Source organism: Puntigrus tetrazona, chromosome 15 (assembly GCF_018831695.1).
Source record: "Puntigrus tetrazona isolate hp1 chromosome 15, ASM1883169v1, whole genome shotgun sequence".
Taxonomy (NCBI): domain Eukaryota; kingdom Metazoa; phylum Chordata; class Actinopteri; order Cypriniformes; family Cyprinidae; genus Puntigrus; species Puntigrus tetrazona.
In genome coordinates, this window is record NC_056713.1 from 13,294,107 (window position 1) to 13,517,531 (window position 223,425).

The following is a 223,425-nucleotide window of genomic DNA, read 5'->3' on the forward strand; positions in this document are numbered from 1 at the left end:
TTAGCGCTTACTTCATTTAATGTCACTTCAAAAATAAACATCTTTCTGTTGGTCAACAAAGTGAATCCATGTGACCATAATGAATCCTCGAGTGGAAAATGTTTGCCCTCACACCGATTTCCAGTATATAAATCTAGTCTGAATCATTTGTTCTTGAAAGAAGACTACAGTGTAATGGTCCACATGAATTGCAATTATAATGAAATGAGATGATTTTTCAGAAATCTCTATGTAATATCTACATTTTAAAGATAAGCAAATGTGTTTAGTTTTTTTTTTCAGCTGATGAATGATTAAAAAAAGTCAGTAAATCAGAATCCACACAACTTTAAAGAAATGCTGCACGTTTAGAATAAATACATTGTGTTCACTTACATTTACATTTAGTCATTTAGCAGACGCTTTTATCCAAAGCGACGTACAAATGAGGTATCTGAAGTTCTTGGTGTGACAAGACTTTATTCAGGTTTGGAATATCTGTGAATAAATAATTACAGCATTTGCTGTTGAAGATGAAATATTGCTTTAAATGCACCATGAAATCTGAAACTACAGCTCACAGTTTCCCAGCAGTAGAAAATGTCTTTTCCTTGCGACATTTACTGACAAATTAGGTAATTATGAGAGTCGTATTTTATTATAGTCATATTCCAGAGACGTGTTGGAAAGTATTTATTGTGCTTTTTCACAAAATAGACTGACACCAGAATAAACATTTCTGTAATAACAGCAGAAGGTGTTCTTTTTCAGTATTTTCAGTTTTTTATTCCATATTTCCAAAAAAAGTAATATATTTCATTAATAACTTTCAAACTTGAATTACTTGCGTGGAAATACTCCAGTAACTTTATTCTGTGTGACTACATGTGCTTAGAACGTAATCATTTGTGCAATGCATATCTGATTCTAATGAAATTATTGCAAATGAAGGCCAATCAAAAGCCTTTGTCTTACCCATGAAAGTGTTTTTCTAATTCATGAAACCTGCATGAGAAAGTTATTTGCAGTGTGCTTTAAATCTATGCAAAGACAGCAGAGTTTTTCCAGTCTGAGTACACTAGGAAACCAGTGAAAGTGCTGTCTGTCTTGGAGCTGGAGTAAAAGCCAGTGTACTCTCCGAGGGCCATCTGCACCCACACCTGATCTCCTGGAATCAGGTGCACTAGTGTTCCTCCAGACAGCGAAGCTGGTTTGGACCAGTTCCCGAAGATCTGAAAGTAAGAGGCCACGGTGTGTCCGTTCTTCATAAGGTCAAACTGCAAGCTGGAGCGGTACACTGTGGCATGAACAGCGAAGTAGTAGACGCCCGGCACTCTGCATGTGAATCGTCCTGTCTCATGATTGTAATCTCCCTGCTCGTTCAGAATGATTTTGTCAAAACGCACCGCATCTCCTACAGCCAATGGGCTTGTGCGGGATTCAGACAGTTTGGCGCTAAAAGCTGATTTGGGGGCCACTGCACACTCGCCCGGGCTTCCTCTCTCTCCCTTTTCTCCTGGATCTCCTCGGTCTCCCGTTAGGCCTCTCAAGCCCGGCTGACCTGCGATAAGCATCATGGGATTTTCATGTTTCACTATATTGACATTCGGTAGAGGCATTTTTGTAGACAAAAACCTGAAACAAGCACTTTAATACTTCCACTTCAGTAAGTCAGTAAGTTTTTTTATTGGGTTTTTGGTTGAAGGCCTGAAATAAGATTAATTTTTGCGGTTGTTGTTGTAAGCTTAATGGTGGTGATGTTGAAGTCTTGCTAACATGATGCAGTTTCTTTACAGCAATGGAATTTAGGCATTAAAGTGCCTCTATTATGGATTTTGACACAAAATACAGCTCTAAGTGAATGAAAACATCCTGAAAGTGCACCCTGTTTAAAGTTATTGTCTCTCAAAAGAAAGAGCCGACTCTGAATCCCAAGCCGTTTCATGTTGACATCAACATGAAATTTCAGCATATTGCCAGTCCACTTGTTGGTCCGAATGAAAATGCATATTCATTCTTTACCACTAGGTGCTGCTTGGGAGCATGATGGCATGATGAAATCTAATATTATAAAACAATGAAAGTGTTTTTTGACCTTGCATGCATGTCAGCCTGTTGTTGGGGACTTCAATCTTTCATTGGAGCTAATTTTCAGCAATAATACAAATAACACAGAGGGAACCAGGGTGATGTTAATTTCCCAAACCTGCAATCCCTGCAGAACTCGATGGTAGAAGAATGTGAGAAAAACGTTGAGGATGTTATTTTTGTACCTGGTTCTCCTCTGTCTCCTCTATCCCCTTTCTCTCCAGGTTGAGCGTCACGACCGTCTCGTCCATCCCTGCCGGGCTGACCGGGGCTGCCATGCAACCCAGCGGATCCTGGGATGCCTGGGCTTCCTGTGCACAGACTGGGGATCTTGTTGTCTTCGAGCGAGTTAGAACATTGTACTGCAATAACAAGCAGCAATGAAAGAGGCCATGTCTGCAGAGATGTCATTGCTCAGTCTGTGGAGAAAAATGGAAGTGAAAAACAAGTCTTATAAGCTGGTATCTTGTTTCAAGATGATTTCAGCTTTACTGAGACTGAAAATGAAATATGGTATAAAGTCTAAGCATAATGTGAAAAGCAGCAAAGCACAACTTGTATGATCTCACCTCTCAGTCAATAGGGTGAGTAGGCCAAGGGAAATTTGACAGTACATAGTAATTACTAAAGCACAAGCTCTGTGGTGTAAGTGTAAATGCAGATGAAGAAGATATAGAAATATTGCTAGAAATGCATGTCTTATAGTCTGCAGCCCAGTCAAGCCTTTAAAAAGCTTTCAAAGAATACAGAAGCACCATAAAAGTACCAAAATGACTTGGAATATGGAAAAATATTGGAATGTGTGGAATATTGGAATATGAAAAAAGTAATATGGATGACTGTTACGGTGATTTTATTTATTTCAGAGCCTGATAAATTTTTATAAAAGAAAGTTTGAAATTGCATGAGGTTGAGTAAATGATGACAGATTTATTTTTGGGTGAACTATCCCTATTTTATCAGTTAATATGAAGTAAATTCTTCACTAATTGCAAACTTCACTAATTGTGCAACCAATAAATAAAAATAATTGTTAAATAATCATCATAAGAACTGTTCATAAGTTATTCATACTGGTGTGCATGCTGGGAGCAATACTTTCCTATATGAGATTGTTGAGGGATATTATTGCTTAAATATTGTTGTACTAATATGCACTCTCTGTAGATTTATACAGTAATTAACATTTCCTAAAAAAGCTCAGTATGATGGATATCATCTGCAGTTTGAGGGGTTAAAAAACTAAATGTTTATAGTAAGTTGGAGAATAATGAAAATGCTAATTACTATAATACATTTTAGTGTCTGCCATCTGTTATTGATGAGGTGTTGAAGGCAGTCAATAATCCTCAAACACACACAATCTCTACAAAAGGATGTATTCCTGGGCTTGTCAGCTCTCGTAATCCTGCCTGGAACGAAGCATTTCCAAGATTTTATGCCTTGCTGTAAATCAGCAGGTTCTCAAGTCTGCTGTCTGTCAAACAGCTGTTTCTTATAAGTTAAAGAGAAACGGCTGATGATTCACCTTGAGAAATACAACCAGACCACCAAGAATTTTTCAAAACAATTCTGCAGAATCAGTTAAACCACTGGCATCTTCAGTTTAATAGACACATCTGTTTAAGGACATCTGGCCAGTTATCTCTCAGGACCTTGTTTATGTATTTTGGTTCTAAATGCTGAGAGCAGCTCAAACTGTGAGCCATGTTAGGACATAAGAGGAATGACTGCCAAAGAGCGCAGAACAAATACCGTCATTCCAGTGTAACACAAGTCTGATTTCCAAACAAAGCACATTACTCACTCGTATGCTTCACGTTGTTTATTATCGAAGCACTGTGTTATTGTGTGCAAGGCTGCCATAATATTTATTATTGCAACAAGTGTTAAGATTGGGGTTCACAGAATCATTTATATTATACTAAAAATTAGACTTTGGGAAGGATCAGCTTTCCCCTTCAGTGCTTATCTTAAAACTCCAATGCATTATAAATGGGTAAATTAGTACACTCAGAAAAAAAGGTACAAAAGGTATATACTTTGTACCTAATTTACCCCTAAATGGTGCATACCAGTACGTTAAAAGTATGCACAAATGGTATTGGGTATTATAAGAAGGTTTTTGAATATTTGCCTTCAGAAATGTGATTTGCAGTAAACAGTATCTTTACTCGAAGTAAATGACCGAACTGAGATTCGGAGGGAGCAGTAACGATAAACAATCTTGACAACAACAAAAGTTATGTAAGAGACTTGATAATGGTTCCATTTTTAGAGACTCGGCAAGAGTTATTTAACAGTAAAGAACATTACTGGTGGTCAAAGTGGAATAAAAGAGTTAAAGACACTGTCTAAATGGCAGACCGTCTACACAAAAATGTTAAGAATTTGCTTATAAAACAAATGAAACGTTTCCATAATACTGAAAGCAGTCAGACCCCTCATGGATAAACACATTTTAGCAATGGAAAAAAAAATTAACTCACCATTTACGTTTTTGAAACTCCACTGGATTGACAGGATTTAGCAGACAAAAGAGAAACGAGCAGTGAAACTCCTCTTTTCTTTGCAGTCCAAGGCGTCTGGGAAAAAATGAGCACTCCTAGTCTTCAGAGGAAATGGGAAGCTATTGGAAGCCAATTAGAAATAGGGAGGGTGGGAGATGGGGAGGGAGAAAGAGGGATCATCCAAAGGACGGCGACTAAGTGTTTGTAGCTTGTCCAACTTTACCAGCGTAAACATTATCTGATACAGTAGAGCCCTAGAGAAGGGGTCTTGGGCGCCAGTGAACAGTCTGGCAAGACCCGCGTGTATTTAATTAGAGTGGGGTTTACAAAGGAAAGATGCCAGTTCATTGTAGCATGCGAATTTGAGAGAAATAAACCATTCGGGGATTACAGCCCTGCGGTCAAGTAAGAGACTGAACTATTCTTGCTTTTAAATTACAAAGCATACTTTTTAAACAGTGTCGATGATCATGTGACCCGACCGTTTATGTAAACAAATCTTCTGGATTCATCGTCGCCACATCAAGAGAAAAAAAAGTCCCCATTGCATTTGGTAAATGATGTGGTTATTTTTGAGTTTAAAGGAGCAGTGAAAATCTGCAGGCATGAATGAAAGATGGTGGGATGTGCTGATGTGGTGGCAGTTCACAGACACATGGTTCTAGTTATTTAGAGGACAAAGCTTCCTCATTAGGGGTATCCAGGCCTGCCTAGAACACTTATTCAGCATTTTAAATCTAATGGCTCATAAACTACTTCAGGGAAACTGCTAGTGGCTTCTTGTTGTCTGTAGGGCTTTATGAGTCCAGGTATTTCAAATTATAAACAGCCGGTTGAAACTAAATACCCCTTTCTTGATCTCTTGGTGTGAATGTTTTCAATAAAAAGTATTTTTACATTGTAATGCTAGATTAGTTTATGTCTTGCATTATGAATACTTTTTACTGTCACTATTAAAGCTAAGGACTTTTTTGTTTTTGTACCTTTTAAAAAATATATACCTTTTTGCATGTAAAATTAAGGCAAGCGGTTAACTGTCGATTTATTTTCCAAGGCCTGTATTATATTATAAACGGTTGGCTAAATTTGTTACACAAACAGTTTAAAGCAGACTGAAATAAGGAATAAACCGTTGAAAATAAACTCTTTCCAGCAAAGTGACCTTTATGTGTTTATGCAGAGCTGTAGGTGCTACACAAAACCAGAAACAGCACATTACTTTTCGTGGTGTTGTCGATTCTTTGTTGTGTGAGAAGAATCTTTAGTTCCTTCTTGTTGGTTAACATGACTGGTTTGGTCAAACTCCTGAACACCAATTCATTCATTCATAACTTTTTTACTGCACGAAAGGTTCTTATAGTTGAGAAAAGTTCATTAAAGGGGTCATTAGACGGCCATTTTCCACAAGTTGATATGATTCTTTAGGGTCTTAATGAAGTGCCCATAACATTTCTCAATGATAATGTAAAAATCTGCCGTTTTCATCAAGCCGTTCAAGACTTATGTTTCTTTAATTGCTAATGAGCCCTGCTGACCCCACCCCTCTCATCCATGGAGTGACACGTAGATTGTAAACGAAACTGGCTAACTAGCACACTATTGAGAGAAGGAGGGAAAAAAAAAAAAAAAAAAAAAAAAACATACTCACTACTTCTGTAGATAAAGCTGGATCGCAAATGATCCGTGTGAACAAATTAATGTACGGGTCTAAGGTACGACTTGTCAATCAACTATGGTGAGAGCAAACTGAACTTGAGGTCCAAAGCCAGATTCACGCTAAGAACAACAAGATACCAAGTTTGAGTAAACAAGACATGTTTATTATTTAAACTATCACTTAAATAAAAAAGTGCATAGAAAATAAACATGATTAGAAATTTTCCTTTTTACAGTTGTTATGTACAATTTTTTTCCTCATACATTCATCCTTAAGTAGTTTGTGGTTGAATATTTTAGATGAACAGATTTTCCTTCATTTTTCTGTAAAATGGTAAAACACTGATGGGGCAACTTGGAGAAAAAAAAAGAAAAAAAGAAAAAGAAATAAAAACCTCAAAATTGTCAGTATTAACATCAACATGATCTCTCGAAGCTACAGGGGGAAAGGAAGTGTTGGTAAAACAAAGGAAAACTTGCGTCCTCCAAGAGTAAGGAGTTAAAAATCTCTCCCTCTCAAGATCTCCGACTCCCTAAAGTACCTCCGATGGTCCGCAACTTATTTCTGTACAAAGTGAACCACGTTAAAATTTCAAAAACAGGGAGCGTAGTCACCTGCTCTCAGAAGGAGCTTTACCTCAGTGTACATCTAGAGATGTTTGCAGAAATAAATAAATAGAATGGTTACCATTACTCATTACAGAACATCACATAAGAAAAAGTACAACTTAAGATCCAATAGGAGAGAGAGGTATAGGTGACATGGCTGGGTTTAGGCAAGGACATTTTTTCCTGATGTCCACAAACTGTTAAAAATGTACAGAGTAAAATAAAGCCGACTACACCATCAAAAGCAAACAAATTATCAATGCTCAAAAAGTTTACAACCACATTTTACATGAACTCGTTTCATTATATAAATACCGCTCCTTTCAGAATAAAAAAAAAAGAAAAAAAAAGAAGGTTAAAACAAAATGAAAAGAAAAAAAAACAAAAAAACAACTGCAATGCTCCATTGAGAGAGCATACACAGGCACAGGAAAACTGGTACTTGATCTTGATATTAAAAATGATGCACATTAGTTACTCTAAAGTTTATCTGTAACACAAAACCATTATAGATTATACACTGAACATTGCAATTAACCATTATGAAGCTGCTGTTTGCTACTGTAACTAAGTTTGTCTGTCCATTCCGTATATTGTGTAGATATTGAAGTACAAGTTACTATTCATACACGTTTCGTTTAAATATATCCATGTATATTGTGTATACATATATACTGTTGATTATAATTACAGGAGAAGGTGTGGTACCACTTGGGTGGTGTGGAAGAGTAAAGTCCAGGAAAACGACAGACCATGTCTGCTTCTGAAACACTGACCGAGCGCTGTTACACCAGTTTATGGAGCATCTGACATTGTATTGATGTCTGTGCAGGAGTCTATTACAAAGCCCTTAGGATTAGTAACTGCATTACAAAAAAAATATATTAATAAAATAAAAATCTTATTTCGTTAGACTGAGCAATAGTTTCTGTAGAACCCTGCTGTATAATCCTCCTATTTTATGCAATAAAAAGCTGTCCTGTATCTTCCCAGCCTTTCATGTTGGAAAAAAGAAAATTAATAATAATAATAATAATAATAATAATAAAAAGAAAAACCTCTAAAATACATTCAACAACGGCCTAGCTGCAGAGTTCAGCACGTCCTGTTCCACAGGGGTGCCGGGGCGAGAGGAAAGTTGGGCGAGACCCCCCAAGAATCCCTGAAAAGGATGGCTAAACCGCAAAATCTGATCAGTATAAACACGTATACAAATGAGGCAGCAGCCAACAAATGTTTAATGTGAGGAAACGTACAGAACTCTGATCTTCAGTGCCATAGTCAAAAGTGAAATGCTGGGAAAAGTCAAAATTATTGCAGCCTAGGTACAGTGAGAGCTGGAGGGGGTCTGCAGTGGCCATGGAAAACAAAAAACAAAGAGAACAATTATTTTAGAGTTAAACTGACGAGGCAATGAGATACAGAGGAACTGGCCTTGAAAGTGGCTCGCTAAGGAAGCCACGGTTGCACAAAGCAGCTTCGTCTAGAGGTATGTACAGATCCCGAGCCATTCTCGTGCTACAGCATCCCTTTACAAATCATAAAATAAAACCAGAGTCAAATTTCAAGTGGAATCTGTTTGTGCCCTAGTTAAAACAGCTTTGAACGTTTCTCCATATAGTCTGGAGCTCCTCAGCTGACCGTCAGAACAAGTTCTAACGCCTAACATCCAAAAACGAAAACAACAGCCAGAGAAATTTACAGAGAAGGCACCAAACTTCTGATCTGAAAGACGGAAGAACCATGGAAGAACAATCCACAGAACATCCACAAAAATAATAAAGCCACATCTGTCTTAGCCTTGTTCAAACAGGGGGTCAAAAACTTGAGCTCTGAAAAGGGCCCAGATGGAAACAGGTGTGGGGAGTGTAGACATTTACAAGAAAACCAAGAGATGATACGAGCAAATAATGTGCATTGACTGAATGGCTGGCTGGAGCGTCCATGCAGTGCCAAGGCAACATGTGTTGAAGAAGACTGGGAAGAAGACTGATCTTCAGTGCACAAGACCGTGAGGAAACAAGAGCCCTCCACCCTCTCCTCCTCCATATATATTTATAGTGCTTTACAAGTAGTTTTACACGGGATAGCCTCTGTGGCGATTCCTTGCATTACACCAATCTCTAAGAAAATATTTTGATATAACAAAATATATGGAATAAACTTTGGGACTTGTCAGTTGCTAGAATGCTAGAGAAGGATTTCATGAATCTTTTACTCCAAGTTTAGAAAACGCAAAGAGGGACTTTTAAGGGAAGGTGGGCTGTTCTTGCATGTGATTTTAAGGCTGGCACTAAAAAACGAGAGTCGCATCAATCCGATCAACACTTTTAAAAAAAGCTCACTAAACCTACACACCCTCTTTGAAATGATATTTGAAATGTCCATGCATGACCTGGTTCGACAATGAGAGCCTCTGGTGGACCACACCAACGGAAACGGTAACTGCTTCAGTCTTTGGAATAGAAAGAAACATTTGGGCTACAAAACCTAAAAAAAAAAAAAAAAACACTTGACAGTGCTATAAAAATGTCTGAAAGCATTAGTGTTTTATATCTATTCTTTCCTACAAAAATGTTGATAAAATAAATACAATGTATTAAAAATATAAATACCATTGTTAAGTGCTATTCACCAATGAGTGCTTTTTTTAGTCATTTGTATAGAAAAATATACATATTATTTACATTATTCAACAAATGATATTTCTGTCAGTGACATGAGACAACAAAAATAGTTTTAAATTGCCTCAAAAATGTAATATTTTATACACAAATACAGGCCTAGGGAGTAAAAAAACCCTAAAAGTGAGACAATAAATAAACTGGTAATAGCATTTGGACTCGAAATCCTGTGAGATTTTGTAACATGCAATTAAGCTACTTTCTCTCTGAATTACTATAAAAATGGACACTAAATAAAAGCATGTTACCCCCCCCCAGACCTCAGAAATGGCTCTGGTCCATTGGTCAGTCCACCAGGATCTCAACCTGCCAGCCACACATCTCAAACTTTTCGTTGCCTACTCTTCATAACACATTTCTGTCTACCATTGACAAAAAAAACAAAACACTTTTACCATTTTTTCTTCAAACAACCTATTCCTGGGACCACTGCTCCCCCTAGTGTTTCCCCTCATCATCTCTCCTATGAGATATTTACAGTGTCCTCCATACAGAGAATCAGGCCCAGCTTGGCAAGGACGACCATGGATGCTCTGAAGGCTTCGATGTACATTCAAAAAGGGAGAGATGTCTAAACATGTCAGGCTAAAAAAAGGATTACGTATCGTCAAATCTAAAAACATTAAATCTTTCCCTTCCGAAATTGCACTTTGGTGTAGAATGGAACGATGTGGCAATTTTTTAGTAATTTGTCACACTCAGTAAATAAGGGCAGGCCAGACTCGACTTATTACAAATTTAAAACTTTTCACATTATCCTTTAAAAACAAAAACAAAAAAAAACAAAAAAAAAAAGTTAAATAAAAGATCACATACAGAAGTTAAGAATGAGGGGCACTAATCTCTTAAATTGGGCATTAATAAAGGGGACACAAGGGCAATCTTCTCCATTTGCGACTCCGCTCAATTGTCTTTTCTAAAAACCAAACAACTTAAGAGGCACAATACCATTAGCCTTCTGATAACCTGAGCCTGCTTCAGTAAAAAAAAAAACAAAACACACATTTAAGATGTCTCTTCCCTGGCAAGAATACACTCTTGATAGCATTCACAGATAGTATTAGCTTGTGAGTTTGCTTTCAGTTGAGGAACTTGCGACACTTCTTTGCCCCGCAGTTGCAAGGCAGCTTATTGCCTGGTTCTTCAATGGGGAACTTGTAATCATACGTGAGCTCCTCGCCTTTATAGATTCTGCGTGTGGCGAAAATGACAATGTGCTTCTGACCGTCAACACTGACCACGCGGGAGTAGCAGTTGGGCTCACATGAGTGGTTAATAAATCGAGCTGCATTGCCATGCATAGTGGCATCCACCACCTCATAGTCATCGATGCGAAACATGTAGCAGCCAATGCCCTAAGCAAAAGCAAAAAAAGACAAATGAGGAATAGTGTTGTTGGTATTTTCAATTAATTGCACTGTTATACTAAGCATTAGATTTCTACCTTGCTGTCATAGTATTTCTCCCGCTTGTCAGTGAGGACAGAGCGAATGACATTGCCAGAATACTCAATCACCATCTCTCCGGCGTCAATGTTTTTCCTGCAGAACAGACCTCTGCCGTGTATGGCTGATCTGTAAGCGATATACAGGATGCAAATGATGGTATGCAACAAAGATGCATGCTTTTCATTTCTCAATATAACCATTTTTGATTTGAATAGAAAGTGTTTATACCTGTAGACTCCCACAGCTTCCCTGGATGCTTTCTTTAGGTGCCTGAACCTCATAGGCAGTGGTAAGTCCATGCTGGTGGCCCGTCTGTGAAAAAAAAACAAAACAATAAACAACTGGTGTTGTGAAGTTTTAATCCACATATATGAAAAAGGTCAGAACAGGATAAATAAGGTTACTCACCGAGGAGACTTCTGCAGCATCTCCTCCTCATCTTCCTCCCGGGGGTTATATATAGGAGGCTGGCGATGTTTGGAGGCTAGGAAATTAAACATGTCCAAAACTGATCGCCTAAAATGTAATCAAGTCAATTAGAGTGGTCGCAATTATAACTTTGCATTTTCTATTCTAGGAGGACATTTTCAGGTATTGCTAAATTGAACACCGACCAGTCTGGCCACGACACACACCTGTGGTACACCTCAGCACGAGCAGATCCATGAGGGTTGACAGGAGGATCTTTTGACTCCTCAGGTTTGTGGAAGCGGAATCTGTAGTTTCGGCAATGCCTGGCTCCATATAGCTGCTCAAGTAGAAACACTACAGCATCGTGAACCACACCCAGCATCTTCAACCCATTTACTCCTGAAAGAGAAAGATGATGTGAAATGAAAGATGATGTGAAATACAAGATGTGCTCGCTAAACTCATAAAACAAATATGTGCAAGGATTAAAATAAACACTCTAATATGTATATACCATCAAATGAAAGTGCCTTGAGTCTAGCATTGGACCGGGCTTCTTGCACTTTATCTGTCAGGGACTTCCAGGCCTCTGAAAAGAAACGGGAAACAGGAAATTAATTTCACAGAAGACTGACTGTAATTACCAAACAAAAGAACATCATACTCCTTAGTAGGTCTGCAACTCTGCATTATACTTTATTATCTAGATCTCACTTACCCTCAATACTTTCACAGCGAATCTGAAATCCGTCATCACTGCAGATTTCAAATATGAGCCCTTTCTTGGGCTTGCAGTCCAAAGAGGAGTCTCTGCCACTGTCCCTCTGATCAGGCATTTCCACTGAAAATGCATTAGATCCTTTCCCATCACCCTTACTAGGCAATCCTGCAAAACAAAAGTGACCAAAAAAAATTTACATTAACAATGCAACATTCAATAGAGATGGACAGTCAGGCCTAGCATTTAACCCACCTGCAGTCTTTGGCTTCTCATCATAAGTGTCCATGGTTTTACGTTTAAGAGAAGAATCCGCTGTCTTAGTGGCAGAGTCTCTGTAAAGGGGAAAAAAAGGTTTTTATAGGTCATATGCAACCAAGTAAATTGAAAATATTGTGATAGATCTTTATAATTTTTCACCTTGATTTTGAACCAGTTTCATTTGACTGCCCTGTATCCATTGGCTCAGGTGATGAAAGTTCCCGGTCCCTACAATACATTTTTTTTAGTATGCTTAAACATTTTTATTTAAAAAAAAAAAAGCTTTATAAATGTCAGGCTCTTACCCTGGTAAATATGACAACTGAATTGCAGATGCGTCAACAGTTGGTGTGTCTGAATGGATTCCTTTGTGTTTCTTTCCACTGCTCTTTTCTGCGCTTGGTCGAGGTCTTTTGGCCTTTTGCTTTCCCTTCCCAACGGCTGTGGATGCTGCTCCAACAGGTAACTTTGAGGACTGTTGCTGATGTGGTGGTCGAGAAATGGGAGAAGTTCGTGAACTCTGAGTGAGGACACCAACAACATGACTTTTGTTTAAGTCTTGAGAGATGGGATTAGGGGCAAGAGCTAATTGACCAGCTGAATTGACATTTGGGTCAAGGGTTTTATCTGCCAGGACTCGACTAACTGGGTGCTGAAGATGAACGCTGCCTTCTTTCTCCACCTGCTGGTTGACAGACATGCTTATGCTTTGGTTTGGGGGAAACACACAGATGCTACTGGCAATAGATGTCTGGGCAGGATTAAGATGAGACATCATAGGGGTTCCTGAATGTAGAACCATCTGTTGCTCTGAAAGGCCCAGGTTGTGAGGGTTGGTTTTGATAAGAAGGTTACTTATAGACCCTGTGATCTCAGTTGAACTTATGAGGCCTGGGGCGCTCAGCGATACAGAGCCCGCTCCCAAAAAGTTTCCAGGTGCAGAAGGAGGCACCGACACCACATTCAAAACGGACTGACTTGGGTTGAGCCCAGACACAGTGCATGGGAGCAGGTGAGTCGAGGAATCATGTCCCAACATGCCAGGCTGTGTTGTGGTTGAAATGGGCATGGGCTGTGGAAGAAGAGAAGGCTCCAAGTACATCACCCCTTGCTTTGGCCTTTTTATAATATTAGGAATCTTTCGATGAGGCGTTGTAGTTATAGTGCCCAATTCCATCAGGCCTGTCTGAGCAGGAATTCCTGCAGCAATTTGTGAAGGTGACAATTTTATAAGGGTCATATTGGGCCCAACATCAGAAGGAGCAAGTGTGGGTTGGGTCTTTGGACGAGCCTGTTTTTTGCTCTTATTGCTCTGAAGACGAGATATGAGGCGTTTCTTGCCATGTCCCGAAGGGAGCATAGTTGGAGCTGGAGTGATGGATGAAGGACTAGATACCATTGCAACACCAGAGGCATGATCATGCCTATTTCCTGCCTCTGTAACACCAATCTGAGGATCATGTGAGGTGACACCTATGAGAAGGCCTGATGTGGTGCTAGGAATGACTGGCTGGAAACCTGTCTGAGTGGTGCCTGTAAACGCATGGATTTGTGGATGATGTGATACAGGCACTAAACCTTTGCCGCCTGCAGGAAAAATGGACTGAGAGGTGGATATGCTACCACTGAGGCCTGTCAAGACAGGGGCACTAGTGTTCATGACACTTGTTGCACTAACAGATGGTGCAATCTGGATCTTCTGGGTTACACCATTGGGAAGGGTTTGTAACACATAAAGTGGCTGCAGATGCTGATTTAGGACTATCAATTTCTCTGGCCCAGGCTTCAACTGAGAAGCGGTAGCTTGAACAGCAGCGCTTGCAATTGGAGCAGGGCCTGAGCTAACAGTGGCAGCAGGGATGAACTTCTGACTCTGGAGAGGTAAAGTGGGTGAGCTGGGAAGACCTGGCGTGCTGCTATTCCTTGTCAGATCTTGGTTCCCCGTCTCTCCCACTGGTGCTACTCCAGGACTCGTGATATGGTCACCATCAATGCGTGCAGGAATAAAGTGTTCTGGAGTCATGTGACCTTCTGTAACCTGGGAATCTGCACATCTGTCCTGTGGGCTTTTGCTGGATACTGTGGACCCTGATCTTGGTTTCTTCCCACTTTTCTCAACTCCTGATTCTTCTGTGGAAAGAGCTAACATGGTGCGGTCAGAGGTTTCAGAGATCAGTGAGCCATGATTTTGATTGTTTACAGTGGGACTTCGAGTTGTCAGAACAGAGAGGTCAGATGGCAGCTCTAGGGGAAGACCATACGACTCTTCAACAGCAATGGTGGTGTTCACTCCACTCTCACCAGGTTCAGCACTGGCCAGTGGCTGAGTGAAATCTTCAAAAAGCATGTCCTTTCTTTGGTTAACATCCACCCCATAACTCTCATCCAAAGAGAATGGTTCAGCAGAAGGAGCTTCAGTCTGCTGTCCTAGAGCCTGCATTGAAGGGGTATTTAGGACAAACTCCATAATATCAGAGGGTAGGATGTTACCACAGTCATCACTGTTGTTGTTATCAGAGTCAGACTTGAGAAGATCTGTGGTGAGCGACAGCTGAGTTTCAAGGGGGTCTTGTCCTTGCGTTTTCACACTCCCTAATGGAAGACAGTTATCCTTCTGATTTTTACGACTGTTTCCACTTGGTGTATTTTCTGTCTCCTTCCCTGAGTCAATGCTTATTTTCTCTGTCCTGCTTTCTCTACCTTTTCTTTTTGTTGAACTTTTGTGTGTTGATGAAGTAGTAGCAGTGGTTGTGCTGCTGGTGCTTATACTAACATCACTCTCAGAGCCGTCATCCACGCCATCCAGCTGGCCAATTTGTTGCAGCTCCAAATTCTTGGTTGCTGTTGACACTTCATCACTGTCATCATCCTGCTCCTTTGCCTGGTCCCTCAAGAACCTGTGGATCTGTGACCCTCTTCCCAAACACTGATCAATACCCGCAATAGGTGGAAGACCAGAATTTGGATTTATTATGGTGCGTGTAAAGTTGTAATAATACGTGTCTTTGTTTGAACCAATTCCTCCATCTTCATCCTCTCCACTGTCTGCTGAAGATGATGTGCTCATATCATCTGCGCCATCAACCTGCCCTTCAGCTGAACGCTTGCTGCTCCCAGTGCGCTTTTTCATGGAGATTTCACCAGTTCTGCGGAAGGGTATGTCTTCCTCCCCATATGACCGCACACCATAGAATGGAGTTAGACCAAAGAACATGTTTGATCTAGCACGTGCACTCCGCCTTGGGTATCTGCGCTTTGCTGAACCGGCTGAACCATCACTATCATCCTCATGGTGCTTATCAACGCTGCCTTCATCCTCTAAATTATGGTCCTCACCATCTTCGGCAGATTGGTGGTCCATGAGGTGCTCCTCAGAATCATCTGGGTGAATGTGGCTGTCTGATTCTGAACTTTCAGAACTTGCAGATGGGGAGAAAACCATTGCTCGAGAGGACCTTCTTTGGGGGCCCTGACCGCTAGGGGTGACAGAACTGTATGTGTTTGTGTTAGGGGGCATGCTGACAGCTTTAGTTCCATTAGGATCCATTTTCTGAGACATTAGAGGCAGCCTCTCATGTTTTTTCACTACTGGAGTAACTTCCTTGCTTGATTTAGGGTGTACCTGTGGTGGTCTAACACTTCTTTCAGACCCTGCTTTCGGCCGAATAGAATCAATGGCTGAACTATGCTTTTTCTCAAAGCTAAATCTCTCTTTGGACTTTAATGGTTTCTCCATTTCATTCTGATCAAATTTATTAACTTCCACTGTGCTAGACCCTGTGTTGCTGCAGAGTGCTGTGGCTTTATTGCTACTGTTGTGAGGAGGTGGACCCTGACCTTGTGTTTTGACATTACTGCTTTTAGAGTTGCTGTTAAGAACCAGGTTTTGGTTTTGAGCAGTCTCTTTTCGTTCTTTTGAAACATCCCTGCTCACATTCATTTTGACTTTGGAGTGTTTTTCTTTGGTGCTAGAGGTTCCATGACTAGCAGTGACAGCAGCACTTGCCTGGAAGCCACGCTTTATGTCCTCCTCTCCCACCTTGGCACCAGATGACCAGAGAGGCTTCATTGCTGCTGCTGCAGCTGGACCAGATGCGAAGTCGTGAGACTTCCTACTTTTGCTATAAACCGGTTGTGGAGACCCACTCTTTCCTGTGTCTTTTGATACAGGCACTGATGTCGCATTTCCTTCCTTGACTGGATTAGCTTTGTCCTTAGGAAGCGTGGCAAGTGGATGACTGGACATAAAAGTGGCTCCAGCTGGCAGGTCAGTATCTTTTGTGGCTTGCTTCCCTTTCTCGGTTTTTAAACTGCCAATTCCTCTCTGATGTCCTGTTAATACTGCAGTTCCAAGAGGTGGTGACACCTGACTTATGCTAACTGGTTGCGAAGACTTCAAACTCTCACCATCTGCCTGCTTTTTGGTCGCTTCTATTCTTTCAGTGAAACCAAAACTGAGTCGACGCTGTGCCCCAGCGTTCACTGAATTTGCCTCTCGATTGTGAGATCTCTCTCCAGATGGTGCTCTTCCTTTGTCTGCGTCCCTGGTTAAAGTTTCCTTTGTGGTTAAGGACAGGGATGGGGCAGATGAATTGCCTGTCTGAATGGATATTGTGCTTCCCTGTTGAGGAGAGGAAACCTTTTGCCTTGGTTGTTGAGCAGAGATGGAAGAAGTGCTGTGTCGACGAGATCCAATGCTTTGTAGAGTGGACCTCAGCAGTGGGTCGCCCACAGTCACAATTTCATGAGCTGAACTACTAAAACCATCTAATGGGGAAATAAACACATTGTATAATGTTAATAAAATTTTTCAAATATACTCAAAATAAAATATAAATTTAAACATATACAACTTTACCTGGGGAGGGAAGTGGCCTGGTCAAGGGAGACCGTTGACATGGAGGGTAGCTTGGGTGTCTGTTCCTAAAATAAACTCTTGGTTTTGGTGTGGAAGGCACATTTGATGGTTTTGTAGAATCTGCAGGTTCAATCAACGCAGCATCCACCTCAGCTGAAATGTTTAATAACGGATCATTCTTAAACTTCCAATAAAACTTTGGAATGCCAAAGACAAAAACAAATGTAAAATTTATTTACCTGAAACAGATGAAGGACTATGAGCAATTGTGTGGTTTTCTTCTTGAGCTGCTGTGTTATTGATAGTTTCAGTCACAGAGGGGCGGCACACTAAAATTCTACATTTATAGACACAGCGCTTGCGGGCATCTAGAGTGCTCCAGTAGACCCTTGAGCATCTGTGTAAATACATCAAGTGGTTATTCCATTTCACATCTTGCTATGTTTATTGAAATACAACACTATGATTTAAGACTTACTGGTATCCCACAGGAAACAGCTTCCTTTCACAATCTGACAGTTCAGTTAGCATACCAAGACAGTCGATGGTCATAGACCCTGTACAAAAAAAAAAGAAGAAGAAGAAAAAAAAAAGTGTCATTTAATTTTGATGTACTGTACTTTATTTCACATGAACTGCAAACACCTCGCAAAGACATACAGACCTATCATCATGTGGATGTTATCTGGTTCAAGCCCATTAACAAACTTTCTTCTCAGACTTATTCCTTCAAAGTCCACAAGGATCCTTCGAGTAACTTCAAAGCCTGAATCTGGCACCACCTTTAAAAAAGGTAAATTATTTACAATAAATCCAAAACTTTATAACAAATCATTAGTGCATTAGTTGCTTGCATGTACTGTTCATTACCTCGCCCTTTATGAGATCTCTGTGATGCTGACAGTAAACCTTCTTGTCCTCTAAAAAGGCACACTGCTGCTGACGTGCACACATGAAATGGTAGTTGTTGGTACAGGAGGTCAGACAACAACTCACCGTGGCTCCAGGTTTGTGACAATTTTCACAATGCTGAGAAAACAAAGCATAATGCAGTCTATTTTCAGATGGGGGAAAGATTTGTTGCTTAAAGTTCCTTTTTTTGTTAATAAAAATAAATTATACAAATGCATATTCTGGCACTGTAATTTAATGAACAAATACAGCACACGACTTAGATGACATACCAGCTGTTTGCCTCTCCTGACTGCCATGTGGACATTTTTGAGTGCACCATCAACATCTTCAAACACCTCGGCTGACCAAAGTGCACAGTTCACATGGGTCCACTCATTCTGGCCAATATAAAGCAGTCTCCCACAATCCTAGAATACAAGTTACCAGACAATGCCTTACAAAATGAACATGACTGAAATATAAATTCACATCAGTACATGCTAATGCATTCTTTTTTTTGATTACTCACATTTTTGTTCTTATCACCATAATTCAGACAAAGTGCACATTGTCTGTTGTCATCTACACCAGGTGGAGGAGGAATGTCAGGACTGTCTTCAGGGCTGTGGTCTGAACATAAAACAAATATTCCTATGTAATTTACATGCACTTTAACTTTCTCTTCTAAATCTTTTTCAGTTTAGATGACATAATTATTTAACACAAATGTAATATGCGAGTACCATGATGGGATTTCTATTGCTTTAAAATTGACTTTCTCACCACGAATAAGTATGGGTGGAGGAGGTGGTGGTGGTGTAGGGGCAGTCGGGGAGTCAGGTTCTCCAGGTGCTTTAGGATGGGGAGCCGGGATGATCTTTTTCATTAGCACAGGCTTCTCAGCCCTGGCTATCTCTTGCCTCTCCTGCCACTGGGCGTAGTTGTGATCCAAAGAAGGGGGCAAAACTGCATTTGGGAGCAGTCCACTACTGCAAAGATATAACACTGCCTTGTTAGCCACCTCTGTTATATATTAACATAAAAAAAAAATTATAAAACAAAACAAACAAAAAAAAATGCTACAGCATTTATAAAAAGAACTATGTTTTTATTCTCTTTTGTAACATTTAGTAAAATGTCTTTACCAACTTGTGTACCAACAGAAAGTCATATTTTGACATAATATACCTAATACATGAATATAAAACATTTTTTCTGCAATGCTGATTTATGTCAGTAAATTAATTTCAGACATTTTTGAAGATCAAGGTGAGGGAGTGATTATGGTGAAACATTGAATCATTTGGTATCTCTGAAAAGCCCTGAATGCCCTCTTTACAGGACATCCAGACTTTAAAAAATTGTGGCATGTTGAGTCTCACAGAAATTCACTAAAATACAATGTCCACATATGTGGAGGCCTGGTTGTAGGAGGTTAAAAAGACAGTATACAATGTCAGGCGTGCATGCACACACAGAAAAACTTGCTTCACTGCTGTTAATAATTCATGGTAACAAATGAAGTATACAAACAAGCCAACCACACGACTTGTCAAAGCAACCATGTGAAATGTGACACTGCCTGTCGACCTCAAACAATGGAACTAGACCATACAGGCTGCATTCCCTATGGAAAGGTGATATTTCTGCTCTAGGAGAGCAAAGAATAGACAGACACTCAGTGTTAAGTTTGCTCTCGATGCTCATATACTAGTTTAACTGGCATCATCATTCACTATCAAACTATACATAGCTACTTAAATTTAGTTCTGAAAATTGTTTCAGATAAAAGTATTGAAATATAAACAACTTAAATCATTTGACAGACATGGAAAAGACTCACTTAGGAGAGACTTTGCGCGTCTCCCAGAATTTGGACTCCTTCACCTTGTACCATGGAAAAGTCCGCTCCATTTGCTGTAACAAATAACAGTGACAGTGCAATTTTCAGTAATGATGTAGGACTGCTAGACATTCTATTGTAAGAATTGTGTGTCCACGAGCATTTTCTCACCCGAATAAAAAAGGACTTGAGCATGCTGTTGGCCTTCCTGCTCTCTAGCTGACCTCCATCTGAATTGAAGGCTGTCTGGATGATTTTCACAATGTCATCGCTGAATTCCAGCTGAAAGAGAGAAGCAGAAAATGACACCTGGCTCTCACATCCATGTGACCGGCATCTGACCCCTGCTGCATTAGAGGCTCAAAAAGGCAGCAGAGATTCTTTCAAAGAAGAATAGAAGCAGTTTTTTTTTGTTTAAACTCATTAAAAGGAGATTCTCAAAAACTCTTACCATAGACTTATAGCGTCCAGAATCCATTTTCTTCTCCACAGACTCCAAATCGAGCGGTGAATCATTTGGTGGAGAGACCTCCGTTAGCACAGGGGGGTCAGGGCCCTCTGGGGAACGGCGTGAAGGAAGGCTTTCTTCTGTCTCTGGGTTCAGCTCAGGTGGCTTCGTAACCGCCTGAGAAAAAGAAGATTGATCAATAGGTTATGTAGTGAAAATAAAGCCACTGTGGAACTTCTAGGACTGCAGACGGCTACTCACCTGTCTGTAGCGAAGCAGGTGAGTGGATGTGCGAGAGTTGAGCAGAGCAGTGAGAACTTGCCGCATGGACTTCTGAATTTCTTTCTCTAAGACAGTGCGCCACTCAGCAGAATGGGGCTCAGTGCAGTTTGCGCAGGTGTAGGCCACAGTCTCAGGCAGGTTGGACAAGAGCTCATACATATCATCTAAAGAAAAAAAAGAATACAAAAAGCAAAGATTATATTTGCATTGTAGCATTAAAGAAACATGCACACTGTATAATGCTTTCTTCACATCTTAACTAAAGACTACCATACCAAAGTCTATGCTTGGTAAGACTTTAAATGTTTAAAAGTCTCAAGACTGCATTTATTTGATCAGGTAAAATTTGTACAGTAAAAACAGGACTAAATGTTGAGAAGCCATTGTTCCAGTCTTTAAAATTCATGCTAATATTGTGCTTTGAATAAATTTAAGCAAAGCTTCTATACATTTAAACCAACCAAATATTAGTTATTCTCTCAGATGTATTTTTAGTTTGATCTCATGGTGCCCTGTAATGTCACATGACAGATAACAGACATGGGGAAAAAAACTGATAACTCACCTGTTAAACTTTCACATTTGGCATGGACCCAGCGATCACACTTTCTACACTTCATCCTTTTGCTATCACAGTCATCGTCATCATAGCACTTACTACAGAGTGGGCAGACGTTGCCTGGGAAGGAGGGAAAAAACAAAACAAAACATGAATTACACAGTTTAAAGGCATAAAATAAACATCCAAAATGAATTGCACTGACCTTTAGCTAAGAGTTTGGCACAGTCATGACACAAAGAGAAATCATGTGACCACTGAGCATCCCAGGCCTTCCCTGGTTTGGTGGCTCCACAGCTCTTACAGCGCACACACTTGGTGCAAATCTGCAGAAGGAAAAATAATCATGGGAGAATGCAGCAAAAATACCACAGATGTTACAGACATCTAAGATTGAGAGTGTACCCAGACTCTTTTCTTCTTGGTGGGTCTGGTAGGGTGGTTGGGTCCCAGGCACTCAGGGTGATAGCTATTTCGGCACTTGTCACACTCCAGTAGTTGCTAGATTGAGGGGGGAGGGGAAAAAAAAAAAAAAAGCACAATTTTTAATTTTGATTCTATCTGGGTATTGAGCGCTTGTCATTTCTGAAGGTTTTGGGGGTGGGCTATGGCTTTTAAAAAGAAATAAGCCCATACTGGGAAGTTGCTTAGTCAGTTATTAAGTGTACCAAAAGGAAATGATAATTCCAGAGAGCTGACAAGTATTTGCCTTTCATAAAGGAGGCATTTTTCACTAGCACATACCAAATGAGGACATTCATCATTTGTGATCCAAACTGACTCATGCTTTGAATATTAAACTTTTCCATTTATCTTTAACCATAACATCAGAATGCTTCCCATCCTTTTAGATCTGACGGTCATATGACTTAGTATTGTGTGAAATAAATAAGCCTTTTAGGAATAAATACATGAATCTGTCTCATAATACTGGACCCCTTTAAATTTGAAGGTTTCAAAACTTTCCTTCCTCTGTTCCAACACTCTGTTCTGTTATTGTTGGAAGCACTTCACTATTCCTATGATCGGAGACTCTGAAATACTAAATCAAAGTGTCCTCATTTGTCTTTAATTCTTTAGGAGAAACCCTTAGAACATGAAAAATACCTGCCATTGAGTTACTTGCATAGTTTTTCTTCCGATGATTTTTTGTAATGCATGTCTGCATACAATTTGTGAATATGAAGCATCTCTGATCTGTCTTGTGACACAAATGCAACTGAGTAGAAAGTCTTACTTTGGTTTTCTGATACTGCCGGCCACAGACGTGGCAAAAGCGGCATCGACGACAACACCAGTTCTCCCACTGTTCCTCATGGGGGCGTTCTGTTTCCCCCAAGCAGAAAAGGTGGAAGGGTTCACAGCAAACCTGGCAGAAAACAAACTGAAGACGACAAGCCATAAGAACAAATCCCATCATTTTTGTGTATCAGGACTTATTAACAAAATATAGCCCACCTCTACATTACCGCTGCTGGCACAGAGAAAGCACACCACCTGCGGGGTGATTGGCACAGAGGTGAGAATGCTGAGTCCACCCATGTCCCACACATTCTCAATGTCATAGTCCTCCTTAAAATCTACTCTGATTCGATGCACTCCATCGCAGGGCGCTTTCTGCTTGGCGGTGCCCTCAGTCGAAGGAGTGCTCTGGGAGTTTAAAGTACTGCTGTCAGGCTTGGGTATCATTTTCTCCTGTTTAATAAAACAAAAAATTTACATTACATCACTGCATATGGCAGGTGCTTTTACAAATTGATTTATAGTCTATTCAAGGTACATTTTATCAGCATGTACATCCCCTGGGAATTGAATCTGTGACCATCGCTTATGCTATGAGTCAGGAATATCAGCATCATAAAGAATATCAACCACTATCCAGAGAAAGAGAAGACAAACCTTTTTATTTTTATTTCAAAAAATGCTTATGGCATAAAATAGTACAAAAGTGCCTGGAACATCTGCTTACCTTTTCTTTTGGTTTATGCTTGAGTGGTTGAACACATCGAGTGGTCTGTTTCTTTAGCTTTGTGTCGGATGCTAAAAGATGACATGAACATAAAACAGAAACATTAAAGCTGCATTTGGTAAGGAGTGCCCAGTCCTAGACTGACAGGTGGCTTTGTACGAGCAGGATTGGCCAGTTCATATCCACATGCCCTTACCTGTGTCTGTGGCGGAATTGGGCTGACTTTGTTGCTGAGATTTCTTCTTGGGCTCAGTGGGTTGGGATTTCACAAGACCTTCCTTTTTTGCTGGCAATTGGCTTTGCTGCTGCAAGGACTGCTGGGACTGTGCTGGTGGGGAAGATGGGGCAGTGTGTACAGGGGTGGGTGAAGAATTGGGCTGCTGCTTGCGATCCTTTCTTAAGGTTGAGCTCAAAGGGGTTTGGGAATGTTTCGGGTCATCAGACGGACTAGAGAGTGGAGGATCCTTTGGGGGGGAAGCTGGTGAGGATGGTGCTGAAGGTTGTGCCTGCTTCTGTTTGTCCTCTCCCTGCGTAGGTGGTGGAGTTTCACCTTTCTTACGGGGAGGGTCATCTTTTGGAGGAGGGGCTGGTTTGGGGCTTGCTTCAGAACACTGAGATTTGTGATGTGAATCCTTTTTTTCAGACAATTTATTCCTCCTCCTGTCCTTTTTACCTGTTGTTGATGCAAACAGGCAATTAATTGAAACATTAGATCATCATTGGCTCATAAAAAGGGTGTTCCCAGAAAACTGACCTTTTGCCTGCTTCTGAAGAAATTTCGAAGGCATCCACTGCAAATTCTGACACTTCCGTACTCTGGTGATGCAAGAACAAAGTTTTAAGGGCAATTACACTTTTAAAGTTCTGAACGCCACGATTAACAGATTTCACACTTACTTGCAACACTGCTTTTTAATATTGCGTCCCCCAAATTTGGGCTTATCCAGGCAGTTAGTGCAGACCCCACAGTCATTTGGGACTTGGCAGCCTGGACACTGCCCGCAGCGTCTAGAGCGCCGGCCCTTTCTGGGTGGGGCCTCATGGACCGTTTTCTGCCTTGTTACTGGCTTTATAGGAGGTGTGGGTGGCTCCGCCTCCTCAGATCCCGCCACTGATGATTTGTCTATTCAAGCATCATTAAAGAAAGTATTAAAAACAAAATGACACTTTTCCAATTAACAAATTCTAAGATGTTCTCTCACCATCATTTCCCATGGAAGACAAGATCTTTTCTCTCTCCTCCCATGGCAAGGCACTAAGGGTAGGCATATCATCTGGGAACACAGCACGGTTGCGACCCAGAGCTACAGCTGCACGGCGACACACATGCTTAATGCGTGGACCACGGACTGACGTTTCAGAAGAGTCACTCTCTTGACCCTGCACAAAACAAACAAACTGTGCATTTGGGAAAAACAACCTGAGAACATCTTCCAAACCAAAAAAAAGATAGCAAAAGACAGAACATACCGGTAATTTAGGTTGATCACCAGGTTGTACCTCTCTCTTTTCTATCTCAATCAGCTGAGCCTTAGCTTCTTTCAGCAGTTTTGCGACACGCCTGTCTGTGACTGGCTGTTTCTCGGCATGATCTAACACGGAGTCCAGTGATGTGGTGGCAGGGGGCTTTCCCATCTGCCCTGCTTGGGTAGCAGCACTCAATTTCTCCTTGTCCTTCTCCCTCTCTACACCCTCCGCTTCAATACTCTTCTCTGAAGGTCTGCCTTTTTTGGCCAGACGACCCTTGGACGACAAGGCCCCAACAGGTTGAACTGCTGCGGAGTCACTTGGGGAGGCCTCTGCACCAGAGTCAACTGTGACTGACTTCTTGCGACCAGGTGTCCTTTTTTGGGTAACAGATTCTTCAATGTCCCTGGCCTCCATTGGAAAGAGGGTGGATGTAGAATTAGGGGAAGCCTCTGATGGAAGGCTCTTCCCTCTTTTATCCCAGTCTTTCCTTCCATCTCGTTTGTTTTCTTTTTCACGCTCTCTATTCTTCTCTGTGTCCCTGTCTTTCTCCTTTGTACCCGTGTCTCTAGCAGCAGAGCCACCCCGTTCCCTTCCTGCTTTACCAGTTCCCGCACCTGATCCTTGATTACTGGGGGTAAAACGTGGGAAGAGCTGTGAAGATGAAGTAGAACTCGAACTTACACTGAGACCCCCTGCTGCTCGCCGCCCATCAGAAACTCCGTGAGTCGTAAGACCAATGGAGCCTGAGGGGAAGCCACTGAAAGAAGCTTGGGATAAGGCACTGGCAGCAAGTGGACTGACTGCAACTCCAGGCAATGGACTGGAATTCCCAGTCACGCTTATGGGAACAGAACTGCTAATCATGGATTGTTCAGAAGCCTTCCCTGTTTGAACTCCTGACTGACTGCTCCTGGTAGTCATACAGTGACTAGGTGACCTAGGTTGCCCACGTGAGAACCTGGACCCCTTTCTCTTTTTGTTTGATGTTGGTGAGACCTGAAGGGGAGACAGAGAGCCTGGGCTGCTCCCTGACGAGGATGGGAGGGTGACCGACTCAAAGATGCGGGAATGAGCAGGACTTGGAGTGAAGAAGGGGGGGCGTAGTAGGGGGCTACGCTTTTGGAGTGGCGTTTCAAACCGTGACGAGGTGTGCTGGTGGTGATTGTGGTGAGGATGATGATGATGCAGGGGGGAGAAAAGTCTGGAACCTGTCCCAGCTGCACCACCAGGCACTGGGAATCCTCCTGGTGCGACGCCACCTCCACCAGGTCCTGGTGGCATGAGGCCCACATCCTCAGCAGTCAGTGGAGGCGGACGAAAGTTGTCAAAAGTGGGCTTGCGAATAAGGCCCTCCTTTGCATACTTTGCAGAGGAGAAGTACTTATTTTCAGCACATGATAAAGACTTCCAGCGGAAAGTGGGCTCACGTAGTATGGACCGACGCTTGTCGTGAGAGCTAGAGAGTATTGGAGGGGTGGGCAGAAAAGGGGCAATGGAATGTGACATCATCCATGGAGAGTGGGAGTGATGTTCTGGTGCATTAGATGAAGCTCCCTGGGGAGGCTGAGGAGGGCTGAGAAGAGGAGGAGGTGGTGGGGAAGAGGATGACGATGCCGTGGAAGAGGCTTGTTGAGATCCAGCTTGTGAAACCCCTGTGGCTGGGCTGATGATGGCCTGTTTCCTTCCACCAATCAGACTGCCCCTACCACGTGTCACTAAAGCACCCCGCCTATGACTATGACTTCTGCGACCCCGACTGCTGCGCTCCATCAACACTATATGATCTGGCTCCGGCTCGGATGGTGGCGATGGTGGGTGCGAGGCATGGTGCATGCTGGCCTCTGTCTCTCCCTGAGAGGCAGGGGAATGATCTGCCTCTTCTGAGAGGGCCTGGGTGCCCTCAGAAGCCTGGGAATCACAGGAAGAGTCATCAAGACTAGGGCTGCTGGAACGAGATGATTCGCCAGAAGAGAGCTGAGAGGAATGCTGAGAAACTGCACTGGAGCCACAAGATGCCGCACTGCTACTGAATCTCCCGTTGCTAGTGCTATTATTGCAGCTGCTGTTAAGGAGACTGGCTGCAATGTTGTTGGCGCTGCCAGTCGGGACAGGAGGTGGGGGAGGAGGGAGAGAGTCCACAGCAGGCCCTGCCCCGGCTGTGGCAGTGGTTCCACTTGTGACTGGGGCTGTGGAAACGAGAGCTGGGGCAGGTGTTATTGGTTGAGGTGCTGGAGCAGAAGCTGCAGAGTCCAGTCGAGCAATTTTCATGTGTGGTGGTGGAGTGCTGAAACTGCCCTCATCCTCAATAAACCGCTTTGGGGTCTTGATGATGCGCAACGACACTGTGCTCACAACAGGCATGATAAATTGCCTTATGTTTGTTAGTTGCGTTCGCCTCCTGTGCTTCCCACCCTCAAGACCTGCAGTTCCTTGGGTGCCGATAGCTTCTTTTTCCAATAGCTTCTTTTTCTGGGCCCCCTTTTTTGCCCGCTGCAGCAGCTGCTTTGCAATAGTGGCATCAGTGCGTTTGGAGGGAGGGACGACCCGCACTGGTTTGATATGGCGAGGGCTCTGGCGTAACCCTAACGGCCTTCCGTGTTTAGTCGGAGTCATTGGGTTGACTGTTTGGGAATCATGGGGATCTGGGCTAGTGCATTCATCAGCAGGATGAGAAGCCCTGAGCTTGAGATCATGCGGAGTTCGGGCACGAACCCTGAAGGCCTTATGTTTGGCAGTCCCAGGTGCCATGGTGGACATTTCCTGGGCCGAGGCGGCATTAGCAGCCTGAGCAGCAGCAGCTTCAGCTTTAAGGCGCTCGGCAGAAGGTGGCCTGCCCCGCCCCCGGCTTCGTACACCAGGAACTGGGACACTCTTCCTCACAATGGCCTTCAACTTAGACTTCAGTGGGCTCAGTTTGACATCCCGCAATCTTTTCAGTTTGGTCACCTTGGACTCCCGGCTGATTTTGTGAAGCTTAGCCTCAGATCCCTGATGGTGCCCAGAACCAAGCAGAGTTTGCCTTTTCTCCGTGTCTTCGTCCTCCACACCGTCCTTGTGGTGTGTGGGACTGGAGCTGCACTCCTGTTCTGCATCCCCATCCTCTTCAGGGAGTGCAGGGCCACTTTGTTGCCAGCTCCTCTGGCTGGCAGAAGCAGGTGGGCGGCCTCTTCTTTTTTGTTCTCCAGTGCCAGGTGGCCTCCCTGGTGGTCGTTTTACTTTCTCTGTAGGAGCTGTAGCAAGAGGCAAAGGGGCTGTCTCAATATCAGTGCCAACTCTCTGCACAGCTAGAGCCCTAGGAGGACGTCCTCTGGGTTTCTTTTCTGGTGAGATGGAACCTGACAGAAAAAGAAAGCACTACATTAATAATCTGTACATTTCTTCATGTTTTAAAATGCATTATAATTAGACTTATAGGTTATATTTTAAAAGATCAGATGTTAAAATTATTTTACAATACATGTGGAGACAGACAGAATTAGAGATGTAAAAGACACTTTACCTATTGACGTCCTTCCTGGGCTATGTATTCTTCTGTTGTCGCTGACTGTGCTAAAGCCTCCAAATTCCTCCTAAAAATGAAAACAGAGACGGATTCAATTAACTCAGTAGTTCAGTGTGATTTAGTTTTAGTTTTAAATGAGCATCCACAAAATCCAAAAGGCTATTGTCAAAAGAGCCATTTAGTTCTGCTACACTCCATCGCATGACTAAGAAAATGTTGACCACTCAGCGTTGGTCACTCAATGCAATGTTAGCAATTCTCATCCTGAAACCACCAAACAGTTGATGACAGCTCTGCACTCAAGTGTTGAGGTAAAAAAGAACATTAGCTGTCTACCCATACATAGTTCATTTATGGATGAAAACACATTTGACAAATCCAAGGCAATATGTTCCTAGCTTGTTATTTGAATTATTTTAATATCTAATTGTCATACCCTCTGGTTCAGGTAGCACATTTCATTCATTTAATCAACATTTGTTCAAAATAACATCCAGTGTGCCCTTTTTTTTTTTTTAAATAAATGAATGCAATAATGCATTATATGACCCTTTCATCATCAAAACAGGCTCAGTAACCCTAATGAATTAAAAACAGCATGGAACTACAGCAGGCAACTGCAGAAAACCTGAACTCAAACAGTTCATTACGTGTGAGTGTACCCTTAATGTCCAATAATCAGCCTGGCAGCTACTTGCCCAAAACAGACTCGCTCAAAAGTAGGCAAAACAAATTGCGATGCTCTACCTACAACTTGAGAAAGTAACAATCTCATCTATGATGGCACCTCCTACTGAGATGACCAGTTCCGTCAATTTCACTCAGGTATCCTTAGCAGATGCTGTCGCTAGGCTGCATGACATCAGCGCTGATCTCACTGTCAGGACATCTGTTGCAATGGCCGTATCGCCTGACAACTGCTCCACCTCCGTCAATCAAACAGGCTAAGCTTTGCAGACGTCCTATGATAGGATTTTATAAAGCTCTAGGCTTTTATGATAGCCCTGTGCTTATCTCACACCTGACATGAGGGATACAGGGAGGAATGCTGATTACATGGCCCATTTGGGCTTTCGCCTTCCTGATCTAATTCTGTCACAACATTTTAGGTAAGCCATAATTCCAAATCCATTTTTGAGTCAACTTAAATGCTCCATATCCCTTTAAGTCAGCCACATTTCCCACATTTATCAGATTTTTCAACAGGCTTACAGTGCAGATGATTACTGTAATTACTGTCTGCTCTGCAGCTGGGTGCGCTGTTTTATGTTGTGATAAAAATGTCTCAGTCATTGAAGCGTCCTTGGTGTGAATTAAGTTGTACTCACAAGGACACACACAGAGAAAAAGCATCCTCTAATCGTGTGTGTGCGCGTGTGTAGAGGCCATTTCCACAGAACATTTAAAAAGGATTTTATGGACCTAACTGAAACTGGGAGTGCATCAAAAGGAATTCCCCGCAACTATGAGTTCTAAAGCGGAGATGTGCAAAATGGCGTTTTTATGATCAAATAATCAAGTATTCAATCTTGAGGGAGAGCTGTATTGGACAAAAAAGGGGAATTTAAATCAGATGCTTCATTTGCATTCAAAAACAGCTAGAAAGAGCAGAATAACATTGGAATAAGTATTATAAAATGTGTTAGAAATGTGCAAGTTTGGCCATTTTACCAGGCTGTTTAGTCACTATTGACTTCCATGGTATTTTTTTCTCCGACTATAAAAGTCAATGGTGACTCAAAACAGCCTGATTACAAAGTTTCTTCAAAATATATTCCTGTGTTCGGCAGAACGAAGAAATTCATACAGATTTGAGGGAGACTTGAGGGGGACTAAATAATGACAATTTTCATTTTTGGGTGAACTATTGCTTTAAATACAAAGCTCAGTCATGACAGAACGCTCATATAAAATATATGACTCCCAATATACATCTATACATATGCGTATGGCCGTAACATCTGAATAAGATGAATTTACGCACATAACAGAAAGAGAACACTACAGAAAACTAGATTAAACCACTAAACTTGAGAAAAGTGTGAGCAAGTGACAATAATATAGCCTACATTCATGCCAGTGTGCCCAACCGTTTGCTTAAAGTTTTATACACATTACTACTATTACAGTCTAAATGGGTCTTCATTAGATTGAACAAGTACTGACAACATTTCACTATGCACTAAACCTAGCTCTCAAAAGATGATTAATGTCTGCAAGTTCCTTAAACAGCCTATTGTGTTGATTTTCAAGCCTTAGGGGGCGTTTCATTTCATATTCTTTATTTATAGCAGCATGTGGGGCTGCAGCTAAATTCCCTTCGGTCCAGTTTGTAGAACAGATGCCGCCGGAGACTGCACACATACAAGTCCAATCTCTCTAACAAATCCCCATTCAGCTTTAATTTCAACATATGGCGACAAATTTCTTATGGGAAGCAGAACAAAATGAAATGAGAGTCTGTTATCAGATGATCAGTGTTAACAAATCATCTTAATTGAGTAATTTTTTTTTTTTTTTTTTTTTCATATCCAATCACTGATGGGCAAAAGACCAGTGACGGGGAGCTAATTCAGATAAGGCTGAAGAAACACATAAAAACAGCAAAGATAATGTTTACAGCACACAGTGAATTCGTTAGTCTAATTTTTGTCCTCCAGCTCTTTCGAACACAGGCTCTCGGAGCTACGATGACTTCATTGCAGCTCTACTGTTGTGCCGAAGGTGATAGAGTACTAGAGAGCTGCGAGCAGTGGAGCTCAAAGTCAGTGTGACACCATGAGTAGCTCTCAATGACAGCACGACTCTGCCTCAGGCACTCAGAAGCGCGCTCACGCACACACTCTGACACACACACACACACACACACCCTCCTCCACCTTGTGCGTGAGGCACACTGCAAGATGTAAACAACATCCCAAGACAAGAGGAAAGGGAGGAGGGATGGAGGGATGCAGGGAGGGAGAAACAGAGCATCATTCTGACCATTAAAGCGTGGACAGAGGATGAAGACGCCTTGAAAATGTTTAAATGAACCATTTTCATCATTATCATTATTAACCTTTAACCAGGCAAGTCATTTAAGAATGAATTCATATTCACAACAACAGCCTGTCAGGAGAATATCAGTCTCTTGGAGGACATAACATAATACACGCACTATTTCTCAAAACATAACACACACAAATAAAGATTAGTTAAAACATGAAAAGCTAATCTAAACAGCACACCCACGCACTACAAGTAGCCTGACTATCTGCTCCGGCAGAGCTGCTCAATCAACACCCACGACTGAGATGGAGGGGGGAGCGGCGATACTGGGCTCGAGAAAGTGACACTCAGCTCGGCCAAGGCGCCCGAGCACCTGCTGCCAGAGCAGGATGGGGGAGGAGAGATAGTGGTGGCGGAGGGGGTGACACAAAAACAATACTCTCTAATTACTTTATGTTTGTTACCACATCTTTATTCCCCAGACATTTTTATATGGGGGCAAGAAAGTATTTGGATACACAAGTTAAATTAAAGAAATAAAAAAAAGACACACAACGGTAATCATTAAAATTATTATACTTCTAAAAAGGCTTTGAAGAAGTAACTTTATTTTGAAAAACAAAGTTCTGTTTCCATAAACAAACAAATAAGAAAAAATAATAATAAAAGTGCAATATTTTATAAGCATTAGAAATAATGAATAATAAAATAACTGTTTTCTTTATTTTTGAACATTTGTTTAATTTAAAAAATGTAGAAAAAGCATGTTATATTAATTTTTGTTTATGGACAACACTAAGAAAAAAAAAAAGTATAATAACACTACTTCTACTACTACTACTACTACTTATAAAAATAATAATAATAATAATAATAATAAAACAAAGCATAACAACAGCACATAAACTGCTTATCTGGAAAAAAAATCTGAAGTAAAAGTCCAGCTGATTAAAAGTTGAGAAAAGTTATACAACCATATGTTAGCATATGCTCCTTGGTTTGACTTTTTAAAATATTAATAGGGCCATGCAAAAAGTTTTAAGAACAGGTGATTGGTACAAAAAAAGGCTGATCATCAATAAGCCAAACATGTGAACAGCCCCAATAGAAGGAAAGGATTGCAAATCAACATCCTCCTTTCTTAAAAAAAAAAAAAAAAAAAAAGCAGATAAAGTACTTGTTTGTGCCACCTCTCAGTTCCCGTAAATAAAAGGTAAGCAAACAAGACTATTTGTTTACATAAACTCATTACATCCTGTTCTGAGCAGATGGTCACAAACCCAGGAAAGTTGCTCAACATGGCATCTACAGATCGCTTAAGAACTGGGCATAAACTGGCAAGCACACTGCAACCTGGCAACTCTCCCTCCCCAGAGCGGGACATAATTGCACTACTGTGTGTGTGGCCAACTATACCAAACACACACTCACACCCCTATAATCACAGTAAGCCAACATATCCACATCAAGATATGTAACTGATTATCATCTCTAAGCCCGGGGATATGTGATAGTACGGCCTTTCATAAATTCACTGAATCACCATTTTCTAAACAATGTGAAGTTCTGACAACTGCTGAGGCATCAGATTCCCTCAAAAATGCCTGTATAAAAGATACAGATACAAAACGCAATGCATAAAACATTAAAATGGGGTCAGACTGATGACATTTTCAGTTTTTAACCAAAAAGGACAAGCCCATCGACTCAAAGCAAACCTGTCTGGTCATCTTACCGGAAAAAAAAGAGCACTTTGTGTGGTCAAACATGAGAAAACTTATCTTGTTTGAAACCTTCAGGGTAAAGAACACGAAACTAATGGGGAACCCCGGTAGTTTGATTTTCGCGTCTCTCGAAACACACTTACAACACAAAAGGCATCAGGAGAAATTTCCCTTCGTAAGATGCCGATCTAAAGCTCTGATGTTACTCACGCACCCACATTCAAAGCACCCAAAACTGAGAGTTTCTGAAACAACATGTTCCAACACCTCACACCCACGCTAATGAGGAGCCGCGGCTTTAAGATAAAAACAAAGATGCGCCTCCTGCGAGGTGTAATGAGGGACGTAAATTCGGGGAGAATTGCTCCATGCGCTCAATGGCTGCTACTGCCCCCCTCAGAGCAAAAAGCGGGGAGCAAAACCCCCTCTGCCCGCCTACAAAAGCGGAATAAAGCCATAGATGGGACGGCCTGTGTCTAATTCCCTCCCAACGCTGTCCCAGGGGGAGGAGGGCTTGCTCTTCACCCTTTGATATCCACGTCTGTGCTCTTTCAGCTGCCTGCACTTCGTAAAGGCTGGAATAAAAGCAGACACAAAGCTTCCTGCTATGATCCACACGCTGTCTAGGGGACAGGGCCCTCTCCAGATAAATAGGCCAAACACCTGCTGGACTTCTTCGCTCCGTATAGGCCACGCCATTCATTAGAAAGCAGCGGAGCAAAGCATTCATTTGCTGTATCCATTCAACTGCACTTTTGTATGAGGCCTTGATATTGATCCTCATTCTGCTTCTGTAAGCGGGGCTTTACTCTGGACATTAAAAGGCAAGCCAAATGGCGTCCCGCACAAAGAAACAGATGAATGGAGACTTAAACAGGACACCTCCTGAAAGTAACAGTTGTCTAGCAAGCAGCCGAAGGCTCGTATTTGCACTTTAGATTTAGACCAAAATATCTCAAAAGTGGTTCTGACCATCAAAAAAGCTCGCTTTCTGGAGCCACGAGAAATCACGCAGACGTATTACCTCTATGTAAACATTTTAAGCCGTCCAAATGGGTTAATGAAGTAGTCTAAGAGGCAGCCATCAGAAGTGAAATCCTATTGGGGCCCTGTGGGCCCGTGCTGTTGGATTTGGGTCTGATGGGAAGGAGGGGCGGCGTGCTTCTGTTTACTGAGCATGCTACTGGCCTCAGGCTGCTCTGTGAGCTCAGCGGGCTGCGATGAACCAGAACAATCCTACCCAGGCACAACATCCCCTCTGAATGAAACTACAATGCTGTGTCCGCAACTCGCATGAGCTGCGAGCTCCGCTGGGATTTCAGCCGTCTGTCTGGCTTGTACACTACTTATACGTTTCACAAATGTATTCATGTTTTAATTGAACGCTACTCAAAAAGGCTACGAGGGCGCATTAAAGCACACCCGACCGCTACAATGGCACAGCTTCGATTAACGTGTTTAAAATAATTTCTTGAAGTCAAAATGCATTGTAATTCGCAAACCTTTTCACTTCTACGCTGGGGCATATTTATGAATGAAACGGGATACTCAATGAGGGGAGGGGAAAAAAAAAGAAGAAAGAATGGCAAAACAATGCTTAAAGAGTTTGCATAATTAACATCATCCAATAGCCTCCATGGCCTAAGTGACATCACAAGAAAAGGAAAGTGGTTTTAGAGGTGGAGCGGATAACCACAACTCGATGAAAGCCTACATAAACAACCGTTATCAATAACACGACAAGAACAGTATTTATTTCTTTGCCTTCAAAACAACTGCTGACATCATGTACGCAAAACTAAAGCAACAAGACTCTTAATCTCATAAGACAGAGTAGTAAACAAAGGGAGTATACTGTATATACGTACGTACATGTGCAAAGACATAAATAAAAAAAACATCCAAAGACAAGACATGTCTAATAACCGCATCTCCACGCTCTCAAATCTGCGCCACGTTTTCAAACGCTAAATGGCCCGCAGGCGAAACACAAAATCAAGAACGCTTTATGCATGTTTCTGGTCCGCGCCCGCTCTCTTTTCGATCTCCCCGCGTTTCCGATGCGCAGCGCTCTACTACTGAGAAAGGAAGATGGTAGTTTGTCACAGTACACACCCCCACACATAACAACCTCCGTCAAACGCTGGCTTTTTTTTTTTATTGCAGCCACCTTTTGCACCGCTCGAAAAGCTGCATTTGGCGTCTTCGACCAAACATATGGTCCACGTAGGCTCGGCGAGGTTTTGCTGAGGAATCGCTCGCTTCCTGACAGAAATATGACATTTTTTTCCGAACGCATACTGCTACTACGCAATATCTGAGAGGGGGAAAAAAAACATGTCCACCTCCCATTTTCCCGTGCATCAAGGGGTGCTAACGGGCTAACGCGTTAGCCAGCCTCCTCTCGAGGGTGAAGGAGATCAAACGCGAGAGGTTTACAATTACACGCCGCGAACTTTCGCAACAGAACGAACCATTCGCAAATATATGCCCCGTTCTCCGCCACAAAAACGCGCCAGGCAGCCTATTTTAATAGCAGCGCTGTTTATGCTACTAGCATCATCCATTTCTCAACCCAAGCTAGAGGGCAACGTATAACTGGACAAAATAACATCAGAAGTGCACACACGCACGGCCGCAATAGTTTTAGGAGCAGAGCGTTACATCTCCTAAACCCAATCCACGCTTTTATGTGGGTCAGTGCTTTAAAATTAAGTTTAAAATCCAAACAGACTGCAGCTGGGAGAGATGCACTCTGTGTGCTATCGCTAAATGCTCAGACAACAACAACCAGCTGGCACCAGGTGTTCAGTCCTGCTAAAATCTGCTCGTTTAGGCTCACCGAAACACCCTAACCTGTTTATTTCTCCACGAAAGTGTAAAGTTCTGTTACACAGCACCGGGCTTTTCACCCAGGTTGTCTTTAGGTGAAAGAAACGCGGCGAGCTAACTTGGAAGTCCGATATAGAGTCATCAAAAGGTATAATGCAATCTCTTATGGGCGAACAACGCAATTTAAAACGACGAGAACAACGGATAGGCGCTGAATATCTCCGAACTTCATCCTTTCTCCATCTTTGACCTCCTTTGGACCTAATTTTCGACACGGGCTGTGCACCAAGCAGGACGTTTTCCGCGCTTTTTATCCGAAAAAGTGATTTCATAGTGTTTGGAGTCAAAAAGCGGCGTCGCACGAAACGCACGAGACCCCGAATCAAATTTAAACAAGTTCAACCCGAAAAGCAACCGTCAGTTATCTAGCTTCGCATCTCCATCCTGTCAAAAAATGGCACTAAACTCCTCAGGGTCCCGAAATATGATGCTAGTACGCCTCGACACAGACACGAAACCACAGAAGCACAGCAACATCAGTCATTAGTTAGGAATAGGTACTGTTTTGATGTGGGCTAGCTAGCAGTTTAGCCTGTCAGTAGTCCCATAGTGAGAAAAACAGCACATGGATGGAGGCATGTGTCTGCTGCGCAGCAAAATAACTAGAACACTCACTCACTTACTCTCCTCACTGAGCAACTTAGAGCTGCTACAACAGCCGCGGAGTTATTTGTAATTCCCGCATTGATCATGAATGAGGCTAACGCTTTAGCCAGGGTCCCGCTTACCTCCCCGCTGCTGGAGCCGCTCGACTCCCCCAAAACATCCCGAAATTTCTGCAGGTTGCTGCCGATGGCAGCGGACACTTGCAACGCAGCGTCGAAACCGGGCCCGAGCCCGTTCGCGTTCGGATTAGTCCCCGCGCTGTTTCGGAGGGAAGCATTGACTCGAACTCGGCCCGCTTTCCTCCCGGTGCCCGAGCTGCTGCTCCCTCCGGGCCGAGCAGGGAACCGCCACCGACAGCTGTGCGCCATTTTACACTCTGCCTGCCTGCCCTAGGATCAGGAGCTCAGTGTGGGCGTAGCCCCGAACGAGCGATCTCCGCACACGGCCGCTCTGGTCTAGCGGTCAGAATGGATTATCCATGTTTCGGGGTGGAGGTACCGAGGACCCCGACAAGATCCCAGCGCAGAGCAGGCTCAGTGATGTTTTTACGCAGGTTCGTCGGCGATACTCAAGGGAGGGAAAAAAAACTGTTCATCAGACACAGGAAGACTGCTTAGCGAGATTTATATTTAAGTCTATGAGAACTTAATCACACTGAATAGTTAAGTTTTTATATATATATATATATATATATATATATATATATATATATATATATATATATATATATATATATATATATTCAATTCAACCGTTTCGTTTTTTCTGTAATATATTTTTATTTAGTAGAAATGGCGTTTAATTACGTGTGTGATTTCTGCACTCCTACCGTGAATAAATGGAATAGTGACTGTTTTCGCACAGGTTTCTTTGAACACGCCCCCGCCATCTGCTATTTGTCAAGAAAACAGGTAGCCCCGCTTTGAGCTCACGCCATTGGTTGAAGCAATTAAGCAACGTATCAGAGGTTGCACTTTTTACTTGTTTCTGCATATTTATATGAAATACTACAAAGCATGAAATTAAAGTAGGTAGATTACAGGACTGTCTAATCCCATCATATCATTCGAATTTCATCACAATGAATTATTAATTTAACCTAAAATGCAATTTCACGTCCCATAGAAGTCATTCTTTTTGAAATACTAATCTTTTGTAAGTTAATTCTAATGCTGCTGCAATCAGATGCTCATTTGGAATAGGATCGTTTTAGTCACTTTTTTTGTTTTTTTTTGCAGTTTTATAGGTTTAATTATTGACTTATTTGGGGTGTTTTATGCTTTAACTTAAACTTTAAAATTTAGATAGGACAGTAGGCCAACAGGTGGTCAAGTGGGTGGGTTCGGAAAAGGTCCACTAGCATTGGAACTCGGGACACTTAAGATCAACAGCCCACTAGGCTCCACTATGTCCTTCTTTCAGACATCACAGATGCAGAGGAACAGAGGCAAACCCATTTCATCAGACCCAAACCATTCATTAGGAGATAGTTCTCAACACTGATTTGTTATTTACTTAATCAGTAATTGATTTTATATATATTTTTTAGCAACAGCAAAACTACTAATAATAATAATAATAATAATAATAATAATAATAATAATTAGACTGCAGCTCTAAGAAATAAATTGAAATGTCTTATTTCCAAGCTTGCATCTTTCAACACACCTCTAGATTATGCACAGTTAATGCTACACACAAAATTACAATAAATCCCTGAAAGCTTTTGACTCAGTATTTAAAAACACTTTTTAAATACTTAAAAACATTTACACATCACTTATTTTCATTTTAGAACTTTTAATTACAATACAATTATTTATCCAATATTGTGCAATAAATCCATTAGCACATTTTAATATACAATTTAAAAAAAAACCTTGCCAACAAAAATAAAATGAACATCAAGAAAGCATGCTGTTATTTGCGGCAGTTCGATTTTAGTTAGTTTGCAGAATCAATCATTTAAGACAATGTAGAAAGTCTGGTTGTTGTATTTTCAGAGACATGTTACATTTAATGACTAATGTCCATGATGATATTAACTCAGTCTTTATTTAACAAAAACAATTGCAATTGATTCAGTTGTGTTAAAAGACAAACAATCTGACAGAGAAATATCACAACAGGCTCCAAAGCATTCAGTTTGCTTTGAGAATTCATGGGATCAGGTTTATTGATTCGAGTGAGGTCTTGAAAATATAAGGGAATAAAGACTTAAAAGCAACTAACACTCACTGAAATAAAGAATTCAGCGAAAATCAAAATGCAGACATACCCTACAACACTTGACAGGTCAATGTAATGCAACTCACAACCGAAAGCAGTGATTGGACAGCGTCTTATCAATGTCATCTTTTAAGACAAATGCCAGTAGCAAGGTCCATCCACCCAGAGCATGCAGTTTCGCAACTGTTAACAAGAGACATGATGTCACTCTGCACGAGAGGAGGTCATAAGGCTGACTCAGAAGTCAAAGAAGTCATTACTCGGGACATATTGCACTGTTAAAAAGACACAATGGATTCTTGTAAAGTGTGCAGGGGCATTTCCAAACATTTCAACAAGAGCTCAATATTCTTAACGAGTCTCATAAAAGTGCATATTACAGCAAATGCTTCTTGAGCTTCAAGCATAAAATGTCTGTGATGAACAAAAGCATTCTGACAAATGCTGAAGCTACCGACCATTCCACGAAGAATCCAACACGGATGCCTTTAAAACCAGTAGGTACAATTATAAAAGCTGAAACTCTGTGGTATATAATGCTGATGATGTTAGCAAAATATTGTAAGATAAGAGTTTAAATCTCTTTTGCAGCCGACATTGGTTTGCTTTGATATTTTTCAATCAATACTGCCACACTTACCCTCCGTAATATCAAATGAGGCCACAACTCTTCCTCTGTAGTACTAAATGAGGTACACTGCTTATATTCTAACTTAAAAAGTTAACAAATAAGCAATGCATATAAAATATTGCATGCATATGAGTCAGAGGTAGGGCAAATGCATTGAACAAGTAAGCAAACCTCGTGTATGCTGTCATCTGTCTATAAGCCAGAGTTTCATTTCCCACAGTGAACACCTTTGCAAGGCAAAATGCAACAGAAAGTGTGAATCCGGTTTTGAGTTCTGTTTGCGGTGACCTCAGACCTCTGAGGAGTTTAAAAGAACAGATAGCCGAATATGCTACAGTGATATGGCATTTGGAGATTTGCATTTGACCTTTGAGGAGCACACTAACACCATGAATGCAGGCGTGCTCCTCCGAATGTGGTTAAATGTTCTTGTTTCAAAGCGGTATGAGAGAAGCCAGAAACATCTGAATGGCTTAGTCATACAGAGCATGCCTTGGTGCTGGGGGAAGGGAATGATGCAGTTTAGCCACTGGGTCCCATTTGCTGGTTGCTTTGCTTATGATCAGCAAGCCACTTCATGATCTGTTGCCTGAGCTCTTCATTGGGCCTGATCTGGTCCATGGTGAGTGGACTGCGGTTGAAAGGATCCGTCTGGTCACTAAAATAAAAAAGACAGTGTCATTACTGAAACTATTCAAATTTTTCTGTAAAGCTGAAATACAATAAAATGAAATATAAACATTACATAAAACAAGATCAATCCACAAAAAAAAAAAATTGGTTTGCTTTCGTAATCTTTAATCCAAATTTTAAAATGATGCTTCTGCCCTCTAAAACAAGGGGTCTTCTCTGGTGACATCAGTTTAACGGCTTGGGCATTTAACATCCTTAACTATGCCCCTTCAACTGTCGGTGGTAATTTATGGATGAAGCACCTACTTTACTACATCCATTCAAAACAAAGTAGAAAAAACAAGCCCTCTGTTTTTATCATTTAAATTTCTGTCTCTCTTTAAAGTATGTAACAATACGGAAGCAACAAACGCCACAAACGTCCGGTTCACAGACTTTAAGTACTAAAATTACTGGGGATGCACTGAAATGAAACCTCTGGGCTGAAACCGAAAATTCTGGATGCAATTGGCTGGAAACTGAAACTGAAATCGAAAATTATTAAATAATAAAAAATCTTGCCATTTTTTTTTCATAAAATAACACAATTTTAATGATACTGAATAAAAAAAAATAAATAAATAAAAACACAAGCTTTTAAAATAACCACACTTTTACTGAAAGTAACAAAACTGGACAGAATTTGGGCTATATTAATAACGACAACACTTTACAATAGGGTTCATTAGTTAACAATAGTTATCTACCATAGATAACATGAGCTAATAATGAACAATAGTTTATTCATTTATTTATTAATATTGGTTAACGTTAATTGCAACATTCACTAATGCAGTATTAAAATCAACAGTGCTTGTTAGTTAATGCACTCTGAATGAACATAAACTAACAACTGTATTATCATTAACTAACATTAAGACAGATTATTAAGTACTGTAATAAATGTATTGTTCGCCAAGTTTTTTTCATTTCTATGCAACGGAAAGAAACCGTCACGAGAGAGCAGCGTCCGTATGTTACAGCACAGTAGCGATATTGCAAACAGGAAGAATTATACTGCATAGAAAATTCCTGTCGGCGCGTATTTGAGCGGACTCTGCTTTTTGAGAATTGTTATTTGAGTGGACTTTGAGTAGGCAGTTTTTTAATGTGTACATCAACTAAATATAACTATTAAATTAACTGAAACAAAATGACAAAGCTAACTGAAATTTTCAGTTAAAATGTATTTATTTTTAAAATTTATTTTAGTTTTTTTATTGGGTTACATTTTAGCTTACAGTAATAATCCTGATACACATCTCACCTTAGTAAGTGTCGTGCTATTGTTGAGCGGTCCACTGTGACGTTTGAAGAAGGTAGCAGCACCGGATCAAGCATCAAGGTAGACATGATGGGATCCAGAAATTCATCTGGAGCATCAGAGTAGGTCTCTTCTTCTTGTTGATGCCTGTCTGCAAGTGACTGAAAGAGACACAGAACATCAACAAGGTTACCATAAACACCCATGACTTCCTGAGAAAGGTGTGTTTCTGAGACAGATATGCATAGTGATTAAATCAACCTTAATTTTATCCGCTAAAAGACTGAAAGATACAATCATGTCGCCAGGCTTGTTGATTTTCTTGAGTACGCGAACAGTTTGGCAGAACAGAGTGGGTGAATATGACCTTCCATCTTTTGGGACAGTGGCGCAGAAATTTTCTTCATCTCTGTGACCAAAATAGCATCCATAACAGTTAATATTATTCTTAAAATAAATAAATCAATAAAAAAATAAATAAAAATCAAAGAGCCTACCCCAGGTTTAGGTAAATAGTACAGATGTCTGACACTAGCTGCTGGGGTTTGAAGTCGAACTCACTGAAGTCTTTCACCTTTAGGGCACCCATCTTGGGGCCTACCAGGTGCTGTAAAAAGTAGTTGAGCATGGAGATGATCCTCTCAGCAAGAAAGGGATGAACAAAAAGACCTTTTATCTCTGGAGGGGAAAATGAAAAGTACATGAAAAGTCAGAGTTTTAGTGTCACTTTGTATTTCCTGGCGCACTCAAAGCCAAGTGCTTCACTCAGTAATCATTTAAAAACCTTCTGTTCAGGTCTGATTTGGTCAGATAGTTTATGACCACAAAAATAAATAGAAATCAGTGATGTGTTAATATTTTAGTGCAATTTGGTTTCTTTCGCATCTCTTACCAGATGTGAGGAAAGCCAAGGTGCCAATGGTCTCATTTGACATGATGTTGTGGAAGCGACCCAGCTGTCCAAACATCTGCAGACTAGATTCTTTCTCTCTGCGGGCGTCAGGGGCCAGACTGTCCCACTCCCCCCGATCCCTCTCCAGCTGGAGGATTTTGATCTTACTTAAGTACTGAAAGGAACAGATGCACGTGTGAGTGTCACATCTTTAATCAGTCAATTAAATATTCCTGATATCAACTACTTGGAGCTTAATATGTTAATGTAATTTAACAGCCAAGCTAAATTGAACAAACAAAATGTGTTTCCAGTATAAACAGTCGGGATTTGCATAAAACAAAAGCAATCTGCATAGGCAGACAAGAACCTGTATAGCCTCGTCAAGTAAGAAGATGGCATCGTTCATGAGGAGATTGAGAAATCTCAGGAAGAGTGGTGGATTCATGGCTTCAAGATTTTCAGATGCATAATCAGCAAGATGCTGTGAGGAAACAAATTTTTTGCGCGTGAAATAGCGAGCAAGGGATGAACAAAACGTTAAACTAACCTAAATATTATTTAGAATATTAAAACACCTGTCTGGTTCTTACCTTAATGCTCTCCCTGTAGCTCTCTTCTCCCCACATGTACTTCAGGATGGCATACATAGGTCGTCTGTAATTGAACTTTTGCTCAAACTGATGAGGATCACCTGAGAAACAAGCCATTGATAAAATTAATAATAGTATGTTACAAACAACAGACCAAACAAAATGACCAGAAACTGACCAGTGAACTCTATATCCACAAACACTGTAATGAGGGCTTCAGCAAGCTGGGGTGCATGCCGATATGTGCTGAACACTCTTTGGCGCTGGAACATGATAGGCTGGGCAGCGCCAGGTGACAGAGTCTCCATATGGGGCATCACAGCTTCAAGAACCTCTGCCAGTTTTGCCCGCAAATGAGGATTCTTCATTCTGTGAGTAAATAACCTTAAGTAAACAACAAGCCACATGGAATGCCAAAAAAAAAGTGCGAGAAACTCAGCATTACTCCGGCTCACACCTATCAACGTTGCCCATGAACACAGTGATGAAGGTCAGGACATGTTCTAAGCTTTCCGACGAGGACTCCAACACCTCGTCAGCAAAGCGACGGAGGAATATGAAGAAATCGCCCATGTTTTCAACAAAGAATTCTGTGAAAGAGTCAAGTTTTTGAAAAATTGCAGCCCACTTAGGTAATATAAATAAAACGGGTAATTGTGACTTTTTATCTCACAATCCAAACTTTTTGCTTGCAATTTTGTATCCCAAAATTTAGACTTAAAAAAAAAAAATCAAAATTTTTTTACCATTTTTGCCACAGAAAAAAAAAGTAAAAGCAATTGCAACCAATTTTTTTTTATCTCGCAATGCTGACCTTTTTTCCCTCTCAATTCCAAGGTATAAACTCTCAACTGCGGGTTAACAAGAAAAAAGTCAGAATTATGAGAAATAAGTCAGAACTGCTTTTTTGTTTTTTTATTTTTGACTTGGGGGTGGAAACGAGGTCGTTTACTGAAAAGGAACAAAAGAACTTAGGGGGATACCTGGCACAAAGCATAGCAGGCTGTTCTCTAGTACAGGTAAGGGAAAGGTGAGAGGGATGTGCTCGGGACCCTGGTTACCCAGGCTGAGCTGAACCAGCAGAGCAGCACAGGATGCTTGGAGGTTGAGGCAGTTTTGTAGCATGGTGGGCTGGGTGGTGGCAGCCTTGGTTGAGAGATAGACTGTCATGAGACGTTCAAACTGTTCCCGTAGCTCTGCTGCTGCTGGACCTCCACTGAGCTGCGTGTCCCGCCACGTCCCCTGCAGCCGGTGCAGAGACTGATTCATCTTCACCATCTGATCATGAAGTCTGACAAACAAATTCCATTAAAGCATATGTTTATTTTCTGCAAATCAGTGCTTTCCAAATAATGTAGCTGAATTCATCACTACACCCCCATAACTGCTCTTAAATGCATACATTAAAATAAAAAAGAAACTATCAAACAACAATAAAATATAATAATATATTTCTTCAATGTTAATTAATTAACTATTCTGACAAAGCCTTTAGAGAGTTTATTTTTGTATTTTTGTCATATATACTCACACACAAACACACACACACACACACACACACACACACACACACACACACACACACACACAAATACATGAGTGTCATGACCCTTCCGTAATGAAGTATTACCTATGGAAGCCCAGGTACAGGGTAAGCTGTGTAAGGATGAGGTTTTCTGTGAGAAGGCTGTATGATTGGGCAAATTCAACCGTTTGTTGAGGGGGTACAGGTATCAGACATGTCTCCTTGTCCAGACCTGTAAGGTATGTTTTAGAGTTTAGAATGTCATTTCTGAAGAGAAATGAAAGGTAGTATCTGGTAGGTGAAGCGTAGGCCAGTCACCTCTTGCGTGCACGTTTCTGTTACGCCGCTCTTCCTCGCTCAGCTCCTTAAGCAAGCAGTATGTGGGGTTAAAGGTCAGGAGTTTGGGCGAGTAGGGTCGAGAAAACGGTTGGCAAAGTTTAAGCAGTGCAGAGCCCAGATTTAAGAAGAATGCATCCGAAGCGTACATTTGGAAGAATATCTCGGGCATCTGGTTCGCCCAGATTTTTGCCCGCCCCATGTTGGCCTGCAGGCAGCCACCCAGCCATGAGAGCAGCAGGTGGCGAGTCTCGCTGGACTGCTGAAGCAGGTTTTTCAGGATCTGATACAGCTTATCATGAAACTGCCCCATAAACTAACACAGGGGAAGACAAAAAATGAAAGGGAATAAGTGGCTGGCTTCATTTCATCAAGCTTATAAACAATGCTTTTTTTTTTTTAATTTGTGCTCACCTGATGTATATTTGACTCTTGAACCTTCATTTCCTGTGGGCTGGAACGAGAAGGATTGAGGAAAAAGCCATGGTTCTCAACCACACCAGGAGTTTTCAACAGACAAGAAATATTCAGGATCGCTCCCAAAAGAGTTTTCTGATACTGAATCCCACTGTTAGGATCTTTGGGCTGAATATGCTCCATTAAAACCTAGGATCAGAATATTATCATCCAAAAAATGTTTGATGCATATGAAAGAAGCTGCAATGACGTTAAAAAGCACTGGATCCTAACCTTAGAAATATCCTTTTGCCGACTGAAGTACAGGAGAATTTCCAGGTAGGAATACAGCAGCAGCTGACAAAGGTCTAAGTCTTTGACCCGGCCTTGGAAAATATCAAACACTGGCACCATAACCTCCCCAAAGGTCCGCACTTCTTGGTCAGCCAACAGACTAGCGATAACCTCCTCCAAAAACTCCACAACTTCCTCAAACTCTGCAGAGATCACAACACAAACAAAGTCAAACACATGGAATTGTTTCAGGACCTTCAAACGGATCATATGACCACAAATGTGACACCTACGAGCTCCTCTCACAGCCTCCAGCAACAGGTCCAAAAGCTGTTCATAAACGTTCTGGCTGATGTAGATCTCCGGGGTCAGCAGAACAGTGCGGGCATTGGACACCGTCAGATTTTTGCAGTGCACTGCATACGATAACAGCTTCTCTGGGACTTTAGTGATCTGTGTTGATTTTAAGAACATTAACACATTGCTTTATGCATAAGCAATGCAAATAAGCCAATAAAGCAGCCACATTTCATTCTTTTGGCACAACCGAAGTACAGAGTATGAAAGGAAATACCTCCTCTTTAGCTCTACGGTAGCAAGCATAAAGGTACGGTATGGCACGTTTCTCTCCAGCATCACGATCTGCGGAGAGATTCACTACACTGCAGGAGGTCATGTAAATGAGATGGTTTCCCGGCTCCTGCAAAAGCAGCCTGCTGAACAAAGCCTGAAGGAGCAAATGAGGCATATTATTCTTATTCAAAGTTCACAATATACGTGTGTATACAACTTATGTATACAATCTGATATTATGTAAATCTAAATGACACATGTTGTACCTGTTCTATGGTGTCCATGTTAAGCCAGTCCTGGCCATCAAGATCAGCGGCCATTTCCTCAAGGTATACACAGCGTGGTGGGATGCCATTACCACCTCTTAGACTTGGGTCACCTGGAAAGATATTATTTTAATACAACATTAAATGGTTAGACTTTTGTATTCTTCAGAAGACAGAAAGTAAGGCTGAAACATAAGGCTGAGTAAATTACGACAGAACTTTCCCTTCATTATATTTGCTTTTTTCCCCAGGATTCTTTGATCAATATAAACCTATTGTAATGCAATGGAAATCTTTTGTAACTTTTGTAGTTTAGAACTTAGAGCTACAGAGGGCTCAGATATCACATTTTCAAGACCTTCCTTTTAGCACAACTGACGCAAACTAAGATAAAGATTTGAATGGCAAACAGACCAGTGAGATGGACAGCAGATTGGTGTGGAGGATAAAGATAAAGACACAAATGAGAAAAACTAAAATGACGTAATGGGCCAAACCGCAGTGGATGAGGTCATCTGCAGCACTGCCTGGAAATTGCATGTCATCATGATAGTATCACCTAATCTGAGATCATCGAGACATTGGTCATCTACAATCTAATATTAATTTTTTTCCACACTATAGGTACACTCGTCAACATGAAACGTTATCTCATAAATGTTCTCAGCTGGTGGGTTGTCATACTCAAAAATGTGCCATGTCTCTTCTGCTAGGATCACGGACATCAGGGGAAACAATGCTAAACGCAACTAAGAGAAGAACTTAAAGGGTAAATTTTCTGTTCATCAACTAGCTTTGTACTTTAACAAACTTTGGTATTATAAGTATATGAACAATGTATTGTTTTTCTGTGCTGTTTTCAATTATTTCTTAGCAAAAGACTTCAGCTTCAGCTTTCTGTGAAAACTTCAGACCATACTTTAGCTTCTTTTTTTTTTTTTTTTTATCCCCGCCCACAGACAGTCTAATTAAGCCCAGTGCAGTATGGGTGTTGACATTTTCCTACATCTTTTAAACATGTAGCACAAAAGAAGAAAACATGTTTATTTTGCATGGACAGCCAGCTTTTGTTAAAACCCCATCTTGCCAGCATTAAAAAAAAAAATAGATTTTTAAAAGGAAATGTTCTGTATCCAATCATATAAAACTAATACAAATATGAAAAGTTAGCTAAATTAGGTAGATGCAAAACAAAGACATACTATTTTAATAAAACCTCATATATGTTTTGGATTTCTTATAATTAACGCAAAATTTGTGTTTGTTGCATATGTTGATGTGACAGAACGACAAAGGCAGTGAAGTAATTTTACACAAGACTGCTATTTCAGTTTATTAGAATACATTATGAATTATGAAGGGTTATGAACTATTGAACTATTGGCTGCTGAAAATTCAGTTTTGCATATATTAAAATATATTCAAATGGAAGGTATTTGAACGAATATTTTAAATTGTATTACTATTTCACATTATTACAGTATTACGATCAAATAAGTGCAACTTAAGTGAGCATGAGACTTCTTTTAAAACATTTTAAAAAAAATATCACACTGACTTAGAAACGGAAGTGCAGCCTATATTTATGAATATAAAAGAAACTACACGTCATTCACAGTCAGTAAACAGACAGTTCTCATAACCAGTAGGTGTTAAACACTCACTGTTGTCCAGAGTGATGAGAAAGATCCTCTGGATCATGTGGTTGACGTTGAGCTGCTCGCAGAGCTCCTGTCGTGAGCGGAAAGATCGGCTGATCTCTGCCACTGAGTCATCATTATCATCGATGCTGTCAGACACAGAGTTGTCTGACTCAGACTGGCTCTCTCCTGAGTCTACAGCTGTTGGGAAATACAATTGCAAAGTTCCATTAAATTAATGTTTTCCTACAAGTTTTTCTACGAGTGCGCTGCTTATTACCAAATCTTACATTGATGCTCAGCTTGACGCCGTTGCTTTTGGCCGGATGCAAACTGTTTTGCGTCAGCAAGGGAGCTGAAGAGCGCTGCGAAGGGGTTTTGCGAGATGTTCTGATTGTTATTGCCCTGGTCTGTCATTTCCCTGGAGCACGTCCTCCATCAACAGGTGTTTTCACAGCCTGTAGGGAAAATATGTGTGAATTAGAACCAGCATCTAATCCAAGTCCCAAGACCAGCCGAGATCCATCTAGATAAATCATGAAGTCCATCTGAAAAAGCACTGTACATACAAGTGCAAGATGACTCACTGTAACGATTTATTTACTCTTCTGATGAGTCATTAATGAATATCAATTGATTATTCACCCGTGAGTCATATTCAAGCAACGGGAAAGCACAATACAGATCAATAGTGACCCCAAAATAACCACCAAGACTGCAAATTAATGTCAAGTATGCTAACTTGCTACACATACGTGTCCTATTAATCTCAGCAGTGAATTGGACTACAACAGACATACACCAATAGTTCTCAGAAGACGTGCAATGAATGTAAAACCGGAAAAACATGAGCTTTATAGCTGTCAAAGGCACTGACAGAGCTCCTTGCTAGCTGTCAGGTGTCTTAAGCTAGCTGAGTGACTAGCAACACGCTTAGTAACTGACAACGAGCTTGTAACGCTCAAAAACACAGCACCTCAAGGCAACGTAAAGTAAATAATACTTTAAACAGCAGGCGTATGATGAAATATATCAACGTAGATGCGTGCCATACCAGGTTCCGCGTTGAAATGTGGAAAATCCGATATGATCCAGATCCAGAGCCAGACGCTGCTCTGCCCGTGACGTCATCAGCAGCGGACGAGGCTGCTTGTCACAATGTTTCTTTTTTTTTTCCCTTTTCCGCAGGTCAAAGTCTTGTCTGGTCTCCAGGCTGTAAACTGTCCGGTGTAGCAGACGAGCAAACCGTGTCGTCGCGATGGCTCTGGAAGTTTTTCAGAAAGATGAGACTTTGCAAATGCGCAGGAAGCTGATTGGGTAAGTTGGATCGACTACTACGCGTCGCACTTTTATAAGGCCTGGAGTTGTTTTCGATTTGAGAAACGTACGTTATTAGACCGCTGTTTAATAATAAAAATACTCCTCCTGTTGTTTTTTTAGGCACTCCTGCAGACTCTTTTTCTCCCATGAACCCGTGAAAATAGTGAGAGCACGGGGTCAATATCTATATGATGAGAATGGCACGCAGTACTTAGATTGCATTAGTAATGTTCAACATGGTAAGGACATTTTGACATGCATGCTGCAGTATACAGAGACCTATATTTAACAGTTTTACATTATTATATAGAAGTGTCATTACATTCTGCATTTTACATGTTATATATATAGAAGAACATTTAGAAGAGAAGAACATATAAATGAATAATAAAAAAAAATATATAAATAAAAAAATAAATTTTATATATATATATATATATATATATATATATATATATATATAATATTAATTTATTTATATATATATATATTTTATTATTCATATTTATGTTCTTCTCTTCTAAAAGTCTCTTATGATAACTAAGGTTACAATTATTGAATCAGATATACTGTAAAACTACAGTATGAGGAAATATTATTACAATTTAAAATATATTTTTTATTTTAATCTTTTCAAATGTCATTTATTCCTGTGATGCAAAGCTGCAGGCATTAATCCAGTGTCACGTTATCCTATGGAAACCGTTCTATACGCTTATTTGGTGCTCAAGAAACATTTAAATGCATTGTAAATGTTGAAAGCAGGTGTTCTTTTTAACTTGATACATCTTGTCTTTTTTAGTGGGACACTGTCACCCCAGCATCACTCAGGCCGCTGCTGCTCAGATGGATCTTCTTAATACAAACACTAGATTCCTCCATGATAATATAGTTCTGTATGCAGATCGGCTGGCTGCCACTCTGCCAAAGAAACTTTGTGTCTTTTATTTTGTCAATTCAGGGTAAGTAATTCTGATTATACAATATTTTCATGAAGCGCGTTGTAAAATGACAATATACAGTATCTCACAGAAAAATGAGTACACCCCTCACATTTCAGCAACATTTTTAGTATATCTCCTCAAGGGATGATACTCCATAAATAAAACGTGTGTGTATATATAAATTATTGTCCAAACAACTGGCAACAAAAAGGAGCACACCCTAAATGAACATGTCAAAATTGTGTCCAAAATGGCAATATTTTGTAGGGGCACCATTGTTATTCCATTGCCTCAATTCTCCTGGGCATGGCATTCATCAGAGCTGCACAGGTTGTTGCTGGCATCCTCTTCCACTCCTCCATAATGACATCAGAGACCTGCTGGATGTTAGACACATGGTGCTTCTCCACCTTTCACTTAAGGATGCCCCACATGAGCATAATAGGATTCAGGTCTGGAGACATATTTGTCCACTTTATTACCCTTATTTTCATGCTTCATCATCACTGGGAAGTGTGTTTGGGTCGTTATTATGTTGGAAACCTGCCATTTGGCAAAGTTATCTTAAAGCTTATCTCAGTGTCACCAAACCACAGGACATAGTTCCAGTAATTCATGCTCTTGGACAGGTTGTCTTTATGTTGAGTTAATTTCAGAGTAAAGTAAATCTTTTCTTCCACGCTGACTACTCTAAAATATATCCAAGTTGTATAACTTGTATAGTATTGTCCCTTGAGAAGATATACTAAAATGGTTGCTGAAATGTCACTTTTGTGAGATACTGTATGCATACCACACATGATACATTTCACAATGAGTAATTCTTCTACAACGTCTTACTTGGATTTGTCTTCTTCCGAAGATCAGAGGCTAATGATCTTGCTTTGAGACTGGCGCGTCAGTATACCCAACATCAGGATGTCATTGTGTTAGATCAGTAAGGTTTACCTAATGTTTTGAATGTGAAATTGTGAACAGTTATGATTCCTGCATCAGTAGATAATAAAAAAATAGCTACATAAGACGTATTTTTGTGTGACTTATCTTTACTTGCCTCTCCAGTGCATATCATGGACATCTCACTTCACTCATCGACATCAGCCCGTACAAGTTTCGGAAACTAGAGGGCCAAAAAGACTGGGTGCATGTGGTGTGTACAGGACATAGAAACAACTTTTAAAACAATAAACTCTTTGCTACATATCATTCTTTTTCGCTTAAATGCAGGCACCTCTTCCCGATACTTACCACGGCATCTACCGAGAAGATCATCCTGACCCAGGACAGGCTTATGCAGACACTGTCAAAAGTCTTATTGAAGAGGCTCATAAGAAAGGCCGCAAGGTATGGTAGGAAAAACAAAGCTGTTTAAAGTCTTTACTAAAATATAATGTTCTTCTATTATAGTTCTCTCATCATTTCATTTCAGATCTGTATGACTTTCTTTCTTGTGCAAAACACAAAAGATGATATTTTAAATATGTCTCAATGTTTTTGTCCATGAGGTAAAAGTCAGTGGTGACCAATGTTGTTTTAAACCCCATTGATTGACAAAGTCATATGAGTTGGGTAAATAATGACAGAATTTCCATTTTTGGTTGAATGATTACTTTTTAATTTGTCCATAGATTTCATCTTTTTTTGCTGAGTCTTTACCCAGTGTTGGTGGCCAGATCATTTTCCCAACTGGTTATTGTAAAAGAGTAGCAGAGTAAGTCTCCTTGTCATTTTTTGAGCGTCTTTACTCTGTATTCTGGAATGAAGAGACGTGCAACAATTGCGTTTTCCCCCTCAGATACGTTCATCAAGCAGGAGGAGTTTATGTGGCAGATGAGATTCAGACAGGCTTCGGTCGTGTTGGGAGGCATTTCTGGGCTTTTCAGCTTCAAGGTGAAGACTTCTGCCCTGACATTGTGACTATGGGCAAACCAATAGGCAATGGTCATCCTATTGCGTGTGTGGCCACTACAGAGGAAATAGCTGCCGCTTTCACAGCCAATGGTGTAGAGTACTTCAACACAGTGAGAACCATATGCTTCTGTGATAATATATGTAGCTTTTACATCCTTTGAAGAGTTTAAAAGTAAACATTTAACCTTTTTGCCCCATGCAGTTTGGTGGTAACCCAGTATCCTGTGCTGTTGGTCTGGCAGTGTTGGATGTTATAGAGAAAGAAGACCTCAGAGGCAACGCTGTGCGTGTCGGAGGTCATCTCAAACAGCTGCTCCTTCAACTTCAGTCTAAACATCCACTCATCGGAGACGTGCGGTAAGTTTTGAAATCAATCATAAAGATTGTAAGAGATCTTGTAAAATATTACTGTAACATCATCTCGAAGATATCTTCTGTTGTTTTTTACAGTGGCGTTGGACTGTTTATAGGTATGGAGCTAGTAAAAGACAGAACGTCTAGAAAACCAGCGACAGAAGAAGCAGCACATGTTGTACGAAGGTAATTAATAATTTCTGTTCTTTCTCAACTACTATAATTGCCTGATAACCAACTGCTCATTTTAATTTGTTCAGGCTGAAAGAGGAGCATATAGTTATGAGCACTGATGGGCCGTGGGACAGTGTCATCAAATTCAAACCTCCGATGTGCTTTAGTATTGAGGATGCAGAGAGAGTCTCTACATGCATTGATCAAATTCTCGGAGGTTGGTAGCTATTCAACAGCTAATTGAGCATGTGGTAACTGATTCATCTGACTTGTGCAATTGTGTGTAAAATAATAATTATTAAGTGAGAAATTAACAGTTTATCTTCGATTTACAGAACTGGAGGATACCAATCAAAAGGAGAACTGCAGAAGTTGAGGTGTTAAAAACATGAAAATGTTCAATGCAGTGCATAGAGCAAACATGGAATTTGAACAAATAATCTTCATGTGATTTGCATTCTTGAATATTGAACCTGTTTATATTCAGAATTCAGTTAGAAATACTTACAGCAAAAAGGTGAATAAATTGTCTCTTGCTACACATCTTACAAATGATTTATCTTGAACATGAAATCACATCTCTACATACAGTTTTCCAGGATGTGGTGTAAACAGATTTTCAGATATTTGAGGTTTTAATATGCTTTCATACTTTACAAAAATATAAATCACTTCATACCTGACTGTAGACATCTCTATGATATCATAATCTTTATATTACATTTGTACTCAAATTGTTTAATACATTTTGTATTTGTATTTGTTTTGGTTGCATTAAATAATGACACTGATTGAATAATAAATGTGGTTACTGACAAAATGTTACCCTTTTGTCAATATTTTTGCAATATATACAAGAATCTTTATAAATGTTAATAAAGTAGTTGCTCGTTTTAAATGTTAAATTAAGAAATTAACAAAATGTTTTACCTGACTGTATATATTGATTTATACAAAATCATCCTGTGATGCCTCGGGGACCTGAAAGACAATATCTAAATTTTAAACAAAATCCTGAAATTTCCAAATGCATGTATGTGTGTGAGCAAGTCTCACTTTATTACTGCAAAGATCAAGTCCTGAACTTACAGGCTGTCTGGTATTTCTCCGTTTCTCATATCCGAGTCTCTCCATGACTAGAAGACTGAGAGGAGTTCCTCCCTCTTTTATCAACCTCACCACTTCATCAAAACACTCTTCCTCCACATTCTGTCCATTCACCTCTACAACAACATCTCCCTCAAACAGCCCCGCTCTCTCTCCTGCACTCCCCGTCATCACCTTTAATCAAGAAGGAGAATTACACAAGTAAGTTTTTCTTATATATATATATGTGTGTGTGTGTGTGTGTGTGCATGTAAATTACTTGTAGGATTAAAGGATTAAAGATAAATATATTAATATTCTTTTTTTGTTGTTATTTACCTACAACGCATAAACACTGAGATGCTATCAAAATATTATTTGGTTTGTTTGAGTATCCCAACCCAGCATCACTTAACTAATGGCATGAGTTTGGGGGCAGGACTATTATTTACCCCAACCAATAGCGGATGAGGGGCGTGTTCAATGAACCTGTGAAAAGAGTAATTTTATCTGAATAGATGACAATTTTGCAGGCTAAAATCCAGAAACAAGATAAAATTTTGGCACTTCTGCTTCCGTTTTTAAATGGTTTCATGTTGTTGGGTTTTTTTGTTAGTTTCTTTGTTGTTAAATAGCAAAAATAATATGTGGATTAAAGATTTTAAATTGGACTGTCACATTACTGAGACATCATAATGCAGAAGAGAAGAAGTCAACTACTTACTAGTCTATATTTACAGAATGTTTGTTTTTATAGTCAAACTCTCAAATTTTTTTTCACCTGACGTTTCAGGGAAAACGTATCTTAAAGAAGCACTGAAAGAGCTGTAATGTCATGACTGGCGTCATGTGTCCATGTTTGTTTATAACAAAAGTTAACAACAGAGCTTATCTTTTGTTATAAGGTAGAAGGAACTAGGACGATACTAACTTCTGGGGTGGCCTTCTAAAAATATATGATCTCTATTCCATTTAAATGTACATTTAAGGCATTCAACACATGATTTTAAAATATATATGCTTACAGTACCTGACCAATATACGCTCCAGGCTTATTCTGAACACAGCCTAGATTGAAGCCGTATCCCGCAGCCTCCTTGTGAAGCACACAAAGTCGAGACTGTGGTGGATTTTGATGTCCCTCTTGATGTGACGAAGGAGGATCAGGAAACTGTTCCCTTTTTGGAATATGGTCTTCATAGAACAGCAATGGAGAAATACCCAGCTGAAGTGGATCATATAACAGACTCTCAGTGGTAAATCCAAGAAAATACAACACGAATAGTGATTCCCTATGTTATGTAGGTCACAGCAACTCCACCCATTCCCTGGGGTCTATGTCTATTCCAAACAGTAGATTTGTTTCATTTTAAAAAAACACCTATTATAGTGTGTACTATACGAATTAGGATCTTGAGCCCTTGGTTAGCCCTTAAGGTCAAACGTCTTCAGTCAGTGGAGAAATATGTTGATTTAGCAGCTGTTGGCGAGCTGAATGTTATCGCTTCTCTTTTCTGTATGAGCATTTGCGTGTGAAAGAGTGTGTGTGTAAGCACCTGTGTGTAATAGTCTCTGCCAAGAATGGAGATGGTGGTTAGGGTGACCTGCTGGCCGCTTTGCCTTATTTTGCTGACGATGCCCTCATGCTCTGCATCCTCCACCTGCTCCCCGTTTACCGCTAACACAAGCTCTCCTTCCTCCATTCCTACAGTCTCAGCTGGGCTGCAGGGGTCGATCTCTCGTAACACATGAGCTGAACATATCACAAAGTGTGAAATAATGCCTACTGTGTTTTCTGATTGGTGGCACATCTAAAAGCATTTACCACGGACCCCCATAATCCCTTTGCGAAAGACACTTTCCTTAAGCAGCTATATATTTTGGGCTTTTATTTTTTCAGTTTATGTTTGCAATGAAGACCCATTTATAATTTAAATTGACATTTATACATTTTTATACAGTATATTAAAAAAAAGCAATAACATGTATTCTGCATACCATTTAAGTATGCTGGGTGTATAAATTTGAAGAGAAACATAACAGCTATCAAAAGAATCAATGGAATAGTAATCACATGATTAACAACCAGTCCTTGGAATGATATTTCACTATTATGGTATGTAAATGTTAATTAAAATATGGATTAAATACTGTATATGTGTTAATATTATTTCATTAGTAATCAAAATCAAAATGATTTAACATTTTTAGTTTAGTTTTAGTTCAGGTTTATTTTTAATTAATTTCCAATTTCCATTTAAGGTTGCAATTTATTTTTTTTTTCTGTTAAATGTCAAGACACCATCTCATCTAAACACAGTATTACATTTAATATTTTATTATATCAGCTTTATATATAAGCTTTCAGTAAGCAAAATCATAATAACAACAACAACAGTGATTTCTCACCAATACGTCCAGATCGTAACTTCTCTTGCCTTAGGAGGAACCCGTATCCTTGTGGTCCTTGAGTCAGGTGTAGTGTTTTTGGTCTGTGAGGTAGATTATGTGTTTTGGCAAAAGCAGGTATTATGGGTAACCCCATGCGATTATAACAAGCTTCACTCCTGCTGTCAATTACCAAGACAGTCACATGATCTTCACATTTCTTCACCTGATGAAACATAGTAAAATCTACATTCTAATGGCCCAAAAACAGAAAGCGTTGGTTGGAGATTACAATATAAGTGAGGTATCAGATACTATAGAAGTGCACTCACCATTTTTGACAGTGCTGCATAACTGAGTGTTGAAATCATAGCTCCATTGATCCAGATCAGCCTGTCTCCATTCTGGACTCCGGCTTTCTCAGCTGGACCATCAGTCACTGGGCTGAGACGATAACGGCCTCGCTCACCTAATCTCATACACAATATTGATTAAAATAAACCAGAAGGGTCCACAATAATCCACGTATGCATACACTATGATGAAACGTTCCCTGAAGTTGTGCATCAACTTCTTTTTTAAACATTCAAGGGGAGAAGTTTTTCATTGAGTGTACTTGGACATCATAAAATGGTGCATAAATAAATAACGTGTTCACTCTCAACCCATACTCAATAAAGTTTAAAGCCCTGAATATTATGCCTCCAGATGTGTGCATATCTTACTTTTGGCTTTATAGAAGTATCTGTTCATAAATATTTTTATGATACATCAGCATTTTTTCGTTCTGGTTTCTGCTTTTATTACAAAATTTACTGTTGAAAGCGAAACAGCCAGATGTGGACAGTAAAGCTGCTGCTTATACTTAATGCGTATATATACTATTTGCCCTGATATATGCCCTATATTGATATATGCCCTCTTCTGTGAACTTATTAAAGTAGATTAATAACTTAAAGTAGATATTTTTATTTAATAAATGTAAAAAAAATGCATCTTTCTTAGATTCAGACATATGTTCAGAAAGAAGCAGTAACCTTCAATAGGAATGATGTTGAGGCCCAAGCCTCTGCCAGGATCTTTAGTGATGTAACACAACCGTGGGCGAGAACAGCCCTCTATAGGACGGTAAGCGCTGGCGAGCGACATGAGGTCTCTTCCTTCTGAAACTGCAAACTCATAATCCTGAGCACTCAGAGCTAATAGATATAGCTTCAGCCCAGACGCCTGCACCTTCAGCACCACCTGAAAACAAGACACAGGTTATACACCTACAACACTAAATATGATTCACAGTAAGTATACCGGTAACGCAATGCATTAAATGACCATGAGCAATACATTTGTTACAATATTTATTTACCTTTGCTAATACAACCCGAATTACATAAATGTTTTTTAATTTAACAATATAGAACATGACAAATGTTTAAAAGGATAAATTTTACACTTTTATCCATTAAATGAGATCATTTCAAAGGTGATGACTGCCACAGGTCTCAATAAAAGTTGTCAAAGCGGGGGAAAAAAAGCCTGAAAAAGCAAGACATTTTGAAAAGATTCAGCTGGGTGAATATTTAGCAACTAGTTGTTAATTGACATCTGTAACTATAAAATCTGATTAGCTATATAAGGCAGAGTCTCTCAGAGTCTAGTGGAATACCTCAAAGCCAATCATCATGAGCTAAAAAATACGTCAAAGACGACCACAAACCTATGTAAGGCAAGAATAGAACCAAATTCTAACTCCAAAACTCGAGAAACTCATCATCTTAATGCCTCGATGGAAAAGAAAAGAAGATGCTACACCGTGGTAAACTTGCCCCAGTCCCAATTATTTTAAGACCTGAGCTCATTTTGCACATTAAACTGTACATTTAAAAACGCAAAAACATTTATCAGGTTTTTTTATTAAAATCTAGGTTTAATTTTAATAAAATATTGACTCCAATTTTTTTTATTTGATTAAAATGTAAAAATTGTCTTAAACTTTTCTAAATTCGGGATGTATCATTAAATGTATTAGTTAATGTTAGCTCAGTTCAATGAAATATCTACAGATATTGCTATTTAAGTATTAATAATTGCTAGTTCGTGTTAGTGCACGGTATGTGGTTAACGAATGTCTGTTGTACCCGTTTATGAATGTAATGACATTTTTTATACCAATCTCTGGGTTACTTGATTCCCATTGGTCAAGCGTATCACACATTAGCATCCCATAATGTTTGTAAGGTGGTCGTGTCAAATTAATTTGTAATTTTGTAGCCATGATATATTGGCAAAAAGCAGACATGTTTCAAAATAGCTTATTTTGTACGTCACATATGTTCTACAACATGATATAAAAGATAAAGTAAAGATGGTAAATATAAAAGATATGAGTTCATTTTTAAGTGAACTATCCCTTTAATGCTTTGCATCTTCTTGGCAATATCATTTATATTCCAGTGTCCATGTGTTTAAAGGTCTCATGTTTGCATAAGGAAGTGCTCTTACAGTCGAGTGCTCCTTGTCATCCACAAAGTCCTCATTGACCTCCAAAATGCGGTCCCCCTTCTTCAGCCCACCCCGCTCTGCACTGCTCCAAGGCTCCACCTGACGCACCACGTGTCCCCTGGAGCCACCGTCTTTACTCAGGTAGAAGCCGAAGCCCTGTCCCTCTTCCCGCTTCAGAACACAAATCCGCGGATGCACATCAGGCTCTGGTGACAAATCATTCAGCATCGTTTCAATCGTTGATGACGTATCAATCGCTGATTGGACGAAAACGATTACCTGTGTCGTCAGAGATCACTAAAGCAGGATTGTCAATCCCTTCTTTCGGGTTGAAGGTGAACTTCCTGTGTAAAAGAGTTTCACTTTGCCGTACGCATTTTGTATGTAAACAAACCAAAAATAAGATGATTCATTGACTACAAAGTAAAAAAGATTGCTTAATTGTGTGTGCGCACATGCAGGATAATCAGAGGTCAATAGGTCACATTTAAAGAGCACTCTGAAGACTTACTTCGGTAACTCTGGGGCATCCGTTGGCTCTGTGATAGTAAACAGTCAAAAAGTATTAAGAATGTGATTAATATCTAAGGCGATGCAACAACTTATAATCAGAGAAAATAGTCTTCGGTACTGCTTAATATTAGCCATTGTCTAGTAGCGTATGAACCAGCAACTTCATATTGTTTTTCAAAATTTCAGAAGACAAATTGTTTTCATTAAATAATTAAATGGCAGATGCTAAGCCTTAAACATGTATAAGCATGGCACATTATTTCAGTTTTGCTCATTTTTATAGATTTAAAACCACAAAATATACAGTTCTTGGCAGGGCTTTAAAAGTTGAAATGCACACTAATGAGATCGACTTTAAGGAAATGTGATTAGAAATCACAAAATGCTGACAAGACTTAAGATCAGAGTTCAAAAGGAAAATCCTCAGTGCTTATTTCTGTCTTTAAGGTTTTAAATCCTCAAGGAAAAAAATATTTGTAAAAAGGAGCAATAAAGAAAACACCTAATTTAGATAATTGTGTATCAATAAATAAATCTCAACTGCAGAAAATGATGAACTTACAAAATCGTTAAAAAATAATGTTCCATTTTGTTGGATTTTAGGAGTGAAATTCTGCTACTAATAATAAATATAACACTCATAACATATTAGATATACTACCATTCTACTACATTAACTTTTTATACAGTAAAGGTTTTTGTCCCCATCTATCCCCAAAAATAAACTTCTTGTAATAAACCCTTACAATGTCTTTCCTGATGTTTACGTTACAGTCTGCATAATCATTGCAGTTGAAAACAATCTAAATATAAATACATATACTGTAGTATTACCTGCGGTGAATCTCATGATACTGCTGGCCGAGCCCTGGGCTTTGTGAGGGGGCAAGGTACACATTTAAATGAAGCATTAAAATGCTTTAGTCAGTATAGCTCCTCCTTGTTCTACCACAATAGCACACAGGAGATTAATATTTAATCTTTGGTTTATGAGACAACACCTCAACCATAATCAGATCCGAAGGAGGTATCACATAACTGTAATTAAGATAAGAGACAGCAAACTCCACTAAAATAAGACTTTTCAGCCAGTAGAAACCAACATCTTATTTATTCATACAGTTTGACCTTTTACCAGTTTTGAACGTTTCAGCACTTTTCATTTTATTTTGTCGTTTAAATTTCAGACACAATTTGTTAGTTCAAATATTTTTTTCAATCAAATATTAAGGCAAAAGATACTGTAAGATTGCAAAAGCATTTAAAGTAGTGCTATCAAACGATTAAATCCAAAATAAAAGTTTTTGCCTACATAATATGCATGTGCAATGTGTATATTTTGTATGTATAGATTTAATAATATATTTATAAAAATATATACTGTATACTATACTTTATACTTTATTAGTACTCACACATATTATATAAACTAAAACTTATTTTGGATGCGACTAATCTTGTTTAATCGTTTGACAGCACTAATCTAAAGTCTTGTCTTGGGTACATTTTTCTAGGGCAGCATTTCACACTCCTATGTTGTTTAAAGAGTTTAACCATAAACAAAATGGCATGACACATTTATTTATGATAACAAAAACCCCTGAATTCTCCCTGAATACATATGCATAGCAAATGTTTTTTTTTAATGGCAAAAGTTGTCAAACAAACAAAACTAATCTGTCACAGTGTTTTCTCAAAATGACCTCATCAGTATACGTATATGCGAGTAGATGAAAATCCCTTTCAAATCTAATTGGGAAATATTAAGGCTTTCTGAAGTGAAATATGGCAACAAATTTCCCAAATCCCTTAAGCTTCTATGATAGTTTCCTTATTTTGTACCGGTCCCTGTTCCCGTATCGCTGCTCTTTTCCAGTAAGCGCAGCATTTGCCTCACAACGCTCTCCACTCGTCGAAAGTGCATCTTTTTCCAAAAACTCTGGTGCTGTTTGCGACCCCATTCCAGGTCTTTCAGGAAGACCAGCAGCTGCTCGCGTACACGGCCTCTGTCCCACGAAAGAGAATTTTTTCCAATAACGCTCAGAATAGGATGCCAGTCCTCCGAGATGTCTGAACCCTCCGTTACAGATGCCAAGACCTTCACCCGCCTGCCCTCCTTGACCCGAGGACCGCCACGCACGTACAGAGACTGCTTCCCCACATCGGTAAGCTGGTTCAGGTACAGACTGAGAGGAAGTAAGAGTATAAAATCATCAGATGGATTCAGAAGAAAGACACATATGGTAGAACTACGCTAAGGTGCTGTTGCACTCACTGTACTGTGTGGATGCTGGGATGTTCGCGACAGGCATCGACCAGCGTGAGAGCTGCACTGTCTCCGATGTTGTTGAAGGCCACATTCAGCTCCTGTAGCATTTCATGCTGGCCCAGTTTCTCGGCCAGCAGGTGTGCCGATTGGTCCCCGAGGCCCGTGTGCATCAGACTCAGCCGCTGTAGAGAGTGGTTACCAGACAGAGCTTCCAGTAGATGGCTGATGCCGGTGTCCATCAAGTAGTTGTCACACAACCTGTGATCAGAACAGCAGATAATTCACCCAAAATACACAAGAAAACTTTTTCCATTACAAAATATCATCACAGTGGTTCTTGAGACTTAGGATGAAATTGAAAAAGTAGTGTATGTACCTATTATTTCTTCTAGATTAAACTGTTAAGCAATGTAATAGTTATAAACGTCTTTAGTTTTAAAAAAGGCAAAAAAGAATTACGAAAAATTTTAATTTAATTTAATTAAAAATAAAACTGAAATACATATATTTAGCGGATTTTGAGAATCACTGAAGAGATGAAATGTCACTAACAAACACATTACATAGATTGTGTTTTTCAGCTCTTGTTACTAGCAAATAAACAGAAACATCTATTTGAATCTACCTCCTCAGCCATGAATATATCACAGTAATAATGTGCTACTGAAAGTAGGCTTACTGTATCGACTTAATAGTACAGTTGGGCTCTAGCAGGAGATCTCGCAGCAGAATGCAGGACTCAGGACCCAGGCTGTTAAACTGGAGACTGTAAACACACAGTGAGCAAAAACACACACACACACATGCATGCCATTAGTTTGTTGATTTCCCAGGCAGAAAATCAATAACTAATGAGGCAATTGTGCTTAGAAGTAATTATTACCAACTGCATTTTGCAAGCAAAGCAACCTGAAGGCAAGAACTGAATCAATAATAAAAGGTTGCAAGTTAAAGGTCCATGAAAACCACAATATCAAGGCAAACCAGCCCTCATTTGCCGTTACTTTCACTCAATAACATGCAACACATTAAAAAACTTTTGTCTTATTAAACATAAAACTTGAGGTCAGTGTATTAGAGGGCGCTAGCTTCAACTAGTTTCTTTCAAAGATCAGAATTAAAATATAAAAAAAGAATTGGCATCTATAAGTTTCACCTTTAAAAAAAAATACAGTAAAAGATTAATGTTAAAAAAGATTAAATTGTTGTCGTAACTGATACATTTTTTTCAGAATTCTTTAATGCAAAGAAAATTTGAATCTCAAACATAAAAACACACATGAAAGAATTTATGGATGAACTTTTGCAATATTTATCTCAAATAAATAAATAAATAAATAAATATTTGAGATAAATATTGCAAAAGTTCATCCATAAATTCTTCATTTTCTAAAGCAAATCCAGGTTAGTCTATAGCTTGGTTTAGGGCACTGTTCATCTGGTCATGTTAAGAGAATCAGCTAACACCAGAAAAACATGATTATTAAGAATTAGAAGTAAGTTCCCAGATGGAGAGCAAAAAGACAATTAACAAACCATCTAAAACTAATGGTTAAAAACAAACTGCTAGTTGATGAGCCCCAAACATGTATTAGTATCAAATTTAGCTATATCTAAAGATCTTAATAGGTCAGATGTTTAGTATGATTCAAAGATTTCCAGTTGCATAAAACTGCTTGACTCATTATGCAAAACATTGACTAGTTTTCTGTATAGTAAGTAAGTGCATGTCTCACTTGAGGTTGCTAGTGTGATGGAAGGCTGGCCAGAGCATCTGCAGTAACTCTGGAGTGATGTGGCAGGACGAGAGGTTGAGCTCGTTCAGGTGGAAGCTTGAGCTTGTGCAGCTCAGGACCATGCTCAGCACAAAGCACTTGTGTGGCGTCATGCGCACGGTCGACAGATTGATAGTCTTGATGGACTGAAGGACTTCAGCTGTGAGTCGAGGGTTCTGGAACTCATACAGCAGGACCAGAAGGTCCATGAGCTCCTCTGGAGGCTGCTTTTTCTGGCTCTCCTTGATCAGGTGTTTTCTCAGCGCACGGGTGATCTGAGAAACCGTGTGACTCTTGATGCTGCATCCCAGCTGGTCTAAGACCCGGCGGTTCCCGTAATGAAGAAGTCCACCCATGAAGATAGGGTAGAGTTCAAACGCTCTTGTGTAGGTTTCCTCCTGTGGCTGTGGACCATGCACTCCAAGAAGGCTTTGTTCCACCTGGTCCAAAACATCTTCATTGAAGCTGTCCTCCGAACGAAACATTTCCGCCGCCATGGTATTTGCGATCCGCCCTTTGCTGTGGCTGCTGACTCGCTCGAAGAGTTTCGGGAACAACTTAAGCAAGTTGAAAATGGCGAAGATTCGGAAAGGTATAATTTTGGAGAGGATGCTCAGGAGGCTTGTGATGTCTTCACTGGCTTGTCCCAAAGCCTCAGAAACCTCCTTAGTCAACTTCTCCAGGACGCTTTTGTTTTCGCCAAGAACAACATAAAGTGCGGCTAGATATTCCTGCATGGCGGGAACAGCAAACACATAGCGTCTCCCACCAGATTCGGGATCCGTACCACGATAATCTCGAGGAACCAGAAAGAAGTCAAGCACGTCTGTGCGAAACACTGCCAGTTGTTGGAGCTCTTCATCGGTTTTGGTCTTACCGCCAACCCACTGCTCCAGTTCTTCAGCGGAGAACGACGTCCGCTTGTTGGTGATGCCATCAAAAGCCAGTTTACCAACTGTACGGACCACATAGAGCATTAATGAGTTCTGTTGCTCTTGTGAAGAGATGTTTCCATCCACAGTTATCACTTCTCCTCCAAAGTTGAGCCTCATAAAGCTTGTGTAGATGCCAGTGAGGGTTCGAATTGGTGACTTTGTATCAGTAAAATGCAATAAATGAAGAGTGGCACATGTGAGCCAGCAGTAAGATGGTAGGAAGCAGGCGGTTGCTAACTGACTCTCCCGCTGTAGATTGAGGTAGAGCATCTCTATGAGCGTCTCGGCTGCCTTGTCCGGCTTGTCTTCATTCTGTTGCAAGAGCCTACTGGTGAAATAGGCTCTCTGGCGCTCAGGATCATTGAAGCCACAGATTTGTATATAACGATTTATGTATTTTTTAGGAACTCTGTCCACGGCAGATAGTCTGGTTGTAACCAAAATGCTGGCCTGTGAGAAAAGCAAAAGGTTGTAGCAGCTATGAATTAAAATAAACATAAATCTAAAAGGTGGGAGCCAAAGAAATGAAAATGGTTAGTTTTCAGAAAGGTAGTTTTAAAAACATTTGGTAGCTGAATCTAAAATATTATGTGTAACCAAGTATAAAGCAATTATTTATTATATTACTTAACATAATTTGCATAACAACAAAATAATTTTAAAGATGTGTGCACATCTTAATCTCTGAAGAGTTTGAAAATAGTTATATATCAAAAGCGCAATATCATTAATAAAATCATAATATGAAAAAAAACCTGCTTTGCCATAAAAGCCTATAAATTATAGAAGCCTCTTTTTTTAAATCTCACAATTCTGACTCTAATTCGAGTTATAAAGTCAGTAAAGAGAAGTCTTTTTTCCACTTAAAATTGGACTTTATAACTTGCAACTGCAACTTTTCACGCAATTGCAAATGTATAGCTTGTAAGTATGAGAACTCACTATTCTGAGAAAAAAAAGTCAGATTTGCAAATTAGTATCATGCAATTTTGAGGAAAAAAAAAAAGTTAGAACTGTGAGATAAAAAGTCGCAATAACCTTTTTTATTTTTACTTTCAGTGGCAAAAATTGACTTACTGACAAACACAATCTTTTATAGTTGCATGTAGCACCACATTACTTTGGTTTTTGAAAAAAAAAAAAAAAACTTCAACTTAAAAAAACGTAAAAAAATATATAATAAGATTTTATTTTCAAGAATTTTCATGAGCTTTTTCTTCATTATGATAAAAATTCTAAATAATTTAAATTCAGAAATGTAAAAAAGCTGCAAAAATATAAAGTGCATATAATATCACTACTACTATTAAAAATAATAAATGTATATTATCGTTATATTTTGTCAAATAAAAAATATTGTTACATAAATAATTATTGACATAAATGAATCTGTGCAGGTGTATTTAATTTACTGCATTTATGAGGTGTATTTTATTGTATATGAATTTTGAATATATCTGGACAAAAATGAGTGTCACGTCATTAACCAAGGTACTGCAATTTATGCCACAAAACCTCCACCGATTTCATCTGGAGCATGACATCATTCAATATGCCAGGTCACAGAGTGAAAAACCTCAAAGAGTAAACAGCTAAGCCTCATACCTCAGGAAGCAGGTATTTCCTCATTAGATTAACAACAACAGCTCCCGATGGGAGAGGCTCATTGGGATCACTGCATAACTCTGTGGAGCCGATACGAAAATCCAACTTCATCTTCTCCATTCCATTGAAGATGAAGAGGACATCCTTAGCCTTGTCATGATCTCCACTCAGATAAGATGTCTTGCGAAGGTGCATGTATTTCCTGCCCACGAGGTCTCGAAGGGATGTTGGTTTGGATAAATGGGAAAGATCCTCACAGGAGAAAGGCAACACAAGTTTGAACTGGGACAAAACGGATCCATCGCACCAATCCAGCACCAGTTTACGGACGACAGTACTTTTCCCTGTGCCGACAGCCCCATACAGCAAAACATTTAGCCCTCGTATCTTGTTTCTATTATTTTTAGCATCAAAGAGCTGCTCAACAGTGAGAGAGGGACATGTGGATATGCTTGTCTTTTGCTTGAAGGGACTAAGACCTCTGTCCTCATCCGGATGACGCTCTAGGATAAGCGGCTGCACATGCATAGTTTCGGGAGAAAAGTAGCCACCGAACTGCCTCTCTTCTTGAGGAAGGTGACTGAACCATAATGTCAGCTTCTGTCTGTGGATCTCAATGGGATCTGTGGGTTTATTATAATACAAACATGAAAGATATTGCTATTTTATGAGCTGAATGGCCACTTAATCTTCTAAATCACTAACACTGAGTAATATACCATTTAAATGTAAATTATTAATGAATAAACATACCTGTGACAGGTTCATGGGTACAAAAGAACCTAGGATTGAATCCAGAGATGGAATAACACATAGATGTTCTCAGTTCTCTCCATGTATTTCTGTAAGAGCTTGCTGACTGGCTGATGAGAGAAAACACAAGTAAAATCAAAACATATTCCATTAAAACACCAGACATGCTGGATTTAAGTATTATACTTACGCTGGAAATGAGAAGTAATGACGATTTATGCTACTACAGATGCCATCTGTTCGGAGGCTTAATGTAAAGCCTGCAATACACAATTATTTCTCTTTAATTATACAAGACAAAAAAATATTTTCGGCACGATTTTCAAAAGAAATTATTTAAAAAGGACTAGAATCAGAATCATTAAAAAGAATCAGTTTTAATAGTAATATTAAGCTACCCAACTGTCTTCAACCTTTCTAATAATTAATGTTTTTTAAGCACAAAATCAGCATTAAAATGATTTATTATTTATGATTGTGTAACGACTGCTGAAAGTTTGTCATCACATAAATAATTGACATTTTAAACTAAATTTACAAAAAAAATAATTTTAGATTATAATAATATTTTACAATAGTACTTTTCATACCGTATTTTTGAATAAATGTAGCCATAAGCAACTTTTTTTTTTTTTTTTTTTTTTTTTTTTTTTTTTATAAAACATTTTTACAACAAATAATTAGACGATACAAAACAAGACATCAAGAATAGAAAAGCAAATCAAACAGAAAAGAAAACATTGGAGGGGTTACATTGTTTCACATTTTGAACAATCAGTAATTGTTTATATTACAGTATTCGGTCCATTTAGCCATAAGCAACTTTTATCAAAAACATATTAAAAAATTGCAATTGTTCCAAACTTTTGAACAGTAGCAAGTATGTATATTATATTTTAAACCTAACATTTGAAAAATGGGTATTTTTAATGTTTTAAAAGCATCAAACACATACCTTTCTTAAGAGACCTGGTGTGAAGTTTGCAGCAAACGTCTCTTGGTGAACCTTGGTATCTCCATCTTAACACTTCTGTTCCCGATGGCCTCCCAAATCGCCACATTTTGACTTTAAAATAACCTCTAAAGGATGATATGTTTTGTCATAGTGACTTAAAAGGTTTAACAGGTCTAAAAAAAAAAAGAAAAAAGGGTAGAACAGGTAAACAGTCAGCCGTCTACGGTCAACACAGTAATGTAAAATCAAGCCAAACCTTGTACGGTCGCTCCTTTAGCTTTGTGTTTCAATGACACATGACACTTACATAGTTACTTGATACACGTATTTGCTTAACAACACACCCTAAGTGTTAATTTTGGTAATGTCCATTATCTAAACTGCATGATGCATCACTAAGCGTGACCAATGTAACATTTGAAATAACACCTCCTGACAGGTGATATATATATATAGAAACAATTCTTTACATTTATCTGGAATTCATCAGTTAAAAGTAATGAATGATCTGGAAGGTCAAGTCATTTGTCCTTGTTTGTGTGTCAAGTGATTTGTCCTTGTCAACAGAAAATGTTTTCCCCATGACAACTCTGCTGATGACTATGAGAAAGACGCTATGAAGGTGTAGCCTGTCACCACACCTGTACCGAACCAATACTGGAAGCTCATTTTCATCAAGTAATTTACAACATAATTCATCCATCAACCAGTTTTGGGCAGTAGCTGTCTAAAATATGACGTCAGTTGAATGTTATACATCATCTTTTTTTGTTTTTAAAGCAATTAAAATTATATGAATATAACTACATTTAGGTAATTTTAAGATTTATGGGGGCCCCTTTTAAAAATGAAAACTTAAATAAAAGTGACTGCCTATAAACACAATTGTAGCCTTTTGCATATTACAAAGTATTGTTTTTCCACGTACTGTATCCACTCACAACGTCAAACATTGAGTAGTATGGCTGCCACTCACTCAAAATAGTACAGTAAGTTTAAAACTCATTATAAAAATCTTGCTTTTATTAAATTGCTGTGTTTTATATCCGACTTGTATAGCTCTTATATCCTCGCAGTTTCTTTGTCTATTAAAAAAATCCACCTTCACGTGCAATGTTAAGGTCAAACTGTTTATCTGAAAATGTAAACAGCATCTGTCGTGGCACGTGCCTGTCATGCACGCTCAACCGTAAATTAAATATTTAATATAGACAGATTCTGTAATTCGACGCAAGCGCAGATATTATTTGGCGTCAGAAGGGTCTTGACGTACGTTTCATTTTAATATTTATAAACCACCGTTAGGTGACATGATGAATCAAAACAACAAAGCGACGGCTTCGTTTCTCCCCAGACGTAACGAGATGCTGGTAACTGTAGATCTTTACCTAATCTAGAGGCTCAGTGTACGGTCCTTCATTGATTTTCCCAAGTCCCCGCCAGCGTCCTGGCTCTCGGATCACCGCCGAGGAAAGCGTCCATTCCACGGCCGGACGATGAGAGCGCACCGCTCTGTCTTCCTGCTAAATCAGTCGTAGTACCGCCCACCACACAGATTTCAACTTTCACCTTTGCTCTTCATTTTTACGACGCTGTAGCAAATGTCTGAGGGCTAAATAAAAGCCACTAGATTGGTCGCGTATGCTGATTTAGCGTTATGTGTTTGCGAAGCGACTTTATGAAGTTATAACTATCCAACCAGCAGCTTTAAACCAACAAAGCACTAGCTTTCTAAAGGGTATGACGGTAAAGTCAGACTGGCACGATTTTATAGGCCCACTGGAGCATTAATTTATTTCACACAGTGTCTGATACAGACTGTTTCTCGTTGGAAAACCCTGATCAAATCAAATCCTACAGTTTTCAGTATCATTTCTACATGGTTCCTGAGGATGATGCAATGCTTCAACCGCTGTAAGCTCTTTTTTAGCTCCAATGGCTTCTGGGTAATTCTTAGAAAATAATTCTTAGAAAGACTCTTCCATGAAGCTTATGGGTGGGGCTGCTTTAATTTTTAATTTTTTTTTTTCTTTGCACATGCTATTCAGGTTTCGTTTAGTGAGTCATTATTCAAAGGCACTGTCACATGGCTTTGTTATTATTTATTGGGGTAAAATAAATTATAAGGCATTATAATTCCTCATGTTATGAATACAAGTATACTCCCAGTAAGGTTGTTTTGAATTTGCAACTGCACTTCTGATGGATTTCATATTTTTATTTCTAAACACATAGGTACATTTGGCAGTATGACATGTTCAGGCAATACATTGCTGATATACATAGTATGAAAGTTTGTTGGTCTAAAAAAGTATAACTTTGTTTTAATACACACATTTTAGCACCAAGTAAATACAAGTGAAAATACTAAATAATCATAAAAGAAAGAAAACTAATAAAATCTGCTATACAAAAAGACTGATACAATGGTTTAATAGAAACGCAGGCACTGTGTGAACCTTCACAGTCTTCTGGTTTGAATTAAAACTCCTTTCGGACTTGTGCAATGATATGTAAACATCCTTATCTTAGGCTAAACATGTTCACGTGTGCTTTATGAAACTGGAAATGCAAAAAAAAAAAAAAACCCTTCATTCTAATTAGCTCAGAGTAAAAAAAAACGAACGAATCAACGCTAGTGTAGGTTTAAAGCCAGAGTTAACTGAGTGTGAGAACTGCCATAACGAACAGAGAAAGATCAGTAAATTATCATTTGCATATTTAAATTTGGTATGACATCTTGAATTTGGATATAGCAGCCTTGCATAACACCATTTTTTCCAACACCAGGTACTGCGTCAATTTAACACTGAAAAACATTATAATATTTATAACATTTTTAAAAGCCAATTCTGTAGACAATGACATTTAATGACTTCATTCCAAATGAAATACAAAAACCAGAACACGAAAATGATCAACAAATAGATCTGACCTTCCTGAGCAGATAATGACACCTTTGGAAATTACAGTGTATACGTGTAGCCTGAAAACAGGCCACGAGAGCTGCAGACCATTCAAGGCTACGACTTGAATATTATCGTTCTGACTTTATTTTGTAACGAAGAACCAAGTAGGTGGCAAGTCGCAGGATGAGGAAGAAAATCCCCAATACGATGAAGTCCATGTAAAGCTTGGCATCTTCTACATCTAACAACTGCAGTACTTCTTCAGGTCTCTGGAACTTGCAAACCCTCCCTGGACATTCAAGCTCGGTTCGATTCATCCCATAAATGGACAAAATCACCCCCTCAAACCCATACCTGCCAGAAACACGATCAAACAAACGTGAAACGTGATATTTGCCAAGTAAAAGTAAATATTAAGATATAAATAGCATACCGAACATAAGACACATAGGAACTCCACTGTAGGTATTCTGGAATGGTGTCAAAGTTCACAAAGAACCCAGAGAATAGTAGCACCGGAATGGCTGTAACCGGACCGACAAAAGTGGCCACCTGTGAAGAAAGATGTCACGTTAGTGCTGTAAATGTTTTAGTCGCAGTCTGGAGCTCTTCTAATAGCTGTAACATGTACCTGAAGGGATGTGGAGGCAGCACCGACTAGAAGTCCAAGAGACTGGGCTACTAAAGCCGTACAGATCGACAAAGCCAAAAACAGCAAGTAGCGGCTTGCCTCTGGAGGCTGTTCAGTCATCCAGTACACAATACTGCAGTACATGATGGGACAAAGGACCTGAGGTGGACAAAGAATGGATATCAAATAGGAATGCACGATTTAGGGAAAATATCTCATTTGTGATTTGAGCTTTAAATTTCAAACTTCAAAGTTCAATATTGTTAATAATGTGCAGCACAGTATGAGTATCGTTACACTGCTGAAAAAAACTAAACAACAGTAACCATCACAGATATTCTTTTAAACAGTTTCCATTAAACTGTTACAAAATTGCTTTATTTTGGCTGATAAACTTCAAATTTTAGTTTCAAAGTGATCATTTGTCAGATTTATATAGATTTTATAGAAGTATTTAGGATTTTAAGAACAAGTGGAAAGTGTGCTGAATGTTTAATTTCATCCAAGTGAAATTAGCAAGCATTTAGACTTAATTTACATTTGTTTTAATCATAAGCCAGGGGAGAACCGACTAAGGTCATGCGGGTGCGTCAAGCGAGTATGAACGAGAAATCAGCCGCGTCAGTGCAGCAAGTGTGAACGGGATTCATGCAGCGTGGGGTAGACTGGAGCGAGTATGATTAATATTTAGAGACACAGGCTGTGTGTGCGCTCTTCTCAATTGGGAATAGCCAACATGCATTATAAACTTATTTCAAATGAATCTGTTGGGAAGATAAAATGTGTAAGATAACGTTCATGTACTTAAATGGTCTAAGACGGTATCTTTTATTCTCCAGTACTGAAAGCAGAACCGATAAGGGAGTTCTTGATATGCGTTGTGACTTAAGGTTCACGCATGTATTCTGGAACAGACTAATGCTGCGTCCAAATTGCAATTTCATCGCGTTTTCGATTAATCGTGCAGCCCTTATATCAAATACAGGGATTATAGAGGTCCTTGGTTTTCTTTGTCCTGGAGCCATCATATTAAGCCTTCAACATTGTCCAAATATGCTTAGCATGCATAATCATGCATAAAATGGAGTCAGTAAGGCTTAGGCAGGCAGGCACCCACCTGGAATGGAATGTCAGCCATTGTCTTAGCCAGATAGTACGCCTTCAAGCTGTACCAGTAGTTTAGATGTTCCCTGAGAAACACAGCCATCTCTAGGGGAACTGAAACAGGACAGAGAATCTATGACTCTAAAAACCACTTTCACTTCCTCTGAATGAAAGTAGGACACAGCTTTAGACCCACAACTGTGACATGGCTGCTTCTTTAATGCCTCTTCACTAACTTACAGGTAAGAACTGTAGGCATCAGTGCTCCAAACATGAGAAAGAGCATTGAGAAGAAGAGGAATCCAGTGTTGTTGAAGACTTTGCTGGCGTCATTGCCAATATTGAGGTACAGCAGGCCTATCAGTACTCCAATGGAGATGTGTGACATTAGCCGCAGATGTGTCAAAACCTAGAGCAAAACACAGGAAGCATTTTACACTATTCCGTAAATGTAGAAAAAAGTGGCTATAAATTAATTCGAAATTGAATGAAAATAAAAAAAATGGTCTGGATGGATGCCCCCAAATATGATGATCCCCTTCCTAAAATATAAATGAAACCATCTACTTTTATGCTTTAAGACTTATTTATACTGGGTGAGAAAAACAATGAAGACACTATGTGAGAAAAATCATAATAAAATAAAATTATATGAAGTGATTAACAATTAAATGATAAAGACTTTCACTTAATAAATTCATGTAGTATTGCAAAATACAAAGTGATAAATACAAAACTTTTTTTTCCAGGAATAATGATATATAAATTCGCAATTGCAGAAAAAAAGTCATAATCGCAAGAAAACAATTTGCAATTATTCAGTGGGAGAAACGAGCTTCAATAGTACAGTTACTGTGATTTGCCTTCTCAAAACAATTTTGTTTCATTTTGGAGGCAAAACCTAATTAGAAAAGTTTAGGGCTGCGATACCATTTATCAGCTATATGAAACAACACTGTACCTGGTCTCTGCATATTGTAATAAATGTTCTCTTGAAGAGAATGCAGAACTGAGTCAGAGAGCTTGTTGCAAAAGTATGGCTCTCAACATGGCCTGAATCCTGTAAAAGAAGCGCAGAAAAGCAAAATGAGTCATTAGAAAAATGAAATATAAGAGATTATGTTAAAGCATGAACCATCTGCCCTAGACAGCCTTTACTATTTAAAGCAGGTGTCAGAGACTGAATGTTCTCTTGTGCCAAGTACAGACTTGTAAGTATCTTTTATATAATCATGTCTTTGGCAGCCAACTATCATCAAAACATTAATTAAGAAGACAGTTATATCATATCACTATTTTGAGCTGAAAGAGCACAGTTGATCGGTTTGTCTAGCAAACATCCTGACCGCAATTTGTGCAAGTAAGCATTAAAGATGTTATCCACAGGCAGATTCTGAAACATGCATCACTCACTTTGACACATTTTGCAGTGCATGGGGTTACAGTGGTTTTGTCGATACAGTTGCACTTTTGCTCCAATGCACACATGCCACCCTGAACAGCTTCAAACAACACTGGGTTCAAGTCCCCGTACTCTCCTGATGCTACTTCAATGACTAAACACAGAGGGGACATGCATGACGCATGATATACTGGTGCCAAAGTTTTTTTTTTAATCGAAATCACATTAATTACAATTTAAAACACGTTCAATATTATCCTTAATATCAACCTGAGAGACAAATAGAGCTTAATTTTAGATATATTTTGATAGAAACCTAAATATAAAATGATTAAAAGAACAGCATTTATTTGAAACGGAAATCTTCTGCGTTAAAATAATACTTACTGAAATCTGCAGGATTGTGGTATGTGGGACAGTGAAGACCCAGTCCTCTCAAATAAGGGATGAGGTATGGGACGCTTCCTTTGTATATGCATTGGCCTTGGCTTAAAATATACAGCTTTGAAGGGGACCCAGAAGGAAAGAAATGATGAGTGGCATGATCTGAAGATTTCCAAAAAAGATTTGCACAGGCACATACCTTATCGAACATCTCGAAGAGCTTGGCACTGGGCTGGTGAATAGTGCAAATGATAGTTCGCCCTCCTTGTGCCAGAGACTTCATCAATGACACTACCTGGAAACAGGACGCGCTATCCAAACCACTGAAAAAAACACACACAGTATCTGTTAATGCTACAAGCATATAAATAATGCTGATTCAATACAATGACCTTTCATTACCTGGTGGGCTCATCAAAAAACATGACTGGGGGGTTGTTTACTAGCTCGAGGGCAATAGCCAGACGCTTACACTGACCCCCAGAGAGACACACAGTTCGAGTGTGGACACACTCATGCAGTCCCAGGGCCGTCAGAATCTCTTTTATCTGCATGTCAACATAAACACACAGAAAAGAGGTGAAATCTCCGGGAAACATTTGAGGTAAGTTGATCATGAGGTGATGAGCTTTACCTACCAGCTCTTTTTTCACCTCTGTGTCTTCATTGAGCTTCAGGTTGGCTGATACCTAGAAAACACTCAGTTCAGTTCAGTGTGTTCCTTTGTACAATTTTTTTTTTCTGCAGGTGACTAAGCATTTGGAAGTGATTGTTATATTGGGCATTAGCACCAAACCTACAGTAGGGGGCATCCTTCACTACACCATTCACCCTACAGACTCACCATCATTGCTTCTTGAACAGTCAAGTGGGGCAGCAATTTGTCCTCCTGCATAATGTAACAGGACATTTTACGAAAGGTTCGGGGGTCTCTGAGCTTTCCATTTACCAGGATCTGTCCAGTCATCCCTGTTTCCCTGTAACACACAAGACAACCAGCAGTGTTGGGAAGATTACCCTAACTTTTTCAATGACTTTTTTAAAATGATGCAGCTGATAACATTTCAATACTTTGATCAGTTTCTAATGTTAACCTTACAGTAGGACTAAACACTGATCCCTGTCACTTTCAAAATCCTTCATCATTTGAATTAAGATGATAATAATTTAGTTTTAAAGCACACCCACCCCAAAATCAGATTTGAGTGTCTTGTCTTACTTTAAAAACATGCTGAGGTTAAAAACAGATTTATAATCATAAAAAGTAAGCATTTAATAGCCATGATACTGTTTTTTAAATTAAATCTTTGCAAGCTATGACAGGAAACACTGATGTTTAACAATGCCTTGTGAAAAAAAACTGTTAATCTTAAAAAATAAAGCATATACATAAAAAACAGTTATTGATAAGCATGTGTCCTAATGTGCGTCCTAAACTTCTGAAAAATTGCTGTCTTATATTTTAGAGCAGTCAACGCAATTTATGAAAGAAATTATTTAAATCTTTATATTAAAAAAATCTAACTAATTTAATTTAATTTTAAAAAAGAATTTCTCAGTAACTGTAACTGATTACAGTTACATTTCTTTTGTGATTAAATTGCATAATGCCATTTCATGTAACCAGTTACTCCCAAACACTGACAACACGCAGTGGGCAGGGATGGAAGCTTTCAAAATTAAAATAATAATGTAATAAATGTTTTTTTTTTAAATTCACAATAAGCCTGACCAATAATGCAAACAACCGGAATGAAAAAAGGCTTTCTCACTTTTTTTTTTCAGACCACTTTTGCACATTCTGTACCCTCACCTGTATCCCGCCAGGATGTTCATCAACGTGGATTTCCCAGCTCCAGAGGGGCCCATAATGCCAATGAGCTCCCGACTGCAAAACTTCCCTGATAGACACTTGAGTAAGGCCTTATAACCTGGAAGAACGACAAAATATATGCTTGGCATCATACGGTTCTCCTTTGGAACAAGCGGTCCACTCTCAGTTAATCCCTTCAAATAAGAAGTATGGTTTAATCCGTGAACCTCATGACTGTACTACATAATTCTCCAAAGCTTAAAAATGTGAGAAAGCGAGTGATAAAGGTGATGAAAGAATTGGGCTCCAAAACCTTTAAGTACAGTGGCTAATTAAACCATTCTGGACAAGTCTGCTCATTGAACTTTCTATGAGTCCACCACAATGGCTTTTACCCACCACATAAGACCGAAAGATCTCATTAAAAAAAATTATGACATTTTTAGGAGTCGCTGATATAGTATTTCTTAAAAAAAAAAAAAGTCTGACTTATGGTATTTCAAAGCAAGGCGCCCTAATTATCAGCCTATCAGCCCAAAATTTCTGTTCTCACAGTCAGATCACAGAAAAGCCCTCTCCTTTACCCTGACTTTATTCCCATACATGTCCACCGAATGTTTAGAAGTCATTTAATGACCACTATATTATCATCATTGGTGGTACTTTTCCTTTAGGCCACAATGGAAAGAAACAGTGGAAACATAGGAGTGCCGATTACATTCATCACTTTTACAAATGCATTTATCGTATTTACAACTATATTCCATTCTGTATCTGGTCATCATAGTGCATAAATGTAGTCAGCATAAAGCACAAGCATTGAAAATTTTGTTCTTCCCACTGATGTCAGATGTGATCTCATCTAATTTAAACTACTTGTAGTGACGGCACTGCAAAAATAAAAGTCATGTTGGCATATGAAGGCTGTCAAAGAGTGGAACTTCCACACGGGTACGCTTTCACCAATAAATCACAAGAGTAAAGAAACATCTGCTCTCTTCAGGCCAGGCACTGCATGACTAGACAGATAAAAACAGAAGTGATCAGTATGAGATACGGGCATTCATGACGTTACTTGCCAATTAATAGATCTAAAGGTCTGACAGAAAGCAAAAAGGCCTTCATTAGTCTTGGTACTCGTTCTAATGTGATTTTAATCTAATTAATGGATGCTAAGACGCTAAATTAAAATAGCTTACCATGTTCTGCGTTGTAAATAACTAACAGTTGCTACTTTGAGCATGCATCTAACCAAGACCTGTTTTAATTTCCTATTTGACTTGTACAACCAGAAGAAAAATTATTAAATTAAAATTATTAACACTATACACATTATTTAGACATTTTATGTCTAAAATTGGATTTCTCTAAAATTGTGAATTGTGTTGAGTTAATTTCTACACACAACAATTATTCATAGAAGACCTCTGAGCTGTCCATTTTCTCTATTTTTATCTTTCTCCTTTATTCTGTCTTGTTTCCTGCTCTGCTTTATCTCTCCCTTGAGTTTGGACAGATGCAGTATTGATAAACCATGTCTCTTTTTTTTTTCTTTCACACAATAACATTTTAATGAAAAAGAATTTTAAATTGCCTCATAACCAACAATATATATATATATATATATATGTGTGTGTGTGCATTTGTAATTTATGTATTCAAATTTTTTTATAACGTAAAAATTGTCTTCGAAAAACAAATTAATTCTTTGATGGCTTTAATGACTCTAATGAAACAAAAAAAGTAGTTTTTTTTTTTATTTTAGACACTTCTGATAATGGTATCTAATGATTATGATAATGTAAAGACCCAATCTTAAAGGTCTGTTTCAAATGAATGAGGTCAGAACTACAAGTCATACAATATTTAGGACCAACGAGTTCAATAAGTTCGACAGATTATTCACGGTTACTTTGATCGAAATGTGTAAAATATGATCTCCTGACCTTGTTTCTTCCACCACGGCCCTTCTCTGATGGTGTAGGACAGGTCGCTGAACTCCAGGTCCACAGTAGTGCGTTTGGGCAGGTGAGAGAAGCGCTGTGCCTCTGTGATGTGGTTCTCTACCTTTTTGAGATGGGTTAGCAGCGGAGCTTCCTGTGGCTGTGTTCCTCCATTACACACGCTTTCCTCCATAGGAATACTAACTGACCCAAGATCAGATTCCTTCACTGCCATTCCAAAGGTCTGAAGAGAGAAAAAAATCATTCAGTGGAAAAAAAAGTGTAATGTTAAATATGTTGCTTATTCTCCCCAAGGCTGCATTTATCTGATCAGAAATACAGTAAAACAGTATTATTGTGAAATATTATTACAATTGCTATTATAATGCATTTTAAAATAATGTATTCCCGTATTTTCAGCAGCCATTACTGTAATGTTCTGTATTAAAATGTATCAAAAGTAAAGTACAGAACAACTTGATCCACGTGATGAACTGCACAGTTACATTTTTACATCTAACATCATTGTCTTCTATTAAAGAAATGCTGAGTCATCGTATTGCACATCACTATTCAAAATGATAAATCTCCAGTGGGAGCGTCTTCCTATACTTTTCCCTTGAAATGCAAACCTCTTTACACTGTCTGCTCTTTCAGGAGAGGCCCCTGCTCTGCCAAATTGATCTGGTTCAGAATTTGGAGCTCTTCTAAAAGGCTGGGATTTGGTTTCCTCCGAGAGACCTCATTGTGCTGACACATTGAATTGACTAGCTAGATGTAAGTCCCTGGAGTTTGGAGCCGAAAAGGAAGAGCGAAATCAGAGAATGCGAGCAGCCAGGTCAGAGACAGACATCACTGGCTCAGTCCCACAGAGAACACTAGCTAGGAGGGGATCGCTCCAGCGTTCACATGAGAATTAGTAGATGGTGCCATGTGGAGAAAGCCTGGAAAATGGAAATCTTGTTGGAATGTATTATAACCAGAATTATAAATAATTTGTGGTAGAACACATTATCACCACTCCTGATTTTTGCCCACTGTTTGGTGAGACATGCTAATGTACAAGTTACATAACACACATCCATAAACATGTGACATACAGTTTGTATTAAAATAATGTAAACACCATTCAAATGGTGTTTAGTGTGCATTTAATAATTTTGTGAACATTCTCCTTTTAAATGGTAAAGCAAAGTAAGAGAGAAGGCTTGATTGTGGAAAAAAAGGATTATAAAAGATATATGAAAATTCATTAAAAAAGATATATGAGCCTTGAAGTATTTGCAAACAGCGATGTGTTAATTTGTGCCTGCCCTTGTAAGGGTTAATAACCTTTAACAGGCCAATGTAAAAGAATCAAGAGCTTTATGCTGTGTTTGTAGGCTAATCCACAAGAATTGGTAGTTTTATCTCTCTTTATACCACGCACATATATTTACAGAGCACATACCTACTTAAAAATACAAATGTATGTTTATAATATTACACCATTACTTGTATCCAATAATCATTAAATAATAAAGAAGACCTATTTAAGCCTATCAAAACTTCTTAAGATACCAGTATAATAATATGGCATAGCACAGTAATATGATTAACATATAAAATTATATTTAGGAGTTATGCTAAACCAGTCACAGTTAATAAGACAAGTATTGTTTTTTAAACAAGCTACTGCTGGCAGTGAAATGGAAAGCAAATTCTAGAAATCACTTACCCAGGCTCTCAGTCAATGGGAAGTATATTCGTTTAAGTGTTGAAATGTAGGTCACTTTTCTCTTTACAATAAGCAGCAGAAACAGGTCCTGTGCCACTGGTAATTCCGCACACATCTGAACGAACGACTGAGTCCTGAAGGAGAGCTTCGTGGCGAGGCGTGGCGCAAAACCTGGGCTGGATGGAGGCCGAGCATCACGATGCTCCGTAGAGGACCCGCACGCTCAGCTCGCGCTCCAGTCACGCGCACGTCTCCCGTAGAAACCAAGACGACAACAAAAAAATTGATCTAATTTCAATATTTGTTACATGATGGAGTTATTTTAATGTTTCAGTTTAAGATCTATTAAATGTTTAAAGGATGTTTACGTACTCGAATGAATGAATCAGCGCAGCGGGGAGTGTGCCGGACAACTATGTTCGTGCTTTCGAAACGCGTGCTTGTTTATTAAAGCAGGAGTGAGATTATAGAGCTCTGTGGCCGGTGCGCCGTGTAATTTCCTGTGAAAATGAGTGGACGCAATGGCAACATGCTACAACTGGTTGCCAGAAGAAGCCACGCGCTAATAAAGCACGTTCACCTTCAGAACACATCTGGACGAGTCGAAGCTTGACATCCAGAAGTCCTTCACCGTCTAAATGTCACTCGGTACCTGGAGTATGGCTATATATGAGCCATCGACCTTGAAAAGTATGCATATATAATAAATAAAATTTGTTTTGTTAATGGAGAAGAGTTGCAATGTAAAAGACAAACCTTGTCTGATATTGCAATAATGATTTATTTGTATTTACTATGGTCCTGTCCTACAACCTTTAACCATCACATATAAGGTCTTGAGTAATGCTTATATTAGTGACACCTAGTGGTATATTACTGTCTAGGGGCAGTTTGTATAAAAGAGAGAAAAGGCAAAAGCACAAGATTGCATCTGTGCTGCTTGATTCATTTGAAAAACAGTACATATAACCAAACAACTCTTTTATGTGCATGTAGATGACTTATTTCAAAGTAATGACCATGCAAATGCTATTCAGTTACACCCCTGACTCCGAAATGACCATAAAGATAAACTGAAATGAAGAAATGAATGTATTTTATAGAATTCAATCATTTCACTACCTTCTAAGAATCATGCATATGTTTACATTGATTCAACATGGTGTAAGTTAAGGTATAGCTCTAAAGAACAACAACAATAAAAATGTTAATCGCTTTACAATATTAAAATATCGGATGTTTCATCACACAAATACGGGCACAATAGGACGTCTGGCAAAGACATTTATACAAATAAATAAAACAAGGACTTGTATGAATTTCACATCTTTATCAGCTTATAACACACAAAGATTTGCGATATTTTGTATTTCCAGGCACTGATTCAATTTAAAGGGTTCAATGACAACAAATGCATAAAATATACTACTGGCAAATATCTGAGATGGAATGAAAAACAATGGTACTCTCAAACCCTAAATCTATGGAACATAGTTCAATCATACAAAAAAAAGGTTTTGTAGTGGTTCACAGGTAATGCTGTACGCCTTCAGTGGAGGTAAAATATAGATGATATTTCAAGCAGCTTCAACAACCCCAGAATAATTCAAGTTTCATATTGGCATGTGTTTGGATACAACACACACTATCTTAGAAGGCATGATTGTGTGGTGATTCATGGCTTAAAATGAGAGCAAAAATCATTTCTATTAGCTCTCTTCTGTAATGTATAATGTCTCTGTTATACCTATAATGAATATTAAAGTCATTATTTTGGCTTAATTAATATGCATCATACTGCAAGTCTGTTTTAAGTAGTAACTGCATAATGACCTTTAATAAACTCCTGTAAATACAAAGAAACATTTTCTGTGAAAAACTCACCAATATCTTAATAACACTTGTTGACACTGAAATTTATAAAAAATGCTTCTACTAGGGGGTGGTTGGTCTTCAGCTACGTATAAGGACTGCTATCGTGCATCATTTAGCTGTCTGGCTACAGTCAGTATCTCTTTGGCTCCTTTGCTGAGCAGCAGATTTCCAAGGTCCACTCCTAACTTCACTGCAGCATCCTGGGCTGCTTCTGACACCTTTAAAGCAGTGATGCCCACACGCTGGACCTTCTCGTCAACTCTCTCCTGCCCCTCGACCTGCAAATAATAAGGTTACAGATGCTCAAATCTGTGTGCAATCCAAAGAAGGATTGGAAATATGGGGATATTGTTATGGATGAACAACCTGATTGTCAGAGCTGATGCTTGTCTGCATGGTCTCCTTCAGACTGTCCGACCCGTCGAGACTGTACACCGCTCCAGTCAGGTACAGCTGTAAGGTGATCACACAAGTTATTCAGATCTGTCTTTCAGCTTTTCTAGTCGAATAGATAATAAAACAGCATGAAACTCTTCGCTACCTGTGAATTCTTAACTTCAGTGTAAACAGCAACTGGAACGCTGCATCCCCCTTCCTGTTAAAAACAGTTTAAAACAAGTTCTTACAAATGTATTCTTTGCATTTTTCTTGGTTCTATTTAATGAAATATTTGTATTTTGTATTGTAATTAAATGTAAACTGTAATTTATTGTCACTGTACATTTAAAAATGTATTTAAAAAGATTTGGATCCATTTTGGGTTTACTAAGAATTTCGTATATATTTTTTGAAATAAAAATTAATTTAAGTCCATTATCAAAGATTAAGCAGCACAACTGTTTTCATTGATAAAATTGGCTGCGAAATGATTAATTGCGATTAATTGCATTTAAAATAAATATTTATGTTTGCATATTATACGTGTGTGTACTGTGAATATTTATTAGGTATATTTAAATACACACACATAAATGTATTTTAAGAAATAAATGATTTTTAACAAATATTTGTATGTATGTAAATATAAATATTTTATATATAAAGTAACATTTTTCTTTAACATACATGATAAATATACACAGTACACACACATATATTAAAACAAAAAATAGCCTCACACTATTGACCCAAAAACAGGTGTGAGGAATAGTGCAGCAGGATGCCTACCAGGTGTTTGAGGAAGGCTCTCTCTGCGATACATCTCAGCATGGTGTCTGCGTCATTTAATACTGACACCATTTCCAAAATGTCCTGGTCTTGAGCTCTCACCTCGACTGCCAGAGCACCCTTTAACAAGACAGTAAGAGCAGCATGTAAAGTTCAGTGTGATGGTACAAATGCACTCGCTGTGGGGCAGAAGATCAGGACAAAAGCAACACTGAAAGTTACCCACCTGTCCAACAGCATACATGCAGTCATCAGGCCCAAGGATCTGAAACAAGATGATGACAACCAAGGGCAATGTGCATTATAGAACTGCTTATCAATTAAACTATGAAATATTGTTTATTGTACAGTTTTTGCATTTCAGGTTCATTAGAGTAGGATAGAAGCACCTGGCTGATGCGATTCTCCCATCCCATTCTCCGAAGACCAGCTGCCGCTAAAATGATGGCTGAAAAGTCCTCTTTTTCATCCAATTTCTTCAGACGAGTGTTGAGATTACCTCTCTGAAACACAACTGTTAAGGTATAACCTTACACAAGGCATCAAGCGCTTGTTAATACACTTATCTGCATGATGCATCTACACACAATAACAGTGCTGCACTGCACTGAAAGATACAATGTCTTTAAACTCCAGATGAGGAAATCTCTTCTTTAGCTGTGCAGCCCGACGAAGAGAACTGGTACCTACAACACTTCAAATAAAAAAATGAAAAATGATTATTAAAAAAAACACATATTAATAAAAAATAATCATATGTGTGCAAAATATGTGTGCGTCCTGTGTATATTTATTATCAATATATAAACACACAATCATGTAAATATTCAAGAAAAATACATAGTATGTATATATACATACACACATTTAATTTAAATTGAATTTATTTGTGTGAATGGAACCATCAGTTTTTAAAATGTCTAACTTTTAAACTTTCAAACATGTGCTGGCCACTGTTTTTACCTCTTGTTGGCTAGAGAGTCCAGACTTTTGCCTTTATGTTTTGGGTGCAGGACAACAGCATCATTGGGGTTTTCTCGCCTTTGAAAAGAGGGAAATGTTAATCACAATGTTGACCATACATTAAAAAGGACTTGCAATGAGCAATGGCCAATATCATTTTTTCATGCACTTGATGTTTGGCTGTAACATGACATGTCAGCTACTTTTACGATAAAAGACTCTTCAGATGTGGAGGAAAACATTTAAGCACTTCAAAACACAGAGACACCATTGTGATTTCCTTACTTCAGCACAGATCCTATAGTGAAGCCCACAGGAAGAACAGTGGGCAAGTCTTTCAAAGAGTGAACGACCAGGTCCACCCTATAGAGACACAAATATTACAACAGCATTATTCACGCTGAAACATAAGCACCAGTGTAGCAGCGCAAACCCCCGAAACATCAAACGCACCAAAGAACCAGTGAACGAATCGGTACACGTCGCAAAGTAATGAAGGATAGACTCACTCGTTTTTTTCCAAAGCATTTTCCAGTTCCTTTGTGAAGAGACTCTTTTCCCCAATCTTTAACACACACACAGTAACATTTAGGACACCGAGTAATTATAACATCAGTATCACTTTATTAAATAATCAATTATTCTACTTTCATTTGGACTCACTTTGGATAAAGCTGTGTCAAGTATTTTATCTCCTGTTGTTGACATAGCCACTGAAACAAAATAAAAAGATTGAAGAGGAAATCAATTTAAGGAGAGTGAATATTAACTATATCACACACGCTAAACTTAATTAAAAATAATCAACAACTGTTTCGCATATTTGGCAACGAACTCGTACCTATTTCAAAATGAACATCAGGATGTAACTCCTTGAGTTTCTCTACAACACTGTCAGTCTGAATTCGAGCCAGCTGAAAACAGGGGAAAAAATGACACAATTTCCAACAAAATATGAAGGTATAAATAAGATCTTCTTGTTGTAACTGGTTTCTTTACTTAAACTAAGCAATATTGTACCCACCCTAACAAAGACAAAAATCTTATCAAAGCCATCGCCACAACTGGCACACCCAATCAAACTTACAAACCTACATTTGTCTACGCAACACTTGTATTACTAAGTGATTATTTTAGACTTTTTTTAGAATATGGAAGGTAAAATTAAAAACTTGTTTAAGACACATTGGTACTTTAAACACATTGATTATTCCAATGACAAGCAGTCATAAAAACTGTGTACATTTACATTTCTACAATTTAACAGGCGATTGAATCAGTTAGATATTTTAGCTACACTTTTAATCGTCTAATTTGTATAAAAGTTTGGGATCAGTACTTTTTTTTGGAAAGAAAAATAAATACTTTAATTCAGCAATTTATTAAATTTGATTCTATTAAATTGATCAACAGTTCCAAGAAAGACATTTCTAATAAATTCTGAATCCTGAAAAAATGTTATACAAATTCCAGAAAAAAACAGAACATTACTTTTCAAGATTGATAATAATAAAAAACAGCATTAAAAATGATTTCTGTTTTAAGATTGATAATAATAAGAAATATTTATTGAGTATCAGCATATAAAAATTATTTCTGTCCATGAAGACTGGAAATATATAAATATATTAAAATTTAAATTAAATATAATATATAAATTAAACATATTTAAAAATATATAAGATTATATAAGAAATACTTTTTTCACATAGCATTTGAAATTAATATATATGAAAAGTAGACCACATACAAAAATGTGCAAAAGATCATTTACCTGGCTTTTTCTGGTGCCAACGCGTATCACCCTGCTGACTTTGCCATCAGCATCCTATAAAATAATTTTGAGCAAAAATCAGTACCAACACAAGTATCACAGACTAACATGTTAATTTGGATTATGTTCTGACCCTAATGTATTTATAAGGTCCATCTGCCATTGTAGTAAAAGTTAGCTGTAGTCTTCAGAGGAAGAGAAAGCAATGTATAGAGAATATGAAGCAGGAGAGACTGATGAAGGAGGCACTAACACGCCCCAGTGTCCTGGCTTCAGCAGATAAGACAATAATGCCTATTCATTGTGTCCGTTACACACAAGGGAGGAGTAAAGAACACCATTCATATAGAGAGATTTTATATTCGAGTATATTACACTTATAAACCTTTTAGGTAGAGAGTAACGTTAGCGATTGAATGTAAACAGAACTTACCTGTAGGTCTTTCTTTTCTGACATTCTGTAAGACAATCCAGGATATTTGGTGCTTATCTCGTTGAAATTAAAGTCATTTCTAATTCATGATTGTAAAAGACAAAATACTAAATTGGGAGAAATGTCATTCCCGACTGTTACCGGTTGAGTGCGACTTCCGTAGTGTGCGGCGTTCCGAATTTCAAAATAAAAGTCGCAACGAACGCGCAGTCACAGGAATGATCGCAGACTAGCAAATACGCTACTTTTATTTTAAAGACGTGGTTTTGTAGAAACGGAAGTTAACGCAGTAAACGCGGTATTGTTTGTGTTCTTACTTCATTCGCTCACTTTATAAATCAGATATTACAGTTACTGAATGAGCACAATGGAGGAGCATGAATTATTTCACAAACAGACTATGTCTATAATGATGCTTCTGATAGAAACAGTCCTAGACGAGATTCAGAAAGTTTTTGAATGTGAATGTCGCCCATCTCACACTGAAATTAGTGACAGAGATCCGATATTGGACATGCATGAGAAACAACGCAGACTGGTACGTTTATTTTCATTCTGCAGACATTTTATCAACAAGTTTTTTCCTCTGTTTAGTCTTTCATTTTTAGGTTATGACTCATTTTGTGTTTAACAATGCAAAAAGAAATTCTGCTTCATTCAAGCTAAATGTTGAGGTTCATCAATAATCAATAATACGTATGCACAACTGAACATTTATAAATAAGTCGAGATGAATTAAGCAGTAGTTGTTATCTGTTGCAGGCAAAGCTCACAGCTGTGATGGAGACCTTTACCAAGGTGGCTGTTCAAAAAATATGCAAAGTCTTCAGTTATTGCTTTGCACTTAAGCCATCCCAGTTGAAGGGTTTTAAAAGTTACAACGATGATGTAATAAGTTTTAAAAAAATGGTGAAGGAGCATGTGAAGAGACCAGAACGAAAAAACTGTCAAGTTGTCCGAGATGTGCCTGGTAAGACATCCTGCAAATATTTTATTGTCACATTTAATGCAGTGGACTCTTGACTGGAGTGATTTCACCCTCCTTTCAGATTCTGCAGCTGTAGCTCCGTCAGTGTCTCTGGAGAGCCAGAGACTGCTCACTGCGTCGCCTCAAGAAAAAACTGTTCAACCACAAGATTCAGTTAAAGGCCAGGAGGTGAGATCGTTACTGAAATGATTGATCACTGTGTTATTGCACCGATCTTCGTACTGACTTTATTTTTTCTCTCTGTGTGCAAAGGAGGTTCAAGTTTCAGAATTTTCTCCCGAGCTGTCATTTTTTGTAGGTATGTGCTGCACAGCTTTTATATTTGTACATACTATCTATATGAAATTTTATACGTTGATTATATATTTGTATTTATTTATTTGTTTTTTTTTTATTAATTGTTCATTTAAACTGTAGCCACTTCAGTATGTTTGCCTATATATTAAATGGTAATATATTAGACTTAAGACCGGTGGTTTTATTCTTGCATATGCATTTTTTTTATTTATTTCAAAATACAGTAAAACAATATTATTAATGTCACACGTTCCTTCCGAATTACTATATGCTGATCAACAAAATGTTTCTTGTTATCAGTGTTAACAGTTAACAGTTGTGCTGCTTAATACTTTTGAGGACAGCATGATTAATTCAGGCTTCTTTGATGAATAAAAAATTCAAGTTATCGTTATTTATCTGAAATAGTTTAAGAATTTCTAAAATTATAAATGTCTCTACTGTGATGTTTGATCGATGTGTTGTATCCTTGTAAATTAAATTAAATTAGTTTCCTTTGTAATAATTCCTAAATTATTATTGGGCTTTTTAAACTAGCTTTAAGTAATTGAAATTATTGTTTTGCAGTTGAATACAGTACCATCGCTTCTGATGAAGACCAGCAAGGTGAAGTCGACGCACAAGCGGAGCAAATAAGTACAAAACCTGACAAAACCGGGAAGCCAAAACCGTATGACTGCAAAGAGTGCGGAAAGAAATATTTCTTTAGACGCTCACTAGATCGGCACAAATGTGGACATTTAAAAGGGCCTCACTGTTGCGAGCAGTGCGGGAAGAAGTTCAAATACTTAAAAGGATTGAGGAAACACCTACTGAATCACACAGAGAAGAAAGGGATCTGCAAGACATGTGGGAAAGCCTTCGCGAATCTTAAGATGCACGAACGCGTCCACCTGGATGTGAAGCCCTTTCTGTGTTCCACGTGTGGACACAGCTTCACGGTGAAAGGAAGTTTGCTGGCACACCAGAGGATCCACACGGGTGAGAAACCGTACAGCTGCGAGGTCTGCGGGAAGCACTTCACGCACTCGAGCAACCTCGCCTGCCACCTGCTCACCCATTCCAACGACAGGCCGTGGAAATGCAGCCTCTGTGACAAGACCTTCAAAACCGAGAAGAAAATGAGCGCGCACCAGCTCGTGCACACAGGAGAGAAACCCCATGCGTGTAGCAAATGTGGGCAGAAGTTCGGCCACGTCACTAATCTCAGGAGGCATCTCCTGGTGCACAGCGGGGTGAAGCGGCACGCCTGTGAAATCTGTTCCAAGCAGTTTTATCAGAGCAAGTCTCTGAAGAGGCACATGGGAATCCACGGGGCTCTGAAGTCGTTTATGTGCGAAATATGCGGGAAGAGCTTTGTTTTTAACTATGCCCTACAGAAACACTTACTCACACACAGCCATAAAGCAGATCTCAATGGCAAATCTAGAGATGGCAAGTCTTTCCCGTGCAACGAATGCGGAAAGCGCTACAGTTCGACCGCAATGCTCAAAATGCACCAGAGACTCCACACGGAGAAGGATCCGTACACGTGCAAAGTCTGTGGCAAGAGCTACAGCAGCTTGTATTCTCTGAAGGAACACCAGAAGCTTCATTCGGGGGCGACGCCGTTCAAGTGCGACATCTGCGACAAGACGTTCACCCAGAGAGTCGGTTTGAAAATGCACGAGGTGGTCCACACCAAAGACAGGCCGTACAGGTGTCCTGTTTGCGGGAGCCAGTTCGGCCTCCCCCACGGCCTGAGACTGCACATGCGCATTCACTCCGGCGAAAAGCCGCACAAGTGCGAGACGTGCGGGCTGTGCTTTCGCTTGTCCGGAAACCTGAGGAGGCACGAGCGCATCCACACCGGCGAGAGGCCGTTCAGCTGCGAGGTGTGTGGGAAGAAGTTCGTGCAGCTCAGCCACGTGAAGGCGCACATGCAGATCCACACCGGCGTCAAGCCCTATACGTGCCAGAAGTGCGGGAAGAAGTACGCGTACCGCAGAAACTACAACGACCACAAATGCATACCTGTGCGTGAAAACGACGTCGCCTTAAAGCGTGCTGGGGACTGAAGTGCAGTGCAGTGCACTTTCAGACAGATGTCATGAAGGTTAAAGACAGTGTTTACGTTTGGTTTGGAAAGCTGGATAAGCGGTAATAAAATTAATAATTGAGCCTGTCAAATTATTTAGATTCAAAATCAATAGTACAGTGGGAATCTTTCTGTACATTGCACTCTGTTCAAGAATAAACAGTTTGCCGAGAATGCAGTTATTTTTCTTTGACTAATTTTATTTGTGGGGGAAAACACATTGTTTTCATTGTTCCCATGGATAAGATCCAAAGAGTAAACCCATTAAATACTCAAATGTTCAAAAGTTTCAGCTTGATTATTATTATTATTATTATTATTAGAGTCTACAAAGTTTTCCAGCTTGTTGTATTCTCTTTTTAAAGAAGACTTTTATTATGAAAATGTTGCCTCGAAAGTCTAGACGAACTGACCATGTGGTGGACGGCCGAGTCTGTTTACCTAAAACAGTCGGTAGGAGTTTCTCAACATTTGCAATTCAAAGCAAATTTTACATAACGCAAAAAAATAAGCAAGCTCATTTGATAAATTAGCCAAAAGGGCTCTGGTTATCATAAACAACGAACTAGTATTATCTATAATAAGTTTTATTTAGTTTGTCTGTCTAAAGGGAACAATTTAATTTGTATTTAATTAAACATTATTAATGGTCAATGGTGCATATTCGCATACTTTTATTTTGAAATGGATGTGAACTAAAGAGGAAGTGTTTGGCGCAGACTGCAACTTTTCCATGGAGTTTGCATACCTGGTGTATAATTGCAATATAATTACTTGGCTTCATTTCGAGGATTTGTTATTCACAGTCTATTAGCACTATTAAGATCATTTTATTGTATCTAATCAAACTTTTGTTTTTATATTAGACGCTGCACTGCCAATGCAGAACGTTTTTTAAATCTCGCTGAAATATTATGAAATAATATTCATATTTGCACAGCTGTGGTCACTATGTCCAGGTATGAGTTTTTACAGAGTCAAACTGCTCTGATGATCTTATTAATGCCGGACACACAAAAGACATGCAGCTCTGCTGAGCCTCCTGTCAACATGAAACAAAACGACATTCAGACTCCGGTAAGAGTGTGTTTGATTAAACTTGTTTGTCACTTGAATGTTTGCAGGTGGCTGCCTTGTGTCCTGCCTTCTCGGTTATTTTTAAAAGACGACGATAGGTAGATAGATAGATAATTCTATTAATGACAAAATATGTTATATTCCTTGATAGCAAATTTGTCCTACAGTTTGAAGTGCTTTTCGTACACTATTAAGTCTCCATGTAAAACATTTCCATGTGATGAGACTTACAGGCTTCACAAGAGAGTCATGCAGACAGATGTCCTTTAGTGAAGGACAGAGCAGAAGACAACATTCAGACTGTAGTCATTGGTGATGGTAAGGGACAATTGTCTTAATGTATGTTATAAATTTTTATGTATGTATGTGTGTGTGTGTATATGTATGTATATATATATATATATATGTATGTATGTGTGTGTGTATGTATGTGTGTGTGTGTGTGTGTGTGTGAATTAAAGTACTTTTAAAAAATTGTATTATTAGTTTGAATGGGATATATACAGTAACATAAGGCATGTAATGGGATCTTTGAAGCACTGAGGATGAGGATCTTTAATAGCTTACATTTTCTACACTGATTTTCATCATCGTGTTGTTTTTTCACCAGCTGATGACACAGGTTACTCCGAAGACCAGGAAGGCGCGTTGCAGACGCCATCCAAGCGCCCTGAAAAGCCACAAGAGGACAGGTCTTTTGAATGTGAGCAGTGCGGAAAGGCCTTTCCAAAGAGGTTTTCACTTTTTCGTCACAAACGCGTGCATTCGATCATGAAGCAGCACAATTGCGAAAAATGCGGGAAGACGTTCTCGCAAGCAAGAGCTCTGGAGACTCATCTCCGCAAACATACGCAGAAGTTTGAGAAGAAGAAACTTCCCTGCGCTACCTGCGGGAAGAGCTTCAAAGATCTCGCCGCACACGAACGGGTCCACGCCGAGGTCAAGCCGTTTACCTGCGAAACCTGCGGACAAGGGTTCACGGTCAAAGGCAGCTTGTACATGCACCAGAGGGTGCACACGGGCGAGAAACCCTACACGTGTGACACCTGTGGCAAAAGTTTCTCTCTTATAGGCACGCTAAACTGCCACAAGAAGTTTCATTCGGATGACAGGCCGATAAAATGCAGCCACTGCAATAAGAGCTTCAAGTGCAAGAGTCATCTGAGACGCCACCTTCCAGTGCACACCGGCGAGAGACGATATACGTGTAAAGTCTGTGGTAAAGCATTTGCGCATCATGAAGCGATGACACGCCACATCCTCATTCACACCGGCGAGAAGCCGTACATCTGTGAAGTGTGCGGTAAAAGATTTCGCCAGAGAAGCAATTTAAAAGTCCATATGCGGGTGCACCAAGAGACACTACTTAAGTGCGAAATGTGTGGAAAAACATTCCAGCATGGTTTTTTGCTACAGGAGCACATTTCGTCACACAGTCTTACTGGAGATTCAGAACAAGACCCATTTTGGAGCTCCAAAACTCAGCTGCATTCAGACACCAGCAAACCTTTCACGTGCAAATTATGCGAGAAGAGCTACAGCAACATATATAATCTTCGCATACACGAGAAGCTTCACACAGGCGAGACCCCATTTAAGTGTGAAACCTGCGGTAAGGCCTTTAACTCTCAGAAAGTCCTTTAAAACGCACCTGCTGTGCCACTCGGGAGATAGACCTTATAAATGCATAGCGTGCGGGAAAGCGTTCAAGTGGTCTGGTTCACTGAAGATGCATATGAAGACTCATACCGATGAAAAGACTCACAAATGCGAGACGTGTGGAAAGAGGTTTCGCTTGTATGGAAATTTGAAGCGGCACAAGCGCGTCCACGCTGGGGAGAAGCCGTTCAGCTGTAAGGTCTGTGAGGAAGGGTTCACGGAAGTCGAGCGACTCAAAACACACATGCAAGTCCATACCGGATCCAAACCCTACATGTGCCAGAAGTGCGGGAAGAATTATGTGTATCTTAGACATTACAGCGGTCACAAATGCAAGCCTGTATCAGAACGATTCAGTCGTAGTGATTTGTAACCTTAACACTATCATGTGTAAAAAATTAACATGTTGGCATGGTTGGAAAACCTGGAAATATGAGGGTATTTATAATGCGTTAATTGTGTTTTCTGTACCCGAGAAAGTAACTGAAAACGGTACAATACAGAAACTTTAAAGTTAGCAAGTCTAAATGTTCCTAGTTGTGCTCTGATTTAAATGATTTTATCAGCTAGGTGCTGTCCTTGTGTTGAGCTGATGAGTCAATTTTTCAACTTGATTATTCAAACCTTCAGTAGTGAAATCTGACGTGAAATATGAAAAATATATATTTTTAAAAGTGTTTAAAAAAATCCCTATCCAGTCATCAGAAATGACAGAGAAACGTATAATTATAAGTATTCACGACTCTATAATTAAATATGACGACGTCAGCTGGATTCTCTTTGGTAAACTCGTTGTTAAACCGTTATTCGTTTCCTGACTAATTGGACTGGAATATGCTTCCTTTAGAGCGTTCAATGACTTTTATTTTGAAAATCTGTATCGAAAGTATATTTGTTCCAGTTGCTGAGGTCTGTGTCTTAGCGAAACCGTTTTAAGATCAAATTGATCCAAAACACTCTAGTGCCCGCAACAATTTAGCACTGAATTTTAAGTACCTCAAGTTTTGTTTGTTTATTATAAGCAACCGGATACTTTTATTTTGAAATAAAACGAAGAGGAAGTACTTACTGTTGCGTGCAACTTTATTGGGAGTTTTTGTTTATTTCCTTCTCGTTCTGTTCGTACGGCCTGTCAAACACATATTTAGTTGATTTTGCTGCACGCCTTTGGTCACTATGGCCCGGTTTGAGCTTTTTCAGAGTCAAGCCACTCTGGTCGTGTCTTTACTGACGGACTCCGCTAAACACGAGATACTAGAGGCTTTCACATTCAGCTCCGGTGAACCCCGTCTCTCCATCAAACCAAACGATGCACAGATTCAGACGGTGAGTCTTTTATTAAGGAAATGTAACGTGTTTGTAATATGTTGGTGAATTAGTGAAATAACTTTCCTTTTGTTTACAGCCTGGAAATTAAGTTATAGTAATTTTCGTAATTTTTGTTTTTAATTAAAGCACTTATTTTATCAATACAGCTCAATTCCATAATGGAGAGGTTTGCCAAAGAAGTTGTGCAGAAGATTTGCAGTCTCTTCAGGTATTGTTCATCTGTGGCACCGGTTCCAGCTCAAATATGTTTGAAAGGTGGGGATGTCCTCAAGACTTCATCTCAGATGGGTCGTGATCTCAGTGGAGCAACACATATCCATATCCAAGAGTTTCAGGGTACTTGACGTAAATTCTCCACGAGCTACAAGTCCGAAGACTTTATTGTAGCATTTGTTGACTATTGTTTTGTGCTTTTCTCACAGGAGACGCTGTAAGGCTCTCTGTGAGTCCCCTGAAGGATCCTGCAACGACGTCTCAAAAGAAACACTTCAACACGGAAGTGAGTTATGTTACAATGCAGTTTAAAGAGGAATTTATTCACTGATATAACTTGCAGTGTGATAAATGTTGGTCGAAAGCCTTTACGTGTGGTTTGTGTTATAGCCTGCACAGAAAAGTAATACAAGCATATGTCTTACGCTGGAAGAAGGAACAGAAGAAACCATTCAGAAAATATTCAGCAGTGACGGTAAAAATATGAATCCCTTTAGAAAGCTTTTTACAATCACTATCTCAAAATGCAGAACATCTAAATCATTGATTGGGGTTTGTTATATATTATAAAAGACATCAATTACGTCTAACAAAAAAAGATAAATCATAGAAATAAAAATAGTTGGGCAAAGGCTATTTGCACCAACTGTAAATATTACATAATTTGATTAATATCAGCAGCACATAATACAATTATAAATGTGTATGAATTGATGCATATAAATAATTGCTGACGCTACATTTTAAAATACAGCTTTTTAAAAATGTCAAAAGCTCCTTTAAAAATAATTCAAATTTTGTTAAAAATGATAAAAATGCATCGCACAACTTGTATGCACGAGAAAGAGCCGAATTAATTCCCGAATACCAAACTGACATCAAAAGTTTATTTTAAAGTCATTGATTGACTTAATGCACGATTTTTCTTAAATTGTGTACCGTTTTATCAGTGTAAGTTATTGAAAAATAAACCATTTTAGGTTAATTGTTTACTCTCATTTAGCAGCATGAGTTTTGCTAAACTGTATATATATATATATATATATATATATATATATATATATATATATATATATATATATATATATATATATATATATAAAACTGCGATTATAGTTATTTTATTTCACCCGTAGCTGATGACAGGAGCTGGTCTGGAGATCAGGAAGGAGCCTCACAGACGTCAAGCAATCAAACTGAAGTCCCGCGATCAAAGCAGTCTTTTGAATGCGATCAGTGCGGGAAAGCCTTTCCGAAGATGTTTTCTCTCGTGCAGCACAAACGCGTGCATTCAATCGCCAGGCCTCACGCTTGTGAAAAGTGCGGAAAGAAATTCACGCTGCAGAGAGCGCTGGAGACCCACCTTCGCAAGCACTCGCAGAAGCCCGAGAAGCAGAAGTTTCCCTGCGCTACCTGCGGGAAGAGCTTCAGGGACCTCGCGGCGCACGAGCTCGTCCACGCCGAGGTCAAACCGTTCGCCTGCGAAACCTGCGGACAGGGGTTCACGATCAAAAGGAGTTTATACATGCACCAGAGGGTGCACACGGGCGAGAAACCCTACAGATGCGACACCTGTGGCAAGTGCTTCTCCCTCATCGGCACGTTGAACTACCACAAAAGGATCCATTCAAACGACAGGCCGATAAAATGCAGCCACTGCAATAAGAGCTTCAAATATCACAAGCTTCTGAAACACCACCTGCGCGTGCACACGGGCGAGAGGCCGCACACGTGCGACGTCTGCGGGAAGAGCTTCGCGCTCTCCGGGACTCTAAAACGACACGTCCTCATTCACACCGGCGACAAGCCGTACGTGTGCGAGGTGTGCGGCAGGCGATTCAACCAGAGGAGCACCCTGAAAGGCCACATGCGAGTGCACGGGGAAAAGCGGTTCATGTGCGAAATGTGCGGGAAAACGTTCCAGTATAATTACGTCCTGAGGAACCACATCCTCACGCACGGCCAGGGCGGACACGCGGGCGATAAGAGCAACGCTCGGCGCTGCGACGTGTGCGGGAAGCTGCTGAGCTCCGCCTACGCGTTAAAAGCGCACTCGCAGCTGCACTCGGGCGACGGCAAGCCTCACGCGTGCGCGCTGTGCGACAGAAGGTACAGCAGCGCGCACTCCCTTCGGATGCACGCGCAGCTCCACACGGGAGAGAAACCCTTCAGGTGCGACGTCTGCGGCAAAGACTTCTCTCTGAGGGCTTCGTATAAAACCCACGTGTTTCTGCATTCGGGAGAAAGACCTCACGAGTGCGCGTCGTGCGGGAAGCTGTTCAAGCTGTCGAGCTCTTTGAAGATGCACGCGCGCACCCACACCGGCGAAAAACCGCACAAGTGCGAAACGTGTGGGAAGGCGTTTCATTTGTCGGCCAACCTGAAAAGGCACCGGCTCGTGCACACCGGGGAGAAGCCGTTTACCTGTGACATTTGTTTGAAGAGTTTCACGCAGCCCAACAACTTGAAGGCGCACATGCACGTTCACACGGGGAAAAAACCGTACACGTGCACCAAGTGCTGGAAAAGTTTTGCCTATCAGAGAAACTACAAAGATCACAAATGCGCTCCGCTTTGAGATGCTTTGAGATGTGTCGGACTGCTGAATTGGGGTCTGCCTACAGGCCCTTGGATTTCGTTGTAAAGCTTGTAAATCATTTTGAAAGTTAGACTGAATTAATTTATTTATTAAAAAAAAAAAAAAATGTTTCCTTGTATTTTTGCAAACTAAAAGCCATTGTATAAAATACGTCACATCTATATAATGACATCCCCCAGTCACACATGCTTGTGTATTATTTGGATATTAGTAGTTAAACCTGTCCATTAGAAAGGGGTGATATATATATATATATAGAGAGAGAGAGAGAGAGAGCTATATATATATAGCACTTTGTATATAATAAATTACTGTGTACATTATCGTTATAAGTATGCAATATATATATATATATATATATATATATATATATATATATATATATATATATATATATACTTACAATGCACTGAAAGTTTACAGATGATAATCATAATGGGAAAAGTTAATATTTATAAGAAAAATATTAAGAAAGAACCAAAAATTTGTATATATTTCTAAGAGAGTAATCTATTCTAATCTAAGTCTTCAGATGTCAATAGACAAAAAACATGGTTTTATATCCTCAAAGCAGAAACAGGAAATCTTAGTAATATTAAAATATTGAACGGAAGCATCACTTAATGTATATGTCAAATATAGGAAACATTATGTCAGCGCAATAAGATCTAATTGGATCATACTAAATGGAAATGATACAGAAAATGAATAAAAAGAGTAGGCATGTATTATGAATATAATGAAGGTTAGCAATCAAAAAAGGATAATAAAGAATTGCTCATACTGAATATACCACTTACATTAATTTGAATCTAACCGTACAATGGGTTTTGTCAGATGTAATAATGCGCTGCGCTAAATAAGCTCCAGTCCGCTGAGGGGCAGCACTGAGCGCCAGCAGCTTCACTGCTCGACGCGAGAGAACGGTCGCTGGAATAGTGCTGTTGAAAATGTTACGTTTGCGGTCACCAGAAACGGCGAAATAATGTCGTTGCTGGAGTCTGAGGTTGTCTCTGTTCTGGAGACACTCGTGAAGACAACGGTAAATGAGCTGGCGAAAGTCCTGGGCTCACCAGGGGGTCCTCCACAAACTAACCGTACAGCTGACAAGTCTGTCACCCTGGACTTCACAGTAAGTGTGTTGAAAGTGCACCGGCTTTCCTGCGTGCTGCGTTTGTTTTTAAGCTATACTTCATAACCGGCGTGATTTAATTAAAATATGATTAGAAAAAAAAACAATACAATCATCTCTGGGGCTCAGAGGGACAGATAAAGTGCTAATTTAAGCGTAATATTTAGCATTTGGTAACCTTGTTTAAACTTTTAGCTTTACTTTAAACGGTGGCGCCCAGATAACTTCATTTTGAGTAAATAATTTCATTTCATTGTTTACAGATTGACTGCATCAGTGTAGACATTGGGTAACGGTCTTGTTATTTGAAGAACAAATGATTCTGTGAGGTCCTGTAGATAACCCTTACTGAATGTAGGCTAATTTATAATTGATTTGTTCCTGTACTTTTAGACACAGCTGAACTCTGTGTTAGAACGCAATGCAAAGGAAGCTGTGAAGAAAATACGCCAGCTCTTCTCTGCGCTTCTGCACAAAGAAATGATTCCAAGCGCACATGTTGACTTGAAAACAAGACAGCAGGAGACTGATCGAGCTGACAGCGGTGCTCAAGGACGTCAGTCCACTGACCAGCGTACTGTAGGTGAGATTCAGTGCTCATGCTTCGTCCACATCACTGCGCTTCTCAGAGCGTGTCTTGAAGATTCATGATCTGCTGTGCCGTTGCAGTCTCTGCGGAGAAAATCGCCATCGTTGTGCACTGTGGACCGGAGGAGCTCATAGACACGGGCCGTGTGAAAACAGTAAGTCATTCACACACAACAGAACGCTACAGTTTGCTTCTGAAGGTAGAAATCTTTGTTTTGGCATGTCTAATTGATGCATTCTTAGTAAAGAACTATCCAAATACCTGTGTAATTATTCAAGTATTGTTTATAAATATATGAATATTTGGCAACTATGTTCTAATAAATAGTTTTACGCGTGTAATATTGGACTGTGAGGCAGTAGGTTTATATTGTAACACCGTTTATTCCCAAATACATCTGACACTCGACTCTTTCTATACTCTCCCACTCTAGAGTTAAAATCTGATTTAATGCCATGTCTGGTAAAATGCATATTTTCCGTTTTATTAGGATACCAATATAGCAATAATAGTAATACCAAGTTTAAATTTGACGGTAAAATTTGTAATGTCTTAAAAGATTCCTGCAAAAAAAATAAAAATAAATATATATATATATATATATATATATATGTATGTGTGTGTGTGTATATATTGTATGTGTGTGTATATATATATATATATATGTATGTATTTATATGTTGACCTAAATTGTTCTCTTTTTGTGTTTTTGAAAAGCCTACTAAAACACAGAAGACGGCACCAGATTGTTCAGAAAACAGCAACCATTCTCAGTATGTGGTGTTGCAGAACAATGATGTAGCAGACATCAGCTGCTCAGGACTGCAAGGCACAAAAAAATCCTCTGTGACTCAGAATGGCACAAAAGCATCTAGAAGTTTGAGTGTGTCGAAAAGCAGAGGTGCGCGGGTGAGCCGCCAGAAGAAAGGAAAAACCCTCAGCTGCAAACAGTGTAGAAGGAAATTTGACTCTGTTGTTCTTTTGAGAGCTCATCAGGTGGTTCATGTGGCGGCACACAAACCCTTTAGCTGCTCGCAGTGTGGTCGGCGTTTCGGAAGCAAAGGCAGTTTAGATGTACACTACCAGCTTCACACTGACAAGAGCCCTTATGTTTGCAATGAATGCGGCAAGGCCTTCACCGAACACAAACAGCTGAAGGCTCACCAGAGGATTCATAACGAAGACAAGACCTTCACGTGTCAAGTCTGTGGGAAGTCTTTTCATCAAGCCTACTGCCTCAGGAAGCATCTGGTGGTGCATTCGGGAGAGAAGCTGCATAAATGCGACGTATGTGAGAAGACCTTCAACTTCCGCAACAACCTACTCCGCCACAAGAGGATCCACACGGGCGAGAAGCCGTTCACCTGCCAGACGTGCGGCCGGAGCTTCAACCAGCTGGATTCTCTGAAGGCGCACCGCCTGACTCACACCGGCGAGAAACCGCACAAGTGCAAATTGTGCAATCAGGGCTTCATCCAGAAGTTTCTGCTTCGGCTGCATGAGGGAAAGTACACGGGACAAAACGGGCACCACTGTTGCGTATGCGGGATAGTCGTGAGTTGCTTAAATGCGCTGAAAATGCACCTGCCGGATCACGAGGGACAGCTGCCCGTCAGTTGCGCGGTGTGCGGCGAGACCCTCGGCTCCATCAACACCTTGAAATCTCACCAGCACAAGCACTCTGTGACCAACAAACACAGCTGCTGTTTGTGCGGAAAGACCTTTCAGAGCGTGGCCGGTGTGAAAACGCACGAAAGGGTCCATACGGGAGAGAAGCCCTTTGTTTGCTCGGTGTGCGGGAAGACGTTTCGGCAGCAGAACTGCCTCAAGGCTCACCAGTCCTCACACAGCGGTGAAAGACCTTTTAGGTGTGGCACGTGTGAGAAAGGTTTTTCCACTTTGGGAAATCTCCGTCGACATCAGCGCATACACACCGGAGAAAAGCCGTTTAAATGCGTCGTATGCGGGCGGGAATTTAACCAGTCGAATTCGCTCAAAGCTCACATGCATACTCATACGGGAGAGAAGCAATATGTGTGTGACAAGTGTGGGAAGAGTTTCGCTTACCTACGAAATCTGAGGTGCCATAAATGTGTGTGAATTTAAAGGGATCATTCGCCTGAAAAAGAAAATTCTGCCGTGGTGATGTAAATACCATTGAAGTCTACTGACTTCTGTTGTATTTGCAAAAAATAAATTTATTAAAAATACCTTCTTTTCTGTGTTCCAACAAAATGTGAGTAAATGATGGCAGGATTGACTTTTTTGGGTGCATATTTTCCCGAACAGATCAGGCAGGGTTTTAATTTCCATGTGCTTATTTCTTCAGTTAGATATTTCAGTGTAAAAGATCCTTTAGAAAATCTGTTTAGTGTACAGTTGACCTGTAAAATTGTTAAATTATCTGTAAATACAGTTTTGTAAAAAATAAATAAATAAATAGGGAGTTTTTTGGGGTTTTTTACTGCACACAAAAAGCAAAATATGAATGAAGTGTAATAAGATTGTGGATTATGTTTCGGTCAAACCAGAACATTACGTTTTCAACAAAATGTTTCAGTTATTTTTTTTTTCAGTTCACAAGCTATTACTTTAAGACTGAGCACAATCTTAAAGGGATAGCTTACCTAATATAAAAACATGGAGAGGCTGTAACATCACAAACAGCGTTTCACCCAGAGCGTACTTGTTAAGGCTTTTCACAGCAGAAATTAACATAACAAGTATCGATTACAGTAAAAATACGATTACGGTAGGATATGGTTTGTGTGTGATTTTCTTGAAATTTGAACATTTTCATAATAATAAATGTGTAACATCTGAAATGCTACAATGCTATTTTGTACAGCCAAATTCCACAGTCGATGGTTTAAAGTGAGTTTTGAGTAAAAGTCTACTATTAATCTCTTAATTGTCATGTAGCATGATGCTAATGTTAGCCCTAATGCGGCTACAGGTGCAATTCTTCATAATCTATTTTGTAATAATACTTTACATAATGTCGCAATAAAATGTTTTGTTGTATTTATTTAGAAATACTTTTGATAATAGTAAATGTTTACTGGGATTGAAGCCATGTGGCTTGATAAATGTTTTATTGCCAGTATAAAGGCTGATAATAGCTGAATAAAAACAGAAGAAGAATGGTAAATAAAAACAATAAGGATTATGTCTCGTACCTGACGGAGATGTGAACAGTTCTGCTTCCTTAAAGTTTGCCATGCATTCCTTTATTTCAACACATCTACAGGTAAACCCTGCAATTTAAAATAGTGATTAACACGATTAAATATTAAAAATCGATAACCAAACTATTCGGTCACCCCTTTCCAGTGAACAGGTTTAACTACTTTAGTAATACCCATGAGTACAAATCTTAATGTTTAAGCATATAATTATATTTTAGGGAACTGTAATTTTATAGCAACAGTTTGGACACTTTTCTGTTCTTATTGATCCATACAGTGTGCTTTTAGCTGTTGCTACAAAAATACAGAGCGACTTAAGACTAGTTTTGTGATCCAGGGTCACACACACACACACACACACACACACACACACACAGTGGAGTGAAAGTGTTGTCACCCTTCCTGATTTAAATTTTTTTTGTCACACTTTAATATTTCAGATAAAACTACAAATGTAAATATGAATAAAAGATAACACAAGTAAACACAACTTGCAGTTTTAAATGATGGTTTTTATTATGAAGGGAAAACAAAATTTAAACCCACATGGGCTCTGTGTGAAAAAGCGCTTGCCCCCTAAACCTAATAACTGGTTGGCCACCCTTAACAGCAACAACTGCAATCTAGCATTTACGATATTATATATGTATACATATAATATTGTGTTGATTTCACCCCATTTGCTTTAAATTTACATTTCTCTTCCACTCTTTCTAATTCATCTTCCAGTAAAGCCAGCCTCTACATAAGTAGCATACTTTTAAAAGAATTCTTTCAGAAATCTTTTCTAGTCATTAATGACAAGCTAGGCCAATATAATAAAGAAGCGCATAGAAAACATGATCAGGCCTGGTTTTGCAGAAAATTAACCACACTTTGCATCCGGTCGTACCTGCTTGTTTAGAGACCTATATAAAATTCTTAGAAAAATTTAGATAAGTGAATGCAAGTAAATCTTCTCTTGGGTCTGAAATGAGTAAGTGGAAATTCCCTCCAGCAATGTCAGCATTTAGCCTGATTGCAGATTCCTGTCACGCTCTCAGAGAAGTAAAGAGGATGTAAGTATTTCACGTAGCAGTTTAGTTTTTGTGAAAAACATTCAATCTCAGATAAATCTTTTTTCTGTGTGAAGAAGTTGTGGTTTCACGTCTCAACAAAGATCCAGACAGAGTTTAGCGCAGCACAGATAGCTAGATCTCAAAAGAAAAGAAAACCCAGAGTTAAAACAAAGAGAACCATTAATTTCTCTGTGATGAAAGAGATACAGGCAGAACTTGCACAATGATGTGACAATGAATATGGAAAATGAGCTGGATAGGAAAGATTTTGACCAGAAGAGCACATGGGTGTATTTTTTACCAAATGAGTATTATTGTTAAACCACTGACTTAAGTAGAGAATGAACACGCAAGAGCAATTCCATGGATTCCCATTAAGATGAATAAGCGTTAGATTTTCTAAAGGCATCAGAGTCCCTTTGTCCATATAGCTCAGTTGATTAAATCTGATATCAAGTTCACGTAACACCACTAAGCCTTCAAACTGTGTTGGATGTATGTGCTGGATCTGGTTTCTGTCCAAATAGAGCTCTTCCAAACTGGTTAGAGCTGAAAACACTTTGCTAGGCAAGTATGTGAGCTGGTTGTTCTCCAGGTGGAGCCTTTTGAGTTTTATCAAAGATGTGAAGATGTCAGCTGGAAGTTTATTGAGAGCATTGAATCTCAGATCCAGCTCTTTCAGTGCGGACAGATCTTTGAAGGCTTCAGAAGAGATGGAATGCAATTTATTGTTGGACAAATCCAGAAACCTCAGTTTAGTAAGACCTGCGAAAAATCCAATAGGGATGGTTTCTATCTGGTTCTCACTCAGCCATAGCTCCCGTAAATTACTAAGACTAGTCAGTAGATCTGCAGAGGGTCTTGACAGGTGGTTGTTGTTGAGTTTCAGAGTCTGTAGCTTGACTAAGTGTTTAAAGGACGATTTTTGAATGTTGCGGATATGATTGTTTTCCAGGTTAAGATCCCTCAGATGACGCGTCCTTTTGAAGAGGAGCGCGGGAATCTTCACGAGCTCATTGTTGCAAAGATCGAGATGATTAAGCTTCCTCAGCTTCATAAATGTGTGCGAGTGGAGCACTTCAATATGATTGTTGTCCAGTTGTAGATCTTGCAAAGCTGAAAGTGGGTGAAAGAGATCCGGTGGAATGACAAAAATATTATTGTTGTCCAGCTGAAGGTCTGTTACCCTGCTTAAGTTATTGAACAAGACGTTCGGAAGCAACATCAGACCATTGTTATACAAATTAAGGCTCTCAAGATTTCCCAAATCCTCAAACACATGTGACGTCAGCAACCGCAACTGATTGAAACTCAGATCCAATGTGCCCAGCTGTGAAAGACCTCTGAGCGAACCGTCGGACAGGGAAACCAGTGCATTGTGACTCATATCTAAATGCTTCAGTGAGGGAATTGCAGAGAAAATGTCGTCAGGGATTGAAGTTATGTTATTTCTTTGCAGATAGAAGCTAGTGAGGTTCAGAGTGTCCTGAAGGACACCAGTAGGTACTGCAACTAGTCCATTTCGACTGAGATCGAGGTGATTTAGGCCTGTGGCACCCTTAAAACTCCCATTACCTACACTTTTTAGGTTGTTCATTGACAGATAAATTTGACCTAGATGTGTGCAGTTCTCAAACACACCTACCTCGACAGTCTCGATCAAGTTATTTCTCAGTTGGAGGTCCTTAAGGGCAGAAGCTCCATCCAGGACCCCGTAGGATAAATGTAATATCTTGTTCATATTCAGATTAAGGATCTGAAGCTTAGCCAAACCATAGAGGAACTTTCGCGGAAGCGTTTTAATGTCGTTGTCACTGAGATCTAACATTCTGAGTGTCAAAAGCCCTTGAAACTGTCTCGGTGTTAATGTGCTCAAACTATTTCCACTCAGAAATAGCTTTGTGAGATTGCTCATGTTCTGCCAGTTGGTATTGAGTGACAATCTGTTCTTGGTTAGATCCAGAATCGACAATCCTTCCAAACCTTCATCGGGGAGAGCTTGAATCATATTATGTGTCGCATATAATTGCTTGGTGCTCTGAGGCAGATGAGGGAGCTCCAGAAGTCTCTGGTCCGAACAAATTATGATTTCATGATCTTCACATTTGCAGGGCGTCGGACAGGCGTCAACCACTGCGATGAGAGCCAAAACTACTGACGAAAGCCACAACATTTCAATGATGTGATCCGCAGGCATCTAGAAACCTAGAAGTTAGATCGTGACACAATGTGAAACCAGGCATATGTATATGTTCAGATGTTCTCACTTTCAATTTAAACTGACTGTGAGTTACAAGACAGAATGAAAACATGCAAACAAAGATATTAATGATGTAGCATATAAAATCAAACAATATGCCTATATGTTTATATACGCACAATTTATTAATCGGCTATCGCTTGCTCTTAAAGTGTGTGGACAGACTTACCTGCACAAAGATCCGGCCTACGAATGGAGCGCTTGTGAGCATCAAATGTGCCGTATCACAACAGAATAAAACACAAAAAAGACCTGTCAGCAGAATGACTGAGCTTGAAAAGGCCCCATCTGTGATGTCACATGCGAAGCTTTCTTGAAAAAAAAAATCATCTTAACCACAACACTAGAGTCTCAGCACAACAACAAACTTTTCCTTAATGGATAAAGCATTTGAGGGGCGGTGGAGTCCTGTTTACAAGCAAATGTAGTTATTTTAGTCAGTTTCCCTGTTTTTATACTCACCTTAAATTATGTGCAACCTCTTTATTCACAGTCTGACAAAATAGGGAATAAAATGAATACGCTGACATTTGTTAACCAATAGATGGCGCAGGTAAGATGGCTTTTCTTTGCACATTCAAAAGCAAATTACAGCAATTTCCATAACTGGACAGATATAGAGAGATGGTTTTGCTAATGTCCAGCATAGTCCAACAAGTCAGCCGTGACGCAGTTGTTTGACATGTGTCAGTTATTCAGTGCTGTTGAGGGATTGGTGGGAGTCTTGGTTGGGGATAGACTCTATGGCTCTCCTGAAACTGTGCTGCATGTACGGGGTATGTGGCCATCGGTCCTCTAAGGCAAATACTGAATGGATTATTTAGCCTAATGTGAGCAAATGCTTCCATATAATCACTAAAAAGCTGTCACTCGCTTCACTTTATCTCATAATGTTCCTTCATAATCAATGAAGCTCTGATTTACATCATGTCTAAAAAAATTAAATATGGCGTTTAGAAATGAATTCTGACTAACTTATACAATGGCCAGTCACAGATGTTCAATAAGTCAAAAGATATGACTGTGATTAACTACATTGCTTTTGTTTTAGGTTTTTTTTTTTTTTTTTTTTTTGGAAAGTTTACTTTATTAAATGATATCACGACACATTATATTTGTTTTGTTTTCCCCTTTTTTGTCTGTTTCTCTCTTTATCACATCATTATCAAACACATCCTCATTTTTTTGTTTAGTGTCAAATTTTGTTTAGTGTTTCTCAAAAATTTTAATGTTTAAATTTTATATTAAAGTCATTCTAATTCAGCTAATTGTATATTTATGTAACATTTTTTTTATACTAAGGATTTGATATACATTTCCCCCAAAAAAGACAAGACCACAGAGCCAAACATGACTATTATAAACATTATACCAAAAATAAAATATTTTTTATATATTTTAATATATTTATTTTTGTCCCCTAAAATGGCAACGTTGTTTTTTTTTCAGCAGGCATTATTCCAGTGTTCAGTGTCAAATGATCCTTCAGAAAACATTCTAATATGTTAATAATAATATTTCTTATTATATTTAAGTGTTCAGTGTTTAAAACAATAATATAAAATTTGAACATTTAAGATTAAGATTAAAAAGAAAGGCATTTATTTGCAATATAAATCTTTTTTTGACGTTAAATGTCCCTTTTTTAATTAATTTAATGACTGTGCTAACTTAAAGAATTAATTTATTTCTAAACAAATCTTACTATCTCAAACACTTGAATAGTATTATATTATATTGCATTAATAACACACGTGATTAATGCCATTTTTTCTGTAGCATAAGTCTTCTTAACTTAGCAGTACGTGTCATCGGGTTGCACTGGCGTACAGTGGCCAGCTGGAGGAGTGCTAGACGTTTATTTTGGCATCCCTGTTAGTCTGGCGATGCGTCTCGCTGCATGAATGAATGAAGTGTGTTTAGGACCATGGGGGAAGGGTGTGTGTGTGTGCGTGTGTGTGCGCGCGCGTCCGCCGCAGCCCTGCCCAGCCTATTCTTTCTCCTGACGTCCTTCCTCGATGCCAGTGTCACACGCTGCTGGGGATGAACATTTCACAGCCACTGTACAGTTTTTATGTTTGGGAGCCCTGACATACTCCGTCTCTTCGAAAAGGATACTGCTCGCGGCTCTTTGTCGGGACGGGGGCGCGCTCGAGACACGCTTAACAGTTAGGACTTCGCATCGCACCCGTTGTTGTTTATTTATTAATATATGTTGTTTTCCTGGAAATGTACACAGATGACTCTTTGAAGGGGACACCGCGTCCGTGGGAGTGGTTTATTTTCTCCGGACAACCCAGACTCATTGAAAAAATGAGCCCGTTTTAGTCCGTTTGATGCCGCGGTGGCTCATTTTTCTCTTCTTCTGTTCTGCTTTTGTTTTCTTTCCGTCTGTCTGGTGATCTGCAGCCGATCCTCGAGGATTCATCCCACATTTGCGCGAACCAGACGCTCTGTATGGACGTGGTATGAGGACAGTTGAGCGAGACGTTTTCGTCTAGCTGAGGACAAAATGATCTATTGTTCCGGCTAAGCAAACTCCCACGGACATGAGCATCATATAGCCTTTTTATTTAATCTTTGTTTTCGTCCCACCAGTATTGCGCGAACCGTCCGGCAAACTTGGCCGAGAATGAGGATCGTTTAAGGGAAACGCTGTATTGGTGGACAGCGATAACCTCGCGATACTGGCTCGGCTGCCGCTGACTGTTTCTCTCTGCTGATTCAATTAGCGACTGTCCGCGAATCGCCGAAATAAACCCAGGGCTGCTGCCGAAGGCTGAAGCTCCGGAGACGATGTCCTCGCGCGCCGCGCTGCAGCCTGGGAACGACAGGAACGCAGACCACGTAAGTGAAACGCGTTCTTACGTCAGTTCATTCCGCTCGGCGAGCGCTCGGTTTCAACGGTTTGTCGTCAAAAGAAGCGATGCGAAGGGAGAACCGCGAATCGGTTCTTTCGAAGCGCTTCGTTTCGAAGGAATGGTTCAAAATAACAGATTCAGTGGCTCATTTACGTCATCACTAAGACATCCTGGGATGACATGTAACGTTTTCTGTTTACGTATTGCTGTTTATTAAAGCTTTATAATTATTTATATAAAAGCTTGCTAGTTCAGTTCGTTTACAGCTAATCTTTTTTATAGGCCTGTAATTTGTACCGACGATTGGCTAGAAAACAACTTTAATAAAATGTTTTTACGTGTGCAACTCGAAGTATGTCATATTTCCATCTGTAGTATTTATTTTAACAGCTATTAAAGTATCTATTGACTATTTGTCAATTAATTCCTTCAATTCCAAAGCTCTTATCGGTTCGGTCGGTTCCCAGTTTACTATGAATCGAACATGGCTCTGAAAAAAGATTTGGTCGGATTCTTCAAAGAGTGAGTCGAACCGATTTTGCGATTCGTTTAAAAAATGATCGAATCTAAAGAATGATTTGTTAATAGCTCTGTCAGAAACACTGACATGAGCCAGAAGTGGGACTGGAGTTTTATGGATTTGAAGTTTACAGTTTGGGACAGTTATTAAAAATAGGTCTCAATTAATTCACAAGCTAAAAGGTTACATTGACTAGAACATGAATTTTATAACGAACAGCATCCTGCCCCTCCCCGAAAACAGTCACAAATGACTATTGAGGGTATGTTTCTATGGCTGTCTTTGTGTTCGTTTAACTCATGGAGTAAGAAACTCTTGTAAAGACTATCTATAGCGTTTAATTTGTGGATGATTGGTTTGCCGTAATTTATGGTCTCTGTTGTTCACGTTGTGCATGTTCTTGTAAACCTCAGGCCTGCGTGATGTAAAGCTAACCTATTTCTTTTCATGGTTGGTTTTTGAATTCAATATGTGAATTCAGCTTTTGAAGGCCAAAAGCCGAAGTGTCTTGTATTCATACACAGGGCACAAGCATCAATATTCATATTAGTGGTTGATCAATATAGGCATTTAATGACTTCTTACTGTTGACCTCCCCCAGTCTGAGGTATTTAGTTACATCATTGTGCGTATGCCAATCTGCAGTTACACATATTGCATTTGTGTAGTATTCAGTGGCATATTTATGCTTCTATTTATTTATCTCAATTACAAACATAAAAAGTCGGCTTTGTTAATGACATACACTTGTGTAAGTAAATAGATGTCAGACTTGTTGTAACATTTTAACAGTGTAAAGTATATAAAAACATCTTTGCTTCTCAAGATATCAAGGATTGGCATTATTTTTGCACGCATAGTCAATAAAATTGATATTAGGCCTTGATTCACTTTCATTTTGCAATTTCTATGTCTGTGTACCTTATTAAAGGCCTATTCATGGTTATGATTACCTCAAGATTTATTGACACTAAGTGTCCTTTTCCTTTCAAAATCAATGGATGCGAACTAGAGGGTTTAAACGGAAAATTTTACCAAACAAAACCAATGACTGTATTCTGAGTTGTTGCTTTATGTGATGACGAACAGACTGAATTTAAGCAGATAGAAAGGCAAATCATTTCGGACGCTAGTTAGTGATGGCAGATTTTTTTGGTTCGGCTGTCCTTTAAGGCAGAAATTACCAAACCTTTTACTACAAAGGGCCAAAAATGAAAGTTGATTGAGGACTGTGTTGGGCCAAAAAGTAAAAATCAAAGGTTATGAGGAGCCAGATTCGGTCCGCAGGCAGTTTTATGCTTTAAGACATGATATGAAGCTGAAAGTTTTGAAAAAATGTGGCAAGATTGTAGCGAGATAGTTTTTGTAGACTGTCGCAAATATGGGTTTCACAGTTTATGTAATTAACAGTTCAGAAGTGCTGTCTCTGTTTCCACTTAAAACCGTCACATAACTTGTGGTCGGTTTACGTACTGTAAAGCTCTTTATTATGTAAATGGAATGTCAGGTGTCAGTTTACTTGGTATTAAATAGTTCATAAGGAGATGTAAAAGACATCTGCTTTCCACATTGTTACGTCACATGCCGTAATTAGTTTGTTTGGAAGAAAGTTGATTGCTTGTACTGTAATCGGAAATCGGATTATGCATTATGCAAAAACTATTGACCCACAAAGGGATTCCTAAACTCAGTGATATAGTGGTGAACGTCATAGATTGAAAAATAAAGAATAGGCCTACAGAAAGAAAAAGGAGTGGTTGGCTGTGTGAATGAAAGATAATGAAAAGTCTGCATAGTTTGTGCTTAAGTTATCCAGCATGTCTGACACAGCAACAAGGCATGTCGCATAGAGGCACGGCGAGGCCTTCTTGAACGATGAGAAGAGATGAGATAGAACACAAAGCAAACACAACAGAAAATGCATCTACCAATCCGGGAGGTTATGTAAACTCTGTCTAGCCATCTAGTAAGAGTGGAAAAATTATGTCAAATCAAAACCCTGAAAGTGAATCCACAGATTCCACGTAGGCCAGAGAAACATCGTGTGTGTCTGAAGTTGCTCAAGGCTAGTCTGAGGACTGGGTCAGCTGGAGAAAGAAGCAGAGGACATCCAGTACATCTTAAAGGACAGTTCATGTTAATTTAGGCTGGATTTGGTTTAAATGGCGGCCATCTTGAAAACCATCATATTGTAACAGCTATACCAAAAAAATGGTAAGGATGGAAAAAGGGGTTGGAATTACATCATTCTATTTGGCTTGATCTAGTCTCTATAAACTCGCACTACTGTTTGATTTTTAATTATGCATTGCAGCTTGCAACATTTACAGCAGAGCAGACACTTTCAATGTCTAAATCAGCTTAAAAAACTCTGGCGAGGATTGATAAATATGTGTGTGTTGGCGGCTGTGGGGATTTCGAATATGCTGAAGTGTCAAAACATTAAAAGAGGAAATTGATTGGTGAAGTAAGTCTTTACGTGTCCACTCATTTGACTTCCTCCTGTACTTCCTCACTGCTGATCTTTTACATATTTTTACATGCCATTTACAATAAAAATGACATCTATCTGTGTTTAGAAATTTGACCCTCTACAGTGAGGTAATGGGAAAAGGATACTCGTCTTTGCATAAGAGTTAGTAAGAAGAAGATCCAGCTGATTCAAATGAGCCAATAAAAGGTGTAGAGTTGCAATATAAAATAAAACACTACAAACTAAATTTGCATCACTTTATAATGTGCAAAATGAATGTGTATGCATTTTGATATTTGCTGAATATTGCATTTAACGTTGTTATTGGAATTTTAGATGTGCACACAATTAAATATCTACTATAGACGATAAATTACCGTTAATTACCGACAAAATCCAGCTTTTTTTTCTGTAGGAATCTACACAGTCTGGAATTTATTGTGAGAAAGAAAGATTTTTCCAGTTTGTCTTCAAGTTAGTCACAGTTATTTGAGACATTAATCAGAAAACTGCTTTATTAGGTGGGTTTTTTTGTGTAAAGCACTTCATGCATCACTTTGCAATGGTCCTTTCTATTTTACCCTTTGCACCTTAAGATGTATAAGAAGTCTTCTGTTCTTGGCTGTATGTAGCACCTACAGCTCGGCATTTCCTTCTGAAGGATCTCAGCATTCTAAGAGAAAGGCAGGAGTTTTCATTAAAAAGTCATTGTTTTAGTCTGATCGAAACATTATGATTGTTTTCTTAACCTTTCACAATTTAATTTAAGTTTGTATTAAAGATTTGGCAACACTTGCAGCTTGCATGTGAGCACCGTGTCTTGTTTAACACAGAAATCTCTAAAGCGGCAAATAGCGTTTTTAAAATTATTATTATTTTCATTCAAGAGAAACACAGTATCACCCACAGTCTAAACTATAGTTGCGACTGGACCTTATGCCTCCACTTTCAGCCAAAAGAAATTCACTAAGAGGATTGTTTTTTATTGTTCCTCGGTAAAGCAGGAAAGCTGATCCAATGACGAGGTCAGATAGGCCGGAGAACCGCAAGCCTGGTGGCTTGTTTCTGAGGAACTAGCGAAACCTAGGCCTAGACATTCTGAATAAAAGAGGTTATTGTGCCGTTTGTATGTGAGGAAAGCAATGAAGTCAAAGAGAAAACCTATAGCATGTTTTCTTCTTAGCGGTACGTGGCGATGTTATTGCGGCAATGTCAGTGATGTCGATGAGTCAGCGCAAATTCACGCTTTTTTTTTTTTTTTTTTTTGTCCAGCACAAGGAAATTATCTTTCGGTTTGACTGTCCACTAAAAGTAAACATGTTTATCTAGTCTAACCTTTAACTCTGAGCATGTTTTTTGAATCAAAAGGGTGTGTTTAGGCCACGAGCAACTATCGCACAATCAGCATGTTTTTGTTCTTGTCGTTGGGGAAGTATTGCACCACCCCCTGTCTCGTTGCCACACCGATTGTTGCTCTTGACAACTGATATTGATGTTGTCTCCTTGTGTATTTGGCTAATGTGTGTGCGCATGAGGGGGTTATGTTACTAGTTGGTGAGGAGGGGGGTTGCAGAGTACGGTTAGCAGATGGGCCTCGGCTGGGGTTTTTCTGTTTGGCCCTTTCATCTGATGCCAGGGTGAGACTTTTGCTCTGTAGTCATGAGGATTGCTGCCTGTCTGTGACTGCTGCACCATTAGTTATTCAGATGGGTTCACTCATGACAGAGACGGTTACTAAAGGGTAACAAGTAGCAGAGAGCTAATGGCATTTCAGTCACAAGGCATGAGCCAGTATTACAGCAGTGAATTGGGTCATCTGTTTAACAGAGGAAGATTACATGTTCATTTCTCACAGTCTCACAATAACTGTGTGAATTATTCACGTTTAAATGAATCTGTCAAAGTAGTCATTCATTTGAAAATGTTGTTGGATGAACTGCATGAAACTGAATAACAGTTATTTGCTAAGGATATTCATACACATTTCCTGATTCATTTTGATTCTGATTCTCAAGCTCGTGATTCGATTACCTCACTGTGTGTACGAATGATCAAAGTTAAAATTAATGTCATATTTGGTTTAAAATGTTGTCTGATTAATTGAATGACATTCTGATATTCTGAATATTTAGTCACAATTAATTCACAAGCTCCTATTTCAGCTAATTCACCATGTGAATTGTATATGTTACAATTAGTCTGTCAAAGTAGGGCTGTCATTCAGCTAAAATATAATTATATGCTGAATAATTAATCACATTTGTTTGCTTCTACTGAGCATAGTGGTACAGATTTTTGGATTCATTTTGATTCGGATTCATAATCTCTTAATTTGATTCAGATTCAGTTAGATACAATTTAGGTATATTGTCCATTTTTTCATGCTATAAATCATGCAGGATAATGTGAACTATTTATATTAAAAAAAAGGTTAGTGATCGCTTATATGTTGTATGTTGCTTTTTGCATGCAGCCTGTTATTATTGTGGCTGAGAAGTGCATTGTGAAATAGGCATTACACAAAATAGCTTTAAGAGTCAATATATTGTTTGTTTTATTTCCATATGAGTGATCATAAGCCTATAAAGTGCGAACAAACCAATAAATCCTTTTACAATGAACCTGTTTAAGAAGCCTTTAGCTTTGCTGCAAGCATTTACTCTGGAAGTCACACGAGAGAACCGTTACGAGGAGATGGCAAAACATCTATTCAAGACAGGAAACCAGGCAAGTTTGAGTTTTGGCAGGGCTCTTCACACCTGGTTTGGGCGTACACCTGTTTCCCTCACTTTTATCTCACATCAGCACAGCACAGCATAGTGATATTGTGATCGACCCAAGCTCATTGTCGTGCATTCATTTCAAGGAAACGCTGTGAAAGAAATCAGCACAGAGGAAACTGGTGCTGCGGCAGTGCCAAATGCAAAGCTTCACAGAACAGGACAGGACATAGATCCCTGTAAATGGATTTGGGAGTAAGTCATAAGATGCAAAAGCAGGATGTATTGCTGGATGGACTGACCCTGAACCGTCTCTACCCCCTTCACACGTCCTCCTATCCTACCCTGAGCAGGACACCACCCAGATAGGCGGTCTATTGTCTCAGTCTGGGATGGTCTCTAGATATATGTCATGTGGAATTATGTCTTGGGACCAATAAGTATGTTTAAATGTGCAGGACTCATAATTGAACTACACTCACACACAGTTCTTCCATGAAAAGCCCATGGAACCTTCCCATTGCACAAAAGGTTCTGTATAGATTATTAAAATATTATTCACACACACAAAAAAAGGAAGAACGCAGAATGCGTTTTTACACATGGATCTTTACAAATGCAGAAACATCAGACTGGTGTGATTTGTGCACGTAAAAATATATTGACATGGCACGAAATGCTTTATTTAGACTGAAATGTAACTTAAAGCGAATGTATTAAGCGAGAGGAAGCTGAATATCTAAATTCATCATCTTTTATTGTTTTGTGGTCATTAGGTCCTGGAGCTTTCTTCCACCATCTAAACCATCAATTTCAGTGGCGTATTGCTTTCGCTGAGAAACCCCCACACCCCTGCCCCCACCTTCCTCATATAAATTGCAAGGGCAATCGGACAGAGAGCAGCAGTGGAACAATCAATGTGTGTGGTTTGGACAGGGTGGGGCAGTGGGCGGTGGTGGAGGAAGATGGGTGGGTGACAGGCGACGAGGCCTGTGTCAGCAGGAAAGGGTCAAAACTGTTGGGAATATCGGGTGTGGGGATGTGGAGACATTAAAATGGGCTTATTGGTGTGAAGAAATATGTTCCCATGTTCATTTAAAATTGGTTGGTCACGATGTGAATATAGAAAATAAAGATGATCATATTAATACGGTCTATAATCTATATAGATATAGCACGTACAAACATGCATCACAATTATGTTTTTGTTGAAATGTATTAAGACCCATTTTATTTTTGTTTGACTATCGTGGGCTTCAGTATTTACACAGAATGATACAGCTAGCATCCAGCTAAGAATGCCACATGCGTCATATCGCGCCAAGGTGCGAGTGGCGTTTAGTGGCGCAATGCATTCCTGGATAGATTAGATTTAAGATTTAAGACCTTGGAACGGCCAGACGTGAAACATGTCAACAATGTATAGCAAAGAAGAGATTAGCTTTCCTTAGAAAAATCACAAAGTTACTAATTACCACTAATTATTTCTGATTTCTTTTAGTTTTTTGTTTTTACTTGTATGCAATAAAAAATAATTACTCACCCTCGTGTCATCCAAACCTAAATTTGTCTTTATGATGAAGTCATTTTGTTGTTTTAGTACTTTCAAAATATTAATTTTATGGAGAGCTAACCTTTTAATTGCACGTTATGAACCTGCATTGAATTTTCAAGATTATGAATTCATGTGAATTATTCTATGCTATGTCTGAATGTGTCAATTCTATAATCTAAGACAATCATGTTTTGATTTATAATGTATTAACAATGGCCTTTTTCTTCTGGACCCGCAGCATGCCTCTCTCTCAGCCAGTCGTTCAGAGAAGGGCTCGGGATGGTCGAGTCGCTCACTCGGAGCCCGTTGCAGGAATTCCATCGCCTCCTGCTCGGACGAACAACCTCACATCGGCAACTACCGGCTGCTCAAGACCATCGGCAAAGGCAATTTTGCCAAAGTGAAGTTGGCACGCCATATATTGACCGGCAGGGAGGTAAGACGTGTAGAGAGATGACTATATTATATTAGAAACTTAAATAAACTTAATAGAGATTGTTATTAAAGAATTAAAGAAAAGGCTGTTTTAATTGCCACTTAGGTAAACCTTTTCAGTTATAGTATGGCTTTGCACAATATGGCACTGTCCTGTGCCATAGTTTTTGAGTTAGATTACGTATATATAAAAAAAAAAAAAAACATACAAAAAAATCTATATTCAGCTTTTTCACACTTTGACCGAAAGCAATTATGTCATCAACCTACTGGGGTGTGCACAGTTAGCATAATTTTCCAGGTGATTGCTTCTTTTATGTGCAGTTTGGATGTCAAGTCAATGTGTCAGCTACGTTTTGATGATTTTTTTTGTAACTTTGTGTCTTTTCAGGTTGCAATAAAAATCATTGACAAAACCCAACTCAACCCTACAAGCCTACAGAAGGTAGGAACTAGGTCATAACTGCTTCGCTCTCGTAAGCTTGTGATCCTAATTATGTCTTTGCGTGCTAATGTCTATCTGAACTCTATCTGCCCGAGACATAAGGTCATATTGAGGAGCTTGTTTTGGTCAAATAGTATTTTGACACTGTTGATCGGCGGTCAGCGAAAATATGAACTTTGAACCAATGGCTTAGATGGACTGTGTTCTGATGCTGTTGTAATATATCCGAGGCTGTCTGAACACTTTATCTGTGCGAAATCTGGAAAATAAAACAGTTTTGTCTTTGTTTTAGTTCTCAGCTAAATATATTAATTCCCTTGGAAAATGGAAAGAAACATAGATAAGCCATTTGAATAGGAGAAAGCTGTTGAAAACGAGGAAACTACAACGTTGTTGCTGCTGCTGTGTTATAGGCATGTTTTTATATTTGGCACATTTTTAGCTTGCTTGTCTATGTGGAGATAATGTAATCCTTAAAAGTAAATACTACACTGCTTTTGCATATTTTTCCATGAAATATGACTTTATGTAAGACTTAAAATTATATAAAATTAACTTCGCTAATGATAAAATGTATAGTCACATCGGTTTGTGTTTTTAAAGTGCACTTACCAAGCTAAAATGTTGAAGAAATAAAAACAATAAAAAATAATAATACAAAAAGTATTATGAGTGGAAACACATGCTCATAACCTCATCTCATATTTGTTTTTATGTTCAGTGTTGTCTGAGGTATACCTCGTAAAGTTAATATTATTCATCTTTATCAAAGTAAAAAAGAAAAAAGCATTTATGAAGTGCTAAATATTCCTAGCTGTTGTACATATGAAAAGATGACTGGGGAATATTGTCTTTCTGTGAGAATGTCTGTGTGATAATCGCACCTCGAATGTGAGAAGTATGGTGTGCTGCTTCATTCAGAGGTTTTGTTATTGCTAACACAGCGTTTCAAAGCTAACAGTTTCATCATTAGCTCAAAAAGTTCTTTCAGGATATCTATATGTACTGCATTATGAAGCTGAACAGGTAGTGCAGGTGTTAGTAAGACGAAGGCACACTTAGACAAAGAGTTATATTTTTTGATAACAGTTTCTGTGTGTCTTCTGTTCTGGGTGTAAAGAGTGGCGTCGTGTGGTCAAAACCAAATGCAAATGATGGGTCAGACGTTTTGTGTAGTGTAGTATATTGTGCTCAGTGAGGATGAAGGTGCTTGTGGCCTCTGCAGGGGTGTATTAGACGCTGCAGTAGAAATACAGGCCAGTATTCACTCCAGGTGACCTTTCCCAGTACAATATTTTAGTGCTTCTTTCTTCTTTGTTTGTTCTCTCCCTCAACAGCGACTGCAGTTTTAACTATTACTTTTCCCTTAACAAATTCCTCATTTGCTGCTTATTATTAGTAAGTAAGGTTGTTAAGTTTAGGTATTAGGTAGGATGAGGGATGTACAATAAGGTCATGTAGAGTAAGGCATTAATATGTGCTTAATTACTATTAATAAATGGCTGATATTCTAGTAATATACATACTAATAAGCAAGTAATTAAGAGACCCTAAAATAAAGTGTAAAGCCCCATTCACACCAAGGATGCTAAGTATTACGATAACTATAAAAATAACAATATTACCATTAACAATATTGGCTGTCAATGTTTTTTATCGCTCATCAGCTGGAACATTTCTCTGTGCCTTTATCGTTCTGGTCTGGACTCTGCTATTCTTTAATATTGAGAAAATATATATATCTTTATTGTTATCTTTATAGTTTTCTTATGCTTGGTGTGAACAAGCCTTTAACGTAAAATGTAATTTATTCCTCTGATGGCAAAGCTAGTATTATATCAGTTTTTAGTGTCACACGGTTTACAAATGATTCTAATGAAATAATTCTGATTTCATTACTTGTTATCTCCAGTGCTGAAAACAGTTGTGCTGCCTGATATTTTTTTATAAACCTTGAAATAGATTTATACAGGATTCTATGATGGATAGAAGTCAAAAAGAATTATATTTATTATAAATGTCTGTACTGTCGCTTTTGCTCAATTTAATGTTTGCTTGTTAAATAAAAGCATTAATTTATTTATTATAAAAAACAGCAAAATCTTACATGTCGTCACAAACTATAACAAAAATGGATGAGAGATAAACGTTAATGAAGGAGTCATATACTCAATAGGGGCCAAATCTAAAAAACTGTTATTGTGGTTGCAGGCCTGCTCTTGACTTGCAGTGTCATGTTTACTAGAGACGTTTTGTTAGTCTGGTGTGGCTTGTTTCTGGAGATCTGCCAGCAGCCTCTTTCTCCTCTTCTTCTCCGATCTCCTCTCTGTTTAATCCTGTTCAGAGATTGAGGGGGGGCAGAGCACAATCAGCTGACCATGAACTTTCCCAGCAGCTGGATTTCAGAAGGGTTGGGAAAGACATGGAATTTGTGTGTGTGTGTGTGTGTGTGTGTGTGTGTGAGGGTCGGGGGTGTGATCATAGAGGTACAGGGCCTCATCATAAGAGCGGAGTGCTACTTTAATGAAAAAAACCCTTCAGGCAGGGCGACGGAGTTGGACCGCGGGTGAAGAAGGGTAGAGGGGGTTGGGTGTCCCTCATTCAAGCCTCTTGCAGCCAGGAGCGCCGTTCCAGACAGAAGAACAATGGGGGCAACTGAACCCGGAGGGGGTGGGGTGCTCCAGGGGGGCCGTAGCACAGGAACAGAGATCCTGAGAAAGTGAGAAAGCTAGCTGTGCAAGAGAAGTGAGAAGTGTCTAAGACATGATATCAGAAAGCGAAAGCCTTGGTTTAAAATGGTATGGTTGACAGCTTTGGATTGTGTGAATGTTTGAATAATCCGTGAGTACTGTGCAGTTTTACAGTGGTGGAAATTTATTGATATATGACTATTATTATAATACCCTCTGCTGGTATTACAGTTTCACCCCAAAATGAAAATTGTTCATTGAAACATTTTCTCATCCTTATCTCATCATAAACCTGTATCTTGTTCTTTCTGTGGAAATTAAAGATATTTTGTATATAACAGAAGTTTCATTTTTGGGGATAACTATTCCTTTAGGGCACGTCAGTTTAGATGGGTCTGGATGATCATTACCTATATAAATAATATAGGTAACCTGAAAGTCTCAAAAGTTCATAAGATTTTCAGTTTAGTTCAGATTATGCTTGTATAACTGTTTAAGCACTGATCGTAGCAGTTTCTGGAAGAGTTCTAACAGATAGAGCTAGATAAACTCCAAAGAGACAAGAAGATGAAATGAACTTGACATTTATGAGTCACACTGGAGATGCATCACTGCCTAACACTTCAAGATTATTTCTGAGCAACTCCAAATACTTATGGATTACTTATGTAAGCGACATTAATTATGAGATTATCACTATTTCTGGCACTGTAGGGCATTGTGTGTTGTATGTATGTAGGAGACAGATTGTGAGTAAGCCCAGGGGCATCATGCACCTGTTTTGTTTTTTGAGGGGAGACCAGTGGCAGTCCTGACTCACTTGATGACGACATGAAGGCAAAGCAAACTTTTAACCAAGTAATTATTCTCTTATAACTTGGTAAAATATTGAGCAATTGAATCCGGTTTTTAAATACCATCCCACACTACAATACTTTTATCAATCAAGGATGCATGAAATTGTTAAATATATGTATAATGTTACAAAATATTTCAAATGTTTTGAACCCTCTAATGATCAAAGATTTCGACATTTTATATTTCCCAAAAATATATTAGGCATAATTTTTTGACATTTTTGATAATACAAATCTGAACACTTTATATATATATATATGACTGATTTCTGAAGGATTATGCGACAATGCTGCTGAAAAATGTAGCTTTCTCGTCACAGAAATAAATAATATTTTAATATATATCAAAATATAGAATACAGTTATTCCAAATAGTATTCATGTTTCAGAATATTACTTTTAATGGGAATGCAGCTTGCTCATTTTACTTAATTATTACATTAACTGCAACTTTTCGTAAAATACATACATGAATGTGTGTGTGTGTGTGTGTGTGTGTGGTTTGTAATACAAAAAAAAATATGAATATTATTTGAATAAATTTTTATATTCATTATATTGATGTTAATTAGAACATAGAACATAAGACACAAAAGTGATCCTGTTATTGTCAAAACAAATGTCTTAAACATCTTTCTTATCAAATTTCTTACACAAAATGACCACAGTCTATTTTAATATACACACGGTTTTAATATCCGTAAGAAATTCAGACCAACATCCTGCATAAAAAAAAAAACACAACTGTGACCCCCAATAAATCTCCAGAGCTTTAAAAGAGCACTGAGCAATAAAATGTTCCTCTGGGATGTGCTCCCTCGCTTTGAGCGATCACGAGGCTTCTAGGTAAGCCAAAGGTTTTCTCTTTGGCACTTCCTGTCCTGATGTTCGACCCCCCAGAGGCAGCTTTGACCCGAGCTGTTACTGTGCCCTGATGAGACCATCTGCTTTGCTCTCTGTGGTGATCCAGCTCTCTTTCTCTCTCCGTCACTCACTGGGCTCCAGATCAATGCAAGGGAAATGGCGTGGGCATGGACTAATGCCTGCCAGGGACAGAACTACTTTGAAATCCCTCAGTGTCTACTTCGCTAACATCGCTCAAATATGCGAACAATTCACTCTAAGCGACATGATGTTTGTTTGCACCGTTTCTCCGTACGCTCTCTGTTTCGTTTTCACGTCTGAATAGTACATTCTTCCAGGGCTCAGCTGGCTGTGCATCTGCATCGTGCACGTTAGACCTCTTTAGGTGCGAATGAGACGGAGTACAGAGAAAGACAGCGACTGCGGTCATGTGAGGATGCCATTAACTTCCTGACAATCACACTGAAAAAAAACCTTCCCCTTGGGAACAGAATGAGCCAATGATGTAGACGCAGGGATTACCATTATGACATAGAGCCACTGCTGGGAGATTATTATAACAATCGTCAGTCAGACTAACAGTCTTGCTGATTTTTAGTAGAATATGCAGGGATGCAGAACCGCTCTTAGCCTCTTGAGAGGCTCTTACAATGTCTTCGGATAGATTTTGATATAATGTGGCAACCATGTAAGCTCCTTGTCGACGCCTCCCATAATGTGATACAGTTTGAAGAATATGAATTGCCGTGTTTATGAATGGAAGATTGAATTAACTGTTGTGTTGAGCCTTTTCATTATTTTTAAAAAGTATTTTTCCCACAAAAATCACAGTTCTGTCATTATTTATTTACTCTCATGTCCTTTCAAGCCATATTTTAGCTTCTTTAATATGCTATTCTTTTGTTAATGTTTTGAAATGCTTTTTTTATTTTTATTTTATTGATCATTTTATCATCATTTACATATTGGTGTTTATTTAGTTATATCTTTATTACATTATTTTAGTAATTAAAACTAAACAAAAAAAAAAAGTTATTTTGGCAAGCATTTTCTTATATTGTATTTCATTTCAGTTAACATTTATTTTATTATTTTTATTGTTATTGATGCAAGTAGCCATTTTGATTATGGTTTTAACAACAACAACAACAACAACCCAACATTATTATTGCATATTTTTGCTCTTTTGTTGGTATTGATTGCTTCTCTTATCCTCATTTGTAACTCACTTTGGCTAAAAGAGTCTTCTAAATGACTAAATGTAAATGTTAATGCAAGTTTTAGTTAACAACAATAACCGTGTTAAAAACCTGTATAGTTGCAAAACTAGTTTTGACCCCATCTTTTATTAAAACGTCTTATTAGAAATATAGTTTGATAGAAATAAGGATGAGTAAATGGTGACAGAATTTACATTTTTAGGTAAATTATCCCTTTAATTGTGGAATTATGTAACATGACTGGAGGCAAAATATAATTCACATGCTAATATTCGTTGTCATAGCTATTATTTGATGTCAGAAGTGTTGCGTGGGTGTTTTTGTTCTCTTGTTCAGACATGCAAAAATGTCAAGCCTCTGATTTGCATATTTCACCCCCTCACCATGGAGCAGTTGGAGACGATGTGGAAAAAAGGAAGGCCTGGACGCAGACGCAGATGAAAAATGATTCCCAGTGGGATGTGGACGGCTGTGATATGCTGATGTCTGAATGATGAGTTTGATAAGGGCGAACAGAGGTTATTAGACACTTTTAGTGATCTGTTGAAGGAGGAAATATGCCTAATGCTGAAGAATTGTCACATTTAGTCTGAACACCAGATGAACACTTTTCCATGTATATTTGAGTTTATATGCGTGACAAGCAATGTATCAGTTGTTGGTTTCTATTTCTGTATTGTCTTTTAATGCAATCTTTATTGGTGCAAAAATTCTGCTCCACACCAGATCTGCCTCTATTCTGCTACCGTTAAATAGAAATTTTTCTATTTTTATTGTTCAATAGTAATTTCACTCGAAAAATGAATGCTGAAAATATTGAAATAAAAAAATCAAAATATTAATAAATATAATAACAGTATATCAAATAATAATAAAATTTAAAAAAACCAATTGCAGTTAAGACTAATTTTGAGGTTAAGTTTTTAAGTGTTTCTTTATAAGCATAATAACTGAATGGCAAATGTCCGGCTATGGTTTTCACACCTTGCATCTGTAAATACTGAGAAATCAGGCTCTCAGCACAAGAGCTGGATTAACCAGAGGGAGGCCTGCGGTGGGGGTCAAGGTGAAGAGGTTCTGAGCAAATCGTTCTGGGCTCGACAAATGTTTGCGTCCAGCAACACAAACACAACCTCATTCACCTACAGCGCCATACTGAGAGGAACTAAGAAAGAAAGCATATTCTAAGCTCTAAAGGAAGATCAGCTCAGGGTTTGATTAATACAGTCTAGAAGTCAACAATATGAAAAATGGAATTAGAAATGGAGCAGTAAGGCAGAGTCGTGCGGGCAGAGGTAGGTTTTCCAGCAGGTGTTGAGGGAGCAGCACAGCGTTGCCTGACTGAGGGGGTGAGATAAGTCCCTGCATTAATACCAGGTCGCCATAGCAACGGTGACGTGAGGCCAAAGCCTGGGAAATGAACCAGGAAGTCCCGTCTTTGAGGAAAAGCAGGAGAGATGCGTGAGGAAAGAGAGCGAGGGAGGGGCTGGATTATCTGATGGTTATCTCTAAGGCTCAGGTGAACAGCTGATGTGCAATTCAATTAAAGCCGCTCTCAAGGGACCGTCGTGTATGTATGTGCCAGGTGACGATTGATGTTGTCTCAGGATCCCCCTGATGTCATGCGATCGTCCAGCTTGTATGACTGCTCGTACAAGTAAAAGAAATACACTTACACAGTTTGGATGGAAAATACCATGTTTTTTTTTTTTTTTCCTGAATAAAATAAAATATATGCGTTAAATATACAGTATGGATAGGGTCCAGTAAGAATTTGTTTATTTTTTTAAGAAACTACTTCTTTTATTAAGTAAATATGCATTAAAGTGCCCCTACTATTCTATTTACAATAATATGAAAAATAAATATTGTGTTACTGCAACAGTTGTGCTGCTTAATATTTTGTGGGAACCATGATACTTTATTTCTGATGAAATTATTTGAAATATTGTTTTTTGTAACAATATAAAAGTCTTTATTTCACTTTCAATCAAAATCAAATATCGTTACAGAAGATTTCTACTCAAATAGTTCTTTTAAACTCTCTATTCATCAAATAATCTCAACTGTGTTTACAAAACAATATTAATATGAATTATTACAATTTTGCTGCATTTTCAGTCAAATAAATGGAGGCTTGTTGAGCATAAGAGACTTCTATCATAGTATTTATATAACAATGAAACCATTTCAAACCTGTGTGTGAATGAAAATAATGAGTAAATTAAATTAAATACAATTAACAAAATAAAAATTTAAACAGACCGTATTTTAACTTTCTTAATAGACATTCCCAGTCTTACTGTGCTCAGTGTATCAACTGGACATGGTAATTTGACATTGATCGTTGATATTTTTACTAGAAAACAAGTCAAAGATGTGAATGTGAGCTATATTGAACACCTAATACACTTGTGAAAACAGAAGCGCACTGGAGTGGATTTGAGTTAAATTACCTGTGTAAACTAGTGATGAGAAAGTGGATTCGATTTCCTTTCTTTGTACAATGATTGTGCTCCTGGCTCAGAGTCTTTCGCATTAGCGGGGTCATTATGTAACCTGTCTGCCTTGATCAGTTCAATTCGCATTTGTGAGCATCTGTGTTTGTGTGAGCCAGCCGTACATGCGTAAAACAAACAGATTAGTGACCTCAAACAGATGCCTTCTGTCCCACCAGAACCGTGTTAGCTGCTGCATTTTTCCGTTGAAGTGTTAGATGTGAAGTGCACATGAGAAACCTCAGGCTAACAGCTATCGTTATCTCCGCAATTTATGTTGTCAGTCCTTAAAAAGGTATTTTTACAGCCGCAGCGTCTAAAAACTAGTCTTGCTTGCTTATGACAAAATGTCGAGATCTCTTATCTCTCTGAGTTAGTGAAAAGGCCTCATGTTTCTCGAAATACATGTAATGGCAATTCGAGCATAATGTTATCTGCAGCCTGTCCGATGTAAATAAAGGGCAAACCTGCTCCTGTACCGGTTTTGTTAGAACAAATTATGCCCAAAAGGCAGATGCATGTGCATCGAGAAGAAAAACAAAACTCCTAGGGTGCCGTCAGCATGCAGACGGTATAAATCTTGAGAGAACTGCACTGGAATTCCTTCCTGCTCTTTAAAGCAGCCAAATATAAAGCTGTATGAGGTCGTTCGTCTTCAAACGGCCTTGCTGGAGAGACAGAAACTCAAACATTTTCGAAATGAAGTCAGCTAAAAAGACCTTCCTCATTCTCATGCTCTGCTAGCAATCAAGAAATTTAGTTAATCTTTTACTCCGTTCCAAAACCTACTGATCTGCCTTCTAAGAGAGCATCCTGTACTTCACTGTACTTTGCAAAACATAGCAAAAAGTCAAATGTATGACAAATAGATAATTCGTAGCTGATTTCAGTGAAGAATGTTAGCATGTTGCTAAGCTAACTACTTGATACTCTATATGAACTTATAGCTCAAAATACTGAGTAATTCTGCTTTGAACTAATATATTGTGTATTAAATAAACAAAAGTTCAACAGTCTGTTAACTAAATTAATGAAATAAATTAAATAAACCAAAGTTTTGCCTGTAAAGGCAGCACACTGGGATTTGGAACAGAGCCGTAGTATTCATAATCATTATGTTTATACTGTGTTCGAAATGTAAACTTGGCCCCCATTTCCTATCAGTTTGTAAAGCTTTGTGTTGTGATGCTTTTTGTCAAGGTATGGTTTCGGCCCAGGGGTGGGAAAGTGAAGCTGCGCAGGCTCCTGAAATGAAACCAATTGGTAAATGGAAGCTAACTGATGGGACACACAGAGGGCAGCGAGTGAGGACAAAAACAGGACAAATGAAAACATGGCCCCTCTCTCTCTCTCTCTCTCTCTTTAGTTCCGACGTTCTCCCAGGGTGACTGAGTGCGTTTGGGAAGAATTAGCTCGAATGGTGTTGTGTCCGTCAGTCATTGACGCATTCCACTTATTATGCTTTTTTTACTCTCTCCTCTGTCCTTTACCTTTCCTTTCTATTTTTCAGACTCACACGTATGCTCTCAGTCTTCGTGACTCTTTGTCTTTCAGTCACGCTCTCTTTTTCTTGGTCTGTCACTTCTCTCTTTGACTCCATCTCTCCGCCCCTCTCCTTTTGTCGCACAAGGTCCTTGCAGCAATCAACTTCTGCATTCAAACAACAGACAGACGGTTCTCACACACCTCGTTTGCCATTTTGCCATGACCATTAGGTTGAATTTCCTAAACTTAAAAAAGTACTTAACAAAAACAAAATTACTGTCATAATTTTTCCTCATTTAAGCCCACACACAAGCCTACATTTAATTTTATTTAAATATATAAATGTATTTTTGCCCACTTTTATTTTTTAAAATATATGCAAAAATGGAAAAATATATTTTAGAGATAAGAAACATTTATTTAAACAATAATAAATCCAGATCTCAGGTAGTCTGTTCAATCTACATTTGCATTTAGCATAAATATAGGCTACTCTGTGATTGGAAATATATTTTCATGCCTCTAAAATATATTATGGTATATGAATGGTGAATATATTTGTATATTTCAAATTTCAATATGTAGATTAGCTGTTTACAACTTTATTTAGCATATATTTAAAATATGTTTTGTCCAAAAATGTAATAAATTGGAAGAATATTTTGTGTGTGACAGCGATTCAGCTTCATACCACAAGACCGTGTTTCTCAGCAGCAGAGCTCTGATGTCCTACAGAAAGAAAGATTGCTCACAAGACGGGTCTTTTTTTGGCTTGATCTCTTTTCCGTTCAATTTAACTGCCGCTAGAAAGGACAGGCTGGTCTCTGAGCAGGCGGCACCATGGCTTGTGTCAGAGAGTGTGGGCTGTGTTTTCTGTTTATCGTGGGTTTCGGTGTAAATGCTATTTATGGATTTGCACAAACTGATGAATGTCTGTCCATCAGTCTCTGCACAGTCACTGTCGCTTCTGATGTTTTAGTGATGTATTCATTGAAACGACAGAGATGAGTTTATCAACCACTTAACATGACCGAACAGAGAATCTGAAAGTGCCGAAAATGCTTTGATTAATTATGTGTATAATTATACATAATTGTATTAATTATGTTTATTTGTAATTATATGCTATGTAATATCTAATGCTCTCTGTGGTTCCACATGGTTGTTTTAGCAAATTTGACTGATTGTTTCCTGTCTTTTTTTTTTCTTCAGCTATTTCGAGAGGTACGGATAATGAAGGGCCTCAACCACCCAAACATAGGTGAGTATTTTAGATATTTCTTAGTGAACGTTCACAAGTAGAGACAAAATATTGACATTCGAGGCCTCTCAAAACATACTGACCATCTCTGAAGTACATTCAGTTTATATTTGCATCTGTAGCAGTGTTATATTAATATTATTTATATACTGTTGCATACACTTTATCCATTTATTTTTGCATTTGCCTTTTATTTTATGTTTGTCACTTTTATATTTGATTAGAGTTTTTGATTTGATTGAAGTTTTAGGGATTTTAGTACTTATTTTAGGTTCATGTTGGACTGTTGATCTTCAGAAAGGAAAAAAAGAGCTATGTTTCAGTGAAAAATGTTTTTTGGGTGCAGTTAATGGAGTCAAAACCCAGCACATATTCTCTGTGATTCAGTTCACTTATTGCTTTTTTTGCACATGGTAAAATTATCTCTTTTTTTCTCATACCTACAGTTCAGCTCTTTGAAGTGATTGAGACGGAGAAGACGCTATACCTTGTAATGGAATATGCCAGTGGTGGTACGATTCCTCCCTACTTCAACAAACACAAAAAAGTTACTTCAATGTAGCATATTACATTATTGGGTACCGCTTTAATTTGATTGTCAGCTTTCCGTTATAGTCAACAGAATACGTTTAAGGGACCATCCGGTATATGCTATTTTTGCTTTATCTCTCGTTAATACAATGGGATTAGCCTATCTTTGAGAAGTTTCTACATGAATAATCGCACATGTGTCCTGTCTTCATGCGCATTGACACATAAACATGCCTCTTCTCTGAGCACAGCTGCACAGACTTCATCTTTTATCTTGCTTCTCATCTTTCCCTTCCTTCCCTCATCTAAAGGTTTCATGTAATTCACTAAAGCCAGGCCCACACAGCTCAGCAATCTAGAGCGATTTGCCGCTAGTAAAGATGCTCATAGTCAAATCAGGCTTATTTTAACTTTAGCCCATCCTATTCATGGAGCTTGGGTCGGCTGCTCTCTTAATGAATCACACGTTTCCATTCCTAATCTATCTGATGAGGCTGATGCACGTGTATGAGCGCAGACAGGCACGCATACAGCGCTTATACTACACATTGGCAATCTGCCTTCTCTATTTCCTTCCCCTTCGTTCTCCATCACTTCCTCTAAGTATTTCATTCTGTTGTCATTGAATACGTAAAAGAATGAGATATTGCGCCCATTCGTTGGGTATAGAGAAACTAACTTCATTTGCCAGGAAATCCTCAATTGATTGTCGATAATTTATATAGATTAAGATTAATTTATCTAGAGTTATATTAATGACATCCATTCCCCATCCAATCTGTGTATCTTAATCTTTACTCAAACATTTATGTAGTTCAATTTAAGGTATCTGTACCATGTGGCTTGTTGACCAATAAAGATTGTTAAATTTATCTGTGAGGATTTTTAATTTACTCTTAGTTATGTTCATAAAATTACATTTCAAAAGTTTCATTTATGTATATATACATTTTTCATACTGTACAGTGATGCCTAAATTCATTTTAATTAACAAAATTAATTTAAAAAATGATATATTAGACTGTATAGTGTGACATTTTAACATTAGTTGACATTTAATTCAGGGAAAACGTGTATAGCACTTTTCACATTGCACTTAATATCTAAAATCTTCTTTAATAATAATAATATATAATAAAATAAAATTATCATTAGTAATATTTAATAAATATTTAATAATGTTTTGGTCATAATTCTACCAAATAAACAAAAATAAATAATTACTGGCTTAGTTTCATGTTGTTTTAACATTTGTTTTCAACAATTTTCTTTAAACGTTTAAATGAATTGTTTAAAAAATTAGAGTCATTTTGAAGCTTTACTCTCTGTTTTTTTGATAGGTGAAGTGTTTGACTACCTCGTATCTCATGGGAGAATGAAGGAAAAGGAGGCACGTGCTAAATTCCGACAGGTAAGACGTCATAATCTGTGCGTTTTTCATGAAATAGAAATCTAAAATAAGCTAAACCAAGTTGTATTTTATGTTAGTCAATGTGTTAAATATGCAACATTTTAATTGCTGTAAAAATGTTTCCTGCATCAGAGATGTCACTGTCACTGTTTTCCTTTCAGATCGTGTCTGCGGTTCATTACTGTCATCAGAAGAATATTGTTCACAGGGACCTGAAGGTTATTGTTCTTTCTTGTGACTTATATGCTCTTTTATTGCCTCTGGAGTTTCATAAAACAGTGACGGCTTTACCATTACACACTTTGCTCCCTTTTAAAATAACCCCAAAGCTCAAATCTATTACATTTCTGCTCAAGCTCGCATGCCCCACTTTATACCTCACTCAGGCGGAAAACCTCCTGCTTGATGCAGACTCCAACATCAAGATTGCTGACTTTGGCTTCAGTAATGAGTTTACGCTGGGCAGTAAACTGGACACGTTCTGCGGCAGCCCCCCATACGCCGCCCCAGAGCTCTTCCAGGGGAAGAAGTATGATGGGCCAGAGGTGGACATCTGGAGTCTGGGGGTCATACTGTACACGCTGGTCAGCGGATCACTGCCCTTTGACGGACAAAACCTCAAGGTAAACTCAGTATAAGCAACAAAAGAAAGAAAGGCCTTGTAAAAGAGTACAGGGATGCGTGAGGGTGCCAAAGTCACCCAGCAATCATATTTATATAGATACATGTTTTGGTTTTATATTTTTAGCAGTGGTAGGCGTGTTTACACCAATTTGAAAATTCCTCCCTAATATAGATGAGCCAGTAGCCTTAGTAGCTTTTATAATGAGCCAGTAGTATTTTTTATAACGTAGTTAACAGTCTGCACTATTTTGTGTAAATAAATGAAATTGTCGAAAATCTTAAATCATTATAATTTTTAGCATGAAAAATATATTTTCTTTTATGATTATTTTACTTTTATGATCAATTTTCTCAATATTTAGATTTAATTTTTTTTAAACCCTCAGATTCTAGATGTTCAAATATTTGTGTTTCAGCCAAATATTGTCCTATCATAACAAACTATAAATCAGTGCAAATTGCTGTCTTTTTTCAACTTTTTTTGTGTTTTGTGTCCTGGGTTATTACGTTTTTAAAATATAATAGAAATGCACACAGGTATATATACAATATTGGCCAATATAAATCAAATATCAGCAAATACAATAAATAAAGATCTGTAATGTCCTGTAATTATTCAATGTATGTATATTACCATTGTGACACAAAAAAAGTCATAAGGGTACTTTTTTTTAATTGATACATTTTTTTAAGTTTTTCTGGTCAATAAAATTTTTTATTTAATTCTTGTATCAGTCAGTTACTCTATTTAAGAGCTGTATTTATTATCTATATTTTAGTAAAAACATCTGATCAGCAGATACTATATTTTTCTCCTCATCAAAAACTCAACAACTCAAATCAAAATTCAACTATTGAAGAAAGATCTACATTAAGTACTACATTACGTGGCACTGTCTGTTTATTGGTTTACATGTTCAACTTTAATCTTAATGACATTTTGTAACAAACATTTTAATATGTTGAGGCAAAATTTCAGCCATCTTCTTAGGCACCACACGTGCAGCAGTAGCTCTTATGAATTGCTTTGCTCTCAAGTAATGTAGGTCAAGTGAGCTGTGATTGTTTCTTTGTGCCGTGGGGGCGATTCGGTGGCTGACTGGTTCAGAATTGGATTAGGTGTTGAATAGAAGTCTGTGTTTTTCCCTCAGGAGCTGCGTGAGCGTGTGTTGAGGGGGAAATACCGTGTGCCATTCTACATGTCTACCGACTGTGAGAGCATCCTGCGCCGGTTCCTTGTGCTCAACCCCACCAAACGCTGCACCCTGGAGGTGAGGAGGAGCGGCCGCGGCCCGCAATCCTCCATTTCAACTGATAACACGAACATATTGAGTTTGCATGGATCTTGCAGGCTTTTGCTTACTCTATCTGACTCTCTGTTCTTCCCCTTTAGCAAATCATGAAAGATAAATGGATCAATGTCGGGTACGAAAGCGACGAGCTGAAGCCTCATGTAGAGCCTGTGGAGGATTATAATGACAGCAGCCGTATAGGTAAGAAATGCTGCGACAGTTTCCCCTTTTGACACTTTTACATAAGAATAAAAAAGAACAAAATTCATTTTTATTAGTTTATTTTTGTTTTTTTAGAATATAAACATATTCATAATAACAATATGTATATTGCACATTTATGCTTGTGATGCCAATGCTTTTTTCTTACATATTTTTGTAATACAACATACTAACGATACTACAGTGAGAATAAAAGTTAACTTTTCTTTGCACAATGATGTAGATAAAAGGGGGCGTGTTTAAATGAGGCATTTTAGAACTCTTATAAAGAAAATCTCTTTGGTTTTGAGAATTTAACAACGTTTCAGATCTTATACATGCACAAACAGTTTATAACAGTCCAAAGACAAAGAAAAACTTGAAATCAGCATATGACCTCTCTAAGATGTATAGTTATTTTTCCTATATATGAACCAAGACAGATTACTGATTTGTGCATTGTAGCAACCAGAAAAACCAGTGGCTTAAAAAAAACATCCTAACAAGGCACTTAAAACCAGATTACTCAGGTTTGGGTAAAAATGTATGCTAAATGGCTACTTGCTTATTTGTTTAATTATTTTTGCTCTCTCTGTTCATACAGATGTGATGGTAGGAATGGGTTACACCCGTGATGAAATCAAAGATGCCCTGAGCACGCAGAAGTACAATGAGATATTTGCCACGTATCTGCTGCTAGGCCGCAAGAATGAGGTGAGAAAGATATTAACGCTGACCTAACAACAGCTTATGTGCTATCCTATAAGTGTGCAATATCTTGTATGTTTCCTATGAAGGACGGCACGGAGTCCCGGTCGAGCAGCAGCCTGTCTCTAGCACGAGTGCGGCCCAGTCCCATCACGAATGGCACCAGCAAACACTCCTCCACGTCCTCTTCCAGCTCCACCTCTGCCTCCAGCCACACTAAACCCCAGCGCAGTGCCTCCACCTACCACCGCCAGAGGAGGCACAGCGACTTCTGTGAGTCACTACTCCCCTCACGGGTCATTTCACTTTTATATAAATAGCCTAGATCAGTGGTCTTCAAAGGAGATCTATGGTAGTGCTGCTGGGTTCTGCCAATTGTAGCTTGGTATTATTTATAACCTTGAATAATTTATTTAAAAAGTGTCACCTGAATGTATTTTTGAATTTTTGTCTAAAAAAGCTTTTTGTTAATTGTTTGACTATTGTTATTTTTTTCACTTTTACTATTAATATTTATTATATTAATGTGAGTAATTATAATTTATTATATATATATATATATATATATATATATATATATATATATATAATAAAAATAAATCACAAATTTGCATTTATTTCTAATAAAATAGTAATTATTAATATTAATTAACATAGCATAGCAATGGCAATAATACTTATCATTATTCAAAATAATGGTGATTATTATAAATCATTATGGTTACACTTTATTTTTCTGTTGGACCTATTAGTTGCTTATTAGCATGCATATTACTAGAATATTAGTGCTAATTAAGCACATATTAATGCCTTATTCTACAACCCTAATCCTACCAAATACCTAAACTTAACAACCGCCTTACTAACTAGTTTTTAAATTTAAATTTATTAAGGAAAAAGTTGTGGAAATAACATTTTAACTAGTGTTACCTATAATAAAGTGTTACCATTATTACTACTGTTGTTGTTACACGTGTCTATTCATAATATAAAAGTAATAATATTAATATCATTAATAACAATTACATTACAGTTATTATTATAATTGCCATTTAATAAATAAATTAATGAAAGAAAATCATAATCAGTTGATATTATCAACAATAATAATGAGTATTTATATAAAAAAGTATTTATTCAGGATTGAACATATCATTTGTTCTATAATTGTTAATGTCAGTGTAATTATTAATAGACTTAGTTCATAATTAGTAATGATAGTAAGAATATTTTTTATTTATCTATTTATTATTATTAATAACAACAACAATTTTACTATCGTTATTGTTTTTAATATTGTTATTATTAATATTATATGTAATTGTGTTTAACTGATAATGTTTGTCAGGTGGGCCGTCAGTGCCAGTAACCCATCCCAAACGAAGCCCCACCAGTACAGGAGAGGGGGATCTAAAAGAAGAGCGTCTGCCGTCGAGGAAGACCAGCTGCAGTGTGGTGGGCAGTCGCAGCATCCCGCCGTCGAGCCCCATGGTCAGCACAGCCAACAACCCCAACAAAGCTGAGATCCCGGACCGCCGCAAAGACATCAATGCAACCACGGTAAGCAAGCACAGGAAATACTGTTACAGGAAATATTAATTTCAGTAGTTCAGTAGGAGTCGAGGACTTTTGCACTTCTTTTAAAGTCATATGAGATATTTCTGCCACCTGAACCACCTGATATTTAAGCTGTTAACCTCGCTTACAGCCATCGCCGCCTTTTACTTTCATTTCGTGGAAAAGGGAAGCTGGACTTTCTGCCATCCATTTAAATGTTACATAACTTCCAGCACGGCAAATACATCAATAATAACAGTTTTTCCCCCGGGATATAATGGCACATGTTCCCATTCGTTATCTGCGTTCTCTGGTCATAAAGTGATGTTTCCCAAACGGCTTGTCCCTGAAAGTAAATGCACAAACCGCTGAGGACAACTGTGCCAGAAAAGCTGGTTATATCAGGATAGCATTTCTGTGTTTAAATCCATCGTTGTTTAGTTTTTTTCAAACTGCTTCCTGTTTCATGCTTTAGAACAACATCCCCGCCAGTGCCATGACCCGCAGAAACACTTATGTGTGTACGGACCGCACGAGCACCGACAGACACTCCTTACTACAGAATGGGAAAGAGAACAGGTAAAATGTGTCTCTGTGTTTTACATTTGTACATGTGCATTGAAGTTTCATAATTGATGTACATGCTGAAGCCTAAAATGTTTTTCTGTGTGCTTGTTTATTGAGATGGATTTGGTCTGTTATGCTTCAGCAGTGGCAGATGGTGACTGCTTAGCTGTCCTTCCATCACCCTCCTCTCTCTCTTTTCCCCCCTCTTTGGGGGAGGCCCAAAGACTGGGTGTCATGTGACTTAAAGAGAGCAAGAGGAGGCACGTGGATTGTCTGGGTCATAAGGCTGCTTGACTGGTTGACCCAAAGAAGCCTGCCTCCCCCGAGCCCAGCTAGTACAGTACACGTGTCCACGTCGCGCACATTATTTTATTGCAAATACTGTAATGATTTGAGAGAAAACTAATATTTTAAATGAATATAAGTGACAGATTTGCCATTTGATGTTTTTTGTTCACTTTAGTTTAAAATCTTCAAAACAAATTCTGAGATATTAAATCCCAGACTAGTCTCAGATTTCTTGGACCCCTTATACGCACTGAATACGCTCAGCCCAGCCAAGCTGTTTCAACCTTTCATCACGTTAATTTTCTGCCCAGAACTGCTATTAATGACTGCAGTGTTTCCGACCAATATAAGCTAATATGTGAAACTCTGCTATAGGAAATCCTGTCGGTGTGTGTGTGTGTAAGGTCCATCAACGCAGGGTTATTTAGAGCGTTAAGTGAAGTGGCCCGGGGCCAGTGGGCGGACTGAGGCAGCATGTGAGATCTGTTAGATTTATGCCAAAACTAAGCGAGACGGAGAGGACAGAGGCAGTCGGGTGCCAAGAGCGGCACGTCTGCGTTGTGAACCCATCTGAACTGAGACATTAGTAGTGCTGGTTGCTATGGAAAACATCTCTATTTCTACTGCTCATCGAAAGGAGAGGCGTGCTACTGCTTTTCTAAGCCGTTCTAAAAGTGTTCAAGGGGTCCTCGGCAGAAATGTAACGATTCACTTAACTCATTCTGCGATACGAGTCCGGTACTAAATTCACGATACAATTACTTTTAACAATATGAAATTTAAGACAGAATTGTAAATGAAAAGCTGTACTATTATGATTGCTCTGACAAAACGCTGCATATTTTTAATCTAAATTAGATTGTGTAATTCATTTTTTTTTTATTTAAAACAAACTCCTACCCCCAGTTGCATCATGATTCATTTAACATCAATCAGTTTGAATCATCACATATATGTATCAGTTTTCAGCAGGCTCTGGGTCCATAGTTACATTCCTAGTCCTTGGTAACAACACCCTGGCAACCACCCAAAGCCGTAAACCACTGCTATGAGCAGCTCGGTACTCAGTAGCATTGTTGTGCTATCGTCATGTTTCTTTGTCGTTTGACTTTTTCTCCTGTTTCCCCGGTTCCGGGATTTCTCTAACTTTCTCCATTCTCTACATATCTCTATCTCCAGCATTCAGATGTGCAGTCGTGTGCAAGCTTTTTTCCGCTAAGGGTTCAGGTTTAATTTGCCTTAAGTGGCTGTTTCTGAGATGGGAATAAGAACACAAGAGAGCTCATGCCTCAGTGACTCAGCATCCTGCCTCACATTTACGCTCAACTAAACCCAAGCGGAGCTGCCTCTCTGAGCCTCGAGATCTGATATTGGTCTAATCGTATCGCTTCGAAGCTGTTACTCTGTTTCGTTCTGGACTTTGTCTTAGGGATTAAGTTCTAGCGAAGTAACCTTCAGTCAGAGCCACGATGACTGCTAATAAGCAGGATTAATGATACTGTATCACTGCGCTGTCAGCTTTATTTAAAGCTACATTTTTCCATGTTCACGTGCATTTTTGCGTGTTTGCCCGTGCAAAGCTTGCTACCAAAATGTTCAGGGTGGTAGTAAAGTATCTTAAAATTTTTGTTTTGGGTGGTCATCATTCATATCATCAGGGGAATTTAATTTCCATTCATATTTTCTTGTCTCTATCTTCAGCTCCTTGTCACATCGATTACCTCCAGCCTCCCCATCCACCCACAGCATCTCTGGAGCCGGGGCCTCCAGCTCCACATCTTCCGAGCGTTCTCGGTTGACGAGGGGCTCCACCATCCGCAGCACCTTCCACGGGGGACAGCTCCGAGACCACCGGCCTCCCACCCACGCACCCCCCACCTCACCCACCCTCTCCCATGAAGCCAGCCCTCTGCCGCACTCCCGTAGCCGTGCCACCACAAACCTGTTCACTAAGCTGACCTCAAAACTTACCCGCAGGTAAGAAGAGAGCGACGGTTTAATCTTGACTAAAAATATTGTAGATAAAAATAGATCCAAATAAATCAAGTTCAGTATCAACAGCTCTTTCCAAATATTCCACCTTTTAGAGTTAGCGTCGTACAGTCTGTGGATGTTTTTATGGCCTTTTTATGGACTGAAGAACGATAACTACAAACATAACTATAACGATAAATGCAAAGTTTTGTCATGAAACTCATGAAAGATGGTGCAGAGGCAGGTTCTAACTCAATCTTATATAATCACATTGCGCCGCTGATTTTTTTTTTATTTACATCAACATTCAAATGCTTGGCTAGCACTTAGCACTCTCTTCCCCGGCTCCATCTGTATAGATCTGCTACGAGGTCATTTCATGTATGTTATATATGGGGATTATTTTATATACCGGTATATATATATGGGCAGCAGCAGTATTTATTACATACAGATTTGTCATGACAGAACTATATTATCATCCACATCAATAGACAATAACTATAAATATACCTATAACAAAAACTATATTTAAAACTATAAATATAACTATTCAAATAACTATATTAGCATGCCCACCAGTGGATGAGAAAAATAAACATAAGTATAATAACATCTATATCAGAAAAAAAAATAGAGGACACCGGGACACTTTTTAAAAATTAAAAAGTCACGAATAGACATTAAAAGCAAAAACAGCATCCACACCAACAGAAGTATAACTATATTACCATCTATTTTTTATAATTATTGTCCATTGGTGTAGATGTATTCTGATTGACTGTGTGAGTTTTTAATGTTCACCAGCTAGAAAAATCCTGAAAGTGCTTCTAATGATTTCATTTCTTTCTGTTTCTCTATCCTCCCTGAATTTGAAGGAAATTTGTATAACTTTATAGTTATAGTCATCTTTATAGTTATCGTCTTTGACGTGAGCGGCCCATTAGCTGCATAATATCAAAACGACAGAGGCTCCACTGCTGGAGCCAATCAGTTTACAAAGTCATCTTTCATTTGGTTTGGTGCCCATTGTCCTGTGGAATCCGAGGAGGTAATGGAGTTAGATATGGGAGCTTTTGGAGTCTGTAATGTAATTGAGATGTTCAGTAGTGTGTAGGAACGCTGATGGGGCGCTTTGCTCTTCAGCATCCTCGGTGAAATTGTTTATGTGCCTCTCTGGGCTGAAAGCCAGAAAGAAAGGACTTTTGCAGGGATACGCAACTAGAAGCTCTTTATTAGATTAGAGCAACACTTCCATCTCTTAAAAGAAAGTTCCTGATTAGATTAACCTATCTGGGGTGACATCCAATGGATAAAGTCCTTTTTTCGCATAAGTTTGCATATGTACTCTCTGCATTAACTCTTCCTCAAGCCTCCTCTTTTATTAACCGACAGCTTCAGGCACCTGCTCCCCCCGTGTCCCTCTATCTCTTGGTCTTGGCTATTGTTGGGTGCTCAGTGTTTCTATTTTGTTTATTTGTTTCTTTGCTTTTTTTCCTTGCTGCAATCTTATTTCTCTCTCGATCTTCCTGTTCCCCTCCTTCTTTCTGTCTACCAAACTGTCCCTCTCTTCACTGTCCTTTTTCCTTCCCTTCATCAACCTTTAGGGTCAATCTTGACCCCTCTAAGCGCCAGAGCTCAAACAAGTCAGTCTCGGGCTGCACTCTGCCACAGGGATCAAAAACAGTTAGTAAGTTTTCTTCCTGTTTGTGGCCTTTTTCCATCTCTCAGTCTGTTAAAATACTCACAGTCTCACCGCTCTGTTTTGCACCTGTGTTGGTGCTGGCTGTCAGAGAGCCTCCTTGGGCTTATACACAAATCATTTAGCTGCATTTTAAAAGGATAATTTGCTCAAAAAAGTTACATTTTGTATAGTCATCCTTCTCACCCTTATGTTTTGACAATCTCTGCCAATTGCACCAAAATAAATTTTCAGCATCAACACACTATTATGAAGCACTGTGAATTACATAATCTTCAGTCTCCCTAAGTAGACATGTCTTAGTTTTTTTTTCATTTTTAAAATATTTTTTGCTTTGGGTTAGTTCATCAAAAATGAAAAATCTGTCATTAATTACTTTCATTTTATTTCCGACCTGCAAGACCTTTGTTCATCTTCAGAACATAAATTAAGATATCTTCTAAGAAACTGATAGCTTTCTGACACTGCGTAGACAGCAATGCAACTAAATTAAAGGCCCAAAAAGGAGGTAAGGACATCATTAAAATAGTTCATGGTGGGCATCAGTGTTTCAACCATAATTTTATGAAGCTAAGATAATGCATTTTGTGGGCAAAAATAAATAAATCTTAATTTGTTTGCCTAAGATGAACATGGTCTTAAAGGGTTTGGAGCTACTTGAGGATTAGCAACAAGTGACAGATTTTTCATTTCTGGATGAGATATCCCTTTAATTCATGGTTTTCTTATTTCTTATGAAGACTGTAAAAGTCCCTATGGGAAAAAGTAAATGGAAAAACATTTTAAGAAACAAACACACTGAAAGAGCAAATAACAACAGCTATGATCTGCTGCAAGCTAATCAAACAAATGCTCATATTAGTCATATTAACTGATTTTACAAGTCTTTGTCAAATGTATTTATAATTTCCGCAGCATGACAGTCCCAGCTGTCATATAATGCAAAATGGAAAATAATTATGTTTGAAACAGCATAAGGGTGACACAAAATAAAGTTTTTTGGGGGTGTTATTGTTAATGTATTTAGCAAAACAACACTTTTGCTAATATTTTACATTTTTATTTGCTCAAGGGGTCTTTTACACCAGCACCATCCATGTACTACTTTTATCATGCACTCATTTATGCGTTACTCTGACTTTTTACTCATTCACAGGCAAGGCATATAGCTTGGTCCAAAGAAAACTGTGTGCCTTTTTCAGGTTTCTAGCGATTATAGTAACCTAATACAATAAAAAAAATGCAGCATCAGCCATTTAACACAATTTTATCTATCACAGAAGCCTAATTTTGCACAAGGCCGGCGGAGCAGGGGTTTCCTCTCTCCACTTTAAACCCAGATCAGTTATGCAACATGTATTTCGTCCTCTCATGCTAAATCTCACTCACCGTTGGCCAAGCTCATTTGCCTCCCCTGCCTACCACGTACTTTTTCAGATATAGTTCATTCACACCCAACAGAAAGCCCTTCAATTTTCGCTGTAATGTTTGAGGAAGAGGCCCTTGTACTGTCCCTTTAAGAGGGAATCCACTGGCTGCCTCATTCGCTACATCATGTGAATGGAAAGTTTCACAAGCCCTCACAAAAGCAGTCTTGATCCGTAGCGCCCTCACGTGGACATCAGTCGGCTAGCGCTTTCTTTGTTTAAGCTACATCAATAACTACTAATATCTTTCTAACGTCTCATGTAGAACAGTAGTTTAACAAACCTAAAAACATAACGCAAAGAAATACGTTCATTTAGGTGGAGCTTTTAAGGACGCAAGAGTGAATGTTTCTTTAATGCGTGTTACAGTGACATTAAACAATTAATATTGCCATTAATATATTTAATACATAATCCCACCCTGCAAATCCATCACTGTCGTCACTTTCTTTTGTTGTCAGTGGTGATTATTGTGGATTGCTGAAGGTGACGTCAATGTAACAGTCTGTGGTGTTAGATGTGAACTCTTGCGATTGGTTGTTTGTGGAGGGTGGGAGGGAGAATGGTTGCGGCTCTGTTGGCTGGTTTATTCCTAACGTGAACCTTTGTCTTCCTCTTGAGGGTCACAGACGAACCTGAGAGAGTCTGCAGATCTCCGGTCACAAGGTGAGTGTTTTCGTGTTCGTTTTGGTACACAAAAATGACCGAGGAAGTAACACAGGCCACCCATCCTTCAATTCTGGACCATCTTCTTCATTACAGAAAACAAGCAAACAGCTCAAACAGAAGAAAGACAGAAAATAGGTAGAGGATAATGAACAGTAATAGCATGAACGATCATCCAGATAGATGATTTAATGTTATTTGCTCAGAAAAAAAAAAGAAATAAATAAAAGAAAAACTTCCTCATACGGTTTTAACTCTCTGTTACTTCTCCTTAGCTACAGATACAACTACAAAAAGTCAGGCTAAAAAATACAGGTAATTTCTAGCATGTGATCCGTGCCATGGCAGATCAGACTGGTCAGAATGTGACTGCATTTTGTTAATTATATAGAACTGTGTACTGTGTGCATCAGAACTAGCTTAGATGTACGTAGATTTTGTTTAGATCCGTACTTGTCCTTCCCTTTACCTTTCCATATTCACCGACAGTGGTTGGCTGTTGCATTTGGAAAGTCGCATTTCAGTTTTTTAACATGGATGTTTGAATGACATTTTTAATTATTGATCTCAAAATAGTGTATGTACCTTGAATGCAGTTTACATTCAGCTGAGATTTCTATTCAGGAATAATGTATGTAGTGCATGACAGGTGATGTGTGGCTGACTGGAATCTGTTCTGAGTTTTGTTAATTTCAGCATAAACATACAGCAGTGCTCTACCCAATATTTTTGCTTGATTATTATTATATTTTATCCCTGTATCTGTATGCGCCCATTAATTTAAGTATGAATGTTTTTATACACTACTGCTCAAAGGTTTGGGGTCAGCCAGATTTCTTTAAAAAAAAAGGAGCATGAGAAAGAAAAATAATAGCACAATTTTATTCAGCAAGGATGCATAAATTGATGAAACATGACTGTAGAAACATGTGTAATTAATTTTGTACTCAGTGTAAATTAATTATAGATTCTTTGGTTACTTGAGCAGTAAATCAGCATATTAGAATAATTAGTTAAAAAATCATTAATAATTGCTGAAATTTCAGCTTTACCATCACAGGAATGGATTAAAGATAAGATAAAAAGACAATGGGTATTAACATTGTAATAATATTTCACAATATTTTTGATAGAATACATGCAGCCTTGGTGAAACCTTTTTCAAAAACATTTATAACATTTATTTATAACTCTTTCAAAATGCATATGTAACAGACCCAAAACTTTTAAATGGCAGTGTATGTCTTGAATTAATGGCATTCACATTTTATTCAGGCCTTCCAAAATGTTCTCCAGGTTTTTCTGAAAGTCACACTGAATTTAAATAGTGCTCAGATTGTAACTGTTTTTCAAAATGGTTTTATTATCCTGATGAACTCCAATGTCTCCTTACAGGTAACATGTTTTAGTGTTTATCTGAACATTTCTTTTTTTTTTTTTTAAATGTAGAAGGGTTTCAGACATTTTTACGATGTTTATTTTAAATTACTTATGATTTTGTTGGTAACACTTCACCACAGGGTTCAGTCAACATTAGTTAACAAATCACATTTCATAAACCAACAGTATGTTTAAAGCAGTAGTTAGTTTTAGTTTAAAAAATAGTTTAAATGTAATATGAACTGACATGATCAAATGGAAAAGAAGAAAAGTTGATGCTCTACCAAATGTAAACAGATAGAGCTTCACCATAAAGTGTTACCTTTTTAAATAATGTCATAGACTAGTAGATCATACAGTTTAGTCAGTCTCTTTGAAGTTTAATAATTTGTTCTTGCATATTTCTAATATATTTCTCTCTTGTCCCCCCTCCACCCCCCATCCACACATTCACGTCACCGCCCACCCCTTCATTTCATCTCCTCCTCCCTCCACAGTCGCTATCTATCTGGGTATCAAAAAGCGACAGAGCCCCGGACCCCCCGATGCGGCTGGGATGTGAAGGTGCGGAGCCCGCGGGACCCGGCCGAGGTGGTTCTGGCTCTGCGGGAGGCGGCGCAGGGCTGCGGTTGCCAGGTCCACCAGGCCGGGCCCTTCCTCCTCTCCTGCACCCATGGAGCCGCGGGCTCCCGTGTTGCCTTCGAAGCGGAGGTGTGCCAGCTGCCCAACGGCCCCGCCGAGACCAGCGGTGTTCGATTTAAGCGCCTGTGGGGGGCACCGCTTGCCTTTCGGGACATCGCCACCAAAGTGTCCAAAGAACTTGAACTCTGAGGGCAAGAGGGGGTGGAGGGCAGGGAAAAAAGCACGGGACAGAAAGATGGGATGAGTGAACGTAGCCCCGCCCACACCCCCGGCCCCTCTAAGCCTACAAAGACTGGCACACATACATTAAGAACTGGGCACCTGCTCACACAAAAGCCCTGCTGAAGGAACTCCCTTTACCAGGCGTGTTTTGCCGCTGATTTTACCTGGTATCTTAGCCATGTTGTTGTTTTTTTTTAACACCCATTTTTTTTGTCATGTGTTCACTCTGCACATTGTCATTCCTTTTTAACTGCTGCTATTTAATTCATTTTTTTGATTTCCAAACTTCCGCTGAGCCGGCGAGAAGAGTATGTTTAATTTTATCCTCGTTCAAATAACCATATTCGCATAAAACACTTGTGAAAGCCACACCATTTCGAACCGTAGACAACATGCAGAGCCGCTGACAATGCAAGTGCTGAAAGTGATAGTGTTTTCTCCTCATTTTTTTTAATGATCTTGTTGGTCGTCAAACTTGCCAGTGATGCAGGTTGAGTAGGTGATGTCTGCTTTCCTGAGCCTCCTTGTTTTTAGATACGTCATATTACATGGTCACACCGTAGCACTTTAGGTCTGAGTGAGCAACATCACCTGTTTAAAAGCAGTTCTCCCTTCAAATGGTGCAATTTATCCCGTTGAGCCAAGTCGAGACACAATGCTCTTTGTGTTGCTCTTGTATGTGTTACGCTGATGAGAAACCTCTGTTATCTTGCCGGAAGTGCACTCTGCTGAATGGCCACAAACAGACTGTTGACTTTGTTTATCTCTGATTTGACATCGTAAGTCCTCATCGTCAAGATTGGAATATGTCTGAGCTGTGCAATGTGAGAAAATGCAAGAATGATTAATACATTTGTCTGAAATCCGGTGATTTGTCTGTCTGCTTATTTTGTTCCGTACAAAATTTGTAAGATATCTGCTTAATGCAAGTTTTAAGGAAGTATATTCAGAATATATAAGGAATACATAACATACATAAAAAATAATGACTTTTTTTCTTTTTGGAAGCCAAATCATACTCAGATACAGTCATGGCCAGAAATAGTCACCCTTGGTAAATAGGATCAAGATAGGCTGTGAAAATTAATCTGCATTGTTAATCCCTTTGATCTCTTTTTTTTTTTTAAATCACAAAAATCAAACCTTTTATTGGATAATATGATTTTAAAATGGGGGAATATATCATTATGAAATAAATGCTTTTCTCTAATACACATTGGCCACCATTATTGGCACCTCATTCAAACCAGCTCTAAACCAGATATCCAGAGATGCAGGTATGAGCGTGTGCTTTTCAGATAACACTTTATAATTTGTTCTTTGATCTTTTTCTATAAGTTAATTTAACTAATTATCTGAACATATTGGCCTTTGTATCAGCAAAAAATATTTTCTATTAATTTATTGCATTACAGGATGAAGATTTGCAAATGTTGTAACTTGTTATAATTCAATGCTTTGCAACTGTTGTTGACAGTCATTGTGCTATTCTGCATAAATTACTTATATTTTAGTGTTCACAATGACTTGGGGGTCAGCTTAGCCGACTGTATTCATGATGCATAAAGTTCTAATTATTTTTTGATGTTTAGCTTTAAAAATTCCAAATGGATGCCACACAATTATATATTATATTACATACATATACACATAAAGTTCACAGCTGTCTGGAGGTACACATCAAGACTTATCAAGAAATGAAAGACTTAAAACACAGTTTGATTGTTACATGGGGCCGTTTATTAACTTTGTACAACCAAAAAAAACGTTTAGGTGAATACAACATAGCTAGTTTTCTAGCTATGTGGAGGTTTGATCCCAGGATGTTACAGGAGGAACAGGAAGATAAGAAGGAAAAGTGCAGGAAAAAGAAGACAACAGGAAAGAAAGGAAAGAGAAAAAAGTAGGAAAATAAGGGAGCAAGGTGGAGTGTCTCTTGGAAAAGTCAAGATGGCATGACTGCTTAGAACAAATAAAAAAAGAAAAGCACTTTTGCCATTTTACTTCTGGGCAGGGATCATGTCATCGATGGACTCGCCCTTCTCCAGTTTCTTTTCCATTTCAACCATGAGCTTCACACCATCGACCACCAGCTGTACCTGTTGCACCTCAGAGGAGCCGAGACGGTCAGCGTTGGAGATGTCGAACACACCACCGACAGAGGCAGTGTCCACACCACCTGCATAACAAAAGCACAAAGAGTCTCTCAAAATGATGGTCACAGTCTAACTCTGCAGTTTTGTACATTCTGCGACTTCCAGCCCACCTGTGCCACGCTTCTGAAGACGCAGTCTGGTCAGGATCTCCTCAAATTTGGCATGTGTGCTGAGTTTGGGCAGCTTGACGTGGACACCACCACGCAGGCCGGTACCCAAGTTAGAGGGGCAGGTCAGGATGAAACCAAGATGCTCGTTCCACATGAAACCGTGGTTGTGCTTCTTGAAGACCTCCTCAATCTGCAATATACAACTAGGAGTCAGGTCTTTGGTTGCTTATCTTCCCATTAGACGACCGAAGGGTCAAAAGTAATGGGGTTTACCTTCTGCAGGCCAACGCAGAACCTCTTGAAGACCTCCTTCATGTTGCCGCCCTTCTGCATGGAAATGACACGCAGGTGATCCTCCTCGTTCACCCACACAAGGAAGGTCTTGTTGTCATTGTGCCAGATGCCTCTTGCGTCAGGCCAGTCGCGAGCCATGCCAGCAGCCAACAGCAGGGGGGACACGGGCTTGTCAAACAGGAAGTGGTCAGCAATGAGCTGCTCCTGTTCCTTGTCAGTCATGTCCTTCAGAGGGTAGTACTTGCCCTTGAACTCACCATCCAGGCTGTTCAGAGCTGTGAGAAAAACGTCAGTAAGACCATGCACTTTGCTTTGTGGATGTCAGGACATAAAGTCAGTGAGACTCACCCTCAATGGACAGCTTCTCCACAGCTCTACGCTCACCACGGCTGTTGGTGGGAGGCAGGGTGAATCCCTTGATGCTGCGGCCAGTACGCACACGGCTGCTCTGGACGTAGTTGGGGTCAAGGTCATCACCACCCTGTGCACAGCCAAACATCAGCCACAGTAAAGTAACACAACCATTATAATGTAAAGAACTTCAGCTTACCTTCAGGTTCTCCCAGTTCAGATCAGTGCTGTGCTTGTCGGTGGGCTTGTAGCCTCCGTGACGGTCAGAAATGATGGGGTCGAACAAATCCTTGAAGACTTCGTAGGACTCCTCATCACCAGCCACACAGCCAACGGTCATGATAAAGGGATGGCCTTGAATTGGGATAAATAAGTAGTGCTTTATGTAAAAAAAACTAACTAAAACATTGCTTGTGGTATCTCTTGAGGGGAACGTGTTCAGATGTTCTACTTACCAGGGTTGTCCACACCGGTCTGGATGCAGTCATCCAGGGTGAAACCACTGGGGGTTGCCTTGCTCCTGAGCTTGTTGTAGATGTCCTTATTCAGGACCTTGGCCATATGGTTGTTGTGCTGGGAGAGGTCAGGGTACTCCTCCTCCAGAGCAAACTTCATCTTGTAATCGTTGTTGCAGTTCTTAGTCATGATTGCACTTTTCCGGCGATCTGCCAAAAGAAAAGTTGTAAGTTATGTTGGCAAAGTACTTACTATATGCTTTAGAGACTTAGATAAATCTGCAAATCTTGTCTGCAGAGCTGTTGTTAGGGTGAACAGCCAGGAACATTGTCTTAGGTGTAGCTTACTCATTGGACTCAAGAAAGAACAACACTGAGGTTTATGACCGACTACCCATTTGCATTCGGTCAAGGATAAAAAGCAGATTAAGATACCAGTAGTTGCAGACAAGGTTAATGCATACTATATTTTGTGTCCCAAGTAAACTTCAGTCTCCTAGTAACAAAATATGCTGCTATGTCTAACCAGCACCTCATATTTCTACATGGAGTGGTGGTTGAATAGCTCACATGCTTATATGCATCAGACAGCAGGTGATATTTTTAGCAAGGGTGCCAAACTCACTCCTGTCACTCAAAGCAGATAGCACATTCACCTCTCTAATTTCTGCTAGGGGTGGAGCAAACACACTCAGTCCCATAATTGGTATTATACCCATGTCAATTTAACTTTTGCTTAATGTAATTAACGCATTTTTTAAATTGTTAACAAAGTTGATCAGTTTGATCAGTTTACAATTGATAAATCGTCAAATTCTAATCATATTCACAACCTTTGCATTCAGTTGCATTCATGCAAAAAGAATGCAATATTCAAAGTATTATAAATAGACTTAAGTAAAATGCATCAGCTGTAAATTCCCTCAGATAACATGACCTTGCACCAAATTACAGCAGGTGTCAAGCGCACACACAGATCATTCCTGCCATAGACCGCAAATCTAGTCCAGACTGCCTACTTAATAGCTTTCCAGTGCATTATGACTATTTGACGCTAACTCAAGGACAAGCTTTCTACAGGTCTGCCATGAGCAAAGCAACTTTAAAAACATGAAACTGAGCATTTTTAATATTCCAACAATCAAGACAGTAATTCCAGAAGATAATCAGGGATCCGGTCATGAACCCCAATGAGGTTTCATTAATTTTTATGGGGAAATATTTTGCCGCATAAAGCTGTAATGTATTATGTTCTTTTTTGCTGAAGTTTTAGATGTTTCAGCAAGTACCCCGTATTCCCACCCTTGTAAAATCTCTGAACTGTAGCTGAGTTTACCTGTATGGGAGAAAAGGTAACAGTCCTTGGGATCAGATCCTGTTCACCAAGCCAATGTAGGGGTTGCCCAACTTTGCAAGATGTCAGACCTTGGCTTATATACATCAATGTTTGCTGCCCATTGGTTGCTCGGCTCATGCATGCTTGAGCCTCATTGGACAGCTGCGGCCCTTGATAGGGGTTTCAGGTTCTAAAAGGAAAGAAGCTACATCACAACACCCGAGACGAGGAGACAGCTGTCCCCACCCCCTCACAGTGACCCGTTCTCGCTCTTGCTCAGTTATGAAATAACTCGAAGACACTTTAGAAGCACAAAAATGTATTTATTTTCTCAGTTTAAAACTATAATGTATTCTTGTATAGTACTATTGTGATACGGCCTAAAACTGTCCTTGATACTTGATCCTTTTTGCAGAGAAATGTAAAAAAAAGCACTACAATTAACCAAATCCCCCAAAAATGAATCATAATATTCATTATTGTGAATGTATGAGTTAAATAGGCTTTATATGACATATGCTATTTTTAAGTCAAAACTAATCATTTGCTTATTAAATAACATACATTAATGACTATTCTCACTAAGGGAGTAGTTGCCCCTTACTTGTAAAATATACTTTGCGTAAGTGAAGGCATCATGTGTCCCTCGAGGTAAAAACAGTCTGTACTGTACCCAGCAGTGTTCTCAGTGTCCAGTTAGAGAACTGTATTGCATAAAAGCATTGCATGCAATGTATACAAATTGCAACTATGACATCAAAGGCAGCATATAACATCACATAATCCTACTCATATAGTTTGATAGTTAGTTAGTTTAAATAGAAGTTGTTTTTTTATGACTTTTATTGTGTGTCATTCTGTTTAGTTCTCTCTAAGAACCACTTAATCTGTTCTTATGATGCAGTCAATCTGAAACCAGTGTCCTGTATAAATAAAACTAATTCTTCATTGAAGAGACCAGACAACAGCTGCTTTCGGTCTTGGAAATAAACCAAAAATCTGGACACTTCTTGCCTATATCATTCAACCCTACAATCCCCATGAAACGCACTGGAGATTTCTTTAGAATAAGTAAAACATCCATTGGTTCATTTGTGGTTCCCTCCCTGGGAAATGCTTCAAGAGCACATGACTGAGCATGTGACAGGTGGGTGGAATATTCAGGAACCCTGTTGAGAAAAAAAACATCAGTGAAGGGACAGGTTTGTCAAAGTGTGTGTACAGAAAGAAGGAAAGGGACAATTCAACCATCCCCCTTACTCTATATAAATACCCAGGGTCCAATTTCAGAGTTACACCCTGACTGTGTGTCCCAATGTGACAAACTTAGTTTAACCATTATCCTCTTCTTGCCAGAAACTGCCATATCCTGTGTGTATCTAGACACTGACATGATCTAAAAAATTTTTTTTACCTCAGGATGACTTACAAAGTAATGAAGTACAAAGACCAATTAAAATGTCTGATTTTTTTAATGACCAAATCTCTGCAGTTAAAAAAAAATTGTATGCTGTATTGAAGAAGAACCTTTGGATTTGTTGGAGTAGTCTAGGGCTAAAAGGGGAAAGGAAAAAACTTAAGCTCACAGTCTGTTCCAAAATTAGTAGCCATGCATCCAACACCACAGCATGCCCAGCAGTGAACGAGGACAGTCACCAGCACAGAGTGGGCATAAAGAGGTGTGTGGGGGTCCCCATGAACAGAGAAATCCCCCTTATCTGATAACAGCATACACATATGTCTTTTAGGAAATAATAAGGGGTAGGGGGCCACTGTAGAGTCTACATGCAGAGTATCATGTCTACATGCGATGTAAATTGATACAGAGAACCTTCCAAACATTAGACCTAGTGTTGTCTACAGCTGTTTGGACAGAGGGGTTATAATGGCACCTTCTTTGGACCCCATGCATAGGGCATGACCTCTGAAAGCTCTGTGTCAAAAATACAGCCACAGTCTTCCAGTTGGTTCTGAGAGCAGTTTCATCTCTGACTGTAAAACATAATGAACCACTCAAATAATAAATGCTTTGCAATTGAGAATTTTACTTTAAGTTGTTGCACTTGTCGATACCTGTCTGCACATTGTTGTATAACGCAACAGTCAGCTGAGTACCTTGAGATATATTTAGCTGAATACGTATGATGGTCTTCTGCTATCAGATAGCTGCACATGCTTTCTTTTTTTATAATTCAGATTGTGTTCGGTCTTCACTTCAGGTTTTTAAAAGTTAACATTATAACCCAGCCAACTCACCGTTCAATTTAGAAGTCAGTAAGTAGAGTTGCTGAGGCCCAGGCTGATGAAACAAGAGAAGTCAGTTTTAACAGACGATGGGTTCATTCCAACTGGTCTTACATAAGGAGCAGATATGAGACGTGTCCAGCGACCCAATGACAAAAGTGTGGGACTGATGTTGATTTGTGATCTTTATATATTTCACTTCTCACAAACAGGATAAAATTGCTGTCTGGTTACTTTTTATTTTAGTGAACATGACATGAATCTAGCATTTTAAAAATGTACTCGTTTTAAACACACCTGTACATTAAAACTGTGACTTTCTCAGCTGTATCCAACAATTAAAATCATGCAACGATTTCATAATTCTGATATAATAAACTCCAATTATATGAAATGAATTACCATTCTAGCAACCATTCTAGTTTTGTCCTTCTAGCTTAGTTTTTTATTGCAGTGCATATATGATACCCCATATGTTGTGTGTTTTCTAGTTCAGCAGTATGAATCTGTAAATCTTACAGAAGCTAAACATTGCTGGGTAACTTTTATTGAATCACATGGCTTAGTGCTCCCTTTGCTTTTACTGTAGGTAATTATTATTATTTTTTTTATAAAAATCTGAGATTTACTTGAGATTCTGAGCACCTATGCGCACATCCGCTGCGGTCTTTTCCGTTGAAATCAGAGTTGGTCAGCTGGCTTACTCTACAGGCACTATGTTTAGTGCTGGGTTGCAAGGTTGTCTCTCTCCCCATGCCATCTCGCCAGATTAAATTGCACTGACTCAGTTATGAGTCCCTCGTTTGTCCATCCCTCCCTTTGCCTGTCCATTGACCTCTGCCCTCACAATTTAAAATGACAACAATCAAAGTGCATATATGCATGAAATGCATGCATAATACCCAGATGTAGTGTGTCTGTCCAGTGCAGAAGTACGGATCTGTACTTATAAGTGAAAAAAACTTTGCTGGATAACTTGTAATTGAGTCATATGGTTTAGCGCTAAGGTGCTAGATATGTTCTCGCTTTGCTTTTACTGTCAGTGGAAAGGTCATTAAGCATTTGATTCATATACTGACATTTTGCTAGCTCTGTTTTGTGTTACATATCCCACTTCTATACAGTCAGTCCATATGCTTACTACCAGAAACCCATCGACTCATGCGCCTTTACAGAACTCCTTGAAAGCACAGCTATAACTGCTAGATTTAACAGCTGTGCTCTGAGCGTCACCTGGGTTGCTTGGGGGGCTTCACGTAGACATGTTCATTGCATTCTCTGTGCTTAGCACTGCTCTTCCATAACCCGCCTGCTTAAAGCCTCGACACCTCTGGTCATCTTAAGGCATTTATACTTTAATTGTGCTTGACTAAAACAAATACATTGTGCCTCATTCTTGGGACACAAAATTTACCTATAGTAAATATATGCTGTTAATTAATATTACTCAGCACGTAAATGTTTAATTACACTGTAACAAGGACACCTTCAAACAGAGTGTATATAGAGCCTATTTACACATCTATTCATCACATACACATTACATTTATTGGCATTATTTTTTTATTGATTAAAACACTTTATAGCATTATTTAACTTTTGCTTCATATCATGTTTTTACCATTTAATTGGATTTTTATATATAAACCTTCTTTGCTTCCTTCACCTGTTTCAGTCTGTTTTATCCTTTTCTTCATATTTGTCTCTGTGAGCCTTTCGTGGTTTTGATCACTAGCCTCTTAAAGCAGCCTTGTTGTTTTGTGGTGCAAAATATTAATAATACACATTATTATATTGTAATAATTATATTATATTACATTGTTATTATATGACATTGCTGTTTTTGTTTAGACAAAAATGTTTTTTTTGTTTTGTTTTGTTTTTTCCCCAGGAATATGTCATTAGAAGACATGAAGCTAACTGATTTAATTACATTTAGTGGAATTATCTATTTAGATTACATGAATGATTAATAATAGTACATCAATTGCATGTCTACAACCATGTATTTAAGATGGGCAATACTGTGATTGCTCACCTTTTTTTGACATCGCAACTAACAACTCACTCAATTTTATAGATATTTTGAATTTTACTAACAGTTACAGACAGAAGTGTCCTGACATACAAACTGAATTCAGTAGCGCCACATAAACTGTTAAGTGTGGTTGAGCAGAGACAACAGAGAGGGAAAGATCAAAAAAGGGTGTTTTAGTGGTTCTATCGACTTTGGCCTCATCACATTTAGAGATATAGATTAGCTCTCACACTGTTTGAGAACATTGCCCTGCACTGGCCCAGCCAAGCTGCCCTTATTGGGAGTAGATCAGCCCCTGGCTCTTCTAGCAGCTGAACCATTAATCACTCCAGTCTCATATATCTGCTAGCAGTTGCTCCATTGCTATCACGCTCCTTCCACTTTATGTCCCTGCACTCATTTTTCCTCCTTAATCACAGACTGGTTTTACTCTTTCCATGCAGCAAAGCGTGCCACAGTGTCACCATTATACCTTTTTCAGTTGCACTCTGCAACACAACCCTCAGACTCAGTTCTGCATGCTCTGTCTTAAACCAAAGACGATTCCTAGATGCATCCTGATCTGCATGGTTCCTATCGTTAAGTTAAGCCTGTCTGATGGGTCCGAAGCTAATGCTGCTTATTTTACACACCCAGACAACACCACCTCCCTCTTACCCCAACTCACCCTAAGCAGCTTTTTTGAAACCATGCCAATGTGAAGTCACACAGAGACTCCTCCCTATGCATGTTTAACATAGAGGCCATCTAGAATGATTTGTGACTGTCTGATGTAACAGATTTACATTCACTTTGCATTTGTAGCAAGTAATGGGTAATGTTTTTGTTGCTAAGCCCTGATTTAAAAAAAAAAAAGCAGCTTATTGCTATAAGATGCTGTCTAGGCAGGCAACTCTTATCACAATAAAAGAAGGCTGCCTCACTTATGCTGTCATTATTGAAGCAGTTAAGTAATTAAACTTCTAATTAAATTGTACTTAATTAAACTGAAATGTGAGGCTTTGTAATCATAGCTGAAATATTTACACATACTTATTATCACTCAATTATTTATTGTAAAATAGTGCTTGAAATACATTAATTGTAAATGAAATACACTTATGGCATTAAACAAAAAACACAATTCAATTGCCAATGTTTCCACCTATTATGGGATGGTATACTGATGCCTGTACTTTTTAGTGATACAATGTCAATATAACAATGTTGAACTAAAAATCTACTTTTTACCATAAAACGTACTCATATCCATCATGATAAAACATGTGGTAAAAAAAGAAATACACAAAAGAAGTTCATAGTAATTCAAAGATGTCCATAAAACATGGGCAGAAAACAAGTACATTATAAAACATGAATTTGACAGTATTTTATGGTAAAATTGCATGTAATGCTTTGTCAAATGCTTTTGTTTAATCTCTCTCTCTCTCTCTCTCTCTCTCTCTCTCTCTCTCTCTCTCTCTCTCTCTCTCTCTCTCTCAGAGCTACATTAGATGGCTAGGCTTTTTTTCTTTCTTCAAATTTGAACCTATTGAAATCATTAAGAATAAACTACTTTTTAACTGAAGAGTTTATGCGCAAAGACCTGTAAGTGCTGTCTAAAAATGTCTTCAATAATTTGCATTTACAAAAATCAACCATGAATTTATTCTGGTAAAGGTATAGTAAGCATGTGTTTTGTTTTGTTTTTTGGTTTTTTTAATTGATTACCATTTTTACCATCAGTTTTGCTACAAATACCATGATTAAACTATGGTTAGTGTAGCAAAACCATGTATAATTTGTAGGAACATGGGGGTGTTTTTGGATTTACCACAGATAAGGGTTTTCTCAAGTGCACGCCCGGTGTATTCGTCGCTGCGGGCGCAGTTCAGAGCCGCGGCAGATAGGTGGCCTGAGCGCGCGCTCGGCTCGCACGGCGCAGTCGCGGTAAATGAACCGACGGAGCAGGTAAGCGCTGTTAATTCAGCCCGTCTGCGACGCAACAACAGGTGAATGAATGACCGCGACCGACGCTCTGCTCGGCCGCTACATCCATTGATCGCCACTATATCAAGGAAATAAAGATGCGGCGTGGATGACTTTAGTCGGAATTGTCTGGCTTTAAGTTGGGACGCGTCGTGGCCGCTTGTCCGAGTTACTGCAGGTAAATAAATATCAGCTGCTGACGCTCACTGGCTCTTCAGACAATAAACAGCTTTACAGAGCGGTTTAATGGACCGTTGCACTCTCGTTTGTTGTCACTGTTTGTTTTGCTGAATTAGCCTTCGTTACTGTTAATCTGGTGAAAGTCAGCACGTTTAACAATTATCTTTAAATAGGTCTTAAAGAGTGTTTATGATAGGAAATATTCATTGAGTTCATTCATTTTAGGTTGACCAGCTTCATTGTCAGAATGTATTCAAACGTGTATTATTTTCTTGACACCTAATATTTTGCTCTGTGATTCTATATGTGCCTATTTGTCTCTTATGTTTATCTGTAAATATATATATATATATATATATATATATATATATATATATATATATATATATATATATATATATATATATTTGTTTACACAACACGTGTCTGGATTCATGAGAGAATTAACACTTAACTATTCAATTGACAGATCAAATAGATTACGTTTTTGCTATTATTTATGCACCCATATGCCAACCAAAACCTCCCAATGTATATAACCATCTTTCTTACATGAAGTTTGTGGATTTCAGGTGCCATTCTTTTTAATATACTGACAGTAAATAATGATTGACAGCTGTCAAGCTCCAATAAACAGAATGTGCTTTCTAAAGCCACACAATAACTTTAGTAAAAAAAAAACAGACTTATGATGTTATTCGGAGACATTTCTCAGAATATACCAAACTAGTGAGATGAACACATTTATGGCACTTTTTTGGTGAACTGGAAACAGTGTTGAACTGGATTCATTAAGTCAGGGGATTGAATATATTCATACAGATCCAAAAAAACATTCAAGTTAGCAGTTGGTCCGCTCCACCCTGTAAGCATGCCGAACTGGTACGGTACCTAACGCATGTATTATTGTTTTGTAATTTTCTCAGTTAATTAAGCTTAAAGCCATATATCCGTGTTCATGACCTCATCAGCCCGGCGTAAACATTAGCTCAGTCCTTTACCTCCCCAGAGACATCTCTGTTCCTACCTGTAAACTGATTCTTACCTAGCAACCCTTCAGCTTGTTTTCATGTGGGGAGGTAGCAGGCAGGCTTCCCTTCACTTTTCTCTCTTAAGGCTAACAGGAGTCTGTGCTCTTATTATATAAAATAGGACACTGTGTACTGTATTAATATAAAGTCATTTTTGGTGTTTCACCTGTATTTTGAAATTTGCACTTTTTAAAGTTTACTACATAAATGGATTATATCTTGGCAGACAATTATCAATACACTTATCCTTTTTTAGCGGTGTATAAGTTTGTATTCTCTGGGTGCTTCCTAAAAAACCACAAATCCCATTTTTATGAAGTTTCTTTCTTTCTTTGCTGCCAAAGGAGATCTTGGTTTTAGTGTGAATTAAGGTTAGTTTCTGATATTCTATACTGCATGTGATATAATTTTACCTCTGACCCTTTTCTGCTTGAATACTAGTTGTTTATGTGGAGTTTGTCTACACATTTTCCAGACAGTTTTCTTCCTGAAATATCACCCGTGATGTTTCTTGGCAGTGTGTATTTATTATGACGCCCACATTAACAACAGTGGCTGCGTAGGTTTGTCTAGCAGAAGTCGCCCTGCAAGTATATTTTGAAGGCTGAAACGTTTTTGTGCTGTACGTAGCATTTTAATAACTATAAAATATGGAGCAATATAAAATACACCCACTTGCTGTTTAGTCAATCTGTTTGTAAACAGACTACTTTTACATTTTGATCTGTGTTAATTACCTTTTAGATATTTCAATTTTTTTTAAAAAAGTCACCAAGCTTGCATTTATTTTATATATTATGAAATATCATTGTAATTTGAAATATGTTTTCTATTGAAGTATAATTTAAAAACTAATTTATTTCTGTAATTCTGTGAATTTTCAGAAGCCAGTAGTCTTTCAGTGTCGCAGGATTCTTCAGAAATCATATAGAAATGTTGATTTAGTGCTAAAGAAACATTTCTTGTTATTAATGTTAAAAACAGTTGTGCTGCTTTATATTTTTGTGAAACTGTGATGCATTGTTTCATGTTACTTTAGTAGTTTTTTATTTTTATAACATTGTAAATGTCTCACTTTTGATCAATTTATTGCATTAATGCTCAAAACAATTAACTATATGTCAGTTTACCACTTTGTGAAGTTATTTGCATCATCAAATACTCAATATAGTAACCCAGAAACAGTATGAATGTTATAACACACTCCTGCATACAAGTCCTTAGAGTCGTGGTCAATTCGCAGACTAAATGCGTGTTAATACCAAATGCATATTTTCCTCTCCAGGGTTTTTAGTGTCAGACATGTTGTCAGGGGAGGAAATCTTATGCAGCACCCAGCAGGTGATCGCGGGGCTGGAGGCTCTGCGTGGAGAGAACCGCACGCTGCTGGACAGCCTGCAGGAAACCCTCCAGAGCCAGACGTCCAGCGAGAGCGGCAGCCTGGAGCAGGAGAAGACCAACATCGTTTTACAGTCTCTGGAGAGGATTGAACTGGGCCTAGGAGAGGCGCAAGTGAGCAGCGCAGTCAACTTCATTCACTTTCTGTCTCAGTAAGAGCCTTTCCACTCACCCAGCTGTCTGTTTCCTGCTCATCCAGGTGATGATGGCGCTGTCAGCACACCTGGGCTCCTTGGAGGCAGAGAAGCAGAAGTTGCGTGCTCAGGTGCGGAGGTTGTGCCAGGAGAACCAGTGGCTGAGAGACGAGCTGGCTCGGGCACAGCAGCAGCTACAGGAGCGGGAACAGGAAGTGGTTACTTTAGAAGAGCAGAACAGACACCTGCAGTTCATGAGTAGCATCCGTAAATATGACCATGAAGAGCCGCCTATGGTGAGGGTTTGTCTTGAAAACACGCATGTGTGAATACATAAATGAATGCATTTAGGTTTGTATGTTAAATGTGTGTTCTGGACTAGCTTTGTGGAATGGAAAGCAATGAAATGCACTCAGTTAAATGTTATTTAACAAAATTACATTGACTGGAAACAGTATTCTGCTCACAAGTGTTAACCTAGATTTTTCTTTCATTCATTTTATTGTGTCATATTTAATATCAGGCCTAGTTTTCATGTGATTTCTTTCTGATAAATAACATTTTGCTTTGCAGTGGGACAATCACAATTTTACCAAGACCGCAGCAGGTGCAATGATATTATGCAGCACCTGAAAATAGTCCCTAACAATGCATAATATCATTGCGCCTGCTGCAGTCATGATACGGCAGCAAAATTCCTTGATTATTACTCCGTAATGAAAGTATAAGTCCTGGTTTTATCATCCTAGAAAATTGCAACTTGTCGTTTTAGTACACGTCTTAGTACTCAGTGTTACTACAGAAGAGTCAAGTTTTAAATAGAAAAAATATTGAAACTCTTTGGCCATTTTGGAGCATCAGATTCAATGATCTATACTAAGCTACAATTAAAAGTACTACCTCCAGACCCAGAAATCAGCTGAACGGATTCAACTCTAGGGGACTTGGAAAATTAGCCTATTTTAGAAAAAAGTGTCGTGTTAATTTAAATGAACCAGATAAATTCGATTAACCATGATTCATTTCGTGATTTTAGAAAACTGTGTGTTTCTCAATAAAAACAAACAAGGAACAATACAATAGCATTTACATTTAGGTTTTTATGTCTTTTCAGAATGTCAGTAGTTCAGAATGAAGAGACGATTTGAATATATTTATAAATAATTCATGAATTTAAATAAATCATTCTGCACTCTTGGAAATGTACTGTACTTTGTGGGCCCTGATCCAACGACTGAGAGCCACTGATCTAAAAGCTTTTCAAAACATGTTCACTCTGTTTGTTTCTTACAGGAGGATAAAGATTCTACTTCAGGGAAGGAGTCCCTCGATGATCTCTTTCCTTCTGATGAAGAGGAGCAGTCACACAGTACGACACTCACAGACCACAGCTGTTCCTTTACACATGTGTGTGCTGGGTTTTTGCCGTGTCAGCTGTTAAAGCAAGCACAGATTTGATTGACGCATGGTTTAGGACAGTGTTAAGTTTCAACCACAGATAGCATTTACTATAACCACAACTACAATTTAACTTCCTGAAGATTACTTTGATATGTTTTACTGAGAGAAGAGTAGAGGTCAGGAAATTGAGAAATGTCACTTGATTGGTGAGAGCCCATGATCAGAGCGTGCGCTCTCGTGTCTGAGCTTGACTCTTGTGTTTGCAGTGTCTCAGCCCCACAGTAGTGCCGCCGCTGCCGCCCAGCAGGGAGGATATGAGATCCCTGCCCGCCTCCGGACTCTCCACAACCTGGTGATCCAGTACGCCTCTCAGGGCCGCTATGAGGTGGCCGTGCCGCTCTGCAAACAAGCTCTGGAGGACCTAGAGAAATCCTCGGGCCACAGCCACCCGGATGTTGCTACCATGCTCAATATCCTGGCTTTAGTGTACAGGTCACTTCTGTAGAGCATCACACATTCTTTTACTCTTTTATATATATATATATATATATATATATATATATATATATATATATATATATATATATATATATATATATATATATATATATATATAATATATAAATATAAACCTAAAAAACATTAATGTTGTGCTTTACAGGGATCAGAACAAATACAAGGAAGCAGCCAGTCTCCTGAATGATGCATTGGCTATCCGTGAGAAGACACTAGGCATGGACCATCCAGCAGTATGTGCTGTTTGAAGATAAATCGTGTTACTGTTATAGTTTGCTTTGCTCTTTTTCTTTGTATTTCACTGAAAAGCCAATAATCACATATGCAATCTATATACATGGGTCCCTTTTCTTGAGTTTATGTTTGTGTTTGTAGGTAGCAGCTACATTGAATAATCTGGCTGTGTTGTATGGAAAAAGAGGGAAGTATAAAGAGGCAGAGCCGCTGTGTAAAAGAGCTCTGGAGATCAGAGAAAAGGTACCGATACAAAAAGAGTGAATGGTTTTCCCACCTGTCCTCTCTATAAGCTCTCAGATCATATCAACTTACCTGTATGCTACCATTCAAAAGTTTGGGGTCAGTGGGAGTCATTTAGTCAGGACGCATAAACATGATCAAAACTGACATATGTCAAATATGTTATTCAAATATTATGTTCATCAAAGAATCTTAAAACACATCCTGGCTTGCACAAACACGACACTGATAATACCAATATGAAAATCACAGAGTCACAGAGCCTTTAAATATCGTTGTGGTCTTAGGAGCGAAAAAAGGTCCAGAACCACTGGTCTAAGTTGAAATATCTTGCCTATGTTTGTCTGTTGACAGGTGCTCGGGACAGATCACCCTGATGTAGCCAAGCAGCTGAATAACTTAGCCCTTCTATGCCAGAATCAGGGCAAATACCAGGAGGTGGAGCAGTACTATGAACGCGCGCTGCACATTTACCAGAGCCAGCTGGGTCCAGACGATGCCAACGTGGCCAAGACCAAGAACAACCTGGTCAGGAGAGAAAATGTGTATCTTGTGCGTTTTAATAATGGCAGCATATATTATGCATGTGATATAATATACCATTCATGTGCTCTTCAGGCCTCCTGTTATCTCAAGCAGGGGAAATACAGGCAAGCTGAGGCTCTTTATAAAGAGATTCTGACTCGTGCTCACGAGAAGGAGTTTGGCTCAGTGGAGGGTAAAATACATTTTCTGCATTCAGCTGAATTTTTTGTACACCATAGTTTCACCTGCTGAGCGTACTTGTCCAATAGTAAATTCATATTTTCACATGTGTATACATAGGGGACGGGCGGCCAGTTTGGATACATACGGAGGAGGGAAGCTCTAGACAGGTACGTTTTCAATCCAAATATGTATGTTCTATTAGGAGAAATAGTTTTTTTAATGTGCTTTTTCGTGTGTGGGTACTGTAGGATGGTCTGGGAAGTCTGAAACGCAGCGGATCATTCACCAAGCTCCGGGAATCAATAAGACGAAGCAGCGAGAAACTTGTACGGAAACTGAAAGGAGTTGGAGCGCAGGAAACAGCCCCTCGAGCTGCTGGGTAATTATATTCTGCTCGGCTCTCGTCACTTTTCATGAAGAGAGTAGTATTTTTAACTACTCATTTATTTTTAAACAGGATGAAGAGAGCCAATTCTCTAAATGTGCTTAATGTGGGTCTCAGAGAAAGTCAAGAGGCTGCTATGGTAAGCGTCGACTCTTTGCTTTCAAATTTGCTCAATTATCTTATATTCACCAAGGCTGCATTTATTTGAGCAAGCATTTGACAGCCTAATTTAATATTGTGAAATTATATGATTTTAACTGTTTTCTATTTGAATATATTTTAAAATGTAATCTATTACTGTGAAGGCAAAGCATAGTTTTTAGCATCGTTACTCTTCAGCGTCTGATGCATGCTTAATAAACATTTCCCATCATTATCATTTTTAAACAGTTGTGCTGCCTAATATTTCTTTTGGAAACTGATACTTTTTTCAGGATTCTTCGATCAAAAGTGACAGAAAAGACATTGTAAATTTGACAAAAGATGCTGATATGCTGAAAACACACACTTAATGGGCGCTGCATAATTTTACAGTAATTCGAAATTAGTTAACAGATGGTGATTGAAAATGGTCATCGGTCTGTTTTGTCTTTTCAGAAACCCAACAGGCTGACAGATGCACGGGGTCTGAGTTCCAGCACACAGAGTTTAGCACGCCGTGCATCTCTGAGCGGCGACAGCTAACTTTCAGACATGCCATATGACATCAGGACTGATGCAGAGGTGTCAGCCTCACATCTGTACGGTCTATAATGACTGCAAAGCTCATATCAGATAATAATATGAGGAATGGTATGTGACGATGAATGCACACACATCAAAGCAGTCTGTTAAAGGAGAGCACACTTTGGCTTTACAAACATTTTTTTTTACACTGTAAAAATCAGTTCAGTCTACTCGTTTTTTTTAAAAGCCTATTGCATTATAAAATGTCACAGAAATGTATTTATTGCATTTCGAAGATAGGAGCATTACCACAGCCTTAGGCAGGGTGCGGTTTCTTTTTTTAATAAAAGTGCGGTCACATTTTATTAAAATCTAGTCATTTCAATAGGAAATGGGAGTTTCGTGGACTTAGCTTTTCCTTGCGTTCAGGTTGGTCATGGACATTTGCTGTTGACTGCATATGTGACGCATCCATTTTACACAAACCAAACCAGGAAAGATTTTGTTGTGAAAGTCTCTATTTTGTAAGCATAATTCTTTGCTAATTTATTGACAATGGACATTTTTTGGCTGCTTAATTTCTCCAAAATTTTACTAATGTGACCACACCTTACCACTGTTTACTTACAATATTGTAGCAATACGTGATATACATTCCTTGTCTTCACCCTACCAGGCAATAGAATTACAGTACTGGAAATAAACAATTTGCACTTAAGAGATAGTCCACTGAAAAATAAAAATGATGTCATTAATTACACCCGTAACGCCTTCAGAACTGTTTACAAGACATTTCTGATGAACCCTGCATAGATAGCGATGCAACTGCAACATCGTTAAATATAGTCCATGTGACATCAGTTGTTTAACCGTAATGCTTTGAGAATTGTTTTTGTGCACAGAAAAAACAACAAATTAATTCAACATTTCTTTGCAGGGTCAGAAAGTACATGAAAAATATTTAAATTTGCGGTTGAAAGATGAATGAATGTCTTGTTTGGAACAACACGAGGGTGAATAATTAATGACAGAATTTTCATTTTTGGGAGAACTTCGAATGGCTTCTAAATGCTCTTAACTCAAAAATTCCTAAAGAATGGTCATCCATGATGTTACATTCCTAGATGAAGGTAAGACACGCTGTTGTTGTACATACTGACTTGTATGTTTCTGAGTAAATATCAAACAATTGTGGTACGTATTGTGCCTATAATATAAGGGACTTTTGATTTTTCCAGTTTCAAGCACATGTACTTTATATTTATGTATGCTGTGCTATGCTTTAGTTTAAGCACTTCTCAGCACAATGTGCGGTACAAAGATAATATACAGTATATTACTTGAATCTTGCTAGTGGATGTAGTTACTGAAAGGTTAGACATCAAATGAGCTGTTACGTAATCTAAACAGCTGTATATTGTCGAATCTCGTTACATATTCCATGAGCTTAGGGAGTATATTTATATACTGAATGTTGCTGATGAACCAAATAAAATTGTTCTACCTCTTTTTAAAAAAAAAAAATCAACATGTGTAAAAGGTGTTTTCAGATAACGGACAGCTGATACAGCCAACTGGTATGCAACTCTTGGTGACCTCCAGTAGTTTCCCTTTAGTTTAGTGTGCTTGTGTGCCCTCTGCAGCTGGTTTTGAGACCGCATGTTCTCCACAAACAGTATAGAACACTAGTTGAAGATTAGCATTTATTAATGCTTGTTGTAAAAAAAACATATTAAAGAATCATAAAAAAAGAATATATATATACACATCTCCCAGACTTTGTTCCTTTTGAGACCTCAGGCTTGTTGCGCGATCTGAGCAATTTTCTTAAGCATATCCTCAGACTGCAGTTGCTCCAGGGTCAGCAGAGACAGACCCAACTGATCCTCCTGCCACACAAACATGACACGAAGACTCTTAATACAATGTAGATAAGAACGTGTACCTCACAACCACATCTCTGCAAACATATTATTCCACTTTTGCTTTTTGTGTTCATATAGGATTTTAAATTCTCAACTTGAGAGGTTTAGGTCATTGAACGGGCTGAAAAAAGGTTACTGTGGTTACCCGTCTGAAGGGCTGGGCCATCTGTCGTAGAAAGTGCTTGGATAACTGCACGGTCTCATCAATGGTCAGATTTAGGCTTCCATCCGTAAGGTGTTCCTGGATCCAGCGGGGCAGCTTTCCTCGCTTATCCGCACGTGCATAACGCTAAAGGAAACAGCAATTAAACTATTTGTAGGATAAAAAAAATTAAAAAATAAATCATGCTACCTTCTCCCCTTTACTTACCTTGTCTGCAAAGACCATCAAGCCGTAGTCAGTTTTGCCTCGGATGGCTCTGCCCACACACTGAGCCGCATGGCGCATTGCATCAAATGTCAGAAAGTCATTTTCCCGGATCTGAAACTGATCTCTAAGGTATTCCAACCGCGCCTGATTCGATCAGATAGGTTAGGGTATTTTTATTTATTACAGAGTGTACTGGAATAGATCTGATTGAAAAAGCTCTACAAACCTTGAGGATTCGGCTCTGGGTGTAAACATACGGCACTCCAAACATGATAACGGCACGGCCAAAATGATGAACTGGGGGGGTTTTAAAAAGAAAAACTGATGAAGAAATGTTTACAAGAATTGTTTTTTTTAAGAATTTGCTAATTTTAACGTTTTTTGCAGGTTTTATGAAAGTAAGAATTATATTTTTATATATATATATATATATATATATATATATATATATATATATATATATATATATATATATATATATATATATATATATATATATATATATTTGGTAAGAAAAGGAAATGTAAGAATTAATGGAAGGACATGATTAAAATAAAGCAAAAATATTTGCCAATAATATCAGAAAGAAAAACGTCCTCTTCGTTTTCTACTTCAAGTAAAATTTTGTTGTTTTAAGAATGTTTAGATATTTTTAGTGGGGTCAAAAAGACAAGAATACTAAGGAAGGTACTGATTTTTTTCAGTACATGAAACATTTAATGCTATGACTTTATGAATGTAATACTTTTGTCTACAATTTATGACCTTTCTATGGCCTTAACTGAATTTATGTCAGGGCAAATTAAGACTTTAGATCTGCAAAAAAACCTGTATAAAAGAAAGTTCAAAACTGAAGTATCCACCAAAGTCAATCCCCTCTGACACTTTTCCTCTTGCCACCGAGAGTAGAATTGCTCCTCTGCCGTTCTCGCAGGCCTGAAAGTAAAAGAGAACAAAAGTGATTACTTTAACACAGCGAACTCAAAATAAAGTCAACATTACACAACACGATTACAGAAAATTGGATTAGGGAGCATTAAAACCCCAATGTTTATTGACCTCTTGATACTTCTCCAGGGCCATGCTAGTTTCGGCTGCATCCTGGGTTTCTATGAAAATGAGCTTGTTTCTTTGGATGTTCTCTAGGATGCCCTACAAATACAGCAAGAGAAAGGGTTATGATTATCATAACAGCACTTTCAACCATCTGAGAAGGAATTCTTCATACCTGTTCATACCATGAGGCCACAATGTTCTCCATGTATATGTAACTCGTGAAGAACGCAACGATCCCATCAGGAACAATGGCAGACATTTCCAGCAGCAGGTTTCCATAATTCCGGATCACAGCTATGGGATGTATTTTAAATAAATTGGTTATCTTTCAACTGCACTTGCAAAATAAAATCAATAAGACAAATACAAACACAAAACAACTCACCAAAATCTTCTCTGGTCTCAAACTTGGAGGTCATCGCTACTTGATCATTCCCTCTGCCTACAATCTGAAAGTTGGAAAAATATAAATAATTATATATATAAAATATATATATATATATAATTGATATATACACACATAAATGAAAAAATACACACAAAAATAATGAAGGGGGCCTTCCTTTTTTGTGTAGGGCAACAGGGGTACTCTGAGTCAAGAAGACTAAAAAGCACTGATATAATGTGTTTTTAAAAGATGGCAGCCCAGTATATATCTTCATCCGAAACGGTTGCATTGTCAGTCATAACTTACAAGAGGGCACAGGCAGGTTCGTGCCAGTGTCATGGTGAAGGATGCCATAGTGACTGGGTGGAAATCAAGGATGCGTGGATAGATGTCCAGAGGAGAGAGAGTCTATTTCGAGAGAGAATCAAAAATATGATGTTTCTAAAACATACAAATGCAGAAGACTTCGCAAATAGCACTGGTGTTATAAGTATAGGCTACAGATGTTGTATAAAAGGTTCGCAAGCTAAAGCAAACCCATTTTAAATGCGGCCTGCATGCTTTAAGGTGAAAGCGAGGTATGTTTCACACAGATGGCATGAGTGTTACAGTGGGATTACAATGAAGAGATTAGTGAGCAGTGTGTGTGTAATCTAATATTCAGGGAAAGATGGGGCATATGGATTGAGGAGCACAGCTTACCCCTGATGTGATAATGACTGATTGAAAGCGCCCAAACACAGGCTTTATGGCGATAGAGGGGTCCATGCAACTGCATCGAAAGAATCCAAAGTCAGTGACAAAGCTAATAAACATTTTTTTTTTTAATATTTATTAGAACGATAGAAACTGTATTAGAGCAGAATTAATGCACCTGAAGTGAAGAACAGGATTTGCTATTGTTGGCGTTTTATCTTCAAAGGGCTCAATGATGATGGTGAAGCCTAAAAGAGAACGATTACACAACTCGTTTATGCAGGAAATCATTATTAAATTGAGGCGGGTTTGAGATATTAGCAGTGCCAGTGTGTGGTTATTTCAGAAATATTTAACTGGCAAAAAAAGGCCAAATTAAGCAGCTTTCTGCTAGTTAATGAGGCAAATCAAATTGCCACTTGAACCCACGGGTAAAATCTGCATAGAGAAACTTAGCTCACATACAGAATTCCCAATAATATGGATTTCCTTTGGAACTGCTGGATTTCTCCAGCGTAAGAATTAAGTTCAGGATGATGATGCTTTGTTACCTTTGCTGTAGGTGCTGACGAGTGTGGCAAAGTGTGAGATCAGGGTAATGGCTGAGAAGTCAGCGATGTCTGCGATCTCCAGCGTCCTCAGCAGCGAGCGCAGCCGCTCAGCACAAAATCTAAAAGTGGATTAAAAACACATTTAAACTGGGGTGAATATGCTGCTTTATTATTTAATAATGACCATCAGGACCGATTCTTTTACTCACCTCAGGGGTTTGCGGTCAATGCAGACCTTCTCAAAGATGTCTTTGAGGAACTGAGGGGCGCTCTCCTGAACCACGTGATGGATTCGCAAACGTGCCTTCAGGTACTCCAGGAAGCGCTTCATAAAGCCCACAAAGTGCTCAGCAGTGCGAATGCTGCCAGGTACAGCCTCTGTAGTGAGAGTCGCATATGATAAATATACCTGGATACTTAAACCACCCTTAATGAACCAAAATTTTAAAACAAGTAATACAGCTATTTAAAGCTAAACTCTCAGAAAAGCAGTCTGTAATGTTTCATATTATAAACGAGAGATTGTGTTTTTGTTGTTCAAATTAACACTAAAAGTATCTGGACATTTCTGGATGTCAAACTGGGAGGATGACTTCATACATAAGTTAAAAATGGGACCAGTTGGTTGAAAGCCATTAACGAAATGCTCCGTTAAAAGTTAGCTTTGTGAAATACGACTGTTTGCAGATGCCACTTGGTTTGATATCGTTGGTCTAATGCAAAGACATTTTTGTGTGACTCAAATACTTGTAAGATAATAAAACTGACCTTGCAGGATTTCATCTGGAAGAACTGGGTTGGACAGATAGACGTCAGTTTCTCTTGCAACATTTGCTTCTTTAAGACCTTCAACTAATCTCCTGTATTCTTCTCTAAGTTTTGCAGCATCTGTTTCCTTAATTCTATAAAAGAACACACACAGATTGCAGGAAACGAAAGACAGTACTCGTGTAGTAAAATACTAATTTCCAGTATTTTGTCACACCTGCTAATGGTGTTTTGCAGGGTTTCCACATTAGTCTGACAGCGATCCAGAGTCCTCCTTGTAATGTTGACGCTCATGGAATCGATACACACATTGTCTAGATGAAACAATATCAGCTTAAATAACCAAGATCTGTCCACGTGAAACAGGTGATCATGACAAGTAGCGCAAAAATTCTACTCACCGATGTTGTGAGCCTCATCGAACACAACCACAGATTTCTTTGCGAGCTCTTTTGAGACCAGATCTGCAATTTTTGGATCAAGTAAGTAATGGTAGCTGTACACTACAATGTTTGCGTGAAGAATCTAAAAGAAGAAAGAAACAATCAACTATATGCAATCATCAAGCAATTGCAGCAAACATCCACTATATTAAATCTAGCAAGTACTCACTGCATAACGTGCCAAGAAGTACGGACACCAGCCTTTTCTGCGCCCAAAGTCCTTCAGATCATCCAAGTTATATATACCAGGGGGAATGGGAACCTGCCTGCCTACTGCATCAAATTCCTGCATCCCAGGAAATTATTATTTTAATGTTAAATATTTTGCTTTAAATAGATTTGTATATACATTAAATGTTTTTCATTTATTTTATATATTTTTAATATTGTGATCTGGGACTGTGCAATGCAAATTACAATTTGTAAAAGTAGTATTTATTAATATATACTTCAATATATTTTAAAGAATTATTTTAAATGGACAGGATGTCATATTCCACAATATAATGAAATGCATGCAGGAAATCTGATCTTAAACAGAGTGATTTATGACTAAATGACACAAACTGTATCGGATAAGAAAAAAAAAAGCAAAATGCTTGAGAAATGCCTCACACCTCATAGAACTGGCAGACAGGTTGACTTGGGTTACTGTGATGCTGCGCTCGAATATACGACGCTGTCAGACTGTGACACTTTCCATCCACTTCTTTTCCAAAACGCAGAGAACTCACCTATAAATCACACATGCACTTCCACTTAATGAGTTAGCCTAACGAGTAAAACAAAGAAACGACTAAAACCACATGCATATCCGCTAATTTAGCAGCTTTTACCTCAGGATGAATGCACAGATTTTTCCGTGAAGAAAGCGCCAGTGCAAGGAAATCATTTTTCACCCCTGTTTGTTTTGCATAATAATCCATTAGTTTCCTTAGCTCCTCTACCACCTGACAGGAAAACAGAGAGTTACAGAAAATACACACGATAAAAAGATGAAACGCATATCTGAAAAGCCATCTAAAAAGTCGTGCAGTCGTTTATTGGTTATAAACGTGTATTTAATGTTGGATACCTTCTCGATCTCGGGCACAGTGCGAGAACAGTAGACAAGCTTGGTGACTTCTAAAGGGTAAGCCTGCAAGCGATGAAAATATAAATCAAATGATACGCTGTAATCAAACTCATTATAGTGAAGTTTCACGTTTTATAACGGTGTCATTCAGAAATCCCTCACCTTCTGGTAAGCAACAATGAGGGAAAGAAGAGAAATAGTTTTTCCTGTTCCTGAAGGCATCTCGAGAACTCCATGTCCCTTTGCAAAGTAATAAAAAAAAAGTGGGGAAACAGATAGTCTCTCGGTTAATATAAGACTGCAAAAATTATTTACTGACCGATTTAACATTATTATGCACCAATGTAAATTTTTTTTAATTTGGCTTCTCATACGAATAAGAAACACACACACACACACACACACACACACACACACACACACACACAAGTTGTGTCTCACATAATTAAGAATACAATAGCTATTCAACATTAACAAAACAAAAACACAATTACTGATTTTTACTTAGATTCCTGCACTCAATTCCATTTAATATTCTAATTGCCGCTGGTATAATTCTAAAATAAATAATAGCGCTACACTGAAATGTCATATTAACTACCAATAATGTTAGCATAGTACATAAATGACGATACTGGGGTAATAAATGGATCATAACGCACCTTTGCGTCCAGCGTCCTCTTCAGCTCAAGCATGTACGAATATTGTTCAGGATAAATGTAGTCATACGGAAAGTAGACTAATAACCCCTCGATATTCAGCCTAAATGGGTGAATGAGACATTAGGGCTGAAAACTTGTTTAACAAACAGAATAAACCGTCTGTATATTTGCAACGCTGCTGCTAGTCGATATATCGAAATTTAAGAAATTCACTCACTTCATGTTGGCTGTAATTTGCAGCACTTGGGTGTTTCTGTCGTTCAGTTTTCCAGAATGTCACACATTTATACAGCACTAACTGTCATATGTATTTTACACAACAGACTTCTATCGAGTCACACAGGCGGTCTCAGTAGCACGAAAAGCTGTCGCACATAAAACGCGTAAGATATTTTGACTCTGTGATTGGTTGTTTGCTTGAAAACACGCCCCAGTCTGTTGAATCGTATTGGATGATACGCCTGTCAATTCAACTTTTAGCGGAAGTACATTTAACACCTTCGGGGTTAAACGTAAATAACAGAAAAGAAGTCCGGACTAAACTTTTACTAAAAAAACAACAACTATATTCTGTCCGATTGGTTGTACTTCGTTACCATCAGTTATTTTAAAGAGTTTAGTCTAAATGTTACATAATAATAATAATAATAATAATAATAATGATGATGATGATGATGATGATAATAATAATAATAATTTTTATTTACTGTTATTATTATTTTAGGAAATACTTATTATACTTAAATAATAATTAATACATAAAAGAAAAAATAATAAACATTCTATTTAATACAAGAAAAATAAAGCAAAAAAGAAAGAAAGAAAGAAAGAAAGAAAGAAAGAAAGAAAGAAAGAAAGAAAATAAAAAAAGTATTTTATTATTAAATCAGTAGAGGCATATATTTTTATCATATTTTATTTACATGATCATTTTATTTCATATATTACAATTACAATACTGTATTATAGCACGCCATCAAAGATAAACCTTTGCAAAGTGATTTCCTTTGTACTCGTAGGCAGGACAACGAATTATCTTGGATCATGTCACGTTCATGTTTTACACAACCGCATAATAGGTCAACTCCAGTGGAAGTCATTTGGGTCATTACTTGGTAATATTCACCTACACTGACTAAAAATGATACTGTCAGAACTTTATGCAAAACGTAAAGTTGCTAGATAGCCGAAATCCCAATTCCTTTCCCTGCAAAGCTTAATGAGTAATAGCAAATATAAAAATAAACAAACTGTTATTGCTTAAACGTTTTACATCTCCAGTTAGCCTAGAATGACCAAAACCCAGCAAAACACTGCTCTTGTTATGTTATCTACTAACAATGTCCTTATGGGAATTAATAGATTGATGGGTTGTTTTCAGAGTCAAAGCTGTAAAGATAATTGCCTATTTGTTATAATTGCGAGTGGATAAAAATGTGCCATAACTCTGCAGCATCTGTGGCACAGCCAGCTATTGCTCATCCCGGTTCTTTTCCCGGTCCTCTGAAACGGGCAATGAAAGACAGCATGTTTGAGCTGACGCCTATATCACAGTATATGAAAGAGTCTCCTTATATCTCATGCCTCTCTTCCACACTCTTATAACGGTCCATGATCCTAAGAACATCCTCTAAAATGGATGGTCCCAGGTCCAGGTCCAAACCCATTAGAGACTCCGAACGAGACATGCTGGGGGAGATAGCCGGAGATTCACAGTGTTCGCTCCGCAGGTCCTCATTACTTAGCCCTGCATCAGAGTCCAGACTCAAGCCTCGTTTCGGATCGAGCGGACCGCAGCCCTCCGACATGGAGTCATCCGAGGAAGCCTCGGATAAGGAGCCCGTGGAAGGCACCATGTGCGGCAGGACAGCGATGGAGGAGGAGAGAGCGAGGTCACGACAGGGATCCCTGCGCTTAACCATCCCTTCCTCGCACACAGACATGGAGCGCTGCTGCCCCGGACTGTGATGGTGGTTCTGCTGCTTGTGAACGGGCGACGGCTGCTCGTCTAAATGCAGACGCGGGGGTTTCGGGGGAGGCTGCACGGGCGTGATGAACACGGGCATGGAGATGGTGGTTTTCAGGAGAGAACTGTGATGAGAATTGTGACTGCGATGGTAAGTGTGGCTCCTGCTGTTCACATCGAAGAGCTCGTCCATTCTTCTGTCAATGCTGTGAGAACGAGAGGCGGGCGTCTGATTGAGGGCTGGAAGCATGTTGAGTTTGCCTTGCAAGAATCCTACGTCGCCGAACATGTCCCCTTCTCCTTCAGGCCCGACGTGGGCACTGTGACGCACATCACCCAGCGGCGGACTTATCATGTCTCCTGAAAGAACGTCCCGTATTTTCGGCTTCTTGCCTCGCTTTGGTGTGGACGTCTTTAAGTAAATGGGTGTCTTGGCTGGCATTCTGTTTCCCAGTATTTTGTGTCAAGTGCGTGATGATGTTCGTCTAAGAAATGGAGAGGAACCTAGTCCTCAGTCTGATATTAACTCTTTCATACGTTTGGGTTGGCTTGTCTCCTTTATTTCACTTCTAAATATCCCGCCGGCAGCTGGAAGCGGCGTCTTTTGTGTATGAAACCGTTCAGAAGCTCCTGTGATGTATCATCACAACTGCAGGTCTGAGGAATAAAACAAAGAGAAGAAAGATTTACAACCTGTGAAACTCAAGAGCGCGGTTGTAGAAAAAAACTAACAGCAAAGAAAAGCACATATATTTACTGTGCACTTCCAACGACAAAGAAAGCAACTCTGTTTTTCTCCTTTTTTTTCCCTTTATAGTCTTTGCAGCTACTTACCTATAAATTAAAACCCTCAGAAATTTCGATCTTTCCACAACATGTTTGGAGGAATTTGTTGGATTTTCAAAAGACATAATAGCTAGGATGTTATTTGCGTGCATGCCTTTATGAGAGTATTATGAAACTGCCCCAGAACATTATTGGCAGTAGGGAACGAGTCTGCAAATCCCCACTTCTGTTCTCCTTTGAGCTCCTGCCATTAAATTACATCCACACTGACGTATGTTATTGTATTCAACATTTTAATGTAGTGTGTAGTGCACAACAGTTGGAAACCTTCCCTTCACTGAACACAACAGATTAAAATACTGCAAGTATGCATTATAAATATCAAGTGTTCCTGAAATATATAAATGTAGTCCTAGTTTAAACACAGCACAACTGTGAAACCTTACTTTAATATAATAATAATAATAATAATAATAGATAGATAGATAGATAGATAGATAGATAGATAGATAGATAATTGAACAAGTTGTACAGTTAAAAAAAAGAAAATATACATGCACGTATGCATACAACCATGCCCATCTGACAAGAAAACAAGGGAAAGGACAGGACATCATCAAAGTGGTTATTTTTACTTCACCCAGAAGACCCAAGTTAATGATGCTGTCACTGGCACCGCTTGCATTAAAACAAGCACATTTTTGTTATTGTTTCTCTATGAGAGCCATATGTTTTTACCATTTTGACTTTTCACAGCTCGTTGCTGAGATTTATTGGCCTGTGACACAATTGTGAAAACATGTTGTTACAAAAATACATATTGAATGTTTAAAAGCTGTGTTGTGTAAACGGGGGAAAAAAAGTGATTTACACGTCCTGTATCAGATCTGTCCTCATGACCTTCAGAAAATCACTCGGACTTGTTACACTAACACACTCCTATTATGTAATGGTTAAACACAGTTAGTCCTTGAGATCAGCCAATTCCCGGATTTCCCTAGTAAACCACATGGTGTCATTGCTTTAACATAACTGAGATTTGAGGCTACACCCACCATGGTGTTCAGAAAGTGAGAGGCTTACTTATGTATCAGTTTCTTATTGAGCTTTAATATTTGAAAATTGCATAGTTGTTTTTTTTGTGTGTATAACCAAATGAGAGAACAATGTGGATGACTAAAGCTTTGATTAAATATAACAATTAATGGCTTTCACAGCCAAAAAAACTGATTTGTGTAATGAAAAAGCCACATGGCAATACACTTAATACACTGAAATTTCCTCAAGCAAACGGTAAACAATGTTCTTATCATTACGTATGTTTGTTACAACAGTTAAACTTACAATTATGTTATTCCCGTTAGTTTTTAAGAGTTTTGAGCCGAGTTTCCGTCAACAGAAATTAAATCAAAAGTGTATTGAATGCTACACACAGAGGCGTTTTCAGTCTTACTTTTTCTATCGTACAAATGACAGCGCGTCCGGCTCAACGAGCGACCATTCATCACGACACAATAGCGTTTAGTAAATTGAGATTTGAAGCAGTAATATTCAAAAGCACAGGTGAAAGTATACTTGCCTTTGACATCTGCGTTGAAACCGCTCGTTTGTTCTGGTAGGTTATTCCGGGGTGTTAGTGGATAAGCTGTTCTCGGCAGGGTAGCTATAAACCTCTTAAGCGCGCTGAAGCTGAGGGTGACGAGCTGCAGAAAGGGCAGGGACGATGCTCGTGAATGAGGAAATCTTTGGCAGGAGGAGGGCAGGAGGACGCCTAAAGTGAACACACACACACACACACACACACACACACACACACACACGCCCGCCCACCCTCTGCGGCGTCTATTTGTTTTAAGAGTTAAAGTGCGAACTTTCATAGACTTACTTCCTTCTTCAGTTGTTTATTTGTAATTAAAGAGACCGTTCATCAAAACATTTTTAACATCATTTATCAAATCATCTTTCAGACTGGTATGGCTTTTTGTCAGCTGTTTAACACACACACACACACACACACACACACACACACACACACACACACACACACACACACACACACACACACACACACACACACACACACACAATGAAAACATTTTAAAATAATGTTAAAACTCTTTTCCATGAATAAATGTTGTGTTCGGTTTCAGTCTGTTCCTTACACAAAGCTATACAGCAGACCGTTTTTACGATATTTTGTCCCTTTTGAAGCTTGGCAGGCCGGTCCCCATCCTCTTCCATTACATGGAAGATAGTATCTTAAACATTCTGCTAAATTTCTCCTTTGATGTTCAATGGAAAATCCAAAGTTGTATAGATTTTGAATGACATGACGATGACTAAACGAAGACGGTGAACTCTTCCTCTACCTTCAGGCCACTCAGCATAGCAAGTGCTTGATAATGTCTTTTCCCTGCTGATGCTGCACTGACTCATGGGATAGAGGAGCCCTACCCTGTTGTGGGTCTGTCTCAATAATAGTCTAAAACAAAGCAAATCATGTTGCATAATCACAAAAACAATGTTGTAATATACCATCACTGGTAACAAAACATATCCAATCATTTTTCAATAGTAAGTAGTCTAACAAATAATACAAGACATATATATATATTTGTCACATATTTGTCAACAACTTTTTAGTTAAACTGCTATGCAAAAAAACAAACAAACTTTGGTTACATATATTATTTATTATAATAAATTAAAAATGGTGTATCAGATCTGTGTGTCATCTTTCCGAAAAGTTTCTGTGACGGACAGCCAGATCATCAGTACACTTGAAGAGAAAAATGCAGAAGCAAGCGTCTATAAAGATGCTGAAAACAGCAAAGAGAACCTACTTGTATTCAATAAATTTTCGCCAAATTAGAAACATTTGTTTGACAGTCACTACAGGACTATGAGCCAAGTTGATCTCAGACTACAAATATGCACACAAGGCCCTTTCCAACCATCTTTTAAAACAGGTCTCTGTTTTATGGCTCTGTGGGTTTAAGCTCTAGTTAATGTTAAAATCAATGACTACCTCTGGAATTATTATCAGACATCCAACATTCACAGACCAGACATTTATAACTTTAACACACTTAACACACCGCAGTCTAACCCATTTTTTAGGTTCAGCATTCAGTGTTTTGGATTAAACTTTTGAGCTTTTTCTGTAAAGTACAACATGATTTCACTTGATGCATCATAGTGATGACCCAGCTGACTGAATATTATTCCATAATGTCTCATTATCTGTGTGAAAAAGATCTTTAGACTATGATTCAGTGACCTCAAAAATTCCCATTACTCCGCTGACAGACAAATCTTATTGAGTCTTCAATAAGGTCACATACATTCATTACGACACTCAGTTTAAAGATTACCGCAGAAACCATGTGAGGACTAAGACCATCCTCCTCCACATATCCTTCCTTGAAAGATCTTATGTCTGTTTTGGTTGAATTAATCAGTGGTTTAGCACTGGAGGGTTCAGCTGCTGGTCAGCTCTGACGCAAAGGGCCAGGATGACCCCCTCGGGTCAACTTTCACCCCCTTCTGAGAAGCCCTCTCAAGTCGTCAATCCATCAAAGATGTTACTGTGTACATTGTATGAATGGGCAGTAAATGGGGAATGCTGAACCAGAGACCAATTTTGCAGGACAATTGACTAGCTAAGTGACCTTACTAGTGGGAATTCTGGGAATTTTGGGATAGGACATGTGGTTTGCATTAGTGCTCTGGAGTGTTTTCACAGTGTTCAGAGCACAGGCCTGTCAGAAGGCATTCTGGGAGGATGACACAGTAAGCTGAGATGGAAAAAGAGCTGTAATTCTACCATGAAATCACACTGGATTCAGACAATTGTGTTTTTACTGATGTGTGGCATATTTTGGATATTCTTATTGTACTTTTTAGTCCTCGTCTATGTATAGAATAAATAAAATTGTGTAGATGCAGCTTAATACGTTATACTTATTACTGTACAGAGGGATTAAAGTAACTATAGTTGGAAGGATGTTGTTAAAGCCTGCCATAAACATAAACAGACAGCGTTTAAACACTTAAACACTAGTTAAGTCACCTTATGTTTCCATTGATGGTCTATTTAGTCTGCTCCTCACAAGCAAACACGGCTGCCAGTGTATGCAGGGATCACTATATAAGATAAGAAAACAATACAAAGGACTGAAATAGAACAAAGAGTGACGGATAAAATATTTATATATTTATCTTTAGCCCAGTCTGAAATTGCTTACTTGTTTTATTGACATGTCACAAAATCGGTGTGATTTACTTCAGCAATTTAATGAGAGCAGACTTGGGAAAAGGCACAGCTCAGCAGGAAAAGAAATAAACAGGCCGTATGACCCATTTAGTGCGGATAGTTCCCAGAGGGCCGAGGGGCTGCTGTGGGAACTTGGTATACTATGAATTGAGTAGTAATTATCATTAAGCAGCTTTTTTACACACGCATATCAAGGTGAAATTAAAAGCTGCTTACTTGGGTATGCATAAAGTGTAACCATATGAAAATAAATAAATAATCATAATTACAAGTACATATGGGGATACGATAATGGCCATAATAATAAGCAATTATTTATTTTTAAAAACCTGTGAAATTGTATCAATTTTATTTTGACTATTTGCAAACATTTTCCCCGCCCATTAAAATTCTGGTGTTTTTATATTTCAAACTTTAAAGCAAAGGACTCATTCCAGGCTATTTTCGTCACAAACCAGATAAATATTTTACATAACAATCTATTTTAATATGTTATTTCCCTTTTATCCACACCAGTGGAATAGGAAGAAAGTGTTTTGAGTGAAAAGGAAGGCTCCACTCATTGACTCAATGAATTTCCCTGTCTGTTTTTTCCAAAGGAAGTCAGTTTTGTTTTTGAGGTCTCTTAAGCAGACATCTCGTTCCCGCTCCAGTGCCTGGCTCAGATCTGTCTTCCCAAGAAAAATGAGTACTGGGTGGAATTCCTCAAAGAGGGCAGGAAATAGGGTGGAGGGACCAAAGAGAAGGTTGTAGTTGTGTCCACATGGGAATCACAAACATGATGGCTATAGAAATTTGGCCTGACGTTTAGCAGGACTTAATCTCCTAAACAGTTCTAGATTGAGAGCAGGGCTTCCAGTTAAAGTAAAACCAAAAATAGGCTGACAGTAAAATGCTTTTATTGGTAGTAGTCTCTGACATTTTGTTTTCCACATAAATACACATAAAAAATAATTGGATATGGTTGCATTAGCTGCAAATGAAATGCCACTTTGCTATTTATTTAATGCCCTATAAATTACATAAACATACATTTTTATTTAAGAAATGAAAACAGCAATTATAATACCTTTAGGTAATTTCATAAGTTTCAAAAAAGTCTCAAAAAGTTGAAAACATTTAGTGACATAGCATATGCTAGTGCATCATTCTCATGAAGTATGAACTTTTCTATTTTCAATTAGTGTTGACGGTAGATATCCGTGACAGGCAGCTGTACTTTTTGTTCTGAGAAAAGCTTTGCATACAGTTTAATACAAAGGATCTGGGCTAAAATAAGCTACTTTATAAGAACATTACGCAAATTTAGCCTCTGTTTAATCAAGGCCAGTTTCCCCTGCCAAAGAAAATTAACACTCTTGCCACTCCAGTTATAAAAACAGCAGGGAGTGGCGGTACCCCATATAGAAACGTGTTTACAACAGACAAAATGTAAAACAAAGTCTAATCTATTTCTGTGGTTTCTCATTTTAGGGATGCTGTACTGTGATAAATGGGACTTTTAACTTAACTGAGATTTCAGTGCCAAAAAGGTAACCTACATTCCTCTTAAAGGGACAGTCCAATTTAAATTAATTCAGTATCTTTATTATATCTTTCCAAAACATTAATTTGGAAGTTTTTTTTTTTGCTTAATTTTGGTGTAAATACAGATATGTTGATGTTTTTTTTCCCCATTCAATGGAGGTGAAAAGTCTTTTTGCCATACCTTTGCACAGAGTAAAAAATGTTGTAGACCTGGAATCTAGAGGAAATGACTCATTCTCACAGATACAACCAACACTGATTCACCCATTGTTCGAGGTCCTGATCGTTTCAATCTGGTATTGCCTTTATTAAATACTTCACAACTTCACCTACAATGAATGGTTACAAAATGTTACCTTTTGTCAAATATGGACACTTTTCAATTTACAAAGCTGTCGTTCTGCAGAGAGGCAACCCAAAGACAAACAAAAAACCCAAGATACTTCAGAGCAGTCGTTGAGAAATACCGCCTGTTTTAGGAGAAGCGCGACAGAGCTGTGAGAAAACAAAACAATGACATGATATATATTCCATCAACATTAGCTGTTGCACAATTCAAGTTAATTTACAAACCAGGTGGGAAGAATATGTACTATACACATGTATATATATATTTATATTTATATATATATATACACATTAATAAAATCGTTCAATCTGACAGCCACGTTACAAAGAAAAAAAGAAAAAGAAAAAAAAAAAAAGCAGACCGCTTAAGTATAAAAAAATAAATTAAAATTATTTCACATGTGACAAACACAAACAACAGTAGGTCTCATCTGTGGAGTGGCATCAACAGACTAAACACGAATTTGAAGCAGTAGGAATATAAGGGGCATCCATACAGACATGAAAAATGAGCTAACTAGTCTATGCAGAGAGGAAACAGAGCTAAAACGTCTTAAAATATCTAAATCACTGGTGGGAAACAAATGAAGTGTGAACTGGTGAACAACGTGGACTAGTTCAGCTCCACCGCAGAAGGCAAAGGGAGTGGCAGTAAATAAAGTCTCCCTGAAGCCAGGTGGAACGAAAAAGTCAGCCGGCAAACTCGAGCAGGATGATATAGTGAGGGTAATGGGTCACAAACCAATGATCATGTTCAGTATAAGCTGATTAAAGTGTTTGTCCTTCACAACGCCAAAATTAATGTAATTCATTGTTTCTTGATGTACACACCCATTGAGGTCCTTAAAATTAACATTTTATTTAAACGTTTCTCATTTGGTTTTAAAATAGACATTTACTTTTTATCTTTCTCTCACTAGTACAGATATAATCCCTCCCGATCCCAACCCGTCTAATAGAAATCTATATGTGAATACTGTGGTGTGTAACCTGGCAAGAGTGAATATCTTTATATATCGGGTATCTGTGACGCCGCACACCTAAAAGTCCTAAAGCGGCTTAGTAGAGTTCACTGGCAAAAAGGTGACGCTGTGGGGTCAAAGCCTTTGAAAACGTCTTTTAGAGAGGCATTGTCCTGTTCAGCCACGTCAGGCTGTGCAGGGCTATTACCACCAAACGGGCTGCCAGTTCCGCTCGGCTTGTTGACCTGCTTTACCATAGTGAACAGTGTGGATACAGGAAGATTGTGGACTCCTGTGGGCTGCTCCGATGAACCAGCAGGGCCCTGACCAGCTGCGGATGGACCGCCTGCGGCAGGGGCCCCTGCAGTAGTCCCTGCATTAGGTGAAGGTGAAGGTTTGGGTCGAGGGCGGTTATAGCTGTTGTAGCGATCCGTAGTCTGCTCCGTTAAGCTTTTCTCTGGTTCTGGCTGGTCCAGCGCAGACTTGCGGACAAACAGTGGCTCTTTAGACTTCGGTTTAGATGAAGCCGCTGTATTTTCACTTGACTTGGGCTCAGGGGGAGGACTAGTGTTTCTAGAGGCCCCTGAACCCTCAGGTTTGTCTGAACCCTGAGTCCGAGGGTCGTACAGACTGATGCCACTCAGCACGCTACTGCCACCGCCACCTCCGCCACTACCTACACCACCACCAGCTCCCACGCTTCGAACTGACCCTCCTGCTGACAGCAGCCGAGGGTCATAGGGTGCAATGGTGGGGCTGGAGGAAGGTGGAGATAAGGAGGCAGCTGGGGGAGATCCTTGAGGAGCAGATGCCTCCAAAGCGGACTTGAGGGCTGATTTTTGTGGCTGGAGTCTGGGGTCGGCAGGGGTTTTTCGTGCCATGCGAGGGTCAATGGGCTTCTCGGTAGAGACGGACGGAGGTGATGAGATTCCTGTAGAAGCACCTTGAGAAGGACTGGATGAAGAGGCGTTGACTGTTTTGAGGATGCGAGAGAGCAGTTCAAAGTCTGGTAGGGAAGAAGAGGACTGGCTCGGTGGCTCAGCAGGAGGAGCAGCAGGAGGGAGAGAAACAGATTGGTGAGGGGGCTGTGTGCGGGACAGACGAGGATCCATGGCTGTAACTGGAGGGATGCCAGGGGGCAGTGGAAGCAAATCCTGTTTAGGAATCGGAATAGGGATGAGGTCTTCAGGACTCCACAGCACCGCCTTAGAAAATGAAGGCTTGTTCAGTACTACATCCTTTTTGATGTGGCTGAACTGCTGTAGTTGGGAGCGGGGATCACGTAAAGCCATGCCCATTAAAGGGTCAAGGGGAATGGGAACAGGCTTGTCCCTCAGCATCCTTTCACCTTCCTCTTCTTCATTACTGGCTGGGGCGGTCAACGGTGGGGGTTTGTACACAAGTGGGGGCTCAGGTTTAGGAGCATGGGTGGCTGCATGCCGGGCAAGACGGGGGTCTGAAGGAGTAGGAGATAGAGTGGATGAAGCACTGGCTTCGGGGGCCTGAGAAGAGTCTGTGGTGCGGGATAGTCGTGGGTCTCGTGCTAGCCGGGGGTCTGCAGGTCGACTAGGCGCCTGAGCAGGCTGAGACTTTTGTAGACGAGGGTCACTGGGTGCTCCGTCGGGCTTGGCAGGGCCTTGGGTCTGTGTTTGTTGCCGCAAGGTTTTAAGAATGGAAGTGACACTGCCACCACCGTCTTCATCTTCACTGGAATACCAGTTTGCAGAATCTCCTAAAAGTAAAATGGAGGTGCAGAGATCAATAGGACTTTCTTTTAACTGGTAATCTCATCTAAGAACATCAGCCTATGTAAGTTTGCAAGAAAGCACCATCTAGTGGAGAGACAAGATTTTTTGTGGCAAGATTGCACAACCCCAGGCCAGAGGATGTTTACAGTATTATGAGGTCCTGGGCAGGGTCAAGCTTTGAGCAGAGCCCTTGAGATGTTTCCTTCCCAGAAATAGCCTTGGCAACATATACATTTGAAGTTAGCGCTTTGAAAACCTCAGCTATTTGTATGACAAAAATGTCAATCTAAAAACGTCAGTTTGTTTTTAAAGTACTTCGGTAGAAAGAAAACAATCTTGTATAAAAGCTATGCCTGTTGATTCTGCAGAAAATATGCATCATATCATCTAGTATTTAAATGCTGCAAGCAAAGGCAGTATTTTTCATTAGTACCTTCATTCTCCCTCTCAGTCCCTCCTCCTTCGGCCAGCCTCCTGGCTCTCTCCTCATCCTCCTGTTGTTTTTGCTGGAGTCTCATAAACAGCACACGCTGCGCTGGGGGCAGGAAATCTGGCACTGCTATCCCAGGCTGATTAGATGGGCCTACATTAGCTGCACCCTCTGTGCTACCAGAGTTCTGGTTCCCAGGTGACTGATCATTGAAGTTTCCACCACCCACACCTTGAAAGTTGTCACCTGTACCGGGAAGCGAAGAATGGGGCTGAGTACTAATCTCTTTTCTCAGAAGTAGAGTAGAATAGGACAATAAAGCAGTTCACATGAGCTCAAATAGTACAGCATGGTTTGGCTCTCAGGCAATGCATGTACTGATAAAAGGTAATATAAATAAAAGGACTGAAGTTAAAATACAAAAACTCACCATCTCTTCCACTTCCATCTATCGACATGGCTTGCTGTTGCTGGTAGAAGTTATCATAAAAGTTGCTACCAGATGGTCCACCACCTGGAGGCATCATGCCTGGGTTTGGAGGACCATCTCCCTGGCCAAAGTTCTGCATCATTGGCAGTCCTGTTCCCATTGATGGAGGGCCTTGATTCATGTTAGATGGGCCCATCGGAGGCATATCATGAGGACCGCCTGGACCTATGTGTCCTGGTGGTGGGGCCCCAGGAAAGCGAGGTGGAGGTGCACCTGGGGGACCTGCAGGTGGTCCCTGAGGTCCTGCAGCACCTGCAGCAGCATTCCCAGGACCTGGTCCTCTGTAAAAGAGTCTGTGTCAGTATAAATTGTATTTGGCTAGTAAGTAAACCAAAATGACTTTACAGAAAGATAACTAACCTGACACCCAGTTTTTGTGCAAGCTGTCCTGTAGGTTTGACCACAATCTCAAATAAGGAAGGAATCTTCTTTCCAGCATTTCCTCCACAAGCAGGTGGTGGACCCATAGGTGGTGGAGGGCCGCCATTGGGGTTTGGTGGGCCTTGGAAGGTGCTTCCATCTGGGCAGGGAGGAGGGGGGCCTGGGCATGGCCCAACTCCAGGACCAGGAACAGGGCCAGCACCAGGGCCTGGAGCGGTTGGACCACCACTTGGAGGGATATTACCATGTGGGGCACTAGGCATTCCAAAGTCTGCGGGTGCAGAGGAATCCCCTGGAGTAGGCCTTGGTGGAGTTGGAAGAAGACCAACACCAGGGGGTGGCTTTGGAAGAGGGTTAATGCCTTGCTTTTTAAGTTCCTCAACCTCTTTCTCATCTTCTGCACCAGCTTCTGCATCCTCTGCCAGCATCTTCAATGTAAATAATATGAGAAGGGTCACTCTAAGTGCATAGAAACAACAATGAGAGAACTGATCTGAATTTTAAATAACTGTAAAGGTAACCTTATCCAGCAGCTCTTGAGTATCTTCTGTTAGGGATTCATGGGAGAACATACACTCCTCACCATTCACACAGTTCCCTGTGGTATGGAAAAGCTTGCAAGGGAAATCACGTGCAGTGGAGTCAAGGACTTATTTCGACACAAAGATTCATCATCATGAGTGCATGACTGTACCATGAAAATGTCCTAAAATAATAATAATAATAATAATAAACACTAATGAGAATACCAGCAAGCAAAGCAAGAGCAAAGGATATCATGCATGTAGGGACAGTTTTCAGCTCGCGCACAGAAGCCAGTGATGTAGAATTTGCAGAGTTCTTTCTTCTTAGGTAGCTCAATGTCATGACTGAAGTTACAGTGGTCACCCTGATGATACATTGACAGCATTTAACAAACAAATACATCATGTTGTCCACAAAGTCATAAGTGATTTTGCATCATCTTATTAGTGATGATACTTATACAATACTTTCTTTTAATGCTCTCAAAGACAATGGTATCTAGATTGGTGGATGTTACTTGTCAAATAAATTGTAACACAAAGTTAGCTTACCCATGTACAGCGGCCCTCAATGTAGTATTTACAGATGGCTTTGCCCTTCTTGTCCGGCCCATGTTTCTCCTGATCATTCCTCCTTGGGCCTCCAGATCCATCCTAAAGCAGTCAGAGAACAAATAATTCAGTTGCAAATTTAGGTTTTGCTGTTTAATAATGAACTAAGAGGACAATCTAAAAAACTGTCTTACCCCCATGTCCATATCTCCGCTGTTATCTTCATCGGGACCCTGGTCTCCTCCACGGCCCCTCCCTCGATTTCTCCCTCTACCCCGGTTCATTCCTCGACCTCCTTTGCCTCTCCCACGACCTCGCCCACCTTTTCCACCTGAAGGAAACAAAATTAAGTTTAGAAATAATGAATACTCAAACAAATAATACTTTACCTTCAAAGCTGATCTGCGATTTAGGTGTGTTTTTACATCTTTTATTCAAGAGAAGAACTCACCCCGCCCTCTGTCCTTTGATTTCCTGTACTGATTTAGCTCTTTTGAGTAGTCATCATAGTCATCGTCTCCCATGTTGTCAAAGTCATCATCTCCATACTACCAAAAAAAAAAAAAAAAAAAAAAACATGTCTTAAGTTTAGGTCATGACTGATTTAATTTCTACAACTTGCCAAGCAGTAATGACAGATAGAATAATGCCAGTTATGGGATAGTTTGTGATATAACTTTTATAGACTGTAGTCACGAAATGCAAGTTAAACTACTTTCTATTAGGCCTGGATGATTAAAGAAAAAAAAAATAAAGAAAAAAATCACAATCTCGATTCATACAAGAATGCAATCTCATTTATAAATGAGGGAGATTCACTTCCCACTTCCTTTAAGGTTCTGTGCCAATTGAAAACAAAAAAGCACAGGTTCTATTTACTTATTTTTTTTTATTTATTATTGTTAATGTTCTCTTATGTTAAACAAATTACAAAAGCAAATGGTTCTATTCAATTACTTTAATTTATTATTTATTATCAATTACTTTATGTTCAACAACTTATGTTTTACATTTCACTTTAAGTGGTCTTAAATAAAGAAAAGAGAAAATTCTTGTTACTCGAGAAATGTATTATACTGAATGTGTGGGCTTGTTTGTACTTAATTTGTAATAAATTTTGGATGAAAAAATAAGAATCATTTAAAAGAACTGTGATCTCAATTCACATTTTATCAAAAATTGTGCTGCCCTACTTTCTATTGATTGGAAATTTAAAAAAAAAATCCCCTAATAATAACTTGATAAAGTTAATAACTTGAAAATTATGACCCACCTCCATCTCATCGTACATGCCATCACCATCATCATTCTCTCCACCCATTTTGCCCCGTCCTCTCCCTCTGCCTCCTCCTCTCCCACTACGTCCCCTCATTGGTCCTCTGCCTCGACCTCTGTGGTTCTTCATGCGGTTTTTGCCACCTGTGTGACAGTAATAAGGGTCACTAGATGTAATTACACAAATGCTGACACACTGGTATCAATTCACACACATCTTTGAGGCAGATGAAATATGCAGAAACTTAACCTGATGATTGTTAGAAATAAATCATACCACTTTTGTTAAACTGCATCAGAAAATTTATCCATGACAATAACATTCACCTCTGCCACGTGGACCACCTCCGACCTCTTTGGCCTTGCGGTACTGGTTCAGTTCCTTGGTGAAATCATCATAGTCATCATCGCCCATGTCCTCATCTTCTTCACCTTCATATGTTTCCTCCTCGTAGTCATCATAGCCACCATACCCCTGCTTGTCCATCTTCATATAGCCACCCTTCTTTGGCATGGGACCGCCATGACCAGAGGGAGCAGGAGGGTACCCTCCTTGAGACTAAAAATAGGAACCAAAATACAGGCTTGGATTAAAACCAAATCTGAATGGCTGACTGATATAGGAAATTGTTGTGGCGTGAATGTTACTTTTAATAAAACAAGACATGTTTTATTTGTTTACTCACAGTGGGAGGATACTGAGGGCTGTATTCCCTGTATTTTCTCTTTTCACTAGGACTGTAATCTGATTCGTCACTGTAGTCCGAGTGGTCATCGCTGGAGGATGCGTGTCGCTGCATTGCACACAAATATATTTGAGATGATGATATACTGTCATTCGAAGGTTTGTGGTCAGTATATATTTTTTATTATTTTATTCAGCTTGGACACATTAAACTGATCAAATGTAACAATGACGGCGTTTCAAAATATTTTGAGCAACTATTTTAAAAGTAACTATTTTAAGCAATTTTATCAATATGAATCACAAGTTTCCACATAATCATTCATCAGAAACAGTTTTGACATTAATAACAATAACAAATGTTTCTTGAGCAGCAAATCTTCATATTAGAATGATTTCTAAAGGGTCATGTGATACTGAAAAATAGAAGAATGTCTGCAATCAGAGGAATATATATTTTTTGTAGTAATATTTCACAGTATGTTTTTTTCTGTATTCTGATCAAATGAAAGAATAAGAGATTTTGAAAAAACACATTAGATAAATCACTCACCTTGTGCTTAGATTTACGCTTTTTCTTGGCCCTCCTTTTTTCTTTTTCACGCTCTCTCTCCCTCTTTCTCTTTCTTCTCCGCCGATGTGACTTTTCATCATCTGATTCACTGGCATGGCGCTCCTTGCTTCGGCGGGGTTTATCCTGGGGATCAGCTCCCTCACCACTGGGCATCTCTGCCTCTCCGCCGTCATCCTCCAGCTCGCCTTCTTCCAGTTCCCCATCTTCGTGCCTGTTTTACAAAATGCACAATGAATGCCACAACTCTGAACAGGATTACATGGGAAATTATTATTTTTTTGACTCACTGTCATATGATAACTCTTATTTGCTTCTAGTATAACTGGTTCATTTAAAAAAAAAAAAAAAAAGGATACTGTTGTCAAACTGTGCAGAACAGAACTTTCAATCTATTAATTGCTTTTTAAGTGGGCCTTCATTCTGACAAAATGATTTCCGCTGGTTGGGCTATTAACAACTCACTTGTCATTACACTGCAGATAGCTAAGCAAAATTGAGACGTCTTAACTGATTTTAATGACATATTATTACAATATTTCAAACTATAAACAGTAAGGATAGAGCTGAAGGGCAAGAGAGAACTCTGACCAGGGCTGCCAACCTACAGATGCAATACTTTAATTTAGTTGCTTCAGTCATCATACTAAGGCTGTCAAATGTTCACTGATGCTTTGTGCCCTACTAAGAACTCAAAGCCACTGTTTATAGGAGATCTAACAAGTATATACAGGATAGGGACAGGGCAGGGACAGCCCTTTTAAACTCCTATACAGTAATAAGGTGTTGCCACATAAGACAAAGAAGCACTGACAAAACATTATCACCTAACCCCTCAACTTTGGCCTATAAAAACAACAGGTCTGTGCAATGCAACCTCTAACAAGAGCATATGTGATTCCAGATGAACTGCAACGCAATATTCAAACATTACAAGATAAATTATTACCACAGAAGATAAATCAGCTGCTAAATTCTTATAAATGCATCACATTCTCTTTAACAAGTGCAAAAAAAGCAATCATCACGTGATGACAATACATAATTAATACACCCAGACATGTAACAAACAGTCTAAAGTCTTCACGAGGGTCTTAATCCATGCACTCTATAAACTTTACTGAAAGATACAACTCATTTCACTTAAATCTTCAACTTTAAGGTACTTCTAAAGCTTTGTACAATTACAATATATATTCCAATGTCCGTTTCAACTGGCTGTGTCAGTCAAATCTTTGATTTATTGGAGCTAAACTGAAGCAAGTCATCTACTTTTCTGAACATTTCAGTCCTAAACGTACTACAGAGAGAATGAATTAATGAATTATACCGGCATTAACAACAAATCCTTGTCTCTGTTTGCCAAAAAGACTTTACCACAAGAATTGTAAATAAAAATCTAAAAGGTTTTAAACAACCACAACTTCACTTGCAAGAATAATCTTTCACTCCTCCAAGTTTTTGCATTGTACATTCAAAAACAGATCAGACACAATACATTACAAGGGCCACACTTGTATTATTTCCTTATATTAATGCACCTTGGGAAAACTGACAACTGCTAAAAGGAATAAAGTGCCTAAACATCTAGCGTTGACAGCTACCTCTAATAATAATAATAATAATAAAAAAGTTACAGTTTGCTTACTGTAACTATACAATAAGGCACATTTCATGCAAAAACAAAATGTTGGCCTCTAAATTTCTGTTAATGAACTGAAAATACTTACTCTGAAATACTAATTTATGCATAAATGACTTTTAAGGGAGGTGAGAGGTTGCATTTTTGGGCATTTGCAAACAATGGTGGTAGGGTTTAGCACATTTGTGTTTTGCTTCATGTTTTGGTAATACCTTGAATGCTTTTGAGACATTGGAGAAAGCACTGGTTCATGTGGGATGTATGTGCACCCAAAACTAACTAGAAAGCAAAACTAAAATATGAAAAAACAGGGAAACCTACAAATTATTAACAATCTAGATTATTTTTCTACGGTTAACAAAATTAATCGATTTGGAGAACTTGAGGAACAGTACTTAAGCCAAAACATCTTCAAAAATAAGTGAACAAATAATTAACAGCAAAGTACAAGAAATGACTATTTGGAAAAATAGCGGTAAGATTACAGAGTTTACATTAACGTTGCTAACTTTAAAATACAAACGCAAAACTCAAACATGCAAAACCCTAAAGAAATGAGCATATATATTGAAGTTATTTAAGTGAGATCCCCAATAAATCCAAGTGCGTAGCTCGTGACACTTACCAGATATGCTAAGTGCTAAACTCTAACAAATTAACATCGCCTAGCGTAAATAACGCTCCTCCGCAAAGATAAACTGAATCGCACAATATTCGATTAATAATTAAATTAAATTGAAGAACGATTAATCAAGCGGAGAACTTTTAAACCATGCTAGTCCGTCGCTTTTCATTAGCTTCCGTTAGCCGTGTTATTGTTGTATTTCAATTGTAAGTCATGTGCTAACTGTTAGCACTGCTAGCTTTAGCGTTGTCCAGGCCTCGCGATGGTTAAAGATACAAATTCCTTAATGAATTACCGGGGTTGCATTTTTTACCGTTTATCGGCCACATTACATGCAGCGCGCTTCTGGCATTAAGTCGAATTTTAGTTTTGTGTTAATAACCAAGAAGTGTTTTTCTTTTGTCCGTCTGTTCTGTATCTGTGATGAAAACGCCGAATTACTGGAGCAGTGTTTTGGCGTGGTGGCCCCTTGGTCTTCGATCGCTTAAAAAGCTTCGAAAAGTGAATGAAAACGTAAATTTGATCATATTCTGATTATTTTCCTGATTCGCTTATGACCTTCCAGACTGCGCTGTGTAACGTTTCAAGATGGCGTTTCGTTACCTCTGTACGTTCCCAGAAAAGGCGACTTTAATCCCTTTGAAAGAAAAAAAGCAAATGCCCGTGCTTTTTGTTTTTGGAAAAAAAGCAAAGGACAAATCAATAGTTGGATAGAAATATGATGATATTACTCGACCTTTCGTCAGTGAGAAGACTGTTGTGTTCGTGGTTGGCTGTTGGGGAGTTTGGATGGACAGTCATGCTTTCCACAGCCATTTCCTCTAACGTACTACATTCAGTGCAAAAAATCAACTGTCTTATGCGTTACTTGACTTTGATCTACTTGTTGATTGGCTTTAGGAAGAGATTCAGTTCATAGTAGTCAATTCCCCACTAACAGTTTAAAAGAGAAACAGGTTGAAAACGTTCCTGAGGTTCTCCGTCCTACAGTTGCGATGTGAAATGAAACTCATTCACTTAAAATGGCGACGCTTCTTCTCCGAGGAGAAGGGGCGGGATTAGCGAGGTGACGTCGTCTGTCACGGAAATGACCGATCGGGTCACGAAGAACAAATACGTTAGCTTTTTCTGTATTTCTTTTTTTTTTTAAATCGAAGTCCGCTCTATAATAACTTTTATTAATTATTCACAATTCATATTGTGATTCCAGAAGCTTCAAGATCCGCATGATCTTAAGTGAAAGTGAAATTATGATTTAATATTTTTTTCATTCACACCGTGACAGCTTTTCTTGATACAGTTGAATAGGCTATTTAGTATTGTATTTAGTGGCGTAAATAAACATTTCAATAAACATAATTGTATATTTTACCCCCTGTGTGGATAAGACTAATAAGTAATTTTTCAGATTACACTGCTAAATCATGTTTATTTGCGATCAAATTGCAGTCTAACAGAATGGCAAAGAACATTATTTCCAATTATGGTACATAAACATAATTTAGTTACAACGGAGGAAACCATTTTTTTTAGTTAGTTAGTTAGTTAGAATGTGTTTAGTTGTTAAGCGTTAGATTTACACAGTCATAATCATTTAGTTACGCAAATATACATTATAAGAATTCAAAAATATCATATATACTAGGAGCTGGTGGATTTCAAAGGTTTAGAGTTGCTTGAGGTAGAAAGTAGAAATTGTTTGTTGTCGTTGCGCTCTGAATCTGCCGCTCATACGTCATCACTGCGCGCCAGAACTAAGCGGCAATTCTTTCCCATTGAATAGCCAGTAGAAAAAAAGCACAGAGTAGAATAGTCAAACTAACCGCTCAGCTAATTAATTACGGGATATTATTAAAAACGGAAATATTCAGAAATGATTGATACAATCGAAAAAGAAGACAATATTATCAGCGAGGAGGAGGCTGCACAATATGATCGACAGATTCGCCTTTGGGGTCTCGATGCTCAAAAGAGGTTTGTTGATAACCGTTTCGCACACAAATAAAAACCGTACATATAATTTTAAGGTATTTTTTAGCTAATTCTTTAAGAATAACGCATAAACATTTTAAATATGATTACAAATGCATTATTTAAGTATCTTTCACATGTGTGCTTTTTGCCTTGAAGTAAAATTGTGTATAAGAGTCACTCCACGTACATTCACTATGTTTTTAGGCTAGGTGTGCAAGAAAAATAAGCAATATAATATTAACAAACACAAATTTGACATTTTTAGACTTAGGGGATCACGGGTACTTCTTGTTGGTCTCCGGGGTCTTGGTGCAGAAGTAGCGAAGAACCTTATTTTGGCTGGGGTCAAAGGACTGACTCTCCTGGACCATGAGCAGGTATCGTGTACAGACTGAAACTAATTCTCTTCATGTTCTGAGAAAGTGAAAGGTAAAATGTGTTAAAAGTGTTCCACTGAAGACCTTACAGGTTTTTGAATGACATAAGCTTGTATGGATTTTTTGCTGAATTATTCCTTTAAATGTACCATTCATAATAGCATCTTAACAGGTACATAACAAAGTGTTGTTTGGCTTCAGGTGACAGAGGAGTCCAGGCGTGCTCAGTTCCTGATCCCTGTGGATGCAGATGGTCAGAACCAGGCACAGGCCTCTCTGGAGAGAGCTCAGTTACTCAATCCAATGGTTGAAGTGAAGGCAGACACTGACGAAGTGGAAAGCAAGCCGGATGATTTTTTCTTCCAGTTTGATGCGGTGAGTCTTGGAACAAGCATTTTAATGAGGTAATCTGTAGATGTGACATAACTAAATCATACACAATGCCAACAGACAATCTTAAGTTGTGAGCTGCTGTCTGATTGTTTATCGACTTTTAGGGACCCATGAGAGAATTGTAAACACAGTAGATGAGAATCTATATTTCCAAAATGCCATGGGGCCAAATTTGTTGTGTCGCTTTATAGTGCATATTACAAATCCAGTGCAAATCTTATTGTACAGAAATCCCATAATAAATGTAATATATCTGTGAAAAAAGTCTGTTGGACAGGAACTGCCATCTTGACATCAGGTGTGACAGAGGATCATCTGTGTATCAGTGATAGATCATTTACCTTTTTGTCTTTCATGTCCACTAGATGTCTCTATATACTATTGATCATTTTCATTTAATGTGGTAACTTCTTTTTTGCCTTGTTTTTCCCTCAACCTCAGTGTGAACCCATCTGCGAACAGCCAGTGTCAGATCTAGACACAGACTTTTATCTGAGACTTAGTTTGGTTCCAAGCGTGTGCTCTTTTCCAAGCATACGATATATTCCAGGCTATGTTTTCTTTAAATCAGAACTCCGTTGTTGGCTGTAGAAGATGCAGTCAGTGTACATACCCTGTTCAAAGCGCAGACAGGCAGTCTTTCATCTTTCCTCTGTCTGGGAGCTGTCTGAACCCTCCCTCTGGGAGTGCTAGTGAGAGTTCAGTAGGAGGGGGAAGAGATGGTGGGACACAGAAAGAGGAGGGGGTTTAACATCATCTATTCTCTTTTATCTGTTTCTCTTGATATTTCTTTGAGAGGTGCACAGGAAACATTGTGAGTGAATGTCTTCATCTTCTCCTGTGCATGTGTAGTGTTATTGCCAGGCTATTTCCTAATAAACGATGCAAGTTTAGTCAGGAGGAAGCCAACAATACCCTTAATTACTTGTTTTCTGGATAAACTGTATGTGCATGAAAGGATTGTTTGAGACAACTAAAACTAAGGTTTTGTGCTACAAGTACAAGGAATTGCTTGTGCGGGTGTTGAGGTGTTTTTTGTAAATCAAAAATGAGCAATTTATATTATTGGAAGCCCATTTCTGCCACAAAAGAATAAAAAAAAACATCATCATCATGTTTTGGTAAATCATATTACATAATTTAAAAATTATACTAGATACTAGTCATTAAAATAATAGGACATAATAAATTTAATTTGACATGCCATAATTATGAAATAAAAAGTTGGAATTATGAGAAAATTCAAATTGAAATTAAAAAATTACAGCAAATATTTTTCAATCGGTTGTAATTTTTTGTTCTAAACCATTTTTGCACTTGTTTTTAATCTCTTTTTACTTTTGATGAAAATTCCATACATTATGACTTGTTATAAATTATGATGTTATTATAAATTACAAAGCATGATACTTTCTAATGCTACCAAAAGAAAACAAACATTGAGCTCCAGGACAAGGTCAAGCAGGAAGCCTTCGTGTAGGAGACAGGTGGAGGGCTGAGCACAGTAGCCTGACTAGGGTGTACATTTTGAAGAACTGAAGAGCTTAAATTAAATTAAAGATCTGCCAGCACAGACGTCATGTAATGTCAAGTGGCAGCTATTTAGCAGAGGCATATGGTAGCTGCTGGTTGCTCTGATTAATACTCCTTCGTGGCATGATTTGTTTCTTCTTTGCATCCTCTAGGGGTCACTGCTTGATAAAGATGTGTTCTTTTGAGTCGTTTGGCTGCCTGGAGGCACTTAATGCTGACAGGAAGAACATGTCAAAAGACAATGTCTCGCCACGTGTTTCGTAATGTTTCTCCATGCTCCCTGGTCCCAGATGAACTTGAAGAGTAGTGAAGGTGTTATTGCTCAGGGCACTACTTCATTACAACAGTATTTCTGAGAAGTGGTGTTGATGTTCTGGCGTGGATTGCATAACATTTGAACACCCTTTATAAAAGGCCTGCTTAGATAATCTGTTCAGTTCAGGTGTACTTTAAGTTCTGAGGTTATGGAGTTTTGATGAGGACAGTAAACAAACTTAAGTGAGCAGATAAAGTGATGAACTATCTGTCTTTGTTGATCCACCCAGTTAACGCATCATGGCCCATGCCGTCAGCATGTCAAATTAGTATTAATACGCCACCCTATTCTTATCTCAAACCCAAAATTGGGGGTGTGAAAGCTTTGGGACCTTGGATAAGAGTGCCAATGTTCTGGTCAGTTGTCTGTCATTGCCAGACCTTTGTTCTTCCAAGTTTCTGGTTGTACTTATCAAGTTCACTGGATTGTAAACAAGCACATATTAAAGCATACTGTTTTGTTCAGGTTTGTCTGACCAGGTGCTCCAAAGACCTCATGGTGCGAGTGGACCAGCTCTGTGCCTCCAGGAACATCAAGGTCTTCTGTGGAGATGTGTATGGCTATCATGGATACATGTTCTCTGACCTTGGCCAGGAGCATCACTATGTAGAGTAAGTCAGGAAATGTGGATGAAAAGGTGTTTGTGTTTGATCTTCATGTGGAAAAAAACTGACGGCCCCATTGAAACTTGCCAGAGAAAAGCCCAAAGTGGTGAAAGCGTCAAATGAGGCCAATGATGCTCCTGAGGCAAAGAAACCAAAGATTGACCCAAATGAGACTACAATGGTGAAAAAGGTGGGTTTGTTGGCAGATTTGGTGTCTGTGTTTTGGTCTAGTCAAATCTATATGACCCTTAAGTTAATATGACTTCTGTCTCTGTTTATATAGACCGTCAGTTTCTGCTCTCTCAAAGAAGCCCTGGAGGTTGACTGGACTAACGAGAAGGCCAAAAGCAATCTGAAGCGTACTCCTGCAGACTACTTCCTTCTGCAAGGTACACCTTCAGAATATATATATATATATATATTTTTTACATTTAATTAATCCAAAAACTCATGAAAAAAGAGCAACTTCCATCTTCCATCTCTCCATTTATAAGATCAGAAATACCATAGATTTGTTAAATATTTTTGTAATGGAATATTACTTTTTTAATAGATGTTAAAATATATATTTAATCCTGTGATAGAAAAACTGAATTTTCAGCCATTACTCCCTTTTGTTCAATGTCATGTGATACTTTAGAAATTATTGCAATATATTTATTTGCTGCTCAAGAAATAGTTTTATTTATTAAGAAATTCTAAAAAACATTGTTTATTTGAAATAAGAATAATTAGCAAACTATAAATGCCCTTACTCTCATTACTGTCATTACTCAGTAAAGGTATTAAAACCTTTTAGTATATAAACCTTACTGACAGATCATGCGAAGCACAAGCATTCGATCAATACAGAAAATCAACAATAGCAATGATATAATATACTACACCAGGTGTGAACAGGGGCTTAAGTGGTGAGTTTTGTTACAATTTGTTTAAGCAACTGAAGACATTGCAGTTTTCTCCTGCCGTCTGTTGTACACCATTATCAGAGGGAGGGTTTGTAGATCTGTGTAATTATAGTCAACTTTTCTCTTTATACTAGCGCTCACCTGGTGTCCTCACTGAGACTGGCTCATTTTCCATCACAGGCTGTCCATGGCCAGTCATGTGCAGTGGCTCTCAAAAACAAAACATGCCACCTCCGCAGCTCTCTATCATTATAACAGTCTCTGACTGCACCTCCGCCCCTCCCTCAACATCTAGTATTACATTTATGGAAAAAATAACACTTCCTATTTGTGCGCTGAAGCAAGACTTTAAATACATTTCTGTGCTCAAAAATACCACGCGTCAGTTCAAACAGCTTTTGAGGAAGAGCCGTTTCCTCTGTCTTAACTCACTGATTTATTTGAGGTTTTATCACCCCAGTGGTGCAACTATTACGTCTGATTTTTTAATTTTTTTTTCCAAACCCTTGTTATTTCACAATATGGAGAAAATTCCATCAAGAAATTCGGCTATGAAAGTTGAAATTGTGCCAGATAGAGTGAGATAACATAAACGAGTGGGTGTGTGTTTCTTTGATGTAAGCGTAATGTGCTACGCTGCCAGGTGGAAAAGCAGTGGGCTGGGGTTCATTGTGTTGTAGTTGGTGGGCAGTCAAAAAGGGGAAGTGATACTTTGGAAAATAGCCTAAAGGGGCTCAATGCCTTTTCACGTGCTACACAAATCTTCAAACACCTCTCTTCACCACTTGTGTCCTGTTTAAATGTGGAAAACCCACTCAGTTTCTTTTACTTCCTTCAACAGTGCTTCTGAAGTTTCGTACAGATAAAGGTCACGATCCTCAGCCAGACAGCTTTGCTGAAGACTCTCAGCTGCTCTTGCAAATCCGTGATGATGTTCTTGAGACCATGGGCCTGAGTTCAGAGCTGCTCCCCAACACCTTTGTCAGGTACTTACAGATGCAAAAACTGTGTTCCCTTCATTCTCTCCAATATGTGTCTTTCTTACCAAGCGAGGATGTGAAAGGCTAGTGGGTGGGTTGCACGAACAATTAGTTGAACATGGTAATAAGGCTCTCTGGTTCACCAGACCCCGACTGGGTGTCTCTTTAAGTAGACAGAGTGCAACAGAATGGAACTGAATGCAGGTTCTTTTTACAAATATGGATTATTTTTAACTACTGTTAATGTCAAAGTAGATGCAGATTCTAGCTAAGAGATCAAAACAAGTAAAAAAAAAGTGAGACACAATGTTCCATTCAAAAACACACTTGCTTAAATGTGTATTGCTATAGTGAATTTCTGACAGTTTCATCACGCATATTGTACCTAACAACTGAAGCACAGCATGCTAATTAAAATAACACAGCTAAAATATGAAAGAAAATCTAGATTAACTCTACCCTTCATTAATAGCAGTATTCTCTTACTTTAGCCAATGTATGCTTAGGTTTCTAAGCATCATGGTCTATATAACTGGTCTATTGTTATCAGCTCTGGTTGCAGATGCTCACAGATTTTATTTTTTTATTTTTTTGCACAAATTAGGTTTTTCACGGGGTGGCAACACTAGCCTGTTGTTTCAAAATAGAAATGGATTAGATGGAACAACAACAAACAAGCAAAAACACCCACATTGGCAAGCACTTCTGAGAAGAGTTGAAAGAAACACGCAACTGTAATTTAAATGTAGACAAAGACGTTATTAACAATTATGTATTTACAATTTTATTTATTTATATATATATATATATATATATATATATATATATATATATATATATATATATATATATATATATATATATATATATATATACAATACAATCACACAATAAGTTTTATTTTAAAAATGAAAAATTTCATTCGTTTAAAAAAAAAAAAAAAATGCCAGCAGTCTATACAGCTGCTTACTATTATCTGTTACTATTACTTATCTATTGTGTCTGCCATATTTTTCACTTGGAACTTGGAAACTCTGGGAGGGAAGCAAGAAAGCTTTTTAAGTTTGTTGTGACATTCATGTCCATTCAACTCATAAATACAATCTTTCCAACATGACCGTGTACAGTGTACAGTGTACCGTAAGTGCACCATTAAAAACGTAAGTATACTTCAGGCTTTATTCTCCAGCTTAACTCCTGGTTTGTGTTTGGTCCTCACAGTTACTGTTTCTCTGAGATGTCTCCAGTGTGCGCTGTAGTCGGAGGAGTTCTTGGACAAGAGATAGTCAAGGTGAGATCTTTGATTTACATGTCTGAAGTCTGCATTCTAGTTTCAATTTCTTTTACTTTACTACTTATACGTAAAATGAATTTCCATACAACCTTTCAATCTGTTTCTTCACACAACCATGTAGCCCTAAATTTTCACTAGCAGCGAAAGTGATTTTTCTGATGAGGCGCAGTGAGAAGCGTATGGCAGCTGCCCTCTCCATCAGAATCTGGGCTAAATCCAAAAGTTTTATCTGTTGACGGTGTGCAAATGCCAGAAATGACGAGGTAATATTCCGGTCACTGATGAAATCCAGCGGAGAGCGCCTGAAATCGTCTCATATGATTCCATAAACCGAACGAGATTAAACAACCTTAAGCGTAGTGACGTAATCAGTCAGTCTTGTGTGGATAATTACACCTGGATTAAGGACAGAAAGAGGTTTTGCTGTAGTTTAGGCCATAAATAAAAAGCAGTTACAACACGGCAGAATACAGTAAATGGTAAACATCAATATCTCTCTTAGAGAGTGATGTCATTGGCCGGAGCGGGATGCGGTGGGGTCTTTATGGGGGCTGTGTGGGGTGATGGAGTAAACGCCGTGGTCTCAGAGGCGGTGGCTGGGCAGGCCTTGAACCCACATGGCGGTGGAGTGAAGCCAGGCTGTCTCGCCATCTCCCTGCATGATGAAACAGGCTGCAATTCGCATATGGCTCTCTGTTCTTCGATGCCCCTCGTCCATCAGTCTCCGCCGCCACAACAGAGAACGCATTCGACTCATTTGATCAAAGCCGTTAATTACAGAATTCAAGGTTCGTGGCGTCAGACGTGTCTGAAGATTTGTTTGCATGTGTTCGGCAGGCGCTGTCTCAGAGAGATGCTCCGCACAGGAACTTTTTCTTCTTCGACGGCCTGAAGGGCAGCGGGGTGGTCGACTACTTCGGATCCAAATAAGTGGCCCCTGGAGAACGCGGGAGAGATGTGTGGCGATGCATGTGTGCTCTCGAAACACCATGGAGTTTATCTTCTGCCAGTGTGCCACAGGCATCAAAATCTGTCTTTTGGACGGTACCTTTGCGTAGCAGTATGCCACACATCAACCGATGCCAAGAGCAATGAGAACATTTTGTCCACACGCTCTGAAATATTCATGCACACACGTTTTTCACCAAGGTTATGTGATTTCTACATTTTGTATTAAAACAATAAAAGCCCGTTAGAAAGTAAATGTGTTTATTTTCATCGATTTCAATAATTTCCTCTAATCTGTTGCCAGAGGTCTCTTGTGATGCTAAATGGCAAAAAACGAGGCAAGTGGCTTTAAAGGGAATTTAAAATGAATGCAAAAATGTCTGATGCTCCCTTGAGCCGTTTATTTCTGAAAATTAAACCACACAAATCATCCCATCCCTGCTCTGAAATGAGGCTGGGTGGATTTTCTGATGCTTGTTATCATTCTGACATTGTAGTGAAAGCCTGAGGCGTATCTTGACGTACCTTGTCAGGTCTAGGGTTTTTTTTTTTTTGGTGACGTTCGTAACGGGAAGTGCTTTTATTAGCTCAGCCCAGGTATGTCATTTACTGGACTGGTACTGCAGGCTTTATGACCCCCGAGGCAAGTTTGAACTCATGTTTTGATTTTTATGTTTTCGTAGAAGGAAATGATCTCGCTCGTCTAGTTGGAGTCGAAGAGGAATGCTAAAGAATGTAATGTAACGTTCGGTACAACTGATAGTAAAAATGCATGTTAAACCCACAGCCTCATGTATAGTCTTAGAACAAATATTACCGTGTGTCACATTTGTTTGCCTTTCAGTTGAAGTGTATTATGATGTCTGCTGCAGACATGCAAAATCGGGACTTCGGGCCTTAAATGGATAATAAACGTGTGGCTTAAATGGCAACACGGCATCAGTGAGTCAGTCTGAGTCAGATGAGAAGACTGGTCAGACTGGTTAAGCAGGTGCTACAGTGGGAGTGGAAGCAACTCATGTAACCGTTTTACATTTTTTACATTTGTTGACAGTGGAAACACGGGTTACTAAGTACCACTAATAGGCCAGACTTTTTTAAGATTCTTATCATTGCAGATTTAAGCATTAGCATGGAAAAGATTTTTAACTGTAGTTTACTAATAATAACAAAACGGCTATGGTAAAGTTCACTGAAAGGCAAAACTCCCACAATAAACAGGATGTCTCTTTCAAAGTGTCTGGGTATTATGTTAATCTTGATTGAAATTCAGTAGCCAAAAATAAGACGTTTTATTAAAATTGGCATCCAATTCATCCTATTTTGTAAAAAAGCTAAAAGTATTTACTGAGAACATTTCATACAGGCATATTGCGCTTTTTATGTCATTAAAAAAATACAGATGCTTTTTCTTTTATATAATCAATATTTTTGTCTCTTTGGGATATCAAAATGACTAAAAAAAGTTGTAATGAAAACATGTAAAACGATAACCAATATCCTTTTTTCATGAAATGAAATGTTAGCAGCTGATTTTATATTTGTAAGTGGAGTATCGTTGTTTATAGACTGATTATTGTTGATGCTTAAATCCATTTGGTCTATCTTTAGCAGTAGGTATCATTCAATTGCATTGCTTTACATGAAAGGCAGTGTGAAACTCACTAAATCTCTTAATTGTCTTTTAAATGTCTATAATTATAAACATTATAAAGCATAAAGCTTTTTATTTATATTAGAATTCATTTCATTGGTTGTTGTAAACAAATCTAAACCGTTTTTCATTTCGGTGTCATTAACAGTGGAAGCAGCCTATTTATTTTCAATGTTTGTCAAGTACAACTTCACCAAGATAATGAAGTGTAGTAATGAAGTCCAATTACTTAAGTCCTCCACATCGCTGCCAATGCCAATATAGTGAGAAATGAAAGAACAGGCCGAGCTGTAAAGAGACCCTGACTGATTAAGATCCACTATAGCTGAGGAGAGAGCAGGATTAATTACGGGCGCTGTGTTAATCTACTCGTTTTAATTAAGCAACCTTCCTCCTATCGTGAAGGAACCCCCAAGGCGAGATGTTCTTACTCCAGAACAGATGTGTTGCTCCCGGCTATAAATGCATAAACATGTGATGGGTGAAAGAACAGCCCTCACATGATCAGCAGCTCCTCAACAAACACTCTGAAGTCTGAATGGTCCTGCATGGGAAATGTTCAGAACATCACAATCTATCACATCTAGTTCTGATAAGACTACTGATGTACAGTCAAGCAGTCCCAACACTATATCAGATGAAATATGCATAAAAGAAGGCTTGTTTGTTTGATGCAGCTTTCTTCAGGCTGAAGATCCCTTTATGGAATCTAATATTATCATATATATATATCATCATGTTTTTGCATGCGATAACGTATGTTGTTATATTATGGCTATATTGCAAAGCCGTCATGCATAAAAACTTGTTTCTGCCTCAGGATAGAAATAAAATAAAAAAAGGCAAATGTGACTTTACAAAAGTCAGAATGGTGACAAATAAACTCTGAGTTATGAGAGCTTCTGTTGGCCCCATGTTGAAGACCCCTAATCTTTTGATATTATCGAAAGGAGCACATTGTCTTAAAAACAAGAATAGGTTTTGAAAATTGTGTACTCAACTTGTCAAGTGTGAGGATAGTCATACAGAAAAACCATTTAAAACACTGTTGAAATTGTCATATTTATTGAAAATGGTAAGGAAAAAAAAACAATACAAAATTCATATAGAAATTTTACATAGAAAATTTCAAATGGCAAAAGTACAAAGCTAGAAAATGAGCGACATGAGTTTAGTGTAAATCTGACAGTACAAATAAGGCCTTTCTGCATCGGAGAACGCATGTATCGATGAGAAGTCACAAGGTGGCCACAGGAAAGAGACCACACAACTTTTACAGGAAGTCATGAGACAGGCAGCCACAGGAAAGACATCTCTGCTCCACAATATGCAATGAGAATTCTGTACCGATATTACAAAGCCAAAGCAAGCAGAAATGTGAGTGGTTTAAAGAGTTTTCCCACTGACTTGCCACAGTTTTTTTAAATGTGGTTTCTAAAGGAAGTGCTTGAAACCCCTAACAGTGTTATGTATCTGTAAAAATCCCAGAAAGACCTGGATCTGACACGTTGATTCATAGAGAACACGTCTGTTCAAGTATCATGGAATTTTGGCTCAGTTTAGTCCTTAATGTAGACAAATAAATTAGAGCAGAAAAAAAAATATGAATGGATTTATGTAACAAATTAAAGGGGAACGTTGACAAATAAGATACAGAGATATTTGGTCCGTAAAACACAACACTAATGAATATCTCCATGCTTATTCAATCCACTTGCTCATCGCCGAACATTTTTGTCTATAACAATCATCAAAATAACCAAGATGGACATACAAAATAAATTAGCTTGTGCTTCTCAAATATTTACTTGAGAATTCTATGCGCAAGGTACATTTTTATGGGGATTTTTTTTTTTTTTTACATTTAAATCTAATCAAATAAATTGCAAATAAGCAGAAATCCACTGGATTTTAAAACAACTGCTTTCCAGTGCTGGTCCAAAAAAACTATTCGAAGAGCAAAAACAATAAACAGAAACTGAAAAAGAGGAACTTAATGTTAAGTACTTTAAGGTCATTTCATCAAAATATACAAACCACATAAAAAACAAACCTCCAATTTTATTCCATCCTGTCCTTTCTTCCTCAAAAAAATATGTACACTTGTAATTGATACAAATATTAACACTGCTCTCCAGCCATTTCAATAACTAGTGGTCTGGCTTTCCCACAAGGCTTCCAGCCTCACTCCTGTACCTCCATTGGAGGAAGACCAATCTTTGAATTAAGTGGCAAATTTGTGTCCCGAAGTATAGATTCAGATGGGGGCAACAGGTTCGCTTGACCCACACACCATCCAGTGATTGTCCCTGATGGCTTTAGTACACAAAGAGCTGAAAATCAGCGCTAGCAAGGCACGATCCAACTGTGCTCCATTAGTATAGTGCGTGAGCATACCATTATCTCGATTATCACCCATTTTCCATTAATGGTGTGCGGGTCAGTGGCGACTGATAGTGCAGCGCAGTTATTGCTCCTGTAAGGCAGCTGAGAGGAGAACCCACGACACGGCACAGCACTTCTGGGCCCGAGGCGCTACGCAGATCTAATCAATTGGTTTGCTTGAGAGCAGCCCGGATTGATGAAACTTCCCAGCATTGCAGTTAAAGATGCAAAAGAGTTTGATGCAAATGCACCGAGAGCCACATGCTCCCACTGACGTCTATATCGGGACACACGCTTCAGTCACTAATGCTACATGAGAATCCATGGGAAAAGATGTACAAAAAAAAAAAACCATAAACACGACATCTGATCCTGCAGAAAAGTCCCGGAGTCTTTAAGTGGTCGGCAGGAGAGCGCCCGCACTCTTCCTGTGACGTAACCCGTCTGTTTATCTGAGGCCGTGCTGGTAAAGGGCATTGATGGTGTCGGCGACGAATGCAAAGAGCCCGTGGTACAGGCCTCTCCAGTTCTGCCAGCGTGGGACGGCATTCTGAAACAAAGATGCAAGAAGAATGAGCTCATCGCGTGTTTTATGTAATGCAAAAAGCGAAAGGGAACATAAAACTTGTTTTTGTGCATTGCAGGGACTGTAAAACCGAACAGCTGACCTACTTAAGTTTCAGATTTCGTTCTAATCACGTGCCCACCTATTGTAAATACAGAATTATTTTTAAAAAGTGCTTATTATTGAAATAACATACTTTACATACAACAATATACTTGTGAACTGAATGTAATGTTTTCTTATGTAATCAAAACTTGCTCTGTAAGTTAACATAATTACTTCTATAATCGTTAAAATACAGTTAAAGTGTACTGGCAAACATTTATGGTAAACAACACACTTCGATGTAATTTCATGTCTATTTAAAATTGAATTTATGCAGTTTAATACATAAAATGCATTAACTTGTGTGCAATGTCAAAAAACTCACTACGAGTAAAATGATCATCGAGTGTTTAGTATTTTAGACAGAACATCAAAATAAAGCATGACAAAAAAGTCACTTTTTAGGTGTATTTATGCATCGTGTACTCTTTCATTAATATATCAGCAAATACAGTTATTAAGAAATATTCCTGAGATTTGTAGCACACTACAGACGCACACTAAAGACTGCTAAGTGCGCTTCATTTTCACGAGCGTATGAAGCAAAGTCAATTTAGTTCTGTGCCGCAGCTCCTTCCTTGTGTGGAAACTGAATTTCGAAACCTTATCTTTGTGTCATTAACTTTTTCCACCTCGCCTATCTGTAATCAGCGGTGGGGTAATAGCTTAAACTTTCTGACCATTAGCAATACCTGTGTAATGATGTGACGAGATGCGTTTGAGTGGGAGTGTGTGTCAAGGTTTATGTTAGCTAGATGTGTACGTGTGTGTGCGCAGAGACAGGGCGGGGTGAGGCAGTCCCAGACAGACAATGTCTGAAAAGTGGATTCAGGAGAGGCAGCACATTACTCGTCAACAGCTGCCATGAGTCATCCGCTAAAAATAACTCCTCGGAGGGGGGGATCAAGTAAAAGAGAGTGAAAATAAGAGAGTGACAGTGAAAGAATGAGCTACTCGCAGAGAAAGGTGCAAGATGAATAATAAAGACACGATGTTAAAAAAAGGCCAGGGTTACCACACCTTTCGGGTTTATTTAGCATGTTTGTTTAAAAGATCAAATATTTAAATAAATATTATGAAATTCCCTTAAAACTAATTATCATTATTTGTCAATTAAGTAAATATTACTTCAAATTTCTTTCCAAGTAATCACACAAGTAAATAGTACTTAAGACAATATTTATGTTAAAATAATTTTAACGCATAAAGGCAGGCCTTCAATTTAAAATGAGGATCAATTAGGCTTAATCTACACTTTATTTTACATAAAATATTATATTATTAAAGTCTTGGATGTTTCTATAGTATATATATATAAAAAGAACACTAAGCTGTAAGAAATTTACTATAAATTAAGTATATTTGGAAAATATTTACATGTATATACATTATATATATATTTCTTAAATATACATAGTTTGTATTTATATATGCACATAAATATACACAGTACACACAGGCTTTATTTAGGATATGATTAATCCTGAATAATTATTAAAAATTAAATATTTAACTATATAACAAATCATTTTAACAAATTATATTCATTACAGAAACCGACATGACTTCTTACGATTTTATTCATTTCCATGTTTAATATCATAAACAAAATGTTCTAATTGGAAATATAATTGTATTATATAAATGTCTTTATAATAATATAGTTTACAAAAAATGATACTTACTATACCAACCAAAACTTTTAAAAAATACTGTTTTTTTATTGACTGAATTAATTTCCATGGTGAATATACTAAATGAAATAGTTCATTAACGAAAACTTCCATGACTTTCCACGATTTTACAACTTTGCTGAGGATCCCCAGAAGATGTAACAGACAGAACACAAGACAAGTTTAAGAGAAAATGTCTGCATGACTGAAGGCCACAACTGCAGGAGGACCAAAGAGGACAAGGAACAGAGAAAAGCGATTGAGTTCAAGATGGTGGGAGGAGGATCTGTGGTTTGCCAATCTCACATGTTGACAGTGAAAGAGAACGGTATATATGAGCATGCCGCACACTCACACTGAGCTTTTGTTGCCCTGCTAGGGAAGTCCCTGTCATGTCATTCTTCTCCCGGCTTCGGTAAACAAAGCCATCATCCAGTAAAAACACACTGCTATCAGAGTTCAGAGAGGCCACACGACAGGTCGCAGGCTTTCTGCACGTGACCGCTCCGGCAGCTGCCTCGACGAGACATGCTGGGTTTTATTACATCGCGTGTGTCGGCGCAGGTGTGTGAGCATGTGCGGGAAACTGGGACGAATGTGTAAAAGCAATTAAATCCATATAAAAAAACACTTAAAAATAGGTAAATAAAAGAGCGGGGAGCTGCACGCTGAGGCAAAGCGCTGACGTCATGTGTGTTTGTCTGAGGAGACGAGGGGGAGGTGGGTTTGCTTGGTGGGGGGGGGAGATCAGCCTCTGTTTACTCCTGCTCGCTTCACTGACTAGCTCCTCACGCGATACAACAGGGATCCAGAGAGAGAGAGGGAGGGAGGGAGGGTGGGTTATTAAGTTCAGCCACAACTGGAAACTCGACTCCAGTCACAACACTCACTACAGCCTCGTGAATATCGTATCGATCCATTTACTAGAAGAGCTACCGGAGGCTAGATCTGTGAACGCCCCTGCCACACTCCCTCACATTAACAAAGAGACTCTGGCCGTTTACTTTACGACACTTCGGCACAAGCTGTGGCGTATTCAACGCAACTAGTCAAACATGATCCTTACCCTCTGGAGGAAAACGGCGTTCATTTGGTCTCCGATGGTCCTCAGCTGTAGGGCCACCCTCTCTACCGCCTCCTCCTCCAGCCTGGGATCGTCCTCGGCCGTGGAGCTGCTGGACGTCGAGTCTTCGGACGAGCTGTGGCTGTCTGGGAGCAGATCGGGCAGGGGAAGCTGCCTTTCTCTCGAGCTGGAGAGTTCCTGTTCTGCACCTAAATAAAAACAAGAAGAGTTCAGTATAAGTATAGTATCATGTGAAGTACATCAATGGAGCGAAATTCCCTGAGAATAAACGTATTCATCTTTTATTTAGTTTATTCATTTAAAATACACAACTATCTTTAAGTTTTTATTGTTTCACAACAATATTTTTACAACCTGTACTAGCATTTTATTTAATAATATAACAATTTGAAACGTTGAGACACAAAATGAGTATTGAATATGGATATTTTAAAAAGCTTCACTACTTATTATGCTTAATATTTTCATTTTCTTTTTACAATTTGTTCTTCATATCACCCTAACAATTTTGGCTTAATGACTTTAAAAAAAAAAGGTGAAGTAGAAGATGCCGAGATGCCATATCCTTCATAGGAAATTAAAAACATGCTCATCATAGAAACGGTTCAATTCGTGTCATTTTAAGTGCCTACTTCCTCTTAATGTTTTTGTTTTTTGAATAAACTAATCATTTATTCAATGATACATTTATCCCAATATTTCATTGGCACATTCGCTTATTCATCAGCACTCATGGCATACTATTTGTACTTAAAGGGATAGTTGTGCAACTGATCCACTGAGCCGCCATTTGTCATCATACTATGTGGAAAATCTGTGGTAATACTAGTGTCAAGGTTCATTTCGGGGAACTACTTTGAGTAAAAACGCCACTGGCGCAATGTTAACATCACTCTCACGATAAAACCGTGATATATGGGACTTTTGCACGGGTTCATTTGAGGCCACTAGTGTTTAAGCTCCATTTAGCAGACAGACATGCAAAGGAGTGGGTAATCTAACCAAATACAGATTCAGTAAGGATTACAATAGCGGTGAGATTTCACACACAATGGTGAACCAAATTCTCTATTTGTACTTTGGTACGCATGTGATGTCATACGTTGAGCCACAGTGTTTGTTTTGTTTTGTTAGGTCAGTTCTATAAGCTCTATATAATATTCACCTTCTATTCTCTACAGTAACGGTAGCACCAATGCCATTTGATTAACTGCATGTCCGCTCATTAACGTTTATTGATTGAACGCAAACTTCAAGTCCTTATTGTTTATGTGACGGGGGACAACAACAAAAATATATATCATCTCTAGATGAGTATTTCTATTGTAACATAGGACATTTTTTTTACTTGTGGCTCCTTAAGATATAAAGTGTGGCCTTCTTAACTTTATTACATGACATCTGGCATCCAACTGACCCAATTCAACACCCATAAACAGCAAATAGCTAACGTACTTTCAAATTCCAGTTCCCACCTGTCAAACTTGCGCCTTTAAAGTAAACTTTCGCTGCTAGTCTCTTGGTAAAAACAAGTACACTATAGCATAGGTACAGTGTGAAATCATACATTTGAAAAGAATTCACAAAATGTAATGTATTACAGTTTAAATTCGTATTAAATGCAATTAGTTATGTGTTTTATGTTAGTTTCACAATTACATTCGTCTTTGAAATGTACACTGCTAAATGCACTGACAAGGATTTAAGATGAAGATGAAATACACTTTATTGTAATTTATAATACGTTTGTAGCGCATTTAAATGTATTCGTAAGTACACATTTGTAGTGATGAGGCAGTGATGTATTAAAACGTAATGATTTAAAATTTGCATTTCAAGAGCATTTTTTAATATATAAAATATATATAAAGTACACTACAAGAGCACAGTCAGTGGCATACGTCCGTCTAGATTACTATACTGATAAGATTATAGTTATATCTATTACCAACAATCGATAAATGACCGACATTCTGACTAAATCAATTAAAAAAACAACTGTTTAAAATGCTACCTGAATGCATATGTTGCAACATTATAATGTCATTAATGTTACTTTCAAAAGTGTTATCATATTAGCATTTCAAAACAAGTGGGAATATCGCTTTCTTGCTTTCCGCGCATGTGTGCACAGAGAAAATGCCTCCGTGTAGAGGATTAGCGGCACAGCCCGAAAGAATCTGCTGATCCTCGGCGCAGGTGACTTGAGAGAGCGGGAGTGCTGGGATCTGGCTTGTTGCCAGGGTAACTGCAAGCCGGTGCAGCCTGAGCTGAAATCCAGCCATTGGTGGACAGGAATGAGGGGTGGGCTGGGATAGGGTGGACAGTTGGAGGACAGGGAGGGACCGGGGCCGGGCTATCAGATAGTGAGGAAAGCCTTTAAAGGAGGAGTGTCAGCAGAAGTGTCAGATAAGGTTAACTGATCGCTAAAGTGAGGTTAAAAACATGAGGAAAAGAGAGCGTGAGGGGTGAGAGACACCGCGACATTCATACGATACGCGATTCTCAGTGACAGGCTTGCCATTGTGGACCGCGCAGCACTGACAGGAAGCCAGCAGCAAAGAACATGTCTAAACATGCCTCAGCAAGAGCTCTCTGATTAGGGAGGGGAGGGCACTTCCTGGTGCTTTTTAACCCTCGGAGTCAGAGCCAGTGATTTTGTCTTCTGAATCTCATTTAAATATATTATGCTAATGACTTCCACCAACGCACCTCGCATAAACACGAATCTCTGTGTTGCAACACCCTACCTGTGTTATCCCTGAGTGGATTGTCCTGCTGCGGGACGCTGTCCGAGCTGAAGGCATCTTGTGTGGGGACTTGGGTTAGCGGTGGCAAGACAGTGCTGGTTTGTGTAGCGATGGTTCGGTGCCGGTGGCAGGGCCAGGCGTCCTGCCGCAGCACCTCCATCCTACATCCTCCATTTGGAGCTCCGGGGCTGCGATCACCCGCCCTTCTTTCCATCTCTGGACGGGCCATACCAGATACTGCCTTGAAATGGAGAAAAAAAAAAAAAAAAAAAAAAAAGTTACAGAAAACACACGTGAGCCGATTTGCATTCCATCTGTTTGGATTAAAAGTGGAGCTGGACACAAATTATAGCTTATGTTATTGCATGCAAATTAAATTTAAAGTGGACAGCAGTCAAAATTATTTATTCTAAAGCCCGAAATAAAGACGAAAATATTATTCAGACTTAATGGAATTAATAATAATAATAATAATATAATAAATAAGTGTAATATATTTAAATATCTGACCAAAATAATTATGATTTAGGCTTATGGAATAATAATAATAATAATAATAATAATAATAATAATAATAATAATAATAATAATAATAAAAAGTAATGAAATAAAAATAAATTATATAATATAAAATAAATGAAAACATCAACATCATGTTATTATGAAAAATGATATATTTATTGAAATCTAATTTAATTGGCTAAATAATAATAATAATAATAAAAAGAATGTTCTTACATTTCAGAAAAAAAAACAAAACAAAACCAAATTTCCCAGCATTTCCCCCCTCAGCAACCTATATTTTAAGCGTCCACAAGATGGCAGAAACTACAGCCTCGTGTTCACGGACGTGTTTGTAAACAAATCCGTGCACGCGATGTTACGCACCGCTTCTCCCGCGCTTTAACTCGCCCTTACGCGCGGTACGGCGAGTCTCTCCGACACTCGGTGCGTTTTAAAAGCTTCGTTCCACCGTAATGCGTATTACACTTTCCTAATTACGACACTGGCTTCGATTTTATCGATTTTTCTCAATCGGCAGCAGGGGCCGATGCGGAAATTTCGAACCGTCGGAAAAGTGGCGCCTTCAAACGCGCAGCCGGTGACTTTGTCGAGTGATGCGAGGTTAAAGATTTGAGGAGGTAGACGGTTTTGGAAACTGACAGTTCTCTGACGCGCCTGTTTTAGTGTCATCTTTAAACAACCGGCGGTACTACAACGTCGCGCGCTGAACGAAAAAAAAAATCGGCTCGTCCAAAATAAGCAGTTGCGTTTTGCGGCAAGGTAACGTTAGCTGGTTGTTTGTTGGTTGACCAGTTACCAGGCTCCAAACCCAGCTGGACTGAGCACCTGGTCGAGCAGCTTGCACCTGAACAACCGAGCAGCCAGGAACCGACTGTACTCCAAAACTCAAGCTACCTACCATCTCCAACTGGATTTTTTTCCTGGAAGGAAAACATCAAACCCCCATTTTCTTACACTAACTGTAAAAAGTGGTGACACGCTGTTGCCAAAACGACTTCTACTCGATCCAACCCTAAAATGAACGTTATCCGCGTAACCTTATGCGGTCTGGCTGATTCTGTCATTTCAAATAACGTCTCCGATGAATAAACTAATAAGCAGCGATGTGCCACACGCGATGCTGAACGTCGATGCTCGCGGTCGACAAAGAGACGCACGCGCGCTCAGCAAGGACTAAAAACACATTTACGCTCACCTTTAAAACGGGTTGGAAGTCGGCGACGTTCAGATGTTATTCCAGGTTTGCGACGCTCTTGACACCGGATGCGTGTCGTGCTTTAAAAACACCTCGTCAGACGTCCGCTCATGTTATTCCGCAGCAGGAGGAAGGAAAGGCTGCGTCGGTTTTGTCAGGTCGGCAGTTAGGTGCGCTCGTGAAGATGAAGCTGTAGGTTTCTGATGACAGCAAGTTGCTTTCACTCCCGCGAAGTGCTCGCATGAGAGGCCACGCCTCTTCGCCCGTCTCACAACAAGTCCTGACATGCTAGTGAGAGGAGGCAGACACACACACACACACACACACACACACACACACACACCAACAGTCCTTTACGCCCACTGTTGTTTGTCGATTCACAACTAGAGAGGCTTCATGTCGATGCTCATCGTTTTAGAGATCGCTGTTTTGCGTACAGTGGCACAGTCTGCTGCTTGCAGCATCAATATAAGAAAATGACAAAAATAAATAAACGCTCGACGTGGCGTCAATTGATTCAAAACAAAACGGAGCATGCCTCCGATTCAGAAAGAAACACGTTTATTTTCATTGTACAGTTTTTTCGAGGCAGCGTGTGTGACTCGTGCGTGCGCACGATAATATTTAATATGCACTACAGTATAGCCATCTAAAGCTATATGCAAACTTTTATCTGCTAATTCGACCCGTGTTAGTAATTATACAGTCTCGTGTCATTGTGTTTTTTTATAAGACGGCACACATTCAACACGACTGGCTTACCGCTGTACTGTAAAAACAAACAAACATGAATAAAACATGCATTATTAATTGATTTTTTGGGGGGTTAAACCCGTGCAAATATCATATGCACTATGAGTAAAAAAAACAACAACAACATTTTGCTTTTTAATAAGCCTTTAGCATTTTGTTTATAAAAAACCTTTTTTTTTATAAATAACGCTGTTACTCTTTCTTGCACGAGAGGACTAATATGCAAATGTAAAAAGTAGTCTATATTTCATCGTTAACATCAAACACTCGCTGACCATTGATGTGCAAGGCTCATAACAAACCTGGCTAATGGTCGAATTAATTATGCTAATTGAATAAGGAATTCCCCATTTCATCCCCTTTGACCTCTGTCCAGCAGCTTCCGACCGCATCCTTTGTTTAGATGCAGATGCCGTGCGGATGATGGAGGCCTGCAGAGATAGGGACCTGTTCCCCTCAGCAGACCAGGCTGTCCCACAGAGCAGAGGGGAATCCCCTCGCAGGTACATGTCTGGGCATACAGCCCCACGCAGACTGCTCTGGGATGGCATATGTGAGTCCTCTCAGTGTTAAATGCATGTTGCTAGGAAGTTTATTAACTGGGAAACCTTGATACTGTTTATTGGGAGCTACCATAGTGAGCGCATGCAATGAATAGAAATGAAATCATTTACTAGTCTTACAAATTTATTGTAAATTTAAACATGAATCTAAACAATATTGTTAATAATAATAATAATAATAATGTTATTATATAATATTATAATATTATTATTATAATGTAAAATATAAATCAATCAACATTTATTGGCCAACTATGCATAACATACGAGGAGTTTTCTGCCGCACGGGCATCCCACACATCAAAAAGACAAAACAAAAACACAATATCAGAACATTACACAGAGAACAACAAGAAAATACATAGAATTTAGAGTTTTTATGACTATTGGAATAAAAAGCAACTATTCTGAGATCTGGTAGTTCTCGTTTTACCCAGACTATAACACCTTTCAGAAGTTAAAAATCTGAAAAGACTGAAAGCAGGATGTAAAGGATCCCAGGAAAATCCCTGTAAGTCCCTTGAAGCCTAAACTTATCCCTACCAAACAGTAAATGAAGAACACAGGACTGATTATATATATATAATTGCATAAAATGTGAAAATAATACTTAGAATAATAGTAGAATTCGAATTTTATTTATGCAAATTAAATGTAATATATATTACATTTTAGGTAGATAAATTTACATTAATATACATTAAAAAATTTTACTATAAAAATAGAGTGCAGCAAAAGAGTATGTAAATGAATATGCATGGTAGCGTTCAGTTTTGTTGTTGTTGTTTTTTTACCCTGACGTCAGGCCAGTACATGCAGTACATAAACAGTGACATAAGCATGAACAACCGATAGAAAGCTGATAGAAAGCATGTTTGTTCCCATCTCATCTGTGGTGACATTTTAGCACAGTAACACAAAAGGCGGTATCTGTACTGTAAATAAATAACTTTTCCCTTTGCTCCAGTGTCAGCTGCAAACAATACATCCATCTACCAAAGGTCACTACCTAGAGATACAGATTGCCTTTATCCACGCGCGCGTTTCTGTGTGACCGCGACGGCTTCATCCGTTACCAAAACACAACCTCCACGTGTGTGTGAGTGTGATGACATGAGAGCGAGGTGACATCACCCTCTACTCCACCTCCTCCTCCTTCCTCCGTCCTCCAGTGTGTTCGTGATATCTGATAAACCTGTCCCGGGCGCTGCTCGGTCCTCCCATACCGTATATATTCTACATATTGGTTTTCATTATTGTCACCTTAATTGCCAGATAAACAGTCTCTGGGCTGCAGCTGGCACCCGTCAAGGTAATGGAAGGGTGCTGAGAGACGGATCCCAGAGAATGACCTGCAGGTCCAAACAACAAGACCGGGGTTGCAGTTAAATCCCATTTGAAACGCACTTGTCGATTGTAGCTATAGTGTTATTTTGGGCATCGAGTTCCACCGTTGCGGCGGAAGGGTTCATTTTCATGTCAAGGGAAAAATATTACGCACATTTTAAGCGACAGCGTTCATCTGAGTTTACTGTCATTGTTTTTACAAAAATATTCTTAATAAAGAAACAGAAGTGAGAGAACATTCGATTGAAACCCAGTTTCAGTCACATTTGTGAGTGTTTACGTAAAGGATAGTAAAAAAAAAGAGAAGGAACTAACAGAGAACGCTGTTTTGTTTTCCAGACAGAGGATGTTTCACTTGCAACCACATTAAGCTGTTATTATTTGTGCTGATTATAGTGTGTCTACTTCACATTGACCAGCGAAATCTACAAGGTCATGATTAACTGTGTAGCAGAATTATACGTTTAACCCTTTAAATGATGTCGGTTTTTTTTTTTTTTTTACTTTTGCCTCAATAAACTACTAAACTGCTGCTTAGAAAGTTGTTAAGATTAGGTATTAGTATTACTATTCTATATATATCTTATATATAGAAAATATATGCTTTATGATTATTAATAAAAAGTATAACATCCCAGGCCAACCGCTGTGTTATATTTATGTATTTATGTATGCACTTACAAACGGTTAAAAATAGACACTCCAGTATAATACCACTTTGTTTACATAACATATGTATGTTTACTGTGTTTATTTATTATGTATATATAAACACACACACACACACACATTCAGTATATTATTATATACAAATATATTTAATATATAGATATGTTTTTCTTATATATATGCATGTGTTTTTATTTATATGCATAATAAATACACACAGTACGCAGTCATATACCATGTAAACAAAAATTTGGGATTTATTTTGGATGTGATTATCACTTGATAGCGGTCTAATATATATATATATATATATATATATATATATATATATATATATATATATATATATATATATATATGTGTGTGTGTGTGTGTGTATGTATGGAGGGGTTAATGAAACAATGATTTTAGACTTTTTTGGGGTAATTATCATCTATTAGTGGACAAAATGGCAATTTCAACACCTAATATTCACAGGTGAGACACCGTTTATCGTTTTCTCCTTGAGGAAAGGTAGAGTAAGACAAAAAGCTCATTGTGGAAGTGATGGTCAATTGCTCTGGATGGGAAAGGCTTTAGTGATGTCAGAGCTGCTGAAGGCATTACCTCATCTCCATCATCAAGGATCATTTCACACATGGTTGCAAGTCGAGGCAGAGGGAGAGCAGTATAAATGGGATCGTGGAGGGCTGTTAAGGCCAGCTGTTGCTACCATGACCCCATGTGACACCCACAATACCCAAACAATGGCTTGTTGATGTAGGGTATTTTTACCACAAAGTGGAGGAATGTTCGACTCCGATCATGTTTGTGCACCGTGGAGTTTCCCCTCTGCTGGGTTTCTTTCTGCTGACGAGGCAGGAGCTGGTACGGGTTCGTTGGCGTATCAATTTCACGGTCATTTGTTTTGTGGAAAGTCAGACATCACGTATTAGATGTTGATACCAAGCTTTCATCTGCCTTCAGTACAATCAACCTTGACCTACAATACCAGTCAAAGGTTTGGAATAATTAAGATTTTTTTGAAGGACGTTTCTTATGCTTACCGACTGTGCATTTATTTGATCCAAAATACAGTACAAACAGCAATATTATGAAATAATATTAGAAATGAGAGTTTATATCTTTTTAAAAATGCAATTTATTCAGCGATGCAAAGCTTGCTTTTGAAGCTTTATACAATTACTCCAGTCTTCAGTGTCACGCGATCCTTCAGAAATGAGTACATAATGATTATTACCAGTGTCTAAAACAATTGGGGTTAAATATTTGCAAAAACAGTCTGTTTTTAACAATTACATTTTTTTTTGTCACTGTGCATTCCAATTAATCTCAATCAAACCACAGTTAGGTTGAAAACAACAAAAATACAACTACTACAATAAAAGCATGATAATATAATAAAAAAACACGATTTTTGAAAATGTTAAAAAAAAACAGTCACCTGTGTTTGCAAATAAATTAGCAAAATGCTGGAAAAAAATGTATCAAGGTTTTAAGCCACAAAAAATGTTATGTTATTCAACATGAATAAAATACATTGTAAAATGTATACAGTTTTATATTATTTCACAATGTTATTGCTTTTACTATATTTTTCGTTAAATAAATGCAGCCTTGGCGACCATGAGACTTTTAAAATTCTAAAATCATATTTACTCCACTCTTTTGACCTTCAAAAGTATTTAATAGCATTCAGCTTCATTAGCAGTAGTAAAGGTTACGCAGTGCACGCAGCCGCCCGCATTTCTTCTCGTAATTTATATAACCTCCGTCACTTAATGCAACAGACAATATGACTCACTGTCCCCGGAGATGCCGCGCTGAAAGCCGCGCACCTTCTCTTCATCTCCCATGGGCTCTCTTGTTGCTAATTGTTAGAGTGTCACAACAATTAGGTCATTGCTGGGTTTGTGTTTACAAAACCTAGAACCTGACACCGCTTGATTCACCGCTAGGCCAAGACATCAGACAGCGGGTCAGAACGGGCAGAGGATCACCCACCTCATCATCCAGCAGGCTTGTGTTTAAAGCTGCTGGGAGTGATGTAGCTCTGGCCGGATCGAGTTGCTCGCCCCTTATCAAATGATACACCGGTCTTGCTCTGTGGACAGTGTTTACTTGGTTACGCTGGATGTTGTTTGTTTGGTCAGTTTGTGTGCATGGTGAGGGACATTTACATTTATAGTTGGTATCTACTGATTGAAAATCATTTGAGAATTGAGACCTAAGGTTTTGAGCTCTGTTCATGACAATTAAAGGGATAGTACACCCCCAAAAAAATTACAATTCTGTCATTGATTACTCCTCCTCGCTTCGTTAATCTTCAGAACACAAATTGAGATACCTGATGAAAACTGAGAGCTAGACAGCAACTCATCTGACATGTTAAAGACATACGAAGGTAGTAACGGCATCATTAAAGTAGCCCATGTGACATTCATCTTATCTACAAGAATACTTCTTGTGTTCAAAGTAAAAAAAAAACGATGTCTTTATTAAACAATATCTTGTACGTCAGTCGATGTGAATTCAGTATTGATGCATGCGTGTGGAATACACACGGTGTTGAACCACTGATTCATGTCCTTACTACCTTTCTGGGTCTTGAATGTAGTAGTTACGTTGCTGTCTGTGGAGGGTCAGAAAGCTCTGGAATTTTTTATCAAAAATATCTGAAATATATACTGAAGATGACCTAAGGTCTTACAGGTCCGGAACAATATGACGGTCAGTAATTAACAGCAGAATTTTTATATTTGGGAAATCTATCAATAACTGCCACTATGTGGCAAAAGAGTCAGTGTTAGGCTGACAGATGGAGAATTGCTAAACTGAAAGAAATTTTCTGTTTGTTGCATAGAAAGTGAGAAATGAACTTACACCGGCTGCTCCAAAATAACTAACAATTTAACTTTTACATTTTTTTCAATGCTTGAAGCCCCCGCTTACAATTTCACGTTAGAAAGTTAATATATTTAAAAACATTTAAAGGTTGTTTTTTTTTTGCATTTATTTGATAACAAAATACATTTGTAATATAAATATCTTTGGGGTCACTTTTGATGAATTTATTGCATCCTTGCTGGATAAATGTATATTTTCAGCAGCGTAGCTCCCAAGACACACACTGACCATTAGCAAAATAAGCACACCGCAGAGACCTCCTGGCTTTATATTTTATTTTTAACCATTAACAAAAACTATTTAGCTGTATTAATATAATAAAACCAAACAAGTTTTTTTTTTTTTTTTTTTTTTTACTGAGCCTTTTAGCTACATTGTAAGGTTGTAAATAAATTTCTTCATTCGCAGTCATAAGGAAATACAATTCAAATTAAACCAAAGCTCTACAATTTGTTCCAAAATACATTAAACGCTATTTAATGATAACTTCGGATGTTTTTAGCGGGCTTTGCAGCAGCTTCTGGAAGCAGCTCGCCTGTGGCACAGATATACATCATGAGGGCAGTAACCCGCTGAGATGAGAGAGTGACAGAAGTGCGCTTGTTTTGCTCCTGTAATGTTCCTCTGCCCGGAAACAGTGTTGCCTCGACAGCTGCGAGTGGAGAAGCGATTGGTCGCGAGACGGCAGTTCAAGCCTCGCGCGCTGTTCTGGGACTTTCTTTTAGGAGCGCGTGCGTCAGCCAGCATCAACATCAAGCCGCTTTGCTTAACTACATGCTCGCCTCGCAAAGCCTTCGTGAAATGAAATGAACGGACATTAAACATTCACATGTTTCACACAATAGCTTCAACTGCTCGGCTGTGCTCTTTTAATTCACAACACTAGAAATATTAGTCTCGTTTTAAACCGACCATTACAAAATTATGTTATGATACAAATGGGCTTTTAATCGTATATTCAATAAAACTCTCATATACACACACATACATGTGTGTATATATATATACATAAACATATATATATATATATATACACACATACATATATATATATATATATATATACATACATGTGTGTATATATATATATATATACATACATGTGTATATATATATATATATATATATATATATATATATATATATATATATATATATATATATATATATATATATATATATGTGTGTGTGTGTGTGTGTGTGTGTGTGTGTGTGCGTGAAGGCTTAAACTAAACTATTTTATACCAATTAAACATACTAAACCAAAATCGGCCTCCTAGTTTTAGAAGTCATAGCCTAATTAGTATTTCTCTGCCGCCCCCTGCCGAACACACAGAGTATTGTCTCAAATTCAATACAAAAACCTTTTTTCCCGGCCCATTTATAACCCTTTTAAACTTCTAATAAAGTATTGGTATGTTTTTTTGTGGTTTATGAAATATTCATATAAATGAGAGTCCAAGTGGTCGGTGCGCACTAAATGTCAAACATAACAAAAAGAACTGTCCTTTCAAGTCTATTCTTCCTCTACTTCTTCATCCGGGCAGCAATAATACTCCACAAAACAAATCTGACCGTCGTCATTCCTCACAAGATACTGTAGAGAGAGGAAGCCACGGCTATCAGTTCTCACTGAGACTTTACAGGACAGAGCCAAGGCCTTTGTGGAGGGTTTCAACAGGGACATCTTATACCTGAGAGAATAAACAAGAGAAAAATCTCAGTGAGTCTTTATTGGTCTTTTAACACTAACTAAAAGCAGTTCATAACGCTGCTATAATAAGTCTGAATTTACAAATAAAGAGCTATGATTGCTAGGCAATGCAGCATAAAAAAGCTCCCCTTACCTGTTGGTCTGGATTTTAGTGCACTGGAAGAGCTCCATCATGTCTGAGTCTTTGGGATAATCATAATGAGCGTTTCCAGAGTTCCCGAATGTGGATAATCTTGAGAACAAAGGAAATAAATCAAATATTTTACCACTGACTCGACAATATTTATTTTTCACTGTCAGGAATAGGCTAAATTAATAATCTAAAGCTACCTTAAAAAAACAAACAAAAAAACAACAATTTTATATATATATATCTGTAACTCCTTGATTTGATTGTATTAAATTTTTCTTCTCAAAGTAATACTGTAATTCAGCAAAGATGCATTAAACTAATCAAAAACCACAGTAAAAAAAATAAAATAATAAATGCTAAAAATTATGTAATGAATGATGCAATCCTGATGAACATAAGATAACTGACCCCAAACTTTTGACCTGTAGTGCAGGCAAACTGGAGGACAAACACGTTCATCTGTTGTGTGCACTGTTACTGTACCTGAAGAAAGGATGGCTTGGTGACATAGTAATCTGCAGAACCTCACTGGTCATGTCAAGCTCAGAGAAAGCCTCTTTAAGACTGTCAGACTGCAGAATCACTTTGTTGGTTACATTTGTGCTGCAGAAGTCAAAGTCTATGGGCTCTTCTGGTTCCTGTGTATTAATCTTACATACGGTGACCACACCACCTTCCTCCAAAAACAAGGTCAGCGGATATCCATAGCCATTGTAGCACAATCTCAAGGCGGTGCACACACCTTAAGGGAAAAATCAAATAAATAAACCAATTAATTAATTCATCTGCCTAAAAAAAAATTCTGGATCATCATTGTGATACACACCTGGGACTGGGCTTCCCCCAAAGATAGTGAGGCAGTCCAGAAGAACGGTCAAATTAATCTGAAATCCAACTGTATCTTCTTTGATAATGTATTCTTGAAAGATGTCTGCCTGGTGAATCGGACACACAGATTGATTAACCCAACTTCTGTGAACCGTACCTGTAAGAAACTGTCCTCTAACACTAACCTGAATGAATGCATTGGCTTGAAGGCATTTGGAGTCCTCAACAGTGACTTTCAAGCCATTCTGGGTTGCATTGAAGATTGCATGGTCCCTGAAAGAGATGGCTTTCAGGATGTTGGACAGATTCCTTGCATTATCCAAACTGGCTATCAGAACGTACTGGTCGATGTCTGCTTGGGACTGAGTGGACAGAGGCATGGTTCTGCTTCGTCAGCATCTGAAATTACATTTACACGGCATTGGATTTATAAAGCCAACAGTCTCATATGTAAGGTAAGATTTTCAATAACCTCTAAATTATCAACATGATCAAAACTTGCGGTACAGGAGTTATCTGTCTGATATGTCGTTCATACGTTTTAAAGGCCTTTAAGTATAATAGCAAAATATTATTAATAATATTAAGATAGGATATCAAAATGCAAGAAAAACTTTTAGAATGTAATATTTCAAGATGAACATTTACTTTAAAGTTTCAAATATGATACATCAGGCTTTTGATGAAAACTTATTTGTTAAGCATCATTACATCATTATGTTGAATTGCATCCCCATTATAAAAACTACAGTTTTTTTTTTATAATAATTTTAAGCTTCTAAATATTATCTTACTAGTAAAAACTATTGGGACAGATAGACTGACAGCTGACATTTCTATGCATTTAAAGTATTACTAAAGAGTAGCCTGCTGTATTGGTTTACATTACAGTATATCAGAATTATCTTGCCAAATAAAGCAAATCATCCTTTTAAAATATTATTCTGATTATTACTTCATGTCAGGCTCGACAGGTTAAAGACAACTACTGCGTCGCTAACTAGCTGTTTACAAATGATCATTTATAATGACAGTAAGCTGAACCGGTTAACTTACCCACAGAGATGGCCAAACGCTCAGTCAGGTGCTTAATAACGAACACAAAACAAGAACAAGAACGTTTTGTATGCGTTAAACTTAAAAATTATAGATATGAAATGTACATTTTTTTTAGAGTTTGGCGCCCTTAAGAGGACGCGCTCGCTCTTCTTCTGGTGTTTTTAACAGAGTAGAGCCTGTCACGCGGTCTCGCGGGCGCACCGCTGCGGTCAGATGCGGATCTGCAGGAAGAGCTCAGGGCTTTACAATATTAGGAGGGGTACGTGATGTGGAAGAATTATGCATATGTACAGGTTTTATAGAAATCTCTCACAAGTAAAACTTATTAACAGATATATACGTTGTTTAACATATAATCATGATTTTTTTAATTTTCAAAAATGTAGGATTTAAAAAATTATTACGTGTAATGCGCCCGCACCCCCCTCTCTCTCTGTCATCATGCGGCGGACCGGCCGTCACCCGGCAGCCGAGAGACAGTCGGAGGCGGTCAGTCGGTCCAGCAGAAGTGCCACATAATCAAACAAAAGTCAGGTACGTTTGAATCGGTCACTGGTCTGTTTTACTTTATTTAAATGCCTCGATCGGTGTCATAATTTCAGGGGATAATTATGTGGAATGTAATTTTATTTTCAACAATGTTTATCTGAAGTTAACAGCTGGTCTTTTTTTGTTTATCTGTCTCAATAGCAACCAGACCTTGTCAAAAACAAAAGCGATTTTCGCGGACTGTAGCATTTCCTCACCTAATATATTTAACGTTATTTAAACTTTACGTGGTTTACGTGATGTAGCGGAGTGGTAGTTATATGTAGTTGTAATTAACCAGCTACCTAGCTAATCGGTAAGCTAGCTTATTGTGATCTGGTGACATATGGGCACTGTTTGCTAGGCAATACATTTTGCATTTGGTTTTCTCCTTAACTGGGTTGACAGTTTGAACAAAATGAGTTCATGCACGTGTTATTTCTTTTTAAAATACACGCTTTTGTGATTTTTAGCTGTTATCTCAAAGGCACCTGTGGTCATGGCTAAAGACCCGCTGGCAGAAGCTGGTCTTCATTTTGATGAACTCAATAAGCTGCGAGTACTAGAGCCTGATGTGAGCCAGAAAACCATCGAGCTCAAAGAGGAATGTGAGGAATTTGTTGACAGTGAGTTTTTTTGTTGTTGTCTTGGTTTATTGTGAAGTTTATCCCTCATGCAGATTGAACAGCATTCTTTACTTCGTTCACAGTACAGATCAATAATTTCTTGGAATTTCCCTTTTCTTCCCAAACACAGAGATCGGTCAGTTTCAGAAAATTGTAGGTGGACTTATCGAACTTGTGGATGAGCTGGCAAAGGAAGCTGAAAATGAAAAAATGAAGGTATGTTCATGCATTCTAAACGAATAGTGTTGCATATGTTTGTTATGATCATTCGTATTTCTTCTGCTGTTACTCTACAGGCTATAGGAGCAAGAAATTTGCTGAAATCAGTTGAAAAGCAACGGGAGGCTCAGCAGCAACAGCTTCAGGCTCTGATCGCAGAAAAGAAAATGCAGTTGGAAAGGTAACCCATCTTATTAGGAGCAATTCATCCCAAAATCTTTACCTTTGCTGACTACGTACTAACCCAAAGGCCATCCAAAATGTAGATGAGCTTTTTTCCCCACCAAAACAAATGTTGGAGAAAATTAGCATTACATCACTTGCTCACCAATAAACACTTTTCAGTAAATGGGTGCCGTCAGAATGAGACTTCAAACAACTGATAAAATTATCAGAATCACTCACAATTAATCCTTCGACTCATTTGTTTATAAACTTGTAAACAGTGCTTGATTTGTTTTTATCAGTTGTTTGGGCTCTATTCTGACGGCACCCATTCGCTGCAGAGCACCCATTGGTGAGATAATGTAATGTTACATTTCTCCAGGTATGTTATGATCGTTTCTCAATCATCTATATCTCAGATGGCCTGAGTGTAAGTGGATTTACAACCAATTTTTTTTTTAACTTGGACTATAATGTTTGTTTTGCAGGTATCGAATAGAATACGAAGCTCTACAGAAAGTCGAAACGGAGCAGAATGAATTCATCGATCAGTTTATACTGCAGAAATAAGAGTGCCGTTTCCTCTTTCTGTCGCACAGGAACAGTGATGCTATGCATCATGATTTACAGTGACCTCCTAATAAGTGCAGGGTCCCTAACTAGGTTAACTGTATTGACCAGGTAATAGGTGACAACAGACGTCTGATTAAGCCTCAACCTCTGACTCTATTGTGTTAACATTGAGTGCTTTTGCATGGCCAGTTCAAGGAGGCATATACTCGTAATCTTTCCAACCACAGTTCCTAATCTCAGATGAATACTATTTATATACAAGTTATTTATACTATTTATATGGAAATTTAGTTTGTAAATCTGATCTTTTTTTACAGCAGGAAAATACAGTATTTGCATGTTACTGTAAATAATTCCATTATGAGACATCCTCGGGTTGTTGTTTTTTTTTTTCTGTATGATTTGTATTATGACTGCTGTTTATGACTTGAACTCACCTGGTTTTATTATTTTCTCATATGCTCATGGGACCACAACCAAAAAAAAAAAAAGTTATGGGAAACATAATTCATTTATTGTCTGTTTACGTTTACGGTTTCGATCATTGTATGTAATCTTAATATCTGACAAACTTCATACAGATTTGAAGAACGTTTGAATAAAAATATATTTTGCATTTACATGTGTTGTCATCAGTAAACAATGATCCCATTTTAGGTCACATTTAATTAAAAGAAACAACTATAATGAATATAAAGAAGGCATGAACTGTATCTATCTTTGTTTCTTGGTCTTTAAGGAAGCATTTCCTTTTGGAGAGGTTGAGCTGTATGTTGAGCTGAAGAGCATGGTGAAGAGTATCATGACAGGGATGATGAAATACGGAGCATAAATAGACACCAGGGTCAGGCGTTCTTGAAAAGTTTGAGGGCCAGGATGTGGCGCCCGAGGAAAGTTATGAAAAAGGACGTGACTTAAAATGGGGATTAACGTGGTGGCCACATGAACAGAATAAATGATTGCTGGAGTCCTGATCCACTTGCATCCACCTGTTAAACGGACAAAAACGTCAATTAGCAGGAATAACGTTACTAGTAACTGGTATCCACTCACACAAGTGATTGGCCACTAGATGTCACCCTTGTGTCATTTAAAACTGATTTTACTAATCATTAACGCAGATCGAGTCCAACTGACCCTTCATGAAGGCGTACGCCGCGATTGGGAAAAAGGGCAGCTGAACGAGAGCCTCGCAGAACACAAAAGATCTGAACCACACAGGAGGGTCCATCATCATCGGATCCTTGAACTCAGCAGCATACCAGTTCAACAGATTTTTCAGCTGTAAAGCAAGCATGTGTTATTCGCCTTTATGTGTACGTTAACCTCGATACATGATGCCAGTAACGAACAAGGTGCAAACTTACCTTGGATGGATAAAGATGTTCGGGAAGCAAAGCCTGAAGGTCGACCGAGAGAGTAATTGGAATGTGGGACAGAAAGTAAAAGAAAAATATGATTTCTAAAGCGCGAAGAAACATTTCGATAAATGTTTTTGGCAAGTTGTTGCTCCGTCGGTATTCCAGAAGTAGTAAACGATGTCAGTGGTCAGCGTAGAGTAGTGTGTTACTCCTCCGTCTCTGATTGGTCCTTTAACTCGGTCATATTCAATCTCGGTCATTCCATTGGTCCATCGGCTCGGTTGATTCCCGAAGTGGGCGGATCACTGCTTGCACATTGGCTCGTTGAGCATAACCGCAAGCCTTACTAAAATTACCATAGCAACTATTTTCTTTTCTAATTTATAAACAGGCATTAGCCAAACGTATCATTACATTAAAATAAAATCAAACAAAAATAAATTAGACACTTCTACTTAAAACACAATCCTTACATTAAACTATGGATTTATATTGACAATAGTGAAAAACACGTTCATCAAACATTGACTAATTATTGCATGTTGTTATATTTTTATTATAACATCATTATTGAAAAAAATACTAAATATTATTTTTTTATAAAAACTGATATTTTACATTTTTATTATTAAATTATTTGATGTTAATCACAAACACTTAAATCACAGACACTTTTTTTAGATGGTTATTTTCAAAATATTCACTGGAACATGTCACGAACACTAGGTCATTAGAGTTGTGTAATGTCTTCCTGCTAACAAATGAAGCATATGTAAAATGAATCCTTAAAAACACTGTTCAAAAAGTATGCCAGTTAGATGTTAAATGAGAACTAAGATCAAACAATTGCTACATAATTCTCGAAGAAATTCAAAAACAGCTAGCTCTATGCGTATTTTATTTCATTTTTCCTCTGCATTCAAGATCCTTTGGTTGTCAACGTCCACATAATCCTGCAACGTATTAGTAATGTTTTGTCACTTATCTATAGGACAAAGGTAAAGCTTAAAAAGTAGATCAAGGACGAATATGACTCACCCCATCACTCTCCACGACACTCTCCAGGATCTTGACAATGTCTGTAAATGAAGGTCTATTTGTGTATGGATCCATCCAGCAGTCTTTCATTATCTGTTCTCTACATTAAAAAAAAATGAAAAGATAAAAAAGCACCATATTTAAAATACTGACAGAGCAATGACAAAATTAAGTGTATATACAGTATATATATATATATATATATATATATATATATATATATATATATATATATATATATATATATATATATATATATCTTTATTGATTGCACATTCCACCAGTAAGAGCAGAGTGTGAAGATTTAATTAGCAGAGTAACAGCACCGTTTTGCTTAAAATATAGCAATGCACACAACATTAGGTGTGACATATCAGAGTTCAAAAGAGGACAAATTGCTAGTGCACGTCTTTCTGGCACATCTGTGACCCAGACAGCAAGACATCAAGAGCCACGGTATCCAGGTTAATGTCAGCATACCATCAAGAAGGACAAACCACATCCAACAGCACTAACTGTGGACACAAGAGGAAGCTGTCTGAAAGGGATGTCCGGGTGCTTGTATCCAAAAAACATGAAACCACAGCTGCCCAACTCACTGGAGAATTAAATGTGCCCCTGAAATCTCTCCTGTTTACACCTAATCTGTCCGTCAGGAGCTCCGATGTACAGGTCAATATACAGGGCCAGGCTGCTGTAGAGAAACCTGCGGTCACTCGTGCCAATGCCAAACGTTGCTTTTGGTGCTAGCAGCCAAAATCTTGTGAAGGTGGACACATGAGTCCACCTTCACTGTCTTTCCCACATCCAGGAGAGTTACGGTGTGGAGAAACCCCAAAGAAGCGTAGCACCCAGACTGTTGCATGCCCAGAGTGAAGCATGGCGGTGGATCAGTGATGGCTTGGGCTGCAATATCATGGCATTCCCTAGACCCAGTACTTGTGCTAGATGGGCATCACTGCCAAGGACTACTGAACCATTCTGGATGCACCAATACACACAGCAAGAATGGTGACAGAGTGGTTTGATGAACATGAAAGTGAAGTTGAACATCTCTCATGGCCTGCACAGTCACCAGATCTAAATATAATTGAGGTATTATTAGTCAAGAAACGTTTTCCTCCACCAGCATCACGTAGTGACCTGGCCACTATTCTGCAAAGGAGAATGGCTCAAACTCCCTTTGGTCACTGTGCAGGACTTGTATCTGTCATTCCCAAGATGAACCAATGCTGTATTGGCCGCAGAAGGAGGCCCTACACCATACTAATCAATTATTGTGGTCTAAAAGGTGTTTCAGGTTCATTATCCAACCCCTGTATTTATATTTATATTTATATTTTTTATATATATATATATATATATATATATATATATATATATATATATATATATATATATATATATATATACATACATATATATACACATATATATACACACACACATATATATATATATATATATAATTTGAGAAAACAAAGAGTTAATTTGTCACTAACATTTCTGGACGGCAGGTGTTGGGCACAGTGTTCTTGCATCCAGCACAGATGCTATACACCACTTGCTCAGATGTGTTCAGATTTGTATATGGCAAGGTGCCTGTGAAATGTAAAAATCCTTATATATTATTCATTCTTTTACAATCTGAACAATTCAAACATCTCCGATATTTCTCACCGAATGTCTGCATTTCCCACAGCACTATACCAAACGCCCAGACATCTCCCTTAAAGCTGTAGTAGTTGTTCCTGAAGTACTCTGGAGGATACCAGCGCAGCGGCACACGCTCCTATGAGAACACATTCATATCAGCGAGACGAGCAATGAGCGCGTGGGCCGAACAGGTGCCATTAGTTCACCTTCTGTTGTTTTTTCCTGCTGCTGCGTCTGCTCCTCATACGGGTCAGGTCTCTGGCCAGGCCAAACTCTGCTACCTTCACCTCCCAAGGGAATCGGCTCACCAGAATGTTCCTTAAGGCAAGGTCGCAGTGCACCACCTGAAAGATTAAAATCAATTATAGTGTCAATATGACTGTCTAACAGAACTGGTTTACGTTTGTGGCCGACGGTGGTACCATTTTGGAGCGCAAGTGCTCCATGGCCAGGGCGATGTGGTAGGACACAATGGTGAACTGGCTCTGCAGTTCAGGGTCGGCAATAAGCTCGTCTTTGTTTTTCTGAACAAAACTGCGCAGGGTTCCGTAGCTCATGAACTCCATGATCAGCATGTACGGCTCTGAAGAAACAGACACAG

The 223,425-nt window shown here is 38.7% G+C and overlaps 25 protein-coding genes across 40 annotated transcripts in view; 9 read left to right on the plus strand and 16 right to left on the minus strand.

Annotated features, from left to right (window-relative positions):
• Window positions 1–659: 659 nt before the first annotated feature.
• Window positions 660–4,704, minus strand: c1qtnf5 (C1q and TNF related 5). Its single transcript, XM_043258183.1, has 3 exons — window positions 4,557–4,704; window positions 2,253–2,486; window positions 660–1,540 (listed from the first exon to the last, which is right to left on the minus strand). Exons 2-3 carry the CDS (start codon window positions 2,476–2,478, stop codon window positions 1,020–1,022), a joined length of 747 nt encoding a protein of 248 aa, XP_043114118.1. The 5' UTR covers window positions 2,479–2,486; window positions 4,557–4,704; the 3' UTR covers window positions 660–1,019.
• Window positions 4,705–6,375: 1,671 nt separating this feature from the next.
• Window positions 6,376–36,918, minus strand: kmt2a (lysine (K)-specific methyltransferase 2A). The gene is made up of 35 exons (XM_043258585.1): window positions 36,525–36,918; window positions 28,187–28,256; window positions 24,688–28,022; window positions 24,420–24,597; window positions 24,115–24,340; window positions 23,972–24,033; window positions 23,414–23,890; window positions 23,218–23,288; window positions 22,707–22,943; window positions 22,486–22,632; window positions 21,654–21,749; window positions 21,454–21,574; window positions 21,255–21,368; window positions 20,669–20,853; window positions 20,411–20,584; window positions 20,131–20,241; window positions 19,960–20,033; window positions 18,900–19,105; window positions 18,646–18,746; window positions 18,407–18,544; window positions 18,093–18,251; window positions 17,887–18,004; window positions 17,701–17,779; window positions 17,462–17,619; window positions 17,223–17,375; window positions 12,670–17,131; window positions 12,524–12,592; window positions 12,359–12,438; window positions 12,104–12,271; window positions 11,900–11,974; window positions 11,610–11,784; window positions 11,383–11,490; window positions 11,203–11,286; window positions 10,971–11,100; window positions 6,376–10,881 (listed from the first exon to the last, which is right to left on the minus strand). Exons 1-35 carry the CDS (start codon window positions 36,768–36,770, stop codon window positions 10,606–10,608), a joined length of 12,663 nt encoding a protein of 4,220 aa, XP_043114520.1. The 5' UTR covers window positions 36,771–36,918; the 3' UTR covers window positions 6,376–10,605.
• A 1,462-nt stretch (window positions 36,919–38,380) lies between these two features.
• On the minus strand, window positions 38,381–48,897 carry ube4a (ubiquitination factor E4A (UFD2 homolog, yeast)). Its single transcript, XM_043259611.1, has 20 exons — window positions 48,768–48,897; window positions 48,004–48,171; window positions 47,738–47,914; window positions 46,074–46,186; window positions 45,809–45,961; window positions 45,528–45,687; window positions 45,235–45,437; window positions 44,959–45,150; window positions 44,527–44,860; window positions 44,314–44,440; window positions 43,667–43,974; window positions 43,141–43,273; window positions 42,862–43,052; window positions 42,684–42,784; window positions 42,461–42,574; window positions 42,091–42,265; window positions 41,696–41,876; window positions 41,460–41,607; window positions 41,202–41,359; window positions 38,381–39,920 (listed from the first exon to the last, which is right to left on the minus strand). The coding sequence occupies exons 2-20, from the start codon at window positions 48,128–48,130 to the stop codon at window positions 39,785–39,787; spliced, it is 3,231 nt and encodes a 1,076-aa protein (XP_043115546.1). The 5' UTR covers window positions 48,131–48,171; window positions 48,768–48,897; the 3' UTR covers window positions 38,381–39,784.
• phykpl (5-phosphohydroxy-L-lysine phospho-lyase) lies at window positions 48,891–52,893 on the plus strand. The gene is made up of 12 exons (XM_043259615.1): window positions 48,891–49,030; window positions 49,154–49,272; window positions 49,836–49,995; window positions 50,840–50,914; window positions 51,040–51,127; window positions 51,205–51,321; window positions 51,606–51,688; window positions 51,773–51,998; window positions 52,091–52,245; window positions 52,339–52,428; window positions 52,503–52,633; window positions 52,752–52,893. Exons 1-12 carry the CDS (start codon window positions 48,972–48,974, stop codon window positions 52,790–52,792), a joined length of 1,344 nt encoding a protein of 447 aa, XP_043115550.1. The 5' UTR covers window positions 48,891–48,971; the 3' UTR covers window positions 52,793–52,893.
• Window positions 52,894–52,953: 60 nt separating this feature from the next.
• Window positions 52,954–59,856, minus strand: pdzd3a (PDZ domain containing 3a). Its single transcript, XM_043259614.1, has 11 exons — window positions 59,737–59,856; window positions 58,901–58,928; window positions 58,669–58,733; window positions 58,390–58,595; window positions 56,928–57,135; window positions 56,223–56,359; window positions 55,912–56,116; window positions 55,059–55,255; window positions 54,533–54,727; window positions 53,506–53,697; window positions 52,954–53,397 (listed from the first exon to the last, which is right to left on the minus strand). Exons 1-11 carry the CDS (start codon window positions 59,798–59,800, stop codon window positions 53,365–53,367), a joined length of 1,530 nt encoding a protein of 509 aa, XP_043115549.1. The 5' UTR covers window positions 59,801–59,856; the 3' UTR covers window positions 52,954–53,364.
• Window positions 59,857–59,994: 138 nt separating this feature from the next.
• nlrx1 (NLR family member X1) lies at window positions 59,995–68,748 on the minus strand. 2 transcript variants are annotated; one of them, XM_043259612.1, is made up of 9 exons: window positions 68,583–68,747; window positions 67,195–67,367; window positions 66,430–66,499; window positions 66,240–66,349; window positions 65,487–66,109; window positions 62,908–64,331; window positions 61,851–61,937; window positions 61,178–61,429; window positions 59,995–61,088 (listed from the first exon to the last, which is right to left on the minus strand). In XM_043259612.1, exons 2-9 carry the CDS (start codon window positions 67,298–67,300, stop codon window positions 60,734–60,736), a joined length of 3,027 nt encoding a protein of 1,008 aa, XP_043115547.1. In that variant the 5' UTR covers window positions 67,301–67,367; window positions 68,583–68,747; the 3' UTR covers window positions 59,995–60,733. The 2 variants fall into 2 exon arrangements, with proteins under 2 accessions (XP_043115547.1, XP_043115548.1); XM_043259613.1 differs by lacking the exon at window positions 61,851–61,937 and having other exon boundaries at window positions 68,583–68,748.
• A 649-nt stretch (window positions 68,749–69,397) lies between these two features.
• On the minus strand, window positions 69,398–79,340 carry abcg4b (ATP-binding cassette, sub-family G (WHITE), member 4b). Of its 3 annotated transcripts, XM_043258299.1 has the most exons (15): window positions 79,098–79,340; window positions 77,384–77,624; window positions 75,438–75,555; window positions 74,469–74,601; window positions 74,263–74,313; window positions 74,027–74,172; window positions 73,824–73,947; window positions 73,628–73,742; window positions 73,252–73,394; window positions 72,800–72,898; window positions 72,079–72,247; window positions 71,852–71,952; window positions 70,735–70,893; window positions 70,537–70,655; window positions 69,398–70,457 (listed from the first exon to the last, which is right to left on the minus strand). In XM_043258299.1, exons 2-15 carry the CDS (start codon window positions 77,613–77,615, stop codon window positions 70,232–70,234), a joined length of 1,935 nt encoding a protein of 644 aa, XP_043114234.1. In that variant the 5' UTR covers window positions 77,616–77,624; window positions 79,098–79,340; the 3' UTR covers window positions 69,398–70,231. The 3 variants fall into 3 exon arrangements, with proteins under 3 accessions (XP_043114234.1, XP_043114233.1, XP_043114235.1); XM_043258298.1 differs by having other exon boundaries at window positions 73,628–73,947; XM_043258300.1 differs by lacking the exon at window positions 79,098–79,340 and having other exon boundaries at window positions 75,438–76,456; window positions 77,384–77,483.
• Window positions 79,341–80,855: 1,515 nt separating this feature from the next.
• Window positions 80,856–85,473, minus strand: hmbsb (hydroxymethylbilane synthase, b). Of its 2 annotated transcripts, none has more exons than XM_043259784.1 (14): window positions 85,310–85,473; window positions 84,877–84,930; window positions 83,944–84,016; window positions 83,766–83,815; window positions 83,612–83,667; window positions 83,388–83,465; window positions 83,103–83,180; window positions 82,758–82,833; window positions 82,529–82,642; window positions 82,366–82,404; window positions 82,140–82,259; window positions 81,514–81,567; window positions 81,339–81,425; window positions 80,856–81,250 (listed from the first exon to the last, which is right to left on the minus strand). In XM_043259784.1, the coding sequence occupies exons 1-14, from the start codon at window positions 85,331–85,333 to the stop codon at window positions 81,071–81,073; spliced, it is 1,083 nt and encodes a 360-aa protein (XP_043115719.1). In that variant the 5' UTR covers window positions 85,334–85,473; the 3' UTR covers window positions 80,856–81,070. The 2 variants fall into 2 exon arrangements, with proteins under 2 accessions (XP_043115719.1, XP_043115718.1); XM_043259783.1 differs by lacking the exon at window positions 85,310–85,473 and adding an exon at window positions 85,010–85,158.
• A 73-nt stretch (window positions 85,474–85,546) lies between these two features.
• Window positions 85,547–88,845, plus strand: si:dkey-182i3.9 (zinc finger protein 883). Its single transcript, XM_043259782.1, has 5 exons — window positions 85,547–85,847; window positions 86,072–86,279; window positions 86,359–86,465; window positions 86,550–86,595; window positions 87,162–88,845. Exons 1-5 carry the CDS (start codon window positions 85,668–85,670, stop codon window positions 88,649–88,651), a joined length of 2,031 nt encoding a protein of 676 aa, XP_043115717.1. The 5' UTR covers window positions 85,547–85,667; the 3' UTR covers window positions 88,652–88,845.
• A 396-nt stretch (window positions 88,846–89,241) lies between these two features.
• On the plus strand, window positions 89,242–95,713 carry LOC122359520 (zinc finger protein 345-like). 3 transcript variants are annotated; one of them, XM_043259853.1, is made up of 7 exons: window positions 89,242–89,748; window positions 89,974–90,066; window positions 90,359–92,733; window positions 92,883–93,072; window positions 93,159–93,235; window positions 93,340–93,424; window positions 94,086–95,713. In XM_043259853.1, exons 3-7 carry the CDS (start codon window positions 92,584–92,586, stop codon window positions 95,525–95,527), a joined length of 1,944 nt encoding a protein of 647 aa, XP_043115788.1. In that variant the 5' UTR covers window positions 89,242–89,748; window positions 89,974–90,066; window positions 90,359–92,583; the 3' UTR covers window positions 95,528–95,713. The 3 variants fall into 3 exon arrangements, with proteins under 3 accessions (XP_043115788.1, XP_043115786.1, XP_043115787.1); XM_043259851.1 differs by having other exon boundaries at window positions 89,982–90,066; XM_043259852.1 differs by lacking the exon at window positions 89,242–89,748 and adding an exon at window positions 89,793–89,846 and having other exon boundaries at window positions 89,982–90,066.
• On the plus strand, window positions 89,623–91,392 carry LOC122358638 (zinc finger protein 664-like). Its single transcript, XM_043258516.1, has 3 exons — window positions 89,623–89,748; window positions 89,982–90,066; window positions 90,359–91,392. Exons 1-3 carry the CDS (start codon window positions 89,623–89,625, stop codon window positions 91,390–91,392), a joined length of 1,245 nt encoding a protein of 414 aa, XP_043114451.1.
• A 713-nt stretch (window positions 95,714–96,426) lies between the features above and the next one.
• si:dkey-182i3.10 (zinc finger protein 883) lies at window positions 96,427–99,711 on the plus strand. The gene is made up of 4 exons (XM_043258165.1): window positions 96,427–96,680; window positions 97,074–97,263; window positions 97,350–97,423; window positions 97,987–99,711. Exons 1-4 carry the CDS (start codon window positions 96,534–96,536, stop codon window positions 99,367–99,369), a joined length of 1,794 nt encoding a protein of 597 aa, XP_043114100.1. The 5' UTR covers window positions 96,427–96,533; the 3' UTR covers window positions 99,370–99,711.
• Window positions 99,712–100,954: 1,243 nt separating this feature from the next.
• On the minus strand, window positions 100,955–104,841 carry si:dkey-182i3.11 (leucine-rich repeat-containing protein 15). The gene is made up of 2 exons (XM_043258303.1): window positions 103,945–104,841; window positions 100,955–103,720 (listed from the first exon to the last, which is right to left on the minus strand). Exon 2 carries the CDS (start codon window positions 103,710–103,712, stop codon window positions 101,655–101,657), a length of 2,058 nt encoding a protein of 685 aa, XP_043114238.1. The 5' UTR covers window positions 103,713–103,720; window positions 103,945–104,841; the 3' UTR covers window positions 100,955–101,654.
• Window positions 104,842–105,702: 861 nt separating this feature from the next.
• mark4b (MAP/microtubule affinity-regulating kinase 4b) lies at window positions 105,703–141,719 on the plus strand. 4 transcript variants are annotated; one of them, XM_043258271.1, is made up of 20 exons: window positions 105,703–106,622; window positions 114,143–114,340; window positions 114,731–114,784; window positions 125,611–125,659; window positions 126,106–126,171; window positions 127,531–127,601; window positions 127,763–127,819; window positions 127,988–128,224; window positions 129,377–129,496; window positions 129,619–129,718; window positions 130,323–130,432; window positions 130,516–130,699; window positions 131,775–131,986; window positions 132,459–132,562; window positions 134,540–134,815; window positions 136,420–136,502; window positions 138,563–138,607; window positions 138,704–138,745; window positions 138,883–138,922; window positions 140,485–141,719. In XM_043258271.1, exons 1-20 carry the CDS (start codon window positions 106,572–106,574, stop codon window positions 140,816–140,818), a joined length of 2,433 nt encoding a protein of 810 aa, XP_043114206.1. In that variant the 5' UTR covers window positions 105,703–106,571; the 3' UTR covers window positions 140,819–141,719. The 4 variants fall into 4 exon arrangements, with proteins under 4 accessions (XP_043114206.1, XP_043114209.1, XP_043114207.1 ...); XM_043258274.1 differs by lacking the exons at window positions 138,704–138,745; window positions 138,883–138,922 and having other exon boundaries at window positions 105,705–106,622; window positions 140,485–140,691; XM_043258272.1 differs by lacking the exons at window positions 138,704–138,745; window positions 138,883–138,922 and having other exon boundaries at window positions 105,709–106,622; window positions 138,571–138,607.
• An 849-nt stretch (window positions 141,720–142,568) lies between these two features.
• On the minus strand, window positions 142,569–145,707 carry ckmb (creatine kinase, muscle b). The gene is made up of 7 exons (XM_043258275.1): window positions 145,554–145,707; window positions 144,218–144,427; window positions 143,962–144,116; window positions 143,760–143,892; window positions 143,391–143,686; window positions 143,118–143,307; window positions 142,569–143,030 (listed from the first exon to the last, which is right to left on the minus strand). The coding sequence occupies exons 2-7, from the start codon at window positions 144,405–144,407 to the stop codon at window positions 142,852–142,854; spliced, it is 1,143 nt and encodes a 380-aa protein (XP_043114210.1). The 5' UTR covers window positions 144,408–144,427; window positions 145,554–145,707; the 3' UTR covers window positions 142,569–142,851.
• A 6,031-nt stretch (window positions 145,708–151,738) lies between these two features.
• klc3 (kinesin light chain 3) lies at window positions 151,739–160,459 on the plus strand. Of its 3 annotated transcripts, none has more exons than XM_043259825.1 (14): window positions 151,739–151,981; window positions 153,359–153,385; window positions 154,300–154,526; window positions 154,612–154,842; window positions 155,840–155,915; window positions 156,214–156,439; window positions 156,609–156,696; window positions 156,839–156,940; window positions 157,295–157,468; window positions 157,559–157,658; window positions 157,766–157,815; window positions 157,897–158,027; window positions 158,106–158,172; window positions 158,631–160,459. In XM_043259825.1, the coding sequence occupies exons 3-14, from the start codon at window positions 154,317–154,319 to the stop codon at window positions 158,715–158,717; spliced, it is 1,542 nt and encodes a 513-aa protein (XP_043115760.1). In that variant the 5' UTR covers window positions 151,739–151,981; window positions 153,359–153,385; window positions 154,300–154,316; the 3' UTR covers window positions 158,718–160,459. The 3 variants fall into 3 exon arrangements, with proteins under 3 accessions (XP_043115760.1, XP_043115762.1, XP_043115761.1); XM_043259827.1 differs by having other exon boundaries at window positions 156,214–156,433; XM_043259826.1 differs by lacking the exon at window positions 153,359–153,385.
• Window positions 160,376–166,997, minus strand: ercc2 (excision repair cross-complementation group 2). 2 transcript variants are annotated; one of them, XM_043259824.1, is made up of 23 exons: window positions 166,851–166,997; window positions 166,634–166,733; window positions 166,134–166,211; window positions 165,972–166,034; window positions 165,733–165,846; window positions 165,514–165,630; window positions 165,066–165,182; window positions 164,855–164,978; window positions 164,671–164,767; window positions 164,454–164,587; window positions 163,895–164,063; window positions 163,686–163,804; window positions 163,313–163,382; window positions 163,141–163,210; window positions 162,745–162,846; window positions 162,436–162,499; window positions 162,223–162,344; window positions 162,054–162,146; window positions 161,858–161,930; window positions 161,221–161,291; window positions 160,995–161,138; window positions 160,770–160,913; window positions 160,376–160,588 (listed from the first exon to the last, which is right to left on the minus strand). In XM_043259824.1, the coding sequence occupies exons 1-23, from the start codon at window positions 166,853–166,855 to the stop codon at window positions 160,496–160,498; spliced, it is 2,283 nt and encodes a 760-aa protein (XP_043115759.1). In that variant the 5' UTR covers window positions 166,856–166,997; the 3' UTR covers window positions 160,376–160,495. The 2 variants fall into 2 exon arrangements, 1 of the variants encoding a protein (XP_043115759.1); XR_006252707.1 differs by lacking the exons at window positions 160,376–160,588; window positions 160,770–160,913; window positions 160,995–161,138; window positions 161,221–161,291 and having other exon boundaries at window positions 161,875–161,930; window positions 162,233–162,344.
• A 536-nt stretch (window positions 166,998–167,533) lies between these two features.
• On the minus strand, window positions 167,534–169,256 carry zgc:154093 (uncharacterized protein LOC777623 homolog). Its single transcript, XM_043259843.1, has one exon. It carries the CDS (start codon window positions 169,039–169,041, stop codon window positions 168,205–168,207), a length of 837 nt encoding a protein of 278 aa, XP_043115778.1. The 5' UTR covers window positions 169,042–169,256; the 3' UTR covers window positions 167,534–168,204.
• Window positions 169,257–175,471: 6,215 nt separating this feature from the next.
• Window positions 175,472–186,459, minus strand: zc3h4 (zinc finger CCCH-type containing 4). Of its 2 annotated transcripts, none has more exons than XM_043258591.1 (14): window positions 186,158–186,459; window positions 183,137–183,368; window positions 182,585–182,692; window positions 182,226–182,457; window positions 181,897–182,042; window positions 181,075–181,171; window positions 180,818–180,954; window positions 180,624–180,725; window positions 180,325–180,436; window positions 180,069–180,178; window positions 179,527–179,975; window positions 179,107–179,447; window positions 178,680–178,922; window positions 175,472–178,230 (listed from the first exon to the last, which is right to left on the minus strand). In XM_043258591.1, exons 1-14 carry the CDS (start codon window positions 186,235–186,237, stop codon window positions 176,606–176,608), a joined length of 4,014 nt encoding a protein of 1,337 aa, XP_043114526.1. In that variant the 5' UTR covers window positions 186,238–186,459; the 3' UTR covers window positions 175,472–176,605. The 2 variants fall into 2 exon arrangements, with proteins under 2 accessions (XP_043114526.1, XP_043114527.1); XM_043258592.1 differs by lacking the exon at window positions 186,158–186,459 and adding an exon at window positions 185,422–186,062.
• Window positions 186,460–186,859: 400 nt separating this feature from the next.
• Window positions 186,860–195,005, plus strand: sae1 (SUMO1 activating enzyme subunit 1). Of its 2 annotated transcripts, XM_043258594.1 has the most exons (9): window positions 186,980–187,395; window positions 187,661–187,772; window positions 187,974–188,147; window positions 190,480–190,625; window positions 190,710–190,809; window positions 190,903–191,008; window positions 192,369–192,513; window positions 193,729–193,798; window positions 194,639–194,864. In XM_043258594.1, the coding sequence occupies exons 1-9, from the start codon at window positions 187,295–187,297 to the stop codon at window positions 194,729–194,731; spliced, it is 1,047 nt and encodes a 348-aa protein (XP_043114529.1). In that variant the 5' UTR covers window positions 186,980–187,294; the 3' UTR covers window positions 194,732–194,864. The 2 variants fall into 2 exon arrangements, with proteins under 2 accessions (XP_043114530.1, XP_043114529.1); XM_043258595.1 differs by lacking the exons at window positions 192,369–192,513; window positions 193,729–193,798 and having other exon boundaries at window positions 186,860–187,395; window positions 194,639–195,005.
• A 2,441-nt stretch (window positions 195,006–197,446) lies between these two features.
• On the minus strand, window positions 197,447–206,925 carry bbc3 (BCL2 binding component 3). The gene is made up of 4 exons (XM_043259746.1): window positions 206,686–206,925; window positions 204,966–205,206; window positions 202,198–202,403; window positions 197,447–199,338 (listed from the first exon to the last, which is right to left on the minus strand). Exons 2-4 carry the CDS (start codon window positions 205,192–205,194, stop codon window positions 199,237–199,239), a joined length of 537 nt encoding a protein of 178 aa, XP_043115681.1. The 5' UTR covers window positions 205,195–205,206; window positions 206,686–206,925; the 3' UTR covers window positions 197,447–199,236.
• A 7,144-nt stretch (window positions 206,926–214,069) lies between these two features.
• rad1 (RAD1 homolog (S. pombe)) lies at window positions 214,070–216,829 on the minus strand. Its single transcript, XM_043258311.1, has 6 exons — window positions 216,656–216,829; window positions 215,785–215,998; window positions 215,598–215,706; window positions 215,255–215,513; window positions 214,772–214,870; window positions 214,070–214,618 (listed from the first exon to the last, which is right to left on the minus strand). Exons 2-6 carry the CDS (start codon window positions 215,977–215,979, stop codon window positions 214,441–214,443), a joined length of 840 nt encoding a protein of 279 aa, XP_043114246.1. The 5' UTR covers window positions 215,980–215,998; window positions 216,656–216,829; the 3' UTR covers window positions 214,070–214,440.
• A 261-nt stretch (window positions 216,830–217,090) lies between these two features.
• ift20 (intraflagellar transport 20 homolog (Chlamydomonas)) lies at window positions 217,091–219,389 on the plus strand. The gene is made up of 5 exons (XM_043259123.1): window positions 217,091–217,192; window positions 217,660–217,812; window positions 217,943–218,028; window positions 218,109–218,212; window positions 218,685–219,389. The coding sequence occupies exons 2-5, from the start codon at window positions 217,686–217,688 to the stop codon at window positions 218,764–218,766; spliced, it is 399 nt and encodes a 132-aa protein (XP_043115058.1). The 5' UTR covers window positions 217,091–217,192; window positions 217,660–217,685; the 3' UTR covers window positions 218,767–219,389.
• On the minus strand, window positions 219,262–220,586 carry tmem97 (transmembrane protein 97). The gene is made up of 3 exons (XM_043259122.1): window positions 220,137–220,586; window positions 219,907–220,051; window positions 219,262–219,758 (listed from the first exon to the last, which is right to left on the minus strand). The coding sequence occupies exons 1-3, from the start codon at window positions 220,248–220,250 to the stop codon at window positions 219,484–219,486; spliced, it is 534 nt and encodes a 177-aa protein (XP_043115057.1). The 5' UTR covers window positions 220,251–220,586; the 3' UTR covers window positions 219,262–219,483.
• Window positions 220,587–220,722: 136 nt separating this feature from the next.
• The window catches only part of si:ch211-167j9.5 (fibroblast growth factor receptor homolog 1), a 6,702-nt gene continuing 3,999 nt past the window's right edge, over window positions 220,723–223,425 (minus strand). For both annotated transcript variants that reach the window (XM_043259118.1, XM_043259117.1), the window contains 6 exons: window positions 223,247–223,407; window positions 223,031–223,168; window positions 222,849–222,960; window positions 222,671–222,770; window positions 221,169–221,268; window positions 220,723–221,083 (listed from right to left, as the gene is read on the minus strand). In XM_043259118.1, the coding sequence (XP_043115053.1) occupies window positions 221,033–221,083; window positions 221,169–221,268; window positions 222,671–222,770; window positions 222,849–222,960; window positions 223,031–223,168; window positions 223,247–223,407 (662 nt within the window). In that variant the 3' untranslated portion in view covers window positions 220,723–221,032. The remainder of the gene's footprint in view (window positions 221,084–221,168; window positions 221,269–222,670; window positions 222,771–222,848; window positions 222,961–223,030; window positions 223,169–223,246; window positions 223,408–223,425) is intronic.

Bases quoted from the DNA above. Each gene is read 5' to 3' on its own strand.
- c1qtnf5 (XM_043258183.1), bottom strand. From the start codon at position 2,478: ATGACATCTCTGCAGACATGGCCTCTTTCATTGCTGCTTGTTATTGCA. The intron at 1,541-2,252 runs GTACAAAAATAA...TGCTTATCGCAG, and splicing joins AGGAGACAGAGGAGAACCAG to GTCAGCCGGGCTTGAGAGGC.
- kmt2a (XM_043258585.1), bottom strand. From the start codon at position 36,770: ATGGCGCACAGCTGTCGGTGGCGGTTCCCTGCTCGGCCCGGAGGGAGC. The intron at 19,106-19,959 runs GTGAGTCTTTTC...ATATCTTTGCAG, and splicing joins ACGCGCAAAGTCTCTCCTAA to TAGTGGACTGCTCCCAAATG. The intron at 18,747-18,899 runs GTGAGAAAGTCA...TTTTATGTTCAG, and splicing joins TCCACCCATACTTATTCGTG to ACCACAGCCCTGAAGACAGT.
- ube4a (XM_043259611.1), bottom strand. From the start codon at position 48,130: ATGACAGACCAGGGCAATAACAATCAGAACATCTCGCAAAACCCCTTC. The intron at 45,688-45,808 runs GTATTTCCTTTC...AAATCAACACAG, and splicing joins ACCGTAGAGCTAAAGAGGAG to ATCACTAAAGTCCCAGAGAA. The intron at 41,608-41,695 runs GTAGGCTCTTTG...TTTTGGTCACAG, and splicing joins ACTATTTACCTAAACCTGGG to AGATGAAGAAAATTTCTGCG.
- phykpl (XM_043259615.1), top strand. From the start codon at position 48,972: ATGGCTCTGGAAGTTTTTCAGAAAGATGAGACTTTGCAAATGCGCAGG. The intron at 51,128-51,204 runs GTGTGTACAGGA...GCTTAAATGCAG, and splicing joins AAAAAGACTGGGTGCATGTG to GCACCTCTTCCCGATACTTA. The intron at 52,246-52,338 runs GTAAGTTTTGAA...TGTTTTTTACAG, and splicing joins CCACTCATCGGAGACGTGCG to TGGCGTTGGACTGTTTATAG.
- pdzd3a (XM_043259614.1), bottom strand. From the start codon at position 59,800: ATGTGTACCTTGCCCCCTCACAAAGCCCAGGGCTCGGCCAGCAGTATC. The intron at 54,728-55,058 runs GTGCTTACACAC...GATCCACTTCAG, and splicing joins GCAGAGACTATTACACACAG to CTGGGTATTTCTCCATTGCT. The intron at 53,698-54,532 runs GTACTGTAAGCA...TCTTGATTAAAG, and splicing joins CTGGAGCGTATATTGGTCAG to GTGATGACGGGGAGTGCAGG.
- nlrx1 (XM_043259612.1), bottom strand. From the start codon at position 67,300: ATGTGGCGATTTGGGAGGCCATCGGGAACAGAAGTGTTAAGATGGAGA. The intron at 66,110-66,239 runs GTATGTTTATTC...ATAAACCCACAG, and splicing joins TACCCATGAACCTGTCACAG to ATCCCATTGAGATCCACAGA. The intron at 61,089-61,177 runs GTGAGTGCAACA...ACTTCCTCTCAG, and splicing joins CCCAGCATCCACACAGTACA to TCTGTACCTGAACCAGCTTA.
- abcg4b (XM_043258298.1), bottom strand. From the start codon at position 77,615: ATGGCAGTGAAGGAATCTGATCTTGGGTCAGTTAGTATTCCTATGGAG. The intron at 74,602-75,437 runs GTGAGGGTACAG...TGTGTGTTACAG, and splicing joins AACATCCTGGCGGGATACAG to GGAAACAGGGATGACTGGAC. The intron at 70,894-71,851 runs GTGGGTGCCTGC...TGTCCACCTCAG, and splicing joins TGGCTGACATTCCATTCCAG to GTCCTTTGTCCCATCATGTA.
- hmbsb (XM_043259783.1), bottom strand. From the start codon at position 85,039: ATGGCAGATGGACCTTATAAATACATTAGG. The intron at 83,816-83,943 runs GTACGAGTTCGT...ATTTTGTTTCAG, and splicing joins TGATGTTCATTTTGAAATAG to TGGCTATGTCAACAACAGGA. The intron at 81,568-82,139 runs GTAGGCATCCTG...TGTTTTTAACAG, and splicing joins GAGCCTTCCTCAAACACCTG to GAAGGGGGATGCAGCGTTCC.
- si:dkey-182i3.9 (XM_043259782.1), top strand. From the start codon at position 85,668: ATGAGCACAATGGAGGAGCATGAATTATTTCACAAACAGACTATGTCT. The intron at 86,280-86,358 runs GTAAGACATCCT...CCCTCCTTTCAG, and splicing joins AGTTGTCCGAGATGTGCCTG to ATTCTGCAGCTGTAGCTCCG. The intron at 86,596-87,161 runs GTATGTGCTGCA...ATTGTTTTGCAG, and splicing joins CGAGCTGTCATTTTTTGTAG to TTGAATACAGTACCATCGCT.
- LOC122358638 (XM_043258516.1), top strand. From the start codon at position 89,623: ATGTCCAGGTATGAGTTTTTACAGAGTCAAACTGCTCTGATGATCTTA. The intron at 89,749-89,981 runs GTAAGAGTGTGT...TGAGACTTACAG, and splicing joins AAAACGACATTCAGACTCCG to GCTTCACAAGAGAGTCATGC. The intron at 90,067-90,358 runs GTAAGGGACAAT...TTTTTTCACCAG, and splicing joins GACTGTAGTCATTGGTGATG to CTGATGACACAGGTTACTCC.
- LOC122359520 (XM_043259853.1), top strand. From the start codon at position 92,584: ATGGCCCGGTTTGAGCTTTTTCAGAGTCAAGCCACTCTGGTCGTGTCT. The intron at 92,734-92,882 runs GTGAGTCTTTTA...TTATCAATACAG, and splicing joins ACGATGCACAGATTCAGACG to CTCAATTCCATAATGGAGAG. The intron at 93,236-93,339 runs GTGAGTTATGTT...TTTGTGTTATAG, and splicing joins AGAAACACTTCAACACGGAA to CCTGCACAGAAAAGTAATAC.
- si:dkey-182i3.10 (XM_043258165.1), top strand. From the start codon at position 96,534: ATGTCGTTGCTGGAGTCTGAGGTTGTCTCTGTTCTGGAGACACTCGTG. The intron at 96,681-97,073 runs GTAAGTGTGTTG...CTGTACTTTTAG, and splicing joins CTGTCACCCTGGACTTCACA to ACACAGCTGAACTCTGTGTT. The intron at 97,424-97,986 runs GTAAGTCATTCA...GTTTTTGAAAAG, and splicing joins ACACGGGCCGTGTGAAAACA to CCTACTAAAACACAGAAGAC.
- si:dkey-182i3.11 (XM_043258303.1), bottom strand. From the start codon at position 103,712: ATGCCTGCGGATCACATCATTGAAATGTTGTGGCTTTCGTCAGTAGTT.
- mark4b (XM_043258271.1), top strand. From the start codon at position 106,572: ATGTCCTCGCGCGCCGCGCTGCAGCCTGGGAACGACAGGAACGCAGAC. The intron at 129,497-129,618 runs GTGAGGAGGAGC...CTTCCCCTTTAG, and splicing joins CCAAACGCTGCACCCTGGAG to CAAATCATGAAAGATAAATG. The intron at 131,987-132,458 runs GTAAGCAAGCAC...TTCATGCTTTAG, and splicing joins AAGACATCAATGCAACCACG to AACAACATCCCCGCCAGTGC.
- ckmb (XM_043258275.1), bottom strand. From the start codon at position 144,407: ATGACTAAGAACTGCAACAACGATTACAAGATGAAGTTTGCTCTGGAG. The intron at 143,308-143,390 runs GTAAACCCCATT...TGTATATTGCAG, and splicing joins TCTGCGTTGGCCTGCAGAAG to ATTGAGGAGGTCTTCAAGAA. The intron at 143,031-143,117 runs GTGGGCTGGAAG...TTTGTTATGCAG, and splicing joins TCTTCAGAAGCGTGGCACAG to GTGGTGTGGACACTGCCTCT.
- klc3 (XM_043259825.1), top strand. From the start codon at position 154,317: ATGTTGTCAGGGGAGGAAATCTTATGCAGCACCCAGCAGGTGATCGCG. The intron at 155,916-156,213 runs GTACGACACTCA...TTGTGTTTGCAG, and splicing joins TGAAGAGGAGCAGTCACACA to TGTCTCAGCCCCACAGTAGT. The intron at 156,440-156,608 runs GTCACTTCTGTA...TGTGCTTTACAG, and splicing joins ATCCTGGCTTTAGTGTACAG to GGATCAGAACAAATACAAGG.
- ercc2 (XM_043259824.1), bottom strand. The intron at 166,035-166,133 runs GTGAGGGATTTC...CATCGCTTGCAG, and splicing joins TCATTGTTGCTTACCAGAAG to GCTTACCCTTTAGAAGTCAC. The intron at 162,500-162,744 runs GTAAGTTATGAC...TCCAACTTTCAG, and splicing joins GAACCTGCCTGTGCCCTCTT to ATTGTAGGCAGAGGGAATGA.
- zgc:154093 (XM_043259843.1), bottom strand. From the start codon at position 169,041: ATGCCAGCCAAGACACCCATTTACTTAAAGACGTCCACACCAAAGCGA.
- zc3h4 (XM_043258591.1), bottom strand. From the start codon at position 186,237: ATGGCTGTGGAAAGCATGACTGTCCATCCAAACTCCCCAACAGCCAAC. The intron at 181,172-181,896 runs GTGGGTCATAAT...TTTTTTTGGTAG, and splicing joins GCATGTACGATGAGATGGAG to TATGGAGATGATGACTTTGA. The intron at 180,437-180,623 runs GTAAGCTAACTT...ATGTATCATCAG, and splicing joins TTGAGGGCCGCTGTACATGG to GGTGACCACTGTAACTTCAG.
- sae1 (XM_043258594.1), top strand. From the start codon at position 187,295: ATGATTGATACAATCGAAAAAGAAGACAATATTATCAGCGAGGAGGAG. The intron at 190,626-190,709 runs GTAAGTCAGGAA...GAAACTTGCCAG, and splicing joins CAGGAGCATCACTATGTAGA to AGAAAAGCCCAAAGTGGTGA. The intron at 193,799-194,638 runs GTGAGATCTTTG...TGTGTTCGGCAG, and splicing joins TTGGACAAGAGATAGTCAAG to GCGCTGTCTCAGAGAGATGC.
- bbc3 (XM_043259746.1), bottom strand. From the start codon at position 205,194: ATGGCCCGTCCAGAGATGGAAAGAAGGGCGGGTGATCGCAGCCCCGGA. The intron at 202,404-204,965 runs GTAGGGTGTTGC...GTTTTTATTTAG, and splicing joins TCCACTCAGGGATAACACAG to GTGCAGAACAGGAACTCTCC. The intron at 199,339-202,197 runs GTAAGGATCATG...TCTTTGTTTCAG, and splicing joins ACGCCGTTTTCCTCCAGAGG to AATGCCGTCCCACGCTGGCA.
- rad1 (XM_043258311.1), bottom strand. From the start codon at position 215,979: ATGCCTCTGTCCACTCAGTCCCAAGCAGACATCGACCAGTACGTTCTG. The intron at 214,871-215,254 runs GTACAGTAACAG...TTTGTTCTCAAG, and splicing joins CCAAGCCATCCTTTCTTCAG to ATTATCCACATTCGGGAACT. The intron at 214,619-214,771 runs GTAAGGGGAGCT...TTATTCTCTCAG, and splicing joins ACTAAAATCCAGACCAACAG to GTATAAGATGTCCCTGTTGA.
- ift20 (XM_043259123.1), top strand. From the start codon at position 217,686: ATGGCTAAAGACCCGCTGGCAGAAGCTGGTCTTCATTTTGATGAACTC. The intron at 218,029-218,108 runs GTATGTTCATGC...GTTACTCTACAG, and splicing joins CTGAAAATGAAAAAATGAAG to GCTATAGGAGCAAGAAATTT. The intron at 218,213-218,684 runs GTAACCCATCTT...TTTGTTTTGCAG, and splicing joins AAGAAAATGCAGTTGGAAAG to GTATCGAATAGAATACGAAG.
- tmem97 (XM_043259122.1), bottom strand. From the start codon at position 220,250: ATGTTTCTTCGCGCTTTAGAAATCATATTTTTCTTTTACTTTCTGTCC. The intron at 220,052-220,136 runs GTAAGTTTGCAC...CTTGCTTTACAG, and splicing joins AACATCTTTATCCATCCAAG to CTGAAAAATCTGTTGAACTG. The intron at 219,759-219,906 runs GTCAGTTGGACT...TCCGTTTAACAG, and splicing joins GGCGTACGCCTTCATGAAGG to GTGGATGCAAGTGGATCAGG.